A 288,358-nucleotide genomic window follows, 5' to 3' on the forward strand; every position below is an offset into this window, starting at 1 on the left:
GGGACAAATGTTAGATAAGTATAAGCCAATTTCCAGGGCTTGCCCAAAAGACCAGGAAAATTCTCTTCCTTGAGTGGGTTTATGTCCAACAGTCTTCATACACTGCAGCATTACTCCTAAAATCTAGAAACATGGAAAACTGAAGCTAGAATTCTAAGCCTTTTAATATACAGAAACTTAACATTCAGGGAAAGGTCTTATATGTTAGTTTGACTTGAAAATGTTGCTATAATAAAAAAAAAACCTAGTAATATATAGTCCATATTTCATCAGAAGTCTCTTGGTGGAGCTAAAGATATGTAATTTAGTCATTTTAGTAAAGAGTTGTGATGGTTTGAATATAAACATTCCCCATAGCCTTGAGTGTGTATGTTTAAAGTTCCTACTTAGTCCCAAGCTGGGGGAGCTTTTGGGAGTTGGAGCCTTGCTTGGAGGTGTGTCACTGGGGGTGGGCCTCATGTCTAGCCCACCGGATGTTGAGGATAAGCTTGCTCTTGCTGCTCTCTCTGCAGCTGGTATATGAAGACATGATGCCCCAGCTACAGGCTCTGCCATGCACTTTTCCACCATGATTAGATTTCCCTTAGAAATTATAAGTGTGAAAGAAACCATTTTCTCCCACAAGCTGCTTCTGGTTGGGCATTTGTCCTAATCAGGAGAATGTAACTGCTACAATAGTAATTTTGTGAAAAAGTCATCAGAACACAACAATACACAAACCCCAAATATCTTTATACAATTCATTTAAAATTTATTGAGTTTCTGGGCATTTACGAATGTAACATTCTTGTAGACAACATTCATTGAGGAGGCACAATTCTTGAGGTGGCACAGATTTAACCATTTTTTTTTTCCCATGAAGAATTATCCATTGTTAGGAAATTTAACTGCAAATTCTTTTCTGTGGAAAGTTGGTTGACATTCTATTTGTTATATAAGATAACGCTTTTCTGTCTCAGGTTGACCATATGTCACCTAACAGTACATGACCATCATCATTACACATTCAATTATAAGCAAAAAATAAAATAAAATAAAAAATCATGTTGGGTTTTTTTCAAACTATATCATGTTTGGAGAAGAAGCTGATGCAAAGGACATGCTGCTAACCTGGCTGTGAAACTGTCCATCAGGAGGAGGCTTTGTGGGAGCATTTTGTTTTGGCTTTCATACCAGCCAGGACCATCAATCCACTGAACACAAAACCAGACCTGGAGGGAGTGGAGGGGAGGCACAGATGTTTTAGGCTTTGAGGGCCACAGTCTGGTCATCTGGCTGGTGAGAATGCCTCCAGAAATGCACTTGAGCATTTCTCTGGCCTAATATTCATCTTTTCGTTTCAGAGTGGTGCCTTCCCGATTCTGTCTTCTTCTTATAGCACTGGCTTTGGGGCAGAAGTCAGGGTGATAGAGTAGCAATGTTGAGTCAGAGGTCACTGAGTTCTTTGTGTCTTTCTCTGTGTGTGTGTATACACGTGTGTGACTTTTGTAATTCTGGCTACAGAACCCAGGGCCTTGCATGTTCTAGGCAAACATGCTGCCACATTCTCAGCTCTTGTTTTTGGTTCCTGAACCAGACTTTCTTGCTGGCACCTGAGCACTATTATCAGAACTAAAAAGAAAGCTGAGGTTGGGGCAGGGATAGTGAAATGGGAGTTAGGTACACACTCATCCTGCTTGTATCTTATAGTTACCTGGGGATGGAGAAGGCTTTTTACAATCTTTTTTGTTTTGGTTTGGCCAGGCTCCTAGATCTATTAACTTAGTCATTGGAGGGTAACTAGGGATTCAGTAAAGAAACAGCTAAGGCAATTTTTAAGCCCCACCTAGGATCCATCCACATCTCCAAGCACATCCCTGTAGCATGTAAGAGAACATATTTTTCTCCCCTAGATCTCATTTCTCTTATTGTTTCCTTTTGTTTTCATGAACATTAAATATTTTCCAGGACTTCCTCTGCATCTCAAGTCCATCCAATGTTATGCTTTATTTGATTACCTCTGAAACATTTTCTACTTTCAAGTAATGGGATTTGGGGTTCAGGACATAAGAAATAAACTTTCAGCTTCCTCAATGGCAAGTTCTCACACTTCTTTCTCTAAATGGGGCTTAGTAACTGTTCCCAGCTGAGGGGTGAGGGCATCAGAAAACACAAGAAGCAGCTTTCTTAAGGACTGGAAATGTCAAATGTTTGCCACCCCAGCAGGGTGACTATAGATGACAGTAATGCACTATACACTTCAAAAAGCCATTAGAAAGGATTTTGAAAATTTTCACTGTAAAGATATGATCAGTATTTGCAAAGAAAAATAATGTTTAACTTGATCCAAACATTGCATAATGTACAATGGTATTGAAAATATCACGTGGTACCCCATTCATCTGTACAATTAGATGGTTTTGTGTATGAAATAATTTAACTTAAAGTTTGTGATATAAAGTGAAGGCTGGTGAGGTGAGTCATAAGTAGGTCAGCATCATCTTTAGAGCAGTCATTCCAGATTGTTGAGCTTTCTTTACACACCTGAGAAAAATACTTCCTAGGACCTCCTGCGCATCTCAAGTCCATCCAATGTTAGCATGACTCAGAGCTCTCAAAGCATGTAAAATATTCCATAAATTTACATGGCCATTTTGAAATGAAGTATCATCTTCTAAGCCAATGTAAATTTTTACCAGGCTATCAGAACCAACTTAATGGAATCCTCTTTCCTGACGTTTGATTTATTGATAATGGCATGGGAGGGGTTGGCAGGAACCCATGTGCACTCAGATATCTAGGAAAATCTCATATGCTATAAACATAAGAAAATATGCAGATTTTAATAAAAGAAGACCAATAATTGTCTCAGAGTGAATAGGGGAAGAATACACCATGGCTGGGGAAAGCTGACAGTGATAGATATATGCACTATGGTGATGGTGGTGGTGCCAACAGTATTTACACAGTCAGTAAGTATCAAGTTGTAAGGTTCAAATATGTGGTGCTTATTACATATTAATTATAACTTAAGCTTGAAAAATTTATACCAACTGCTCTGATTTCTAAAGAACTGGAAGTAAATAACTAAGGGAAAGTGGGTGGCTAAAAAGAGTAGTAATTTCAGTATTATTCCCCCTTGAACAGTATTGAAATTGAGTCTGGTTGTTAATTGTGTTAACTAAAAGTATTAGAGGAAACAGATGGAACTCAAATAGGATTATATCTCATTTTACAAAAAAATTCTTTTGTTACCACTAATATATTTTAATAGAAAGGTATGGCTAAAAACAAAAGTTGTAGAAAATAACATTTTTGTTGTTGTTTTTTTTCTCCCTACCAATCTGGAGAAACCAAAGTGCCTAATAATATGTATTTATAAGGAAAATGTTAATTCATGAAAAATAATAGTGTTTAACAGGGCAAGAGTAAGTGAAATAGCTTCCAGTATTTAATGACTCTGAAATTATGCATAAATGCCTCATATTTCACAAACACTGCATGACAGTGCAAAACAACAAACAGATGTATGTGGACCCTTCTCTATGTTAGGATCAGAGGTTGTAGAAAATGAATCCAGTAGGATGGATGGGATTGAAGGTAAGTACTTCTGAGTCACCTGAAAGCTGCCTGAATCAGGAAGCCTCACTGGCGGATGAGGTTGGGCACATTAGGCCATCGCTACAACTTTGAAATGATTCATGCTTTGGATGTCAAGCTGGAAGAACTGAAGCCAAAGCCTTCTCCCACAGTTTAGCATTCACTCTCAAAGCACAGGCCACAGAAATGGCCTTATAGCTTCCCACCAGGTATATGTGCTTGAAATGATGTATTAAGATTAAACAAAGTCAGTTTCCATTAGAGGAAGAGTCCTACAATGTACAGCTTACAAGTTTAAATTTTACAGATAAACTCAACAATTTAGAGTATCCTGGTTTGTTATGTGGTACTTCCCAAAAAAGGAAGGTTTTATTTTATTTTATTTTATTTTCATTTTAAATCAAATGAACAAACAAACCCAACACTTCAATCTCGGCTTCACTGACTTTTTTCATACTTTCCTCAGGACAACATGTCTAGCACACAAAATATATTCATCACGGTTTAATTAGACACATTTTATATATCCTGAACATAATGGCTCTCGTAGAAATAAACTAATATTTTTGTACACAAACCTTATTTACTGTGCCACATTCATAATATACTGAGCCAAGTGCAAATGTCTATTACACCCCCTGGGGTGTGTGTGTGTGTGTGTGTGTGTGTGTGTGTGTGTGTAGCTCTGTGTCCACTAACACTTCACTATCTAGGGTGGCAGAGAACAAGACTAGACATGATGGGTAATTAAAAACCACCACAAGATAATAATAAAAATGGTCTTTAGATAATGATAATAAACCCTTCTCTGGTCACAGCTGGAGCCAGGATCAAGAAAAACAACTTAAGTCAGGTTTTCTTCCTTAGAGACCCTCCCCAGTGCTCATCTGGACAGAAGTCAGTGATCTGTTGTGAAGTGCTGAAGAGCATGGGGCTGAAATAATCAAGAGGAGGAGAAGGTTTGGGACATTGACAACTTGGCATTCTTTGCACTGAAAATGCCTTGATTTGTCTTACCCAGAAAATTCCACTTGGTTCCCCACTCACATGTGACTAAACTGATCAGTACCAATGAAAGGTATCTGAAATGAGCTTTATTTTTTACATCTGTCTGGAAATTATGGGGAAGGTATTTTGAGGTAACTCATGAGAAACAATGGCAATTAAAAGCAAAGAAAAAAAAAAAAAACAGCCAGTAAAATTGAAGAGTAAATTTGCAACTTGGGTAGCAGTATTCAGAATCAAGTAATTAGTTTTCACGAGCCTTTGGAAGTGCTGGCGGCAGGCATCTGTCAGCCCAGCGGGTCTGCGGGTTGCTGTTTTTTACTAACACTGCCTTTGACGACTGGCTCTCATGAGAGGAAGGAGCGTGGGAATTGAGTGAGAGGTGTGAGGACATATCAAGCCCTCCTCTGTCCTGGATCATTTTAGGGAAAAACCGAAACACATCTCTGAACTATAAAGGTTTATATAAAATTTCAAGGAAGTAGCCGGGTGTCATGGCGCATGCCTTTAATCCCAGCACTTGGGAGGCAGAGGTAGGAGGATCACCGTGAGTTCAAGGCCAGCGTGAGACTACGGAGTGAATTCTAGGTCAGCCTGGACTAGAGTGAAACCCTCCCTCCAAAAACAAAAACAAACAAAAAGTCAAGGAAATAAATCTTGTTTAACAAGAGTACAAGCTAATAGTCTACTCTTCTGCTATGTATTTCAAAAGCCCAAATATGATAGGTGAAAATTCCCACAGGATGTCTCTCCACAACCACCGTACTAACAGAAGGTAAAGCTGCAAAGGGCATGAGGCGCGTGCTCCACATGAGAGACAGTGAGTCAGATGCAGAGGGGGTGCTAAGGCCCAAGGATTCTTTGAATGGGCATCACTAGGGTTTCTGAATCCCCAAACAGATTCAAAATGGGAAATATTATGAAATGTGGTTAATTACTATCACAATTTTCTCATTTTCACCTTGAAATCCTAATTGAAGTTTCAGGTTAGTGCTGACCAACATTTGTCATTCAGATTTTCATCTGAGCTTATTCTCTAGTCAAGGGGTTGGCCTACTATTTTCCCTTTTGCTCGGCTATAACCCCAATGACAGGCATAGTGGTTATGTCCCTGATGGGTCCTGATGCTTTTTTGGCTTTTCGATTGGCCACGTTTCATCTGCTCACCTGATACCTCTCACCTTCTCACTCCTCTCCTTGTCACACCTTCTCTTACTCAGGCTAGTGCGAGATGGCGAGATGCTAGGAAGTACAAGCCAGCGCCACTTAAAGAGTATTTCAACTTTCCCAATTAAAAAATTGGCTTCTGGGAGGAAGTCAATAGGATTCCAATTAAAGTTAAAGGCATATATCTGAAGATGCAGCACCTAAAAAGGTGTGAAGATGAGTGAAGAGAGAAGCAATCAATGACAAGGGGAAGATTTTATAACCATCTAGAAAATCCATTTCCCCATTTCAGATGGAGAAAGGAATTGAGAAGCATAGAAAGGTGCTGTTTACATAGAATGCTTCGAGCTGAGGAGGATTAAGGAATTTTCTTTGGTAATGGGACTCCATGCTAAGAAATGAAAACTGTGCCCAGAAAGTAGATTTAGATGAAAGGAGCCATGGATTTTAGGATAACTAAAATGTTGCGCCATCTAGTGGAAAGTTTGGAGTTTTCCTCTATGTTCTCATCAAGTTTTTGACTGTGAATTAGTCATTATTGGGAGTGCTTGCTGGAGAGAAATAATACTGAAATTAACACCTCTTAACAAAATATAAAATGTCAATAACCTTATTATCAGAGTTTAAAGTAACACTTAAATTCTGATGGTAAGAGTCTAAGAATAAAAATTCTAACAATACATATAATTTTATAATTCACTAGGAAAATCTCCAGGAAGATTTTTTTTAAAAAACACACAGGCATTTATATAGTTATGTACGTGCATAAACTTAGGAATACTGATGCAAGATTCCTACAAAAACTTCTGAGTATTTGTGAAGAAAAAACAAGTCTGGAAGTATTCAAAAACCACATTTTTGTCCCCCTCCCCCATTTCTTTGGGATGAATAAATTCTTTTGCCTAAATTTGATATCCTGGCTCCTAGCAAAGTAAATGTTTAATATGTCTCCGTGTATCATGTGGAATTACCTGATAAAAAAAGGAAATATGCTTTTGCATAGGATTCATTTACACAATGTGCACAGGCTGCCGGCACCCTGGCGTTGGTCACTGGTGGGTGAAGAGTGTGGGCAGCGTGGGTACGCATGCCTGCCTCGCGCTTCCCTCAGGAGCAGTGACTTGACTGTCCTGCTTAGCCTGCACAGAAACTCCACATTCTTATTTCCTTCCAAAGTTTTAACACTGATGACAAATGTCCAAATCAAATACACTTTGCCAAGTAACAGGGCACACTGTGAGAGTCGATGGAAGAGGGATGGTTTATTACCTGGATGCAAGACAGGAACTGAACAAGAAACGTAGAAACAGAGCTCTACTTAGCACATCGTGTCCCTCTTGCCATGTACCATGTAGTAAGCGACTTCTCGAGGAAAGCAGGTGTTCCCCCAGTTAATCCGTCTGCGTGAGCTGAGCCATTCTGATGGAGAAAGTGAACATGCCACGATTCTAAAGATCTGTTCTTCACATACACCTATAAGCACACGTTTAAAAATGGTTTATTATACATCTTTGCGTTTCTTAAGGCATGGAAAATGGCATAAAGATGGAACAGGTTCTGGGAAGCATCACGCACATCTGTTCTGACGTCAGCACAAGTACGCCACATCACAAACACATGGAAGTCTGAACCAACTGACCACCGTGGCCTGGCAGCGCCTGTGGAAGGGCCGGCGCTTTCGGACAACAGGCCAAACAGGTAGTCTGTACGCTGTCCTTTACCTTCCTGATCAACTTCAAGCACCAGTTACAGTATTTATTTATTTATTTTTACCAACTCTTCCGGCTTTGGATTTTATCTCTGCTTTCTGAGGAGGGTATGGATTTTATTTTATTTTATTTTTAAGGAATATGGTTGCAGCAAAACAGAAAGGATCCAAAAGTGGTTGGGGGGCCTTGTCTAATGCACTTCTGAAAATCCATTATAAAGATGAATAGAAAAGCAAATGGGAGGTTTTCAGTCGACCCAGAAACCACGCGTAGCTATGAGAAACATCATTGTGCATAGTTATTTATTCATTCAGAGTGTGATATGGTGGCTAGCTCTCTGTTTACAGTTCACCAAAGAACAGGGCTGTCTACTTTGCTAAACCCTGGGTCCTTTCGAAGCTCCCAGTAGGTGTCATTAGAAACCCAGGCTTCTCTTTGATTTGCATCAATAACTTTTCTGCAAAAAAAAAAAAAAAAATCAGCGTTAGTCATAATTTATATCAAGATCACGTGATCACTGTGCATGTCCCATTAGTTATGCACACATGTACCCAGAGATATATGTATACATATATGTATATGGAGTACCTGACAAGCCAGCTAGGACACTGTCAACAGTTGATGGTTTGGCTATCTTTGATCGGAAACGGAGGTATTTTTATTGTTGACTGTTTAAAACTAATGCAGGTAGGAGAAAGGTAGGAACTTAGTTTCAGGTTGAGATAGAAAGCAGAGCCCCAGACACATGCTGCAAGGAAGAGCTTCCAGCCACAGACTCATAAGAACAGTTTCTGCTTCCCCTTCAGGAGACAGTGGGCAACTGCAGGTGCTCAAAGGGCACCTTGGCGGCTCATGTGTACAAGGCCCACTGTAATCCCCTAAGGACAAGGCTGAATTTCTACCCCAGTATGGTCATGAGGTGGAAACTCTAAAGACAGGATGTTTTTTTAAAAAAATTAATTAGTTAATTAAATAATTTTTATTAACAACTTCCATGATTATAAACAATATCCCATGGTAATGCCCTCAAACCCCCCCCCGCCACTTTTCCCTTTGAAACTCCATTCTCCATCATATCCCCTCCTCCTCTCAATCAGTCTTTTATTTTGGTGTCATCATCTTTTCCTTCTCTTATGATGGTCTTGTGTAGGTAGTGTCAGGCACTGTGAGGTCACCCTGAGCTTTTCTATCTAGGCTCTGGAGGGCAACAGATGGATCTGGAAACTACAGATTCATCTGTGTGATGTATCCATAATCCTTCAGATAATCCTGTAATAATCACCTTCCAGCATACCACAGAGCAGACACAAGTTCTGTGTACCAATGAAGCCACAGTGACCTTGAGGACATAAGGTCCCACACATTGCCTGGATGGCGAGCAGAAATAAATTTCTAGCCTTCTAAATGGGTATCAGCCAAAGGACAAGGCCGTCTGAGTGAGACCCTCACTCTCTTTAACTATCCACAAGAAAGATCTACAGAGAATTTATTTCTCTGATCATTAACATTCTATCAGTACAAAATTGGATTCAAATGTCTTCAGTGTCCAATGTAAACTTACCCAAATCAGGTGAGTATTCCCACCTTTAAGTTCCCTGGACACCCTGCAATCCCTTACTTTTCTTTCACATCTGGCTTCTCATGGCTTGTGGCAATCATTTGTGCTTCTGGTTTTACGTGGGTACCAGGGAACTAAACCTGGGCCAACACACTGTGTAAGCAGAGGTCTTTTCGCGGAGCCACTTCCCCAGTGCGCAATCCTCTGCACAACAGTCGCCTGCTGTGGGGATGAGCTGACTTACTTAAAAAATTTTGGTCTGTGCTCCAGGTTGTTCTCTTCCATGTACCGTCTTCGCGATCGTTGCAGCTCCTCTACTCTTTGCTTCTCTGCTGCTGCAGCTTCTAAATTCCCTTCTTCCAAAAACCTAAGAAGAAAGCAGTTGATGTATCGATGTTAGCCTTTTGTTTAGGAAAATAATTATTTGCATAAACTGGCCTTCTGGTTGCTATGGACACGCCATCCGGAACAGTGGTGACGCTGGTGATACCTTTCACTGCTGTTCCAAGCCACATGACCTCAGCCTGCCCACCAACTGACGTGTTTGCAGTACATGTGGAGTGAATTATGACATCCAGCAATACCATGGCAGGAGGATGAGGTGATCAGTTTGGCCTTTTCTTTCTTTCTTTCTTTTTTTGGTTTTTAAGGTAGGGTCTCGCTCTAGCCCATTCTGACCTGGAATTCACTATGTCATCTTAGGGTGTCCTCAAACTCATGGCGATCCTCCTACCTCTGCCTCCCGAGTGCTGGGATTAAAGGCATGCGCTACCATTTCTGGCCATTTTGGTCTTTTCTATGTTGTCTGGGGTTCTACAACTTGACGGTTTCTGGACAATGGCAGAGTCAAGAGAAAGAATAGCAGCTGGGCGTGGTGGCACACACTTTTAATCCCAGCACTTGGGAGGCAGAGGTAGGAGGATCGCCATGAGTTTGTGAGTTGGAGGCTACCCTGAGACTACATAGTGAATTCCAGGGTCAGCCTGAGCTAGAGCGAGACCCTACCTCGGAAAACAAAAAACAAAACAAAACAAAAAAAAAGAACAGCAAGAAATCACAAGCTATCCTCCTTTTCTCCATAGTATCAAAAAAGCGTTTGTTAAAAGCCAAGGGAAGGCAGGATGGTGGCTGGCCATTCTCCATCTATTTGAGTTGGCAAGCTTTCTTGTTGCTCTCGAAAAAGCGTCAGAGAGAAGGCAATGGCATAACTTATAAAAGGCCATGCAATGAAAAATTCCATCAGAAAGAGAAATGGCACTGAGAAGGCAAAATGAACCCAATGATGATTTACAAGTGTTTCTCTCTTGAGGTTGGGGGACAGCTTAGTGGCAGAGTAAGCCCAGCACGGTGTGAGGGTTTATAGTGATTGTCAACAGATAGAACCTAGAACCACCTGTGAGAGATTATGTACATCAGGTTAGCCTCTCTGTGTCTGGGAGGCATTATCTTGACTAGGGTAATCAAGGTGGAAAGACATATATTCACCGTGGGTAGCACCATTGCATGGGTCGGGGAACTGGACTATATGACAAGGAGAGAGCAGGCTGGAGAGATGGCTCAATGATTAAAAGCACTTACTTGCAAAGTCTTCTGGCTTGGGTTTAATTCTCCAGTACCCATGTTAGACCAGATTCCCAAAGTGGCACATGTGTTCAGAATTCATTTCCAATGGTAGAAGGTCTGGGTGTGCCCATACTCACTCTTTTCTCTCTATCTCCCAAATAAGTAATTTTTTTTTTTTTTGAGGTAGGGTTTCATTCTAGCCTAGGCTAACCAGGAACTCACTTAATAGTCTCAGGGTGGCCTCAAACTCATGGTGATCCTCCTGCCTCTGCCTCTTGAGTGCTGAGATTAAAGGCATGCGCCACCATGCCCGGTAATGAAAATATTTTAAAAAAAATTTAAGAGCTGGAGAGAGCTGGCTGAGCAGCACTCTTCATGACTCTTTCTCTGCTTCCTCACCGTGGACCGAGTGAGCAGCGGCCTCAAGCTCCCTGCTGCACCCGCCCCTCCATGACGGACTATAACCTGGAACTGTGAGCTGAACTAAACCTCTCCTTTAAACTGATTTTCTTTTAAATCTTTTTTTCCTGATTTTTAAAAATTTACTTATTAGAGACAGAGAGAAAGAGAGACAGAGAGTGAGAGAGAATGGGTACACCAGGGCCTCTAGCCACTGCAAACAAACTCCAGATGCATGTGCCACCATGTGCATCTGGCTTACATAGGACCTGGAGAATCGAACCTGGGTCCTTAGGCTTTGTAGGCAAGTGCCTTAACCATTAAGCTATCTCTCCAGCCCTTTAAACTGATTTTTGTCAGGTGTTTTATTTCAGCATGAGAAAGTAACACATTGCAAGGGCCTGAATTTGATTGCCAGCACCACAAAAAAGTTTACATTTCAAAATAAGAAGAAAGAACAGGGAACAATGTGATTCCCACTGCACAGAGCTAATTCATATAATGTGTATGTTAAGAGCAAGGCTCTGTGTCCTGGAGTAGTACAGATGTGTACTTCATTCACTAATAGAGTACGCTGAGTCATGTAGAACAGAACATAAAATAGTAAAATTTCAATACCACTTCACAAAAAAAACCAAAAAACAATTATACAAGTGAAACAGAAAACTGATCTTAGATGAAATTCAGATGGTATTTTGGGGGAAAATAAATGAATTCTACCTAAGTGGACATCATGAATATTACACAAAAATCCTAAGAAATCAGCTCTGCATCTTTGTGTGTGTCTGGCATGGCATGTGTGGGGTGGCATGTCCATGGGTGGGCTGATGCACACGCCCATGCATGCAGTTGCAGAAGCCACAGGAGAATGTGGCAGGTGTTTTCTCTCACTCATCTGTGTCTCCTTGAGACACGTTATCTGAACCTGGAGCTGCTAATTTTGGTCAGACTGTCTGACCAGTAAGCCCTAGAAATTCTCTGGTCACCACTCCCCACAGGACTGGGGTTACGGGTGTGGCTGGCCACACTCAGCTGTCTGCAGTGGTACTGGAGAATTAAAGTTGGGGTGAATCGGGTTTTCTCAGGTTCCCTCATGCTTGCTGGCTAGTGCTTGTATTCACCGGGCCATCTCCACAGCCCCCAGAAATGCTATATTTTGAATACAATTTCATACCCTTTAAAACCTAAACTATGTTGGTAAGCTTCAAATTTTTTAGTCTATCATTTCTAAGTACCCCTGTAACACATCCTCTTCATTTTCAGTTTAAATGAGAATCCATATTACAGGGTAGCAGTCATAATGAGGTTAAAGAAAAAAACACTGGCTAAGGAGTAATTCTATATTTAGCATGGACTTTGTGAATTGTCAGACATCTGTTAAATTTTAGAGAGAAGAAACTGTCTGTTACCATCCACTGGAACTTTGCATTGAGATAAGCTTCTGTTGTAATCACACTACAAGAACCACAAATGCTGCTAAGGGAATGAAGGGATATGTTAATGAACAAATGGTAGTGAAGAAAATAAGTCTCCATGACCTCTAATGGACATGCCACAATGTAGGCTACAGTGGAGATACCAATGATGTCCTTACCTTTGATCTGGCCGGAATCGAGCATCTGTGGGTGGAAGGAGATCTTTCAGTACAGGATCTAACTCATTGAGTTCAATGGCAAACCTCGTGAAGCCGTAGTAGAGCTCATAGTTGGTTGGCAAGGAACCTGGAATGAGGCCAGTGAACGGATGTGAGAGTGGCAAGGCTTACAAAAAAGGAAGATGCTGACTCACCGAGTGCTTAATTGGGGTCCACGATTGGTATCAAATGTATACCCATCAACACTAGACTGTGAATTAAGTTGTTTATATTCTGCTAGGTAGGGGAATTTAGGTTTGATGATATGAACCAATAGATTCATAAATTTCAGGAAGTCTAGGCTTTAAAATAATAGCCCACCTTGGCTGACCACCATAGCTTTTCTGTCACATATTCCATTAGGGAGTAAACCCCAGGTTGGGAAACTATGAATATTAAAATATCCCCAGAAACTGGGCTGGAGAGATGGCTTAGCGGTTAAGCGCTTGCCTGTGAAGCCTAAGGACCCAGGTTTGAGGCTCAGTTCCCCAGGTCCCACGTTAGCCAGATGCACAAGGGGGCGCACGTGTGTGGAGTTCGTTTGCAGAGGCTGGAAGCCCTGGCGCGCCCATTCTCTCTCTCTCCCTCTATCTGTCTTTCTCTCTGTGTCTGTTGCTCTTAAATAAATAAATAATTTAAAAAAAAATATATCCCCAGAAACGTCAAACATTCACTTTGTTGTTCTGGCTAGTCTGAAACTCCTTGAATCAAGCAATCCTCCTGCCTCAGTCTCCCAAGTGCTGAACTACAGACATGTAACCACCCCATCTGGCAATGAAGTCAGACATTGATTTACTGGGCATACTGATTTATGTCAGGGCCTCATATAAATTAGGCAAGTGTCTATCACTCATTTATATCCCAGACTATTATTGGTAATTATCAGTAAATTCAAAGGAAGGATCTTTGCTTTGATGACTGAAGTATTCTACCTTCCCACAACAAAGCCTGATGCATAGACAGTAATCGGTTGGGCACTACCAGGCACAGGCTGGAGCCATAAGGAGAGGGGCCTGGGCTTCCAGACATGGCTAAGGACCCCAGGGGTACAGGAGGCCACTCCCTCTCCAAGCCCAGCACACCTGAACTTAGGCTCTGCCTATAGCCCTGTAACCTTTGGCCAGTTGCGTAGGAAACTCCTTACCAGCCAGCACCTTCAAACAGCCCATCCCCTTGAGACCCTAGATCATCTGACACCCCCCCCCCCTCACCCGCCACCATTGCCTACATGCTGGAATGAGTGTTCCCATGGGAACCTTGTATGTCCAATGCCCTTAGGACCCACCCCCACTTTAGATGCTTATAAACCCATTTCAATGACAATAAACTGAGAGAGCTTTTCACACCAAAACTCCTCCCGAAAGTCTTTTACTTTCATGTACTCACTCACCCTGGTTGCCTGGGTACCTTCAGGGGGACCGTGGCTGGCCCCAGAACAAGGACCCAGGAACGCACAGTAATCAACAGTTACTAAAAAGGAATGAGCTAGCAGAACATTTAAATGCTCATCAGTGTCTTTTAGGAAACCAATAACGGATTTTAGAGATTAACTGACAAATTCCAACAAAAATAAATGTGGAGGCTTCTTTCATTTATACTTGATATTCAATTATATGCTAATGTAATACCAGGATTCTACTGATGTCTTTTATTAAATGCCAACATATAGGATTTTGCTGCTTAAGTGAAAGTTCACTTGCTGTGGTAAATTATTTAATTTGTGGATTACAGACTTTGCAAACTTTCCTTTGTTTCATTAAAACAGAGGTTAAGGACTAGAGAGATGGCTTAGTGGCTAAGGCGCTTGCCTGCAAAGCCTAAGGGCCCATGTTTGACTCTCCAGATCCCAGTAAGCCAGTTGTACAAAGGGGAGGCAAGCGCAAGGTCGCACATGCCCACTAGGTGGTGCTTGTGTCTGGAATTCAATTGCAGTGGCTGAGGCCCTGGTATGTCAATTCTCTTTCTCTGTCTTTCTCTAAAATAAAAATTAAATAAAAAAAGATGTTAAATAATATAAATAAATAAGGACTTAAATGTATGTATTTAAATTACTTAAACTATTACATATACCTAGCTTCTAAAATTGAAAGCAATTTTACATGTCAGATTTTAACATGTCATTCTAGTGCATGTCAGACATTTGGCCTAACTCTCTATTTCATTTTGGGTTTCACTACAAAGGATGTACAGCAGACTGCATGGAAGACTCTGACAGTCCCTTCTTTTCTGCTGCTACCCATGGTGCACTTATGAAGGAGGACATTCAGGGTCTCACCTGGTCTCCAGATGCACTTTGCTGAGGGGGCCACACCACAGTAGAGTCCTTCATGCCACTTCCCAAACAGCCGGTGTACCACCTTCCCTTCCTGATCAATCACAACCCCCTGAACTTCATTCACATTGGAGTTCCAGTAATTCACCTAGAAAACACAGCCAACCAATCTCAATGATTCCCTTATGCATTTTTTTTTTTTTACCATGAAGCACCTTATTCAAGCTATTTCTAGATATCTGTTTCAAATATTACACACACACTTCTATATTTAGGAAGAGAGAGAGGAGATTGGCTTCCTCTTGTTTTTTCCTTTCCTTTTCTTCCCTTCTTCCTTCTCACTCTTTCCTTTTCTCTTTTGAGACAGTTCTCACTTATGTAGCTTAGGCTGGCTTCAAACTCCCTAAGTAGCCCAGGCTAACCTCAAATTTACAATCCTGTTGTTTCAAACTTCTAAATGCTAGGATTACAAGAGTAAGCATGTCTCCATTCCTGGCTGGAATGACTTCAAAAACCGCTTCTCCTTCATACTATAGCAGAGTAGCATGACAGAAAAGGCACAGTTGCTAGCCTAAGAACAAATGATCTTATAGTTAGTAATTTTTTTCTTCAGATTCTCTTGTCTTGAACTCTCCCTTTGCTCATGGATTTTTTTAAAATATTTTTTTGTTCATTTTTCATTTATTTATTTGAGAGCGACAGACACAGAGAGAAAGACAGAGGAAGAGGGTGAGAATGGGCGCGCCAGGGCTTCCAACCCCTGCAAATGAACTCCAGACACGTGCACCCCCTTGTGCATCTGGCTAACGTGGGACCTGGGGAACCGAGCCTCGAACCGGGGTCCTTAGGCTTCACAGGCAAGCGCTTAACCGCTAAGCCATCTCTCCAACCCTTTTTTTTTTTTGACGTAGGGTCTCACTTTAGTTCAGGCTGACCTGGAATTTACTATGTAGTCTCAGGCTAGCCTTGAACTCAAGGCAATTCTCTTACCTCTGCCTCCCAAGTGCTGGAATTAAAGGCGTGTACCAACACACCCAGCTGATCATGGATTTTAATGAACTTCAAATGGTCATGCCATAGAACTAGTTGGTGAATTTTATAACATGCTTAAACAAACACAGAGGTACGCTATTACACATTCTATTTCTGGTCAAAATTCCTGAAAGAAAGTGGTATTCTATGGACATTTCTATCTCCACCCTGTTTTGAATTTATTGGATTATGATAGTGACATGGTTGGACAAATGTGTAGTGACCTGTAACTATCACCTACATAGTGGCTCTCTATTTAAGTATTCTCAGAAAATGAAAACTGCATTGTAATAAGTTTACTAAAATAAGATCACTTGACTATGTTATGTTGTAATCAAGTAGGAATAGAAATAAAAATAGAAACCATAAGACTCAATATAGCCAAGAAGTATTTTCTGAAGTTTTATTTAATGAATTACTGACTGGCTATATAAGATTCTTTAAAAATAAATTTATTTCTATTTCAGCATACTTTTTTTTTGACCTTCACATATCCAGAAGCTTGTATTTCTTGAGCAACTTCATAGATAGTCTTGCTTTCTTATCTAAAATGTCCTAAGGCTAACAATACAAGTTGCTTTCTTATCTACAATATTCCAAGACTAATGATACAGGACAGATTTTCCTGTGATGTTAAGCAATGCTTGACCTCTTAAGAAACACTGCGGATTATTTTTCCTTTTCTGCACTATAATGTTATTTACCTTGACAAATGTGAGTTTGCAAATGCAAACACTGCTTTTGGTATTTCTAATGGTTACTTCTCCATAATGCTCTATCCATCTCCTCCCACTGAGGATGTTGTGTATGCATGTGGTCACTTTATTCCACACATAGTAATCTCCATACCTAGTGAAAAAGAGTACAGGTTAAAAACAGTGAAGGGCACAAATGCATTACTGTTTTGACAAATAAGAATATTCTTGGGCTGAAGAGATGGCTTAGTGGTTAAGGCACTTGCCAGCAAAGCCAAAGGACCCAGGTTTGATTCCCTAGTACCCACATAAAGCCAGATGCACAAGGTGGCACATGCATCTGGAGTTCATTTGCAGTGGCAAGGAGGCCCTGGTGTGCCCATTTTTTCTCTCTCTCTCAAATAAATAAAATATTTTTTAAAAGACTATTCTTTGGGTGAAGCTTTCTTTTCTCTCATTTCCCCTCATTCCTCAAAGGTTTCTGTGTGACTTTAAAGACTTATATGACATGATTCATTCGTTTCAGAAGAATGAAGTGCTCTCTGTGGGCTGAAAGTGACATGGAGGAAGGCCTGTTTCCTGCCCTTTTGACACTAACAGTATGGCATGGGCACAGTGAGTGGCAAACAAACACCCAAAGTCAATTACCATAAGGACTGTAACTGACAAATGAAGAAAACATCATGGGGAACACAAAGGGGCGGCCTTAGTCTGCAGATCCTCCAGGAACATGGGTAAGTGTCAAGAAAGATGTCTTAGAGGCAGCTGGGTTCCTTCCAAGCTTGGATGGTGGGAGGTATGTACTCTGTACTGGGTAAAAGCATTTACAAGCCACAGGGGCCAGAAGAGCAAGGCCTCTAGAGGACTGTAAGTGGTGTCCTCCAGTTAGTGTGGGAGGCAGGTTGGATAAGGTCATGAGGCAGGTCGGGGAAGACCTTTGATGACTGATGGAAGAGTCACATTTACTGGCAAGTAATGGGTAATCCTGGAAGGACTGGAGGGAAGAAACTTAATCAGGTAGACATGTGAGAAAGATTGCTCTGAGAATACTGCACGTTCAGACTGAAGAGGGAAGAATTCTATAAGTAAAAGACTGTCAAGTAAAGATAATGGGACAAATCTAATGCAAATTCTGGAGAATTAAAGTCACCAAATTTCTGCCAAGGAGTGAAATGACAATTTTAAACACATTTAAGTTTGTGCATTAAGTGTATTCTCTTTTTTTTGATTTAAAAATATTTTTTAAGTGCTGGAGAGATGGTTTAGTGGTTAAGGCACTTGCTTGTGAAGCCTATGGACCTAGGTTCGACTCCCCAGAACCCATGTAAGCCAGGTACACAAAGTGACACCAGTGCACAAGGTCAGCATGCCCACCAGGTGCCACACACATCTGGAGTTCAAGTGCAGCGGCTAGGGGCTCTGGTGTGCCAACGCTCTCTCTTTCTTTCTTCCTCTCTCATAAATAAAATAAAATAACTTGAGGCTGGAGAGATGGCTTAGCAGTTAAGGTGCATGCCTGCAAAGCCTAAGGACCTAGGTTCAATTCTCCAGGTGCCACGTAAGCCAGATGCACATGGTGATGCATGCATCTGGAGTTTGTTTGCAGTGACTAGAGGCCCTGGCGTGCCCATTCTCACACTCTGTCTCTAATAAATAAATAAAAATACAAAAGTAAAATTGAAAAAAATTAAATAGCTTATTTGCAAGGAGAGAGAGACAGAGAGAGAGAGAGAGAGGGAGAGAATATGAATGGATATGAGCACATCAGGGCCTCCTGTGGCTGTAAACATGTTCCAGACACATGCACTACTTTGCGCATCTGGCTTCATATGGATACTGGGAGATCAAACCCAGACCAGTAGGCTTTGCAAGCAAGTGCCTTTAATTTCTGAACCATCTCCCCAGCCCATTAGGTATTAAAGTGATATTTCAAAATAAAATCAAATGCTTCTAAGCTTCTAATCAGTGTGATACAGATATTATACACACACAGGAAAGCTCTTCTTCCTCAAGAATTTTCAAATATTGAACACTCATTTCTTTCCCTTCATCTCCCTACATAACTACCAGCACATTCTGTCACTCAAACAAACAAAACCAAAACCAGATAAACAAGAAACAAACAATGAAACCATACCTTTGGCCCCAATAAAAATGCCAACTTGTGTACCTGCTAAATCTTTTTATTGCCTCTAGAATACAGCTATAAAAGAATTCCATGATTCTTCTTTGATAAATAACTAAAAGAGGAGCTAAGATCTACATAAGCTAGGAACTGAGAGGAAGGCAAGAGTGAAATTATAAAGTACATAGAAAATAAACAGACAAGGAACACTTTCGTAAGAAAAACAGTGCAGACTCATGTGGTGACTGGTACAGGGCAGGTGCCCGGCTCTGATGGCTGTGGCTGGTGAATGTGTACATTTGTGGAAATTCTCACTTGCTTTTGTGGGACTCCATTCTGTGGTGAAGAAATTAGAAACTGTGGGCAAACAGGGAAGTAGACCCTTGTCATCTTCTCATCTAAACACCCATTTCTGAGTCAGAAAATCAGGCGAGCACCCTACCTTGGAAGTGTGACATTCAGCGTTCCAACAGGCAGGATTTCCATTGACTTCCCCCAGAATTTATTTTTCCATCTGATGTCTAAATGACATAAGCAGAGGACAAAAATAAAACATACTCCATGCTTGATAATTTGTTCAATAGAAACGAATTTGCACATTATATTTTACAAAGCATTTTTGTAATTACAATTGGTACTGCAGTCAAATGCTCAAAAATTGGTTTTGTGTTTGTGGATTTGATATGGCAAGTGTATGCAAATGGCTGATCCCCCCAAATTGACTGTTTCTCTATAATCATATTACATATTTATTTTCACCTAACAAAACTAGAAGCCTGGCATAAAACATATGTGTTGGTTGCGATATTCACATATACATATAAACTTAGACCATATAATGCTTTAATTTCCAGATAGTAATAAATGCTAAGTTGTAACTACATGATAAAAAAATAATCAACATATATATCAAGCCTGAGATATATGTAAAAATAATTGCAGCATGGAAATACCACTGATTTATATAAACTACCCCACAAGGTGGAAAATATGTCTTGGGAAAATATTAAAAAATAAGTTAAAAAAATGACTAAATACAGACAGGGAAGATTTCTGAGAAAGTGGAGTTGACTTAATGAACACGTCGCTGCACTGGCCAAGACACAGCCTGAGGCCCAGCACTTCATCTTACACAACGCTTTGTTCCACTCAGAGATGCAGACTTACCTGCGCATTTATCACAACCACCTGGCACCACCTGATGAACTAAGGGAGCTCAGGTATGTCTCCACAAAACTTCTGACTCTTGTTTCTAATCAAGGAACGATTTATTATCTTACTTCGCAGTCCACTGCAATTACACTCTGTCGTTCTGTGTTCTCGGGTTACAGAAATGCTTCCAAGCAGAGGCATTCTGTGGACAACGAAGCATCCTTCCCAACACGAGGAAACCACTGAATAGTGAAGTCTACGTGCACATTCTTTCCAAAGAGTTTTGAAACTTCATAGGCTTGTAAACTTAACTCTAAATAATAATTGAAATACAAACCTTGCCAAAACACAAAATTCTTTGATTCACAGTGGCAGGCAGAAATGGGTGGATGATGGCTAACCTAGTAATTAAGAACAAAAAAGAAGGCAATGATACTGGGATTTAAACTTCCATAAATGATTTTTGTGTTTCTGTTTTTGGTGTTTTTTGTTGTTGTTGTTTGTTTGTTTTTGAGATTGGGGCTCTTGTAACCAAAGGTGATCTCAAACTTCCTATGTAGCTGAGGCTGGCCTTGAATTCTTAACCTTCCTATCAAGTGTTGGTATTATACACACAGCTCATAAATGATATTTTAAAAAATGTAAAACAGCTAATGCCAATGAAAAGTGCAACATCCAGTTCTATTGGTAAATTAGCCTCCAAATTAAAAGTAAATATTCAGTTTTACCTTCTTTAAAATATTTGTTTATTTATTTATTTGATACAGAGAGAAAATGGGCACACTAGGGCCTCCAGCCACTGCAAATGAACTCCTGACACATGTGCTACCTTGTGCCTCTGGCTTACATGGGTCCTGGAGACTTGAACATGGGTCCTTTGGCTTTTCAAACAAGTGCTTTAACTTGTAAGCTATCTCTCCAGCCCTAAAAATATTTTTATATTTTTATTATGAAGAGAGAGGAGAGCAAGAGCACGAGTGAGAGAGAATGTACGTATGGGCACACCAGGACTTCCTACCCCAACAACTAGCTCCGGACACAGGGGCCACTTTGTGCATCCATCTTTACATGAGTCCTGGGGAATCCAACCAGGCCGAGAGGCTTTGCAAGCAAGCAACTTTAACCACTGAACAGTCTCTCCAGCGCTTAATCTTTAACTTTTAAGCCTTCATGCTTAAACAGAGAATTTAAGCACATTTACAGGGGGCACTAGTGCAGATTAAATCAAATGAGTTTTCTGTTAACTGGCATAGTAACCTATCTCAGTTACCAAAAGACATATTTCATCACCAAACCATCTTCCTCCTTGATTGGGAACCTCACTTACTTGTTCTGAGAAAAATCGAAATCCTTTATCTTCTCTAATGCATTCATAAGTCTCCCCCAGGACTGGGTTGAATGGCTTACTTCCTGCTCTGAAGTAGGTGGAGCAGTATCCTGAAACTGCAAATGCAGCAACGAGAACCTGTTAAAACATGCAAGAAAGGAACACAATATAGGAGAGACTCCTGGGGTCTACTTGTCCCTAGTTCTCTCGATTTCACACCCCAAGTCGATGGGTGTGGTTGTATGCCATCTGCATTTTCTACCGTTTGCACAGAGTCTTTGTTCATGCACAGAGGAAAGATGTTGAAATGAGGTTAAACCAGCCCTACAGAGACCAACAGGCCACTGAGGTCCGGTACTCTTCACTCAGGCCCACCCCATCTCCTGACTATCCCTGGGTTTGAAGGTCTGAGCCCCTCAGGAGGAAGGTGCGATGGCCGGAGCTTGTCAGCCATCCTGGAAAGCTTCCATCCAGTCTTATGAAGTAAAGGGCGGTATTTCAACAGCAAGTAGCCTTTTCAGAACTAAATTCCTGACAGCTGGGCTCTCCTGGCACTCAGGGAAAGTTGATAATGAAAGGCCTAGCGTGTTTTCCACAGTAAAGGAGGGTGAGACCTTTGCCTCCCAACTCTAGCATCACTCTAGGCCATGGAAAACTCTTGACATGCCTATCTTCCAATAAGGGCTCGTAGAACTTTGGGGCCCTGCTTGACTGTGCGAAGAGACCAGCAGTTCCTATCTTACCTATATGGTGGGAATGTTAGGCGAAGCCACCTGAGCCGTCACCACGGCTGCGGCCCAGCCCGAGTCCCCGTCCCTCATTACCATGCGCTCGTACGGGTCGTCCGTCTCCGAGGCCTTGTCCAGGAGCTCGCTGTACTCCATCTCCTCGCACAGGTGCTGCAGAGTGTTGAGCGGCTCGTTGAGCTCCACGGGCATGGAGACCTTGGACAGGTCTTTGCCGATGTTGTTCCTCAAGATATTCCACAGGTTGATGTTACTGGTGTCGGGGCACGGAGCGGGCAGGCACGTGCGGCGGCCATTCCTGAAGGCGCCCCCGGTCAGCTCTCCGTTCAGGACTGCGGGGAGAGGCGGACAGAGACAGGCGTCACCTTTCTAATGGTATACAGCCGGGGGGGGGGGGGGGGGGGGTCTCCCTCGTGAAATTCTGATGGGGAGACATTTCACCACAGTCTCAAGGACACACAGAATCATCGCTGCATGAGGTTAAGAACAAAAGCACAAGGATGAGGGTATCATTTGTTTGTTTGTTTGTTTTGGTTTTTTGAGGTAGGGTCTCACTCTAGCCCAGGCTGACCTGGAATTCACAATGGAGTCTCAGGGTGGCCTTGAACTCACGGAAACCCTCCTACCTCTGCCTCCCGAGTACTGGGATTAAAGGCGTGCAATCATTTTGCTTGTTTGTTTGTTTGTTTTTTTGAGGTAGGGTCTCACTCTAGCCCAGGCTGACCTGGAATTCACAATGGAGTCTCAGGGTGGCCTTGAACTCACGGAAACCCTCCTACCTCTGCCTCCCGAGTACTGGGATTAAAGGCGTGCAATCATTTTGCTTGCTTGCTTTTTTTGTTTTTTTTTTTGAGGTAGGGTCTTGCTCTAGCCCAGGCTGACCTGGAATTCAGCTGGCCTCGAACTCACAGCCATCCTCCAACCTCTACCTTCCAAATGCTGGGACTAAAGGTGTGTCCAGCAGAGTACAGTTTTTAGACAAGCTTTCAAATATACTCAGATACAACTTACAATTAAGTAAGCCAAAAATATATGTATGTATACACACACACACAATAATCTTTGTGGTGTGTGTGCATGTTTGTGCACAGGAGTGCATGCTCCGTTAACATGCATGTAAAGGGAAGAGAGGGATAATGGTGTCCTCCTCTACTCTTCCACTTTATTTCCTTGAGATGGGGTCTCTCATTGAATCTGGAATTCTCGCCAGTGTTTTGGTTGATGCCCGGCTAGCGGCACCAGTAATCCTCATCTCTACCTTCCTCAGTGTTGGGGTTCCAGGCATCTGTGGCCATGCCAGGCTTTGAACTCAGGCCCTTATGCTTGCACAGCAAGTACTCTTACTGGCTCAGCCATCTCTCGGCAGCCTGTGTGTGTGTGTGTGTGTGTGTGTGTGTGTGTATGTATGTATATTTATGTGTGTGTGTAGTTTATTTCTAATAAGAAGGCTATTAACTTTGAGTATGAGCAAGTGGTAATATTTTTTAAATTAAACCCAACAGATTTCACAAACATGTACTTAAACAGATTATGTGAAAGAAAATTTATGGGGGGGAAAAAAAACAGCTGAAAAACAAGGACCATTAGTGAGGGCTGAGGGGAATGACTGTTGATTAATTCGCCAGCGTTGTAATTTGGCAAGGAGACAGAACCGCGAAGCTCAAGCGATGCGTACTTTGCCGAGAGATATTGTCCGCCACGCTGGTGTTGTCTTCGGATATGTTGTCGCTCACGTCGCTGATGTAAGACTCGTCATCGGAAGCCTGGGGAAGGAGAACACAGAAGAGGTCAGTGTGCCTGTCATGATTCTGGGCTTGGAAGCGCATGTCAACAAATGCTTAAAATTATTAACTGTTGCTTAAATGGGAAGCAGGTATCATTGTGAAAAATACATTTGGCATATGCACAAGGAATACGTGAGGGTCCTCTACCAGTCAGAATATAGGAGCCCTTATCATTCAGTAGCTCCTCATCTTAGTTGGGCTGGAAAGCCAGCATATTTAATTCAGGCCAAAAGGATAAGAAGCCAGGTGTGGTGGCGCACGCCTTTAATCCCAGCATTCGGGAGGCAGAGGTAGGAGGATTGCCATTAGTTCAAGGCCACCCTGAGACTCCACAGTGAATTCCAGGTCAGCCTGGGCTAGAGTGAGACCCTACCTCAAAAAAACAAAAACAAAAACAAACAAACAAACAAAAAACAATAAGAAAGCACATAGGACTCTAGGTAGAGGACGCAGGAGAAGCCAAGGGCGCTTGTGCTGGGTGCTGGACAGCAAGCAGGAGTTGCCCAGTCCTTAGAAGTACAGAAGCACAGAAGGTGTAAGGGCGAGAGGGAAACACTGGCTTGAGGAATGCCAGGCAGCTGAGAGTGGCTGTGATGGAGGGTGGGGTGAACAAGAAGAGGTCACATCAGTGATAGACTTATTTTTTTTCATGTTAACCTAATGGGTTCAACATACAGCCTTATGGGTTATTAAATAGCAACAAATAGTAAGAGAGTCTGCATAGAGAAAGATTTAGGCTTTTTTAAAAAGTTTTTTGTTTTGTTTATTTTTATTTATTTATTTGAGAGCAACAGACAGAGAGAGAAAGAGGCAGATATATATAGAGAGAATGGGCACACCAGGGCCTCCAGCCACTGCAAACAAACTCCAGACGCGTGCGCCCCCTTGTGCATCTGGCTAACGTGGGTCCTGGGGAATCAAGCTTCAAACCGGGGTCCTTAGGCTTCACAAGCAGCAAGCGCTTAACAGTTAAGCCATCTCTCCAGCCCAGATACAGTTTTTCCAGAAGATGCTTAGCAGCTCTCTTTAGGGAGGCCAGATGAAAGGATAGCACACAGATTCAGGTCACAAAACACTCGTTGCCGGGCTGGAGAGAAGGCTTAGCGGTTCAGGTGCTTGTCTGCGGAGCCGTAGACCCAGGTTTGGTCCTCCAGGCCCCACGTAAGCCAGATGCACAAGGTAGCGCATGTGTCTGGAGTACATGTGCAGTGACTAGAGGCCCTGGTGTGCTCATTCTCTCCCTCTCTCTGTCTCTAATAAATAAGTAAATAAAAATAAATCTTAAAAAAACACTCATTGCCTAGAATCTGATGGTTACATGGAGGATGGGGGAAATAAAAAATTAAGTCTCTCTCTTCATGAGAAGAACATGGCACTAAAATGGAACCCAACTTGATATAAGAAACAAGGAACAATGTGCATACTAAGAGGGATAGGCTATAGCAGGTAAAAAGCAAGGGGAGTGTGAAGTGACATACGCCTTTAACCCCAGCACTTGGGTGGCAGAGGTAGGAGGACTGCTGTGAGTTCAATACCACCCTGAGACTACATAGTGAGTCTGGGCTAGAATGAGACCCTACTTTGGAAAAAAACAAACAAACAGAAAAGAATCCTAAGCAGAATGGGGACCTTAGTGTTTTCACCACAGGCACGGAAACAGTTTATACTTCTCTACATTCTTCAAAGTGGAAACAGTCCTATATTTTTTTCCAACACAAAACAAAACACTCCTATGGTAAAGATATTATTGATTACATGAGGGTAAGTGGATGAGTTTGAAAATGACAAGGAGTTCCATCATTTAAAGGAACATTTGGATGGATGTTATCCCCCCAATTCCAAAATGTCTATCTAAATATATAGTACATTTGTACATTTATCTTTAGCTACTAACAAAAGGACAACAGTTTCCATACTGATTTTTTTTTTTTTTGCCCTCATTTGTTTTCATTTGGCATTTTGAAAAGGGTCCCATTATGTAGCTCTGATTGGCCAGGAAGTCACTATGTAGACCTCTGTCTCTCAAGGCTGTGATTACAGGCATAAGCCACTAAGCCTGAGTTCATATTGTTTTACAGTAGGTAAGTCTTCTTAGTGGGGAAAGTGCTTGTCACCTGAGCATGAGGACCTGAGTTTGGATTCCCAGAACCACAGTAAAAATGCTGGGTATAGCCGGGCGTGGTGGCCTATGCCTTTAATCCCAGCACTTGGGAGGCAGAGGTAGAAGGATAACCATGAATTTGAGGCCACCCTGAGAATACAGAGTGAATTCCAGATCAGCCTGAGCTAGAGTGAGACCCTACCTTGAACCTCCCCCCCCAAAAAAAAAAGCTGGGTATGTCTTGTCCAGTTGAATCAGTGAGTTCTAGAATCCATGTGAGACCCTGTCTCATGAGGTGGGAGAACAATTGAGGAAAATACCCCACACTGACTCCTGGCCTCTACTCCACACACATATGCACACATATGCAAGTCCACCTGTTTCCACCCCCCCACAAACAAGCACACACACAGGCAAGCAACTCACACACATACACACACACACACATTAAAGTTGGAAAGAGTTCATAAACTTAGAGCAGAATGACAACCTGACTTCATGGATGACTGAGTCCGGCTTTCCCACATAAAGTCTATAAAGATGGCAAATTAAGAAGAAAATCTTTTTCTCATTGAGTCCAACCAAGCTGAAGGGTAAGTCCTCAGGCTCATGAGAGCTAATTTCTTTAGCTGGTGGAGAAATAAAGTAAATCAAACTCTTCTACTCAATTTCTCCTGTATTCACCCCTTCCAAGGCTTAAAAGCGAGTGTTGTTATAAAGGGAGGAGCCGGGCGTGGTGGCGCACGCCTTTAATCCCAGCACTTGGAGGCAGAGGTGGGAGGATCATCGAGAGTTCGGGGCCACCCTGAGACTACATAGTTAATTCCAGGTCAGCCTGGACCAAAGTGAGACCCTACCTCGAAAAAACATAAAGCAAACAAACAAACAAAAAATAAATAAAGGGAGGAGATGTGGGTAAAAACAGCTCTTTTTGAAAACTGTAAAATGCAGGGCATAAGACAAGATACTCAGTTCTTTCTCATGCAGGCAGTAGGAGGGACTTATTCTCCTTGCTAAGCAAGGAACAATAGGAATCACTTCTTTGGCTGATAGAAGGCTCCAGAAAAAAAAAAAAACAAAAAAAACAAGTAGCAAGAGGCTGTACTTGAACAGGGATTGCAAGCAGCTAAGCAGTCAAATTGTTATCCTAGGAACACTGAGGAAGAGGGACGCGATCTGTGTTGTAGATTTGCAGTGTAGAAACATTAGTCAGATTGTCCAGTAGGTAAGGGATTGGAGAAAATAAGAAGTAGGCAAGAAAAGCAGCTGTGGGACTGAGTGAGTAATCTAGGTGGGGGAGCGCACCATCTTGGCCCTGTTAGCCTCAAGTTCACTCACTTTCGCTCCTAGTCAATGTTCACCAACCTCCTAACTGTAACTGAACTTGGCATGCAGATTTGCCTATAGGGAGATATAGGGGAATAGCCAGTATGATTACTCTGCCCATCTGATAATATCAATTACCTCTACAAATCATTACACTAGTTCTCTGGCATGTGAATGGAAATTTCTATGAACTTCTTAATACATACCTAGGGATCCAGGAGGCAAGTGCATGCCACGGTATGCTAACAGATTCAGTGTCTATTACAAAGATTCTATTTGACATTTTCCCATACTAAAACTAATAGGTTTTTATTATTTCTTCCTCTTTTCACTTTTTTTAAACTTCCAAAACCACTCATAATAACAAACATTGAAAAATGATTACTACCAGGATGGAGAGATGGCTTAGCGGTTAAGGTATTTGCCTGCGAAGCCTAAGGAACAAGGTTCAATTCTCTAGGTCCCATGTAAACCAGATGCACATGGTGGTGCACGCATCTGGAGTTTGTTTGCAGTGGCTAGAGGCCCTGATGCACCTATTCTCTCCCCCCAACAAATAAATAAATAAATAGAACATCTTTTAAAAAAAGAAAAAGAATTACTACTCATTTTCATCCCAAATATTTTATGTGCATGTGGAAATAACATTTAGCAAATATTTTTTTCTCTTTTTATTTATTTATTTTGATCTTAAATTTTTTTTTTTTTTGAGAGAGAGAGAATTGGTGTACCAGGGCCTGTAACCATTGCAATCGAACTCCAGATATGTGTATGACCTTGCATGCTTGTGTCACCTTGTGTGTCTGATTGACGTGGTACCTGGAGAGTTGAACATGGGTCCTTAGGCCTTGCAGGCACGTGCCTTAACCTCTAAGCCATCTCTCCAGCCCACTTTCTCTTTTTGTTTTTTTATCCAAATGTGGAACAGACTTGCAATCTCAAGTGATAAAATTCCTAATTGGTTCTGTGGGAAGTAGTATTGGCTACTTCTATGCAAAACCAAAACAAAAAAAAAAAAAATTTAAGGGCTGGAGGGATGACTTAGCAGTTAAGGTGCTTGCCTGCAAAGCCAAAGGACCCAGGTTCAATTCTCCAGGACCCATGTTAGCCAAATACACAGGGGACGCATGCGTCTGGAGTTCATTTTCAGTGGCTGGAGGCCCAGGCATGCTCATTCTCTCTCTCCCTCTTTCTCTGCCAAATAAATAAAGAAAGAAATAAAAGAAAATTAAAGGGCTAGAGAGATGGCTTAGCAGCTAAGGTGCTGGACTATGAAGCCAAAGGACAAAGGTTCAATTCCCCAGTACCTACAAAAGCCAGATGCACAAGGGGGCGCATGTATCTGGGGTTCATTTGTAATAGTTGGAGGCCCTGGCATGCCCGTTCTCATTCTATCTCTCTGCCTCTTTCTCTCTCTGGCTCTCTCTCAAATATATGAATAAAAATAAATAAACATATTCCAAACAATAAAATAAATAAAAAGATTAAAGAATACCTAAGTAGGGATGGAGAGATGGCTTAGCAGTTAAGGCGCTTGCCAGTGAAACCAAAGGACCCAGGTTAAATTCCCCAGGACCCACGTAAGCCAGGTGCACAAGGTGGTGCATGTGTCTGGAATTTGTTGGCAGCGGCTGAAGGCCCTGGCATGCCCATTCTCTCTCTCAAGCTATCTGCCTCCTTCTCTCTCTCTATCTCTTCTCAAATAAATAAAATAAATAAATATTTAACAATTTTTTTCTAAAAATTTTTATTTATTTATTTATTAGAGAGAGACAGACAGAAAGAGGCAGAGAGAAGGAGAGAGAGAATGGGCGCACCAGGGCCTCCAGCCACTGCAAACGAACTCCAGATGCATGCGCCCCCTTGTGCATCTGGCTAACGTGGGTCCTAGGGAACAGAGCCTTGAACCGGAGTCCTTAGGATTCACAGGCCAAGTGCTTAACCGCTAAGCCATCTCTCCAGCCCTATTTAACAAATTTAAATGAAGAATACCTAAGTAAATTTCAATAACTATACTAATTTCTACAACCTTATCAAGAAAGAACTCCTCTGTTTTTAAGACTTTGCCAAGATTTCATGACGTGTTTATTGTAGCCAATGGCTAGCCTCCTAGAACCACAATTAGCGAACAGGATGCTGACTAGACATTTCCTTCCAGGCTCAGATGCACATTTCTGCCAAGAAACATACCATGTGCATATCCTCACGTGTGCATGAAAGTGGTTTTCTAATTCCCTCATCCCTTCTACATGTATTAGTGGATGTCTTCTGGAAAGAGCATTGTCCTGAGTTGTAGCCAGCAGTGTTGACAAAGGCTCAGGAAAGAGGAACCATTATAGATCATTTGCTTTTGACCCTGCTACAATTTAAGCAACTTAATAGGATGCAAACCAAGCAACACAACAACCCAACGATCCAGTCTTACTTTCTTCACCCCAACATTATGGTCATATTCAGGCGAGGGTGACGGGCCCAGCAACTAAGCTTACCTCATTTTCTGATGAACTCGCAGACAGGAGCACCTCCTGGGCATCGAAGAACTCAGACACCGACTCCGACATGGAGAGGCGGCTCTCATTGGCCACTTGCTGTGACAGGGGGAGGCTGACATGGATTTGCTCACCAGGCTACACAAAAGAGAAGCAGGATATAACCGTGTTTCCCCTCTTAGCACTACTGTTCCTTCACAGCAGCCAGATTTCTAGAGAAATCCACACAGTGGACTAAGACTGTGACAAGAAAATTTCATTTGCTACCATATAAAATTCTTTCTATCATGTCTAAACACTTTAACAAAAAGTAGAGTTGAGAGATGGTGGTACTTTGACTTGATTTGAACTTTAGGCTCCATTGATAATAAATGAACTTTTTTGTTTTGTTTTGGAGGTAGGGTCTCACTCTAGCTCAGGCTGACCTGGAATTCACTAAGTAGTCTCAGGGTAGCTTCGAACTCACAGTGATCCTCCTACCTCTGCCTCCCGAATGCTGGGATTAAAGGCGTGCGCCACCATGCCCAGCTTAAATGGACTTTTAACAGGTAAAAATGCTATCAGTAATCAGAATTGACCATATAGACAAATTCATTCTCTTATTCTTAGTCCTAGTCAACCAGAACAACAAGCCTCAAGATATATTTATAGAAACGACTAGATAGTTAAGCTAATGACATATACAACTAATTTTTGAGATAGCATATATAAAATTCATTTTCCAATTACATTGTGAATTTTAATGCATGAAACAATATTACAATATTGAATATTACTTCAAATAAAATAATTCTTTATTTGCTAAATGACAAATAACTACTTTGAAGAAAATAAGTTTTAATTATACAAACATCACAGAAAATAATATAGTCTGGTATATGTTTCAGGTTGAGAAGTGCAATTGAAAATTACTGAACAATTTTGGAAAGATAAAGTTTCGAAACATTCAAGATTTGGGGGAATGCAAAGATCATCAGAGATCAAGTACCTCTGGAGGGAATGGGAAGAGGTGGGCAACCTGAGTCAAAGACAAGTGGCTTAGGAAAGCATCTGCTAAGCAGTGAGGCTCTGGGACCCTTCTACCTGGAGATTTCTCATAAAACATATGGCTTTGGAGAAAATATGACCTTAGTCAAAACTCTCAGCTATTCCATGTGTCATTATGTATAAAACTCTAATAGTGTTGAAAGTTAAAGTTCTTATGGCCATCAATAGTAATTTTTCAAAGCACTGTAAACAGTTTAGACCAAATTGAGTACTTCTGTATTGCCATACCATTTGCTCATTCTGAAAAATGGGATGCTGACAGTCCCTACTTCAGAGGGCTGTTAAAAGTGACAGGTGAGGCAGCACAATGCACAGAGGTTACTACAATACCTAGTGCGCAGCAAGCCTTCACTTGACACCTGTTAGCTACAGAGTTTGTTTGTTTGTTTGTTGAGGAAGGGTCTCGCACTAGCCCAGGCTGACCTGGAACTCACTATGTAGTCTCAGGCTGGCCCTGAACTCACAGCCATCCTTCTACCTCTTAGTCCCAAGTGCTGGGACTAAAGGCGTGCGCCACCACACCCAGTTCAGGAGCTGGTGCACCCTCCACTGAGCGTCCCCTGCTGGCTAGGAGGGTCCTCTGCATCACGGGGGAGCCCCGGCGGCATAGCGCCCATGGCTACTGGGACTGTAGCACCCTCCCCTCGGGAGACTTTTCCACCTAGGTAACTTCTTCCAAATGAAATTTAAGAAAACGTTTATTGGCAACTTCTCCACTCAAGTTTTTTTTTTAACATTTCACTGGACATTTGGTGGTAATAACCATTTTAAATACAACATGAGGCAGACAGAAAATGAACAAGTTGGAGTGAATACATAAATTAAATACTTGGTGGCATCAGATGAACACAGTAAGTGAAAATGGACACTGATCATCAAGAATAAATGATAAAAATAGAATAAATGATAAAACTGTCTGCAACACACACACTTATGGAGGGACTATGACTAGCAACAAAAGGAGTATGTAAAAATCAGCAAAAATACACAATAATGTAGATGCCACAAAACAGGTGCTCTATGTCCGCTAGTAAGGAGTCTTACCTCATCGGGGCTAGGAATAATATTTACACTGACAACCTGATCGCAAATGATAGACTCTGAGTGTATTCTGTTCAGCCGGCTCCTCAGGTCAGCATTCTGGTTGAGCGCCTTGAAATAACAAACACTGCAGTTGTAATGGCAGACTGGTAGCAAGTGTAAGACAGAACAAGAAAACAGAACAACAGCCTGGACAACGGAGTCTGAGAAGCTCTTAGCTCTAACTTTTGGAGTCAGCATGAGCCAGATCCCATCAGTAAGGAAGTAAATGGCTTAGAATTAAGGCACTGATAGATTGTGACATAGGGTAGTGAGCTGAAGGAACTTATGGGCCTAACAAAAAGGACGCGTGGATTTTTCTCTCTGAGTCAGGCCTGTTGCATCCAACACCAGTCTACCACCACATATATATTACCTTTGCCATCTAGAATGAAAACTATTGATTATTTCATTTCATTTTTTTTGGGGGGGGGGTTCTACTTTCTAAAGCTTAAGGGTCATTTCAAAGACAAGTAATTGTCTTAAAAACTATTTGGAATGCATAATGAGCTGGTTTAAGTTTAGGATTGGATTTTAGTCTGATTAAACCATAGCTGTGTTGGGATGGAGAGATGGCTTAGTGGTTAAGAGCTTTCTTGTCAGGCCTGAGGACCCCAGTTCGAGGCTTGCTTCCCCAGGAGCCAGTTAGCCAGATGCACAAGGGGCGCACAAGTCTGGAGTTCCTTTGCAGTGGCTAGAGGCCTGGCGTGCCCATTCTCTATCTATCTATCTGCCTCTTTCTCTCTCTGTTGGTCGCTCTCAAATAAATAAATAAAAAACAAAAATATTAAAAAAACATAGCTGTGTTTTTATTTTTTGGGAGCACATAACTAAGACATGGGCTGGTGCAGCAGACCTAACTTGAGTGTAGATCAAAAGGTGCCTTCATTGAACAGCGTGGGTGTTGGCGGCTCTAGGGAACACCGTAGAGAACACCGTAGAGAACACCAATAGCAAACTGACTCCTGGTGAGCTACATCACACTACTTGGAACACATCTGATGTTAGCATCAGGAAAACACCACTTTCCACAACGTAACACATGCAACAACTGCACTATTACAAGCTGCGGATACGCTCCCAGGAATTACAGCAAGCCTCAAGTAGAACGTCCGGGAGAGGACAGGGCCCACAAGATGAGTATTTCCTGACCTTTCTATTAAACTTAGCAACGAGGAGAGGGAGGGAGGAAGATGATCAGTGTCAGGGCGTCTGCCCCAGGGACTGGGCATTCTGCTTCATTAGGAGAAATGAATACAGGAAGCCAACACGTACAAATACAAACTACCTGTGCACAAACGCGGGGTAAACACAAAGGGGCAAAGCTCTGCGCCTGCGCCGGGCGGGGCATCCTCCTGGAGCACAGCATCACCCGCCTCTTCCCAGCCCGTCTCCTACTTCCGCCCCTACCTTCCACTCCACTAGTGTTTTGAAGACAGAATTATCCACTTACAGCATCTAGATCTTATTTAAAGCCTTTAGGACCACTTTGTAAAACATGTGAAATGACACAATTGAGCGGGTGTGACAAATATTGATGGATTCGTGGTGGAAATAGAGATTCAGAGCCATTACACTTGGGGCAAGGAGGAAATGTGTCCCAGTTATCTGGGAAACCTTGCATTTGACAACAGAGTAACTGTGTTCTTAGTAAGCAAGCCATGTGCCTCAAAGGAAGAATCCTAATATCTTTTCATCCTGCAAAAGTGCTCAGATCATTTTTATTGGGGCAAAACCTGAAACACTTCAGCATTAAAAAAAAAAAAAATCCTGCTTTAAGCTTGTCCATTGCAGCCATTATAGACATGCGTACTTGATCTCTCATCACTTTCTGCCTGGAAGTGTATGCAAACTGTCTGAGTTACTGAAATGTGTGGAGCCATGCAAACACGGAGCCTCTGGTGAGCACGTTGAATTACAGAATCATGGTCTTTACCTGAGGGCTTCACACAAACCTCAACTAGTGGATCTTTCAAAGTGGCCACACTTTCTGTTGCCATGGGAACAGTGCTAATGAAACAACCTCACAAAGTCTCAAAGGCAAAGGTATGTAATGATTTTCTTCAGGGTGGGAATGTTAAATATAGGTTTGCCATTTATCATGGAAGCGGTACAGCTGCTTGCTCCGGATATTTAGAACTAAGAAATTCTCATTTAAAGTTCTTACCTTATTAAATCTTCATTTATTGTGATCCTGCCTATAGGTATGTGTGAAGAGCATACCAGATAGCCTCGAAATATTAGTGTCAACAGGAAATGAGCTATAAGATATTTTTATGTGAATATAATCTTTTTTCTTGGATGTAATGTGAAAAAGAAAATCCTGAAGAGCTTGAAGTCAGAAGATGAGGTCTACTTGATTTGAAGACTAAGTGGTCATGGGTCTGGATTCCTTCCTTCCTTCCTCCTTGCCTTCATTCCTCCCACCCTCCTTCTTTACTCCTTCCCCTCCCTCTCTCCTTTATTTTCTTCACTCCATTTCTTCTTTTTCTCTTTTGAGATACAATGTCACCATTTAGCCCATGTTGGCCTATGAGCTTCAATTTCTTTAGGTTAGCAAGTAATGCAGTTATACTGAGCAACCCTTAAAGTCTGTCTGAAGTTTGATTAGAATGATAAGCCAGAATCTTATATAGTACCTTTCAGTCACCATGATGGAAGACAGTGTAAAAATAATTCTATTTTGGGGATTTCCTGATGTTTATATTGTGAATAGCAGAAGTCTTACATACTTCCAGGGACTTATTACACATTTAGCTCTCTGACAAGAAAAAAAAGATACTGACATTTTTACATGCAGTTTACATTACGTGCAGTTTATCTGGCATTTATGGAGAGAGATGTTTATGATATATGTATTCAGCTAATTATCTTATTGTTAAAACTCTATTTTCTTAGCTGGGTGGCAAACAGGTAGCATGGGAAAAAAAAGAAAATTCTTGGTTAGAGTGTTTGAGATCAAAAAGCAGTAGTATAAATTTATTTTTTTATTTATTTTTTGTTTTTTTATTTTTTTTTAATATCACTATTTTTTAATTTAATTAATTAATTTATTTATTTGAGAGCGACAGACACAGAGAGAAAGACAGATAGAGGGAGAGAGAGAGAATGGGCGCGCCAGGGCTTCCAGCCTTTGCAAACGAACTCCAGACGCGTGCGCCCCCTTGTGCATCTGGCTAACGTGGGACCTGGGGAACTGAGCCTCGAACCGGGGTCCTTAGGCTTCACAGGCAAGCGCTTAACCGCTAAGCCATCTCTCCAGCCCAGTAGTATAATTTCTAAGTTGTTTCACATTTTAAGTTTTTCAAACTTCATAAGTAATTTTTTTTTGAAATTACTGTTAATACCTAACAACAAGGATCTGATATAGTTTACTGTTTCTAGTAAAGAATTATAATTTTTTGTCAGGACATTATTATGCAAAGAAAACACTGCTTGGTTATCTTTTCAAGTATATGGCAATGAATTTTCTAGTTCATATTTCACTCACTTTTGAAGTTGTGACAAACTTAGAAAACTTAATCTGACTTCTATTTCAAACAGATGTAATACATCTGGTATTCAAAGCTAAATGTTTAAGGGGAGTAGATAATATATATGTAGTGGTGGGGAAAAACTATCATTACATAGAGTGGAAAGCAAACATGTGAACAGCTCCACCTCGGGCAACCTCAATGGAGGAAAGTGTGAGCTGGTCACAAGCGCACATCAGCCCATTTCTGCCATCTTCCCGGGCTGGCTGCTCCGTTCGCCTTAATCACATACACTGCTTGTGACACTTGCTACAGCCAAGTGCACGACCTGTAGTTACAATGCTCCCCAGTAGTGCTCAGCACCCCATTTATGATTGGCTTCTCCAAAGCACAGCTCATTTCTCTCTCCTGAGTACATTGAAGCATATGGGTATTATAAGGGCTATGACACTATCAGGGATAAATAACACAAAAGAGTCCAGATAGTGACAGAAATTATATAGAGGATACATCCAAGGGGAGGGAGCAGCAAGGAAAAGGAGGAGGATTAGCAGCCACTGGTGCCAGCTACTGCAAGAGAAGCCATGGAGGTCTGGCAGGAAGTCTTCCTCTGGTACGTAGAGAAAAGCAAAGCCCTCAGGCTCGCTGCAGCTGGCTGGTCTGCACCATGCCTGCTGTCTTTCTCCTCTAAGCAGGTTGTAGTGAGGTCTTACTGCCTACTTCATGAGCCTGTTTTGCACGACAGACCTCATTTCCCCATGTGCATGTCCCTTACACACCCAGGTCTAATACATCCACACACAATTCCTGCCCGAGCTATAAAAGAAGTCCTGAGCCAGAATCAATTCCCTAAGTGTTCACTTCCTTAGCTATCACCTGTGGTGGATAATGGGTGAGAATTTTCCTTAGACTGAGTGAGCCATTCCCCTCTCCCCCCCAAAAAAAATTACTAAATAGAGCGGTGGGTTCTGGGAAGGCAATGTGACTGCCTCAGAGCTGAAGAAGGATTTGAAACATGGCAACAATTTACAGAAAATCAAGTCCTTTGGATAAAGGTAAATCTGGTTCAAAAGGAGTGAGAAAATAAACACACAATCTGTCAAAACCAAATTTTGGGCAGCTATTTAAAAATTACCTTGTTTTCCAATTTAAAAAATGTTGCCAAATTTGGAAAATTGAAAAATGTGAAGCTATACTTAAAAATTTATCTTATTTCCCGATGTTTTATAGCTTGTCTTGTTCTTTTTCAGCTTTTTTGTACCTGTGCATTTTTCACCTTGTCTACTGGCTACATGTTTATACCTAGTATCTGTACTTCATCTATATTATATTGCGAACTCTTTTTAAACATGATTTTTTTGGTTTGTTTTTTGAGGTAGGATCTTGCTCTAGCCCAGGCTGACTAGGAATTCACTATGTAGTCTCAGAGTGCCCTTGAACTCACGGCGATCCTCCTACCTTGGCCTCCCAAGTGCTAGGATTAAAGGTGTGTGCCACCATGCCCGGCCATAAACATGATTTTTATAGAGCAAAATAAACAAATGATTTCTTGTTATCAGACACTTAAGTAATGATTTTTACTACAATAAATATGTTGACACCAACAGTTGCACACATAATTATTTCCTATTGTCAGTATTACTCCCTTAGACCAGTCTGATCAGCATGGACATACAAAGACAATAGCTAAATACTTTTTAAATATATATATTTATTTATTTGAGAGATACAGAAAGAAAGGTATGGGAACACCAGGGCCTCATGCCACTGCAAACAAACTTTAGATGCATGCACCCTTCTATGCATCTGGCTCGACATGGGCACTGAGAAATTGAACCCAGGCCATCAGATTTTGTAAGCAAACACCTTTAACCTCTAAGCCATCTCCCTAGCCCAGGGAAATATTTTTTTATTTTTTATTTATTTTTTAAGACTTTAAAAATATTGCCTAGTTATGTATAAGTTAACAATTTAAACTTGGTAGATATCTGAAAATGTAAAGGACTTTATGAAAAGTCTCTTCATAGATAAATTTGACTAAGTCCCAGGGAGCTATGGCGTTCAGAAACAAATAAATGCACTTGAAATTTTTTTTACATCATTACAAAATACTTATGGTGGGTGTGGACGGGGAGGATTACAGACAACAAAGTTGGGATTGTAAATCATGCTACTGTGTGCCTTAAGCCAACGTTTTCTTACACCCTCATTTGCTCTATGTTTCAGTGACTCTGGGATGTATGTTTCCCCTCGCAATCAGCACCTTGGAAGCATTCTGTCAGTACCAGTGACAGCAATGTTTTTTGTTTTTGTTTTTTTCTTTCTCGGTAATGGAGAAAATAATGATTGGGCCCTAACGATTGACAGCGTGTTGATTTAGTGAAATACAGTTTTACCACCTGGAGGAGATGGGCCTGTGCAGATTCAATTTGCACTATATTAGCACAAGCTGTTTACAACTTTTAGGTCTAGAAATCAAGCCAGCAACAGTAGAGGAGCATAACATCCTGCAGACAGACTGAACAGACCTGAACCTTATTATGCTGGTGGTCATGGGGTGCAAAGGTGTCATCTTTTATACTGTCTGTTCTGGGTATTCAGGATACTACATGAAACAGGACATGGAATTACAGCTGGCATGAAGTCATGCCATTCATTCGAGGCAGATGCCCCATGACATGTCCTATTAGCACAAGTGGAGCATCTCTGCTTTCTCATGTGTGAGTGTTGGTCCATGGGTGTGGCATAGTATGACAGAATTGTGTTATATTTATATATTTTTTGACCAGGGAGGTACTATTATCTAATAAGAGGAAACCACTTGACTCTCCAGCCTTGCAAAGTGCTACCTGCTCAAGGCAGGAAAGAATTGATGCCAAGCACGTAGTGAAGAATGCTAATCTCATATGTTTTATAGTTTATAGGCAATGTGCCTGCCTGTTAAGAATAATGGAGGGCTGGAGAGATGGCTTAGAGGTTAAGATGTTTGTCTGCAAAACCTTAGGACCCAGGCTTGATTCTCCAGGACCCACATAAGTCATATGTGCAAGGTGGTACATGTGTCTGGAGTTCATGTGCAGTGGCTAGAGGCCCTGGCATGCCCATTCTCTCAAACTACCTTTCTCTCTCTCTCAAATAAATATATTAAAACATTTAAATAAAAATTAAAATTAGGGATGGAGAGATGGCTTAGTGGTTAAACTCTTGCCTGTGAAGCCTAAGGACCCTGGTTCAAGGCTCGATTCCCCAGGACCCAGGTAAGGAAGATGCACAAGGTGGTACATGCATCTGGAGTTTGTTTGCAGTGGCTGGAGGCCACTCTCTGCCTCTTTCTCTCTCTGTCTGCCTGTCGTTCTCAAATAAATAAATAAATAAATAAATAAATAAACCTTTAAAAATTATTTTAAAAAATAAAATTAAAAGAAGAGGATAATAGAATTTGCTGAGTTGATTACATATATGTGTTATGTATTATTATATTTATTTAAAATAGTCACTTAAAAAAATAAAATATTCACTTTAAGCCGGGCATATTGGTGCATGCCTTTAATCCCAGCACTTGTGAGGCAGAGGGAGGCAGACTGCTGTGAGTTCAAGGCCACTGTGATATTACATAGTGAACTCCAGGTCAGCCTGGACTAGAGTGAAACCCTACCTTGGAAAACAAAACAACAACAACAACAACAAAATTTACTTTAAAACCTCATTGAAAAGTAGCACTTCAGGCTGGAGAGATGGTTTAGCGGTTAAGCGCTTGCCTGTGAAGCCTAAGGACCCTGGTTCGAGTCTCGATTCCCCAGGACCCACGTTAGCCAGATGCACAAGGGGGCGCACGTGTCTGGAGTTCGTTTGCAGTGGCTGGAGGCCCTGGCGCGTCCATTCTCATTCCCTCTCTCTCCCTCCCTCCCTCCCTCCCTCCTTCTCTCTGTCACTTTCAAATAAATAAGTAAATATAAACAACAAAAAAAATTTAAAAAAAAAAGCAGCACTTCAATCATTAGATAGGTATCAAGTAAAATGTGAACTTTAAAAGTGCTCGACCACAGCGGGAGATGGCTCAGCCACTGGGAGCACTGGCTACCTCAGCGTGAAGGCCTCCCCAGGCTGGCTGTGCAGAATCCGCATAAGAGCCGGGTGTGGCCACGCAGGCCTACCACTGGAGGCGGGCAGGTGCAGAGCTGGGACTCGAGTGGAGGGACCCACATGACCCACAGCAGCTCTGGGTTGAGGGGGAGATCCTGTCTCAGGGAAATATGCCCCAGAGATAAAAGGACATGTGATATTCTCTGGCCTCTGCCACACCACACCACGCACATACAAAAACACAAAAACGTGCCGGGCTTGGTGGCGCATGCCTTTAATCCCAGCACTCGGGAGGCAGAGGTAGGAGGATCACCATGAGTTCGAGGCCACCCTGAGACTCCATAGTGAATTTCAGGTCAGCCTGAGCCACAGTGAGACCCTACCTCAAAAACAAACAAACAAACAACAACAACAACAAAAAAAAAACCCATGCAGACTATTTACATTATTTAATTACTATCTCCTTTCTATCTTCTCTGCAGGGAGACCTGGTCATGGAGAAGACAAGTGGGTATTTAACTGATTAACACGTGAATATGGATCAAATGTGCCTCCAGGCTACCTAAAACCAAACCATAATATGAAGTTTCACTAATAGCAAAATAGACTCAACATGGAGAAGGACTGTGTCAATGTTTTCAAGCTACTTAGTGCTCTTCAATCTTCAGAGCCATACTGAAGGCAGGCCGGTAGGAAGGGAGTTGGCCAATCAGGATGGCTGCAGGAGCGGGCGGTTCCCCTCCTTCCATATCTCCTTGCCCGCTGGCTCCTTCCCCTGGTGATAGAAACATCTTGAGATGACTGCCAGATTCCAGGCTTGTTACTAAGTCCACTTCTTCTTCTTCTTTTTTTTTTTTTTTTTGCTGCTAAATCAGGTGCTGTTAACCTTTTCCTTGTCGAGACTCTCAAAACTGCACCCTTGATGTCAATGGTCACCACTGCTAAAGTTCTTCCACTGCTTGCTTGTCCTGGGTCTCCATCAAATGATCTTTGTCTTTAAAGTGTCCTCTCAAGTAGCACCAGTACTACTGGACCTCTTCTGTCTAAAAATACAATCCATGGACGTCTCTAAGTGCCCTCCTGAAGTGCAGGGGCTTTTATATTTTTGCCCTGGGTCTCCTGAGCTCTAGATCCTTGTGTACACTTTACACTTGTCTGCTTGATGGTCTAGAACTCCTCAGAGCATTCGGCGTGAGCCTTGCTCAAGTCTGTTTCTCTTGGATTCCCTCACATACCCGGTTATATCAAACTTGGGTTTGATTCTGCCTTCGTGTTCCTAATACGCAACTCATCTCCAAGCCTCGCTGCTTCCCCTCCACAGTGTCTACAACCCATTCCACTTGCTCATTTCAGGGATGCATGCATCATACGACCGTCTCAGATTACTTTGAATAGTAAGAGCCTGTTCAACTAGTTTTGCCTTAATTTCAGGCTTTGGCTGATCAGTCTCCCTAACGTATACAGAAATGCAGTAACACTTCCGATTCCTGGCAGGTGAAATTCCGTAAGTCCTGCCTGTTGCTGATAGGCTAAGTTCAGCTTCTTTGTGTAGTCCCCATGGGTGAGCTCCCACCCACTTGACGAGACCTCTGTGGGGCACTTCCTCGCTCACCTCCTTCTCCAGACCCCGCCCCCAGTGTTCCAATCATGGACAGTGATGCACTTAACAAAAACTTAACATTCCAACGAAGGTTATGGTGATTTCAAAACAGCCCAGCCTCAGCTGTGCTGAGAAAAAACGGCTCAGCTAGAGGGTATGGGTTGAAGCAAGAATGTAAACACAGACAAAATGCCACTTCACTACACAACACTCTTTTACACTTCCAGCTTGTGTTCACATTTTGAACCCTCTTGTTAGGGGAAAAAAAAAAAAATCTAAATATGACAAACAAAAAGTCCAAACACCCTAATGACTATGGACCCAGTCCTTGACTTAAGATGCAGAGAACCATGCTTTCACAGGAAGGAATCACAGCTGACATGAGTTTGCTTCTTACTGTACTTTTATCATGCGAGCACCAGGTCATTCTTCGCCCATGCAATCCTATCTGCAGCCTCGCTCTCAGCTCAGGGGCCGCTCATTCTCCTCACACCCGCAGCCCTGGAACTCTGGCCCTGCTGTGAGCGGCGCAGGGCGGTCCCTTCGACTGTCTCCTAGGTAAACACCGCTTAGCTCAGCCGTCGTCGATCATGCGCTTCTGGGAACTAGGCACATGGTGCTCCATGAGTGGCATGCAATCTAGTATGCAGCCAGTTGAAGGAATCCGTGAATGGAAAAATGAATAGCTACTATTACAATTTCTCTCCCTAGCCATTTTCAGTTTTACCAAAGCCCAGCTCTAGACCTCTAAGACACTCTCTGTCTTACCAAGAAGCATATCAAAGCAAGCAAGCAGCAAGCAAGAGACAAATTTCATTTTCTTAGTGCAAGCTTGGCTGATGTCATTAAGTGTTCCAGAAACACTGTAACACTTGGGGGAGGGGGCAGGGTATATTTTACATGCTTACAAGATGACATTTACATGTTACTTTGACTCTTATTTTCATCTTTCTTCCTCGTGGTACTTTTGGAATGATGATTGGGAAGATCATCTAATGTTAAGTGAGCGCTGAACAGACACAAGCAGGTTCCCGGGAGAAACTGTGGGTTCCTGTGAATGAAGCCCTCTGCAGGCTGCCAGGCGGGTGCAGCATGACGCTCAGTCTCCTAAGGCCCTGGTGCGCACCTCAGCTGACAGTGTTTCGTGGTGACTGCAGGAAGTGTGGCCCAAGTGGCAGCACTTCAGACCATGACACGTAACACTGAGAATACACTGACAGTTCAGGTACATACAACAGTGATAGAGGGGACGTCTAACTTGTAGGGACTAAGGGGGAATTAGTCAAGCGGGACCTGGTCCACATGGAGAACCACTTACCCAGGATTTGTTGGCTCCTTCATTCTGATCCAAGGCACCAGGAAGTGAACAATATTTTATATAAACATGGAGTTCTCACACAAAAATCAAACAATAACATTGCATTCTCAAAGGAATTAAGGTACGTGCATCTAAGGATTAACTTCAGAAAATGTTTACTATAGAGACATTCATCCGTATCACTGTGTCAGTGCAATTTTAAAGAATCTGTACCTCAACTTTGAAATACAGAAGTATTTGATTAGTATTTATAAGATCAAATATATGACATTACTAAAATTTAAAGGTCTAGCTTCAGGGAGCCTGAAAGGAAGAAAACCCCAGGAGCACAATTCATTAAAGAATTGGGTTCTGAGTAATTAGTAATTTTCAACAGATTAAAATCTATGTGAAAAATATTAATTGTGTAAGAGCTGTAATTTTTTTCTATTTACCATGGGAATTGTGTATAAATGCTTTATTCTTTTTCTTTCTTTCTGTTCTATTTTCTTTCTTTCTTTCTTCCTTCCTTCCCTCCTTCCCTCCTCCTTCCCTCCTCCTCCTCCTCCTCCTCCTTCCTCCTTCCTTCCTTCCTTCCTTCCTTCCTTCCTTCCTTCCTTCCTTTCCTTCTTTCTTTTGTTCAGTCTTTCCAAGGTAGAGTTTCACTCTAGGCCAGGCTGACGTGGAACTCACTCTATAGTTCCAGGCTGGCCTTGAACTCACTGCAATCCTCCCACTTCTACCTCCCAAGCGCTGGGACTAAAGACATGTACCACCCTGCCCAGAGCTTGGTTCTTTTTAAAACCCAGGGGCTGTCTTATAAATGACCCTAGACATTAAGTATTTGAGAAGTCAAAATAATGAATACATGTGTACCAACAATTTTGATTTCACATTTTTGAGAAGAAAAATAATAAAATTCAATGCTAATACTGCAATATCTTGGAAGAATTTCAGAGGAATGTGCCATCCCCAAGAGGGGCCCCCTCATCCCCGCACCACCTTTTGCCTGCCATGCCCATGCACAACATTCAGGCTTACCTGAGACAGCGACTGTCGGAGCCGGGCCATCTGTGTGCTGTGGCCTGTGTTGTGATCCTGCTCAGAAACCATCTGCTTCAGCTTTTCTTTCTCTATAGCTATGCTATTAAACGCAGACTTCAAAAGAGAATGCACTGAGTGGGGAGACACGTGAGAAACAAACATTAAATTAATGTAGACAGAATATGCAAAATTATGACTTCTGTGGACATTAACTCTTACATAGACACTTTTCAGAAAGGCTATGTTATAGTCTAATTAAAACTCAGCCTCAGAATGCAATCTGTCAAAATATCTACAGCCGAAACAAATATGGCAATTATAATTAACTAGGGTAAAAATCTTTGTATTTCATTCCAGATGAGCCAACAAAAACTAGGAAGCTGCAAACAAAACATCTATATCAATTCTAAACATCAATAATTAGAAAATAATTTATAGTCCCTGGAAGGACAAGGAAGCATGTTTTACTTATCAAATTTGATGACATTATTTTGAACCATTCTGTGTAACATGTCACGTGACTCAAATTATTACAAAGTTATTTCCACAGAATGTCTATCTCAAAAAGAGCATTTTATGAGCTCTGTCAACATAAAACAGGCAGCTGATCTAGATCTGGACTGGCTCCCTTGAAGGCAGGGAATGATTTGGCTTTTAAGAAAAGCATTAACATTTCCTTCTCAGCCAGGAATGTCTATGTCAACACTGCTGTGATATGAAAACAACAAACAAGTGATGCCTTTCCCATTTCCTACACATTCAACACCTTACGTTGGTAAAAATCCGAGGCAATGCTTCATTCTGTACTACAGAAGGTTGAATTTACAATTCTGATTTTAAAATAGCATAGCTTCTCTAATATGTGAAGTCTTCTAAAACTGACATTTCCTTATTTGAAAAAGGTTATTTTAAAAAGTGTTAAACTGCAGTACTTTTGAGTGGCCCTACAAGATGGTTCAGCGGGTGACATACTTGCCAGACACGCATGAAGACCTGAGTTTAGATCCTCAGAACCCACGTAAGAGCTAGGCATGGTGGCATGTGTCTTTTACTCCTGAGCTGGGGAGGCAGAGTCAGGGGACCCTTGAGCCTACTGGCCAGCTAGTCTAGACAAGTGGGTACACACCAGGTCCAGTGAGAGACCCCCATCTCAAAAAAGAAAACTATGGAGAGTGGCTGAGGAAGATACCTGATATCCACCTCTGGCCTCCATATGTATACACACACACACACACACACACACACACACACACACACCACACACAAACATGCATACACACATGCATACCCATGCAAGAAACAAACAAACAAACAAACCCAACAAAACCAGCAACCTGAATTAAATGGGGGAAAAGGTAGGACTCCAAGAAACAGATAATCTAAGAGAGAATTATGATGGATAACACTTTTTCTTTTGCTGGGATCAAACTGAGACGCCCTGTGCATGCTCGCTGCTATCCCCCAGGAAGTAAAAGTTACTATCTGTGAATTCCTGAACAAAAGTGTCTTGGTCGAGTTGGGTAACACAATTAACATCCTGTTTAAAAGCACAGTGAAAATGCGTTTACGAAGAGCAAGGACAGAGTTGGCTTTATAGAGTCTCAAGTAACAAATATATATAGTTTTTAAAAAGGGCAGGGCTGGAGAGATGGCTCAGTTTGTTTGCACTGGCAAGAGGCTGTAGCCGTCCAAACTCACTCCCTAACTTAAGTCACGCGCTAACTTAAGTCAAAAGACAAATATCATCTTCTGGAAGTCAAATACCATTCAACAAGCAGGGGTCTAAGAGCCCACCTGCACCCTACAATCCTGCTTACAAGTTACACTGTGCAGTCTGTAGCTCATAGCACTTTTACCTACATTTACTGAAATTTTAATAGAAAAGAAACTCAAGGGTGTGGTCGATGTCCCATCTCGGCACATCTGAACTGGCCTGTGCCGCCTCCAGGCCAGCTCTGCCAGCGGCTTTGGAGAGGACTAGTTACTTCCATCTCTGTTCTCTTGGAGCCATAAGCTGTCATGGACAGGAGGACAGCCTTTCAGCTGTGCAGCCAAGGCACACAAGGGAAGCCACCTGGGTTCTCTCAGCAAAGTCTAAGTCCAATTCCATCAAGTGAGCCTAGTCAGTGACACGGGACAGAAAAGTGTAGCTTAGCTGAGAGCTGCCTCCATTTTTGACATACCAATTATAAGTGCCATATTAACTACTGCTTATCACAGGAAAAGAGTCCCAGGAGTGGTAGCACATGCCTTTAATCCCAGCACTTGGGAGGCAGAGGTGAAAGGATCATGATGAGTTCAAGGCCAGCCTGGGACTACAGAATGAGTTCCAGGTCAGCCTGTGCTAGAGTGACACCCTACTTTGAAAAAAACATTAAACAAAGAAATGGGAAAGATTCAGAGAGCATATGTTTTTTTCTTATTAAGATTAACTAATAAGTGTGTCTCATAACTAAAAGGCACTAAAAAAAGATGATGAGGGGCTGTATCTTGCTGGGCTGCCTTTGAAACCCTTTTTTGTCTTCCTCTGTCTTCCCCAGTGACATCTTATTCAGTCAGCTCCTGACGTGTATTCTCCCAGCAGGCAGATACCTAAGCTGGCTGCATTTTGTGTACAGAAACCCACCCTGCACATAATACGATTTCATCTCTCTTTCATTATCACCGAGACAAAGATGAAAGAATCAGTCTTTTGTCCAAGCTCTCTCTCACTGAAGACAACACCTTGTTTTAATACGGGATTTTACCTTTCTGTGCAATGAGACAAAATTCTTCTTGCAGCTTTGTATAATCTGTTGAACTTTCCAGAGGGTCCGTGAGGTGACTAGGTGGAGTCTGAAACTCAATGTCGGCACACAGGTTGGGGTTGGAGGAGTGCAGGCGGACCGGTGACATGGTGGCACTGAAAGGAACCTGAAAGGAAGAGATGCAAATCATTCCAAGTTGCCATGCCTGTCTGTCTTCTCCGACACAGAAAAGACCCTAATATTCTTTAAAATAAGACTCCTCCCAGACAGCACACTCGGAGATGCCCAGTTCCCATTTCTTTTCAGGCAGATGGGCTCGGAAGGAGTTTGATTGCTTGTTTCCCATAGTTCAGTTAGGATTTCCAAGACCCACTGGGTTTTAATTGTTGAAAGAATGATGACTACAGAATGACAGGAAGAAAGATCTTCTTTTGGACAAACCTCAACTCTGAATGCTCACTCATCACTACCAGTTAACTGGCAGGAAACTCCAGTCTGAACTGTGATGTAGCCGAACTTCTCTGACATAGTGCAGTTTATGTTTACTTCTCTCTGGGCCTGAAGCAGGATCTTAAAATGTAGAAAATACATATAAAGATACACTTGCAAGAAGGGGTTCACTTGTAGGGGCATGGCTGAGAGGGGACAAAAGAAAGTCATGAGTGAGGAATATGATCAGAATATATTATGGGGGCTAGAAAGATGGCTTAGCAATTAAGGCATTTGCCTGCACAGCCAAAGGACCCAGGTTCCATTCCCCAGGACCTACATAAGCCAGATGCACAAGGGGGGCTCATGCATCTGGAGTTCATTGGCAGTGGCTAAAGGCCCTGGTGCACCCATTCTCTCTCTCAGAAATAAATAAATAAATAAATAAATAAATAAATAAATAAATAAAATATATTATGTATATATATGAAAATTATTCATAAGAAGTTATAAAAACTAAATTCACCATCTGTGAAAAAAATATTCTCTTGAACCACAGCCATTAGAAGAAAACAAAAATCAAGTTTAACAGTTAATACAACAATGACTTACAAATTCAGTTGTTTCTGAAATTGGTTTGTTAGAAAATATATTAGGTGGGCTGGAGAGATGGCTTAGTGGTTAAGCGGTTGCCTGTGAAGCCTAAGGACCCCAGTTCGAGGCTCAATTCCCCAGGACCCATGTTAGCCAGATGCACAAGGGGGCGCACACATCTGGAGTTCGTTTGCAGTGGCTGGAGGCCCTGGCGCTCCCATTCTCTCACTCTATCTGCCTCTTTCTCTCTCTGTCTGTTGCTCTCAGATAAATAAATAAAAGTAAATAAAAATTAAAAAAAAAAGAAAATATATTAGGAATCAGAATCGGTCCATGTAAATCACTGTAATGAACTTTTGTGCGTTACAGTCTAGAGTATCAGAACGAGTCGTGTCTCTATGTCTCTGGATGAAGAACAGGTAGAAGAGCTTGACCTAACTAAAAAGTCTGGCCAAAGGGACAGCTGAGAGTAGACTGAGGACCTTCCTTATGTAGATCTGCCCTGCCATGGAGTAATTTATCACTACCGAGATCCACGTCCTACTGGGGATGGATGAGAACATGAAGTTTCCTTCCAAGTCCAGCTAAGCGAAGCAGGACACCATGTTCTCTGAGGCATTTGTTGTATGGAGGTAGCACAATCACCATCCTTCACCCTTGATGGGCACTCAGTGACACTGTACTGGGAAATTTCAATAGTTCATTTATCTTATCAGGCTCAAAACTTCTGCCTCTTCCAGATTTGAGGTAAACAGGTGGAAAATAAGTCATTTGAGAAAAGGGACTGCCTGGCTTTAACTATTTTTTTGGAGCCTTATTCAGGTTCCTTTTGTGACAACAATGACTCAGGTCCTTCAGAGATACCTAAGTAAGGAATATGATTCATGTGGAAAACTAAGTGAAGACAGACAAAGGAACTTTAACTGTGGCACTGCCAAATCTACAAAAAGCAGTCAGTCCATATTCCTAGAGACTAGAGGATCTGTGGCAGGATTCAGAGATGAGAGGCCACAGGGAGAGACTATGAGTTACAGACAAGGCAGAACAGGGGGTTCTGCTTTACAAAGGGTGCTCTCGTGGTTGGGGAGATGGCTTAGTGGCTAAGGCACTTGCTTACGAAGCCTAAAGACCCATGTTTGACTCTCCAGATCCCACTTAAGCCAGATGCACAAAGTAAGCCAAGCGCAATGTTGCACATGCCGACTAGGTGGCAAGTTTGATTACAGTGGCTGAGGCCCTGGCACACCAATTCTTTCTCTCTCTCTTTCTCTCTCGCTGTCTCTAAAATGAAAGTTTTAAATAAATTTTTAAAATGTGGCTTTCTTATACAAGAAACTAGAAGAACATTAAGAAAAATGAATGTGGGTGTTAGGTATTGTAATTATTGAGGATCATATCAAAGGATCTTGTGTGCACTCAGGGGCCCTTGATATTTCAAGATGTGGCTGGCTTAGGAGTCTCTTCTGAGTGGATGAGGAGGGTTTCATGTTAGTCAGGGACACGTTACTAGAGGCCAATGTGCAGTGAAATCCCAGAGAGTCCAGGAAGAACTCATACTTGTCCCTAAAAGAATGGCTTTTCTATTCAGTGTTGGGATTAAATGCTAAGGACAAATATATAGTTCACAAAGTTATATTCTGAACATAACAGGGGCTTAAACTGGCTCCTAAAATAGGAAACACGGCTTTGTTTAAAGACTCACTGGGAAAGGGACTTAGAAAGCTCTATTAAACCTGCAGTCTGGGGCTGGGGAGATGGCTCAGCAGTTAAAAGCACTTATCTGCAAAGCTTGCCAGCCCAGGTTTAAGTCCCTAAGTGCTCTCTGTAAAGCCAGATGCACAAAGTGGCACATGTATATAGAGTTTGTTTGCAGTGGCAAGAAGCCCTGGTGTATCCATGCTCTCCCTCATTCGCTTCCTCCTTGAAAATAAAGATATAACAAAAAAATTTAACTGCAGTCAGACCTAGGAAGGCAAAAATGACTTATACTTCTGAGAAGAAAAAATGTGATATCTTTTTTTTTGTTGTTGTTAAAAGAAGTATATTAAATGGGTCCTTTTAGTTAAGTATTCATGAGGTATAGAATATGTATTAACTAACAATATCTCTTCAACATGGAGATTTAATAACTCAGTTATTTCTAGATCAGCCTGGGCTAGAGTAAGACCCTACCTTGGAAAAGAAAAAAAAAAAAAGATTAAATAACTCGGTTATTTTACTCATCAATTTAAGTTGTAGTTGGCTTCTCCACAGTAATAATGGCTGGAGTGGGGACTGCCAACAACTCTGTTTATATTAGAGAATCTTTAGTGCTGGATTAGGACTTTCCGCTCCACTTAGGAAAGAAACTCAAGGTTTCATAGAAGTCCTGTGATTAGGAGAAACCTGATCTTGAACATTCTGGTACCAGTAACTGCAGTGTGGAATGGGGTATTAGGAGATGCTCTTAATACCTGTCTAAGAAGAAGTCAAAAGAGAAGTGACTTCTGAGTAGAACGGCTGGCCCTATCATGTGGTAATGGGAAGAAAGCACACTGGTAGGTCCAAGATAGACGTAACCTTCAGGACTTCTTGAGCCAGGATGAAAAGTCCCCTGTTCACATTCTGTCTTATGTGTCCAGGGATACATGTGGGGGTACTGATTGCTTGGGGAGCCCTAGTGTTCTTCCATGAGGAGACACAAGTGTTTTTCTGTTTCCAGGCCACAGGTGGATCCATAGACTCTGGCTGATGATGAAGGTTGGCCATCTGAATGCCTGTGTTAAAGGACTCAACAAGAATAAACTTCAGCAACACCTTCTCAGGGACACTTTTCTTTGGTGCAATGGTATTTATCCAGGTACCTGAACTGTGAGAAAAATAAGTAACTAGGAATCATATAGGAAGGTTCAAGGCAAAAGGCATCTAGCAGGATAGGACGGGCTCGAAATGTCTGGAGTGACTTCAGTATTGAAGGTCTAGAAAGTAAGGGGAACTGCTGCACTAAAACAAATAGGGAGGCTGAGTCAGGCTACTGGGCTTGGGGGTGAGAGCTGAGGGGTCAGCTGTGGGTCCTGCTCAAGGCTGCTTCACTATGGAGTCAAAGGTACAGGTACCGGAGAAGGCATAGAGCAGCCATGACCCGGCCCCAGTCATTCCTGAAATGTTATTAAATGCTGCCAGTAGCTTTCCTCATTAGGCCCATCTAAGTCCTTTTTAAAAAATAACTTGTGTGGTCATAGCTACAGTGAGACGTGGGCATTATTAATATTTTCTTTTTTGAAAAGCTTTTTACTCTTCTATCCTAAATTAAAAAAATAAAAGCCTACTCTATTCAAATAGGTGCTAATCCTTATTTTATTATAGTCACTGTATCCATCTGCACTTTGAAAAATGAACACAAAAGAAACACAATCACTCCCTGCATGTCATCAGGCATGCATTACTTGAGGAAGCATTAGCATTTTTGTAAATGACTGACCTTTCCTATGATATTGTTCTTCCTCTAATAAGCACTTGGATTCCTTAATGCTATAAAGAAAAAAAAAAAAACCCCTAAAGAATCATTTAAATGATTTTATAGGTATCTATTGCCAAAATGCTACCTCATCAGCACCATGAACTTTATGCATTTGTATTTGAATACATCCACCAGATACACATTCACTGTGAAAGCAATTTCAGTAATGAATTTGTTCAAATGTTTATAAAAATGTAAAATTAGGACATAGTTCCATACTTAAGCCCAGAAATTTCATTCCTCAATCTAGCTAAACAGTTACATATAAAGCAAGAGCTGCTTACTAATCATTAAAGTAAAAAACCAATACAACTCACACCAGAGTTTCCTCGCCCACAGTGCAACCCAAACCTTTCTGTGTTTTAAGCAATTCTGGTTTTGAAATATATCCTAATTTTAACAGACGTAAGACTGTTATTAAACAGAAAGTATACAATAGAAAGAAAACTAAATCCCTGATTTCCTATGAACTCAAGTCCGTATTTTGAAAATTTATTCATTTGCGTGTGTGCATTGGTGTGCCAGAATCTCTTGCCACTGAGAAACAAATGCCCACCCAACTTTACATGGGTTGTTAGGGAACTGAACCGAGGCTGGCTGGCTTTGCAAGCAAATACCTTTAACTGCTGAAACATTTCTCCAGCCTCCTGAATCTATATTTTAAGAAGTTCACAGGATTTTATGGTCAAGTGATTACTGTGATTTACTTATATCTGGGAAGGACTGCTGTGTTTTAATGTCCTGTTGCATAGTCCGTATGGGCATTCACTACTCTTGGCTGTACCTTACCCAGTATGACACCTCTTGACCATTCTATTGCAGGGGTAAAATACCCCTTGACATGAATTCAACACCATCAAACTCTGTGGCTTTTCCACACTTTCTGATTTCTATGTCACTACTCTTCCCAGCAAACCATTTCCCTAGCTAAGTGTGATTTAGGTGGCCTTGGAGAGATGAATCAAAATTCACCTATTGGTACTCTCTCATTTCTTTCTCACCTCCTTTTCAAAGAGTCACAATGTTATATATATAAAAAGCACAATGTATATCTGTAGTAACAATGACACTGTTTCAAAAAGAAACAGAAATAACTCAAGGTTCCAACAACAGTATGGCAAAATAAATAACAACAACAACAAAATAACTTTAAAAGTTCTCCCCTCACAGGGCTTCATGCTCAGTTTTTCAAGTTGAGTCAAAACTGAGTTTAAGCTGCTATTACCAAATGGCAGAGGAACTGGATTACATACCAGTTCAGTATGGCAAAAAAAAGAGAGGGAGAAAAAAAAGGGGGACCCCATGTTCAACTCCTGTCATGCAAAGACAGGTGAGAACGTGTGAAGCTACACCCGCTGAGTGGAGAGTGGGGGCGCCGTCACACAGAGCGGCACCCCCAGCACCACAGTCACTCCGGAAGAGTCCTCTTTCTTATCAAACGTCCCCTTGAGACTGAAGTGCACTCACTGTTGTGGCCACGGCTGCTGCTAGCCTCTGTCGGCGCCGGGTCGTGCTGAACTGGCCCTTCGCGGGTGGCCCTTCCTGACATTGAATGGGAGAAGAAAAGGGAATAAAAACAGCGGAATGGGGAAAGAGAGGAGGGGATGTGGGAGGATGAAGGATAATCATACAAGAGGGAGTGCTTTTAACTGGTGTCTGCTTTTTTTAAAAGAAATCTTAGCAATAAAAACAGCTCAATATGACATTCATGCTATGAGAAATGCTCACTCTTTCCATTTGCTGAATATAATCTTTACCCCAAAAGGAGATGGACAGCTAGCAATTAATGAATAGCCTGTGATTCTAAGGTGAAATCAATGTTCATACCACTTTTTCTCCATGTAATGTTACATTATATGAAGCCAAAAATGGTACTAAAACACACACACACACACACACACAGGCTTGGAGAACAGTGATTATATAATGAGTGAAGGCTACAGGTTATAATGAGAGCCTCCTGATGGCTAGGGATAATTTTGACATTCCTTACTAGGAGAAAAGGATAACAGGAAGGGCACTAGGATTCTTCAATTCCCCACTCAACCCCCTACTAAAAAGCCAGGGCCTCCACAAATGCCGAGTGTTGGGAGAAAGAGCGTTGGATCTTCAAGTTCAAGACCCTTCCAAGGAGGAAGCCAGTCTAGGATAAGGCCCTTGAGTCCTTGGTGTATAGGGATAATGCCTGTAAATACTACTGGGAAAAGCTGAAAGTGTAAATTGCACTTAGTGACATGTGCTAGGTATAAACCAGAGGGGTCTTAGAGGCTTCTTCTCATTTCTCCTTCTGGTGAATGAGATCAAGGCACAGTGACATTTCCTTCTTATCAGCCAACTGACCTCAATGTGACAGAGCCTGAGCCTTCAAGGTTGTAAACAATTATTCAAACCAAATGAATGTCCTTGAAATAACCTAACAGTGGTACAAATTAGGAAAACAGCATGACTACTTTCTTCTGTTTAGAATGACTAAAATGCATTTTTAATTCTTGCATTTCCTTAAATTTTTTAAATTGTTTTCTTATTTTCCTTCTATCTTCACAAATCTGCATATGACATATATATATTTATATGTGCCTAATCTATTTTCCACAGTAAGTTTTCTATGAAAATTTCCCGTCTATTTAGTGTAGGAAGAACTTATGTTTACACCTCAGGATAGGGTGAGGTGTGTGAGATGTGGGACAGCTACATGTGAATGACAGATCATTTTATCTGCTATCACGTACTTCCTACTACACCACCGCCCTCCAACATCTAAGGATGTCAAGCGTTATTCAGACTGTTAACACAGATCCAGCAGCTTTTTCTTCCATAGCTCTGTTGTGATTTGGATATAAAACGCCCTCCATGTGTTTGAGAACTTGGGTCTCCAGCTGTTGGGGCTGGTTTGGGAAGGTTGTGGGACCTTTAGGAGGAGGGGACCTGCTGGCGGAAGCAGATCAGGAGAGGCAGGCCTTGTGATCGGCTCACTGCTCGCCCTTTGCTTCACGGCTCTGCTATAAGCGCCCGCCACCATGTCTTCTCTGCCGTGAGGGACAGGAATCTCACAACTAGCTGGAAAAAGTCTTTGCTCCATCCTTAGGTCACTTCTGCTCAAGTGCCTGTACACAGCAACAAGAAAGGCACTGACAGAAGCACCTTTAAAAATCATTCCTTCCTTGCCCTCTCCCACCTCAGCAAAACACAACCAAACTGTTACTGCATCATGAAATTGAGAACTTTATTAAAGCCAGATCTGATGTTCAGAAGACCAGGATACCTGTTTTCTAAAAAGGTAATCTCCACAGACCCTTCTAGACAAATGTTGCAATGGAGTTGCACAGTAGATTTCTGAGGCCAACACCACAAGAGATCTAGCCCCGTGTGTACTGGTCTAGCACTTAGCTTTCATATTCAAATCAAGAGGATGCCAGAACTAACAATTAAGTCTCCAGTGGGACACAGTGGATCGGTACAACACATGGCTTCTTAAGGTCAGGTTTTGAAAAACGATCTATTTTAGACTTATTTCAAAATGGCAGCTGCTGCAGAATGCTAAGTGTGCATCAGTAACGGCAGCGATAACCACCTGCGCCGCCACACAGTGGCTTCCTTCACAAGTGGCTGATGGTCCACGAGACACAAACAACAGGGGATGAACCATGACCGGTCAAGACCCGAGAGCCGCTCACGTCAGCTCCAACAGTGGTCCTCAGGGAACGCGAGAGGACAATGAACGCAAAACAAACACGTGGCATCATGGCATGAAATTCCCATTGTCAAAAACTATTTAAAATAGGAAGGGAAAAAGCATTAATGTGGGGAGAAAGTGTGGATATGTTTAATCTGCTGTGATAAAAATAAATGGCTGTGGGCTCTGCAGGCAAAATGCTGCTGAGTGAAGATGGTCACATTGTCCACAGTTATGGCTGGGTGAACCTGTTCCTCCCAACAGGTATGCATGCTGAAGGGTCCCGAGTAGTTTCAGAGTCATGGAGAATGAGTATTCCAAGAGCTCTCAGAAGACCTGTGCTGTTGGGCAAGCAGAAAAGGTCCAGGCATGGTAACGAGTTCCGGAGCATTTCAGCCAGCGAGGTTTCTTTTGAGTCGGTTCAAGTGAAAGTGGACTTTAGTTGAGTGCTGAATAGCTTACTGCTACCCAAATCCTTTGTTTTGGGTAGGAGTGGGGTTTTTCCAGGAAAGGTCTCACTGTGGCCTAGGCTGACCTGGAGCTGACAGCAATCCTCCTACCTTAGCCTCCTAAATGCTGGGATTAAAGATGTATGCCACTAAGTCCAGCTGTCACCCAAATTCTATTTGTTTCGACTAAAAGTTTTACTAAAAATCACATCTCTTGCTCTTCAAAGTGCAAAGATTTCTTTTGAAATTTTTAAAACATCATTTACTTGGTATCTGTGTATGTGTAGAAATGGGAGTGAGTGAGTGTGAGTGTGTGTGTGTGTGTGTGTGTGTGTGTGTGTGTAGATCAGAAGATAACTTTTGGGTCAGTCCTTGTCTCTACCTTGTTTGAGGCAGGGTCTCTTCAGGTTGTCTATCACTCCGTTCATGAGCTCCCAGGAAATTCTCCTGCCTCTACCGCTTTTCTCAGGTGCACTGGGATTACAGAAGCTTGCCACAACTTTTGGCTTTTTTGGAGTTTTTTTTTTTTTTTTTTTTTTTTTTTAACATGGGGTGTGAGAAGATCTGACCTCAAGTACTCATAGTTACATGGCAAGCACCTTATCCACGGAGCCATCTCCCCAGGCCTGAAAAGGCAAATTTCTTTGCGTGTGAGAATGAGATGATTTCAATTTCCTTCCAAAATATCTAAGTAAAAATTACAAGGGCTATTTTTGTCACTTCTTAGTAAAACAAAAAGGCAATGAAATAGCATCAATGAAAATTCTAAAACATACCACTCAAACACATAGTAGTATTTCCTGCTTTTGAATAATTTCTTCTGATGATTAAAAAAAAATCGCCATGATTTCTCTGCACATTTAAAAGCACAGTCGCTAAAGGGAAAGTGTATTCACAGCTGGCTCAAGTGGGGCTGTGGTGGGCTTTCTCTCCACACAGATAGCCCGGCCGCTTAGAACTGCTGAGAGCCAGCATGCTGCAGGAAAGCTGTGACCAGGAATGTGCTCAGTGCATGCCTTAGAAAAGCAGACTGCAGTACTAGCTCAGCACAGTGACTCTGTTCTTAGGAAGCTAGCTTTCTCCAGTTCTCTTACTTAAAGGAATTTTTTTTTTTTAATTTGTAAAAATGATTCTGTCCTCCTGGCTATGAGAATATAGATACCAAGCTCAAAAACAAACACACGCATATGATCAAAACAAATGCAACTGCCAAAGGCAATTTTAGGTAATTTTCTAGAGAAATCATTTGGCACATTTTCCCTACGGGACTAATTTTATGAACATAAGGCAAAACACATAAAACCACACTGAACAAAAGAAGGCACAATACTGTACTTATAGGATATAAATATTCTAAATAAAATATGGGTGTTTAGTTCTTATGAAAATTTATTATGAAATATATCTGATTAGCATGCAAAGCAGTCGTGTTATTTATACATAAAGAAGAATAATACAAAGAATGTTATTAAAGTCATCAGAAAGAATTAAAGAATTAATTTGTTCAGAGAATTAATAATTATTCAGAGAAAACTGAAGAAATCTGAAAAGCAGTTTCTTTTTCTTATATGTTAGGGTACAAACTGATTGATAAACTTTTTTTTTGTTTTTGTTTTTATTTTTTTGAGATAGGGTCTCACTTTAGCCCAGGCTGACCTGGAATTCACTATGGAGTCTCAGGGTGGCCTTGAACTCACAGAGATCCTCCTACCTCTGCCTCCCGACTGCTGGGATTAAAGGCGTGCGCCACCACGCCCGGCTTGATATACTTTTTAAAGTACCAAATTATAAATCTAATTTTAACTGTGCAGGGAAGGAATTGTTTAAAATATGCAGCTAAAATAAGAATAGTAGAAAATGTAGTGTAAAGATTTGAAAGTAATACAATTTTTAACATAAGAGGTTTTAGGTATTTGTCATTTTACATCTGTAATGCAGCCACATAAGATCTTACTTAAAAATTTAGAATTATTTATTTCAATTAAAATTGTATTTCAAATAAATTTCAAGTAAATTTATCATGAGCCATTTAGGTTGTATATTTTATTTTAACTTTTTAGTTGGCATGCAGAAATTGAGATATCTGTTAGATTTTAGAGTAATTGTGGCTAAACGCTGTCTCTATTTGTAGAATTATAAATTTTTAGAGTAGAAACAAGATTCAGTGATCACTAAGTTAATTATAGGACCTTTCCCAGAGGCAAATAAAGTCCAAACCATTTAACATGAATGTACAAATATCATTAGGGAGTCACAGTGATCACACTAACACCTGGGTTTGTTGATTACCTCCAAAAATTTCTGGACCAAGTTGATATATAAAAGGCTCTTTGAACAAGCATAATATATAAAGAAAATCCAAAGGATGTTCACTCTAGATTCTACAGTGACTTTCTATTTGAATAAATTTCAACATTTCAAAGGCTATTCTGGCAAATGGAAAAGCTACTTTGTAGCCACAGTACATAATTTTAACTGTTTTTTTCAAATTCTTTTCATTTATGCCTAAGTAGCTAAAATAAATAAGATTTCTCACTATTTTAGACAATATAACTCTGAAAAACTGACTTTAAGCAGTTGTTAAGCTATTCTCTCAGCCTAACGCCCATGAGCTGACATAGAACTCATAGAAAAAGACGAATATTTAAAAGTAAATGAAACACAAAGGAAAAGGAAGAGGTGTACCTGCAGTTGTATTTTTGTATCTTTGCTGACACTTTTTGTTCTCCAGCGTCTTGTGACCCGCTTGTCTTTCTTTGAAATATCTACACAGTTAGCCTACATTGCACAAACGGTTAAAAGCAACAAAGGATTATTAAGTCCACACAGACAAAATATATACAAAGTGCACAGCAAGTTAGTAGAGAATTCTTGTTAGGACCTCAAAGCCAACCAGTCAGGAGAAAATGACATCGTACTGAAAGCAGAGATCACTACAGTTTAATTGTAAAAGACATTTTTCTGGTATATGGAATAGAGCCAGGATTGGAGGCCACAAGAAGCATTTATACACGTGAAAGATGGTCACAATTCTGATCACGCTGGGATTTACTACCTCAAAGTCATCATTTCCAATGCACAAGAAACATGGAAGGGTGACTCAGATATGTATTTCCACAGTAATCTGTACTGTATGTATTTCACTGTATAACTTTTTTGTTTTGTTTTGTTTCGAGGTAGGGTCTCATTCTAGCCCAGGCTGACCTGGAATTCACTATGGAGTCTCAGGGTGGCCTCAGATTCTCAGCGATCCTCCTACCTCTGCCTCCCGAGTGCTGGGATTAAAGGCGTGCGCTACCACGCCCGGCTAATGTGCAACATTTTTAAAAGTCAGTTTAATTAATACCATGAAACCAAGATTCAAAACTTTTAGGAGTAACTCCAGAATAGACACTTTTTGTACTATGGCTATTTCCTTTTGAGTGTCATCTTGTATATTCACAGAACAAGCTGAAATCGATTACAGATTCATGACTCGGGTCTTTTGACCAGCAGCCGTTACGTTTACCTGCATGTCAGTGAAGTTAGGTGCTGACTGAGTTCTCTGAAGTATCTCCAGGTTTTGCAGGAGCTTGCTAAGTTCCACAAGGTTTGACTGGCAGTGTGCAAGATCTAATGAAGACCAGAAATAAAAATGTTAGAACTGGATCAGTATGGTGATGATGGTAAAGGCAATCAGTCCTTGCTGTGGTAGGTATGCTTAGCACAGCCATGCTGACATGACAAGACTCTCAAGAGAAGCAAGGCAGACTCCTCTCTGCTGATGAGCTACATGAGTTCAAAGCTCATTCTTACCAACTAGTAAGAATGGCGTTTAGTGTAGATGCCATTAAAATCATAGATTGGATAAGCTCAGCTGATAAAGTACTTGTCTTGTAAGCAGGAAGACCTGAGTTCAATCCTCAGAACCCACATCGGCAAGGTCAGGCATGGTGGCGCACACTGTAATCTCAGCCCTGGGGTGGCAGAGATAGTAGATCCCTGGAGCCAGCTGACCAGCCAGTCTACCCTAGTTGGCAAACTCCAAGCCAGTGAGAGACCCTGTCTCAAAAGAAAAAAAAAAAAGACAAAAGAAAAACAAAGGTGGCCAGGTGTGGTGGTGCATACCTTTAATCCCAGCAGTCAGGAGGCAGAGATAGGGGGATCTCTGTGAGTTCAAGGCCACCCTGAGACTACATAGATCTGGACTTAACAGTAGTTCAGATCTTAAATACATAGGGAAATTGTTGGGTGTGCCAGGGCCTTCAGCCGCTGCAAATGAGCTCCGGGTGTGTGCATCTCCTTGAGCGCATGTGTCACTGTGCATCTGGCTTACATGGGACCTGGAGATTCGAACATGAGTTCCAGGTCAGCCTGGGCTAGACCAAGACCCTACTTTGAAAAACAAAACAAACAAACAAACAAAAAAAAGGTGGGTGGTACCTTAGGAATGACAGCTAAGATGTGTGTACATGTCCTTCTGAACACACACACACAATCTGAAACTATGTGTGATCCCTCTCCTGTCCTGATGGCATTTGCCACATGGACAGTAGTGCCATGGTGGCTTTGTTCTTAGGAGCCCATCTGTTTCTCTGAAACAGTCCAAAAGGTGGTTGTCTGGAATCTGGGTGGAGTCAAAGTCAAGTTCAGGAAAATAGAATGGAGTAAAAATCAGTTAAACATATTTATTATTCAGCTCATTAATAACTTTGCAGTAAGTGACTTCTTTTGGGCTAGAGAGGTGGCTTAGTGGTTAAGGCTTTGCCTGTAATTTAAAGGACCCAGGTTCAACTCCCCAGGACCACATAAGCCAGATGCACATGAGGAGTTCATTTGCAGTAGCTGGAGGCCCTGACATGCCCATTCTCTATCTGCCTCTTTCTCTCTACTCTCTCTCTCAAATAAATAAATGAAAAATAAAAAAAATATTTTTAAAAAATAAGTGACTTCTTTAGAATCTATTGCAGGGCTGGAGAAATGGCCTAGCAGGTAAGGCACTTGTCTGTGAAGCCTTAAGAACTCATGTTCGAATCTCCAGGTCCCATGTAAGCCAGATGCACAGTGACACATGCGCTCAAGGAGATGCACACACCTGGAGCTCATTTGCAGCGGCTGAAGGCCCTGGCACACCCAACAATTTCCCTATGTATTTAAGATCTGAACTACTGTTAAGTCCAGATCTATAAAGAGCCAGCTACTTACTAGAAACCAGACATTTAATTAGTTCCCCCATGTTATGTCTTTTCAAATGTAAGCAATGAAATAACCACAAAATAGTCTTCCTTGTAAAATGCAAACACTCTGGGCACATAAGCATGCTCTATGACAAATGATCAGTACAGATTTTTTTAAACAAGTGCTATAGGATATGAGAAACCAGAGATTTCGTATGGCTTTAGGTCATCAGGACAGGCTTAAAAAAAGAGCAGACTTTCTAGGTCTAGAAGACTGATGGGAAGGTTCAAACAAGAAGATGGAGGGCACTGCAAGTTGGGGAGAGCAACCTGCCCAAAGGGACACAGAAGGACATGTACATATATTCAGGAACTAGCAGGTGGTTCAGTCTCCTGAAGGCCAGGTTGCAAGGGTATGATTATGTTCAAGGCTGAACCCATTAGCTGCTGAATGCAGGCTAAGGGGTTCTGACTAATGCCGCACAGCCAATGGCGAGTCATTGATGAGTGTTTGCATAGGAGTTACTTTAAGAGCTAGCAGTCCCCTGGGACAATGCGCCATGAACAAAGGCCTAGGCCGTGGGATTAGTCAAATGTGGATTGGCTGGAATCCGGACCCCTCCACTAAGGCAGCTGTATAATGCTGGGGAAATTCCTGAACCTTTACGCATTCCCATTCCATGTTCCACTTTCACGAAATGGGCAGAGCAGCAATACCTTTGCCTTTGTGGCAGAACACAACAGAATAATGGCTGCTTAAGTACTGGCTCAGGGCCTGCAGACAGGCTCAAGAGTGGTAATTTCCCTGAAGCCTCCAAGAGGGATAAACAGCACAAGCTATGGAAACGGACTGAGCAGTGCACAGGCCAGGACTCCCAGAGACACACCAGAGCCTGGGTCAGGAAGATACGAATGGAACTCAAGGGAAGGTGGTTAAGGGAAAGGGGAGGCAGAAATGGCTGGCTGAACAGGGAGGAGGGTCAAGATGCCCCTGGAGTTGCAGGGGTCGTCACACAGCAGCACCTGGCCGAAGCCCAGTGGCTGCGTCCATCCTTGGGGGAGACCTACTTAGGCTGGACAAGCAACATGGGCAGACACACACTGGACAGGCAGTAAGGACTGGGTCTGAATTCTATTCCCTTTTACTAGCCATGGACAGCTGGGCTAAGGGGAGGAACTTCTCTGGGCTTATTACCCAGATGAGAGGCTGGGCATTCTAGAATCACTGCTGGGGGGTTCCTATCGACTTTTCCAACAGTAAGGTCTGCTTCTTTCCCCAACCATCTGAGTGTGTGGTAAATACATCCATGGAAAACCTTTATTTTATTACTGTTACTATTATTTTATTTTTTTGGTTTTTCAAGGTAGGGTCTCACTCTAGTCCAAGCTAACCAGGAATTCACTATGTAGTATCAGGGTGGCCTCGAACTCACAATGATCCTCCTACCTCTGCCTCCTGAGTGCTGGGATTTAAGGCGTGTGCCACCATGCCCGGCACCTTTGAGTGTGTGTGTGTGTGTGTGTGTGTGTGTGTGTGTGTGTGTGTGCGTGTGTGTGTATGCCTGTATGTGGAGGCCAGAGTTTCACTTTTAGTGCCTTATCTGACCACTCTACCTTATTCTTTGAGGCAAGGTCTCTCCCCAAACCCAGAGCTTAAGCCTATTTGGATAGATTAGCTGGCCAGTAACCTTTAAGGGATCTGTTTATCTACTAGTCCCCAGAGCTGGGATTAGAGAAACACAGTTATGCTTGGCATTCACATGGGTTCTAGGGATCCAAACCGAGATTCGGAGGCATGTGCAACACGTTATTCACTGAGCCGGTTCCCCTGACTTAGAAAACCCTTTATTGCAATGTCATCTGGACATGGTTATGAATTTAATTATAGCCCTCTTACAAGTAGTTTCACATGCAGATTAAGGTTGGGAGGTTGGTGTCTCAGAGGGGTGATACAAATTGCTGTACACTTTGAACTCACATAAAGGTAGGTTGAAAAAAAGTAGAGGTGTTGGGGGACTAACACAGATCATCAAATTTTCATTTATTCCGAAGTAAGACATCAGAAAGTTATCTAATATGTACTTTTACTATAATTTTTTAAAAGGAAATATTAGGGGCTGAAGAGATGGCTTAGCGGTTAAGGCACTTGCCTGCAAAGCCAAAGGACCCAGTTTTGATTCCCCAGGACCCATGTAAGTCAGATGTACAAGGTGACGCATTTATCTGGAGTTTGTTTGTAGTGGCTGCATACCCTGGTGTACCTATTCTCTCTAATAAATAAAATAAATTAAAAAGACAAAAAATGATTTAATCCTGACAGCATCTCAAGATCACATATCAGTTGAGCTCAGCTACTCTCTACCATGCCCTCGCTTTTCTCAGCTCAAAGATCAAATGAAAACTGTCGCAGGATGGAGCAGCCTATAGGCCTAGTTTGGACCAATGTGCTTGGGCTGAAGAAGGAGAAAGCTCTAGGAGATTAGACAGCTCCGAGATGGCCTCGTGAGCGAACTGTGGGTTAATCAGAGTATTTCAAACCTGATCTACAGTGAAATACCACTAACTCTGGGTATAAATGTGACACTAGAGTCCTATGGTTTATGTCTGTGTTGTCAGGAAACACACTGGTTACATGGGCAACACAGAGCCACCGAGAAGTGAGCCATGGAAGGGACCTGGAGAGCGGGGCAGCAGAGTCAAGCAGCATGTGTGGTGGCAGGCAGTGGCAGTCACAGGGAACTGCTAAAGAGATAAGAAGGTTGAAAAAGGTGGAGGCCCTGGTGAAGGGAGAACCTAGATTCACCTGCAAGACAGGAGCGGCTGCAGGTTAGAAGCCAGTCATGGGCGGCAGGAGGGTCCAGGGTGCGAGAAGGAAAGGCCGGGGTCGTCCAGGGGGTCAGGGTGGAAACAGCAGCACCATGACTCACTCCGCTAGCTTTGGAGTGGGGCTCATTCCGAGCACCCTCGGGGGCAGGGACTACTAACCTTCGGCACACCTGTCCATCTCCTCCGAGTCCTGCAGCCAGGCCGCCACTTTGCTCTGGCCCGTCGTGCACGTGACAGGCAGGCTACTGCTGCACGGTAACGGGGACTGCCACGGGAAGCTGTTGGGCTGCATCTGCGGCAGACGGAGCGAAGCACACACTTTACCCGAGCAGAAAGGGCACATGCACACAATCAGTAGCCGATTCGAGGGCCAAAAATAAAAGCAGAACGGGCACATTCAAAAAGAGCAGGAAACTCCTGCCCAAATGTGCTCTGTGCTCAGTGAGAGTAAAATTCACGCCACACTTTCAGTAAGATGGCCCCTCCGCCACCCCACAAAGGGGACAGTGTTCTAGTATGTGAAAGTCCATGCTCACAGGCTCCTGACAACCCAAATCCCCAGTCACTTTAAATGACACAGGAGGGGGCTGGAGAGATGGCTTAGCGGTTAAGCGCTTGCCTCTGAAGCCTAAGGACCCCGGTTCGAGGCTCAATTCCCCAGGACCCACGTTAGCCAGATGCACAAGGGGCGCATGCGTCTGGAGTTCGTCTGCAGTGGCTGGAGGCCCTGGTGCACCCATTCTCTCTCTCTACCTGCCTCTTTCTCTGTCACTCTCAAATAAATAAATAAAAATAATAAAAAAAAAATGACTCAGGAAGTCGTGTTTGCCACAGGGTCCTTATTGTAGTATTCGTAACTCGCGATGTAAGGCCTCTCCTTTCCATAAGCTCTCTGGGCCCTAATAATTAGCTCAGTCCTGACGATTACAACCCTACATCCTTCACTGACCAGCAAGCAGACTTAAATGCTTTAAGGACATCAGTGTCCTTATATAAAACTTATATAAAAGGTGATCTTGCCAAATTATATACAGTAGGTAGATTTTTCCATGAAAAGAATTTTCTGTGAAATAAATGTAAACTGAATGAACTATGTAAATCCTGGGGTGGGTATGGTAAATAGCGAAAACAGACACTTTCCATGAAGCTGAAATAACTTTAAACCTCCACATTTGATTCTGACGTTCAATTAAGCTGGCTGTGTCTCTTCTAAATTATTATGAAGTGAGTGATCATATACTTAGCAAACCCAGACTTATTTATTACCCACACAGGGCCACAAACCAATTAACATTCAGTGGTTTCATAATTGGATATGTAGAAGGAAAGCAGTGATAAAAGGCTCTTGATTGCACTTTGGAAGTGTAATGGAAATCTTTCACCGACTGAGATCTTTGAGGCCCATTTACAATGGGAGAGCTTTTGTGGAAACCAGAAGAGCTTTCCTATTCTGGAGCAGACAGTAAGTATTTGGTTTCAGTCCACAGGTCTCAGATATCACCTAAGTTATTTAATAAATAAAACGAGGGACAGAAATAATACATCTTTTATCAACATGTTGGCCAAAGATGCAGGCAGAGGCTGAAAGAACCAAAGAATTAAAAATTTATGTTTTCTTTTTAAAGAGCATTTGGGATATATTTTTCATTTAATTTGTCCTGACACTGGGATTCATTCCACCCTGTGATGAGGCCTGGGGAGTCTCATAAACCTGTGTGCTATCTCTGGGATCTGCAAGTTCCCAACACCCCTAGTCCTCTGACCTCCCAGCCTGTTCTCTTTTATTTCAGGACTAGTTGGTATTATGGTTAACTCAACACTTTATTCCAAAGAGAAAACTAATTAAACAGTAACGATCAAAGCTTCAGTCAAAATAAAATAATGTAAAGTTTGAGAGCCTTGTGAAAGATGAAATGGGAGTTAACGATAATTATTAAGCAATTTCCATAGAAATAACAAACTGAGCATAGTAATGTTTCACTGACTCTGATCTGGTTAGTCTTGGTGCTCCTCAATGGCGTTTCTCAACACTATGCAGAGGAAATTGGGTCTAAGTTTTACATACTCCTTTGGAAGTAAAGAGAAAGAAGAATCCTCCACTGGAACGTTCTCAAACCCAGTCTTTGTGGCAGCTGTTGCTACCTTTAATTTCAGGTATGAAATATGAAGCTGGAACAGCCCTGGGTGGTGCCACGGGACTATGTTTTGGAAACTTAATTACTGAATCAAAGGCAGAAACAGCTGCCTCCCGGCCCAGTATCTTAACCTTGACTTTCAAATAAGCAATGTTCCTAACTTTTCTGGAACCCAGAGAATGCAAATGTTCTCTTAGTACAGAAACCATTTCAGCCTGTCTTGTCTGGTACCTGGTAGAATGAAAGGGGCTCTGGTTTTAGAATCGCATGTAGGGTCGGATTCTAGAACAGCTGTGTCACTTGCAGACAAATTCTTGACTGTCTCTGAACATTGGCTATGTGAAAGATTGGAGATGAATAATGCCTAACATAACCCTTGGTCACTGAAATACCGCTAATATTATTGTTACATTCTCCAGCTTGCTTGCATCCACATCATGGGGAATTTAGTAGCCTTAACATTATAGAATATATAATGCATATATTACATATAGTATATATAGATCAAGGCATGAAAAGAAGTTTTACTTTCAGAACTTTGGGGTCATTTAGTTACTACCCAGGAAGGTATCTAATTTCTGGATGCTGACTAGATAGATGTTTTCGCTACTTTCTGATATTTCTAAAAAGCCCACTGAAAATAAGACATAGTCAAATTATCATAAAGCAAAAATAGCTGGTAACTCTCTTGGCAATTCATATCTACCTCATCCCTCATGCACGTTTGTGGAGAAGTCTATTGCTAATGTTCCTGCCTTCTGAGTGTCAGTGCACAGCGAACCTTCTCATTTCAGGGTTTTCAGATGAGACAGGTGAAGTGTTTGATAATTTTCTAGGCAATTTCCAGCTGTTGTTTCACAATACGACGTCATACCTTTCCATCAACAACAGAAACATTGGCAGCCGGAGAGGACTCGGCTGTAGAGGTTGCAGGAAATATGTGAAAACTGGCATCTCTCGGTGACCTCACAATTTCATTCTGACGGTATAACCGGTGATGGCGCAGTTTGGAGACCCAGGCATCAAACCAGTCCTGGGATTTCACCTAGAACAGCGAGCAAGAGCAGGAGGTAGATGTGAAATCAATCTCCCATCTTCCTCTGCTATAGCAAATGCTTTCCCGGCTAATACAAAGAAGCTGTTGAAAACAACCTCACCTTCAAATGATAGATGTGCTCTTCTGTGTCTAGGTCTATCCTCCGAGCTTTCTTTTTAATTGACATGACTGACAGTCCCACGTCGATGCTCCCATGGACCTTCCCTTTCTGAATCTGAAACCACCAGATTAGTCAAGAGTCTAACATGGCTCAGGGAAATTCGCTGAAGAGGGGGCAGAAAGATTGTTAGAGCCACAAGTTGGGATGTTATGCACAGAGACATTGCCTCTTTCCCATAACTGATGGCTACCCCCACAATGCATGACCCACAATCCCCAATGAGAAGGGTCTCTGCAGAGCGGGGAGAACAGGAAGGAGGCTAACAATGATACCAACATGGCTGTTTACACACTCAGTATGTACATAACTAATAAAGAAAAAAAGATTAAAAAAGAAAGAAGAGTCTGGAAGGGTATATGGTCTCATGTGTTTCTGTGCTAAGCTGATGTGAGCTCAAGGTAATTTTTGTCTATGGAGGTGGAGGGCTACACCCCTTTAATGAAAAGAAAATGGCTAAAGTCTGAGGTTCAAGTCCTTAAACTGAGCATAGTCGTTACTGTGAATTCACACCGATTTCAACATGTAACTCTAGCCATTTTATTCTTACTTTTGGCATAACTAATAATGCCAATTTTTCATAATTCTAGATTGCCTAGCTTCTATCTACTCAATAAGACAACTTGGATGAGTCCAAAAATAACTGGTCAACTTTTGACCTATGACCAGAATGTCCATGGATGGCCAGCTGGGCAGCACTGGGCATCTGGGACCACAGATCAGGGAGCAGCCAGCTCCTCCTCTGCCTGCTCTCTTCTCATCAAGGACACAGCTGAGCCTATGACAAAAATAAGGACAGAAGTGAAATTTAAGTCCTTAGTTATTTCCCTTCTACTACATGAAAGAAAGGAAGGAATTAACTAGTTTTGCATGTAGCATGTAAACTACTACTTTGGATAGTAAGCAAAAAGTTGGGGATAGTATTGGTGAGTTAGGATTCCTATGATGAGAGGACATATGAAACAGAAATGAAGTACAAATGATGGTTTTTAAAAGCTACTGACAAAAAACAAAGATGGCTCCAAATCTCAGTTTCTTTAGACATGCAAACAAAAGGACTCTATGTTTTCTCTACACGAGAGAATGGGTGATTTCATTTATACGACACTTTTAAATTTAAGCTTCCATTTTTAAATAACATATATCAAAACAGTTACATCTGCATGCACTAGCTTGAGATTTTATGCTATCTTCAAGTAAGCATAAAACACTCCTTTTCTAGACCATGCAGGTTGGGGGCTGGTAAAATACCACAGGCAATGACATGCATGCACAAAGCTGGTTAATTGTGGCACAGGGCTTGTACAATTACCATGTTTACTCACTTCAAGCAGAATCCAAAATAAATTTGGGAAACATGCCCTTATGTGCTACTTACATCAAGTGGTGCCTTTGAATACTTTAACATTCCATTATCCAGGACGAAAAAGCGCTGCAAGAATCAAACACTGCTAGTTACTGTCTGTATTTTGAATTATGTAAAACAGTCACATGTGTAAGTCTAAAGTTGCTTGGCACTTGCTCATTAATATATTTGATCATTTTGGTCCATGAATTCAGTGCATCTGGTCATGTTCAGTCACCATTTATGGTGAGCCAGGCAGGGTTCTGACTATGCTATGAGGGTGCTTTCACCCCAGTAGGATAGAATCTTTTCTCCATATGTTTTCTGAACATTTAGGGCCTGTAGCTGTTTTTTTTTTTTTAATTTGTTCATGCCTTTGTCTTTTACTTTGTTATTAGTATATATTAGTTATACATAATGAGTTTCACTGCAATATTTTCATATTCACTGGGTCATCAAAAAGAAAAAAGGACATTTTAAATGACCTTCATTGGGATGTTTTTGGAAGTAAGAAATAAAAATAAGCTGGCCAGTAATTCTGAGAGGCATTCTAATTCTACAGGGAGTTCTTGAGCCTGGAGGTCAACTCCTGAATTCCCCCTGGATCCAAGGGACACTTTCTAAAAACACTCAGGCCCATTACAGAAGCTGTCACACTGGATCCATTTCTAAAGAGTTTCCTCGAAGGGTTAAGCGACCTTGAAATATGTTTAGATTTTACAATTAGCGAATTGTTTGGACTCCACCACTTAGAAAAGATTAAAAACTACTTCAAAGGCTTATTAAAGGGAAAAGAAGAGGAGTAACTGTCTGCTCCCAGGTCTGCCTAGACTAGTCTGAGTGGATTTAGCATCTTTTTCTTTTCTTTTCTTTTTTTTTTTTTAATTCACAAACACAAATAGCTCCCAGGACAAGTGGCTTGCTCTAGTTCTGTATACAGAGGAAGTCCTGGAAAATTACTCTGCTGCAAAGTCTCTGTGTGACTCAGGATTTCACAGTTGCTGAGGTGGGAGGTGGTCAGTCTCAGGGAATCCTGCTTAGAACTCACACAGGGCCTCTGTCATCCCTTTCTTTTAGATTCTGGGGAACAGCAAGTACCAGAAGAAATAATCTCTACATTGAAAAAAAAAAAAAACCCACTCAATTATTCAAATGCCCATGACTTGGGCAATCGAATTGGCTTAATTAATTAGTATGTGGTGGTATTTGAGAGCAGGGAGCAAAGTGATGGGAGGGAGGGAGACTCCTATTATTTATGCAGCAAAGCACAGGCCAGGAAGATGTCAAACCAGACAGTTTCGCTGAATCGTGAATTCAGAGTGTTAAGCTATAGTGTGCAATTCATAAAAAGTGTGTTTCTTTTTTTTTCCTTATTTTTTTTTCTGTCAAAGAATTTTAACCGGAATACCTGCTAACAGAATGGGCTGTCAAATAAAAGATCAAGGCCATTGATAAGGAAATGCAAGGACAGAATGAAAGCAGAAGTGGTCTTAGGAAGTTGGACAAAATCCAGGGAAGAAAAACAGGGGAGGGGAGTCCCCCACATCGGGAAGTGGTATATTAGCACAAGGTCCCTACATCTTATTTTCACTTCATCTCTGGAGACAGGATTGGGGCAGCGCTTCCTATCTGCTGTTTTAAGTCTTCTCTTCAAGACATTTCTTCAAAGAAGTTATCACCCATCACGTCTTTGTTTTGAGCCAGTGGGCAGCCATCGCCTGAGCATTTGACTGACAAATCCATCGATGGCTGACATGACTTCTTCTTGAAGGAAATGAGACACTGAGTACTCTAGCAAAGGGTTCATCCCAAGAATCAAAGGGACTTTTCTACTGAATGTTTGTTTTTTTAAAAAATTAATTTATTATTTTTGTTTCATTTATTTTTATTTACTTGAAAGACAGAAAGGCAGAGAGAGAGAGAGAATATGAATAGGTGCACCAGGCTCTCTAGGAACTGCAAATGAACTCCAGACATACACACTACCATGTGTATCTGGCTTAACATGGGTACTGGGGAATCGAACCTTCACAGGCAAGTGCCTTAACCACGAAGCCAATGCTCCAGCCCTTGTTTTTCTTTTATTCTTCTTTTCTCTTTCTCTCACTCTCTCTCCTTACCTTTCTCTTTCCCTTCTTTCTTTCTCTTCCTTTCATCCTTTCTTCCTCCCTCTCTATATCTCTTTCTGACAGGGTATTGTGAACTTAAAAGCTCAAGTGATCATCCCATCTCAGCCCCTGGAACAATGAGCATTACCATCATGTCCAGCAACTACCACCAAATCTTGCTACTCAGAAACTTGCAACAACATTATAAACCACTATTCCTCCCTAATTAAAACTAGGGGACAGAAACAGAATGTTAAGAGGGAAGAGAAGAATAAAATAAACTTTCAAGAGAAAGCAAAGTTTTAGGATAATTCACTTTCCAAATATAGTTTGTCTTGGTAATTAAAAAAAAAGTAGAATTGATCTCAAGGCAGTAAATGATATAATAATATAAAATGATATGTAATAATATAAAATATGATGATATAAAAATAAAATTACAGAAGTCTTACATGTCCAGCAAGAAGAAACTGGTTCAGTAACAGGATATAGAAACCCATCCAGTGGAATAAATGTGTGCATTTAAAAACACTTAAGAATATAAGAAAAAAAAAAAGAATATATGTATGCTAATTCACGTGAAAAAAGCATTTGCATTTCCTCATCAATGATCTTATGTGCAGTAAGAATTTAAAATATCATTTAATTTTTCCTAACATACATATTTTATACATTTTGTACTTTTAGTACTCACATGGAAAGAAAAAGGCTTGAAAATGAGTTTTATACACACAACACCTGTAACAGACAAGATCTCTAGGAAGACCATCTGAACCGAGTCTGATTAAAATGTCACCTTGTGCCAGCCTTTTAAAGGCCATTTTCTTTTCTTCAGCATAAATCCCTCATGCTTGTCTGGCTTCTGGACATTGGTTTGTCCGATTTTCAGCCCTTCTATAATTTCCCAGCTGTCGGCTTCCTGAGAGGAAAGAAAGATCACACATTTTCTGTGCTTAATGACACGCAAGGGAGACTCTGAAGCAGGAGCCACCACTGAGGCAGGGTGCTACCCACCTGGACTATGAATGGCATTCTGGAGTGAACGGTAACATTAAACCCAGCTAGGCACTTCCAGCTGAATTTCCCAGGTGGACCCTGAGGCATGCAACTCCACAAGAGTCCCTGGGGGGAGGGGCCCACTTGCCTACTTAGGGTAAAGAGGAATTTCAATCATCTGTACACAGAATATTTAAAATGCATTTTCTTTTTCTGACAGTCTCTGGGCACAGAGGAACTTTAAAGTTTCAAATTTGATTTTTGCTGACAAATGTTCAGTTACCGTGGAGATCAGGCCTGCTGTGTAAAGCGGGAAAGTATGCCGTTGTCCAAAGTGGCCTCACAGCCCGTGGTTAACACGGAAGCTGTGCTGTGTGCATCTCAAAGTGCGCGCCAGGCACCTGGGTCACCAAACACACTGAGAGAGGTCCAGGCTTTCAAAGACGCACATCCCCCGAGAGCCTGCAGAAAGCACTCCAGGCTACAAGACTAAGAACCCGAGTTCAAGAACTGGGAGTATAGTTTACTGGTACAGAGCACACACTTGGCATGCAAGATTCCTGGAACTAATTTCCAGCACAAAATAAATAAATAATAAAAATAACCTTGGTTCTAGAGTCTGAATCATTACCTCCCTTTAGAAACTCTTTCATAGTCTTTTTTTTTTTTTTTTTGAGCCCAGATTGACCTGGAACTCAGGCTGGCCATAAGCTCACAGTGATCCTCCTTCCTCTGCCTCTGATCTAGCAACTACTCCACCAGCCCTGATTCTAAAACTTTGGCATGGATTCCAGTACCACCATGGTCCCTTTTAACCATTCAGCAGTACTGGCTCCCAGGCAGGCGCAAGCCTCGTTTCCCTGGCGAAATGTTTGCAGTCCTGCCCACAGCACAGTGGTGAGACCTCTGGGTACTGTATGTACCGCCTCGGCTTCAGAAGGAGGGGCGCATTGACCACGAGTCAGGACAGGCTCTCGGTACAATGCCCCAGCCCACGCTGGCTGGGAAGCTGCCTTCCGAAAAGGCATTCTAGCAGATACCTTAGACCCCGGATCAAAGGGCTCATCAGGATCAGCCGGGTGCATTTCAAACCTGCTGGAGGGCTGTGAGGTTTGACCCCCTCGGAGGAAGCAGTGCCATGACCAGCAGAGAGAGGCTCACCCAGTGTTCACCACCCACCCTCCTTCCTCCCACTTTTTTTTGTCATCCCAGAAGCGACTTGCTCATTGGCCAAGTCTAAACCACAGTAAACTCAAACATGTGTAAATAGGGTGGGGCGTTCACATGAAGCTCTGATTCTAGGAGCTATATCCTCAAAAAGGCTGGGAGATGGTCCTGGCCTCTGGAAAGCTTCCAACCCCAGCACCATGCCTCCATATTTCCTAAGTTCAACCCCACAACTACCTCACCAGGACAAGCTCTTGGTCAGTGCTGAGGAATCAGCTATATGCCTTACATAAATGCACTTGTGAGTGTCTGTCTGCAACATTGTGAATTCTTTAAAGGATTTGTGACAACCCAAGAAGTGACATTCTGTTTGAAGATAATTATACCATCAGCTGGCATTGATCTGCCCCACTGTATAGAGCATCATGCCTTTTGTACCCCCCACCCGCCACCACGTGGGTGGTATTATCATCACAGGATCCCAAGTAACTCACAGGGGGTTTGGAGCCCTTTATCTGTTTCTTTCTTTTTCTTTGAGTTCAAGTTCAAGGCCAGCCTCCTACCTCCTCTGCCTCCTGCCTCTGCCTCCAGAGTGCTGGGATGAAAGGCGTGAATCACCATGCCCAGCCTGGAACCCTTTTTCTTAACATTAGGTTGCAATTCAACAAAGGAGAACTGCTCATGAACAGCATGAAAATCATATGAGAAAGTAAGTTCTGATAAAACCATCTGGACGATTTGACTTTTTGCTTTCATCAGGAAAGTAAATATTTCATAAAATGATACCTATAAGTGAGAAATTAAAAACAGTAAGTCTCCAGTAAATATATTCACTAGACCTTTGTCCTTAGAAGGATGAGAGCTGTATTTAAAAACCTGCATTGTTAGTGGCCTCATCCATGGGCATATCTTTAGAAGACTGGCATTTTATTGCTGGCTACATCTTACTTGAAAGGCCAGTTTTTAACTCTCCGTGTGTTGAGAACTCTGTATAACTTAAAAAATGGAAATAATTAAAAAGTACATTTTTTCTTACTAATTAAACTCAGAAGTAACAAAACTTTATCTCTATATAGCTTTTGCTACTGATTTCTGTGGTTTTCTTTTCTTCCTTGGGAATTTAACTGAAAAGGAGGGAAAGGCCTCAGATAAAAAAGGCTGAAGGTTTAAAATCTATTTCTTCAATGGCAATGTTGTAGCTCTGAACAAACAATGCTATTTGCTCTGATGCAACCTCCTTAAGTCTAACAAAATAGAAAAGAATCCTAATTTATCTCTCCAATTAAATAAGCTGTCAAGCTGACAAAGAGGCAAAGGAGAAAAGCAGAGAAACAGTGTTCCACCTATTTCAATTATAAATGTGGATGGATGATAATGTTACAAATAAAATATGTAGGGAAGGAAACAGAGCAGCTCAGTACAAGATAGAACCTTGTACATCTACTTCCATTATGTTCAAATTCCTCCTTTATGCTCAGTAGATTAGGTACATCTTAAGAAAATTAAAATAGCTTTCTAAAACTTGAGGCTATTTTTCATGAAATTTCAATCAGCATTTCTTTTTTTCATTTTTTAAAAAATAATTTATTTTGCCAGGCATGGTGGCACATGCCTTTAATCCCAGCACTCGGGAAGCAGAGGTAGGAGGATTGCCATGAGTTCGAGGCCACCCTAAGTCTACATAGTGAATTCCAGGTCAGCCTGAGATAGATTGAAACCCTACCTCAAAAAACCAAAATAATAATAATAATTTATTTTTATTTTTTTATTTGCAAGCAGAGAGAGAGAGAGATAGAAGAGAGACAGACAGAGAATGGGCATGCCAGGGCCTCTAGCCACCGCAAATGAACTCCAGATATATGTGAACCTTGTACATCTGGCTTACGTGGGTCCTGGGGAATCGAACCTGGGTCCTTTGGCTTGGTAGGCAAATGCCTTAACCGCTAAGCCATCTCTCTAGCCCTAGCATTTATTTTCTACTTGAAAGTCTCCAATCTTCCTACGTCTACTGAAACAGAAATAGAGACAAGAGTCCTAATGTGATCATGTTGGAAGTTGACTAAAGACAGATATATAAAGCGTTCTGGTATTCTTGAGACTACATAGTGAATTCCAGGTGAGCCTGGGCTAGAGTGAGACCCTACCTCAAAAAACCAAAAAAAAAAAAAAAAGAGTTCTGGTATTATAGAAGTTTTGGTAAAAAAACAAAACAAAAAAAAACCTTTTAACCTAATAAAAATAAATAACATCAAAAAGTAATCTAATATCTTAAGCCTTGTTTATTTAGAAAATGAGAGATGTTTCCATTTTTAATGTGTAACTGTACATCTATGAGGGTGTTTACGGGCTATGGAATACATAAAATGCTTTAGGAGTTGGAGGAGGTCTAGGGAGATGGCTCAGTTGGTAAAGTGCTTGCCACGCATGGGGACCTGAGTTTGAATGCTCAGCACCCATGTCCGTGTCATGCAGACATGGCAGCCCGCCACTAATCACGGCACTTGGGAGGAGAGACAGGGGGTCTCTGGAGCAGGCTGGCTAGCTAACCTAGCTGAATCAGTGAGCTCTTGGTTCAAGTAGAGAGCCAGTCTCAATAAGTAAGGTGGAGCCAGGCGTGGTGGTGCACGCCTTTAATCCCAGCACTAGGGAGGCAGAGGTAGGAGGATCGCCGAGAGTTCGAGGCCACCCTGAGACGACATAGTGAATTCCAGGTCAGTCTGAGCTGGTGGGAGACCCTACCTCGAAAAAAAAAAAAACAACAAAAAAACCAACAAACCAACAAACAAAATAAGTAAGGTGTAGAGCAATTGAGAAAGACATCCAACATCAACCTCTGGCCTCCACACACATTCATACACCCATGGGCATACATGATTACACACAAGTGTACCCACACATATGTGACCAGGCATATGCACATACTACATATACATACCAATGCAAAAAAAAACCCAAACTAAATATTAAGTTAAAATTTTTTAAAAAGAGTTGAAGGTATAAAATGAATCAATCCTGGGCAGGACAATATGTACTTCAAAGTTCTACCAACCAATGCCCAGGAAGCCCATGTTCTCTCAAAGGGCTGGAAAAATGTGAGATGCTCTGGTACCCGGATTGGATGTGCACTATAATTTCATGGAGTCCAAGACTTGCTCCATATGTGCTGCTACAAAAAATATAAGAAGGGCTCACTGGTCCCACAGCAAAATCCACATAGACGATGCAGAAGAACAATGGGTAGTGGATGCTGCCGGCGGCCCAGGTTCCTTTCTCAGGTCACTGGACCCAGAACCCAGCTACTCTGAGTTCGGCTGGCCATGGGGAATGAATGAGGCCTGGGAAATGTTGCTGGAACCATCTGTAAAATGAGAAAATTAGTGCCTGCTTCACTGAGTGAGGGAATGACTGAGAGAATGTGTGTTCTGATCCACCGCCTGACACAAAGTATTGCCTTTTCCACTGACCCACAGTATTTCTTCTCCTTTTCTTTTCACTAGCTCTCAAAGACATACTTGAGTTCTATTTGCTAAGTATATATTTTTCATTTGTTGTTCAAGTGGAAGTAAGTCCATGACATTTTACTTCTCTCTTAATTATTTCTTATAGTTTGATAAGTCTCCTCTTTGCATGACCTCATAGTCTAGTCCTGTCTGATGCTTTGTAGCTGGCAATGTCTTCGAAGTCTCAAGAGGTACGAGTATACACATTGTATAATACTAGGGTTGTAGCTTGTTCTGTTCTTAAGAGATTAGGTTTAGTACAGGAAAAGCAAAGTGAAAGGGCCACCATATGTATTTAGAAGCTCACCATCTTTGGCAAATAAAGTCCTATTTTTATATATGAATTCAAACTCAGCATGCATTCCATTTTCAGGTTCTCTCCACCAGATCATCAGCCTATTGGACCCACTGAACCTCTCTGAGAGAGGTGAGAATGAGTATGGTTCTGTCTGTCTTCTTGACTTACTTTTTTTTTTTTTTTTTTTTTTGAGGTTTGGTCTCACTTGAGCCCAGGCTGACCTGGAATGGAATTCACTATGTCGTCTCAGAGTGGCCTTGAACTCATGGTGATCATCCTTACCTTTGTCTCCTGAGTGCTGGGATTAAAGGCATGTGCTACCACGTCCAGCTTCTTTTTGACTTACTTGTGCATTTTAGACTTAACTGGCTTTAGATGCCACCCTAGTCTGAGGAAGAGCAGGCTGAAGGGGAAGGAGCTCTGGATTCCATGAAACAGGAAAGGTGTTAATTGCACGCCCACTCCCGGGGAGGCCAGGCACGAGGAGACCAGAGTCTGGGATGCACTGTGACTTCATCTGACCTTGTAGGTCACAGGAAGCTGGCCATCACAGGCTGGCGAGTTAGACAGGTCTAATGCTGCTTGACAGCTTTGGTCTTTGGGAAAATGACTCTTAGCTTCTAGATTTGTAAAATACAATAAATATCTACATGTCAAGGAGCTGCTTATAAGAATTATATTAAATGGGATAATACATTTAAACATTTTACAAAGTACCTGGTATGCATATGTAAGCAATACTGGTAATAATAATTATTGTTGTTATTATTTTACTATTTATAATTATTATCACCAACATCATTGCTGGGACCACTAGTTTTGTTCCCCATTAATTCATCTTATAATTATTTACATATCTCTCCAACAGAGAATACCAGTGATTTGTATTTCCTTTTATTCTTAAAGAGCATTTTAGACCTTACACGTAACCTTAGAAATACAAGAATATTACAGTTTCTTAAGGCAAGAAACCCCTGTACTGGAAGCGGGAAGAAGTGGAAGGTATGCATACAGTTGACGTCACGCTACCGTAAGGGCGTCAGGTGGAAAAGTTATTCACAGTTCATTTGGCCCCACAGGAGCCATCGTACCATTCTATGACTGACCTTGGAGAGGGCGATGGGCTCCGGTTCCAGCAACTGCCGGCTTGCAGAGGGCTCGGTGCTGGATGAAGCAGTCCTTTCCAAAATGTGGACACTCTGCAAATGGATGGAAATAGACCCCAGGGTTAGACTGGCATTCCTCCCATCAGTGAGCATGGGGTGGGATCACAAGGTGGGAACAGGAAGCTTTGTTCAGAGCTGGCCAGAGCCCCATGGGCCAAAAGGAACAGCGCAGGTTGGAAACGTGAGCAGTGCAGGGTTTTGCTTTCCGCTCATAGACCATTGTGGAATGTCTTCTGCAACGCTGGTTTCATCCCGCTGAAGGCGTCACAATGGTTATCTTTGGAGAAAACTTAAGGATACATGAAACACTGAGAAGGCTGGCACTTTCACTACAACTTCTTAGAATGTCACATCTGCTGCTTGAACTCATTAGCCTTCCAGAGAAAATGTGCTTATCTTCTCAGTGGAAAGTGGCAATACACAAAGAAATGTCTAAGACAAGATATCCAGAGCATTAACATGCTTTACATATAACAGCTCCTTATATTAAGAAAAGAAGCACAGAGAAAAAAATCCAAACATTCCAACAGAAAAACAGAAAGGCCGGATGTGGTGGCACACGCCTTTAGTCCCAGCACTCGGGAGGCAGAGGTAGGAGGATCGCCGAGAGTGTGAGGCCACCCTGAGACTCCATAGTGAATTCCAGGTCAGCCTGGGCTAGAGTGAGACCCTACCTTTAAAAAAAAAAAAAAAGAAAGAAAGAAAGAAAAAAAAGAAAAGAAAAGAAAAACAGAGAAAGTATGTGAACAACTAACTCATGAAAAACAACTGAAAAGATGTTCAACTCAGGCTGGAGGGATGTCTTAGCAGTTATGACACTTTCTGCAAAGCCTAAGGACCCATGTTCAACTCTCTCCAGGTCCCCTGTAAGCAAGGACACACAAGGTGGCACATGCATCTGGAGTTCGGCTGTAGTGGCTGGAGGCCCTGACATGGCAATTCTCTCTCACACTCGCTCTCTCACACACCTCACACACAGTCTAACATTAAAAAAAAAAAAAAAAAAAAGCCATTCTGTTGGGCTTGCCTCAAAAAAAAAAAGAACAGTTCTATCTACTGAAGCATAGAATAAAAACAGATAATACCTATGTGAATACTACACTTATAAAAAAATACTAAAACAGAGGCTGAAAGATAGTTCTGTGGTTAAAGGACTTTGCTTGCAAAGGATGAATGTTGGGTTCAATTCCCCAGTACCCATGTAAAGCCAGATGCACAAGCATCTGGAGACCATTTGCAAAGGCAAGAGGCCCTGGTATGCCTATTCTCTCTTTTCTCTCTGTCCTTGCAAATATAAATAAAAATAGCACACTGAAAATATAGGTCTGGGCTTATAGCTATATTATGTGTTAAGCATCTTAGTACCATAATAACCTTTATTTTTTGAAGACAGACTAAAACATATAACCATCAACAGGAGTAAGGGGGGAGCACCTGAAAAGAGGGGCCCTGGAGAGGGCGGGATGAAGCCTAACCTTAATATATATGTATATATATTTATATATGTATATTTTTTTGTTTTCTGGCCTGTAACTCCCAGAACCAGAAATTAGTTGCTACCCTCAGTGGGATGTTGTACAGAGACCTACAAGGTCCCCAAAACAAGACAGGCTTCTGTCAAAGTACTTGATTACCAGCCTCAGGCAAAAGGTAAGATGCTATTGCAGAAGACACCATATGCTTTCTGCACAGAGCATGGAGAGACCTGGCTGGAATCCAGGAGCCAGTTCCAGGTCAGTTAGCCTGTCTAGGGCTAGAAAGCACTACATGAGCTACTGGGGGAAAGTGGCCAACAATGGTCTGAGCAACCAGAGGTCTAAGCTACTCAGAAGCAAACACCCTGACAGGTTGTACATGCCAGTGCAATAGTGGCACACAGCCTCGGTGGGTAACCAATACCTTTCTGATTGGTTAAGAGATCTGCTCAGTGTAAAGGAACCCATATCTGGAATTGGAAACTAAGTCAGTGTCAAGATCTCTCTACTTTTTGACTAAAAGAGGGCTTACATGCATCAAATTCTCCCTAAATTACTAATGCCTGTCCCATTTACACTATGCTGACTTCATTCTCCATTGGAGAATCTGGGGGTTTTTTGTTGTTCTGTTTTGTTTTTTGGCAGAAGGTAGTGACTACCTACTAACTACCCCTTACACTTCAGCCAACTCACAGCTGAAAACATAGAGGAATCAGGGAGGCCAGCAAGAGCGCTGCTTCCACAGTGAACCTGACAATCGGCGCCAGGGAAAAGGAGACAGACCCTGAGCATAGTCAACACTTACCAAAGCAGAGATCCAGGGGCTCCTAAGACCTCAGTCTACTTAAGTAGACTTAAAACATACTCACCATGGCTCAGGGAATTTTGCAGAAGAGGGGGAGGAAAGAATGTAAGAACCACAGGCTGAGATATCATGCATAGATGCATTCCCTCCCCCCAAAACTGACTGCTGCTCCTACAACACATGACCCCACGGAGAATACCTGCAACCCCACAGAGGAGGGTCTGCAGTGGGATGGGGGTAGGGATGAGGGAAAAGAGGGTACCAACACATGATGTATCCCTATGAAATACATTGTTAATAAAAAAAAATGGATATACTGCAGAATGAAAATTGTAGCTAAATGGTAGATGGATTTCAGGTGATTTATTTATTTATTTTTCTCAGGAGTTTTCTAATTTAAATAAATAAATATTAATTATAGACTCAGAAAAATAAGCACACTTTTGATAAATAAATCTAAAAGGTTTCAGAGAAATAACTTCATGGAATTAATATTCAGACATAGGTTGAAAACAGAATGTAACATTTTCACTCTGGTAATAACATTTCAATTTTTCCATAGATTCTATCTAGGAGATACTAACAAGCATTCCAGTCAAGTGAGTAAAATAAATTAGAAGACCAGAAACTACCAGAAGAACATGCCATTCATTTATTTATTCTTTGACTCACTCATTCATCAGCACCTACATAGTGCCAGAAACAATTTACAGGGCAACCGAGAGCAGATAGGCAAGGGATGGGACAACTGCTCCTGTTCTGTTTATGTACCAGAAAAAGGCCTCATCATATAAAAAATGAAATAATATCAAGCATTATCTTTATATCTTTATATACACTATGTTTCATGTAACTATTGTATCTGCTTACATCAGCCTTTCCAGACAGAAAACATTTATTTAACCCTTCCTACCTTCCTTCTTTCCTATCTATCTATCTATCTATCTATCTATCTATCTATCTATCCATCCATCCATCCATCCATCCATCCATCCATCCATCCCAGTACCTATCTACTTATTAATTATTAAAACAAGGTCCTATGTAGCCTAGGTTGGACTTGAACTCAGTATACATACTAGGATGACTTTGGACTTCTGATCTGTTCTCTACTCCTGAGCGCTGGAATTACATGAGCCACCCTGCCTGGTTTATGCAGTGATGAGGATCAAACGCAGAACTTGATGCCTGCTAGCCCAGCACTGCACCAACGGTGAACACTAGGCAAGGGCTCTCTACCACTGAGCCACACCCCAGGCCATCCAGTCTGTGTTTAAAGGCTCTTAGAGGGTTAGAGAGATGACTCAGCAGTTAAAGTGTTTGCCTGCAAAGCCTAACAACCCGGGTTTGATTCCCCAGTACCCACATACAGCCAGATACACAAAGTGGCACATTCCTCTGGAGTTCATCTGCGGTGGCTAGAGGCCCTGGCATGCAACACTCTTTAAAATAAAAATAAAAAATGAAAATAAAAGCTCTAAGAACACACAGACAAGGTGAAGTACTCACCCATCCCTTGTCCCCACTGCTCAGAGGAAAGGGATGCATACCAAGCTCAGTCCAGGAATTGAGGACAGGCGTTTCCCTGCAGCTCTTCAGCTGGGTAAGTCTGTTCCTCTATTCCAGTTCACAGGTCTCAATACCTCCTGGGCAGTGGAAGGAAATCTGCTCACATGACTGCCCAGGTTCCTCTGGGTCACAGACGTGGTAAACAGACAATGAGACCTCAACAATAGCTGAACAGCTAGCTGAAGTCAACACACACACAGAGAGACAAAGACTGTTTCACAGGACTTCTTGTCGTTTCATTCCAAGATATAAAGCAAATGCAGCTTAGGGCAATAATAAGGACATTCAGACCACTGTTCCTGAATGCTAACCTCAATGAAAGATTTCAGCTGACTATCTTCTCTAAACTGGTTCCATATTCATAGATTATACTAAATATTTTCAAAGAAAAGTGTTCAGAATAATCTAGAGACTTCTGGAGTATTTTCTTCATGTCATGGTTTTTGGCTGTTGGCTTGTGTCTCCTGTAGAAAGATCATTTTTTAAAAATTATTTATTTATTTATTTATTTATTTGAGAGCGACAGACACAGAGAGAAAGACAGATAAAGGCAGAGAGAGAGAATGGGCACGCCAGGGCTTCCAGCCTCTGCAAACGAACTCCAGACGCGTGCGCCCCCTTGTGCATCTGGCTAACGTGGGACCTGGGGAACCGAGCCTCGAACAGGGGTCCTTAGGCTTCACAGGCAAGTGCTTAACTGCTAAGCCATCTCTCCAGCCCTAGATAGATCATTTTAACACAGCAGGGTGTTTCAGTGACACCAGTAACCTTCACAGGGGTGCCGCTGCTGGGGTTAATATGCAGTGCTTTCTGACTCCCATCCCTTGCTTTACGTGGGTTACTGCCTTACATCTCTACCACAAGCCTCTGAGAAACAACAAATTTGTTTTCTGGTTAGCTGATCAGAGACACAACAGAGGGGCACAGCAAGGCAGAGTCAGTAGTGTTGGGGTTAGAACGTGAGTCAAGATTTCATGTCAGGATCCAAGCTGTTAAATACTGTCTTCCATTGAAGTTTAGAATTAACTATTAGGTGACAAACAAAATCTAGCAATTTCCAATGGTAGGGCCTTCAACCCTGCGTGAACACGTCACAAGGTTTCCTGTGCCGCCCCCTTTCATGGCTCAGCGTGGTAGAACTGAGTCAACCAAAAAGGGAAAAGATTGTAGAACTCTTAAATGTCATGCAAGCTCAAGGTTAATTTCTCGGGCAACTCTGAGCTACCTCAAGGTTAGTTTCTGGGCCCTGTTTCTCAAGAATTACTAGTGAGTCAGTTGGCTTTCACTCTGGGAATGCAGTATGGGACACAGAGAACAGAACAGGCACACTTTAGATCCCTATGCTACTCTCACTGTTTCCATATGCCAGGCAGAGTACTGACCTTGCCCGTGAGTTCAGTTTGTACCTTGGAGGCCCCAGGGTCCTCCAGCTACAAATGCAGACACTAATACCAAGCTAGCAAGAGGTGGTACTTAGTGTATGCACAGTGCTACACAGATACTGGTACACAGTAGTAGGTGCTCATTAAGTGGGGGTTACAATTTAGCTACAAACACCACACAACTACTTGATTAGGAAACTTCTGTGTTCTTATTGCAACAGCGGGATACCTACAAACTCTCCGAAGGAGCCCTCGGAAGTGATGAAACTATATGGCCATCTTGTCACCCAGTCAACAGAGTAATCACCACCCCAGCATGACCAAGCTCATCACCTCCCCAGCATGACCAGGCCTTGGGTTTGCTATGAAAGCCGGCATGGGAGAGGGGGCAGAGGCTGCAGGCACCTGGGGAAACCAACCGCAGCGGACAACACAGACTTTGCAGCCACCTGAATGCTTGCTGCGGAGGCATAGTCAAGTCACTCAGGCCAAAGGGCCGTGGCGGAAGAAGCAGTGCCCAGCCTCTTGCACAGCAGCAACCCTCCTGCCCGTGGCGCCAGAAGAGCATCAGGGCAGTAGCAGCGAGCTTCTGCAAGAGCTCCGCTAAAAGGAGAAAATTCTAGAAAGAGTTGCTGGAAGCAGTCCTCACAGCCCACCTGGGAAAGGCTAAGGAGAGAAAAGCAATGTCCTGGCAGTCCTGGCTCTCCCTGCGCGGAGATGGCCCGGCGTTGGGCCTTACCCACTACAGACCCGCGCATCCGCCTGCTTCCGGAACCGAACACCCTGCCTGTTCCCCACTGACAGCCGAGGAAGTAGTCCAGGGATCTTGACTGTGACCAAAGACATCCAAACGAAGCATCGCTTGATTTTACTTTTTTTTTTTAAAATATTTTTTGTTCATTATTTATTTATATATTTGAGAGTGACAGACACAGAGAGAAAGACAGATAGAGGAAGAGAGAGAGAATGGGCGCGCCAGGGCTTCCAGCCTCTGCAAACGAACTCCAGACGCGTGCGCCCCCCTGTGCATCTGGCTAACGTGGGACCTGGGGAACCGAGCCTCGAACCGGGGTCCTTAGGCTTCACAGGCAAGCGCTTAACCGCTAAGCCATCTCTCCAGCCCTTGATTTTACTTTTTAATCAGCATCCACAGTGTTAGGTGTCACTATGGAATTTTAAGATAAAACAAGTTTGTGTTGATTCTCCTCGCTTCTCATCTTCCTCACTCCCGCTGTATCCTCCACCCATGGCATCCTCTCTGCCTGCCTCTCCCGCCCTCTTGCCTCCCGTGGCTGCTGCCTTTGGCAGAACTAAAACTTGCAGGTGAGCTCAGGCCTCACCCTGTACCCAGGACTCAGCAGCTAAGACAATCACGGGACCCACAGCCCCTGGAGGACAGGTGAGTCTTAGTCACGCTATTATTGCAATCACAGACAAACGGCGAGCAATCCGGGCAAGCGCGAGGTCCACTTCCCGAGCCACAGCTCTAGCGTTGAATTAAAAGCAAGAGCAGTCCCTTGTGACCTGAAAAGCACACTAACGTGGACCTGTAATTTTCTCTACAAGAAGGGTTTCAGTTTATTAATCACTCACATGATCTTGCTAACAATACAAGAAAAAAATAATGCTGCCTTTTAAGATTTATATATGTACAGTTAGGCACAGTTGGATTGTGTCCCATCCCCCTTATAAAGTCAGCACATGTGTATCTGTGCTTAAACAAACCATAAATATTTGCTGAATGAGAGCCAAATACATATTTGCCCTCACACAGTATCTCCACTCCTGCTCAAGCAGGATCAAATGACCAGATTAAACGCAGGAAGTAAGGAGGACAAAGGTTGCCTATCTTATGCCTCAGCACCTCAGATAAGGTTTAGAAAATTGCTCCAAGTTTCTCATGAGGCATTGCCATCTTTATTTTTATGCTTGTGGATCTAAGGCTTACTATTTTACTATTAAAACAGCCGGCAGTTTTATTATACTTATTATAGTCCAAATGCTGTTTCAAAGCTATGGGCACACACATATAAATTAACACACAAATATAATCTTAAAACCCATATACATTTATTGCAGATGTTTTCTTGGTGGGGGAGGACAGCATAAAACACAGCATAAGGAAAAAAATGGAGAACAATCCACAATAAGCAATCAATTCTTTTAATACCTTCATATATTGTCTTTTAGTTTTTTTAAGAATACATATATATGCTTAATAAAATTATTTTTCAGTTTAATAACCTGTTTTCTCAATTAGCAACATATAATTTCTTCATAGCATTAAACTTTTTTTTTGTTTGTTTGTTTTGTTTTGTTTTTCGAGGTAGGGTCTCACTTTAGCTCCGGCTGACCTGGAACTCACTATGGAGTCTCAGGGTGGCCTTGAACTCACAGTGATCCTCCTACCTCTGCCTCCCAAGTGCTGGGATTAAAGGTGTGCGCCACCACGCCTGGCTGCATTAAATATTCTTCAAAAACATTTTTTAAAATATTATTTTAAACCAGAGAAAAAGACAGACAGACAGAGAGAATAGGTATGCTAGAGCCACTATAAATGAACTCCAGATACATATGCCACTCTGTGTATCTGGCTTTACATGAGTACTGGAGAATCAAACTTGGGTCACCAGGCTTTGCAGGCAAGCACCTTAATCACAGAGCCATCTCTCCAGCCCTTCAAAAACACTTTTAACAGCTATGGAATGTATCACTGAATGCCTATGAGAGAGATTTCTTAAATGCCTTATTAATAATATGGCCACTAGACTGTTTTGAATTTTTCACTACTATAAAAATACTTTGGTATATTTAATAAAGCAATACTTGCATGTATCTTTTTTATTACTTTAGCTTTGAGAGAAAGAGGCAGAGAGAGAGAGAATGAGTGCGCCAGGGCCTTTCAGCCACTGTAAACAAACTCCAGATGTGTGTGCCCCTTGAACGCATGTGCAACATTGCATGCTTGTGTCACTTTTGCTTCTGGCTATGTGGGAACTGGAGATTCGAACATGCATTCTTAGGCTTTGCAGGCAAGCACCTTAACCATTAAGCCATCTCTCCAGCCTGCATTATCTTCTGCTGTTTCCTTGGAATTCATTTTTTTAAGAAGCTGAATTGCAGGTCCTATGTGACCTTGTCAGAGGTTTTAGGTACATATTGCTACACCTCCTTCTAGAAAAAGTAAAATCAATTAATAAGCTTAGCAGCAGTGCTGGAAATGACCAGTTTCCTGAAACCTCACCAATGCTGGTTATTATAAAGGTTATAAAATCAGCTCATATTTAGGATTTGAGGGCTGGGGAAATGAACGCACTTGTGTAGCACACTTGTTTTCAAAGCCTGTTGGCAGGGGATCAGTTTCCCAGTGCCCCTGTAAAGCCAGATCCAAAAAGTGATACATGATCCTGGAGTTTGTTTGCAGTGACAAGAGGTCCTGCTGTGCACACACATGCACGCACGCACGCACACACACACACACACACGCACGCACGCCCTACACAGATGAGCAAATAAATAAATAACAATATTTTTAAAGTCAAGGACAGAGTTGAAGAGATGGCTTAGCACTTAAGGCACTTGCCTGCAAAGCCTCAGGACCCAGGTATGATTCCCAAGTACCCACGTAAGCTAAAGGCACAAGGTGGTGCATGTGTCTAGAGTTTGTTTGTACCCTGGTGTGTGTGCTCTCTCTCTCTCTCTCTCTCTCTCCTTTCTCCCCTCTCTCTCTCTTGAATAAGTAAATAAAATATTTTTTTAAAGTCAGGGACAAGCTGGACGTGGTGGCGCCCGCCTTTAATCCCAGCACATGGGAGGCAGAGATAGGAGGATCTCTGTGAGTTCAAGGCCACTCTGAGACTACATAGTGAATTCCAGGTCAGCCTGAGCTAGAGTGAGACCCTACCTCAAAAAAACAAAACAAAACAAAAGTCAATAAAGAATAAATAAAGACAATAAAGAATTTAAAAATTGGGATTTGAAACCAGCCATGCCTTTAATCCCAGCATTCAGGAGGCAGAGGTAGAAGGCTTGCTGTGAGTTCAAGGCCACCCTGAGACTACAGAGTGAATTCCAGGTCAGTCTGGACTAGAGTGAGACCCTACCTTGAAAAAACAAAACAACACATTAGGATTTGAGAAGAAATATGAAAGAAGAAAAAAATATGAAAAAATCGAATATGTATAGGGATTTTCAGATTTACCTTTCTCATAATATTTTTACCTACAGTTTTAAGGAGTTACACTGGATACTGGGGAGAGGCAAAATTTTATATCTGTCCCAGTTGAAGACCAAATAAAGCAGTTTTATAGACTTAGGATCCTTTGGGATGACAGTTTCATAATCCTAATGAGACATCTCAAAGCACATTCTGATTTCCAAACCTCAGTAAATATCAGGCTCCTGGGAGTGCTCTGTGGTGATACACTGTAGACCGCCACCAGCTACAGAGTGACAGCCCCCTAGGGTTCACTAACAGATTGTCCTGTGGCTCCATCTACTTTGTGTTATCTCCATCAACCTAAAAGGCAGTTTGAATCTTGAATCTAAGAAATGAACTTGCTGCTATAAAAATGCTATTTAAAACTAGCCATCTCCTCTCTCTCTCATTCTCTCTCTCTCACTCATATACAGATAAATAAAAATATTTTTTTAAAAATGTTTAGGGGCTGGAGAGATGTCTTAGTGGTTAAGTGCCTGCCTGTGAAATCTAAGGATCCCAGTTGAAGGCCCGATTCCCCAATACCCACATAAGCCAGATGCACAAGGTGATGTATACATCTAGAATTCATTTGCAGTGGCTAGAAACCCTGGCACTCATTCATTCTTTCTCTCTTTTTTTTTTTCTCTCTCTCAAATAAATAAAAACATTAAAAAAAAAAAAAGCCATCTTAGGATAAGAGAGAACTCATATGTGAAAATGAATAAGGCATGCCTCGAGAACCAGCGGGCTCTGGCAGGCACACTAGAGGTAACAGCGACAGACTCTTGGCCCTAGGAATCTCCAGAATCATTTGTGGCTAATGAGTGTCTGGGTGCCAGGTGGCAAATTTCATTCTAGTGGTCTCAATTTCAGCACATCTCATGTGCACTGAACACATACTGTAAACATGAAACAAAAGCGACAGGGATCTCCAAATAAAAGCTGCTCATTGCTTTTAATGAAAAAAAAATGCAAATTGCAGCTTTCAATAAACAAGCAAATGCCTAAAAGCAATGCATAACAAAAACAGAAAATTCAGAAAAGCTCAGATAACACAAATGTACCTACGAAACCAGCACTTCATGATAAATACAAGCATTTTGGTAGGTGTCTCATTAGGTTTAAGTTTCCAAGACCAATGAGAATGTGGAAATTACTATTACTGCTCAGAGGAAAAGAATGAGGAGGTAATGCATAAATCATCAGGGACTGGCAAGTGCTGCCCTGCACAGTTCATGAGGAGCTGTACAAGAGGCCTTTTTCTGGGATGTGCAGCTTGCCCTGCTTTACAACAGATGAACGCAACAGAGTCCTAGGGAGCAAGCATTGTCTTCATTGCTTGTCAGCTTTGGGCTACATGGGTCATTACTTATTTTTTGCCATATTTCTATGTTATGAAAAATGTGCTCAAAGAGGCTCATGAAATAGCAACTGATGCTCTTTACACACTTTGCCCAATAGGTAGACTTTTTCAGAACACTCCATCTGAAAAAAAATACATCTAAGGGCCTAGAGAAGTGGTTCAGCAGTTAAGACACTTGCCTACAAAGCCTAATAGCATGGGTTCAATTCCCTAGTGCCCATGTAAAAAGCCAGATAAAAATGTGGTACATGCATCTGGAATTTGTTTGCAGTGGTGTAAGGCCCTGGAGCACTCATTCTCATTTTTTTTTCAATCTCTCTATCCCCTTTCTGCTTGTAAATAAATAAATAAATAAATGAAAAATGAATCAAAGTGACCACAATTGTTTAGTGTGAATTTTCACAATAGGAATATTACTTTTTTTCTGTTCAAGTACTAACCAGACCTGACACTGCTTACATTCCAAGATAGATAAAATTGTTCAGGCATGTCCAGTCATAGATGGGCATATATAACCAGAGATGGAAAACATTGTTTTCTCAATAACACTGGACCTAAGCTAAAAAGTTAATTCCATAGGACAGTTACTATGATAGTTAAACTCTAGTTGTCAACTTGACAGTATTGGAACCAGCACAGATACAAATCTCTGGGCATGCCTATGAGGGAGTATCTTGATTAGGTTAGTTAAGGTGGGAGGACGCACCCTAACTGTAGGTGGGGTAGAAATATACCATGACCTGAGTCCTAGGACTTAATAAAAAGGAGAAAGCAAGCTGAGCATTGATATTCAACACTCTGCTTCCTCACTGTAGACTGAATGGGACCAATAGTCTCAAGCTCCCACCACCACGCCTTCCCCAGCTGTAAGCCAAAATAAACTCTTTCTTCTTTAAACTGCTTCTTGTCAGATATTTGGTCATAATATTGAACAACTAACTATTATAGAAAACTGGTACCAAGAAGTGGGACCACTACGATAATAAAAATCTGACTGTGCGATTAGAAGCCTTTGGGAACGGTTTGAAGGAAGAATGTGAAAGAGTTTTGAACTCTGGGTTAGAACAGCCCTTGCATACTACAAACAGAGCTCAATGGGGTCAATTTGGTAGGAGCTTGAAAGACAAAAATACTAAAGAGAAACATGGATGTGGAGGCTCGGCTCATGAGGTCTCAGAGAGGAACAAGCACTCTATCAGGAACTGGGCCTGCCTAGGACTACAGAGTAAATTCCAGGTTAGCCTGGGTTAGAGTGAGACCCTACCACAAAAAAAAAAAGGAAAAAAAAAATTAAAAGAAAATGATAGAGATAGGGTCACCAAAAGGCTAAATTAAAATTGGAAGCAAGTCAAGAATTTAAAAGTACTTAGTTTCAAAAGATTTCATCTTGGGGCTGGGGAGATGGCTCCGTGGATAGAGCACTTGCACCGCAATGTGAGACCTGAGGCTGGACCCCAAGAATCCACATAGAAGCCAAAAACTATACTGGGCTTCTGTAGTACCCACAAGCCTACAGAGAGATGGGAGGTGGAACAAGGAGAAATTTCCAGAAACTTGAAGATCTCCTTGCCTGGTGAATGGAGCAATGAACCATGAACAAGAAACTCTGCCTCAGGCAGGCAGTGTGGGGTGAGTAAGACAGACAGACCCCTGTCTCTTGGCTCCTCCCAGAACCCTTGTCTGGCATCCCTGACCAGTCTGTGTGTGGGCAAGCACAGTGGTGTCAAGTGAATAGGCCAGACCGCTGTAGCCTGTCTCCTCCTGGCTCCCTGGTCTGTGCTCCCTGCCCTGTGGGCTCAGCAGTGTGGATTGAGTAGACCAGATCCCTATTCCCTGGCTCCTCCCAGTACCCTGGTAGTCCTGGTAGGTCTGATTGTACCTTGTTGGGGAGGCCTGGCCCCTGTGTGAGTGGTGGCATCAGGCTTTTTACTCTGGTATCTTGACTGGTCACTGGATACCAACATCCCTGTTCATCTGAGTCAAAGGGTTCAGGAGACAAAGGACAAAAACTTGCTTCTTCCTTAATAGAGTCTTCTTAAAATGAGTAGACAACAACACAAAAAAGCCAACAAAAGTCAGAAAACTGAAAGATCTCCACCAAGGATGCCCAGTACTACAATGGAAGCCTCCAATGAAATCATAGAGAAATCAACAGAAATTCATCCCCCAAATGAAAACATAACAACTAATGAAACCCTTATCAAAAAAATTGTTGAACTGGAAGCAAACCATCAAAGAACCAACAATCTTATCAAAGAAATTGAACAGAATCGTCTCCTAGAGCATTCAGCTTTTGAAAACAAGCTTAACTTGATTGAAGGAAACATTAGAATCCTCCAAAGAGATATGAATAAATTGAAGGTGAGTTGAGAAATGGAAGACCTCAATAACTGGTTGATTACGCTTAATGAAGACTTGACCAAATGCAATAATGAATTCCAGGAAGCATCAAGAAAATCAGAACTCAAATTGAATTCATACCTCGAAAAAAGAGGTGGACACGATGCAAAATAACACAACAGACCAAGCCGGGCGTGGTGGCACACGCCTTTAATCCCAGCACTTGGGAGGCAGAGGTAGGAGGATCGCCATGAGTTCAAGGCCACCCTGAGACTACAGTCGATTCCAGGTCAGCCTGGACCAGAGTGAGACCCTACCTCGAAAAACCAAAAAAAAAAAAAAAAAAAAAAAACACAACAGAAAACAAAAATCAAATAGAACTTATAAAAACCTCTCTAGAATTCTTCACCAACAGAGTTACTTACATGGAAGACAGAACCTCTGACCTGGAAGACAAGACAGAAGAAATTGATTGGGAGGCCAAAAACTTGACTAAGTTCAAAAAATCAAGTGAACAGATTATGAGGGAACTGTGGGATACCTTAAAATGACCAAACATCTGGATCATAGGTTTACCAGAGGGAGAGGAAATCAAGGCCAATAGCATAGAGAACATAGTCAACAAAATCATTGAAGAAAAATTTCTAAATCTTACAAAAGAGAGGCCCATCCAGATACAAGAAGCCCACAGAACACCAAACAGACAGCACCAAAGAAGAAACTCTCCAAGACACCTCAGAGTTAAAACTCTTCAAAACAGGGCTGAAGAAAGGGCTTAGTGGTTAAGCACTTGCCTGTGAAGCCTAAAGACCCCGGTTCAAGGCTCAATTCACCCAGGACCCACGTTAGCCAGATGCACAAGGGGGTGCATGCCTCTGGAGTTCGTTTGTAGTGGCTAGAAGCCCTGGTGCACCCACTCTCCTCTCTCTCTCTCTCTGCCTCTTTCTCTCTCTGTCACTCTCAAAGAAATAAATGAAAATAAACAAAAAATTTAAAAAAACTCTTCAAAACAAAACCAGACAGTGTTAAAAGCAGCAAGAGAGAAACGACTCATAACATATCAAGGCAATCCCATCGGAATTACAACAGATTTCTCATTGAAAACCCTGAAATGCAGAAGGGCATGGAATGGAATACTTCAAAGTCTAAAAAATTATGGCTTCCAACCCAAGCTACTTTACCCAGCAAAAGTATCCCTCATAATAGATGGTGAAACAAAAACCTTCCATGAAAAGAAGTCAAGTCTATAATTATATGAACACAAAGCCAAACCTACAGAAAACAGTTGAGGGAATACTTCACACAGAACAGTCAAACAACCAATCTTAAGAGCCAATGAGAAGATCAAAATAACCAAAATAGACCAGGATCAAAATGGTACAAAACCAAGAAAGTACTAAACCCATAAAACACCTCATCATGGCAGGGAGTAATAACCTTACATATTAATGGTGTTAACTCACCCATCAAAAGATACAAGTTACAGATTGATAAAACCCCTGGCCAATTTGATCAAGTGAAAAAAAGAGAAGTCTCAAATTAACAAAATCAGAAATGAAAAAGGAGAGATCACAAGACATCAATTAAATTGGAAGGCATCAGGGCATACTTATAAAACCTCTATTCCATAAAATTAATAAATTTTATGGAATAAATGGATGAAATCCTAGACACATACCACCTACCAAAACTAAACTCAGAGCACATTAATCTCCTAAACAAACCTATCACATCCAAGGAGATTTAAAAGGTAATAAAAAACCTCCCCCAAAAGGGAAGTGTAGGACAGGATGGCTTCTCAGCTGAATTCTATCAAACCTTCATAGAAGAACTGAAACCAATTTTTCTCAAACTGTTTCTCACAACTGGAGATCAGGAGTTCTCTCCAATTCCTTCCAATTAGGGTGAAGCTAGCATCACCCTAATACCAAAACCAGACTAAGATGAAACAATGAAATAAAGCTATAGGCCTATATCCCTGATGAACTTAAATGCAAAGATCCTGAACAAAATCCTTGCAAACCAAATTCAACAACACATCAAAAGCATTATCCACCTTGCTCAATTAGGCTTCATCCCAGAGATGGTTTAACATATAGAAATCAGTCAACAAAATACACCACATAAATAAGCTGAACCATAAGAATCACATGATCATCTCAATTGATGCAGAAAAAGCCTTTGACAAAATACAACACCACTTCATGATCAAAACACTGGAAAGAATAGGCATAGCAGGTTTATATCTCAATGCAATTAAAGGAGATATATATATATATATATATATATATATATATAGAGAGAGAGAGAGAGAGAGAGAGAGAGAGAGAGAGATAGAGATAGAGATAGAGATAGAGATAGAGATATATATATATATATATATATATATATATATATATATATATATATCTCCTAAAGCTCAAATAATACTTAATGGGGAAACACTCAAAGAGTTCCCACTGAGATCGGGAACAAGACAGAGGTGCCTACTCTCACCACTGCTCTTCAACATAGTACTAGAAGTACCATCTCAAGCAATAAGACAAGGGAAAGAAATAAAAGGGATTCAAATTGGAAAGGAAAAACTCAAGTTAGCCCTATTTACAGTTGAGATTATCCTATATATAGGTGGCCCTAAAGTCTCCATCTCAAAACTTCTAAAGGTGATAAATTCCTTCAGCAAAGTGTCAGGATACAAAATCAAAGCACAAAAATCAGTAGCTTTTGAAGCCAGGTATGGTGGCGCATGCCTTTAATTCCAGCACTTGGGAGGCAGAGGTAAGAGGATCACCATGAGTTCGAGGCCACCCTGAGACTACATAGTGAATTCCAGGACAGACTGAGCTAGAGTGAGACCCTACCTTGAAAAATCAGAAAAGAAAAAAAAAAATCAGTACCTTTTCTATATACAAAGGACAAATATACAGAGAAAGAAATCAGTGAGGCTGGCCCAATTTCAACAGCAACAAAAATTTAAATATCCTGAAATAACACTAACCAAGGATATGAAAGACCTACATAATAAAAACACAAAAAACTCAAGAAAGAAATCAAGGAGGACTTGAGAAGATGGAAAGACCTCCCATGCTCCTGGATAGGTATAATTAATATTGTAAAAATGGCAATTCTACCAAAAGCAATAAACAGATTAAAGGCAGTATCAATAAAATACCAGCATCATTCTTCACAGAGATGAAAAGATGATCTCATAATTCATATGGAATGGTAGAAGGCCTCAGATATCCAAACATATCCTCAGCAAAAGAAACACCTCTGGTGGTATCACCATACCCAATTTAAAACTATATTACAAAGCCATAGTGACAAAAGCAGCATGGTACTGGAGTAATAAAAACAGAAACATAGACCAATGGAACAGAATTGAAGACCCAGACCTTAGGGCAAGCAACTACAGCTGCTTGATCTTTGACAAAGGTGTCAATAATGTAAACTGGAGAAAAGACAGCATCTTCAAATGGTGTTGGACAAATTGGAAGACCATATGCAGAAAAATGAAATTAGACCCACTTACTTTGCCATTCATAAAAATCAAATCCAAATGGATTAAAGACATCAATATAAAACCTGAAACTATTCAAGTATTGGATGAAAATATAAGAGGAACTCTCCACAATATAGGATTGGGGAAAGACTTCCTGAACAAAACCCCAGTAGCCCAATAAATTAAACAAGCCCTCAACCAATGGGATCACATGAAGCTAAAAAGCTTTTGCTCAGACAAACATACCATAAGCAGAACCAATAGATTACCCATGGAATGGGAGAATATCATCGCCAGCTATAACACTGACAGAAGCATAATGCCGAGAATCTACAAAGAACTCAAAAAAGCTAAATAAAAGAAAAACCAACCCACTCCAAAAGTGGGGCAAAGAACTGTATAGAGAGTTCTCAGAAGACGAATTACAAATAGCTAACACACACATATGAAAATGTTCAACATCCCTAACCATTAAGGAAATGAAAATTAAAACAAATATGAGAGTCCACCTTACTCCAGTAAGTATAGAAAACATTGAAAAATCAAATGAAAATAAATGTTGGCAAGGCTGTGGAGAAATAGGAACACTCATTCACTGTTGGTGGGAATGTAAGCTGGTACAACCACTATGGAAATCAATATGAAGACTCCTGAAAAGGACGGATATAAAGTTACCAACAGGCCCTGTTATTCCCTACTGGGCATTTACCCTAACAGCTCCACATCTTAGTCCAGACACTTGCTCAGCCATGTTTATAGCTGCTCAATTCATAATAGCTAAGAACTAGAATTAATCCAGGTGTCCACCATTGGATGAATGGATAACCAAGATGGGGTATATCTACACAATGGAATTCTACTCAGCATTAAGAAAAAATGACACATTGAAATTTGTAGAAAAATGGTCATACTTGGAACAGATCATTGTAAGTGAACTCACAATCACAAAAAGACAATTATCACATGGTCTCACTCATCTGCAGTTCCTAACCAGATAAACCCGAATTGCTAACAAACATGAATGGCATCTTGAGTTTTGGACAACAGGGAGGATAAGGAATAAGGGAAGGGCAAGGTTTGGGGTGACAAAAAACTGAATCCATATTCAACTGGTACCATAGAATCCTATATCCTGGAAGTGAGACTAAAAGGTGGAACCCTCAAGAGGAGCTTAGGGGGAGCACCAGAACCGACGGTCCCTGGAGAGGGTGAGACTAAGCCTAACCTTAAACTTCTCCGGTTTCTCTTTCTTCTCTGTCTTTTTCTTTTCCCTTGGCATTGGCCTGCAATTCCCTATACCAGGATGTAGTTTACATCCACAATGAGATATTGATCAAAGAGATATTCTAGGTCTTCCAAAACAAACAAGATAGGCTTCTGTCAGAGCACTTGATTACCCACCAAAGGTTAATGGTAAGACCCTACTGCTGAAGACACCACACACTGTCAGCAGGAACCATGGAGAGAACTGGTTGGAATCAGGAAGAGAGCCAGTCCCCAGACAATAGCCCATCTAGTGCTGGCTGGTGCTACATGACCTACCGAGGGAAAGTAACCAACATCTGTCCAAGCAACTCAAAGTCTAAGCGACTTAGAAGCAAACAACTAGACATGATGCTCACACAAGTGCCATAGTGGCACACAGCCATAGTGGGCAACCAACTGCTCTTGGATTGGCTAACAGATCTGCTCAGTGGAAAGGAAACCATATCTGGAACTGGGAAACAAATCAGAATCATATCCAGATAATGATTTTGCTTCCCAATGTCAAGCTTCCACTAATCTTGGCATATAAGAGTGTCTACACCCTTTAACTTCTTTCTAAATTAATAACTATTATCTCATTTAACTGGTGCTGACTTCACTCTCCATTGGAGAATCTGCTTCTCTTTTCAGATGGAAGCTAGACCTGAGGAGATAAATGACCCAGCACATTTAATCCCAGCCTCAGCTGAAACCACAGAGGAATTGGGGAAATGAGCAAGACTGTTGCTTTCTTAGTTAAGATATCAGCACAAGGGTGATGGAGGAAGATATTGAGGACACTCAACACCTACAAAACCAGAGATCCTGAGGCTCCTAAGAGCCCATCACTGAAGTAGACTTAAAATGTACCCAACATGGCTTAGAGAATTTTGCAGAAGAGAAGGTAGAAAGATTGTTAGACCCACAAGTTGGGACATTTTGCACAGAGACATTGCCTCTCCCTTATAACTGACTACTGCCCCCATAATACATGGCCCACAATCCCCATGGGATTGATCTGCATCCCCAATGAGGAAGGCCTCTTCAAAAAAAGGGCAGGGAGGGGAAAGGATGGTACCAACATTGATGTTTACATACAAAATATGTCCATATCGAATAAAAATCAATTAAAAAAAGAAAAAGTTGGCCTCAACCTAGGTAGAGGCAAGGACTGACACCCAAAAGTTGTTCTCTGACCTCCAATTGCATGCTGTTCAATGTGTGCACATATTCTCATATATGAATATGCACTACCACCACAAAAACAATAACAAAAGATTTAGCCTCCATCTTTGCAGGCACCACCGATTTTCAGATCAGATTACTGTGTCTCTCTGCCATGAGAGCTGTGTTCATGGCTCAGTTTCCTAATTTGCAGGACCACTGAAATTCTATATATACCCAGAATTTAAATTTTAGTGCTCAAGACTAGGAGTGATTTAAATTGCAGGATAGCTTAATAGGAGATGCTTGATTTTTTTTTTCCTCTAAAAACGTAAGAATTTTTATTTGAGATTAAGTTATATTTATATAACTCAAAGGCAGAAACAGGTTTTATATTCATAAAAGAGATATCTATGTTTCAGAGTAGCAGTTTGACTCTTCCATTGAACAAAGCTATCTGCCAGAGATGTTCCTGGGCCTCAGTCTAAAGAGACACACTCCAGCCCAGTGCTTACATATGTTGGGACATGTTCCTGATTGTGCAAGAAGAAGAGACTTGGGCTGGAGAGATGGCGTAGCAGTTAAGTACTTGCCTGTGAAGCCTAAGGACCCCAGTTCGAGGCTCGATTCCCCAGGACCCACGTTAGCCAGATGCACAAGGGGGCGCACGCATCTGGAGTTGGTTTGCAGTGGCTGGAAGCCCTGGCGCGCCCGTTCCCCCCCCACCCCTCCGTTCTTCTCCCTGTCACTCTCAAATAAATAAATAAAAATAAACAAACAAAAAAACTTTAAAAAGAGACTTGTTTTGACAATCTGCTCTACATAAGGAAAAATGACACACATTTTTCACTTTCTGCTTTTTCTTGGAGCCTTTTTGCATATAATGAAAAGACATAGATAGCAGACGCTGCTATCATCAGACCAGGTATTTTGTCACCAGCCCATGGTCCTGCTGTCTCACTGCTGAGGATGGCCTTCAGGTGTCACCAGTGGGTGAGAGCTGACAGGGCTGCTGCTGGCTTTGAAATGCACTGCTCTGTGTAATAGGCAGGAGGAAGTTTAAACACTCATGTGTTACAGTTGACCTTCACCATCAACAAGACTAGATTGAGAATCTCCTAGGAAACATGCCTCTGACCCAGAGAGGATCGACTGAGGAACCAAGACCCACCCTGAATGTGGGTTGCGCTATTTTGTAGACTGTGGTTCCCAGATGGAACAAAAAGCAGAAGGTGCGCTGAGCACCAGAGTTTTTCTCTCTGCTTCCTGGCTACGCACACAATGTGAGCAGCTGCCTCACAATCACGGGAGGTGGGGAGGACGTGGCTTCCCTCCTCTGATGGACGGTATCCCCTAAAATTGTGAGCCAAGAGATGGGAGTGGTAGGATTCTTCCCTAACATGTGCAAGGTGGTGGGTTCAATCCCCAGTACAACTAAAAACAAACAGATGAGCAATTTAGTTATCTTAAAAATGGTCAGCAAGCTGGGTGTGGTGGTGCACGCCTTTAATCCCAGCACTCAGGAGGCAGAGGTAGGAGAATTGCCATGAGTTTGAGGCCACCCTGAGACAACTCCATAGTGAATTCCAGGTCAGCCTGGGCTACAGTGAGACCCTACCTCAAAAAACCATGAGAAAAAAAAGTTAGCCAAAATAAATTCTTCTTCCCTTAAGTTGCTTCTTGTCAGGTATTTGGTCACAGTGGCAAGAAAAGTTACTAACACATTTGTATAACGGGAATCTTGTGTAATTATTAAGAATCATGATGCTGAATTCAGACTTGATAAAAACGGGCAAGAATATTAACTATCAGCCTTATAACTTATTTTTAAGTTTACCTTACTTATGATCTCTGAGCTTCAGTGAACTGAGTCATTAAAAGGAATCACTGGTATTTTCTCTTGATTTTTTCATTAAATGAAAAAGACTGACTCATTCAAGCACTAACAAGACCTAATCTGGGGAGGGAGCCATGACAGTTCACGCCCAGGAAATGCCATTGGTGGGAATCATGCACTATATCCTTGTATTCATTTTTTAAAACTATACTATTTTTATTTATTTATTTGAGAAAGAGAGAAAGGCAGGGAGAGTGAGAAAGAGAGAAAATGGGTGTTCCAGAGCCTCTAACTGCAAAAAACAAAAACAAAAACAAACTCCAGGCACATGCGCCATTTTGTGCACCTGGCTTCACGTGGGTCCTGGGGAATCAAACCTGCATCATTCAGCTTTGCAGAAAAGTAAGTCACCTCTCCAGCCCAATAACCTTGTATTCTTAAAGCCACGATGTCTACTCTCGCTCAAAAAAAATTAAATAAAAGTTTTTAAATCAGGCATGATACTGCATGCCTTTAATCCAGCACTCAAGAGGCTGAGACAGGAGGATCACTGTGAGTTTCAGGCTTGCTTGGGCTACAGAGTTCTAGGTCAGCCTGGGCCAGAGTGACACTCTACTTCAAAAATGACTAAGTACATCAGGGAAATGCAGATTAAAACTACATTGAGATTCCATCTCACTCCTGTCAGATTGGCTACCATCATGAAAACAAATGATCATAAATGTTGGCGGGGATGTGGAAAAAGAGGAACCCTCCTACACTGCTGGTGGGAATGCAATCTGGTCCAGCCATTGTGGAAATCAGTGTGGAAGTTCCTAAAATAGCTAAAAGATTGATCTACCATATGACCCAGCTATAGCACTCCTAGGCATATATCCAAAGGACTCATCTCATTCCTTAGAAGTACGTGCTCAACCATGTTTATTGCTGCTCAATTTATAATAGCTGGGAAATGGAACCAGCCTAGATGTCCCTCAACTGATCAGTGGATAATGAAGATGTGGCACATTTATACAATGGAGTTCTACTCAGCGGTAAACAAAAATGAAGTTATGAAATTTGCAGAAAAATGGATGGACCTGGAAAGGATTATATTAAGTGAAGTAACCCAGGCCCAGAAAGCCAAGCGCCACATGTTCTCTTTCATATGTGGATCCTAGCTACAGATGATTGGGCTTCTGCGGGAGAAGGAAAATACTTGGTAGCAGAGGTCAGTAAGTTAAAAAGGAGGCAGGAAGGGAGGAGGATACTTAATAGGTTGATATTGTATATATGTAATTACAATGATTGTAATGGGGAGGTAATATGATGGAAAATGGAATTTCAAAGGGGAAAGTGTGGGGGTGGGGAGGGTGGGAATTACCATGTGATTTTTTTTTATAATCATGGAAAATGTTAATAAAAATTTTTTAAAAAATGACTAAGTAAAATCTGAAAATGAAGCCACAATGTCTGATTTTCTGAGATATCTCGATAACAATACTGTTGCAGTCAGGTTTGCATTGCTAATAGAAATCACCCAACCAAGAGTAGCTTGTGGGAAAAAGAGGTTTATTTAGGCTTATAGGCTCGAGGAGAAGCTCCATGATGGCAGGGGGAAAGGATGGCATGAGCAGAAGGTGGACATCACCCCCTGGCCAACATAAGGTGGACAATAGCAACCGTAGAGTATGCCAAACACTGGCATGGGGAAATAGGCTATAACACTGTGGTAGTTTGATTCAGGTGTCCCCCATAAACTTAGGTGTTCTGAATGCTAGCTCCCCAGCTGATGGATATTTGGGAATTAATGCCTCCTGGAGAGAGTGTATTGTTGGGGGCGGGCTTATGGGCTTCATAGCCAGTTTCCCCATGCCAGTGTTTGGCACATCCTCCTGTTGCTGTGGTCCACCTTATGTTGGCCAGGGGATGATGTCCACCCTCTGCTCATGCCATCGTTTTCCCCTGTTATCATGAAGCTTCCCCTTGAGCCTTTAAGCCAAAATAAATCTCTTTTTCCCAGAAACTGCTCTTGGTTGGGTGATTTTTACCAGCAATGCAAACCGGACTGCAACAAACACCCATAAGCCCATCCCCAACAGATAGAAATAAAAATAATCATTTGCTCCAAATAGGAATCTTGTTTTCAAACGCAGATTCTTGGGCCTGATCCCAGAATTACATAAGCTGCCTTTACACGTATGTTGTATTTCTCTTTCAGACATGTTGTACTTTAAAAACAATTTCAAGAGAGATGACTCAGCAGTTAAGATGCTTGCCTTAAGGACCCATGTTCAAGTCTCTAGATCCCACGTAAGCCAGATGCACAAAGGTGAGACAAGCACAAGGTCACACATGCCCACTAGGTGGCGCAGCACTCAGAGTTTGACTGCAGTGGCTAAGGCCCTGGCACATCAATATTCTCTCTCTCTGTAAAAAAAAAAAAATCTTCAAAAGTATAAAATAATTATGAAAACGACACAATAAATGCAGTCAATGAGTTGCAAACTTAGTAAGTCAATTAGATATGGTCACCATAAAATGAAGACCATGACTGAGTGGGAAAGTACCCTGTTTTTAAATGAAAGAGTTACCTCCCACTCCACCAGTGCTCCCCCATCTCTGCCTTTGTCTAATAGCCTTTTCTTCATGAGCCTCCACCAAGTCCACTCTTAGGGACAAGCAGAAGGATTTGTATTCTCTCTGCTGTCTTGTGACCCCAAAGCTATTCCCCTTCTACTCCCAGTATCAGTTTATGAGACTTGCAACTCTCTCAACTCTCTCTCCTTGCTGTCACCCTGACTTCATTATTCCATTCAGCAATCCAGGCCTCTGGAGCCTGGTGCACAGTCTTCCCTCATTCCAACTCCGCATTCACTTCTTTAAACATCTCCTGAGCACAGCACACACACGGTAAGGACGAGATCCCAGGGAGCCATTACTGAACAAAAGAAAGCCCATTTCCAGGGAGGGTGCTCTCCAGTGGCAAGGAAGCAAATATACACATAAAAAGATCAACATCAAATCAAATAGATGACATGCCAGGTGGCAATCAAACCCAGCTGTGTGGTCAGTAGTGATAAGGACAAGTACAGAAGGGAAAAACAGGCTACCCCACAAGGACACATTTGAACACTGAGCAAAGTGTGAGAGGAAGCCTGAGCTAGCTGGAGAAAGGCCCAGCTAGGCTAAGGTGACTGAAATGACAATGATCCTGAGGTGGGAACATATTTGTCATATCTTGGGAATATGCTGGAAGGACCCAAGTGAAGGAGACCACAGTAGAGATGAGAACAGAGAGCTAGGCAGGGCCAGATTATGAACAACCTCATAGACCATGTTTGGCAATTCAATGTTTCCTGGAGGGAGATTGGGCCAGGAGGGCTTGATGCCGAAGGGAAGCTTTGGGAGCACTGACCGCTTCGTTAAGAACGCTCTTGCCGAGCATGGTGTCACATACTTTTCATCCCCGTACTTGGGAGGCAGAGGTAGGAGGACTGCTGGGAGTTCAAGACCACTCTGAGACTACACAGTGAATTCCAGGTCCACATAGGCTCAAGTGAGACCCTCCTTGAAAAACCAAAAGAAAAAAAGAAAAGAAATGCTCAATCTGATGGGCAAGGGTAGAAGAAGAAGGGTAGACAGAAAATGTGGCAATAGTCTTGGCGAGGAAGGACGGTGACTCAAAGCAGACCAAAGGGGGAAGAGGTAGTAGGCAGAGGTGGATTCCAGGGGCATAGTAAATGAAAAGTCAACAGGGTTCTCCAATGGTTTGGGAGTCGGGCATGAGAGAAAGAGAAGATATGTCCTGGAGTTCAGAGATATATCTATTGAAAAATAGTTGTCATTTTCTGAGAACGAACTGAGAAGGAGCAGATTTGAGAGGGGAACTATGAGTTTGAGTTTGGACACATTAAAATGACTCCTTAGCATCCCAGTTGATCTTCCTGGTAAATCAAATATCACTGCAGCAGGTCTACTGACATCCGGGATCAAGGATCAGAAATTCATATCTTTCAGGAGCCAGACAGTCAATATAAGCAAGCACTGAAGTCAATAAGGACAGGTGAGGACTGTGGCCTATCAGGAAATTAATGACCCATCTAAACCAGGAGTCACCAATAAGCCCAATCTAGTGTTACCACTTAACATCTGGGCTCAGTGTTGTCCCTAGGTCCTCTAATTATTTTTTAAATTGTATTTTCTTTATTTGAGAGAGAGAGAGAGAGAGAGGGAGAGAATGGCTGCACCAGGGCCTCCAGCCATTGCAAATGAACCCCAGACACAAACACCTCCTTGTGCCTCTGGCTTAGGTGGGTCCTGGGAAATCAAACCTTTGGCTTTGCAGTTAAATGCCTTAACTGCTAAGCCATCTCTCCAGCTGGGTCCTCTAATTTTTTTTTTTTTTTATTTGAGAGCAACAGACAGAGAGAAAGGGGCAGAGAGAGAAAGAGAATGGGCACACCAGGGCCTCCAGCCATGGCAAACAAATTCTAGACACATGCGCCCCCTTGTGCATCTGGCTAAAACAGGTGCTGGGGAATGAAGCCTTGAACCAGGGTCCGTAGGCTTCACAGGCAAGCGCTTAACCGCTAAGCCATCTCTCCAGCCCTGGTCCTCTCATTTTTAATAGCAAGAATCATCTGGATTTTCAACAACCAGAAAAAAGAAAGGTTTCAGAATCTACTAAATTCTAGAAGTACTTGGTGGTTGAGATTTTCTTCAAAACTAGTCAGTAATCTGAATTTATTAATGTATACCAATCACAAAGAGATGTTTAGTATTTCTCTTAATTTACTTAACAGGAGAACTCTTCATAGCTCTCCAGGGACACCCTCTGTCCCCTACTTTGGGAAATGCTGATTTATGAGATGCTTAATTAACTCCTTTGTTTCCTGTGAACCTTTTATAACATGTATTTAGGGCAGCTGGCCACGCCTACACTGGGGCAATTTTGCTAGATGTTGTATTATCTTGTATCAGACTTAAGTGAAACTGAACCGAAATGATCACCAAAGTTTTCTAACTTGTTACATGCTACGTGGAGTCTTGACTCTATCGATGGGGAAGAAACACTTCATGAAAAACTGGGCACTGAGTTACTTCATGTCCACCCTTCTCCTTTTATCTACATCACTCAGTGACAAGAAGGGCAGCCAACTGCTGTTCTACATGGATGTTCATTATCCATGAGGAAGAAAGGAAAGAGAGCACAAACAAGTCTACAATGGAAAATTTGTACTAAGAAGACAAAATTAATTTGTTATAGGTCTTTAAACTATCCTCTGCTAAAAGGGTTCACATTATAAGGCAGAAAATCAATAAGCAAAAAAGTCAGTAATAGAAAATGTTAAATATTGCTTGAAATTCTATGCAAAATTCAGAAAAAGTCAAAGTGGATTGAGTGGCCAGTGCCAGTGCTTCAAGAGCCAGTCCTTGGCAGCTGGGAGACATCAGAGGCTGAGGAAGAAGACGGGATCACCATGAAGCGGAGACAAGGTCGAGACAGAGATGGGAATGGCAGACAAGGTTACATGTGTAGAAAGTGGGCTGTGTGGCTTGACCATATCATGGTCTTCACAGATAGCAAGTAAGGAAATCTGGCTTCACTGGTGTAGGGAACAGGAAGTCTTTGAAGGCTCTGCAATAGTCAGAAAATTTGTAACAAGGTGGTCATGATGGAATTGATGAGACGGGAGTATTCTGTAGGGCCTGCAAAGAGGTGATAAGAGTCTGGGCTGTGGAGCTGACAGTGGGCATAGAAAGAAACGATATTCTGCAGGAGGAAATGATCAAAGTGAATGAACAGGTGGAAGAATCTAAAAGAAGCAAAGAGGAAGACAGAGAATGGACCTCATGGCCCTGGGAATGGTTATACTCATAACAAACTGGCTGATACACATTGATTCAAATGCCAAAGTCAGATAGTGGGACACCTAAGCAGAAATGCTTAATTGATTCAATAGTGATTTTCAAGCAGAACTTGTAAAGGACAGACAGATAATCCCAGCACTTGGGAGGCAGAGGTCGGAGGATCACCATGAGTTCGAGGCCAGCTTGAGACTAATTCCAGGTCAGCCTGAGCTCGAGTGACATCTTACCTTGAAAAGCAAAAACAAAATACTACTATATTTTTGGCTATGTGCTCTCAGGAGTCTCCCACATTTTGGCATTACAACATGACATTGTCAACAACAAACGTGGTGGGCTGTGTCCATAGCCAGCCTGGTACTGATGCGAGGCCCCTGACTGGCTCAGGAGCGGAAGGCTTGATGAGGGAAAGGACAGTAGCATGTCTCTGAACTGATCATGACTACTAGATAGGAGACACTGCAAATTGCTATTACTTTTGAAGGAGAAAAATGATTTTCGTTCCTGTTTATCTTAGCACATGGGAATTCATCCAAATTCCTTCTCCTCAGCTTACCAGTAACCAGGACGGTCATACTGTTTAGAAGTTCTGAACTTAAATCCTTAGTGTGAAGGCTAGGGATGTAGCTCAGTGTGTGGAGCACTTGCCTGGTACGCTCATAGTCCTGGGTTCAATCCTCAGCACTCCATAAGCCCAGTATGATGGTGCACACACGGAATCCAAGCATTGGGGAGGTGGAGATGAGAGGACCAGGCAGAGTGAAAGGTTGAGGTCATTCTCAGATATATAGAAATCCAAGACTAGCCGGGGCTACATTGAGACCAAGTCTCAAATAAATAAATAAATCTTGGCTAGGTGTGGTGGCACACATCTTTAATCCCAGCACTCAGAAGGGCGAGGTAGGATGATCACCATGAGTTTGAGGCCATCCTGAGAATACATAGTGAATTCCAGGTCAGTCTGAGCTAGAGTGAGACCCTACCTCAAAGGAGAAGGAAGGAAGGAGGAAGGAAGGAAGGAAGGAAGGAAGGAAGGAAGGAAGGAAGGAAGGAAGGAAGGAAGGAAGGAGGGAAGGGACGGAGGGAGGGAGGGAGGGAGAGAGGAAGGAAGGAAGGAAGGGGGGAAAAAAACCTTCAGGGAAAATGGAGAAACTGTATAAGAAGAAACAGAAGGGTAGGTAAGGGGTAGAACTGCAAACTTAGAGAGCATCTCAAGTTGTAGTAGTTATTTAATACACAAGTGTTTTGATTCACAGTTTCTAAGTTTCTTAGACTCTACAGCTGCAATGCACTAAATAGTAAACTATGGATAATCACAGATTTAGTTAAGGGCAGAACTACCTTTAAATAACAGAATATCAGTGTCTTTTCTAAACTTGGTAACAAAAGACATCAGTATCAAAAATTCTCCAAGACCCTATATTGAAAATCCCTGCCTTAGGGCCTCTGAAAGATATATACATCAGGAATCCCCAATTCTTATTCCAGGTTCTTTTGGAATTTCTTGGCAGAAATAACAGTGGGAGTATTGGGGGGGTGACTTGAGATTGAGGGTTCCCTATAAAGCAACCTCATAGCAATGCATTTCTATTGTCCAGAATGAATTCATAGCTGAACTGTCCATTTCTAGAATCACATATATGATAGACTTTTAATAACTGATGAACATCAGAGTATGTGGCTCATGCCTATGATGTCAACACTTGGGAGGCTGAGGCAGAAGGTTTTCTCTGAGTCTGAAGCTACCTTAGACTACTGCTTGAGACCTTATCTCAAAAATAATACTAATAATAACAATAATAGCTGGGTGAGATAGCATATGCCTTCAATCCCACAACTCGGGAGGCAGAGGTAGGAAGATCACTGTGAGTTTGAGGACAGACTGGGACTACAAAGTGAGGTGCAGGTCAACCTGGGCCAGAGTGAGACCTTGCCACTAAAGAAAAAAAAAATCACTAAATAATAATAATCAAAGTAATAAAATAAAGCTAAAATGTGATGTATACACTTCTAAACATAAGGCAACATGCTTTAAACATGTAACAAGGGAACACAAAGAAGTAAGGAATCCAGTAAACGTGTTCACAAAGAAAAACTTGCCAAAGGTCAGGTGTGGTGGCGTATACCTTTAATCCGAGTACTCAAGAGGCAGAGGAAGGAGGAGCGCTGTGAGTTCGAGGCCACCCTGAGACTACAAAGGGAAGTCCAGGTCAGCCTGGGCTAGAGTGAGACCCTACTTCAAAAAACAAAAAACAAAAACAAAAAAAACTTGCCAAAGGAAATTTTCCTCTAGAAGTTCACAGCCTGGGCTGGAGGGATGGCATGGTGGTGACCTGTGGTTAAGGTGCTTGCCTGCAAAGGACCCAGGTTTGATTCCCCAGGACCCACGTAAGCCAGATACACAAGACGGCACATGTGTCTGGAGTTGACTGGAGGCCCTAGTGCGCCCATTCACTCTCTCTCTATCGATCTATCTCTTTCTCTCTCTCAAATAAATAAATACAGTATTTTTTAAAAAGTTCACAGCCTAGCTGGGCATGGTGGTGCACACTTTTGATCCCAGCACTGGGGAGGCAGAGGTAGAAGACTCGCTGTGAATTCAAGGCCACCCTGAGACTATATAGCAAGTTCCAGGTCAGCGTGAGCTAGAGTGAGACCTTACCTTGAAAAACAAAACAAACAAACAAAAGAAAATGTTCACAGCCTACTGGTGCATTTCTAGTTGTACAACTAAAGTACTATCGCAAGACAGTATTACAGTGGGAAAAAAGTTCCTCTCTGACCTGTGCTGGCTGAAGACACCACCATTTTATCAACAAAGAGCACCTGTGTGATTAGTCCTCGTACATCCTGGCAGTAGAACAATCCCCTAAATAGGAATGCAGCAGCTGCCAACAAAAACAACTACAGACCTGTCTCAGATGGGACAACGGAGGCCTTACCATACGTACGCAAGGGCAGTTTGCTTCCTCTGCGTTCTTTTAAAACTTACTGAGTTCAGGGCTGGAGAGATGGCTTAGCGGTTAAACGCTTGCCTGTGAAGCCTAAGGACCCCAGTTCGAGACGTGGCTCCCCAGGACCCAGGTTAGACAGATGCACAAGGGGGTGCATGCGTCTGGAGTTCATTTGCAATGGCTGGAGGCCCTGGCGCGTCCATCCTCTCTCTCTCACACTCTCCCTCTTTCTCCCTCTGTCTGTCACTCTCAAATAAATAAATAAAGTAAAATATTAAAAAAAAAATTACTGAGTTCACACTGCTCGCAACTGACTGATACTACAATTTTATTTGTCATCTAATTCCTTAATCTGGGTCCATGGACCCTAAAAGAGGTTCAGGTTTGAAGACCAGTGTTAGCCTGACAGATGAGTCTTGTAAGGGTTCACCAGTACTTTTCCATGACCCCAAAAGAGAGAACAGCACCTTCAAGTTCCTGGTGCCGACTCGAGGTGTCCTACGTGAGAAAGACCACGTGCTTGCGGGAGCCATTCTGTCCCCTTCCTGAATTCTACAGTCTAAAAAGGGTTGTGAACAACAGAAAAGCAAGAGCTTCGTGCCTCCATCAGAGACTGATGAGTTGACCCGAGGAACAAAGGAATTCGCAATAAACCTTCAGGATGATTTAGCAGTCCCACCCTGTCCTAACGGGGCTGGGTGTGCATAAAATGACCACATGTACCTTGTACTGGGCTCCTACCTGCCTGCCCTCCCTCTGAGAGGACACTGAAGAGGAGGCACTTCTGTGGGTCGGAGTGGATGTTTTATGAGCAGGGGATATGCCCTTCTCGTCTGAACTCATCGCTGCAGTCAGCCTAGGGCCATGCACTTGAGACCATCCCAGTCTTCTCCCGATTCACAGATGACGAGGCAGCGGTTCTTCAGCTTTGTTCCATCTTGGGAATCAGGTCTGGCCAGGAAAGACAGCGTGATGCTCCTGCCTCACTTCATCTCACGAGTCAGGGAGAGCGCAGGGGTCCAAACCACCTAAACGCAAAACAAGCAGAGAGGTTTGTGGAAGTATTTCTCAAAAGAAATTAATCCAATTCTTTGGGGGGGGGGACGAATTTTTGTTAGCAAAAGGAAGAACTCTGACACAACAGGAAATACTTCTCCATATTTTAAGGTAGAGGATATACATTAACATATTCCCTTACCAACAAGGAAAATGGGAAGAAAGTATATGCTAAAATCTCATCCCTGCCTTAGAGTCTCTTTGCCTCAAGGCACTTTAAGATTTTTTTTAATATTCTGGGCTCTAATGCCAAAGTGTGTCAGCTTCTTCCTCAGTCATTTCAAGTCCCCTACCCAATGGATTAACATAAGAGCTTCATCCGTGTTTGTCTTTATCACAGATCATCTGTGTTACGTGTACATGGTTAACATAACACAAAGCAGTCAGTTACAAGTGCATCCTGAGAACCAGCTTGGGTGAAAAGCCACGGAATACACATGCTCCAGCTTGAATGTTGAATGTTGCCCAGCATTCTGTGTCAAAGGCTGGGTCGTCAAGGGGGCACTATTGGAAGATGGACAGGGGCCTTATGAGAGGTCTATAGTCAATGGGGTTACGCCCTTCAAGGGGATTATGGGTTCTTAGACCCTTCTTCTTTCTCTCTCTCTCTCTCTCTTTTTGTTCCTGGCCATGAGGTGACAAGTCTGTCATCTGTTTCCTTCCATTGCTTCTGGCGCCGCAGCTAGAAGTCTTAAAATCATCGGACCTGCCTGGTCACAGATTGGAATCTCTAAAACCATGAGCCACAAATCTTCTCTCTTTATAGTTTGATTATGTTAGATATGTTGTTACAGTTATAAAAAGCTGGTTAACACAACAAATATCCTCAGCTATTTGTACCTCGAAACTGTGGCATGGTTAAGTATGAATCTCAACCAGCAAGAGGTTTGCAAGAGTCTGTGGACTGAAATCAGCACCGAGATCTGAAGTACCTCCCTGGTTACTCAGCAAGGCATGATCGAATCACCAGTGGCCCGTATGCTCAGCATATAGACAGACAGCAATACTATGGCCAAAGAAATGCTGAGGCCAGTCACTGCAGAGCCCTGGAGACCATGTGGGCTTCCATGGCCTGAATGTATCCTCCCAAATACATATGTTGGAAAATTAATGGTCAGAGCATGAGTATTGGAAGGTAGGACCTAAAGGAATTAATGCTACTATTAGACAGAGTTTATGGGAATGGTTTTTCTCTCTGCTGTTCTTTTCCTATGAAGACATGACACTTTCTCCAGAGGACACCATATTCATGATACCATCTTGAAGGCAGAGAGACCAGATGCTAACCTGCCAGTCCTGTCATCTTGGACTTTCCGCTGGGAGATGACTCAGTCCACAAGGCACAAACATGATGACCCGAATTCAGATGCTCAACACCCATATAAAAGCTGTGGGTGCTGGAGAGATTGCTTAGTGGTTAAGGCACTGGCCTGTGAAGCCTAAGAACTCCTGTTGGAATCCTCCAGATCCCACATACAGCCAGAGGCGTGATGCAAGTGTGCAATGCCACACATGACCACCAGGGGGGCGAATGTGTCTGAAGTTCATTCACAGTGGCTAAAAGCCCTGACATGCCCATTTTCTCTCTCTCTCTCTCTCTGCATATACATACATACATACATACATATATATATATATATATACATACATACATACATACATACACACACACACACACACACACACACACACACACACACACACACACACACACACACACACATATATATATATATATATATATATATATATATATATATATATATATATATATATTTAAAGTTGTGGGTGCAGGAGGATTTCCCAGATCTGCTGGCCAGCTATTCTAGCTGAGTTGGTAAGTTCCACGTTCAGTGGGAGACCCCGTGACAAAAAGAAAAGGTGGAGAGCAATTGAAGAACGCATCTGACACCAACCTCTGGCCCGCACATATAGATGCACACACTTGCATGCAATCTGCAACCCTGACATAAAGCATGCACAGCCTCCTCATGCCACACACCCATTAAATCTAAAAAAAGAAAAGAAAAAGAAAAACACTAACTAAAGCAAAAGCATTATCATAAGGGAAAGATGACTAACACACACAAAAAGAAAGAAATGTGTGTTCTTCATACAGTGCCCAGTCTGGATAATTCTGCTACAGTAGCCCAAGTTGTCAAAGACGTAAGGTGACACGGTGGTATGTCACAATCAGATATGTGCTACAGAAGTTTGCCTGGGGAACCACGAGGTGAATGAAGTTGCAGGAAAAGATAAGGGAGGCCCTACAAGAAAGCAAGAATCAATGGACTAAAGAAGTAGCAGGCAACTCCACGTGAAGTTAGTTCTGTTTGAGATTTCGTTGGGGAGAGTTAAGCAGAGGTACACACTTAATGCAGGTCTGAAGATCAAGAAATCTCAGTTAGAGAGATAAGTCATAGAAATGAAACAAATAAGTGGGATTCATTTTGAAAACTCTGTACGTGTAAAGAAATGTTATACAAGCCTATGACTATAGTTTTAGAATTATCAGTATGATGTTACTGGATTCTCCAACCTTGACTGTATTAATTATGATCCAACAGGGTATCCTTGAAAGCGCAATCCCTAGCACTGGTTGTGGAGCTCAGTGGTAGACCACTTGTTTACGATGTGCAAGATCCCAAGTTCAATCCTTTGCACTAAAGAATCATTTTAAATCAATTAGAAAACAATCATCCCAATAATAAAGAAAAATTTTTACACACTGGGAAAACTGGATATTCTAATGACTAGTCTATAATCACCCCCTCCTTTTTTTTTTTTTTTTTAAGTTTTTTGAGGTAGAGTCTCACTGTAGCCCAGGATGACCTGGAATTCACTACATAGTCTCAGGCTGGCCTTGAACTAGCGGTGATCCTCCTGCCTCTGCCTCCCAAATGCTGGGATTAAAGGTGTGCACCACCACGTCCAGCTCTATAGTCCTTCCTTAATATTGTAAATGCACTGTGATCACAGGAAAAATAAAGGCTATTAACTCGACAAATTGGAAGATTTCTCTTGAAACAAAACCAGCCTTTCCGCAAATAGAAATGTGAAGATCCAGGAGCTCTTTAGTGGGCAGCAGTCAAGTTTCACTCCATATTGGCAAATGGCAGTTAATGAAGCCAACACCCGATAGTTGAGCATCTTCATCTAATCTTTCTGTTTCACAAAGGCAATCTAATAAGTGTGAACAAAGTTTCTGAAGCCAAGCCCTGGCACCAGCAAACAGGAAGCTTAACACTCTGATCCAAGATTTGAAGTACTTTGTTTGACAAGTAGACACAGCCAAAAAGATGATGGCTTTGTGATGTGTTCAAGTGCCCCCAAGGGATAAGGTAGAAACAAGATCAAACTCTTAGCCTTAGCAGCTGCTCAGCTCAAAAATTAATTCAGTCCAAGCTTCATCACTTCTGTTGGACTTGTTTCTTTTCCCTCCTTTCCTTCCCTTGTTTCTTTTCTTTTCTTTTCTTTTTTTTTTTTTTTTTTTTTTTTGGTTTTTTGAGGTAGGGTCTCACTCTGGCTCAGGCTCACCTGGAATTCACTATGTATTCTCAGGGTGGCCTTGAACTCACAGCGATCCTCCTATCTCTGCCTCCCAAGTGCTGGGATTAAAGGCATGCGCCACCACGCCCGGCTCCCTTGTTTCTTTTCTTTCTTCCAATTATCTGTAACATTTCCTCACGATGACACTTTGTTTTAATTTAACATGATATTTTCAGGGTAACTTACAATGGAAGGGCCACTTTTAGTCTAAATGACAATTATGAATATGTTCACCAATATAAAAAAGAGGAGCCAGGTATGGTGGCACAAGCCTTTAATCCCAGCACTCAGGAGGCAGAGGCAGGAGGATCATGGTGAGTTCAAGGCCACCCTGAGACTACAGAGTGAATTCCAGGTCAGCCTGAGCTACAGAGAGACCCTACCTTGAAAAAAAAGAAAAGAAAGAAAGAAGGGAACAGTGAATAAAGATCTAAATTTATCCCAAGATCTGATTATTATTGTAATGTCTATTAATTTAGAGCCTTTATTTTTAAACAAAAGGTTTCAAGTATCTAATATAAATTTGAAAGATTTTTAAATATCATTCCAAGCAATGATCAATCAACTGCTTGATGATCTGTTGTATTTCTAAATGCATTGCAAAAATGAAGTTTAAATTCTGTTAGATGTCTGGACCTATTTATTTTTTATACCTAGATTGTAAGAATTACTGTGACATAGGAAACACTTATTTAACATCTCTTGGAACACATTTTCAAAAATTGCCTGAGCAATGTTCTAAACCCAAGACCATACATTTTAAAGCCAATACCAACATAATTACCATACTCTGTAAGAAAAGTAATGTGGCTAAAAATAAGAGCAATATGAGAGCCGAACATCTTATTTTTCTATTTCCTTCTTCTCTTATAGCAGTAGGAGCTCCAAAAATATTGTAAGTCAGATGATTGGGCTTCTGTGTGAGAAGGAAAATACTTAGTAGCAGAGGCCAGTAAGTTAAAAAAGAGATATAAAGGGAAGAGAAAGGAAGGGAGGAGGGTACTTAATAGGTTGGTATAGTATATATGTAAGTAGAATGATTGAGATGGGGAGGTAATATGATGGAGAATGGAATTTCAAAGGGGAAAGTACATACGGGGGGGAGTATTACCATGGGATATTTTTTATAATTATGGAAAATGTTAATAAAATTTGTGAAAATAAAAATAAATAAATAAAATTTAAATTAAAAAATATTGTAAGTGCTCCAACATTTACATTTACACCCAGTGACAAAATTCACATTGATGATCCAGGGACCTAATTAAAGCAAAAGGTGGTGGGGAGAACTTTTAAAACCTGTTGTTCACAGTAATTGTAAATTATATGTGTCCAGAAAAACATTTGAAAGTGGGGACTCTTTAGCCTGGGCTAAGCTGTGGTACCATCATAAACAAGCTCCAAACCACGGGTCCTCATAAGAAAGACTTTGCGTGTCCATTAGGCCAGGCACCAAAGTCCTGAGAGTCCAGGCCCCCCAGGTTTAGGGGAGCAGTCCCCGTGAAAGAGAGAAGAAAGACCATGACAGAACCACAGGACACTTCTTAGAGCAGAGCTTTGGCCTGGAGATGGCACAGTCAAGCCCGGCTCACAGCTGAATGAAGCCCGGTGGCCCGCTGAGGTCAGTGGTGCGCAAAGCCAGTGCCCTCAGCGGGCGAGGCCGCAGGTGTTTGGGGATAGCACCAGTCACCCTATGAGCCCCAGGAAAGGATGAAGGTTCAGATGAAGACATCTGGAATAACTCTAGTTTCAATACTAAAGATAACCCTTGCTAATATTTTGGTTCTACTTTTCAACCAAAACAGGGCAATGAAAATAACACTATTTCAATCAAGAATGTCTCACTCAAAAAAAAAAAAAAAATTATATATATATATATATATATATGAAAAAAAAATGCCGGGCGTGGTGGCGCATGCCTTTAATCCCAGCACTAGGGCGGCAGAGGTAGGAGGATTGCCGTGAGTTCAAGGCCACCCTGAGACTAGACAGTGAATTCCAGGTCAGCCTGGGCTAGAGTGAGACCCTACCTTGAAAAACCAAAAAGTCTCACTAGAATCCTTTCTTGCAACAGTGAAACGTGAGTCGTATCATCTTAACCACTACAGATCAGGCCATCATACAAGCAAAACACAATATGCTTAGCCATTCTTACTTGGGGACATTTAACCTGCACCCAGGACATTCCCAGGTCAACTGCTTTCTGAAGCCTAGCCTTCCTGGACCAGCAGATACACGGGCCGATTTATTCTCTACTGTTTTCCTCAGGCCTGGCTTCCTAAATGGGCATGTCCCAACATACCTCCAAACACTCCCTCCAAACCTGGCCTCTGGTGCAGTTCTCTACAAAATTAAGGAGAAAAAAAAAAAATGGTACATAGAGGCTAAATTCGTCGATGATTTACTGACCAAACCTCCACTCGCCCCTCACTCTCCTTAGTCACAAAGAAAGTAAACAAGATCAGCACCTCCCTCATCTCCAAGCCTTCAAGGTGGATTTTATGAGGAGAATTTGCATGTGAGTCAAGTACAATCTTTTGGCAAAGAGAAGATCTCCTACAAAAGAAAGAAAATTAGTTAACATTTATATGCTAAGTATCTGTGAAAAATTATTCCCCCTGAGGAAAGAAAATTATTACACACAAAAAATAGAGGATTTCTTTGGAAGAAAAAGGAGGTAGCTTTCGAGCATAAGTGCTTCCACAAAACTTGAAGAAAAAGTGGAATTTTTGATTAAGAGATAAGACAGGTTTGGCCTCAATGGGAATTGACCTAGATAAGAACTTAAGGAAACCAATAATGACACCAAAATTTAAACTCAGTAATTAAAATGATACTGATGAAGGAGAGGAGAATTATTTAGGAAAAAAAAAAAAAAACATAGTGATTTTTTTTTAAAAAAAGACAAAAAACTGAAGAAGTCATCTTACGAACAGAAAAAAAGCCAATGAATGAGGACGGGGAGAGTTAATACATAAACTAATGGAATCTGCTGACAATACTGAGAATAACTAAAGACAATAACATCCAAAAATATTCCTGAACATAAAAATTCAATCTCCTCGTCCTTGTTCACCCTCTATTTCCTTGTCCTATCAAGCCACCAGAAAAATGCTATATCTTTTAGTTCATGCTTTGTAACAAATATATGCTAGAAGCCTTAAGCTTTTAAAGGTAAAAACAAAAACTTCAAGAGCATTGGAAAAAATTAGATAAAATTTAATTATTTTGGAGTGGAGAATAATTTACTAAACATGAAGCCTAAACCAGGGGGAAAAAAAAAAAGACACCTGAAAAAGTATTTTAAAAGGCTTAGTATTTTTATATTAATTTTATTTATTATTATTATTATTATTTTATTTATTTATTTACTTGGCTTTTCGAGGTAGGGTCTCACTCTGGTCCAGGCTGACTTAGAATTAACTATGTAGTCTCAGGGTGGCCTCAAACTCTCGGTGATCCTCCTACCTCTGCCTTCCAAGTGCTGGGATTAAAGGCATGCACAACCACGCCCAACCTTAATTTTTATTTTATACTAATTACAACAGGTTATTCTTTTTTATCCCCTTGCCCCAACTCCCATTACCCTAGAGACCCTCCTCACTGGGGTTATGCTATTTACTATAGGGTCAAGAAGGCCTCGGTCAGTCCCAGCGGGGTGGTGGGGGACTGTGCCTCAAGACATCCTTACCCATTTGTGAATCTTTCTGCCCCTCTTCCACAGTGCTCTCTGAGGCTCAGTTTTTTTGTTTGTTTGTTTTTTTTAATACATAACAAAGTTCTTGCAAATCAGTCAGATAAGAATGTGCACAAAAGGGCTGGAGAGATGAATGGCTGAGTAAGAGCACTTGCTGAGCAGGCACGACTCCCTGTGTTCAGACCCCAGAACCCACATAAACCAGACATGGCAGCATGCGTCTGCAATCTCAGGGCACCTGTGGTGCAACACAGGCCGAGACCGAGGAATCCCACAATACTCCCAGGCCAGCTAGCCTGGTGACTCCACCACGGAGAAAGTGAGAAACTGTACCCGAGGTCTCCTCTGACAGCCCCGTGAGAGCTGTGGCAAGCCTGCACTCACACACAAACATGCACAAAGAGAAAAATATATGCTAACAGAAGTGTGGACAGAGAACACACCAGGCAATTCACAAGTCAAGTGACATAAATGACCAATGTGTCACTGGAGGTTGTGTAAGTTAGTTTACCCTTTCTCGGTGAGTTTAATTTGGGCAATTCTACTTTTAAGAATTTCCCCTAAGGAAATAATGAGTTATGTAAACAAATGATTAGATGATAAACTGAAAGATGATACAGGGTGCATAGATGATTGATTGATAGATAGATACATAGATGGATGGATAGATAGATAGATAGATAGATAGATAGATAGATAGATAGGTGATAAATATGGAGAAGATAACTCAAGATCAATAAAATTGTTAAAATTATGGCACAAGTATCAACAATGTATTGATCTGAGGTCATATTACCCCAGATTTTATGCATTCTCTTTTTATATTGGGTATATATTAATTCTGTAACCAGACACACTCAAGTTATTTCCACTTAAAAAAGAAATTTCTTTTGAAATATAGGAGACAATTCAAGCTTTAAAAGTTGCTCTAAAGGGCTGGAGAGATGGCTTAGCAGTTAAGGTGCTTGCCTGCAAAGCCAAAGGACCCAGGTTCAACTCCCCAGGACCCATGTAAGCCAAATAAACAAGTGTGTGCACGCATCTGGAACTCATTTGCAGTGGCTGGAGGCCCTGGTGCACCCATTCTCTCTACCTACCTATTTCTGCATCTCTCTCTCTCTCTCAAATAAATAAATATAAAAAAAATATTTTTTTAAAAGTTGCTCTAGAGTTGGTGATACAGTTTCTAGATTTGATAAAAGTCAGGACTAAGTGTTCCAAAGGCAATAACTGCATGACAATTAAAAATTCAAACATTAATCTGGGTGTGGTGGCGCACACCTTTAATCCCAGCACTCAGGAGGCAGAGGTAGGAAGACTGCCATGAGTTCAAGGCCACCCTGTGACTACATAATGAATTCCAGGTCAGCCTGGGCTACAGCAAAACCCCACCTGAAAAAAAATTCAAATTCAAATTTTAAAGTAATTTAAAACAAATATGTATAAATAGCATGGCTCAGTACATAAATAAAACATGTTCAAGTGCATTTGAGTCCTAGTTCACATCTGTTTAAAGTAGACATAGAAGAGAGATGAGAGGGACTGAAGAGATGACTTAGCGGTTAAGCGCTTGCTGGTGAAGCCTAAGGACCCCGGTTCAAGGCTCGATTCCCCAGGACCCACGTTAGCCAGATGCACAAGGGGGTGCATGCATCTGGAGTTCGTGTGCAGTGGCTAAAAGCCCTGGCGCACCCACTCTCCTCTCTATCTCTCTGCCTCTTTCTCTCTCTGTCTGTCACTCTCAAATAAATAAATAATAATAAACAAAAAAAAAAAAAAAAAGAAGAGAGATGAGAGGCAGGCACATATTCTTTGGTTTGCTCCATTCCATCTCTGTCTCTCTCTCACACACACCAACCCAACGTGGTAATACTGGGCCAGTACAAGAAAAATCTGACACACACACACACACACACACACACACACACACACACACACACTATGAATTTTATGACTGTAACATTCATAAGACTTGTCAAGTTTGTGCAAATTCTTACTGAACCACATTCTATTTATATTTTTAGAATTTATTGCCAAAATAACCAGTTTTTTTAAAAATGTGGTATGAATGGAAAATGGTGTAGCTGCTATGAAAGAAAAAAAGTGGTTCAGCAGTTCCTTTAAAAATTTAAAATAGGGGCTGGAGAGATGGCTTAGTGGTTCAAGCATATGCCTGCAAAGCCAAAGGATCCCAGTTCAATTCTCCAGGACCCACATAAGCCAGATGCACAAAGGGGTGAATGCATCTGGAGTTTGTTTGCAATGCCTGAAGGCCTTGGTGCGTCCATTCTCTTTCTCTCTCTGCCTCTTTGTCTGTGTCAAATAAATAAATAAAATATATTTTGAAAAAATGTAATTTAAAAAAAAATTTGGGGGCTGGAGAGATGGCTTAGCAGTTAAGCGCTTGCCTGTGAAGCCTAAGGACCCCGGTTCGAGGCTCGGTTCTCCAGGTCCCACTTTAGCCAGATGCACAAGGGGGCGCACGCGTCTGGAGTTCGTTTGCAGAGGCTGGAAGCCCTGGCGCGCCCATTCTTTCTCTCTCCCTATATCTGTCTTTCTCTCTGTCTGTCGTTCTCAAATAAATAAATAAAAAATGAACAAAACTTAAAAAAAATTTTTTTTTTTTTTTTTGGTTTTCTAAGGTAGGGTCTCACTCTAGCTCAGGCTGACCTGGAATTCACTATGTATTCTCAGGGTGGCTTCGAACTCTCAGCGATCCTCCTACCTCTGCCTCCCAAGTGCTGGGATTAAAGGCATGCACCACCACGCCCGGCTTAATGAAAAATTTTTAAATAGGGTTGGAGAGATGGTTTACTGGTTAAGGCACTTGCCTGCAAATCCAAAGGACCTCAGTTTGATTCCTCAGGACCTGTGTAAGCCAGATGTACAAGGTGGTGTGTGTGTCTGGAGTTCATTTGCAGTGGCTAGAGGCCCTGGCATGCCCATTCTCTCTCTCTCTCTCTCTCTCTCTCTCTCTCTCTCTCTCTCTCTCTCTCTCTCTGTGTGTGTGTGTGTGTGTGTGTGTGTGTCTGCCTTTCTCTCTCTCACTCTCTCAAATAAATTAATTAAATTAAAAAAATAGTTCTTAAAAATTAAAAATAGGGCCGGCCATGGTGGCGCACACCTTTAATCCCAGCACTCGGGAGGCAGAGGTAGGTGGATCACTGTGAGTTTAAGGCCACCCTGAGACTGCATAGTGAGTTCCATCTCAACCTGGACTAGAGAGAGACCCTACCTCATATAAATAAAAAATAAAAATAAATTAAATAAAATAAAAATAAATTAAAAATAGGGCTGGAGAGATGGCTTAATGGTTAAGGCACTTGCCTATAAATCCAAAGGACCCAGGTTCAAATCCCTAGGACCCACGCAAGCCAGATGCACAAGGTGATACATGTACCTGGAATTCATTTGCAGTGGCTGGATGCCCTGGCATGCCCATTCTCTCTCTTTCTCCCTATCTCTGCCTCTTTTTCTCTCTCAAATTAATAAATAAAATTAAAATGGGCTGGGGAAGTGGCTTAGCTGTTAAGGTGTTTGCCTCAAAGCCAAAGGACCCAGGTTTGGTTCCCCAGGGCCCTGGCATGCCCATTCTCTCTCTTTCTCCCTATCTCTGCCTCTTTTTCTCTCTCAAATTAATAAATAAAATTAAAATGGGCTGGGGAAGTGGCTTAGCTGTTAAGGTGTTTGCCTCAAAGCCAAAGGACCCAGGTTTGGTTCCCCAGGACCCATGTACGCCAGATGTACAAGGGTGCATGCGTCTGGAGTTAATTTGAAATGACTAAAGGCTCTGGCATGTCTATTCTCTCTCTCTCTCAAATAAATAAATAAATAATACATTTATAAAACATTATAAATAAAACATTTAAAAAAATTAAAAATAGCTGGGCCTGGTGGCTCAGAAGGCAGAGGTATGAGGATCGCCATGAGTTGAAGGCCAGCCTGAGACTTCATAGTGGTTCCCAGGTCTGCCTGGGCTAGAGCAAAACCTACCTGGGGGGGGGGGGCATATTTGGGCTGGAGGGATGGCTTAGCAGTTAAGTCACTTTCCTGAAAAGCCAAAAGACCCAGGTTTGATTCCCCATGACCCAGGTAAGCCAGATGCACAAGGTGGCTCAGGCTTCTGGAGTTGATTAGCAGCATCTGAAGGCCCTGGCCTGCCCATTATCTCTCTCTCTCAAATAAAATAAATAAGTAAATAAATAAATAAATAAATAAAAAATTAAAACTAAAGTTCTCATGGGATTGAGCAATTCTATGTCTAGAAATGCTCCCAAGGGAACCAAGATAGTAGCTGTAGGCCAGTTTGTACTGTCATGTCCATATCGTGACCCCAAATGGAGGAAACAATCAAGGTGTCCATCTATACTTGAGCAGATGAAAAGAGTATGAAAAAAAAGAAAGAAAGAAAAGAAAGTGTGGTACATTCTATAGCCAAGTATTATTTAGCCTAAAAGAGAAGGAAATTCTAACATGTGAAACATGGATGAACCTTGAAAACATTGTACGAAATGAAGTAAAGCAGAAGACTAAAGGGCAATTACTTCACGATCCTATTCATCTGAAACTCCCAGATTAGCCAAACCTGTGCACAACATAGAACAGTCCTCACCCGAGGCTTTGTTGAGGAAGAAACAGAGTTAGTGCTTCATGGGTCCCCAGCTCCAGCGTGGAAGATGAAAAGGCTCTGCAGATAGTGGGCGTGAACACACTTCGTGGCAGAGCACTGTACGCTTACAAGTGGCCACAGTGGTAAAGTATATGTTATATATGTTTAACATAAATACATCTCACCACAGGAATTCCTGAATTATCAGCTATATGGACTTTTATGATATGAAGGTGCTGATTTGTGTTTGTCATTTTGTGGTCAGGCTTCACCCTCATGAAACCTTACTGGAAGTGTCCCTCCAGCCTTACTACTTACTTCCACACTGGTACCCCGCACATGCCACGGACCGTGCACCGAGCTACTTCTCTGACTTGGTTCTGCAAGCTCCTTGAGGGTGGGGACTACGTGACGCCCAGAATGTTCACTGCAGTCCCTTCCTGATGTGGAGAACAGACAGCCCCCTTCAAAGCAGCTCTTTGATTTTATTGTATTTGCTTGATGATAACGCAAAATAATACAAACGATTTACAAACTGCACTTTCTTATCTGTTCAGTAGTTGCTGGAGAGAAAGACTGTACAAAGTTCAACATTCCCAAGAGACAACTTCTTGATCGTCCTAACAAAAAAGACCTGCTAGGTTGTTAATGGTACCCAAGGGGCCTGGGGCATAATCAGGTCCTATCTCCCTGGTGTCAGGTTATGCATCAGGGATTGGGAACAGGTGACAGCATTGATTCTTTCGAAACACAGCAGATAGATTAGCCCGACTGCCGAGAATTATGGCACCTGCCACTTAGTAATTTCCAAGCCCATCATCTATCCTAATTACAGACATTTCATGGTCGGAATTTTGACAAGCTGACATCCGTCTAGAATGGCCAGGTTTATGTTAATGAATATGCACGGACCAGCTACCCACAATGCTTCATGGGCTGTCCGTCAAGCACGCACGTTGATTCTAATTATTCCTGCTCATGGCTATGAGGGAGGAACAGCTGCCATAAACAAAGTCTACCACAAGGGCTCAGCTTCTTCTACACCATGCCCCTGTAGCAGCTTCGGGGCCATGGGGTGCACCCCTCCTCACCTAGGGCTTTAGAGAGCCCCTTGGGAACCTGCCACCAGCCACAGTGGAAGTAAGCATGCCACTAAACATCTACCAGTACAATGAATGTATCTTGTAGTGGATTTTAAAAAGGTTTTCATACTAAAAGAAAAATTCCAATTCTCATTAGAAATACACTTCACACAGCAATGCAAGATAAAAATGATCACACTAATCATGATGACTTTAAGCTAGGTATGGTGGAATACACCTGTTGTCCTGATACTTGGGAGGCTGAGGGAGAACTGCTGTTAGCTTGAGGCCTGCCAGGGCTATAGAGTGAGATCCTGTCTCAAAAAACTAAAAATAAGCCGGGCGTGGTGGCACACACCTTTAATTCCAGCACTCGGGAGGCAGAGGTAGGAGGATCACTGTGAGTTTGAGGCTACCCTGAGACTCCATAGTGAATTCCAGGTCAGCCTGGGCCAGAGTGAGACCCTACCTCAAAACAAACAAACAAATAAACAAAAAACCCATAATCATACACAAATGTTAAAGTAAAACTGGTAGGCTAAATATGGAATCTATTTCACTCCAAAACTACACTCAATTGTTAATTTATGTACATTGGCACAGATACATTGCACATAGTGCTGAGTTTGTACACATAATTTCTTTCAAGCGTATTATGTACTTTGACCACATATGCTCCCTGTTTCCTGTGCTTGGTCCTCCTCCCCCTGGACTCCTCTCATAGTCTTCCTCCTTCCCTTGCTCTTCTGTTGTCAGAAAAGTTTTCATGTGTTTATAAACATTTGTAAGATCTACAAGTGAGAGAAGACGTGTTGTTTGTTCATTTTGGTTTCTTGTTTCTTTTTGAAATTGCGCCGCACTGCATATCCCTGGCTGGCCCAGAACGTGCTACACAGACCAGGTTGGTATCATGCCCACGCTGATCCTCCTGACTCTACTTCCCAACTGATCACAATACAGGTGTGTGCCAGTAGTCCAGCTCCATATTTTTCTGCCTATGTCTAAATTATTTGCTTAATTATGATCATTGTATCCATTTTCCATCCAATGGCATAATTCCATTCCTTCCTATGGCTAAGGTAAGCAGCAATGAGCAGACACAATCACATCGTCTCTACACACTCATCTGCTCATGGACACAGAGGCTGATTTTACAATTTGGCCACTGCAAATAGTGTAACAACAAACATGGATGTCCAGGTGTCCTTGTGATATGGCACCTTAGATTGGGGGGGAGGGGTACATCCAGAAATGGTTAATCTGGGACATATGGGACTTCTGGTTTTCTTGAGGAACTTCCATGATTCCCATGGTAGCTGGACCAATTTCCATGTTTTCCAGCAGTACCTATAGGTTTCCTTTTCCTCATACCCTAACTAGCATTTCTTGCTTACTCTCTTCATGGCAGGCATTCTGACTGAGAGCAAATGAAATATTAATGTAGTTTAATTTGAATTTCCCCAATAGCTAAGGATATGAATATTTTTTCATGTTTATTGACCATTTGTACTTCATAGTCTGAGGACTGTTCACTTCATTAGTTTATTTATTGATTGGGTTGTTCAGTGTTTTGAGTTCTTTAAATATTCTAGATATTAATCCTCTGTCCAATGTATAGCCAGCAAAGATAATCTCTCATTCTTCACTCAGTTGTTTCCTTTGCTGGACAGAAATGTCTTAATTTCATGAAATTCTTCCTATCAGTTTATTTATTTATTTATTTAATATTTAAAATTTTTTATTTACTTGAGAGCATCAGACAGAGAGAGAAAGAGGAAGAGAGAGAGAAAGAATAGGCGCATCAGGGCTTCTAGGCACTGCAAACGAACTCCAGACACGTGCGCCCCTTTGTGCATCTGACTAACATGGGTCCTGGGGAATCGAGCCTCAAACCTGGGTCCTTAGGCTTCACAGGCAAGCACTTAACCACTAAGCCATTTCTCCAGCCCATTCCTATCAGTTTTTGACATTGTTTCTTCAGCTGTTGGATTCCTTTGCAGCAAGAACATGCTTATGCCTATATCTTGTAATGTTTTCTCTACTTTGTCCTCAATAAGGTTCAGAGTTTCAGGACTTGTGTTGAGGTCTTTGATCCATTTTGTTTTTGCATAGAATGAAAGACAGGGATCTAGCTTCATTTTTCTGCATGTGGACATCTAATTTTTCAGCACAATTTGTCTTTGCTTCAGTGAATGTTTTTGGCATCTTCATCAGAAATCAAGTGATTGTAGCTCTGTGGGCTTCTGAGCGCCCCTTTCTATCCCTCTGATCTACATGTCTGGCTGTGCATGGTACTGGTTTGATGCCATACTGTTTTTGTTACTGATGCTCTGCAGTATGACTTCAAGTCAGGTATTTTGATACCTCTTACCACTGTTCTTTGCTCTGACTTGCTTTGGCTATTTGAAATTATGCTTCCATAAATTTTAAATTGTGTGAATCACTCTGGCTCTCCAAATGTTTGCCTTTGTGAATTTATGCTTCTATAAATTGTTTTAGTTATCCAATTCATGCTTCCATAAATTTTAGGGTCATTTTTTTTTTATATCGCTGTGAAGAATGCCACTGGAACTTTGATGGGATTATGTTGAATCTGTAGATTTCTCTTAATAATATAGAAGGGAATTTTAAAATAAATTTGAAACCCGTCAGGGCAGTTAAAAGAGAAGGCAACAGTAACTAACTAAATTAAGTTGGAAAACAGATTTTAAAGTGATAACCTGACCACTCGGACATGAGGGAACTCTGTCTCAAAGTCAGTAAGGGAAAGCTGAAGGAATTCAAAATGGCTTTACAATGTCACTGCTATTGCACTGGAATGAACAACTTTCCCCAAACTCTAAAACTTAGGAAATGCCAGTGGGAAGTGGCTGGAAATGCAAGGGTTTTTTGTTTGTTTGTTTATTTGTTTGTTTTTCAAGGTAGGGTTTCAGTCTAGCTCAGGCTGACCTGGAATTCACTATGTAGTCTCAGGGTGGCCTCGAACTCACAGCAATCCTCCTACCTCTGCGTCCCAAGAGCTGGGATTAAAGGCATGTGCCACCACACCTGGCTGGAAATGTAAGTTCGTGAGCTCACTCATACTTACGATCAAAATTCTGATGATGGTGTCTTGAGTGTGGGCTTCAACGGCCTGTGCACACAGACTCATTGCCAAGGCACAGACCCAAAGTCTCAAGCACAAAGAGGTGGCTGAAAGTTTTCTTCAGAAACTAAAAATGTTTTGGAATATGAATTTTAGGTAATAAGCAAAGCATTTAGCATTTAAAACTTATGTCTTCCTAAATGGTTTTTATACTACAAAATTATGTATAAGTGCATTAGAAAGCCTGTGGAAATGATTTTAATACAAATGCAATATTCTGTGAATAAAGAGAAAAGTAAGACAAAAACATCTATAAGGAATAACTAGACTTCTGTTGTCTACTAATATCCATAATCACAAAAGCTCTCGGACTGCCAATTCAGAAATTAAACAAGATTACACAGATTTCTCTAGATTTGGAGTCTATAAACATTTATGACAAGGGCAGACAGAAAATATTTAAGTTTTATGAACTTTTCAACCTCTATTTTAGCTACTTCATAACTTCGTATAGTAGTTGTAGATGAAAAACAGTCAGAGACATTAGAAAAGTAAGTGTAGCCATGTTCTGATAGAACTTTAACTATAGGAGCTGGGTGTGGTGGCACACGCTTTTAATCCCAGCACTCATGAGAATATGCCTGTTCCAAAAAAAAAAAAAAAAAAAAAAAAACACCTTTTCCCCTCTTCTCAATTATGTTCAAAAAATTGGTAGATGGGTTGGAGAGATGGCTTAGCAGTTAAGGAGCTTGCCTGTGAAGCCTAAGGACCCAGGCTGAATTCCCCAGGACCCATGTAAGCCAGATGCACAAAGTGAGGCATGTGTCTGGAGTTTCTTGGCAGTGGCTAGAGACACTGTGGTATCCGTTCTCTCTCTCTCTCCAAAAAATAAATAAATAAAAATATTTTAAAATAAAAAAATTGGTAGAACTCATGATTAAAAGGTAATCATGCTCATGGAATAAACCAATACCTTTATTCTGAGTATGAGATACCTAGTGAGAAGTAGGAAAAAAAGCGGCCTGAATCAGAAAATCTAGGGCATGGTAGCAAAGGGCACATAGCCAATGTTTTGTTTTTGTTTTCTGAAGATGTCATTACTATTTTTTGAAGTTTGAATAAAATACTCAAAAGGACAATAAAAAGTAGGTTATAGTTCCTAGATCCTGAAAACTTACTATTTTTCCTGTAAGTTTTATAATTATACCTTTAAATCTACAATCTATTTATACATTATTTTGTATAAAGTTTAGATCAAGACTTGTTGTTTTTAGGGATACCTAGTGGCTCAGCACCATTGGTTGAAAGCTGTCTTTCTTTTATTGGATTGCTTTTGCACGTCTGTCGAAAGTTAGGTGAATCTTCATAAAAAAGGAAAAATCTAAACTACCTCTATTTACTTATTTATTTATGAGAGAGTGAGTGAAAGAGGCAGAAAGAGAGACAGAGAGGGAGAGAGAGAATGGTTGCTCCAGGGTCTCTTGCTATTGCAAGTGAACTCAGACGCACGTGACACCTTGTGACCCGGGCTTTATGTGGGCACTGGGAAATAGATCCCTGGTGCATCAGTGTTGCAGGCCAACACTTTAATCACAGTGCCATCTCTCCAGCCCATCTAACACTATTTGGAACAACTGCGCATGTCTTTAATCCCAGCACGTAGAAGGGTGGGGGAGAACTTCCACGAATTAATTCTGTGCCAGTGTGGGCTGCAGAGGGAGTTCCAGGTCACTTTGGGATAGAGTGAGACCCTGCTTAAAAAAAAAAAAACAAACAAACAATGGACTGGAGAAATAGCTCAAAGGGAAAAGATGTCTACAAAGCTCCACAGCCCAAGGTTCAACTCCCAGGCACGCACATCAAGTCAGAAGTGCAAAGTGGTTCAGGCCACCATGGAGTTCAGTTACAGTGGCAGAAGGCTTTGGAATGCCCAGACTGTCTCTGTTCTCTGTTTGTGTCTGCCTCTTTCTGTTTCTCTCTGTGTGTCTTAAATAAGCCATGGACAAATGAGCCATGGACGAAAGTCTAGAACCCAAGAGAGTTCAAATAATGGGATCTCTACATCCATCCCTGTCCTCACAGCATGCCTCCCTAAGTACAGCTTCCCATCTTCACACACCTAAGCCACAGTGTACTTGATTGGGTTTACATGTTGACATGTCCTCAACAGCGATTTTAAAAGTATTTTGTAGCAAGTTTTCAAAGAAAGCACCTAAATTCCCATAAGCTCACCACCCAGGACATTCTCACTTTCACTGGCTCTTCAGAAGCCCGCAAGGCATGGCTCTATATCAAAGGTTAACTACACATAATGCCAGCTGGAAAAAAAAAAAAAAAAAAGATGACATTTGGAAACAAATCCAAATGCCAAATTTGTAGCTACTATGTTAGTAAACTCTCCAGTGCTTACAAATTTTCTAAATATGAAAATTTAGTCAATGCATCACTATCTACCTCCCAACCCGTGTGACCTCCGAACAGGCACGATACCTGCCACGTTCCACTGCAATTTCTTTCATTTCCTTCATAGCACGTCTCAATAGCTGTGTCATGAATGTGCCGGCACATTATCCACCCACCAAGAACCTCACTCTCTAGTTTTCTGCTTTGCTTGTTATAACCCCGAAATCCAGAAAAGTCTTTGCTGGGAAAATAAACAAATAAATGGATGCTTACATAATGACTAAGCAGAAACACACACACACACACACACAAACACACACACACACACACACAGGATGACCTAAGGTACATAATAAAAGATAACCACATAGGAGATTGACACACTGCCTACTGTGCTAAGGAGGCAGGTGAAAGATACCCATTTGGATGAAATTTGAAGAGTTTTAAATCTTCAGCCTCTGAATATCCCCTACCAGCCTTGTGTAATTGAATTTTGAGGAACCTTTGTGGCCATGTTCTTTATAGTCATTTCTTATAGGAAAAACGTTTAGACCTATTACTCTGAAAGGTTTGCCTTTCAAAGTTGATCTGTGCTGTTGGTTCACTGCAATAATACTTCCTGGCATTATTCATTTTATATGCAAAGTCCATGAATTAAATTATCCTTAAAGTTAGACTAATTAACATATGAATCAGTGCCCCATATGTAAAAACATATTTCAAAAAAAAAAATCACAAGCAGTGAACTCCTGTTGTGCTGTGGTTTGGGAATGAGACATTATAAGAAAGCAGGGTAAAAGTTTAAAAGGCTAAGGAGTGAGTAGTGTATTGTTTCTGTCTTCTTTCCCAGTGCTTACCTCTGAGAAAGAGGGAAGGAGGGAGGGAGGATGGATGAGGAAGGAAGGAAGGGAGGGAGGGAGGGAGGGAGGGAGGGAGGGAGGGAGGGAGGGAGGGAAGGAGGGAGAGAAAGAGAAAGGAAGGAAGGGAGGGAGGGAGGAAAGGAGGAAAGGAAGAGAGGGAGAAAGAGAGAGGGGAGGAAGGCAGGTTGAAGGGGAAGGACTACCTGTTTCCAGATTTTCTATGAATCCTTGCATTTCTCCAGATGAATGGTACAAAATGTGCCCAGAAATCAGAACACTTGATCTCTTTACCAGACAAAAGAAACCATTCCAGAATAAACACCATAAAATATCTACTTATGAAACAAACAAAGAAGAGAAACTGGAAGCAAAAACGGGGCCCTTTTGGCCCTCAGCTTCCCTCAGAGTGCTCATGGGCTTCGCTGTGGACCTGGGGAAGGGGGGGGGCTAATCCCTGCAGTCAATGCAGCACAGACTGGTCCCCCATCCAAAGCACACAAGGATCCCAGATCATTCCTACAGCAGCTTCTGCTTACAATGTAATAAACTGCAAATTACCCAAATTATCTGGAAAACTGAAGATTCAATAAGATGACTCTCACTGCCAAGAAATATATCAATATTAATAACAATGGAGTTGAAGGAAAAATTCATCTTCTGACTTCATGCCTATTTTTTTTCCTTTCTATGTATGGAGAGAGAGAGAGAGAGAGAGAGAGAGAGAGAGAGAATGCTGTGTGTGCAGGGGTACACGTGTGTGCATGCATATAGAGCCCAGGAATTGACAATGTGAGTCTTCTCTAATTGGGTCTCCACTGTATTTAGTGTGGCAGGGCCTCTCACCTGAACACAGAGCTGGCCCATTGGGCTAGTCTATCTAGCCAGTTGGCTTCTGGGAACTCCTGTCTTTGCCTCCTGAATGTTGCCATCCATTCCAGTCTGGCATTTACTTTGGGCATCTGAACTCTGGTCCTCATGCTTGGGTGGCAAGCACCTTATTTTCTGAGCCATCTCACCAACCCCTCATGCCTACATTCTGAAAGACTAACTAGTGCTGACAATAAACAATAAAAAAAGCACACAACTTTCACTTTTTAGTTAACTCTCTACATAAAAGTATAGTGGGGCTGCAGAGATGGCTTAGCAAATAAGGTGCTGCCCTGCAAAGCCTAACAACCCAGGTTTGGTTCCTCAATACCCACCTAAAGCCAGATGCACGAGGTGGCGCATGCATCTGGTATTTGTTTGCAGAGGCTGGAGGCCCTGGCGTGCCCATTCTCTCTTTGTTTCTCCTCTCTATCTCTCTCTGCTTGTAAGTAAGAAAATAAAAAATATATATATTTTTAATGTGTAGCCGGGCTAGAGAGATGGCTTAGTAGTTAAGGCACTAGCCTGCAAAGCCAAAGGACCCAGGTTCAATTCCCCAGGACCCACATAACACCAGATGCCTTTCTCTCGCACGTGTGCTTTCAAATAAACAAATAAATAATTTTTAGAATAAAAAAGTGTAGCAATAATTAGCAGTTTTAAAATACAGATTAATTTGAAACTATTTTACGTACTTGAAGGATAACTAAGATTTCTAATGTAAGAAAACAGAAATAAAACATAAAATCAAATTATATTAAAACTCCATAATGTTGGGCTGGGAAGTTCCTCAGTGATTCAAGTTGCTTGCTACCAAAGCCTGCCAACCTGGGTTCAATTTCCCAGTATGCACAAAGTGGTGCATACATCTGGAGTTCACTTGCAGTAGCAGAAAGCCCTAACAAGTCCATCCCAATCTCTCTCTCGTAAACAAAAATACAATCAACTATTAAAAAAAAAGAAAAACTCCATAACGGGCAAGAGATGGCTTAGCAGTTAAGGCACTTGTTGGCAAACTCTAAGGACTGGTGTTTGATTCCCCAGTACCCAAGTAAGCCAGATTCATAAGGTGGCACATGTGTCTGGAGTTTGTTTGCAGCAGCTATAGGCCCTGGTGTGCCCATTCTCTCTGTCTCTCTTCTCTCTATATCTCTGCATGCAAATAAATAAATAAAAATATTTTCAAAACAAGCTTTGCTCACTTGCCCTTCAGTGGCCCTTCCTTGTTATTTACCATAATTTGAGACAACAAGACTCCAAACCTGCTAACAACATTTTATGCAGTTTCCAGAGTTTCAAATGTTAACTTTTTTTAAAAGAAGAAAGTGTTCATAGATTTTAAAAATGGTTTAAAATTTGGACTATAGCCTATCCTCTTGTGAGCTCTGCTCTAAAATACAGGTTTAACATATGTAGTTATAAACAGAAAGGTTCTCATATCACAATGATTATGCTAGATTATTACTAAGTATTGGTTCCTGAGCTCCAAAGAGGGACTAGTCCATGTTTAAAAAAGATGGTATCATAACTCATGGGGAATATTCTTCCAAACTACACATATGTGCATTATCATCGTCACTGCCATCACCCTTAGGACAGGTAAGACACAGACCTGTAGCCTATGAGACTTCCTCAGACACTAACACCACCTTCTACCTGGGAAAGCTGACAGCTTCAGGTAACGGGGTGCGTGTGTCCAAGTTGTGAGGGAAAATTCAGTAGGCCTAAGATGTCAAACGGGGGCTGGACAGATGCCTTAGTGGTTAAGGTTCTTGCCTACAAAGCCTAAGGACCCAGGTCCCATGCAAGCCAGATGCACAAAGTGGCGCATGCGTCTGGAGTTTGCTTGTGGGGGCCAGAGGCCCTGGCATGTCCATTCTCTCTCTCCCTCCTTCCCTCCCTCACCCCTCTCTATGCCTCTTACAAACAAATAAATGAAAATAATTTTTTATACAAAAAAGATGTCAAATGGTATATATGAAGTGCCTACTAAGAGAGTAAGTGCACACAGCAAAGACGGCAAGGGGACCATGGAAAGCTCTGCTGCTATTGTGCTCATCATTTCAGTTTCATGGGCAAAGAGGAATGGTTTCTGTTTACTACATTTGTAAAACTCAGATGCACTGTAGAAATGTGTGTGTGTGCACATGCCCCTGTGGGTTTGTCTACAGGTGTGTTTAGAAAGAAAGCCAAAGGCAGGCTGGAGAGATGGCTTAGCGGTTAAGCGCTTGCCTGTGAAGCTTAAGGACACCGGTTCAAGGCTCGGTTCCCCAGGACCCACGTTAGCCAGATGCACAAGGGGGCGCACGCATCTGGAGTTCGTTTGCAGTGGCTAGAAGCCCTGGCACGCCCACTCTCCTCTCTCTCTCTCTCTGACTCTTTCTCTCTCTGCCTGTTGCTCTCAAATATATAAATAAAAATAAAAACAAAAAATTAAAAAAAAAAAGAAAGCCAAAGGCTAGAGAGATAGCTTAGCAGTTAAAGTGCCTGACTGCAATGCCTAAGGACCCAGGTTTGATTCCCCAGAAACCCATGTAAGCCGGATGCACAAAGTGACGCATACGCACAGGTTGTGCGTGCACACGAGGTGGCACACGCACGTGGAGTTCGTCTGTAGGGATTAAGGCCCTCAGGTGCCGATTCTCTCTCGCTATCTCTCTTGCTCTCTCATTCACTCACTCTCATAAAAAAAAAAATTAATTAATTAATTAAATATCAACAAAGCCAGGTTGATATTTCAGCCATTGTTAGGTGAGGTCTGAAAAGTCCATTACTCAAAAAGGGGAGGGTAGAGTTCTGCTTTCATGTAAGACTAGACTATGGGTCAGAAATGGAGAAAGGGTTAACAAGGGCTGATAGCTCAGTCCATTGGTAAAAAAAGCTTGTCTTGCAAGCATGAGGACTTCAATTCGAAGCTGGGTGTAGTATCACACACTTGTAATCCCAGCCCTGGAGAGGCACAGTCAGGCAGATCCCTGGGGCTTGCTGACCAACCACACTTGTCTATTTGCAGGTTTCATGACAAAGTAAAACCCTAACCCCCCCCCCAAAAAAAAAGTGCCTAAGGAATTTCATGTAGAGAATCATGTAGGTTTATGCTCTGGCCTCCACATGTATACATACACACATATGCATCTGTGTATGCATGCGCACACACACAGAGAAAATATTTTTCCATGTTTTTGAGTTCCTATCCTTGAAATGATAAAATGGAACTTTTCACTGGCATGACAAAACCTAACTATGGTGATATTATTGTGAGATCTGCTATATGCAAAGATATAAAGAAACACCTTCCGGGACTTGGTCACTGATATTTCGCAATCACTAAGCTTGCTTTAACCTTGCACTCACCTTGTAGCTCACAGGGCTCCTTGGGGGGCCCTTCAGAGCCGCCTCCCAGCAGCCTGTCCCCAGATTCCGTCAGTGGGGCGTCCTGGGAGCCGTCATCCGCAGGCACCACGGGGCTATCTCAGCAAATCACAGGGTGGCTCCTTCACTTCCTTCCGTTGCTGTTTTCCCAGCACAGGGAAGAGCCTACAATAGAGAAATTACAGTTAATGCCTCTCCACAAAACTGTGTAACACTCACAGGACTCCTATGGCCAATAAGAAAATTCCTATCCATATATATTTGAAAGAGGAAGCTCATACCAGAAGCCACCTCAATTCCCCCTGCCCCGCCTTGGCTCAATCTTATGTAATTGTAAAGATACAGCCACTGAACTCCCCAGCAATCAGTAACATTACTCATTCATAATTGCACTCTGCTCAGAGTTTGGAGTAAGAAACTCTCTCTCACATGATGCAGCAAGTATTTGCCAAGAGAGAACAAGGTGCATTATCTAGAACCTCCAATTAAATGTAAGTATCAAACAGGCTTGAAGTGTCTCATCCCTCATTCACATCCATGATCCATGACTATTGCTCTGATAAAAACCCACATGTCCTCTCTGACTTGCCTTATAAGAGTTCGATTGCTGCCAAACTTCTGAAATAATCACCCAGCAGAAAGCCCTGAGTGCCTCAAAGCCTATAGTTTTCAACTTGACAGAATTTCTCAGAAAGAAAAACAGCAAGAAGAAGATAATTATGTTCCCTTGGCTGGTGCACACCTTTAATCCCAGCACTGGGAGGCCAAGGTAGGAGGATCACTATGAGTTCAATGTCAGCCTGAGACTACATAGTGAATTCCAGGTCAGCCTGGCTAAAGCATGACCCTCTCTCTATCCCCCCTCCATGACAATGTTCCCTTTAAGAATAAATAAGAAAACTGGCAAGTATTCCAAAGCGGAAGCCACCAAGGTCCTCTCTGATCTGAAACATCACAGCAGTTTTTTCCCTTCATGCGGTAAACCTCTCGAGCAAGCTCATTTCTTCACGAGACAGCATTCAAAATTACTCTTCAATATAGAAGTTGTGGGTGACATCTAAAATCCCAAGACCTTGGAGGACGAGACAGGAGGATTTGATTTTGAGGCTGGTTTGGGCTACATACTAAGACCCTGGATCGGGGGAGGGGGGAAGTAGATAAATAAATATGAATAAAAATTACTCCTCAGGTTTGATGTTTATTTCAAGTACTCCTCATTCTCCAAAAGACATGAACTGAAACCACATGAGTGGTCTGTCCAGCCAGCCTGCAACTAACTGCCCCTTCCGCTGAGGCTGTAGGAGAAGGTTTGAAACCATGTCTGATGCTAGAACACAGGCTGACCTAGAGTTCATGACAGTCCTCCTGCCTCAGCCTCCCAGGTGCCATGCCCAGCCTGATTGCTCTTTTAAGTACCATATTTTTGCCAAAAAGTATGCATGACACAATCCCCATGGGGTTGACCTGCATCTCCAACAAGGAGGGCCTCTTCAGAAAAAGGGCAGGAGGGAAGGGAAAGGATGGAACCAACATGTGTTGTTTACAGACTAAGTGTGTCCATATCTAATAAAAATAAATTTTAAAAAAGTATCATTTTTTGAAATCCCCTTCCATCTCTTAAGTTAAAAAAAAAAACTATATGTTATGAGACAATTGCATGCATCTTTTAGATCTAATAAAGTGTGGCTATTCTGATGGTGCAGAACAACTAAAGTTTGTGTCCATTTGTCTGTCACACCTTTTTATTTTTAGCGCACAGGACTCCATTCAGGCTCTTGACCAACCCCCCCCATATCATTAATTGTAGGCAGATGATAAATTGCCAAGAATTCCCCTGCTCTTTCCAATGATGGACTCTGTCAAGTTCCTGACACAAAATAAAGGAGGAAATATATATATATAGAGAGAGTCCCCCGGGGTTTTCAGATTTGTTTTACCACTTCTACCCAGACTCCTCTTCCCTAGTCATTCTTACATTGTAGAGTATACAACTTCTTACCATTAAAAAATGCAGAAAAGAAAAAAAATAAAATAAAAATGCAGAAAAGTAAAGAGGATTATGGGATAGGATTGTGGTTTCCTCTCACTGGCTCCCCCCCCACACCCGCCCCGCCAAAGCTGCACAGGGGAAAACTAAGCAGGGTGAGTTTTGCTGCCCACACCTAAGGAATTTCCCTTCTTTCCACATCATATCCTGCGCCTTGCATGTCCTCACAGCCTATACAAATCTGACTCAGGTCCAAGGAGTATTTTCCACTCCTCTCTTCCCCAACAGCTTTTCCAACACATCCTTCAGAATCCAGCTCCAAACCATAGTCCCTCATTCTTCCACTGATTGCTCCCCACTTCTACCCGGGACTTTTGGTTGGTTTAACCTAAATAAGGATGCTATGGTCTCAAGGTCACATGAGCTTGCACCTCTCATCTTCCTCTACCAGCTGAGTATACTCTAGGAAGCTGGGAACAGACCTTAGATCCCTACACAGTACATATCAGTTGAAAAATGGAAACGGGGCTAGAGAGATGGCTTAGTGGCTAAGCGCTTGCCTGTGAAGCCCAAGGACCCCGGTTCAAGGCTCGACTCCCCAGGACCTACATTAGCCAGATGCACAAGGGGGCGCATGCATCTGGAGTTCGTTCGCAGTGGCTGGAAGCCCTGGCGCACCCATTCTCTCTCTGTCTCTCTCTTCTCTCTTCTCTCTTCTCTCTTCTCTTCTCTTCTCTTCTCTTCTCTTCTCTTCTCTTCTCTTCTCTTCTCTTCTCTTCTCTTCTCTTCTCTTCTCTTCTCTTCTCTTCTCTCTCTCTCTCTCTCTCTCTCTCTCTCTCTCTCTCTCTCTCTCCTTGCAAATAAATAAATTTAAAAACTGGAAATGTACAAGGTTTCAACTCACAGGTGCTCTGTAAGGGACTAGTCCATTATTGTCCATCTTGTTATTTAAGAGCACAAAGGGTATGCCTTCTCACTGTGTGTGCAATGCTGAGAATTAGAGCCTGGGCTTGTTCCACAACTGTAGTTAATGCTCATGTGACCCACTAACAACCTTCAAAAAGACAACCACCAGGAGAAGTACAGAGCTTGTTATGACCTTCCCAGGAGCTAAGCACTCTGGGCTAAAAATTACTACACGCTTCAGACACAGCCAGTCATTCAAGTCAAACAATATTAGGAATATATGTCTTAATGGAGCTTCAAAAGCTGATGAGGACAAATAGGTTTATCCAGTCACACTTGCATTCCAAACTTCACTGAGAGACAACACAACCTGATTTTAAGGAAGAAGCTACCCAGGGTCTTGTTTTTACCTTGCACACAGCCTACTATAGAGCAGAAAAGTCCAAAGGTGAAAAGCTTATAAAGTTTGAGACGGATTAATTACGCCCTGTGAAAACACATGTTGAAGATTAGTTCTTAAAGCTCCAGCTAAAAGAAATATACCAAAAAAGGGACAGGAACATTTTCACATTCTCTCTCTCTCTCTCTCTCTCTCTCTCTCTCTCTGTGTGTGTGTGTGTGTCTCTTTCTCTCTCATTCTCACTCTCTCTCTGTGTGTGTGTGTGTCTCTCTTTCTCTCTCACTCTCACTCTCTCTCATGTGTGTGTGTGTGTGTGTGTGTGTGTGTGTGTGTGTGTGTGTAGAATGTGTGTATGCCTGTCCTTATATATGTGGGAGAGTGTGTGTGTGCAAGGCAACTTTGAATGCCTTCCTCAATTTGCTCTCCATGTTACATTTTGAGGCAGGGTCTTGCAGCAATCCTAGAGCTCACTCATTTTGTTAGACTAGCTAGTCTGGAAGCCTCTTGTCTCTGTCTCCCCAGTGCTGGGATTATAGGTCTAAGGTAAATAGGCACTGGGGATTTGAATTCAGGTCTTCATTTTCAGCAAGAGCTTTGCCCATTGAGCTCTCTCTCCAGCCCTGAGGATGTTTCTCTACTTAAAAGCATAACCAAAATTGATGTTTGTTTGTTTGTTGTAAAACACACCACACACACTGACAAAGAGAATCATGTTTTAGCTCAATCACATCCTCAGCAGAGCAAAAAGGCCCCCACTAGCCTCCTCCTAAGACACTAATTCATTGAAAGTTTTAAAGGTCGGAAAGTTTACTTGAACAAAATCTCCCACGCCAACCAACACTTAAGTAGGTGTGTCTGGCAAATCTCATTCAGGAGTTTGGGAATTGGCAGTGGTTCCTTCAGAATGGCTCACTCGGGAGGCCTGTGATCAGAATTTTCCTTCTAAGCCCTGTGACTAAGCCTCCCACAGCCTAGACATGGCCACCACAGACCCTGCCTTTGTTGAGTTCTCCACACACTCCTCTGGTTTCTTACTAAAGAAAGAGACCAAGACAAAGCCCAGCAAAGACTACACTGCACCATGCAACCCATCAGTGAATGTGTGGGACTCAAGGAGACAGAAGAAAGCAGATTCTGCTGCTCTGAAAATAACAAAGGAAAAGTGGTTGAAAATCATAAAAATAATAAAGACAACCATGCAGCAGAGTATTTTCCACAAAATTAGTAATCTATGCATAGCAAAGTACATTTCACAACAAAATTAAGAAATGAGATACTTTTGACCATTTTCCATTTATATGTGGTCCAGTGCTTTACTTCAGTACTCAAAAAGGCATAAGGACCTATTTCAATATAGGATTAAAAACCTAATATTGAGACTGGAGAGATGGCTTAGCAGTTAAGGTACTTCCCTAAAAAGCCTAAGGACCCAGGTTTGATTCCCAAGTACCCACATAAGCCAGATGCTCTTGGTGGCATATGTGTCAGGAGTTCGTTTTCAGTGGCTACAGACCTTGGCAAGCCCATTCTCTCTCCCTCTCTCTCTCTCTCAAATAAATCAAATTTTTAAATCTAGCATTGGTTTTCCTAAGACTCCCTATGAGACATTTCTTAACAAGCCTGTTTACTTTGTCTACTGTTACCATTAACTGATGTTACTAGAAAGATTACTGTGGGCTGAAGAGATGGCTTAGTAGTTAAAGTGCTTGCCTGCAAAGCCAAAAGACCAAGTTCAATTCCCCAGGATCCACGTAAGCCAGATAGATGCACAAGGTGGTGCATGTGTCTGCAGTTTGTTTGCTGCGGCTGAAGGCCCTGGTGTGCCCATTCTCTCTTTCTCTGTATCTGTCTCTCTTTCTCTCTGTCTCTCCAATAAAGAAAATAATTTTTTAAAAAGTTAAAGAAAAGATTATTGTGAGGTTTAGCAAGAATTTTATTTTCTCTCTTCTCCCAAGATATAAAATACTCTAACAGTTTCTGTATTCTAGTGCCACAACCCAATAAATTTGTGAAAAAATATACATTCCAGTCACTTTACCCTCCAACAGAGGCTTTTCTGAAATGTATCTAATCTCATTTAATGAGACTGTATATCACAGAAGTTAATATTCACCAGCTGAAATAATGTAGCAGTTTTCCCATCTACCATTAAATACCGACTGACTGATCCAATTAATAGTAAGTCAAATGTGTGGGTAATTATATAAACATTAAGACCAGAGGGGAAAAAAGGGTTAAGGATTTAAATCAGTTGGTAGAGCGCATGCCTAACATGCAGATCCCCAATACGACATGAACTGGGCACACGTATAATTCCAGCACTTAGGAGGTGGAAATAGGAGAATAAGAAATTCAAGGTCATCCTCAGCTACAGGCTACACTGCAAATTCAAGGCCATCCTGGGATACATGAGACTCTGTCACAACAACAACAGCAAATCCACATAGAATAAGGAGGATTTAGAAGTAACAAACAGAACTCCTTCTGTGATGCCATTGAGAATTTAGTCACAGATAACAGGAAATGATCTTTTTAAGTTACAAAGCAGAAGATGTGTCATGGATATTCATGGCATGGAAATTAGGAATTGTAGCACGGAATCTGTGGGCGGTTCTGTGGGCTGAGAGGGGAGTAGATCAGAGGAAGCTGTTCTAAACAAGGGGCACCTGACAGATGAATGGAGTCGGCGGAAAACGCACAGCGGTGATGAATGAAAGATGTTTCTGACAGTGAGGCCAGTGTAAGACAGTCGAGTCGGGAAGGGAAGTCCCTAAGCTAGGATTGAGGTGTGCTTGCAGTAGAAAACAGGAGACTGGGAAGGTGAGGAGGGGAGGGGAGGCCACATAGGAGGTCTGGAATCACACAGGTCTCAAAATCTGAAGAAAGATGCATTTTCCTGTGTCAGTTGAGAAGATCAGAACAGGGGATTCAGGGAGACTGACTTAGCAGCTAAATAAACTGGCAGAAGAGACAAGAGACTCTCAGAAGATGGCATCAGCAGACTCAAAGGGAGGTGGAAGCTAGCTGGTGGAGTGGGCATCAAGGGGGCAAGTAAATACTACAGGCCATTGCCGAGGCCCTTGGTTTCACACCAAGAATAGATGGTAAGATCCTATTGCTGAAGACTCCACATACTCGGGTTGCAAGGTCACCGAGAAACCCTGTTGGAGCTGAGGTGAAAACCTCCGTGTAGCTGACAGAACTCTGGAAAAAAACACACTACATGCAGTTCAATGGGAGAGAGAGAAATCACCAGTGAAGGTACTCAACAGTGGACACTGCAAGCCTTAAATTTGGCCAGCCAGGCCAAATGAGCCAAAAGGTGCAATAGTGGCACGTCTATCTCGCCTTCCAAGACTCAGGGTCCATTGTGGAAGAGGTGGCAGAAAGAATGTAAGGAGCCAAAGGAAGGGTAGGACTGCTTACAACGCACTCTTCTAGGCACAAAATGGCCTGGATATCCATGACCTCACAGTGCCTGACACTACCTACACAAGACGATCATAAGAGGAGGAAAAGATGATGACATCAAAATAAAGACAGAGGGGGAAGGAGTATGATGGAGAGTGGAGTTGCAAAGGGGAAAAGCGGGGAGGGAGGGAGTTACCATGGGTCATTGCCTATAATTATGAAAGTTGTCAGTAACAATCCAAAAAGTAAAAATAAAAAAAGAACTTACATTCGACAGGGCAGGCTAAATCTGCATGGTGTCACAGATGGATGGGTTCTTCTTTGCCTGCCTCCCTCCCTTCCTTTTTTTTTTTTTTATCTTTTTGTTACTTTTATTTATTTGAGAGAGACGGAGAAAGAGGAAGAGAGAATGAGAGAGAGAGAGAGAGACAGAACGAGCGTTACAGGGCGTCCAGCCACTGCAAACGAACCCCAGACGCGTGCGCCCCCTTGTGCATCTGGCTAACATGGGTGCTGGGGAATCGAGCCTCAAACAGGGTTCCTTAGGCTTCACAGGCAAGCACTTAACCGCTAAGCCATCTCTCCAGCGCAGCCTCCCTTCCTTTTTATTATGACACCTGGAATCAAACCCAGGCACTCCCATATGCTAGGTAATCATTTTATCATTGAGCCAGAGCCCCAGTCCCGGCCTCACATTTTCTTACCAAAATAATCAACAGGAAATAGAAGAGTCAGTTTTTTTCCAACACATGATCTAGTCATTCCTCAGCATACACAGGGTTTTGATCCCTGGCCCCCATATTCTCCTCCCACAGAGATACCAAAATCTGGAGATGTTCAAATCCCTTATATAAAATGGCATAGTATAATGCATATTCTCTTAAATACTTTATGTCATTTCTACTTCTGATACCTAACACAATGTAAATGTTATGCAAATAGTTGCAATACTTACTGTTTAGGGGAGAATGACAGGAAAACAAAATGTCTATTACATGTTCAGTGCAGTCAAGTATTTTTCAGTCCTTGCTGGTTGGATCCACAGATGTAAAGCCTAAGGATATGGTGGGCAAACTACATCAGGCACTCCAGTTCCTTAAAATAAGTTACTCAACAAAAAATATGTTTCCCAATCTGTTTTATTTATTTTTACAATCAAGCAAAAAAATTTGGGAGACTTTTTTTGTTGTTGTTGTTCTGTATCTAACTTTGTTAAAATTGATGTATGTCCCTCTACTGGAGGAAAAAATGCTCCATTTTCTTCAAATCCCAAAGACCAAGCAGAGAAAGGACCTGGCACCTATTAAACTTTTTTTTTTTTTTAATTAAATAGCTTTGTTAAGCGTGACAAAAATTCAGATGATTTATCATTCAGATAAGTGGCGGTGCACACCTTTAATCCCAGCACTCAGGAAGCAGAGATAAGATAAGAGGATCACCATGAGTTCAAGGCCACCCTGAGACTATATAGTCAGCCTGGGCTAGAGTGAGACCCTACCTCAAAACAAAACAAAAAAAAGAGTCTATATTATTTCCTTGATAACTTATCTCACATCCCAAGAGTAAATATTATAGAAATTACTTGGCACATCTATTTTTAGTTGAATGAAATGTTACAATACACTGAGGATTTCATTAGCTCTAGAGCACCACAAACCTACTTGGGATATACTCCAGTCTTGCGGAAGCTGTGTTCTCTGGAGCTAGGTGCTTTCTCTGCAAGGGTTCAGATCAGTGAATATTTTGGTTGTGTGATCCACAGAGCTATTTGATGCGGTATTCAACTCTGCCATTGTACAGGCAGCAGCCATAGAGGTCCACACCTGCAGGAGCATGACCAGGCTGCAGGAAACCTCGTTTGGGAGATGAGTCTGAACAATCTGTGAGTAATGGCACACACCTATAATCTCAGAACTCAGGAGACTAAGTCAGGAGAACCATGAGTTCAAGGCCAGCTGGTCTACAAAGCAAGATCTTGTCTCAAAACAAACAACCTATGACTAACCTGGTTGGATGACTCTTATCTACAGCCCAGCTACAGCAACGTGTGGTGACTTCATTGTTCTTTACAATGGGCGTAACTCTGATGAAGTGAGAAAATACAAGGTAAGCCCTAAAAACATTTTTCACAGTTAGTAGAGAAAAGATAAAAAGACAAACAAAATATAGAGGTCTGAAGGACGAGGTTTAACTTTAAATGAGAAAAGTAAGATATGCAAAACAGTTCTCCCTCTCTGTCATGTGTGTGTGTGAGGGGGCTATGTATGTGACATGGTTGATGCATGTATCTTGTGCAGAGACACAGAAGCCAGAGGAGGACAGTGGGTGATCCTCCTGCCTCAGCTCCACTCCACACCAGGGTTACAGGTATGTTTTGGCCATGTCCAGCTGTTGGCATGGGTCCTGGGGATTGAACTCAGGTCCTCATGCTTGAGCAACAAAAGTCTCTTACTGACTGAGTTCATCTTTTCAAGCCGAAGAGATGCTACACAGGTCTCTAGTGTTTTTGTATTGTAACACCAGTCAGACACTTCTTGAATTTAAAGCTTTACACAACACAGAGTAAATAGTTATACATATTTAGGTACACATTGTGCTTATTTAATTAAATCTAGGGACATTCTTACCAATGTCCCTGGATTTTAATGAAATTGGGCAAAACACCCTAGAGCCTAATTGTCTAAGTTCAAACCTGGCTCAGCCCATGACAAGTGATGTGACTTTGGGTTAGTTACACAGCTTCTTGGTGCCTCCATTTCATGGCCCTCAAATATAGAGAGCAATAGTACCTACCTACTGTTGGGGTTTTCTGAGGACTGAATTAATCCATAAGCATAGCACTTAAAACTGCGCAAGCACTTCCTATCATTATCCTAACTTGCTGAAAGCCACGCTGAAGGTGACAAGAGATCCATCACCCCAGCAAGGTGAGCTGCCTTCGTCCACCCAAGTCTCGAGCTTTGGTCAGTGGCGTCATTTAGCTGGAGAATCCGAACAAAGATGGCCCTTTGAACTAATATGATTATCAACTGCAAAGTATTTCCACCTTATCTGATGAGATTTCTCTAATAGCCTTCCACAGCTAAAAATACCAACTTGGAATTTTCCCAAGGCAGATCACAGGTTTGCAACATAAATATCTTGAAACAGGGAAAAGCCAGCCTGCTCCTTCTATCCCAAGCAGGGAAAAAAAAAAAAAAAAAAAAAAATCAGTGGCCTACTCATTGCTTATAACCTGCCCAAGCCAATAAGGATGCTAAAAACGAAATTAGAAAAAGTGGGGAAAAAAAAGAAAAAGGCCCTAATAATGCAGATTTCATACAACCCTGGGCCTTACTTTTCAGAAAATGGAGTATCAGTACACTCACCTAACCAAAAAGAAGGTGAATTCCTAATATCCCTGAACCTAAGGTGAAGTCAAAATACATATACACTGTATTGTATAGCTGACTTTGGTCTGAGTGATATGCGCAATGACTTTGGGACAGCCTTTGTCAAAAAAGTTATTGTATGGCTAGAGAGATGGCTTAGTGGCTAAAGCACTTTCCTGTGAAGCCTAAGGACCCAGGTTCAATTCCACAGTACCAATGTAAACCAGATGCACAAGGTGGCGCATGCATCTGGAATTCATTTGCAGTGGCTAGAGTCCTTGGAGTGCCCATTCTCTCTCTCTCCCTCCCTCCCTCCCTCCCTCCCTCTTTCTCTCCCTCTCTCCCTCTCCCTCCCTCTCTCCCTCTCCCTCTCTCTCTCTCTCTCTCTCTCTCTCTCCTTCCTTCCCTCCCTCTTTCTTTCTCTGTCTCTCTTTAGTAAATAAAATAAGCAGGGTGTTGTGGTGCATGCCTTTTTAAAAAGTGATTTTATTTAATACTGCCGTTAGATAAATGATTATGTAAACTGAATAAACTGCCAAAAGGCTCACTTCGCTTTCATACATGGTCTTGTGATCAGAACTTAAGTTAAATCACCAGAATAACATTTGGGAGGCAGAGGTAGGAGGACTGCTGTGAGTTCAAGGCCACCCTGAGACTACATAGTGAATTCCAGGTCAGCCTGGTGCTAGAGTGAGATCCTACCTTGAAAAACAAAAACAAAAAAAGATCACCAGAATTAGTATTAAAACTAAGGGAAGAGAAAAATGTCCTGGTTCCTTAGCCTAATGTAAAAAACCCTGTTATTAACCTCAACCCCAGCTGATTGCCAACTTTATACGATATGTTTCTTAGAATCTTTGACCAAATGGAGCTTCCTGCAATTCTCCCCTCTGTGCCCACTTTGGGTTTCCGCTACCCGGAGCAGTCTTCGCCTCACATCTGCAAAGTCTAAATCCCATCTCATCCTTCCTTTTGGAACCCTGCTTCCATACCCTGGTAGGACATCATTCCCCATAGCCCAGCAGAAGTAGTTTTCTGTAATCTGGATTTTCATCATCCTTGTTCAGGGCCCCTTGGGCTTGCCAGCCTATCTTGATCAAAGCTGGTCTGTGTATTTTTCTCTTCAAGTCTGGATGCTCTTGGAGAGCAGCGTCCACATCTGCCCCATCTTTATTGTTTTTTTTGTTTTGTTTTGTTTTGTTTTTTTTGTTTTTCGAGGTAGGGTTTCACTCTGGTCCAGGCTGACCTGGAATTAACTCTGTACTCTCGGGGTGGCCTTGAACCCATGGTGATCCTCCTACCTCTGCCTCCCGAGTGCTGGGATTAAAGGCGTGCGCCACCACGCCCGGCTCTGCCCCATCTTTAGAAGCCCTCCTGGACCATGGGCACAGGTGCATATAGTTTCTATTGAAATATGCAATGAAGGATGCCAAAGTGTGCTATAGCCCACGGTGACCATCACTTCCATCAAACACACAAGGCCATGCGCTCACATGGGGCTGCTGATGCGAGGTTTCAGTCAAAAAGACGTGCAAGACTTTTCTTCTCGCAAAACTGGAGAAGGGAACTTGACACTCCTTTGGAGGCAAAGATGCTAGTGATTATGTTTACCATTGATTGGCTGACAGCTTTAAACAGTGGCTCATCCAGAGCTTCTGTCCCCTCCCATTGATGTGACACAGATACTTCCAAGTTAGATAAATCAGAGGTCCAGCATTTCCACGGGTGCAGACTCAAAACAGTTTGCCTCTGGGCTTTGGATAAAGGGATCTCAAGATCTGGGTATATCGTAATCATTTCAACCATCATCTCTAATGTGACTTAAATATCCCACACGTGAAAATCAGAGAATCTGACATTTTACAGAGACTACAAATACCCTGACAGAGAAGGATTTAAAAAAAAAAACAAAAAAAACCCTCCATGCCTTGGCAGTCTGACAGTACTTGAACAGAAGTTCCCAAGTCCTAACATGCCATGCATCATAACTGAAGTGAATACTTCTGGATCTCAACGCGGAGGCTGACGTCACTCTTCTGTGAAGCTCCAGGGCTGTGCTGATGAGTTTCCTATCAGATCCCTGGCCGGCAGCCCACTGTCTCAATCCGCTATTCACAGATGGCATTTCACTGCCTACCCAGTTCACAAACGCGTTTGAAATGCACTCTCAGGTGTGAATAATTTTCCTGAGGCCCAAATTATTCCACAGTAACATGGTCTAAGACTTCAATGCAAATGACAAAAAAGATTCTCACAGGCATGTCCTGACTCCAGTTGCGTTAACAGGAAGTTTTCTGTTGGGTGATCTGTCTGGAACAGCTTTCAAGCAAAGACATCTGGAACATTCAGTCTCTGATATCACATTTCTGCGGTCACTAGGATGACCACAATGGCCACTGAGTTCTTAGGCAGGTGGCAGTAGACTCTATGTAGATATCTACATAGATGTATATAGATATACAGATGTATACATATTGCTTTAAAGTATAAATATAGCTATCACATACAAACTAAGTAAAAATGATGTCCAAAAGATGGCTTAGAAGTTAAGGCACTTGCTTGCAAGCCTGATGGTCCCAGTACCCACAAATTTGCACATGAATCAGAAGTTCCTTTGCAGTGGCAAGAGGCCCTGGCATTCCTATTCTTCCCCAATTCCCATTACCCCCTATTCTTCTGTCTCCTACTTGCAAATAATAATAAATAAGCTTTTAGCATCTATTATATTTTACTTATTTATTTGAGAGAAAGAGAGAGAGATAGAGAGAATGGATGTGCCAGGGCCTCCAACCACTGCAAACAAACTCCAGATATATGTGCCGCATTGAGCATGTGACTTATGTGTGTCCTGGGGAATTGAACCTGGGTCCTCAGGCTTTCCAGGCAAGTGCCTTAAACTGCTAAACTATACCTTCAGGCCCAGAAATAATTTTTTTAAAAAGTTAAATTCAGGGGCTGGAGAGATGGCTTAGCAGTCAAGCGCTTGCCTGTGAAGCCTAAGGACCCGGGTTCGAGGCTCAATTCCCCAGGACCCACGTTAGCCAGATGCACAAGGGGGCGCACACATCTGGAGTTCGTTTGCAGTGGCTGGAGGCCCTGGCGTGCCCATTCTCTCTTCTCTCTTCTCTCTCTCTCTCTCTCTCTCTCTCTCTCTCTCTGCCTCTTTCTCTGTCACTTTCAAATAAATAAAAATAAACAAAAAAAATTTAAAAAAAAGTTAAATTCAGTAAATGCTTTTTAGTGGCATGGCCATAAATTCTGCTACATTTGGAACTTTATGACAGACACTAAAGAAGCATACAGCTTAAAGCCAAAAACAAATATAAAGTGAAAAGTTGCTTTTCACATATGTCTATTTGCCTAATCCTAACCAAGTGTCCCTTTGCATCAGGCTATTCTGCCTCATCGTTACGTAGATGGAATTATTTCAGACCACTCCACTTCTTAAGATTACTGCTCCTCTCTTTGTGTAGATTTCCATTGGGTTTCTGCTGTGGTTTACTTATCTTCTCATTAGAACACAACAACATTTAGCAACCAAATCAGGCATGTTAGCGCTCTTAAGACTGAAGCTTCCTGCATTAAGACAGAGGGCACCAGCAGTAAAGTTGGAATGCATTTTGAAACACTGACACAATAAACCATGCCATCTATTACAATTCAGTTATTCTTCTGGAAATTTAATTTGATGTCATAAGCCGATAAGAAACAAATTGATGGGGCAAACAGTGTACTATATGTTATCAGACAACAGCAATTTCCTAGAAATTGAGAGCCTGTTTTGGACATTAACGCAAGTCTGCAGCACTGTGGAGTGAATGAACAAACAGGTGTGGGAGTTGAAAAGATGAGGCTCAAATCCCAGCGTTGGTGTTTCTTAAGCTATGAAACCCAGGGCAGGGTTGATCTGCCTGGTTGAGCCTCAAGTCTTTTCTCAGCAAAATGGAGATTCAAGTTAAAAAATTCTCATTGCTTTGGAGATGCTAGTGGCAATTTAGATCAATGATGGTTGTCCGATCAGGTCACAGTGGAGTGACATCACAGCCTCCTAGAGTGATAGCCATGGGAAGGTTACAGTGCAAAGTATTCTGTTTGTGGCAAGCACCCCTTCGACACTACCGCTCACACAAGAGCACAGTACATGGGCCAGGCGTGAGGCGTGGAGGTGCATGTCTTTAACCCCAGCACTCAGGACGCAGGGGGAGGAGGATCACTGTGAGCTCGCTCGACATCAGCCTGGGACTACAGTGTGTTAGTCAGGGTTCTCTAGAGGAACAGAACAACTAGAATGAATTATATTAAAAAGGGAGTTTATTGGATTAGCTTACAGTAGTCAACAGCAGTTGCAGGCCTGAGAATCAAGGAACCCTGCAGCTGCTCAGTCCACATGGGCAAAAGCCTCAGCAGTCCCGATCCGGCACTGAAGGCCTAGAGGCTTCCTGAGGAGCGCTGGGTTTCAGTCCACTCGGGTCTTCAGTTGACGCTGGTCTTCAGTCCATGCTGGAAGGCAGCTCTGGCAGCCAAATGAAAGGAAGGGGCTTTTTTTCACCTGGAGCTTCCAGATACAAAGTTCCCATTTAAGAGAGGCAAACCCACTTTGGGGGAAGGACTTCCTTCTTCAGTTAATCCTTCCAGGAAGCAACCTTGGAGACCCACCCAAAAGGGATTTCTATGGCTTACTAAACAGATCAAGTTGGCAACACCTTAACCCTCACATATAGAATGAGGGCCAGGTCAGCCTGGGCTAGCGTGAGCCCCTACCTTGAAAACAAACAGACAAACAAACAAAAATGCATTAAATGTATTTGATAATAACTGACTTGCTGTGACTGTATAGTGGTTAGTACCTGCATGATGGTAAGACGTGACTATACAAGTAGCTTATTATCTACTATGCTTTATTTTTTGTCAACATTTTAGAGTGCACCGTAATCAACGCAAGTCCACTGCGAAGCGGGATGCTAGGCTGCACTAGCCTCATAATGTTCGTGTTCCCTACATCACCTGGTTATGCCGTTTTCTCTTTTGCTTGATTTAGTCTCATTTTGTTTAGTTCATCATGCCCTGGGAAGAATTGGCTGCACACACACATACACACACACACAGACTATGTGTGCAGCACTGTATCCTCTAGACCCAGGCAAGTATACTCTAAGGTGTGTACACAAGGAAGACACTGCCTATTGATGTGGGTCTTGGAGCACGTGCTCATGGTTAAGCCACATGTGATGGTTACATGCTCAGAAGCTAGCACTGCAAACTCAGATCAACTATGATGAGATTAAAAGGTTTGTTTTGGGCTGGAGAGATGGTCTAGCAGTTAAGCGCTTGCCTGTGAAGCCTAAGGACCCCGGTTCGAGGCTCGGTTCCCCAGGACCCACGTTAGCCAGATGCACAAGGGGGCGCACGCGTCTGGAGTTCATTTGCAGAGGCTGGAAGCCCTGGCGCGCCCATTCTCTCTCTCTCCCTCTATCTGTCTTTCTCTCTGTGTCTGTCATTCTCAAATAAATAAATAAATAAAAATTAAAACAAAAAAAAATAAAAAAAAAAGGTTTGTTTTGCACCTCTCTGTAAATCATACATTTCGGCTACAAATTTTCTATCTTGGAGAAAATTTACATGCAAAACTCACTGAAATGTCCACAGCAAATATCTAAATTTTTTAAGGCTCATAGAAACAAAGAATCATAACTTTAAAAGTTCAAAGTATTAAGCCGGGCATGGTGGCGCACGCCTTTAATCCCAGCACTCGGGAGGCAGAGGTAGGAGGATTGACATGAGTTTGAAGCCACCCTGAGAATACAAAGTTAATTCAGGTCAGCCTCAGCTAAAATGAGAGCCTACCTTGAAAAACCAAACAAAAAAAGTTCAAAGTATTACAATCAATAGGCAGCTGCCAGGCAGTGAGAGACTAAATTCTAGCTCTGTGACTTTCAGAAAGGCATATGTTTTAGTCAGTTTTTCATTACTATGACAGAATACCCTAGGGTGGGTGGCTTTACAAAGTGGGTTATTTATCTCACTGTTCTTGAGGTTCAAGTGTACGACACTGACATTTGCTTGCCTCCTGTGAAAGCTCCATGGTAGATAATAGTCGCAGAAATGTGTACAAGATCCAAAGACCATATTGTGGGCTGCACAAATTGCTCCGTGGTTAAGGAATTTTCCTACAAAGAATAAGGATGTGAGTACATTCCTCAATACCTATGTAACCCAGATGCACAAGGTGGCTCATGTGACAGACATTCGCTTGCAGAGGGTAGAGGCTCTGGCACTCCCATTCTCTCCCCACCTCATTTTTTTCTCAAACAAATAAAATATTTTTTAAAAGAGATCATATTGTGCCAGACATCGTGGCGCACTTGGGAGACACAGATAAGAGGATTGCCATGAGTTCTAGACCACCCTGGGACTACATAGTGAACTCCAGGTTAGTCTAGGCTGGAGTGAGACCCTACCTAGAAAAAAAAAAAAGAAAACATATGCTGCCAGACAGCTTGGGGCAGAAGGGGCAACCTTCCTCCTTCTATAGTGACCCTCTCACGAAAACAAACCAAGACGTCTTGGGCCAGCTACCTCAACCCTTCCAAGAGGACAACTGGCCCTTCCAACAGCCCCCATAGACTGCATTTGTGACAGGTTCTGTCATCTCAACACTGCCATACCAAGATCAAGCTTCCAACACCTAAACCTTAGGAGCCACCGAAACTATACCCAAGTCGTAGCAATGCATTTCCTCTCTCTTCTCATTCCCATATCTGCTATGGGCTACCAACAGTGCTACTTCATGAGGTTGTAAAGAGGATTTAACAATAGTTGTCAGCACCTACAGTTAGATTTTGTTATCATTAGAGTGCTAGTAGGAGTATCTATATTTATTACTGTACATATTTCCATATTTACATTGTCCACATTCATGCGTTGATTATCCTCCTTCATTGTCCTTCCCACAACAGACCATTCTTGATACGAAAGCCAACTTGAGGAATGTCATAGAAACATTCATTTCCTGATTATTGTGCTACAAGGTGTAGCCCTGACCAGAGCCCACATCATCTCTGCTGCAGGGTCCTCTGCCAGGCTCCCTTGTACCATGTGCACATGACTTTCTCATTGCTGGAACCAAAAATCCTGAAGAGAAACAGTTAATGGAAGAAAAGGCTTTATTTCTGCTTATAGTTCCAAGGGGTCTAGTCCATCAAGAAAGGGGAAGGGGGGCTGGAGAGATAGCACAGCCATCTCTCAGGTTAAAGTCACCTTCTTACAAAACCTGCTGGCCAGGGTTCGACTCCCCAGTACCCACATGAAGCCAGATGCACAAAGTGGCACATGTGTCTGGAATTGGTTTGCAGTGGCAGGAGGCCGTGGTATGCCCATACTCTTTCTGCCTCTTTTTCTTTCAAAAAAATAAATAGGAGCTGGGTGTGGTGGCACACGCCTTTAATCCCAACACTCAGGAGGCAGAGGTAGGAGGAGTGCTATGAGTTCAAGGCCACCCTGAGACTATATAGTGAATTCCAGGTCAGCCTAGGCTACAGCAAGACCCTGTCTCAAAAAAATAAATTAAATAAATACATAAAATAAAAATAAATAAATAAATAGGTAGACGGTGTGGTGCCACATTTAATTCCAGCACTTGGGAGGCAGAAGTAAGAGGTTTTCTGTGAGTTTGAGGCCAACCTGAGAATACATAGTGAATTCCAAGCCAGCCTGGGCTACAGAGAGACCCTACCTCACAAAAAAATCTGAAAACATAAATAGATGATTGATAGACAGATAATAAGTAGGTAGATAGATATAGATGATAGATAAAATATTTTTTGAAAAATTAAAAAGAAAAGAAAAGCATTGCAGGTACAGGAAGTTGGTGACATCAGCAGGGATGAAGTAGAATTATGCATCATGGTGATCAGCTAACTTTCTCCTTCTCACATAGTCTCGGAACGCAGACCACAGAATGGTGCTGCCCACAGTTGACAACCAGAGATTAACCCGCGCAGCAGGGTGCTGTCCACGATATGCCCTATGCAAGGAAGAGAGCAAGGCTGCAATCACTAATTCCTCAACAGGAAGCCAAACATGGGGACACAGCACTGTCACTCGGGAAGAAGAGGCAGATAGAACAAGAGTTAAAGACCAGTCCCGGCTACATAGAAAGTTAAAAGACAGTTTGGCCTATATAGTGAGACCTTATCTCTTAAAAAAGAAAAACGTGGGAGATGGGGTGGTAAGGGTTGAGGAGATGGCTCAACAGTTAAAGGCACATGCTTGTGAAGCCTGCCAGCCTGAGTTCAATGCCCCAGTTCAATTCCCTAGCAAGAGACCTGGCTAGTGTGCATGCACACACACACAAACACACACAAGCAAATAAGTAATAAATCTTAAAAAAAAAAATACAGGGATAGAGAGATAGCTTAGTGATTAAGGTGCTTGCTTGCAAAGCCAAAGGATCTAGGTTTGATTCTCCAGGACCCACGTAAGCTAGATGCACAAGGTGATATAATGTGTCTGGAGTTTGTTTGTGGTGGCTGGAGGTCCTGGCATGCCCGTTCATGCTCTCTCTCTCTTAGAAAATTAAATAAAAATAAGATATTTTTAATTTTTATTGTTCATTTTTATTTATTTGAGAGTGACAAAGACAGAAAGAGGCAGATAGAAAGAGAGAATAGGTGCGCCAGGGCTTCCAGCCACTGCAAATGAACTCCAGACACGTGCGCCCCCTTGTGCATCTGGCTAACGTGGGTCCTGGAGAATCGAGCCTTGAACCGGGGTCCTTAGGCTTCACAGGCAAGTGCTTAACCACTAAACCAACTTTCCAGCCCAAAATAAGATATTTTTTACAAGAATATAACAAAACCTAGAATCCTCAGCACAGAGAAGACTCTAAATTAGATGAGTAGGGTGGATAACATCTTGAAATGACAGGTGGAGAAGCTGGGAATGTCAGTCTCCATAGGGGTTACAAGCTGCCACTCCGCTTTGCTCTGATACCTGTCTTCCTAAACTGTCGCCCACCTCCGGGTCCACTAGAATACACAAATTCTGACTGAATGCCCACACTGTGCCTGAACCTGAGACAATGGCAACAAGAACCCACGTTAGCCAGATGCACAAGGGGGCACACGCGTCTGAAGTTGTTTCCAGTGGATGGAGGCCCTGGAGCACCCATTCTCTCTCTCTCTGCCTCTTTCTCTCTCTGTCTGTTGCTGTCAAATAAATAAATAATTTTAAAAAAGAATATGGGGGGGGGCATGAAAACTAAGGAAATAATAGACACCTTTGAGAAGAAAGAGCTAAACCTTGCTGTGACAGCTTGCAATGCAGGGCAAACCCTAAAATAGCCATGTCTGTCTGGCTGCCCTGTCCCCTACAGCTCGCAGCCAGATGGGTCTTGGATGTTTCCATATTCCCAGAAAACAGCCTTGGGAATGGCACACGAGATGCCGTGCTCATCCATCCCTCGGAATCAAATTCTTAATGTGGCTTCTCTAAGGGTCACTAATGAAGAGAAGATTGAAAAGTGCCGGAAGCGTGGGTCTGCTGTGAACTGTACTTAACAACAGCTCCCATCACTAGCAGCAAGTTGAACCAACTGGGAATTCTGCAGTCATGATGTTCTCTGTTCTGGTCTCACGTGATTTTTGCTCTGGAGTCACAGGACTATGAGAACGGCACTTCCCTCCCAACCTGGCTCCATGGATTATGGTTTCGTGTTCATGAGCCTGCTGACCTGCAGGTTCCAGTGACTGAGCACCATCTGTTCCCCCCAGAGCCACATCTACCTGACAGACACAGCGAGCCGGCAACTCCAGCCCTGCGGTTTCTGGGACAGAGGGATGCTAGTAAGAGAATCCCATTTCTGTTGGGTCCTTTCCCCACTATTCAAAGGAAGAGCCAGGGTATTTCAGGTCTACTTTCTGTCCTCATCTGAGACTCCTCATGAGGGATTCCTGGGGATACTCAGAGGTCATACTCTGTCAGAGGTCACAAAAGGCCTGTGTGGTTAATGTCAGCCCATGAAAATCGGAAGTACATGCGTGGGGCCAAGAGTTCCCTAGACTCAGGGTGGATCCCTCGGGACTAACAGCACACCCTGTGAGTCTTGGTGTGACCTGCCGCTGCTTTTCTCTTGGCTACACCGTACCTTATCATTCATTCTCCCTTTTAAGTCCTGAATGCATTCTATTTCCTCGGCCTGGAACACACTTCATCCCCTTTCCTTATCATTTAGTTAATCTCAACTCTGCCAACTGTCAGTTCTCCAGGGAAATGCTCTCTGATCCCGCAGCCTCGCCAGCTCCCTGTTAGCCAGGCTCCCAGCATCTGCACTTTTATTACAGCACTTATCACAGTCTACAATTAGACAGTTGCCCTTTTTAAGCATATAGTTTATCCACTAGTATTAAGCTTCTCAAGGCTACCTGGTGCTCAACATGTCTCAGTAGAACAAAGTAAGGGAGGAGGAAAGAAGGAGGGGTGACGAGAGGAAAAGTGGGAGCAAACAAGGGGACAACCAAGGGGCAAGACTTCAGAGCGCGGCACAAGCTTCAGTGGCATCAGATGCAGGCTGCTGGTGGAGAAAGAACCTCAAGACAGCTCAGATCAGTGACAATAGGCTGCCATGCTCCCAAGGGAAGTCCTGTTTTCCAGTGCAAAATCACCCAAAAGAGCCAAAGACCTCTTCTTTGGCTGAAGACAATGATCCAGTCCCAGCAGTGACACATAAAAGCAGTCGAAGACAAAGTGTTTTGTCTACACTTTGAGAGTTATGTCTAATCACTTTACAGACACATACATGTTTCTTAATGGAGACAATAACTAGTATAAAATTCTAGAATAATCAAAAATCGCTCTGCCACGTTAACAATCTTCTTTGAGTTTTCTCACTACCTTTGAGCTATATTACCAGTGATCTTCAACATAACAGCCATGAGCCCCTTGGAAATTGTGCAATCTTTGCAAAGGGCCTGCAAATAAACACACACAGCAAGTATTTTGTGTATATTGAATACATTAAAAACCAATTATTACTGAGTTGAAGACCATGAAATTTTGCATATTTTAAGAAGTCGTCATACTACAAATAATTTAAAGCTGTGTCATTTGGATATTAGTTATAATGTGGTCCTGTTCCCTAGCTCATCGATAGAAGAAATACTCCTTACTCTGAAGAAAAATTGTTTCTGTATGGAACATGCAGGAACATACCGTTCCTGATCAGTACTCTAAACAGCATGGTCAGCATTAATGAATCAAGAGCGGATAATGCTATGAGAGATGCTAAAGGAAATGATGCCAGATAAACTATAATCATCCTCTTGGAGTTTATAAGAAAAAATGATGCCTCAAGTCAAGCACTTTCAAGGGATTTGATTTCCCTTTTTAGATGTTTGTGGAGTTTACTTTTTCTTGGTTAGATGAGTCCCAGAAATGAAAAATTTTACTGGATAACAATCTGAAATTCACCTAGAAAGTGAAGGTAGGGTCCCACACCATAGTCAATTGTGGGTCATAATGAAGGGGAGCCATGGTAGACAGCTCCATCATACCACTGTCCCCTTCTTCACTGGAGATGTAGGGACAGGATGATTTAAAGTGCTGGCTAGGGCTGGAGGGATGGCTTAGCAGTTAAGGTGCTTGCCTAGAAAACCTAAGGACCCAGGTTTGATTCCCCAGGACCCATGTAAGCCAGATGCCCAAGGTGGCACATGTGTCTCTTTGCAGTAGTTGAAGGCCCTGACACGCCCATTCTCTCTCCCTCTCTCTCTCTCTCTCATTCTCTCTCTCTCTCTCTCTCTCTCTCTCTCTCTGTGTGTGTGTGTGTGCGCGCGCGCACACGCCTGCCTTTTTCTCTTTCTCTCTCTCTGTCCCAAATAAATAAATAAAATAAAATGATAAAAGTGCTGGCTAAAGCTGGGCACAATGGCGCATGCCTTTAATCCCAACACTCGGGAGGCAGAGGTAAGAGAATTGCCATGAATTCAAGGCCACCATGAGAATACATAGTGAATTCTAGATTATCCTGGGCTAGAGCAAGACTCTACCTGGGAAAAAAAAAAAAAAATCAAAAACAAAAATGCTGGCTAAATAGGAAAAACCAGGAGAGACTTCATAGATCCAGAGAAAAATATTAAAATGTTACCATCATTTTAGAAAACACAGATAATGTTCTACCTCCGCTAAGCGCACAGATGCACACACACAACAGCAGCAGATTCAAGTATATGGAATTGAATATGTAATCGAGTACAAGTTCACTGTCAGAGGAAGAAGGCAGTGAGCACCGTGCATCCCAACATAGCAGGAAACTGCATTCACCAGGAGTTAGAAATCTGGGTTTTTCTGGCTCTGCTATTTCAAAGTACATCACTTCACACATGTCACTTGTCATTTCCGGGGCATGATCTTTACCTGTCCACCAGGATGTTAGGCTGCTAGATGATTATAAAGTTCCCTCCATTCTACATGTACCTTTGTCTTAGATCCTTTTCACATCTTACTTTTGGATAAATCTACTATGAAACTAACTTTTATTAAGAACAAATAAAGTCCGAATATCTCATTTTTCTATTTCCATTACAAGTCTAGTACTATGCCATCAAAAGCTGGAGTCTAGCCAGATGCACAAGGGGCCGCACACATCTGGAGTTCCTTTGCAATAGCTGAAGGCCCTGGTGCTTCCATTCTCTCTGTTTCTCTCTATTTCTCTATCTGCCTCTTTCTCTGTCTGTCACTTTCAAATAAATAAATAAATAAAAATTAAAATAAAAAAAAAAGCTGGAGTCTAACAAACGCTAGGTGTGAAAGGACATGCTTATAATTCCAACACTTGGGAGGCTAAGGTAGGAAGATCCACATGAGTTTAAGACCAGCCTAGGCTACATAATGGGATACTGTCTTAAAACAACAAGAGGCTGGAGAGATGGCTAAGCAGTTATGGTGCTTGCCTGCAGAACCTAATGACCCAAGTTCGATTCCCTGATACCCACATAAAGCCAGATGTAGAAAGTAGCACATGAATCCGGAGTCCATTTGCAGTGGGTAAAAACCCTGGTGCACCCATTCTCTTTCTGTCTCTTTTCTACCTCTCTCTATTTACAAATAAATAAATATATCTTTAAAGTCTTTAAACAACAATGACAACAAAAAGACAACAGACTCTGACAAGAGCTAATGAAATTCAAGGTCTGGATAACTGGATATATGAAACTTGGATACAATTTCTCCAACTCTTAATTTTGAACTCTTTCTTTTTCCTTTTTTTTGGGGGGGGGGAGGAGGGATGCAGGAGTCTCATTCTATAGCCTAGGCTGGCCTTGAACTCTTAGCAATTGTAGCAGACAGCTTCAGGTTCACTGAGATGAACTTTCAGACCAGGCACAGTTATGGAGGAAGGGATATTTATTGAAGCTTACAGATCCAGGGGAAGTCCCATAATGGCAGAAGAAACTGGCCTGCCTTCACAGGTCCAAGCGGAGAGAAAGAGAAGAGAGGTATAAGCCTAAAGGTCAAAAGCCACACAGCACACTTCAGGAACTCCAGCTAAGCAGACTTTGGATATCTTTAGATTGAAATAGGAAACCCACCACCACACTTTAAGATCACCCAGTGACATTGCCTCCAGCCAGGTAGCCAGCAGATGCAAACTACAAACAATAAAGAACTGAATATATTGGGGGGCATCTATTCAAACCACCACATTCCACCCCTGGTCCCCAATAGATTTATAACCATCACCCATTGTAAATTGTACTCAGTTCAATTTCAAAGATCCCCACAGTCTTGACCAATTTAAGATATTAAGACCTGTAAAATCAAACAAGTTAAACATTTCTAACATATAAAGGCACAAAGTAAACATTTTTAACTGGTATAAGGCACAGCAAGGAGAGACTAAAACAATGTAAATTCAACCGCCATCAAACTTCTGCAGTTCAAGTTCAACATAACAAGAGACTGACAGTCTCCAGATTTTCCAATTCCGCCCCTCCAGCTGGGCAGAGTAGCAGGGGAACACTTCCATCCCAGGTCAATGGTGCCCTCCATGGTAGCCCTTGCACAGTGCTGGTATATCCAAAACTTCTTGAGGTCTTCATGCAAACCACGGTCCATCTTCCAAAGCCTATCAGGGCATCATGCCCTGGCTCATGCTGCGTCTCAGCAGCAGCTCCTGGAACCATGTGCAATTCATGACCACTCCTCACATTTTCCAAAGGCTCTTTCAGCCTATCAGGGCATCAGGCCCTACCTCATGCCACATCTCAGCGGCAGCTCCTGGAAGCATGTGCAATTCACAACCACTCCTTGCATTTTTCATGCTTCTGAAACCAATACCAGGTGTGTAGGACACAGCCATATTCTTAATTCAGGGACAAAACAAATCATAGCCTTGAAAAGCAGGTTCCTTCTCCAGTCAACTCTTTCCAAAAGTGTTTGCATTTCTATGATAGTCTTTCCTCAGGCATCCTTTCCATGATCCTTTAAGATTGCTAATGTGTTTGACAATAGCAGCTTTAGTAATCTAAAGCCAGTCTCTGTGCCAGTAGCCCAGTTCCAGCAAAGTCCCCTGCAGTCTTTCCTTCCCCTTGGAAAGCTCATAAACCAAGGCTTGGAGTTCAATGTTGTCTGCACTTAGCATTCTCAGACTCTCATCAGAATAGTCCATAAAACTTGGCTTACCACTCCAGAAGACATCTTCAGCTGCAAGCACCAAGCCCATGCCTATTCCTCCAAAACAAAGGTTCCAAAAGATCAACATCCACATGGCCAGGTACATCTCACCCCACTCCTGGTACCAAGTTCTGTAGCAGACAGCTTCAGGTTCAGTGAGATGAACTTTCAGGCCAGGCACAGTTATGGAGGAAGGGATTTATTGAAGCTTACAGATCCAGGGGAAGTTCCATAATGGCAGAAGAAGCTGGCCTGCCTTCATAGGTCCAAGTGGGAAGAGAGAGAAGAGAGGTACAAGCCTAAAGGTCAATAGCCACACAACACACTTCAGGAACTACAGCTAGGCACACTTTGCATATCTTTAGATTGAAACAGGAAACCCACCACCACACCTTAAGATCACCCAGTGACATTGCCTCCAGCCAGGTAGCCAGCAGATACAAACTACAAACAATAAAGAACTGAATATATTGGGGGCCATCTATTCTATTCAAACCACCACAGCAGTCCTCCTACCTCAGCCTCCAGAACACCTGGCCTCAACTCTGTCTTGCAGCAATGGGTTCCAACATTATTAAATCCAAGTAAATGTGCAAGGTGAAGGATATGCCTGAATACTGGTGACCTCTAAGTTTCACATTAAATCAAGACCTCGGGACAGAGAACATAGTGATCTATGCCTTAACACCCTACCTATAAACCAACAGATTGAGAAAATCAAGCAGGCTCATTTCTCCTTTTCACTGTTAATCCATGGGATCCCAGCACCCTGGAGGGGTAAGGTATTAAGCTATTTTCTGTTGAAATAGCAAAAGGAATTCATCTCTTGTTGCACTGCATTTTAGTCATATCTCTTTCAAAATATTAACATTCCTTCTTCTTTTAAAGATGAATACTAGGCTAACTGAACACAATGACTCTTCAGGTGTCATTTATTCTGATTCATGATAAACTTTCCTTGGAGACAGTTTCTGAATAACAATAGTGAAATGAAGCTTTACTAACATTTGGATGCTATCCTCAGCAGCTGGTAATTTTTCATTCCCTCCCTACATTAAAAACGATTTTCTTCTGCAACATATATTATTAAAATATTGATTCAAAACAGTTCAGCATATTTATCATAGTTTTTGAGAACGTAGGTTTGAAAACTGACATAGTCTCAAGACTGGCATGTTTACAACCAGGATAGGCAGAGTTTTTCCAAACAATACAAAAACAAATCAATCCTGCATTTAATTTTGAATCCCGCACTGAAGTCAACAAAATAATTCAGGACTCCAGCTCAAATTCTAATACCACAAAAATGTAATGTTTGCCCTAGTTATCAACTGTATACAGAATACATATATCTCCACGGTGTTTAATTAAAAAAAATACTTGTCAAAATGCCTTACCCATTACTTCTCCTTAAAGAATAATTGTAACAGCAACACTAAAACTTGGTACCAGAAGAAACCTAACAAAAATGACGGCACAGAGCTTGCTTAACAATAAAGGAAAATGAGAAACACTGTGGGCTTGAGGGGCTTTTAGCCAATTAATTTTGTCTGGTGTTCACAAACTAAATGTCTTATTTCTAGAAACAAAGTCTTTTCTAAAAGAAAATGTTCAAAGTGAGAAAACAGTTGAAGAAGGGTCAAATATAGTTGAAATTTTCTCAATACAAAATTCTCCATATGAACTGCTGCAATCTGCTTTCTGATCTCTTGACTTCACACAAGTCACTTCCCATCAAGGCCCGCAGCCATCTCTGTACTAAGGAAGCCAGTGACTAATATTTGAGTTTCACCTTCCTGAACCCTTTTTCTACTCAGACATGTTCAAACGTTATTTTTGTGAAAGGGCAAACACTAGACAGAAAAACAGATAACACAATATTTTGAGATCCCTTTGCAGTTATATTTTTAATGACTTATATCCTAGATTCCTTCGGTATTATCTTACAGGCCTTTCTTTAGTGACTATGCATTTTAAATTAATCATTCTTTACTTATTTTTGTGATTTTCTTCTTTACATCTTGAATTACAGTATTTTTTGTTTTGTTTTGTTTTGTTTTTTGATTTTTCGAGGTAGGGTCTCACTCTGGTCCAGGCTGACTTGGAATTAACTCTGTCATCTCAGAGTGGCCTTGAACTCATGGCAATCCTCCTACCTCTGCCTCCTGAGTGCTGGGATTAAAGGCATGCGCCACCACGCCCGGCTCTAAATTACAGTATTTTTGAAGAATGTGTTAAGTCATTCTCAGATGTATGTGGTGATGTTTTACAAATATACACAATGACGTATCTACCACCCCTATCAGTATGTGAAATATTAGCCTGACAAATTCTGCCAAGAATTTCATTTTGATTCTTTTAAAAAATATTATTTTATTTTATTTTATTTTATTTTATTTTATTTTATTTTATTTTATTTTATTTTATTTTATTTTAGAGAGACAAAGAAGTAGAGAGAGAGAAAGAGAGAGAATGTGGGCATGCCAGGACCTCCAGCTACTGCAAACAAACTCCAGACGCATGTGCCACCTTGTACATCTAGCTTACTGAGTACTGGGGAATTGAACCTAAGTCCTTAGACTTTGAAGCCAAGTGCCTTATCTACCAAGCCATCTTTCTAGCCCCTTTGACTCGTTTTTTTTCAAAAAAGCTTTAATTAATTAATTTATTTATGCATGCATGCGTGCAAGAGAGAGAATAGGTGTGCCAGGGCCTCTAGCCATTGCAAAAGAACTCCAAATTCATGTGGCACTTTGTGAATCTGGCTTTACATGTGTACTAGGGAATCGAACCCAGGTTCTTAGGCTTGGCAGGCAAGTGCCTTACCTGCTGAGCCATCTTCCCAGCCCTTTGACTCATTTTTGAGACAGGTTCTCACCATATCACACAGCCTGACCTCAAACGTGTCATCTTCTTGATTCAGCCTCTCCCACGGCTGGGATTACGGTCATGCACAACCACAGCTGGCTTACCATTGTGATTTCTAACACCAAAGATTTGTTCTTCCCATTTTAAAACTTCATCTAGGGCTGGAGAGATGCCTTAGCGGTTAAGCACTTGCCTGTGAAGCCTAAGGACCCCAGTTCGAGGCTCGGTTCCCCAGGTCCCACGTTAGCCAGATGCACAAGGGGGCGCACGCGTCTGGAGTTCGTTTGCAGAGGCTGGAAGCCCTGGCACGCCCATTCTCTCTCTCTCCCTCTATCTGTCTTTCTCTCTGTGTCTGTCGCTGTCAAATAAATAAAAAAAAAAATTTTTTTTAAATAAAAAAAAAAAACTTCATCTAGATAAGAGAAGCATCAGGGTTTTAGTTTATTTGTTTGTTTGCTTCTTCGAGGTAGGGTCTCACACTAGCCAGGCTGACCTAGAATTCACTAGGTAGTCTCAGGGGGCCTCAAACTGGTGGCGATCCTCCTACCTCTGCCTCCTGAGTGCTGGGATTAAAGGCGTGCACCACCACACCCAGTATAAGAAGCAACAGTTTTTAACACCAAATCTGCTCATATCCATCCATGAAAAAATAATTATATTGATTTAATTAAGGATCAAGGACTTAGGGCATGGGAGAAAAGAGGTAAAAAATAGTTCAAAACTTAAAAAAAAGTAGACGAGTTTATAAAATTCTTTATAAACCATTGTGATGTCTCATGCCTTTAATCCCAGGACTCAGGAGGCTAAAGTAGGAGTTACTGCTGTGACTTCCAGGCCAGCCTGGGCTACAAAGTGACTTCCAGGTCAACCTGGGCTACAGTGAGACTTTGCTTCAAACACAAACAAAAATAATTCTTTATACTTCTTAGTTTAAATTAATTGGTGGGCTTGGCATGAACTAATATAGTAGTTTGCTTAAAGGTGAAATGTCCTAACTATCCTTCGAGAAGACCTAGAAGAAAAGGTGTGATCCATACTTCTAGTGCCTAACATTATTTCAAATTCAACCTTGAAATACTGTTTCCATCAAAAGGAGCCAGAACCCCCCGAAAAAGTAGCCAATTTCAGGTTTGGGGATAAAAATTACAATGAGACTACAATATTTCATCTATCAAAACTAGCAGTACTATGTTGTAAAATAAATATTACATACATACATACTATATATGTACATATATATGTGTTTGTACATATACAAAGATAGGTCAGAAGAGGCTCTACTTTCTAAAACTGGAAAAAATTGATCATCAAAAATAAAAGTGAAAACTGGGCTGCTGTTAGGGTATCTTCCTGCAAAGCCTAAGGACCAGAGTTCAATTCCTAGAGCTCACGTAAAGCCAGATGCACAAGGTGGAGCAAGTGTCTGGAGTTTGTTTACAGTAGCTAGAGGCCCAAGACTGCCCATTCTCTCTCTTTCTTTCTCTCTCATATTTTTTCTTAAAAAGAGGTTAGAATGAATTAACTAGCAAATGTATTTAACTACGTAAGCTCATAATAAGGACTAGTCAACTTTGGAGATCACCAACCCACTCATTGCTTTTTCAGTGCAATATTCAATCCACTCATTTTTTAAAATTTGTGAATAAAAGAAAAGAAGCATTTTATCTTGCTTTTCTGTTACCCACTGTATATATTAGTTACTTTGTTTGTTGTTGTGACAAAATACCTGACAAGAAGTAAGTTAAGAGAAGAAGGGTTTGGGGAGCAGGAAGCAGCTGATCCCATTTGATCTGCAGTTGGGAAGCAGAGGGTGATGGATGCTGACATGCTGGTTTTCTCCCCTTTATTCAGTCTGGGACCCCAGTCATAGAATGGTGCCATCCACCGTCAGAGTGGGTCTTCCTACTTCTAGTTGCCTAACCTAGAAAGTCTCTCATCGACATGCCCAGAGAATTGTTTCTGTGGTGATTCTAAATCTCATCAAATGGACATCCAAGATTAACTATTGCAGCATACCTCCAGCTAATGGAGGCCTTGCTGTAAAATGTATTATTGTTTATAGAATCATCCCAATCAAAAACCAAAGAAGAATGAATGCTTCAGTTTGAAATTCACCATTTTTTTAAAAAATCTTTTTATTTTATTTTAGTTGTTAGAGAGAGAGAGAGAGAGAGACAGAGAGAGAGAGAGAGAGAGAGAGGGGCAGATAGAGACAGAATGGGCACAGCAGGGCCTCCAGCCACTGCAAATGAACTACAGATGCATATTACACCTTGTGCATCCGACTTACATAGATCATGGAGAACTGAACCTGGGTCCTTTGGCTTCACAGGCATCTCAACAGCTAAGCCATCTGTCCAGCCCTGAAATTCACCATTTTGTATGTCCTAACCTCTAAATGGGATGGTGGCAATGACTATTGGTTGCTGTTAGGCAGTCACATTCTCTACATTATCATATGAAGAAAGACAGCATTGATTGAGACAATGCCCACAGCAGAGGGTATAAAGTAAAAGCTGATTTTATTTACCTTTGGGGTCTCCTTATAGACAATTGAAGGAACTGTGAGAAACTCATCACCATTGGAGTATAAATTTTCTTTGGGAAAGAAACTGCTGCCTACTAAAAGGACCAGTCACAAACATAATTCACCCTTGGGTCCACTGCTCTGCCAGTACTTATTTTCTACATAAACTTTTACGTATTTCTCTTACATATTTCTTCCCTGAAAGGGAAAAGCAAGAGTAACTCTGCCTTCCCCAACCTAAAATAGAGATAATTGAGTTAAAGAATTCAAACAAAATTCCCCACAGAAGAAAAACACGTTGGATCTAATTCAACTGTTGAGTCCTCACTGATTTCTTTTAAATTAAATGAAATCAAATTAAATGCAAGCTCTGGGCACAGTAATTTAACCACTATTTTGATCATTTCTCCTCTACTTAATTCTCAAACTTAACCATTAAGTAATCCCATTAAAAATGAGGAAACAAGTAAATGGTTTTCTGGATCTTACAATTATCTGTACTTGACCTTAAAAAACCTGTACCATCTACAAAGGAATTGGATCAGGACAAGTTCAACAACACATAGACAGGAACACTGGGGGCCGTCATTGGGGCCAGGAGGGTGGTAAGGCCTCCTATACAAGCAGATGACTCAGCTGGCTACGGGTGAGTCATTCCATGACACGGCACGTCCTCCACCATGAGCTTTCCTAGGCCAGCAATGGCAGCTCCACAGAGAAAACCACTAAGCTCGCATGTGGTCCCAAGTAGTGAAGAGATGAGCCTGATTTCTCCGTCATCAGGAATCATCCTTCTGGAACTAAGAGGGACAGATTTAACAGCAGCACTCAAGTCTGGACTGAAGGACCAGGGCTGCACAGCCGTGATACTGAACAGAAGAAGCTAGATGCAAAACAGTGCTCCCCACGCATCGTCATTTATTATTTTTTTTAGGGAGAGAGAGAATTGGCACACACGGGCCTCTGCCACTGCAATTGAATGCCAGATGCTTGTGCCACCTAGTGGGCATGTGCAACCTTTAGCTTGCCTCACCTGTGTGAGTCTGACTTATGTGGGATCTGAAGACTTGATCATGGGTCCTTAGGCTTCACAGGGAAATGCCTTAACCACTAGGCTATCTCTCCAGCCCTAAAAATATTTAAAATGTGAATCATGATAATAAATTTGGGTGTACTAGCATCCTATGCAGAATTTTTTTAAAGTTACTTTAGGAGTTCAGATTTGAGGTTGACCTAGGACTACATAGTGAGACCCTATCTCAGAAGGAAAAAAAAAATTATACAGACAAGATTAATATATTTCATTGAAATATTGCTTGAAAAGCAACTTTAAAGTTGTCATCGAGAAGAGTGGACTTGTAAAGGGGAATGCGAGAGAGAGGAGGGAATTATCGTGGTTTATTGTCTATAATTATGGAAGTTGTCAATAAAACATGTTTTTGTAAAAAAAAAAAAAAAGTCACCATTGGGCTGGAGAGATGGCTCAGCGGTTAAGGTTCTTGCTTGCAAAGCCTAACAACCCAGGTTCAATTCCCCAGTACCCACATAAAAGTCAGATGCACAAAGTAGTGCATGTATATAGAGTTTGTTTTTGCAGTGGCTGGAAGTCCTGGCATGCCCATTCTTGTTATCTCCCTCCCTCCCCCCCCCACCCCCCCCCCACCCCGGTCTCTCTCTTTCTAGGAAATTAAATTTTTCTTAAGTTGCTACTGTTATCATGTGGAATGAGAGCTGGTGAATATCTGAACTGACAATTGTGGCCACTGATAGCTTAGTGACAGAGAGCTAAACTTCACTGCATTATAATTCTAAGTGGCAGGTGTCTGGACTTCACTGACTGCAATTCTTTTTACTATGTGAAAGCTTCTACCATCAAAGATCTTTCTAAGAAGGTAAAAGGCAGGGAGTGCTTCTCAGTGGTTAAACACTTACTTAACATGTATAAGGGCTTAGGCACCATCAAAAAGCAAAAAGGAAAAATAAGAAACAACCTAAACATGTTTAGTCCTTTGCTACTTGATAGTTAATAGTTCCCGATGCAAATCATCTTTCTGAACCCATTCTATTTATCCTCAACCTGGAGGCAAGGAGGAGCCCTGCAGAACATGAAACTCACTCACTCACCCAACGTAACTCTGTTGTGGCTAAGTATCAAGTGAGGTAACGGATAGAAAATATATAAGAAACTATGAAGCTATATAAACACAGCAATTCATAATAATGAAGACTTGTATTATCCTACCCTCTGTGTTTGAGGAGACCACTAATATATTGTCTCTAGACACACATACTGTATCCCTATTCACTTTTCAATAATTCTTGCTCAAAAACCTAGCAGAACCAACAAATCAGAGAGGTATGGATGACAGTAATGATATTATATTCAATCACAAAGTATGCTACAGGATTCATCTGCCATAACTTCATAATGATACAAAAAACTTATGCCTTTAGCAAAGTTCATAATCTTTACACATAATAACAAATGGATGGCCAAGAGAAGATGCCAAAAAGCATATCTGAGAAGAACGTTGGCTTAGGGTTTCCAATGTACTGGATGAATTACAAGTTCTCAATGGAGAATGACCAATCATAAATCCTGCTGAAGTTTGACCAGCCAAGATGATATTCATGCATTTATGTAAAAAATTATCTCAAGGATAAGAGACATTACATTCTATTTGTTTGTGTGTATGTGTATAGGCATGCACACATATCTGTGTGTCTGTGAGTGCACGCTTGCATGTGGAGATCAGAGTAGAACTTTACAGCCTGTCCTTGGCTTTCTACCTCATTTGAGGCAGGGCAGCTCACTCTGAATCTCTCTGTTGCTGTTCTTCACTGCTCTTGTTAAGAGCTTGTACTAAATTCACCCATCTCCTCCCATCTCAACGTCAGTTTGCTGAGACTGTACAAGCCTACTACGGCTTCCAGCTTTTTACATGGGACCTGGGAATCAAACTCAGATACTCGGGCCTGAATGATGAGCAATTTATCCACTGATCTATCTTCCAAAATCACATTCTTTTTTTTTTTTTTTCTTCGAAGTAGGGTTTCACTGCAGCTCAGGCCGACCTAGAATTCACTATGTATTCTCAGGGTGGCCTCGAATTCACAGCAATCCTCCTACCTCTGCCTCCTGAGTTCTGGGATTAAAGGCGTGCACCACCACACCCAGCCTTCAAAATTACATTCTTAACAGGACTCATTAAGACACAGGAATTAGAAAGCTAGGGGAAAGGGGGAGGGTGTTGGAGGGGATAGTGATCATGGTATATTATGTGTATGTATGGAGGTGTGGTGGCACATGCCTTTACTACCATCACTCAAGAGGCAGAAGTAGAAGGATCACTCTAAGTCTGAGGCCAGCCTGAAACTACAGAATGAATTCCAAGTCAGCCTGGAGTAAAGTGAGCCCTTACTTAAAAAAAAAAAAAAAAGTTGTATAAAATTATACATTTGAGCCAAGTGTAATGGTGCACGCCTTTAATCACAGCACTCAGAAAGCTGAGGTAGGAGGATCGTTGAGTTCGAGGCCAGCCTACATAGTGAATTCCATATCAGCTTGGGCTACAGTGAGACCCTACTTCAAAAAAACAAACAAACAAACAAAAAAAATGGCCTCATTATCCAGGCATAGGCATATTCAACTCAAGGAAGTTCAGCTAAAACTGAACATGTGGCCCATCTTTCATCTTACTTTTTTTTGGGGGGGGGGGATGGTCAGGGTCTCCTATAGCCAGTGCTAGCCTTAAACTCACTATGTAGTCAAAGATGCCTTTGAATGTCTTACTCTCTTCCCTCTGTCTCCTCGTTGATGAGATTATAGGAGTGCATCACCATGACAGAGTTCGTGTTTTGCTAGGGGCTGCATTCGGGGCTTTCTGCATGTTAGGCAGGCACTCTCCCAATGGAGCTACATTCCAGCCTATTTGACTTTTTAAAACTTGTATGTTGCCGGGCATGGTGGCACAAGCTGGGATTGCCATGAGTTTGAGGCCACCATGAGACTACACAGTTAATTCCAGGTCCGCCTGGGCCAAAGTGAGACCCTTCCTTGAAAAACAAACAAACAAACAAAAATTATGTTAACCTTAATCAGGTACAAATGTCATAAAGTACAAAAAGGAAGGGGAAAAGGGATAGATAATGAGAGAGACAGACAGACAGATGACAGGCAGGCAAGTATGATTTGCAGTCAGGAACAAAGGAGACAAATGAACTGCTGTGGTGTGCCAGATAGATAGATAGATAGAGAGAGAGAGAGAGAGAGAGAGATAGAAGCCCAGTTGCAAGTTGAGTAAACATGTCAGAATACCAGAACAATGTTTTAAACATGAACATTCTAGTTCAAATGTATACATACCAGAAAATTACTTGGATAAATCCTTCTGCCTGAATGTCTTCTTCAAATAATAGCTGTGTGCACCAAGGGCTTGCTACAGTGTTCTAAGAGCTCTTAGGACTGGATTGGAAGTGTGTTCCTTTAAAGATCCCAGCTCTCCATCCAGGCCACCTTGTTCTTCAGTGGAAGAACCCGGTGACCTGCTTCTCCCTGTGTGGCCTCACATGCCCCTTACGTACGTTTCCACATGACTTCCCTAAGAAGTGCACACTGGACTGACCAACTGCTGGGTTTTAGGAGTTGCCGGAGGAAGACCATCTGAGCTGCTATTTGTGAAATTACTAACCAAAACATTCTTGAAACTGCCCGTTTCTTGCTCCTTTGTTGTGACATAAGAGATTATATAAGGCCACAGGAAATGAGTTAGACACTTCAAGACAAACCCAGGCTTCCAGCTAAAGCCTCAACTTCAGCCTTTGCCTTCTAGTTCTAAGTCATATCCCCCTAGAGTCTCACATCTCCCATCTATGGAAAGATCTTCTCTCAGAGGCTGTGCTGTTGTCTCTAAATATTAACCTTGCTCTGCTCCTCCAACTTACAACAGAGCTCTCCACCTCCCTGCCATCAACGAGGAAAGCCCATGGAAGCCACTACTGCCCACGTGGTGCCCAAGTCAAGAGAGAAGATGCTCCGGAGGAGCTAAGCTTCTAAACTGCTCCAGACGCCCAGCTGTCCCTGGCTGTAGAGCCAGTTTCACACACAGCAAAGTCAAACTGCGAAGGACATGTGCACCGAGACTTGAATGGACGCCAAGGACTTTACATTAGAGAATTTCTTCCAAGGTCATTGTAAACAGTAAAAAACCAGAACTGAGGAGATGCATGGGAACGGAGAAGGAACGGAAACTCTATAGCATTTTGGAAAGAAATATGCCTCTATCTTCTCCCCCAAATCAATTCTGTTCCCAGCACCCCTTCTTCCGGTCATCACACTGTAGCATGAAGGAAAGGAAGGGTGAAGGGCATTGGGGTCCTGGTAAGAACTGAAGGTAACTTCTGAAGTTCCAGAACACCAAAAACCAACGAGTCAACCCCTGAGGGAGCCTCGGCAGTGAGGGCAAAGGAATGGCTTTCAGAGAACCATCTTCTTGAGAACGTCCACCATAGAAAGACTGAGCGTTGGCAAAGTGCTAACACTATTTTCAAAAAAAAAAAAAAAAAAGGAAGGAGAAACAAAATGGGACCAGCCAAGGCTTTGTACTGATTCGGCAACACTTTAAGAAAATGGACAATGATTTCCCACTGCAAAGCCAGCAGCAGTCTGTCTCCCAGCCCATGCAGCAATCTCCAGGCGTGCAGAGAGCACTGTCTATGTAGGGACTCCATGTCTGTCCTTCACACTTGTCTGTGCTTAGCGCCCAAAGAACATGCACGCACGCGATGAAGTACGATAAATGGCCTTCCTTTCGCTTGGAGTCCAGCATTTTGAAACGCAAAAATTGGACCATGACAAGCACTCACATGGGATGGCTGCTGCCGCTGTTACTAGACTCTGGTGAGGAGGAGGCAATAGAGTGGCAATAAGGACTTTGTCTCCATTTGGTGCCAGTCCCCAGGAGGGAACTGTCACTCTTACAAGAATTCCTAATTTAAATCCACATAGCTCTCCAGTGGCTTTCCTCACTAAACAGAAAGAGCGAATGGTCAGACAAAAAAAGAAAAAGCTTTCAAAGGGAAATATGTGAGCCAGGAAACATCCCCAGCACCGGCCGGGATGACAGGTCACAGTTTGGGAGAGGCATTTGGTGAACATGCCTCTTCTGCTATAACCAAGCATAAAAGACCCTGCGTCAGCTCCTTCCTGTTCCTATGGAAAGTCCTTGAACACAGAAACGGCATGTTCACAGTTAATGACAGTTAATGCCAGGGAAAATTAAATATCCTTGCAGCTGAAAGGAGCAGGGAGAAGGAAAATGCCATAGTGACTGTTGCCAAGCTGGACTTTATAATATTAACAGAGTGGAGGGCTTCCCAAACAAAACTACAGGAACTGGACCTTTTCCAGTCCTTCCAACCCTGTTGGATCTCACAGTGGCTCTCCCACTGGGACAGAGCCGAAGTCGGGCTCCTTTTACCCTTACACTTGCTCAGCGAGCCTCATCACTTTCTGCAACTTGAGACCACCACCACGCCCCAAGAGCTAAAGTGAGCTCCACGCCCAAAGACCTTGGGCTACTGCTGGGAAAACAAATGGGAACAAACAGACAACTACTCTCCTACAAAGAAGATAGTAACACTGAAGCTCACCTCCCAGCCAGGCACAACCACAGCTCCATGATTGCATGTGACTCACTTTGTGGAGCCAAGTATTTGATAAATGTCTACCATGGGCTCCGTTAGGGGTCAAGTGTGAACATGGCAGTCATGGCCCTGGGCTTCTGAGGGCGTAGACAGGGTAAGAGGGCAGACAACACATAAATATAATCTGCTGCTCTATGCTGAGCTCGGTGCTATGATAATAAAGAGCAAGGAGTCATGCTCCATTATCACAATATCCAGGAAGACTCCTTTCTTTTTTTTTTTCAAGGCAGGGTCTCTCTCCAGCCCAGGGTGACCTGAAATTCACTATGTAGTCTCAGGCTGGCCTCAAACTCATGGTGATCCTCCTACCTCTGCCTCCTGAGTGCTGGGATTAAAGGTGTGGGCCACTATGCCCAGAAAAGAAGACTCCTTTCTGTGGAAATGATATTTCAAATGAAAGGAGGAGGAGGAGGAAAAGGAGGAGGAGGCAGAGTTACTCAGGTGGAGTACTGCAGGCAGAGGAACAGGGAGTGGAGATGCCTTGAGGAAGGGCAAGCGTGGCCGAGTCAATCAAGGGGAGTGGAGGAAGGCTGGGAAGAAGCAACCTCCTCGGGGTGCGGGGACTTCCATTCTAAGTTCCATTCTAAGTACAGCGGGAAGTCTCTGTGAGGCTTTGAAGGTGGGGAGCGGGTGGAAACTGAGATTTGCATTTTCGTTTGTCCAAGGTAGGGTCTCACTCTAGCCCAGGCTGACCTGGAATTCCCTCGGTAGTCTCAGGGTGGCCTCAACCTTACAGAGATCCGACCTCTGCCTCCTGAGTGCTAGGATTAAAGGTGTGCACCGCCACATCCGGCTGAGATTTGCAGTTTTCAAGATAATTTTAAGAGGACTAGACGTGAAGAGTGAAAGCAGGAACATGGGGCAGGGATTATTGAGACAGACGACAGAGATCATGGTTCCAGATGGATGCAGCCAGTGTGGGGGACGTATTACCCAGTGTATCTGGAAGAGTCAACAGGGGATATATACAGATAAACGAAAGAAAGAGAAGTACTAAGGGTGTCTCCCAATCTTCTGCAGCTCCTCAGTAGCTGTCGCACTGACCAAGTTAGAAAATACTTAAAAAGGGCTAGAGAGATAGCTTGGTAGTTAAGGCACTTGCCTGCAAAGCCAAAGGGCCCAGGTTCAATTCCCCAGAACCCACATTAGCCAGATGCACAAGAGGGCGCACGCATCTGGAGTTTGTTTGCACTGGCTAGAGGCCCTGGTGCGCCCATTCTCTCTTTCACTTTCTTTCTCCCTCTTTCTCTGTCAAATAACTAATAAATAAAACTAAAATATTTTAATAAAAAGAAAAAAGCAAATACTTAGGAAAAGACTATAGAATGTATGGTCACAGAATAATCTCAAAAACCACAAAGAATAGCTGTTAAGAGAGAATTTGGGGAGGGGATATGGTGGAGAATGGATTTCAAAGGGGAAAGGGGGGGGAGGGTATTACCATGGGATATTTTTTATAATCATGGAAAATGTTAATAAAAATTGAGAATAATTTCTTTTTTTAAAAAAAGAGAGAATCTATTAGTTATTCTGAGGGTATCTGTAGATTCCATTGTCAACATCTGTAATGGGAGCTATGCTAGAACCACTGAACATGGTAATTGTAATTAAGGCTAGGTAATGCATGTGAAACACAGGGCACAATTCACCACCCACAATGATGGCAAACCCAACAGAAGCCACTCTGCTTGTTACCGGGTTTTACACTTGAACTTTGCAAAGGTCTGCTGGTGACCTTAGTGAAGATGTGTACTAAGTAGATAACTTGGCTATGCAACTCAGAACTTCCTCCTGCTACAAGTAAGATGATGAAGTCAGGTTTAACTCTGCCTGTTTGAGATCTAAATGACAAAATATCCAGATAGGGATTTTATAACAAAGATTTGTGAGTTAGCAGATGTTTGCATACTTATATGATTCTGAATACCAACAATATGTAGAAGACCACTGAGTCATGAAAACAGAAGACTGTGTTGTAGGAGTGAACCCCAGGGAAAATCAGTGTGCAAAGAAAAGGGAGGTCAAGAAATGAGCCCTTGTGTGTAAGAGAGCTCCTCAAACTCAAACACATAACAAAGGTGAAAATTGGAGGGAAGGGAGACAGACATTAAAAGGTATATTGTGTTCTTTTTCTCTACAACTACAAGAATGGCAATCTTAAAAGAAGTCTGTAATTCCCTTACATAACATAAAGGTATACAAATATATTTAGAAGCCAGGTGTGGCACACGCCTTTAATCCCAGCACTCAGGAGGCAGAGGTAGGAGGATCACTGTGAGTTTGAGGTCAGCCTGAGACTACATAGTAAATTCCAGGTCAGCCTGGGCAAGTTCAAGGCCCTACCTCAATACTTCAAAAAACGACCCCCCAAAAAAAAGATTTGCAAAACCATTCACTGTACCAGGTAATAATGAAGACAGGTAAAGTATGACACATCCATGTAAGGGATAAATGTATATCTCTTAAACATCATGTCATAGGTGATCTATTGGGAAGTTATTTACACTTTATTAGTATGTAAAAAAAGTAGGTTAGGGCTGGAAAGGTGGCTTAGCAGTTAAGGTGCTTGCCAGAGAAGCCTAAGAACACAAGCTCGAATCCCCAGGTCCCATGTCGCTAGACACAGTGACACAAGCATGCAATGCCGCACATGCGCCACCTGGGGGTGCATACATCTGGAGCTCAGTCACAGTGGCTGAGAGGCCCTGGTGTGCCCACCCCCACCCCGCCTCTTTCTTTGTCTCTCTCTCTCTCTCAAAAATAAAATAATAAAAAACTAGGTTATACACTAACATATACAAAATAATATTTTCTTTAAAACATAGGGCTGGAAGGATGGCTTAGCAGTTAAGGTGTTTGCCTGCAAAGCCAAAGGACCTCGGTTCCATTCCCCAGGACCGACGTTAGCCACATGCACAAGGGGGCGCACGCATCTGGAGTTTAGTTGCAGAGGTTGGAGGCCTTGGCGCACCCATTCTCTCACTCTCTTTCTCTGTCAAATAAATAAATAAATGAAAAAGAAAATAAAATATTAAAACATATTATACGGCTGGAGAGATGGCTCAGTGGTGATGGTGCTTGCCTGCAAAGCTTTAGGACCTGGGTTTGATTCCCCAGTACCCACCTAAAGCCAGATGCACAAGGAAGCACATGCAGCTGGAGTTCATTTGCAGTGGCCAGAGGCCCTGAGGTGCCCATTCTCTCTCCCCCTTTCTTTCTTTCATCAACAAAGAAAGGAAAGAAAACAAATGAATGACAAACCAGCAGGAAAAACCATACTGAGAAATTAGGCAGTTAATTTGAGCTGAGAACATGACTCAGTGGCAGAGCTTGTGCATAGCATGTGAGACCCTAGGTTCAATCTTCAGCACGCACACACAAAACTCCATACAGTGAGACTTTGGGTAATGTTTTATTGATACTTTTAACTTTTTCAAACTATTATCATTGAGTAGATGTTAGCTTTTAGATAAAAACTACAACAAATCAAGACAATTCATGTCTTGCGCTAAAATGCCCTTATGTCACCAAACCAAAATCTCAGGAGAAATGCCTTACTTAACACGGCCCCAACGCAAACATCTCCATCCTCACACACCCTGGCCACAAAAGGAACCTGACACTGCTACACACAAAGACCACTATTTCCTGATCCTTTCTAACACAACAGAAATATGTCCCCCACCTTGATAGAGCTTAGAAGTAGAGCACTTGCCTAGCAATGCAAGGCCCTGGGTTTAAATTCCAGTTTAAAAAAAAACAAAACACCATGGATCAGGGAGAAGGCTCAGTGGATAAAGAGCTTGCCACACAAGCATTGTTATGTGCCTGAGTGAGAAGGAAGGCAGAGACCAAAGAATAGCTTGGAAGCTCAGGGGCCAGCTAGGCTGGAAAACGCAATGGTGAACAATGAGGGACTCTCCCTCAAACAAAGGTGGAAAGGGAGGAACGACACCCAAATTTATTCTATTACATTTACATGTATGGCGTGGCATGTGCGCCCCTACTCACACACATGAACATGCATACACATACAACATTCACAAAAAACAATTTCATTATAGTGCAATTTTTTTTTTTGTTGTTTTGTTTTTGTTTTTCAATATAAGGTCTCGCTCCAACCCAGGCTGACCTGGAATTCACTATGTAGTCTCAGGGTAGCCTCGAACTCACAGGGGCCCTCCAACCTCTGCCTCCCAAGTGCTGGGATTAAAGGTGTGCACCACCATGCCCTGATCATAGTATTATTTTTAAAATCAATCTCCAAGAAGTTTCATCAAGAGGCAATTCTACAGAACGAGAAATGCTGAAGTGAAGAAGCCCTACACTAAGTGCCCACATGTCAGGCTTCAGTCAGACCTGGCAGTTCTTGGCGGAGCTACAGGTAGGGAGTGGGCTTCACGGTCAAGAGGGCGGGAGGGGACTGGCGAGATGGCTTAGTGGTTAACCGCTTGCCTGTGAAGCCTAAGGACCCCTGTTTGAAGCTTGATTCCCCAGGACCCATGTTAGCCAGATGCACAAGGGGCGCACATATCTAGAGTTCGTTTGCAGTGGCTGGACGCCCTGGTGCACCCATTCTCTCTCTCTCTCTGTCTCTATCTGCCTCTTTCTCTGCCACGTTTAAATAAATAAAAATTAAAATTAAAATTAAAAAAAAGAGGACAGGAGGCTTCAGAGAAGAGCCGTGAAGGGAAGAGTTAAGGATAATGCACCTCAGAGAGACAGAGAGAAAGAGAGAGAGAGAGAGAGAGAGAGAGAGAGAGACTCAAACACACCAGACTCTCCCTGCCCATCAGCCACTAGCATAACACGGATTAAGGAAACTGCATCTCCCCCTAAGCACACACAAAGAAAGCTCATGAACGATGAAAAGTGCTAAGAAACGAAGAACAGATAGAAGACAGTATCACAGCAAAACTCAATAGGTGCTAAAAATCTCCCCATTCACAGAAAGCAAAAGTAAATTGCAACACAATGCTCTTTTGGAATTAAATATCCTCACACTTTTTGGGAATTAAACAAAGCCAGCTATAATCAGAAGTACAAAAACTAGCAACGAAAAATGAACAACAAGCCAGGCGTGGTGGTGCACGCCTTTAATCCCAGCCCTTGAGGGGCAGAAGTGGGAGGATCACATTCACATAGTGAATTCCAGGTCAGCCTGGGCTAGAGTGAGACCCTACCTCAAAAACAAAAAACAAACAAACAAAAAGGACAACAGGGACTTTGGATACAGCTCACTGGGTAGAGTGCTGACCTAGCATACACAAAAAGCCCTAGGTTCAATCTCAGCACTCCAGAAAACCTGGTACAGTGACACATGCATCAGCTGTACAGAGAGTTCAAGGCCAGCCTGGAATATATGAGCCCCAGTCTCAAACAGATAAACAAGAAAAAACGAACAACAAAAAGTCAGCAATGCAATGAAAACATAAAGCAGGGGAGGGGGGGACGTTACTTCTTTAGTACAGTATAAAGTGCTCTAGATAACGTGAGATTTCGCTGAAATTTAATAAAAGACCCAGAAGATAGTAGGAAACCAACAAAAGCAGGAAGCAGTAAAGAGCTGGAGGTGTTTGGAAATGGTGAGAAGTCCACAACGGCATGGGATCCACCACAGGGAGACACAGCAAATGAGAGGGACTAGAACCTGTTAGGTCATTCAAAAGGGTTATTATTTTTTTAATATTTGATTTATTTGTGTGTGAGAGAGAGACAGAGAAAGAGAATGGGCGCACCAGAGCCTTTAGCCACTGCAAACAAACTTTCAGTCACATGCACCATCTTGTGCATCCGAGTTTATGTGGGTACTGGGGTATTGAACCTGGGTCCGTAGGCTTTGCAGGCAAGTCCCTCAACTGTTAAGCTGTCTCTCCAGCCCAAGATTTATTTTGGAAGCATCTACTGCACACAGGGCATAGTCACCAGTGACTAGAAAAGAAAGTGGCCCTCGCCCTGTGAGGAAGACAAAGGCAAGCCGGGGAGCTTTTCCCATGGGAGGAATGCAATTAAACTAAATGAATGGGACGGTAACCATAGAAGTGGAATGGAAGACTCTAGAGTGGGCCACGACTAAATAGAGGCTAATTAGGAGGCTGTCATAAATAATTCTAAGATAAAAGCATCAAGGTTTCCTACTGACCCCAAAAAAGGAAAACACTAAGGCTTTTACTCTGTTAAACTGGAGAATGACTCTATTAATATATGGAGAGAATTTCAGCTTTTATTTTGGGCATGTTGCAATGCGATTTACAGAGTTTGTCACTTCAGCACAGTAGGAACTGGAGAATTTAGGAGTGATCAAGTTTTGGTAGAGCTAGCTGCTGGACATGAAGATTGCTCGTGGGTAAAGCAGTTGTCATGCCAGGCCATGGAGTAACTCATATCACTGGTATTTATGGGGCAGAAGTGGAAGGTCACTTCCACACAACAGAGGAGGTGTCTGGAGTCCATAAGAAAATGGAGGGAGCCGGGCATGGTGCGCACGCTTTTAATCCCAGCACTCAGGAGGCAGAGGTAGGAGGATCACCATGAGTTTGAGGCCACCCTGAGACTCCATAGTGAATTCCAGGTCAGCCTGGGCTTGAGTGAGACCCTACCTCAAAACCACCCCCCCCCAAAAAAAAAGAAAAGAAAATGGAGGGAAATGGTGGCTGCAGCAGAAAGCCAGAAACTGCATGGGGTAGGATGAGGTCTGGAAAATGGGAGCTGATGTTGCTGACAGAAACCTTCAGGCTCAGGAGCGGGTGGAGTGAACAGTCACACGGAGGGGAAGAAAGGATATATGGGAAAATGGTGGCCTAACATGGAAGTAAGGATGCAAGGGCAAGAGAGAGCCAGAAGTGAGTCAAGGCTGGAGACATGCTGAAAACAGAACATGACTAGGGCACTGAGAGAGGACGGGGCCGGTTTAGATGGAGCTGCCAGGTCAGCTTTCAGGATCTTTTCCAAAACAGTGAGAACAGGGTGTGTGAGAGGCTATGGGTAGGATGCCCTCAAACCAACATCCCAATGGCACAGGGCTCATGAAACAAAGCATGGCTTTGCATGCCAGCTCTGCCACTGACCACCTACACATCTGTGAAGGTAGCACGACTCATGTGAAACTCAGCTCTGCCATCAGTAAAGGAGAAGTAGTGACACCAGTCTCTTCTCACCTCCTCCAGAGGGAGGAGGTGAGGATCAAATCACAGTGTGCCGATGCGTTTGGAAGGCAGAATAGCTCTATGCATAAATTATCAGATTGGTATCTAGTTATTCCACACAGGCAGCACTTGCTTCCCAAGGGAAGTGCTATTGGTTCAATCTGCATGCCACAGAGTGTCTAACACTGTATTTCCACCAAGATGTTTAAACACACACTGACTTGGGGAAAGCACCCGCCTGAGGGGCACGTGGCTGGACTGATTTCTATGACCTACTCCACTACACAATGAAATCAGAAGACTTCACCCTGAGGTAATTTCCCAGCATACGATGACACCTAGCAAATAACAGAATTCAAGTACATACACTTTATAACAGGATTTTTTCAAAGTGGCAGAAATGGAATTATGAGAACACTGCCATGGGCATTAACTTTCCAGTACTGTAACAAAACACCTGAGAATCAACTTATATAGAAGAAAAAGTTATTTTGGCTCATGGTGTCAGACACTTCAGCCCAAGGACACTTGGTCCTATTGCTTTATGCTTGCGGTGGCATAGTACATTACAGGAGAACTGCATGGTAGAGGAGCCCTGTGGCAGCCAGGAAGCAGAGAGAGAAACAGGACGAGGCAAGGAATCCAATACCCTTCAAGGACACCTCCTCGGTGATCTAACTTCCTTCCACTAGGGCTCACCCACAAAAGATTCCAGCATCTCCCCAAAGCATCAAACTGAGGATCACTAACACATGGGCCCAGAGCATGTCATTAACACATAGGCCTACACACAAACTAACATATGGGTCTTCACACCCTTAACACATGGACCTGCACACCATTAACACATGGGCCTTCAGGCAATGCCAGCTCCAAACTACAGCAATGTGGTATGCTCACTTTTTCATACATGTATGTGTGTATGCTTGTTACTGTGTGTGGCTATACATATGTGTGTACAAGTATGCATGTATATGTATGTGCATAGATGTGAGGGACAGAAGTCAACTCTAGGTGTCTCCCTCAATCACTCTCTACCCTGTTCTTTGAGACAAGGTCTCTTGATGAATCTGGAGCTCACTGATTCAGCTAAACTAGCTAGCCAGTGATTCCTAGAATCTATTTTTTTTAAGCAGCTTTATTGAGGTACAATTCATATACCATCCAGTTCACCCAGTTAAGCCGTACAAATCATTGTTTTTCATATATTTTTAAATTATAGTAAAATATATGTAAGATTTTGCCTCTTTTGTTAAAATTTTTTTTATGGATCTCCCTATTTGTGTGTGGTATGATGCACTCCTCAGAGAAAAGCAAACTATTGCCATCTTTATTAGAAACAGTTACGACCCCTTACAAGTGAAACCACTGAGAAATTGGTGAGATGAGCAAGGGTGGCGAGCTCAAGACAGATGAGCGTCCATGGCAAGCCCGACACCCTGCGACAGGGTGAAGCAGGCCAGTACTGAGGGCACTCAGCACACACCAAAGCGGAAATCCAGAAGCTGCTGAGAACTCAACACTAAACACACCCACCACAGCGCAGGGAACTTTGCAGAAGAGGAGGTGGAAAGATGGTCAGAGCCACAGGGTGGGAAGGAGCATTCGGAGGCATTGCCTCCCCCCTGCAATGACTGGCTGCTGCTCTCACATCTCATAACCCACAACCCCATGGTGAGCCCCAGCAATCTCTGTGAGGAGGGGTCTCAGCGGAATGGGGGAAGGGAGGAGGGAAATGATGGTATCAGCACATGATGTGTCCATGCAAAGTTTCTACTTAATAATAAAAAATAAGAAAATTGGGCTGGAGGGATGACTGAGCAGTTAAGGAATTTGCCCGAAAAGCCAAAAGACCCAGGTTCGAGTCCCCAGGACCCACATTAGCCAGGTACACAAGGGGGCGCACACGTCTGGAGCTCATTTGCAGTAGCTGGAAGCCGTGGTGTGCCCATTCTCTCTCTCTCCCTCTTTCTCTGTCAAATAAATAAATAAAATATTTTTAAAATATGAAAATACTAAGAAATCATATTCCAAGAATGCTCAGACGATGGGTCTAGAAAATAAACTAGAGTAAAATCCCATGCAAGCTATGCAGGGAGGCTGTACTTCCCAAACTGTTGAGACCCACAAGCAATGAAGAACACACTGGAGTCCTGCTGAATCTTCACGTAAGAGGTCACTGCAGTCACTGTGCCTCTTCTGCTGCCCCTGGAACTGAGAAAACTCTGGAAAAGCACATTTCAATGTGGCTGCTATGCCTCACTCCTCCCAAATTCAATCAGAATCTTTTCATTACTATGCTATAATGTCAGAAATTTTTGTTGGAGAGAAGAACAGTGATATATGTATGTATGTGTGTGTGTGTGTGTGTGTGTGTGTGTGTGTGTGTGTGTGTGTGTATATATATATATATATATATATATATATATATATGCCTCCAAAGCAGCAAAATTATTTTTGCTATTCTACATGGTGCAGTAAGGCTCATACATTTTAAACCTACGTAAGTTCTTTTTTCTATTTGAAACAAGACTCAGTAGTGATTTAAAATTAAATTGTTAACCAAGTGCCAGGAACCATGAAATAAGTATAAGTGGGAGTTTCCCTCTGAATAGCAAATACCAGGATATTCAGAATCAAACTAAAAGCATATGGTAGTGGCACTGTCTATTCAAGTGTTCTTGTCAAGACAGCCACCTACTACCTCTAACAGCCACAGTCAAGGGGGAAATGTCAGAATGTGGTATTTTTACTCTCTCTTTTTATAGAGACACTCAAGGGATGGGGGGTGGCTCGGTCTATAAAAGGGCTTGCCATGTAAGCATGAGGACATGAGTCCTGACGCCTATGTAAAAGCCATGACATGTGCCCAGAAGCCCAGTGCTGGGAAGAATGTCCGAGACTCACTGGGTAACTAGTATAGCTGAATCGGTGAGTCCTGGGCTCAGTGAGAGAACCTGTCTCAAAAGTAGATAACTAACTAGATGAGTAAATAAATAAAAAGGTATAGGGACAATTGAAAAAGACACCAGATGTCAACCTCTAGCCTCCATGCACAATTGCATAAGCATCTGCACACAGACATATACCCATAAACATGCAAACACACATGCACACATGTATGTGCACTATACACATACACATGTTAAAAAAAAATCATTCAGGGCTGGAGAGATGGCTTAGCGGTTAAGGTGCTTGCCTGTGAACCTAAGGACCCAGGTTCAATTCCCCAATACCCAGGTAAGCCAGATGTACAAGGTGGCGCCTGTGTCTGGAGTTCATTTGCTATGGCTGGAGGTCCTGGCGCACCCATTCTCTCTATCTGCCTCTCCTTATCTCTCTCAAAATAAGTAAATAAATAAAATGGTTTTTAAAGCATTCATTTCTTTACTCATGCAAATATATATTAAGTTCCTAATAGGTGCCAGGCACGGCCCTAGGAACTAGGAGCAATCAGACTTGACCTTGGTACATGGTCTCATGAGAAAGACAGACTTAAAATTAAATGTCAGGAGAACACAGTATGAAAAAAGGGAGAGAGGGACCTGACTCAACTGTACAGAACAGACGGTTCCCAGAGGAAGCAGCATTTACGCTACGACAGAAAGCAAGTGGGAGTGGAGTTTGTGCAGTTTGAGGAAGAGGAGGGCATGGAATGACTTGGCCTTGTAAGCAGGAGACAGATAGTTTGAGGATTTAGGCTGTTTTTCAGTGCAGTGGGAGGAGGTGAGATTTGTAAACCGAGCACAGCTAGGATGAGTCTGAGCTCTGAAAAGTATGGAGAGAGAACAAAACACGGAGAAGCTGCTGCACTGGAGGAGGGAGGAGAGGAGAGGGCGAGATTGAGACATATTCTGGAGATGAGCGCACAGGACTGCTCCACTTGGGCAGCGCAGTGAGGGAGTGCGCATCAAAGACCACCCTGGGCTGGGCTGGAGCGGGTGACTCACGGAGGTGTACTTACAAAGGCAGGAACCGCAGGAGGACCAGCCTTGCTGACAAGTACAGATCAGAAGATTGGTTTTGAGCACAAAGTTAAAAAGTTCAAGAGGCCTTTGAGACCTCCACATGGAAATGCAGGATAAGTGGCTGGGATTATTGAAACAGAAATGTGATCCACGGCACTCCACAGCCGGGGAGGAGTAGCTTAAGACTCACAGCGTTCTTCGAAGGAGTCTTTCCCGTTCTCTTCACTTGCCTCTGGGCATAGTTCAATGCTAAGCCCAGCCACCGCAGAATGTGCTGGAATACAGGTCCCTGTAAGACTGTGGGCAGTGCTCATCCTCAACTACAGAAGACTACATCCTGAGGAAGTAGAGAGGTCTAACATAAAGCAATGGCAGATGTTCTACATTTCACCTGTCTTACAAGTGATATAACTATGTAAGCATATAAAAATCATATAAGGTATATTTGTTATTAATACAATTGTTATATATTTATAAGTAAATTGTATAACGCAAATACGTTTTCTTTTTTTCAATTTTTATTTATTAGAGTCAGAGAGGGAGAGAATGAGAATGGATGCAGCAGGGCTTCCAGCCACTGCAAATGAACTCCAAACACATGCACCCCCTTGTACATCTGGCTAACGTGGGTCCTGCAGAATTGAACCTGGGTCCTTTGGCTTTTGCAGGCAAGCGCCTTAACTGCTAAACCATCCCTCCAGCCTGCTAATACATTTTCTAGGGATTAGTTTTGGAGCTGTGGATTGAGCCCAGGGCCCTGTGGATGTTAAGCACATGTTACTAATGAGCTGTGCTCCCAGCCCCAATTGTAATGATTTATTTGCACATATATGTCTTGTGTTTCGTAGCTTGTAAACTAATCTGCTTTTTCAAGTATGTGGCATGCATGTTTATGTGCATGCGTTATGCATGCACTTAGAGGCCAGAGGACAACTTTGGGTGTCACCCTTAGGAAAACTGCCCACTTCTTTTTCTTTGAGTATTTTATTTATTTATTTATTTGACAAAGAAAGAGAGAGAGAAAGGATGAATGGGTGCACCAGGGCCTCCAGCCACTGCAAATGAACTCCACACACATGTGCCCCCTTGTGCATCTGGCTAATATGGGCCCTGGGGAATCGAACCTCGGTCCTTGGGCTTTGCAGGCAAATGCCTTAACCGTTAAGCCATCCCTCCAGCCCCCACTTCTTTTTAAGACAGCTTCTCTCACTGGTCTGGAACCCACCAGTTGTCTAGACTGGATACCCAGTGAGCTCCAGGGATCATCCTGTCCCCATTTCCCCAGTGCTGGGGCAGTTACACATAGCATTTTAATGAGTTCCAGGATCAAACCCAGGTCCTTCCTTATGCTTGCAAGCTAAGTACTTTACCACTCAGTTAACTCTCCAGACCTAAAACAAATCTTAAATGTGAAGTATTTTTAATACTTAAACTCGGCCCTAGACCATTAAGTGAGCTCATCTACTGTGTCTAAGATACAACCGTAAAGCATTAATATCCTCCTCCCTCTGAAAATCACAACAGGGCACAGTCCCTACCTCAACCGTTGATTTGGCTACAGGTTGTAACCGACTCTAAATGTGCTCCTGGGTTGATTTGGTTTTTGTTTACTAAAACCAAACTGTGATGATTAAGAATCATTAAAAACTTCCATCAATTTAATAAGAGGAATAACTGTAGACCCAGACTACCATGCCTGACTTCTGGCAGCATGACATTAACACCAGCAAGACTGCCAAATAAAAAGATGACATCATGCACATCTGCTGATTCACAGTGAAGAGGGGAACAGGAAGAGGGGACGGTGGAGCCAGGAGATGCGGGAACTGGGATCACATTTTTCTGGAAGGGAGGCTGCTGAGCTAGACACCTGCATAAAATCTGTTCCTGGTAGCCAGCCACTTCAGAAAGAAAAAGTCATGCTCTGTGAACTGAGATCCACGCAGCCATTCGGAAGGAACATTCAAGACCGAGGTGTAGCTGGGAGAGGTGAGACCTTGTGTTCTCTGAGCACACACTTCTATATCAAACTCATGTGAAAGCTTACCTTCCCAACCATACTTGCCTAACATAACTTTTTAAAAAATATACTTATTTATTTAATTTTTTTATTTTTATTCATTTTTTATTTGAGAGTGACAGACAGAGAAAGAGAGGCAGAGAGAGAGAGAATGAGCGCGCCAGGGCCTTCAGCCACTGCAACCGAACTCCAGACGCGTGCGCCCCCTTGTGCATCTGGCTTACGTGGGTCCTGGGGAATCGAGCCTCGAACCAGGGTCCTTAGGCTTCACAGGCAAGCGCTTAACCACTAAGCCATATCTCCAGCCCTATTTATTTATTTGAGAGACAGAGAGAGAGAGAATGGGTGCTCCAGGGCCTTCAGCCACTGCAAATGAACTCCAGACGCATGAGCCACCTTGTGTATCTGGCTTACATGGGTCCTGGGGAATTGAACCAAGGTCCTTTGGCTTTGCAAGCAGGTGCCTTAACCACTAAGACATCTCTCCAGCTCCAACATAACTTTTAAAATAATCTTAAAGACAATTTGTCCAAGGCAATCATTTAAACAGTACAACTTTTTTGAAGATACCACATAAAGTTTTGTAAATTGCCAATGTAATACATAGGAACAAAATTTCTAGAGTAAAAAGTGTAGCTGCATTCCTAAGTGCCTCACTTATAAATTTCTACTATGAACATCAATATATGAAGAGTATCAGTAGTATACCTAAGATATCAATTCCCAGCACTCGGAAAGCAGAGGTAGGAGGATCACAATGAGTTCAAGGCCACTCTGAGATTACATAGTGAATTCCAGGTCAGCCTGAGTTACAGTGAGACCCTACTTCAAAACAAACAAACAAAAAAAAGTATTAAGTCTATATTTTTTTAATGAGGCATTTAAAATTATGAATGACAGAAGCCAGGGTTTAGTACTTATCTAGAGTGCACAAGACCTTGGCATGAATGCCTAGCACCACAGAAAAGGATGTGGGCACACATTTTGAAAGCAAAAGGGTATTACCGTTAAGTCTGTCTGTTTGTAGTACAGGGGGAACCGAACCCAGGACCCTTTGCATGGTAAGCAAATGCTCTACCACTGAGCTATATCCCCAGCTCTTTTGAGATGGTGAAAGCTTGCCTAAAACTTGTGATCCTTCTGCTTCAGTTTCCAGAACTATTGTTGGGATTATAGGCCTTTTTGTTTTGTTTTGTTTTTTCAAGGTAGAGTCTCACTCTAGCCCAGGCTGACCTGTGATTAACTATGTGGTATCAAGGTGGCCTTGAATTCACAGCAATCATCCTACATCTACCTGCCAAGTGCTGGGAAATTAAAGGCATGTGCCACTATACTCAGTAAGGCCTTCATGTTTTTCTGAAATATCTATTTCGTAGATTTTGTAGTGATACTATTGTGCATGTGTAAAATGTATTACTAAATCTCACATTTTAAATGCTCAAAAAGGTTTTAGTTGCTCAATAAAAAAAAATAAAAGTTTATGGGCTGGAGAGATGGCTTAGTAGCTAAGGTATTTGCCTGCAAAGCCTGAGGACCCATGTTAGACTCTCCAGGTCCCACATAAGCCAGGCACACAAGGTGATGCAAACACACAAGGTTGCAACATGCACACAGGGTGGCACACACATCTGGTGTTCAATTACAGTGGGTGGAGGCCCTGGTGTGCCCATTCTCTCTCTCTCTCTCTCTCTCTCTCTCTCTCTGTCGCTCTTAAATAAATAAGAATAAACAAAAAAAAAATTTTTTAATCCTCACGTGAATTAGACTCTATCTTAACATGCGCTGGAGAGCTAGCTCAGAGGTTGAAGGTGCTGGCCTACAAAGCCTGACAGCCCAGGTTCAATTTCATAGCACCCACATAGAGCCTTGCAAGTAGTTGCAAATAAATTTTTAAAACTTATGATGTAAGTGCAAATGATGTTGTCATTACTGTTACTTTATTTTTAAAGTATTATTGTAACAGGTACAGTAGAAATGAAATAAATGATATGACTTCAGGAATACATGGTAATGAACTTTAAGACCTACTTTGGAAATGCTTCTATTTTTCCTTTAAGACTTTAAGATTAGTATTATTTTAAAAAACTGAATAGAGTAAATTACTCTGTATATTTGAGAATAGCAGAAAAACTGCCTCAAGAGAACTATGGTTATGTCAATACATGAAATGTGCTGGCCAGGTGTGGTGGCGCACGCCTTTAACCCCAGCACTTGAGAGGCTCAGGTAGCAGGATCGCTGTGAGTTCAAGGCCACCCTGAGACTGCACAGTGAATTCCAGGTCAGCCTGGGCTAGAGTGAGACCCTGCCTCAAAAACAAAAAAAAGAAAAAGTGCTGGAAAGAGTATTTTCAGTTTCTCTAGAATAGTGCCTACTGTGAGTAACAAGACAGATGATAACTGTTGGTATTCTAAAAATAATACTTCCAAGTGCTAGATACTGTGCTAAGCTCACTTCATTCAGTTAACTCTCAGCAACCCACCAGGTAAGTACTAAAGATTCGAGCAAGAGAGAGAGTAGCGAGCTTTCTGTGGCCAGATCTCTGATGACGCCAGAGTTCAAGCCCCACTGTGGCATTTCTGCAGCATGATGAACCCCCATCTTCCCTGAAAATGCATGAGAAATGAAGAGCACTGGCTTCTGATGAGGTTTTAAATCTGGCACTAAGCATTTTAACAACTAACTAAAGTAATAAGATCCATAGTAATTCCAATAATTATGGACGAATTAACACTGAAAACTTAACAAGCAGAAATAAAGGAATCCTCTATGCAGCCTACTGGGAAGCCTCAAAGCCAGAGGAAGCAGCCATGGCCAAACAAGGCTTAGCACATGGCTGCAGGTTCCACGAGGCAAGGCCACGGAAGCCCACCATGCACACTGGCAGCTGCCCAGTTCTGCCTTCACATTTACTGTACATCTCATTTCTACAGCTGATTCAAGGTTGTTGTTCTTTGTTGTTGTTGTTTTTCATTTGTTCCATTTCTCCAGATTATTAAATGGATTTACTGAATCAATTATTCTGAAAATGTTTGGAGAACTACAAAAAAAGCAGAGGAAAACAGTAATGTACACTTCTCAATGTTGTGAAAATAAGAACATTCCACGCAGGGCGTGATAAGTTGTTCTTATCTGTCCATTAGGAAATGCCTTTCTGTAATGATTTGATATCTAGTGTTAGATAGAATCATGAGGTATCTCACTGTGGGGGGAAAAAAAACAAACACCCCAGGTCCTCTGAGTCCTTCTGATGTTAAGAGGACTTGACAAGTACCCTTGAGCCCAGGGACTGGTCCACCCGCCAGTACAGCGGATGGAATTTTTGGTTAGAGAAGCTTCCCTTTTCAGATGGCAGTGACCTCTGAAATGACTCAAAAAGGCACCATAATACTCTGGTTTCTCTTCAAATCGAATAAATCTTTCGCCTTTTACTAAAAAAAAAAAAAAAAGGCACCATAGTGCTGAGAAGAAGTGACACCTTCCAAGGCCAAAGGAAGGGTAGGACTCCTTACAATGTACTCTTCCAGACTCAAAATGGCCTGGATACCCATGACCTCACAGTGCCTGACACTACCTACTTAAGACCATTGTAAAAGGATGAAAAGATGATGACATCAAAATAAAAGAGAGACTAGTTTAGAGGGGAGGGGATATGACGGACAGTGGAGCTGTGGAGGGGAAACTGGGGTGGGGGTGGAGGCAATTACAGTTTGTTGTCTATAATTATGGATGTTGTCAATAATGAAAAAAAATTTTAAGAGAAAGGGTATTGTTGGGCACTGATTTTCAAAGACAAAACTGGAACTATTAATACAGAAGTTCTAGTTTTAAGGGAAACTTCAGTGTTCTGGTAATAAAGACCAACACACGAAGGCACTAAAAACAAGCCACCAAATGCAATGGATTTTTTGTTTTGTTGTTGTTCTGTTTTGGTTTGGTTTTGGTTTTTTGAGGTAGGGTCTCACTGTAGCTAAGGTTGACCTGGAATTCACTATGTAGTTGCATGGTGGCCTCAAACTCATGATAATCCTCCTACCTCTAGGCTCCTAAATGCTGGGATTAAAGGCGTGCAGTATCACCACACCCAGCAAGAAATATTTTTTATTTATTTATTTCAGGCAGAGAGAAACAGAAGAAAGATAAACAGAGAGAGCTGGTGCCCCAAGGCCTCCAGTCACTGCAAACGAACTCCAGATGCATCTGGCCTTAACATAAGCACTGGGGAACTGAACCCTGGTGTTAAGCTTTGCAGGCAAGAGCCTTAACCACTGGCCAATCTCTCCAGCCCCAATGTTTTTTCAGTCCCTGAGAATAAAGAGCTAGACAACTCATCTTCCTCTTCTATAAGGACATATTAGCATATAATAAATGAATGAAAATGATGATTAATGTTGTCAACTTGAAAGGCTCTAGAATCACCTAGGAGATATATCTCTGAACATGTCAGTGAAGAATTTTCTAGATTTGGTTAACTGAGCTGGAAGACCTGCCCTCACTGTAGATGGCGTCATGTTATGGGCTAGGTTACAAGACTGATTAAAAAGGAGACAGCCAGCTAAGTCCCAGCATTCATCGCTCCCTGACTCCTCAATGTGGACTGAATGTGATCAGCTGCTGGGAGTTCCCGCTGCCATGCCTTTCCCCTATGATGAAACAAGCACTTCCTCCTCACGCTGCCACTTGGTCTCAGTAATGAGGAAACTAACTAATACAGTGACCTATGACAAAGGTACTGCTAATGTTCTGATTTAGTCACCAAGTGATATTATGATATAGGCACATCCCAATTTTCTTTTTCATGGTTTTTTAAGGTAGGGTCTCACTCTAGTCCAGGCAGACCTGGAATTCACTGTGTAGTCTCAGGGTGGACTTGAACTCACGATAACCCACCTACCTCTGCCTCCCAAGGGCTAGGATGAAAGATGAGTGCCACCACGCCCAGCGCCACCATCCCAATTTTTATAAGGAAATTGAGGCTCAATAGGTTCATTATCTTGTGCAATGAATATATAACTGGTAGGGCCACAGTGAAAATGAAACATAAGCACTTTGGTTTTTTAAAAATATTTTATTTATTTATTTGAGAGACAGATAAATAGAGAGACAGCAGGGACATATCGGGTCCTCAGCCACTGTAAACAAACTCCAGACACATGAGCCACCTTGTACATTTGGCTCATATGGGTATTGGAGAATCAAACCCAGGTCCTTAGGGTTCACAGGTAAACACCTTAGGTGCTAAGCCATCTCATCAGCCCAAATATAAGCACTCTGAATCCAGAGTTTTCTCCTTCTTTAGGCACGGGATCTATGACTCCTGGATTAGTGATTTGCAGCTTTCTCTTCTCCTTGATGTCCAGGTACTCATTTAAAATTGTCATAAGAGGATCCAGGCATGGTGGTGCATACCTTTAATCACAGCCCTCGAAGGCAGAGGTAGGAGGATCGCTGTGAGTTCGAGGCCAGCCTGAGACTACATAGTGAGTTCCAGGTCAGCCTGGGCTAATGTGAAACACTGCCTCGAAAAAAAAAAAAAAATTGCCATAAGTGGCTATAAAGATAGCTCAGCAGTTAAAGGCACTTGCTTACAGAGCATAGCAGCTAGAGTTCGATTCTCATCAATACACACATGAAGCCAGATGCAAAAAATGGTACATGCATCTGGAGCTGATTTACAGCAGCAAGAAAGAGGTTCTGCCATGCCCATTCTCCTCCTCACTCTCATAAATAAATCAATAACTATTTTCAAAACTGAAAGCACCATAGATATATTGATATATTAATTTTAAAGTTATATATCTCAACATAGTATTGGGTTATCTTGGACTAGATTTTAGAATAAGCCAAGAGTAAAATATGCCAAAAATGTGCAAGAAAATCCATGGGAAATCTTCAAAGAGAATAAAACTACACTATTGTTTTGCTTGTGAAGAGCAAAAAGATACTGTTTTGCCTGGTTTAAGGTTTTTGTTGGGGTTTTTTTGTTTTGTTTTGTTTTGTTTTGTTTTGTTTTGTTTTGTTTTGAGTGGCAATACACCTGTGTTCAGTTCCTAGGACATGGAAGCACTCTCTAAGATGGATATCAAAGACAAAGAAATTTAATCAAGGATGAATCACAGTTCTTTACATTTTAATTTGCTGGGCGTAGTGGCTGGAGCAAGACCAACACCATGAATTTGAGGCTGGACTGGGCTACAGTATAAGAGCCTGTCTCAAGCAAACACATAAACATTCTCTCTTTCTCCCTCTATCTGTCTTTCTCTCTGTGTCTGTCACTCTCAAATAAATAAATAAAAATTAAAAAAAAAAAAAAAAAGAAACTGAGATTCATTGAGTCCTACTTGTCACCACATCACGAGCACAAGAGAGGCTTGACTGTTTCCTTAGGAAGATAAGTTGTAGAAGCCAAATCTATTATTCTAAAAGAGGCTAGCAGTGTCTTTAGTTACTAGATGCCACAATCCTGACTAGAAGGAAATTCATAATCTTCAGGACCAGAAGTCCAGACAGCACACACATGCATACAAGCGCACACGTGTGCGCACGCACGCACACACACACAGCAGCAGCTGCAGCATACACACTAGACTCAGCACAAACAAGATCATAATCAAGACCAATAGGTATCCTGTTCTGCCATCCAGCTACCATAAAAGCCTTTAGTAAATAACTTTTCTTCCAAATGCTTACAGAGCTATCAAAGGGAAGGAGATGCTTCCAGAACAGAGGCTTTTAGCACAGTGTGCTCATTATTCTCCATTTGTACCTTCTCACCTCATATCCATTGTCTAGCTTGCTCTGCCCTTCTCTGGGCTCCAGGAAGCTGACCTCTGTAGACTGCATCGCCCAGTATGTCTTGCCCTCTAGCTTCTAGCTGACCTTGGGTTACTAAAGGGACCAACAGGATAGGGAAAGGCAGAAGACTGAGGGTGCTTGCCCCTATCTCCTGGACTCTGCCCTGGCCCTGGCTATAGGCACATATACACACACCACTCCATGGCCAGAGTCCTTACTGGATCCTAGGAGCACAGTTCCTCCGCCTTGCTGCTTCTGGTCTGGGAGGAGATAATGCTTCCCTTCTGCTGCCAGCCCCGGGGCCGTTAACTCTGCCCTGACCACTTTAGTATTTTCATTTATTTGAGAGAATGTGAGAGAAAGAGAGAGAGAATGGGCACACCAGGGCCTCTAGCCATCGCAAATGAAGTGCACACGCATGTGCCACCTGGTGCATCTGGCTTTATGTGAGTACTAGGGAATCATCAAACCTGGATCTTAAGTTTTGCAGACAAGAGTCTTAACCAGTGAGCCATTTCTCCAGCCCATGCCCTGGTCTCTTTAAATCAGGCATTTACAATTCTAGCATATGCCATCCCTTACCTAATAGGATACCAACTGTCACCATGATTTCCAAGAACTACAAAATCTGGGCTGGAGAGATAGATGGCTTAGTGGTTAAGGTGCTTGCCTATGAAGCCTAAGGACCCAGATTTGATTCCTCAGGACCCACATAAGCCAGATGCACAGATGATGTATGTATCTGGAATTCATTTACAGCAGCTGAAGGCCCTGACATGCTCGCTCACTCACTCTCTCTCTCAAATAAATAAATATTAAGGAAAAAAGACATTAAGAACTACAAAACCCAATCTCTAGAAAAGATCTGAGCAGTTGCAAGGGCCTGCAATATGGTGCTACCTTCACTCCTGACATTTATTAACCACATTTTACCAAGGGCTGGATAGGCAAACTTCAAGTCCATGGAAATCTGCTTGTTTCCGGCGGTCAACTTGAGATCTGCAAAAGGGAGGTTTTCCAAGTAGTTTTAGGCACTTTAGGAGTGAGTCACAGGTTTGGATTTATTGTTGTAGTTTTAAGTAATAGGACTGTGACTTGGGGTCCTAAGGGCAGAAAATGGTCAGCTCACTGATATCCTTAGGCAGGCTGTCATCCAAGGCTACACAGTGCTTTCTCCCGGTCAGAGTGGCTAAACCTCACCATCTACCATGACCATCATACCTGTATATCTGCAGATAGGTTGAAACACATACCTCTGACTCTATATTAGTTTCAAATCTGAAACAGTTCTTTGAAATCTCAAAGAACTATGTCATGACTTTCTAAGTGATATAATCCTGATTCTAGAATATTCACTTACAATTTACTCAAGCTAGTGAGAGCACTAGAAAAGAAAACAATGTCAGTTCCTCAAACCAAGTTAATCACACACATTATGCACGCGTCTGTTTCAGTGTTAAAAAGAATATGTGTGTGTGTGTGTATATATATATATGGCCAGGTATGGTGGCGCACACCTTTAATCCTCGCACTTGGGAGGCAGAGGTAGGAGGACTGCCGTGAGCTCGAGGCCACCCTGAGAACACATAGTTAATTCCAGGTCAGCCCCATTCTTGTTTCCCACATGTTGCAGATGCTGTTGTTGTTGAGACAGGGTCTCACTCTGTGTCTCAGGTTTGGCTGGCCTTGGGCTTGCTGTGTTGTTACAATCCTCCTGCCTCAGCCTCCAAAGCGCATCACCTAGTGCACCGCCATACCCTGATCCAGATAGTTCATGGAACTAATTGTTTTTGTAAGCATAACTTATTGGTCTGTGTTCTCACTGGCCTTCTCTCTACTCTGCACTAGGGTGTTCTCTTATGTATAAATTGCTTTTTATTTGTCATTTTGATGTCTACCATTTGCTTCGGTTCCTTTTGCTGCCTCTCTTCTATCCTTGTTCTCTCAGTTCCCTCTCCTTCCATTCTCCTCCTCCCCAGACTTCATCTTTGGATCGCGCCGCTATCTCCCCAGCCCTCACATGAGAGCGGCCTGAAGAGCACAAATGTACTGCCACTGCTCCTCCGGGGTAGTTCCTCCCTTCGGTTAAGATGTAGTGCTCCCATTGGGACCTGGGTTATCCTTGGGGCACATGATTAGAAGCGAGAGAGGTTGCCCAGGCAACCACTCCAAATTGTCCTAGGATGCCTCGCAAGTGTGTTTTCCACAGCCTGATGTGAAGGTCATACTAGTCAGCCCTGCGACAGTGAAAGGCAAAGTGTCTGCACAGCCAGCCAAGGTCTCGGGGAGAATATCCATCAAAAGGAACTCAATAACATTTGCATAATCATAAAACTGTCACATTCCCAAGGCCATAAGGACCTGCAAACAGGCTACTGCAAAGAGCCAAAGATATCAGATTTGAGAATGAATAACAATAGATGAGCGAGTGTGCTGAAGTCATTTTTTTTAAAAAGAAAGAAAAGAAAAAGAAAAAGAACGCTTCTAAAGCCCATGGAATCCAATCACTTTATTGGTAAAGGCACTTTACGACTCGTTCTCTCAGATGATTTAGGAACAGTCCTGCCCTGAGGCAAGGCAATAAGCCGAAGGGTCTGGGAAAAGTCACCATGTACCCTTTTGCTTTTTATAATTTCCTTGTATCAAAACCATTTAAAAATGTCATTCTCAAACAGCATGAGCCAACATTGAGGAATACGTACACACCCACTAAGTTAATGCTACGATTGACTAAATCTCAATCAACATTCAAACCCATTAGGGAAAATAGCAATAAGACAAAGTGGAAATCCATATTCCTAATACATCAAGTGCTCTTACAAAACAAGAAACTGAAGTGAGAATTTCTCTGTAGAAAGAAATATGAGAAGAATACCACGTAGCTAATTTACCACAAAATTGAAGTGGCCAACACAATACAGTTTAGACAAGAGGTAACAAAACAAATCCGGGTGTGGTGGCTCACGCTCGTAACCCTAGCACTTGGGAGGCTGACGTAGAAAGGAACACAGTGAATCTGAGACCAGCCTGGGCTACAGAGTAAGTGTCAGGTCAGCCTTGGCGACGCTAAGACCCTGCCTCAGTGGTGAAGGTGTTTGCCTGCAAGGCTGATGACCCAGGTTCAAATTCCCAGTGCCCACATACAGCCAGATGCACAAGGGGACATATGTGTCTGGAGTTCATTTGCAGCAGCCAGAGGTCCTGGTGTGCCATTTTTTCTATGCGTCTTCTCTCTATCTCTCTCTGCTTGCAAATAAATTTAATTATTTTTTTGTTTAAGCCAACAAAAGGGCTGGAGAAATGGCTTAGCAGTTAAGGCGCTTGCCTGCAAAGCCAAAGGACCCAGGTTTGATTCCCCAGAACCCACGTAAACCAGACACACATGGTGGCACATGAATCTGGGGTTTATCTAGAGTGGCTGGAAACCTGGTGTGCCCATTTTCTCTCTATCTGCCTCTCTCTCTCAAATAAATGAACATAAATAAATGACACAGGAAATTTAAAAAGAAAAACAGCTAGACATGGTGGCACATGCCTTTAATCCTAGCCCTCGGGAGGCAGAGGTAAGTAGACTGCTGTGAGTTCAAGGCCACTCTGAGACACTTGAATTCCAGATCAACCTGGGCTAGAGTGAGACCCCACCTTGAGGGGGAAAAAAAAACACCCAACAACAAAAACCAGCAACAACAATTAAAAAAAAAAAAAAAAAAAGAACCACTTCAACATATTGCTAAGAATGTACCTTGCCAGGCGTGGTGGAGCACGCCTTTAATCCCGGCACTCGGGAGGCAGAGGAAGGGGGATGCCATGAGTTCAAGGCCACCCTGAGACTACAGAGTGAATTACAGGTCAGTCTGAGTTAGAGTGAGACCCAACCTCGGAAAACCAAAACACAGAATGTACCTTGGGAGAGAGCAACCTGGCAGTCTCACAAGCTTTAAACATAGGTGATGCATTAGGAGTTACCTTAAACACAGAATCAAGTGAGCATACAACCATGTGTACAAAGATGTTCATCATAGCATTGCTTAGGAGAGCAACAACAACAACAACAAAAAAAAAAAAAAACAGCAAATCACTACCATGATTCTAAATGAGGTAGCATAGCATCACTCCATTGGCTGGGAGGTTGTGTACACAAAGTGTGTGTGTGTGTGTGTGTGTGTGTGTGTGTGTGTGTGTGTGTGCGCGCGCACGTGCATGCTCCCGCATGTGTGCACATGTGTGGCAGTCAGAGGACAACTTCAGGTTTTGGAACTTGCCTTCCACCTTGTTTGAGACATGGTATCTTATTCGCATTGTCCTCCACTGCATTTACTAGTTAGCTGGCCTGCAAGCTTCAGGGTGATCCTCTTGTCTCTGTCTCTCTTCTTACTGTACGGACACTGGCATTCTAGGCTATAGCACTACGGGGTCTGACCTTATGTGGAATCTGGAACCCTAACTCAAGCACCTACACTTGTACAGCAAGCACTTTATACACTGAACCACCTCCCCCACTCATGACTAAGCTTTTGTAAAATGTGTATTAAATAAGTAATTTTTAGAAATGTAAATCCTGAGGGGATGAACCTGGATATCTGATGGGTTATCTATTTCTGGGTATCCAATGGTTGGTAGAATGATGGATGGTTTTAGTTCTTGCAGCACAGCCTAGCTTATTTTTTCCTACTTTACAAATATTACTTCTCATAACAACATTTACATTTTAAATGTTAAATTAAAATTCTTTTTATGCACAGCAAGATTTATTTTTAGCAATCCTTTGCTGTAGGCCAAGACTATGGAATCTCTCTATAATAGCTGCATTTCTAAGAATTAGAATACAAGAGGTTTGAGGACATGTTTGCATTTTAATCACATGGATGCACCAGGTATGAAAATGACATCTCCAGCATTAATCCCTGGAAGCCAAGACAGTGGCTGGAAAGGCTGAAGCCCGCGGTTGTTCTCAGAAAGCTCGACTTCCTTGGCTACCCAGAGAGCAGGCTGCAGACCATCACTGGCTACGGCACCCATGGAACCCACAGAGCTCACTCCAGCAGATGGCTTTCCCCTTCCTCGCCATGCTCAGGGCACAACGTCGACATGAGGGGCAGGGGGCTGGCAGTGTTGCAGAGAAGATGGGACCTGGGAGTGTGCACTTCCAAACACACTGCCCCAAGCATCACTGGGCAGAGGCGCCAACACGGACAGATGGACAGTGTAAATGCTGTGCCTGGCAGTATAGATTTGAGCTCAGAAAACCCAAAGCCAGTTATTTATATCTGTTTTTGCCAGGGTAAAGAATTCAGAACTTTGTGCACCATCAGTGCTTGCAGGGCTATATGTCACTTCTACCACTTGCTGGCCATACATACCTCTTTGGGTCTCTATTGTACTTGTCTGGGGAATAGTGTAAACTGGTGTGTGTGTACACACGCATATGAGTGTGCATGTGTGTGGCATTTGGTAGGGTCTGTGTATGTGTATTGTATGTATATGTATGTACTGATGCAAATACACAGGTCTGCAGAGGTTAGGGGGGAACATTAGGTGGCCCCTCCATCACTCACCCAACTGTTTTTCCTTGAGATTCTCTTACTTAACTTGAGAGTCTCTTACTGATTCTAGAGTTCGTTGGCAAGCTCAGCAATTCTCTGATCTCTTCTCTCCACAAGCCTGGGGTTACTGACAGATGTGGTCATGCCCACCTCCTTATGTGGCTGCTGAGGAATTGAACTCGGGACCTGCTAGGACCCGTCAGGTCCTCGTGCTGCGCAGGAAGCACACTTAGCTGCTGAGCCATCTCCCCAGCTCCAAACACTGCTAATTTTCACCCTCCCACTGACCATCAGCTGAAATCCCTGTAGTGACGTTTGGAAATTTTACTACTCCAGAACAATGAGTGAACTACATACATATAACCCGTACAAAGCACACAAGGGTTTAGGATCGAGTAGCTGTTCTTAGTATTTAACCTTCGTTTCCAATAAATCACGCACTCAGCAAGGTGTTTTCATTCAACATCTTTCAGTAAGGACACACTGCTTTCCCATGGGGCTGCACGTTATTGTGCGGTGCCCGCCTTCAAGTACCAGTGCGTGCTTAGTAAACGCCCTAGAGATGCTTCCACCCTGCCCTAAGATAGCTGAATATGCCCTGCGCCGGCCTTAACATCCATCCTAACATCAACTTTTTATGTGTGTGTGTGTGAGAGAGAATTGGCATGCCAGGGCGTCCAGCCACCACAATCGAACTTCAGATGCATGTGCCACCTTGTGTGTATTCACGACCTTGCACATGCATCACCTTGTGCGTCTGGCTTACATGGGATCTGGGGAGTCCAACCTGAGTCCTAAGGCTTCACAGGCAAGCGCCTTAACCGCTAAGCCATCTCTCCAGCTCCTTATTTTTATTTGGACTTACATTTCTTTTTGTGTCCTCTCAACCTCTAAGTATTTACTAAACGGCCACCTTCAAAACTGCTAACAATGGGGATTTCCAGACTGCCTTGTGGGGTTAGAATTTTCATCTTATGTGAATAATCTAGGTGCAATGGTCAAGTCCCACAATGGAGGGGAAAAGAACAAAGAGGTGTCTGTTTGTTTGTTTGTTTGTTTGTTAAATTTCCCACAGAGAATCCGTGAACAGCCGTGGGGGGCTGAAGAGTCCATTCTACCTGCGATCCAAGCCCAACAGAAAGCTTCGTTCTGGGGCAGACCCTAGCCTAATGCACACTGACCAGAGCTCACACAAGAACAGCTTGTTTTCAGATTCCTCCACTCCCCAGTCACACTCCAGTCTGTTACTGCACTGTCCCAGCAACATCCTAAATATCCAAATGGGGGAAAATCTCCCTTTAGAGATTATGCTAGAGCTAACAACCTAACTGGACACACGGCACAGCTGTGTGTCCAACTCAAGTGATGATACATCTCTAACAGCACAACAAATTTCAGAATTTTTTTGTTTTTGTTTTTTTGAGGTAAGATCTTGCTGTAGCCCAGGCTGACTCGGAATTAGTCTCAGACTGGCCTCAAATTTGTAGCAATCCTCCTGCCTCGGTCTCCCAAGTGCTGGTATTAAAGGCAAGCACTACCATGACTGGCGAAAAATACATTTTGCTTCCCGAATTTTGCTCTTCAGAACTGAGTCAAGTTATGTGCCTGGGCTGGAGAGATGGCTTAGTGGTTAAGCGCTTGCCTATGAAGCCTAAGGACTTCGGTTCAAGGCTCGGTTCCCCAGGTCCCACGTTAGCCAGATGTGGGCGCAAGCATCTGGAGTTCGTTTGCAGAGGCTGGAAGCCCTGGCGCGCCCATTCTCTCTCTCTCCCTCTATCTGTCTTTCTCTCTGTGTCTGTCGCTCTCAAATAAAAAAAAAAAAAAGTTATGTGCCTAAGAAATGTATTTACCCAATTTGCTTAATTCCTGCATTTTTCTCTCTCTGAATCTGCATAAGAATGTATACCTATGCAATATATGAACACGATTTGAAATTACAATTAGAAGCTTGCCCATCCTAAATAAAGTGGGGATATCCTTCCGGCTATTGCAAGATGGTCAATAACACAATACAGATTGGCTTCTCAAGCGTCAGCAGTAGTGCTCAGCAACACTCCGGTATCCTGTTATGCATGTGCCCCAAGGGAGCACGTGGACACGGTGCTGCTGTTATGCTGGGCTTATGAGGGAACAGAGGTGCCTGGTGACAGCTCTCAGGCTGGTGCATGACCTCGTCCTCCGGAAACCTCTTCTACCTTTTCCTAGGCACTTAAATCTCAAAACTCGCTGGGCAAGGAAGCACATGCTTGCAATCCCAGCACCCAGAAGCCGGAGGCATTAGGATTACGGTTTTTGAGGCTGGCCTGACTGCATAGCAAGACCCTACCTCAGAACAAAATAGACACCAAAAAATAAGGGGCCGGGGATCCAAGCGTGATGGCGCACACCTTTAATCCCAGCACTCGGGAGGCAGAGAGGTTAAGAGTATCACCCTGAGTTCGAGGCCACCCTGAGAATACAGAGTGAATTCCAGGTCAGCCTGGGCCAGAGTGAAACCCTACTCAAAAAAAAAAAAATTAAAAAATAAAGGTGGGAGGGGGGATAAACAAAGCTCAAAACTCATAATTAACTGTGTCCACATGTACCTGAACTCTCCAAACTCCTACCAGGAGGACTTCCTAACTCATCACCTTGAAATGGCAAAGGCACTGATAGGTGAGGTTCGATCCATCCTGGTGGAAACTGTGTCCACCGTTCAGCAGAACTGGGCAACATGCCCCCATGTCGCCATTGTGGATTGAGTGGGAAATGTCCCCCTGTAGGCTCATGTGAGAGAACATTTGGTCCCCTGCTGGCAGCGCCGTTTGGGAAGATGTGGAGCCTTGCTGAAGGAAGGAGGCCACAGGCAGTGGGCCTTGAGGTTTTCCAGTCAGCCCTCCCTTCCTGTTAGCCATCCACTCCCTGATGATTACACACACGATGTGACCAGCTCTGCTCCTGTGGCCATAGCTTTCCCCCATGATGGAATGTCTCCCCTTCAAAACGGTGAGCCAGAATAAACCCTTCCTCTCTTAAACAAGATTTTTCTCAGGTCTTTTGTCCCAGCAACTAAAACAGTCATTAATTGATCCTGAAATGTGAGCTTTGCCATGAACTCTGCATAAGGAATGGGGTCTTGGATTAGCACCTCATAATTAGTTCTAGCGACAAGGAGAATCTTGCCAGGAAGGGGAACAATGGGATGGCTTTCAGCAGCAACAGGTAGTGAGCATAAATCATTACTTGCCAAGGAACCGCCATTTAGATGATGACATATAATTCAGTTTTCCTCCTCCACAAACTGGTGTAATAAGAAGTACAAGAGTCATTACAGCTGACTTATTGATATTCATCGAAATGTCACTTGGCCCCAAAGGTAGTCTCTGTGGAATTCATAGTAGGACTGCAGAACCATGAGTTTTGACATTCACCTAGGAACTGAGCTTTAGACTTAGCATTTTTTATTTCCTAGCTTGATAAAATGGAGGTATAATCACATACCCCAAAAATGCTGTGAGGAGTAAATGTGAACACAGATGTCGCAAACTACCTAATTCTTGGCTCATAGCAACCATCCACTAAATTTTTGGTAGCTACAAATAAAACTGCCTTTGTTGTAACAAAGTTGTAACAAAATTGTCCATTGTTACTTCAAACTCTAATCTGAAAATCTTATTCACATTGGCCTAATGCATAATGGAGAAATATCATTATCTAGGATCTTTATGGCTACCAGAAAAAAGGAATCAACTGTAGGTGGGGAAAAAAAAAAACTATGAGGGAGAGGGGCAAATCAGAGGCTGAGAGAATGGAAGGACATAAGCAAAGAATTGTTTTACCAGAGGGGAGCAAAAGGTTTGGTAACAAAGAATGTATTGAAAGGTGGAAAGCACAAAAAAAAAGGAGAGTCAGTATGCCCGTTCTCTGCCTGCCTCTCTTCTACCTCTGCTTGCAAATTGATTAATTAAAAAATAAAGACAGTGTAGTACACAATAACCATCATACTTTGAATAACTGAACAGTGGTAGGAGCCAATCCACCGGTGCCATTCAGCCTGTCCCAACAATGCCTCTAATCCAGGTTCTTAGGATCAAATACAGGATCATGCATTGCATTTAGTCATCAAGTTACCTGTCCCCTTCAATCTAGAACAATTCCTGAGTCTCTCCTTGTCCCTCTCATCCTTGCAGGTGTAAAGAGTCTAAATGTGAGCTGGAAAGATGGCTCAGTGGTTAAGATGCTTGCTTGCAAAGCCTAAGGACCCAGGTTCAATACCCCAGTAACCACATAAAGCCAGATGCACAAGGTGGCATATGTATCTGGAGTTTGTTTACAGTGGCTAGAGGTCCTGGTGCACCCATTCCCCAACCCTTCTCTCCCTCTCTCAAATAAATAATTTTTTTTAATTAAAAAGAGTCTAAATGTTTATTCACCTAGATGGCCTGGGTCCATAGGAAGCCCCCCAACATGTTACTGGGCTCTTCTCAGCACATCCCATGGGGAGGAGCAGGTGTGTGTTCACATGACCACCAGTAATTCTCATGAGTCTCTTGGACAAGTCTGTGTCATCAATCTTTGCTACCATAAAACTACCATTTCCCTTGTTATAACTGATAGGGACTTTGTGCAGCAACACTATAAGACTATGTCACTGTCTTGTTTTACAAACCTCGGCCCACAAACTTAGCATTCATTGGCAATGCTTGTCTTACTGAAATGCCACTACTGAAGTCTTTTCCATTTCCTAAATTCTTTCTATGGCTAATGGTTGACATTTCCAACTAAAATAAGAAGAGATTTCCTTCCCCTGCTCCCATTGATTTATCAATATAGTCCCACTGGATCTACACTTCATGTAATGGTTTATAATCCATACTATTGCTATACACTTTGAAGTTCCAATTTTCTCAGATTCAGTGAGCACTGAATTCATGTACCAAGTGGCATGTTCAAGGCCGAAGGGGGAAAATACAATTATCTTTAGGAATTATGAGACAACACAGAAATCATTCATGAATGTAAGACTTTTTATCCTTCCCACTATCTACTCGCTGGCATTCATCTTTGGTTATAGATACTCTTCAAATCAACTGTCAGGTAATAAATACTTCAAACAGCATGCCTAAATTATTCTTTTAAAAAGCTGGGTGACTGAAAATAGAATCTTCAATACCAGTCACTTTCTCCTGGCTCAAGGTCCTCCCCAGTTGATTTCACCCCAGCCAGAAGTACCACTAGCCTCTTGGCCAGTACAGGAAACCAGCAAGTATCACCAGTCCCATCCTAGACACAAAGGAAGTGGTCACTTTCCTCTTCTGTCCCCTATACCTACCTCAGGACTAAACACTCTTACACTGCCCACCTCCATGACACATCATAGTCCCAGTCTTTAAAAACCAAGACATGATTCCCAGGCGTGGTGGCGCACACCTTTAACCCCAGCACTTGGGAGGCAGAGGTAGGAGGATCGCCTTGAGTTTGAGGCCACCCTGAGACTGCACAGTCAATTCCAGGTCAGTATAGGCTATAGTGAAACCCTAGCTCAAAAAACAAAAAACAAAAACAGGAGGAAGAGGAGGAGGAGAAGAAGAAAGTCATGAAAGTAGAAAAGGGATATATTCTTTCCTACCCAGTGGATAAGCCCCACTGTCTAGGATATCGTCCCTTTTCTTCAACACTGTTACAATTGCACATTCCTGCCATAAACCTCTATCTGTCCTTCCCTCTCCTCTCCCTAGCACCAGATTTCTCTTCCACATACCAGGACCACAGCACACACCCGCAGAGAGGGCCTCGTTCCTGACTGGAAATGCTGGACCCCAAGGGTACCTTTCATGGTCTTCACACTCTGGCATCAAAGCACATCTGGCTCAGTCTACACTCCAAGTCCACTGACCTCTGAGCTCTGGGACTGCAACGATCTTTACTAGTGTCTATGTGATGGTTTGAATAGAATAGATGGCCCCCAATATATTCAGTTAAGGTGTGGTGGTGGGTTTCAGATTTCAATCTAAAGATATGCAAAGTGTGCCTAGCTGGAGTTCCTGAAGTGTGCTGTGGCTTTTGGCTTTTAGGCTTGTGCTTTTCTCTGTCGGCTTGGGCCTATGAAGGCAGGCCAGCTTCTTCTGCCATTATGGAACTTCCCCTGGATCTGTAAGCTTCAATAAATCCCTTCCTCCATAACTGTGCCTGGTCTGGAAGTTTATCTCAGCGAACCTGAATCTGTCTGCTACAGTCTACCAAGTAACCTGCAAGGCCTTGAAGTACAGTCAGTATTCTGCAACATTCATTATCCAGCTGAACTCAATGTTTGCTGTGCTATCAAACAAAATACACTCATGGAAGACACTGTCTACCCAGCAGAAGCACTAGACAAAGAGCTAATTTTCCTAGAATTTTCTTTTAATTAGCATTTGAAGTAATCACACTGTTGCAGTTACCTTCTTGTTGCTGAAACAAAGCACCCAACCAAAAGCAGCTGATGAGAGGAAAGTTTTTTATTGTGGCTTATAGTCTCGAGGGGAAGCTTCATGAGGACAGAGGAAAACATGACATTTGCAGAGGCTGGGCATCACGTCTGCCACAGCAGGTGGACAACAGCAGCAGGAGTAAGAGTGAGCAAAGCATCTAGCAAGGGGGCTGGATGGATGGCTTAGCAGTTAAGGTATTTGCCTGCAAAGCCAAATGACCCAGGTTCAATTCCCCAGGACCCATGTTAGACAGATGCACAAGGGGATACACACATCTGGGGTTCATTTGCAGTGGCTGGAGGCCCTGGCACACCCATTCTCTCTCTCTCTCTCTCCCCCTCTCCCTCTTTTGCTATCAAATAAATTAATTAAATTTTTTTTAAATCTAGCAAGGGGAAGCTGGCTATAACACCACTAAGTCTGCCCCCAGAAATACACCTCCCCTGCAACGGCTCCACCTCCCAAATTGCCATTACCTGAGGACCAAGCATTCAGAACACATGAGGTTATGGGGTCATCTGATTCAAACACCCACATATGCCTCTTTTTAATTTCATATTTTCATTGAGAAATTTTTAATATATGGACATATTGCAAATTTGTGATATTCTCGTTAGGTTATATATACTCTTACAACCCCTTTCCCTCACCCAGAGAGACTCAAAATTCATCAAAGCAGAACATCAAAGGCTGCTGAGGGCTTAATACTAAAGGAGATTTATAGTATGCCCTCCAAGGCTCAGAGAACACACCATTGTCTTGAGTAGCATAGTAATGAAGTGATTTGGTACGTGCACTGGTTTGAACCTAAAATGTCCCCATAGACTCATGTGCGTTCATGTGCTGAATACTTAATCCCAGATGGTGGTGCTGTTCGGGAAGGCTGTGAAACCTTTAGGAGGTGGAGCCTTGATGGAGGAAGTGTGTCACTGCGGTCAAGCCTTGAAGACATATAACCCAGCCCTCCTTCCTGTGACATCTTTGTACTTCCTCACTGAGTTTGTGACAATGTGACTCTGGCTCCTACTATGCCTCCCCTGGAAAGATTGACTTTCCCTCCAAACTTTAAGCTAAAACTAAACCTCTTTCCTTCTCTAAGCTGCTTCTGGTTGAGAATTTTGTCCTAGCAATGAGAAAGCAACTGATTAAACAAGTTCAACAGATTAAGTAAAGGTCTGTTTATATAAGCATTTCCATAGTTAACAAGGAACCCACTGTATAAAACATTTAATTACCACTCCCAATCCCAGAAATACCAAGATTGTGTGGGTGTTTTTTTGTTTTTTTGTTTTTTTTTTTCTTTCTTTCTTTCAAAAGTTCAATTTTATATGTCACCCTGACTTCAGGTCACTAGTTATTCAATCACTCATTCACTTCCTGGGGGTTGCTGTGAAGGTGTTATAAATGTGACTGGCATCCACAATCAGTTGACTTTAAGGAGAACTTCAGACAAAAATCCGAGTGGGCACCATGGCCAAAAGAGCTGAGTGGGAGCGTCTCTGAAGAAGGAATTCCACCTGCCAACAGCAGTCACCCTCGACCCTTCCAGAAAGGCTGCCAATTAATTCATTTCATACTTGCCTCGCCAGTCCCCCCAGTTACTGCTTACCATTGCAGTGGCAAAACTCATAAGAGAAACAATTGAAGAGGAAGAAAGACTTACTCTGGCCCAGGCTTCCAGAGGTTTCAGTCAGTGGCTGGCTGGGTCCACTGCTCTCAGGCCCTTGGCCGGGCACACACGTTACAGGAGGGACATGGTGGTGGAAAGCTGTTCATATCATGACAGCCAGGAAGCAAAGAAGGTCAGTGAGGGGCCAGAGACAAAATCCTCACCAACCTGGTTCCCCTAATAAAGCTCAACATCCCAGTAATGCCAGAATTATGAATCCATCAAGAATCACGCCAGAGCCTTTATAATTGAATCGCGTCACAAAAATTGCATCCATCAACTAGAGGCCAGTCCTTCAGTATATGGGCTGGAGAGATGGCTTAGTGGTTAAGGCACTTGCCTGCAAAGCCTAAGGACCCAGGTTTAATTCCCCAGGACCCACGTAAGCCAGATGCACAAGGTGGCACATGCGTCTGGAAATCATTTGCAGTGGCTGGAGGCCCTGGCATACCCATGTGCTCTCCGTCTGCCCCCCCCCTCTCTCTCATAAATAAATAAACAAACAAACAATATATGAGCCTACTGGGGAGACACTTCATATCCAAGCCATAAAGCCACATAAGCTACATCCAGCATTAAGATTTTTGTTATCCACTGGTTCTGCCTCTGAACTGCACTGGCCAGTACAGTACAGAAGTGGGGGAAGAAGATGAAATAGCTGAACAGCTAATAAGATCTAAAACAAGGCCTCCACAGCATTGCTTCAGTCTGGAGTGGGAAGCATTCAAGTTCCTAGAACATCAGATACCCCATCTTCAAACATAAGTTCAAATATATGTAACATATGCCACGGCTTCTGTCCAACAGCCTTCATTATACATTCAGCTGCTAAATACTTGTTAGGAGAGGCACCGGGGAGAGAATGGTGAGCCAGACGGCCATGATCCCTGCTTTCAGGGAGTTTACAAGCTAGTGAGAGAATCAGGCATCAAACCAGTAATTATACAAATACTCAATTATAATTATAATGAGTGCTAGAAAATACAGGATGCTGTTGGCATATTTAGAAGGGGAATCTAACCAACTGGAGAGGGCTTTTGGAAATATTCCTGAGTGAGGCAAGTGAAGCTAAGACTGGTAAATAAGCAGTAGCCAGGCAGAGCTAAAAAGGAAGCACATCCCATGCCTAAGGGGATCACTGTACATATATGCAGATAATGGCATGACCAGACTTGCACTTAAATGCTCGTCCAGCAGCCATGCAGCGTTTGGAAGGAGACAGACTGCATCTGGGGACACCAAATGCATGACTTTCAGTGCAACCCAGGACCATGGGACGGAGAGGAGAATTAGCAGCAAGATGACCAGGATGCTATTGCTGTAGACAGTCCCCCGAGCTAAGGAGGCAGAGCAGGGTGGAGGACGGCAGATCTGAGAGCGAAGAGTCTGGTGTGGTTTCAGGCACAGACAAATTTGCAGTTCCTATAAGATGACAACATGGAAATATGCATCTGGAATGCCCACGAGAACTGGTCCAGATCTGAGTGGGATTTAGAGTCAGAACACAAGGTCATGTGGAGAGGAGGTTACAGACTGAGAAGATGAGAACAGAACCTTCAGGACACTGACATCTCGTTTTGGGGCATGTGTATGTCGGCGTGGTGGCACATGTGCATTTGTGTGTGTGTGTAGGTGTGTGGACACATGCACATGTATGTATGGAGACCACCTGATGACTTGCAGTGCCTTCCTTAATCACCCTCCACCTCATTTTTTGAGATAGGGATTTCTCACTGAGCCTGGACACCACCAATTTGGCTAGATAAGCTATCCAGCAAGCCCCCTAGATCCTCCTGCCTCCACCTCCCCAGAACTGTCATTACACCCGCACACCTCCTTTTTTATATGGGCTCTGGGGAATCCAAATGCCCTCATGCTGACCCAGCAAGCACTTTACCAATGAAGCCATCTCCCAAGCCCAACAGTGACATCTTAAGAATCCAGAAGAGCTTCCAAGAGTCTGAAGAGGAAAACTGAGAGGGCCCATGTTCACAGAAAACACAGTCAAGCAAACAACAAAAACTCTTCTATAAGCTCTTCTAGTTTGACCTCCATGTTCAAAAGGATGGTGTTTTATTGAAAACGAAGTGACCAAGTAGGAGGGCAATGACTTGGGGAGAACACGAGGTGAAGAGGCATGAATAATTTCCAGCTAAGGTTTTTTTATGCAATTATACCATTTCAGTGATTGTTGTTTGCAGTGTGTATTCAGTCTTTACCCAAACTGTACTTCCTGAAGTCACTTCTTATTAACACTAGTGGTTTGGCCCTTTATGTATAATTAGTTCAGGCAATTAGTTGTAAGTCTCACATTAGAACACACTGCTTTAATCTTTTGAAAATCTCTGGGTATCACATTATGCTAAGAGTGCCTCACTTGAAAGAAAACACTGAACCCACAGGAAGTTCTAATTTGAGAAGAGTGCCCTGGCCACCAAAAGAACTGTACAGATTAGTGAAGGCTCAGTGACTAAAAGAATTTGGGCCCCAGGAAAAGACGTGTTTAAATTAAAATAAGGCTTTTTCAGACTAGGAACCCATCTTGCTCTTACTCTCCCCCATTAGGCAGACACATGGTACGTCAGCAAAAGTTCTACTGTGTGCTGAGGTTCAGAGGGTAATTTGTCAGGCAGCCTTATTATACTTGCTAAAAATGGACCCAGCAGAGATCCGGCAGTCATAACAGCACGGTGTGTAAGTGGGAGTCTAATACATATTTGATCATGACATTTTTTGTCACTTGCATGCTGTTGCAAGGCAGCCCCCAACTTGCCAGAGACTTGTGTCAATAACTTGGTTTTTCAATGATATTACCTGGAACATATTTTTACCTTTAATAAAAGGTGTTAAAGGGCTGGAGATATGGCTTAGCAGTTAAGACCTACAAAGCCAAAGGACCCAGGTTCAATCCCTCAGTACCCACATAAGCCACATGCACAAGGGGGAGCATGCATCTGGAGTCTATTTGCAGTGGCTAGAGGTCCAGGCATACCCTTTTTCTGCATGTTCCTCTCTCACTCTAATAAATAAATAAAATATTTTTAAATGCATTATAACTATGGAGTCTTGGCCATGTGCTATCCATGGCCTATCCATGTGGGTCCAATCTGCACCCCATGTATCTCAAGGTAGCTATGAACAAGTCACAACAAATTTGTAGGTGACAAGGTCATGTTGTAAACCATTAAGAACTAGAGTTCCCAAATACCATTTATAATGATGCTTTTAGAAGACAATGCACTGAGTTACAATTTAGTGTTCCAAGATGTTTCTGTCTCTCCTAGCTGTAGGCAAAGGCCTCCTTCCCAAGCTGGGAAGTTGGACAGAAGATAGAAGGAGAGCAGCGGTTAGGAACTGAGGCTGGCAGTAGCCACTTGAGAAATCCAATCTAAAGAAGGAGATAGAAGAAAAACTTCAGTCAGGAGTGGTGGTGCACGCTTTTAAACCCAGCACTCAGGAGGCAGAGGTAGGAGAATCACCAGGAATTCAAGGCCACCCTGAGACTACATAGAGAATTCCAGGTCAGCCTGAACTACAGTGAAACCCTACCTTGAAAAACCAAAAAACTTGGCATGGTGACACACACCTTTAATCCCAGCACCCAGGAAGCAGAGGTAGGAGGATCGCCGTGAGTTTGAGACCATCCTGAGTTCCAGGTCAGCCTGGGTTAATATGAAACCCTACCTCGATAAACCAAAAAGAAATAAGAAATAAAGAAAAGAAAAACCAAAAAAAAAAAAATTAAAAATAAAAGACAAAATAAAGCCTTACAATTTTAAGAGTGTATTGTTAACAATTTTTAAAATACGATTTAAGGCCAAGACATGAGCAATACTGATGAAATATTCTACAGGATGCCACTTTGTTTCTAATAAAGCTAGTAATCTTCACACTGGCACAATGCACTCCAAACTCTAGATTATTGTGCTTATTATCAAATACTTGAGAATGAAGAAACTACTTTCACTATTTGGTCAAAGCATACTCTTTCTCTTCCTCTCTGTCTCTATCTCTCTGTCTCATTTTTTCTTACTCTGTTTAATCTTATGGAGGATTTTTTGAAATAGGGTTTCACAATGTACCTGTGACTGGCCTAGAACTTTCTATATGAATCAGGCTGTCCTCAAACTGGAATCAATCTTCCTGCCTCTGCTTCCTGAGAGCTTGGGTTACAGAGGTAAGCCACCACACCTAGTTAAAAGTCATTTTCTCTTCAACGAGACTTTCTCAGCCAGTCACTACCCAGCTTCGGCTAGCTGTCTGGTCCATTAGGTGCTCTCCCTCAAGATCCTTGACAATCCTCCTTCACCTCAGTCTCCCACTCCCTCTGAGACACATCCAGGAGCAGCGGTAACTGTAGCTCAGCAAACTTGAATCACAGCATGTAGATGGCAGCCAAAGAATGTACTTCCTTCCGAAAATCTGTTCACTTCCTAATACCTTATACTGGTGGATGTTACTTTTTATGGCCGGAGAACTATGTGACAAAAAATATTGTTCTATTAAGAAGATAGATAGAAAAGATTCAGTTAAGCCGGGCATGGTGGTGCACGCCTTTAATCCCAGCACTTGGGAGGCAGAGGTAGGAGGACTGCTGTGAGTTCAAGGCCACCCTGAGACTCCATAGTGAATTCCAGGTCAGCGAGACCCTACCTTGAAAAACCAAAGGAAAAAAGAAAAAGAAAAGATTCAGTTATCCCGATTGTCCAGGAGACCTGAGTGTGAATGCATATCCTGACATGAGAAAGGGAGGGAGCTTTGATACACACCGAAAAATAACAAATCAGCTGGGTGTGGAGATGCACATCTGTAGTTCTAGCACTTGTGAGTAGAGGCAGGAGAACCACCAGAAGTTGAAGGTTCCCCTGGGCTACAGTAGACCCTGTCTCAAAAAGCTAAAAAAAATAAATAAGTAAAATAAAATAAAAAAAAAACAAAAAGAGAGAAAAGAAAACAACACAATAAACAGAAAAGGGAAGGGAAGGGGACACAGCAAACATACGTGACAATAAGATGTACAGATGGGACAGATTTTGAGTCATGTGACCTCAGCCAATGCATGCTGGCAGTCAGTCATTAGAAGCTGGAATAGTCAAGAAATGGATCCTGCCTTACTGGCCTTAGAAGAGCCAGTTTTGTACTTCTGGCCTCTGGAGCCATGAAAGAATAAATCAATATCATTTAGAACCATTCAACCATTGTTGAAGATCCTTTTTGTGGGTTTTTTTTAGCTTTTTATTGGCAACTATATATACACATATAGTTGTCCCAGATGCACAAGATGACACATGCATCTGGAGTTTGTTTGCAGTAGCTAGCGGCCCCTGGCACATCCATTCTCTCTCTCTCTCTCTCTTTCCCTATCTGCCTCTTTATCTCTCAAATAATTTTATATATATATATATATATATATATATATATATATATGTATGTATGTATTTTTAAATGAAACTGTAGACTGGGGAAATGGCTTAGCGGTTACGGCATTTGCCTGCAAAGCCTAAGGACTCCGGTTCAATTCCCCAGGACCCACGTTAGCCAGATGCCACAAGGGAGTGCATGTGTCCAGAGTTCGTTTGCAGTGGCTGGAGGCCCTGGCATGGCCATTTTCTTTCTATCTATCTATCTCTCTCTCATAATTAATAAAATATTTTTAAAGTATATCTTTAAAATAATGTAACTGTAAAAGACAGCAGAATGGTGTTTCTTTGCCCAGCCTTTGATACTTCCATAGCCAAGAGCCAACTGCTTCGAAAGTGTGACAAATGATCATTCTAATTAAACTGATCAAACACTTAGCTCTGCTGCTTAGCCACATAATGCCCCTAAGAGGCTTATACCAACAGTTCTGGAAACATACAAATCCACCTTGTTTGTTAATGAATTGGTGCTTCAATAAACCACTACATGTAACTTCTCATTTGTCAAGTTACAAACCTAAAAGTGACTCAGATATATATATACATCTTCTCCTTAGATAGTGTTGTTTTACTCTGTGCCTTATGCTTCATGACAGAACCATGTCTAATTTGTCCCTGTTTTCCTTTTGTCGTGAACACTCTACATGTTTTTTTATAGGCAATCTTTGCTTATTTTCTTCTTCTAGAAGCTTTGCTTGATGAGACAGTCAAGACTTGGACCCAGGCATAAAGGCTCATACCTTTAAGCTGCACTCAGAAGGCTGAGGTAAGAGGATCACCATGAGTTTGAAGCCAGCCTATAGCTAGAGAGTGAGTTCCAAGTCAGCCTGGGCTAGACTAAGACTCTGCCCCCCAGGGGAGGGGGTTGTTAAGACTTTGAGACGATCAGGAGGTGAAGTTCTAGGCTCCTCTCTCCTAGCCATTGAAAAGCCACCTCATTCAACTGAATCTAACATGGCTGAGACACTGGATTCTCAGTGGACCATCTTGCCCATCACTGCACTAGCCCTGTAAACGTGCCCACATTTCCTCTTACCCTACTTCTCCGCTTCCTCACTTTCAACCAAACTCTGAAAGTTGTGCTTCTGTCCAAAAGGAAGTAACAAGGACCAAATTTACCTTCCTTAAGATAATCAAAAGCTAGACAAAGCATACAAGAAATAATTTCCCAGAAACTATCGGGCAACAAAAGAGAGTGATCCCTTTTAATGGGAAAGAAGTGAGGGGATTCCACAGAGAATCCAGCCAAGAATCGTGCTTCCAGCCCAGGCACAGGGAGGGACAGTCCACCCAGAAACTAGCAGACCTGCTGAGACTCAAGTCCAAGAAAACCTAAGTAGCCGTAGTTTGGAGGACAGGACCGCATGACACCAGTACTTCCAGAGGTCTGCTGGGACTTCCAGAGCAGCATTCAGTGGTCCTGCCACGGGGAAGGAACCTTGGGAGGCTGGAGAACCACCAGACAGTGTCGAGATGACAGCTCAGTGTCTCCTCTCACCGGCTCCACAAAGGTCTCTAAAGGACATGACTTGACCACACAGTATGGTCTCAGAGTTCTGTGAAGTAATTAGTCCCAAACAGAACTCTGCCTGGTCTCACCAAGCTAATCTTAAACTAATACTTAAAATAATCAGGCTAATTATAAATAAATTAACTGCATCCACAGAACAAAGCTCAAGAATAATTGTGGCTATGCAAAAATATCTAGCACCTATCAAAGTCAAATTCAATTGCCAGGAACACAAAGAAGTAGAATGGTATGCCACTGTTGTGTGACACAGTCTTCTATGAAAAACAGCTGTTGATGGGCAGGAGGGATGGCTTAGCAGTTAAGGCATTTGCCTGCAAAGCCAAAGGACCCATGTTTGATTCCCCAGGACCCACGTTAGCAGATGCACAAGGGGCGCACACATCTGCAGTTCATCTGCAGTGGCTGGAGGCCCTGGTGCACCCATATTCATTCATTCATTCTCTCTCTCTCTCAAATAAATAAATAAAAATAAAATATTAAGAAACAATAGCTATTGACATATTTATCCAAAGCAGCTGACAGTCTCAAGGCTGGGCCTGTTGGTATTTCCCCCAAAGAAGGAAAGGAACAGGAAGAGTCATGAGGCTCCCCCAATGCCAACTATACGCAGTGATGCATGAGGTGTCTTGTGGCCTCAAGAGGAAGCAGAGTACATAGAAGGTGACTACTGATCAAGAGATGGGGAGCCTTGGGGTCTCCGCACTCCTGTATGCAACCCCTTGACCATGCTCTGTAAGGAAGTCCAATGAACTCATTGGTTTGTCAGACTGAACATTGGTGATCTCAGCCTTTTAGAGGGTGCCTGTCCTTAAAGGAGCAAGTGCTCATTGGCTTCTCCCCAGAACTCCATTAATTATGCTATAGACCCAGAACTGACGTGGATGTTAAAATAAGACACCAGGGATACGAAAACAATTCCAACTGCAGTCTGCATGCACGGAGTGAAGGGAAGACATGCAAGGTATTTTGAAAAACACTTTTACAGATAAAAATTACAACATCTGAGGTGAAAACATGTATCTTTGGGGCTGGAGAGATGGCTTAGCAGTTAAGGCATTTGCCTGCAAAGCCAAAGGACCCAGGTTTGATTCCCCAGGACCCATGTAAACCAGATGCACAAGGTGGTGCATTGTTGGGCTCTGAAAGGCCCAGGCGTGAGACCTAGTGTAACTTCCTGAGTCTAGCTAAAGTTTGGCGACCTGTCTCTGGCCAGCTAGGACTCAGCAAGACGCCTAATGGCTTCTGGCCTGCCACTTCCGCGTGGTAATTGTAATTACCATTTCAATAGTTACAGTTTACTATTGGCCCTTACCTCTGCCCCCATCCTAAAATCCCTGCCTTCGTCCCCAACATGATGTAGGCAACTGCTCAGAGTAATAAAGCGACTTGTTTCTGCGAGTTCCTGCATCGAAAAGACTCCCGACTCAGCGTGGTTTTTCTCCGGTGGCCAGGAGAGGTTTCTGAGTCATCCGACGCTCATCATCCTCCTCAACCCCTAGGGAGGAACCAGCAGGCCTGGTCCTTCCCTCGGCACTACCTACCTGCCCGGGAAGGAGCCCCACAGTGCATAGGTCTAGAGTTTGTTTGCAAGGGCTAGATAGAGGCCCTGGTATGCCCATTCTTTCTCTCTTCTATCTCTGTCTGCTTGCAAATAAATTTTTTAAATAAGATGTATCTTTGAATGGAGTGCATATTTTAAACACTTACCAAAAAAAAAAAAAAAAAAAAAGGTGGCTAAGCTTAAAGACACAGCTACAAAAACCATGAAAAGTAAATGAGAAAATGGGGGTGAAAAGGCCTAAGTGAGGTCAAGAAAAGTAAAGAGAAGGTAGAGGGAGGGCTAATCAAAATCTAAGAGGATATAAATAAGTGATATGGAAACCTACTTTTTTGGACAATGGAACACTCAGAAGCCAAAGATTGTTACTAAAAAACGTCCAGTGCCAGGGATGGGATACCTTCAAATGAGTTGTTGGCCAGGAAGGCCCCGTAATGCCCCCAAAACATTACAGGCCACTGCCAAGGCTCTTAGTTTTCCACCAGGAATAGATAGTAGGACCCTATTGCTGAAGATTCCACCTACTTGGGCTGCAAGATCACTGAGAAACCTTGCTGGTGCTAAGCTAAATCCTCTTCCATGTAGACCAGCTGACTGAAAACTGGAAAAAGCCACATGGCATGCAGTTCAATGAAGGGGAAAGAAATCACCAATGAAGATACTCAACAGTGGACACTGCAAGCCTTAAATTTGGCCAGCCAAGCCAAATGAGCCAATGGGTACAATAGGGGCATGTCTGTTATGGGGGAAACTAACGCTCTCTAATTGAACTGGAGGTCCGCTCCAGGGGAGGGAATACACACCTGATACTGAAAATCTACAACAGGAGTAGACATGAGCCCTAGGGGTGTAACGTCTGCTGGTGTCTGGCTAAATATGTATACTATGCTCACTAAACTGCCCAGTAAGCAGTTCTCTTAACGTTCATACCCATATATTAATGCTACTCTCACTTTTGGTTAGAGAAGCTTCCCTTTTCAGATGGAAGTGACCTTACGATGACTCAGAAGGCACCATGGTGCTGAGAAGTGACAGAGGAGTGTTTAGCACTGAAATATCTCTATCACATCTTCCAAGGCTCAGGGTCCATTGCAGAAGAGGTGGTGGAAAGAATGTAAGAGCCAAAGGAAGGGTAGTATTCCCTACAGTGTGCTCCTCCAGACACAAAATGGCGTGGATATCCATGACTTCACAGTGCCTGAGACTACCTACATGAGACCATCATAATAGGAGGAAGAGATGATATCAAAATAAAAGAGAGACTGGCCAGGGGCATGGTGGTGCACGCCTTTAATCCCAGTACTCAGGAGGCAGAGATAGGAGGATTGCCATGAGTTTGAGGCCACCTTGAGACTACATAGTGAATTCCAGGTCAGCCTGGACTAGAGTGAAATCCTACCTCAAAAAACCAAAAAAAAAAAGAGAGAGAGAGAGAGAGAGAGAGAGAGAGAGAAAGAGACTAATTGAAAGGGGAAGAGGATATGATCAAAAGTGGAGTTTCAAATGGGAAAGTGGGGGGAGGGAGGGAATTACCATGGGTTATTGTCTACAATTATGGAAGTTGTCAATTAAAAAAAAATTAATTAAGTCCGGGCATGGTGGCACATGCCTTTAATCCCAGCACTAGGAAGGCAGAGGTAGGATCACCGAGAGTTCGAGGCCACCCTGAGACTACAGAGTGAATTTCAGGTCAGCCTGAGCCAGAGTAAGACCCTACCTCGAAAAACCAAAAAAAAAAAAAAAAAAAATTAATTAAGAGCTGGAGAGATGGCTTTGCAGTTAAGCACTTGCCTGTGAAGCCTAAGGACCCCGGTTCGAGGCTCAATTCCCCAGGAACCACAGAAGCCAGATGCACAAGGTGGCACATGCGTTTGGAGTTAGTTCGCAGTGGATGGAGGCCCTGATGCGCCCATTCTCTCTCTCTCCCTCTTCCTCTTTCTCTCTGTGTCTGTCTGTCACTCTCAAATAAATAAATAAAAATAAACAAAAAATTAATTAGAATAAAAAATTAATCAGGGGGGCTGGAGAGATTGTTTGGGCATTTGCCTGCAAGGCCAAAGGACACAGGTTCAATACCTGCATAAAGCCAGATGCACAAGGTGGCACAGGTGTCAGGAGGTCCTGGCATGCCCATACTCTTTCTTTCTCTCTCTCTCTCTCTCTCTTTTTGGTTTTTCCAGGTAGGGTCTCACTCTAGCCCAGGCTGACCTGGAATTAATCACTATGGAGTCTCAGGGTGGTTTTGAACTCATGGCGATCCTCCTACCTCTGCCTCCCAAGTGCTGGGACTAAAGGCGTGCACCACCACGCCCAGCTCATACTCTTTCTCTATCTGCCTTTTTTTTTTTTCACTCTCTCTCTTTCTGTTAAATGAATTAAAAAAAAAAAAGGGGCTGGAGAGATGGCTTAGCGGTTAAGCGCTTGCCTGTGAAGCCTAAGGACCCTGGTTCGAGGCTCGGTTCCCCAGGTCCCACGTTAGCCAGATGCACAAGGGGGCGCACGCATCTGGAGTTCGTTTGCAGAGGCTGGAAGCCCTGGCACGCCCATTCTCTCTCTCTCCCCCTATCTGTCTTTCTCTCTGTGTCTGTCGCTCTCAAATAAATAAATAAAAAAAAATTTAAAAAAAAAAAAAAAAAAAAAAAAACTCAAGCTGGGCATGGTGGTTCACGCCTTTAGTCCCAGCACTTGGGAGGCAGAGGTAGGAGGATCGCCATGAGTTTGAGGCTACCCTGAGACTCCATAGTTAATTCCAGGTCAACCTGAGCTAGAGTGAGACCCTACCACCCCCCAAAAAAAGGCATTGCTGAATGAGACCTTACCTCAAAAAAAAAAAAAATGACAAAAAGGGCTGGAGAGATGGCTTGGCAGTTAAGGCATTTGCCTACAAAGCCAAAAGACCCAGGTTTGATTCCCCAGGACCCACATTAGCCAAATGCACAAGGAACACACATATCTGGAGTTTGTCTGCAGTGGCTGGAGGCCCTGGCGCACCTATTCTGTCTCTCTTTCTGTCTCTCTCCCTTTCTCTGTCAAATAAGTAAAAATAAACTATGTTTAAAAAAAAAAAAGAAAAGAAAAGAAAAGAAAAACTGGAAGAAAAAGAAAAGGTAGGATTGATGTGAGTTTGAGGCCAGCCTGAAAATACCTAGTGAATTCCAGGTCAGCCTGAGCTAGAGCAAGACCATACCTAAAAAAAAAAAAAAAAAAAAAAAACCCTTGGAGGGCAGGTGTGGTGGTATGGTGAAATCTGCTTCTCTTTTCCAGATGGGAGCTGGACCTGAGGAAATAAATGACCCAGCACACTCCACCCCAGCCCCAGCTGAAACCACAGAGGAATTGGGGAAATGAGCAAGGGTACCACTTTCTCTGAGTACCTGGTATCAGCACAAGGGTGAAGGAGATCGCCACAACACCTACCAAACCAGAGATCCAGAGGCTCCTAAGTGCCCACCACTGAAGTAGACTTAAAATACTCCCAGCATGGTTCAGGGAATTTTGCGGAAGAAGAGGCGAAAAGATTGTTAGAGCCACAAGTTGGGACCTTTTGCACAGAGACATTGCCTCTCCCCCGTGACTGACTGCTGCCCCATAATGCATGACCCACACTCCCCATGGGGTTGACCTGAATCCCCAACTAGGAAGGCCTCTTCCGAAAAGGGGTAGGGAGGAAGGAAAGGATGGTACCAACATGTGTTGTTTACATACTAAATCTGTCCCTATCTAATAAAAATAAATTAAAAAAGAAAAATGCAAGAGTGAGAGAGAGAGAGAGAATTGGTGCACCACGGCCACCAGCCACTGCAATCAAACTCCAGATGCACGTACCACCTTGTGCACATGCGCAAGCTTGCATGCTGTGTCACTGTGTGCTTGGCTTAAGTGGAACCTGAAGAGTCAAACATGAGTCCTTATGCTTTGCAGGCAAACTCCTTACCTGCTAAGCCATCTCTCCAGCCTGGTACGCATTTCTTTTTTTTTTTTTTTTAATTATTTATTTATTTATTTGAGAGCGACAGACACAGAGAGAAAGACAGATAGAGGGCGAGAGAGAGAATGGGCGCGCCAGGGCTTCCAGCCTCTGCAAACGAACTCCAGACGCGTGCACCCCCTTGTGCATCTGGCTAACGTGGGACCTGGGGAACCGAGCCTCGAACCGGGGTCCTTAGGTTTCACAGGCAAGCGCTTCACCTCTAAGCCATCTCTCCAGCCCTGGTATGTTTTTCTGATCTGCTATAGTGACGATCTGTTTGTCTCTTCAGATGCTAATTTTCCTTGCTCTTGCCCTTGACATCAAAAAAGTCATTGCCACATGGCTGATGGAAACATGTTTTGTGGCTGAAAGCGCATTCACACTTAATCATAGCTTTCAAAAAAAACAAACAGTGACTGAGAAAAGAGGTGAGGCCCTACAAGCAGCCTACCATTCAAGTGAAGGAGCCTTCAAGGCAGAAAGAATGATAAAGCCATAGAAAAAAAAGCTGAAGCAATGACACCAGAAAACACCCATACTTGTAAGAATTAAAACTTCACAGATCCAAGAAGCTCACTGGGTCCTAACGGGGAGACATCTACATAGAGGCATACCATTCTCACACTATTCAATTCCAATGATAGGACAGCCCTGACTCAGCAAGAGGAACAACACAACTTCTCAGTGGAAACAATACAAGCAGAAAGAAACTGAAGCAAAGTACTGAATAATAATACAGTTGACCCAGAATCTTTTTTTTGTTTGTTTGTCTTTTGTTTTTTGTTTTCTGTTTTTCAAGGTAGGGTCTCACTCTAGCCAAGGCTGACCTGGAATTCACTCTATGGTCTCAGGGTAGACTCAAATGCAATGGTGATCCTCCTACCTCTGCCTCCCAAGTGCTGGGATTAAAGGTGTGTACCACCAAGCCAGAAGGAAATGTTATTTTAAAGGATGTTTGTGCTTTCTCTTTAAAGGTATCATTCTGAAGGCTGGTTTTATAAAAATAAGCTGTCTACTAATTCCCTATACTGTTCACCAATATTTTCTTTAGAGTCCTCATCAGGATTCTCAACTACCTTACAAGCAGAAAAATGAATTTATAATTCTCAATAAACTATCAATGTACATTTGTATGAACATATAATTTGAAAATTATTTCTCTGGAGTTCTGAAGGAAATCCACCTATTTTGCAAATTTTTATAGAATTATAGGAAACAACATGAAATTAGCAAGAAACACTCCTGAACAGCACTCCAACATCACCCTCAAAGAGAGATTAATAATTTTCTCTTGGTAAAAATCATCACTTATATGTCAGCAGAGGAGAAAAGAAGAAAGTTACATCTTGATTTGTGGGTAGATTTTAAGCATGTCTGAAGAAACAGAGCTTCACTTGCATTTAACTCAAGTTATCGATTTGCAGAGAAATGTCAAGTGGCCTATTTTAAGTCAAAATGAAGCTATTAAGTTTCAGGACCTACAGCTTAAAGAAATATATTTAACCTATGTTACTTTAATTGCAACCTTGAAAAGGTATAGTTCTTTTATTTTTGGGGGGAGGTTTTTTTTTTCATTTATTTTTATTTACTTATTTGAGAGCAACAGAGAGAAAAAGAGGCAGATAGAGAGAGAGAGAATGGGCATGCCAGGGCCTCCAGCCACTGCAAACGAACTCCAAACACGTGTGCCCCTTGTGCATCTGGCTAACGTGGGTCCTGGGGAATCAAGCCTCGAACTGGGGTCCTTAGGCTTCATAGGCAAGCACTTAACCACTTAGCCATCTCTCCAGGCCCCTGGGGGGGGGGAGTATTTTAATTTACATATTTGAGAGCGGCAGACAGACAGACAAAGAGGCAGATAGAGAGACAATGGGTGCGCCAGGGCCTCCAGCAACTGAAAATGAACTCCAGATACATGCGCCAACTTGTGCATCTAGCTTACATGGGTTCTGGGGAATTGAGCCTCAACCACGGTTCTTAGGCTTCACAGGCAAGTGCTTAAACACTAAGCCATCTCTCCAGCCCAAAAGTATAGTTCTTAAGCTTTCATTTCATACTACTTGGCCATCTCACAAATAGATATTTTTTTTAAATTATTATATTTTACTTATTTATTTGAGAGAGAAAATGGGCGTGCCAGGGCCACTAGCCATTACAAACGAACTCCAGACACATGTGCTACCTTGTGCAACTGGCTTACATGGGTCCTAAGGAATCAAACCTGGGTCCTTTGGCTTTGCAGGCAAGCACCTTAACCACTAAGCCATGTCTCCAACCCTCCTCTAAGAATTTTTCTCACAGAGAGAAACAGATATAGTTAGCTGCTCTTGAATTGTGGAGTGGACATTTTGGTATTAGAAATGTAGTACTGCTTTATCCACGTATGTGTGGGGGTGATGTTATTGTGGTTCTTTTTGTTTTGTTTATCAAGGAAGATTCTCACTGTAGCTCAGGATGACCTAGAACTCACTCTGTTGTCCCAGGCCGGCCTTGAACTCACAGTAATCCTACCTTAGCCTCTCTCGTGCTGGGATTAAATGATTGAAGTCATACACCATCATGCCTGGCTCACATATGTATTTTCCATTAAACTTTAAAGGGAAAAGGTTCAAGATTTTGTTGTTGTTGTTGTTGCCCAGCTAATAAAAATATTTAAAATCCAGGTGTGATTGGCGCACACCTTTAATCCCAGCACTTGGGAGGGAGATGTAGGAGGATTGCCATGAGTTTGAGGACACCCTAAGATGACATAGTGAATTCCAGGTCAGCCTGGACTAGAGTGAGACTCTATGTCAACCCTCCCCGCCACAAAAAAAAAAAAAAAAAATTATTAATTTATTTGCAAAGAGAGAGAGACAAAACAAGACTGGGTATGCCAGGGCTCCTTCCACTGCAAACAAACTCCAGATGTATGTACCACTTCATGCATCTGGCTTCAAATCGATACTAAGAACCAGGGTATCAGGCGTGCACAAAAGAGCTATTCATTGCTGAGCCAGCTTTCCAGCCTGTTTCAAATGTTTGCTTATTTGTCTTTTCCAGTGTTCCCAGAGACTAAAATGTAAACACAATCTAAACAAATTTATAATTAGCACTTCTAATAGGAAACGATGTACAGGGTAGTTGTACATGGATCAATTAACAAAAATTACATATTTAGCTGGCTGGTGGCACACGCCTTAATCTCAGCACTCAAGAGGCAGAAGTAGGAGGATCACTGTGAGTTCAAGGCCAACTTCAGAGTACACAGTGAATTGCAGGTCAGCCTGGGCTAAAGTGAGAACCTACCTCAAAAAAAAATAATACAGGGGCTGGAGAGATGGCTTAGCGGTTAAGCGCTTGCCTGTGAAGCCTAAGGACCCCGGTTCGAGGCTCGGTTCCCCAGGTCCCACGTTAGCCAGATGCACAAGGGGGTGCACGTGTCTGGAGTTCGTTTGCAGAGGCTGGAAGCCCTGGTGCACCCATTCTCTCTCTCTCCCTCTATCTGTCTTTCTCTCTGTGTCTGTCGCTCTCAAATAAATAAATAAATAAAAATAATTTTTAAAAAATTATACATTTAACAGCACTCACTGGATGCCCAGTATATACAAGGCAATGATAGAGCTTTCTAGTTCTATGAAAAGCCCCTTTAATAGCATTAGGTTGGGAGATTTTTAAAATGGGAAAAAATATCCTCTTAATAGCTCTCAGCCCCTGTGGAGAGTCCCATGACATCTGAGCAGTCGGACACTCACACACAGGTAAAAGATGAAGACTCAGGATCTCAGAAATCCAGGGAACCATAGGATTTAAGCCCAAACCTAGTCAAGGAAATTAATCTACTTCCTTCTTTAAAAGAAAAGAAAGGAAGACGGGAGGGAGAGAAGGAGAGAGGGAAACCTAGAAAACACTCAGCATTAAGTACCCAGGGAATCCCCTCAGTAAAAATTCCAGAGAAATATTAATAAGCATATGGAAATGTGCTGTGTGGGAGGAAGACACGAGAGAAGAGGGTGAAGGGGAACTTCTCTTTATTTGAAGCAGAATCTCAACAGTGAAATAAAAAACTCAAAATACCTTTGGATACTTTCACACATGGAAGCTCTGTATGAATTAAGTTTTATATTAATGTTTCCTTTAATCACATCATGGATACTAAGATGGTCCACATCTGACTCCATCCCAGGCAGTGTTTGGTCATGCAGAGCCCAAGTTGAGTATCTAGAGCTTCTGATGGACAATGCTACATGTCTTTTCCTCTCAATTAAAAAAAAAAAAAAAGCATTGCTGGGCTGGAGAGATGGCTTAGCGGTTAAGCACTTGCCTGTGAAGCCTAAGAACCCCGGTTCAAGGCTCAATTCCCCAGGACCCACGTTAGCCAGATGCACAAGGGGGCGCACGCGTCTGGAGTTTGTTTGCAGTGGCTGGAAGCCCTGGCGCGCCATACTCTCTCTCTATCTCTCTGCCTCTTTCTCTCTGTCTGTCACTCTCAAATAAATAAAAGTAAACAAAAAATATATATATTTTAATAAATAAATAATTAATTAAAAAATTTCCAAAAGGCATTGCTGAGCGTGGTGGCACACGACCGTACTTCCAGCACTTGCCAGGCAGAAGTAGGAGGGTCAATGTGAGTTTGAGGCCGGCCTGAGAGTCCAGGCCAGCTTTGCTAGAGTGAGACCTTACCTCAAAAGCAGAAAGAAAAAAAAAAGGCATAAACTGTCATTAAATGAAAAAATGCATAAACTGTCATTAAATGATAGACAGTAAGCGCCAACAAAATGCTAAATGACAACTGAGTTACACAAAGTTGAACTTAAAAGTTTTGATTTGCATATTTACCCATTACCTGAAAACTTGAGACCCAATTACATCCTTGTTTATTTCCATTGTATCTGCGGGAGAACTACTTCTATACGATGACTCTCCTGCCGCAGGGACTATTTTCTGAGTTCTGTGGGACAGAGGAGCCCAGAACTCTTAACACAACCACACAGTGAATTCCAGAGAAGGACCCTACCTTGAAACAAACAAACAAAGTTGGTGCAAGGTCGGAGAGGTATTGAAGACAAAAGGCCCAAGGCCACTGCGGAGGTAGTATACTTTTAGGAGTTAAACGCTATGGTGGGACTTCACACATCTAACTCTCCAGGTCTGTAGCTAAGTGATGACGAGAGGTTGCTAGGGGAAGATGGAAAAGTTGAGGTGCTGGGAGGGGCAAGGCTGACAGGGCCTGGCGCAGGGGGACCCCGCCCCAGGAACCGGCATACTCTTCACAACTTCCCATCTTGGTCTCTGATCACTGTCCTATCTCCTCCGTTCCCTCTCGCTTCACGGGCACCTCAGGCATCTTCCCAGGGCTACGCCCCTCCCCAGCAAAGGAAGCAGGGGAGCATCAGATGTATAGCCTTTGTGACTGTCTGTGATCCCCTGACCTTTAAGGTAATGGCACTATTCTGCAAGGTACCACATGCCAAGTGCATGGCACCCTACCTGTGGACAAGGCAGTAAAAGGCAAGAGGAAGAGTCGTCTTGGACTTTGGTAGTCACGTGTCTGTGAGGGTCACCGATGGTAGCACACTTGCCAGCTGTGGTGCAGGGTGCTGCTGGGCATTTGTGAGGGGGAGGGGCATGCTGTATTTTCTGCTGATTTTTGCTTTGAAGCCGAACTCTACAAAAATAACGTCTTTTTAAAAAAATTTTTTAATTTATTTTCAAGCAGAGAGAGAGAGAATGGGCATGCCAGGGCCTCTAGACACTGCAAACAAACTCTAGATACATGCACCATTTTGTTCATCTGGCTTTAAATGGGCACTGAAGAATCAAACCCCACGTTGTTTAGGTTTTGCAGGCAAGCGCCTTAACTGCTGAGCCATCTCTCCTACCTGAAAGTCTTTGTTTTGGGGGGGTTTTGTTTGTTTGTTTTAGGTTTTTTTTGTTTTTTGTTTTTGAGGTAGGATCTCACTCTAACCCAGGCTGACCTGGAATTTACTATGTAGTCTCAGAGTGGCCTCGAACTCACAGTGATCCGCCTACCTCTCTCTGCCTGCCGAATGCTGGGATTAAAGGTGTGCACCACCATGCCTGGCCTGAAAGTCTTTTTTAAATTTAAGTTCTTAAATCAAGTTAAGTCTTAAATCAAGTTTAAGACACTGTTGAGTGAAAGAAAGCAATGTGGAAAAAACTAAAAGTGATACTCAGACTTTAAGGGGGCTTAAGGCATAACTCACAGAAACAGCATATGTTAAGCCTCGTGGTTCAATTTCCCGTAACCCCAGAGCTTGGGGCAAGGAGCTGAGGCAACAGGATCAGCTCAAGAGCAGCCTGAGATATACAGCAAGACACTACTTCAAAAGAACAAGAAGTGAGGGCTGTAGATCAGGGGTAGAGTGCTTGCTTTGCATATGCAAAATGCTATGTTAAACCCTCAGCATATTCAAGGGCTGGAGAGATGGCTTAGCAGTTAAGGCATTTGCCTACAAAGCCTAATGATCCAGGTTCAATTCCCCAATATCCACATAAAGCCAGATGTACAAGGTGAAGCATGCATCTGGAGTTCATTTGCAGTAGCTACAGGCCCTGGCGTGCCCATTCTTTCTCTTTCTCTCTCAAATAAACAAATATTTTTCAAAAAATAAAAATAAAAACATGGGGCTGGAGAGATGGCTCATGGTTAAAGGCACTTTTTCAAAAAGTGCCTGGGTTTGATTCCCCAGGAACCACATAAAGGCAGATGCACAAAGTGTCACATGCATCTGGAGCTTGTTTGCAGTGGCAAGAGGCCCTGGTGTGCCCATATTCCCTCCTCCCTTTCTTCTTGCTAGTAAATGAAAAAATATTTTAAATAAATAAAAAGGCAAATGCTATATATGACATTCTAAAATCACCCCAACCCCAAAGTAGCCCATCAATTATTTAAAATCCATTCATTTATTTATTCCACAAATCCTCAGCACCTATCAGGTACGAGGTTCTGAGAACAGAGCAAGCAGTCACTCAACCTATATACTGAAAACGAGGGACAAGCAGACAAGGGAAGCAGGTAAAGTTCTCAGATGGCATGCTTAGGTGCACATCAGGAAGTCTCTCTGACCTTTAAGTTCACACAGCCAAGGTGAGGAGTAGCCTTCCCACTCACGCCTAGTAAAAGCCCTGGTTTAAGAACGGCAACGAGGCCGGTGTGGCTCCTGACAGTGAAAGGTGGATATTAAGCACCCTGTATCTGAAATGCCTTGGTACACAGCCCAGCCGGGAAACAAGCTGTTAAGTGACTGTTTTCTAAAACTGCTTCCAAGTCCAAGCTTCACAGCCAACCTGGGTTCAAATCCAGCTGAGTCAGAGACGGACTATGAACTGCTCACCTCACTTAACTTAACCTCCTGTACAATGGAAGAAGTACTATCTTCTTGCAAGAACTACAAGACTTGAAACCAGAGTACGTATAATCATGGCAAGTGCTTCAAAGAATGATTAGCAAACAAAATGCTAACTTAATGATAACTGGTCTCAAAAGTATTCTTTCAGGGCTGGAGAAATGGCTTAGCAGTTAAGGCACTTGCCTGCAAAGCCAAAGGACCTAGGTAGGTTCAATTCTCCGGGACCCACATAAGCCAGATGCACAAGGTGATGCATGTGTCTGGAGGTCATTTGCAGTAGTTGAAGGCCCTGGTGCACCTTCTCTCTCTCTCTCTCTCTCTCTCTCTCTCTCTCTTTTCTTCTTTCTTTCTTTCTCTCTCAAATATTTTTTTTTAAAGTTCTTAAACCAAGCATGGTGGCACACGCCTTTAATCCCAGCACTCAAGAGGTAGAGGTAGGAGGATTGCCGTGAGTTCGAGGCCACCCTGAGACTCCACAGTGAATTTCAGGTCAGCCTGGGCTAGAGTGAGACCCTACCTCAAACCACCAAAAAAAAAAAAAAAAAAAAAAGTTCTTCCAGGGGATTTCCCTATGCAGTCATGAGATGAGAATACATCCACAGAAATGTGTCATCAGTTAAGTTCATAGCGGCATGAAGAGCGCGTGTCATAGAACAAGATGAAACAGGTCACTCACGTGGTCTCATGAAGCGTTCAAACACAAGGTGTCTAAAACTGCCACTATCTTAACAGGACATACTGCTTTACAGAGAACTTTCTTTTTTTAATTTTCACTTTACTTTTTAATTTGTGTGGGGAGAGGGGAGTGGCGTGTGCATGCCACAGTGCCCATGCAGAGGTCAGAGGACAACCTCAAGATGTCTATCTTCTTTAAGTGACAAGGTGTCTCTCGTCTTGACACCGTGTGCAGCAGCCTAGCTGACTCATGAGCTTCAGCGTTCTCCTGGCCCCACTTCCCAACGCTATAGGGGTGCTGGGATTACAGATGTATGTGCCACTTTGCATCAAGCTTTCGGTGGGTGCTGGGAAGGACTGAACTCAGGTTTGCAGTTTTGCAAGTAAGTAGCTCCACAGCCTTTATTCTGATTTTTGTTTGTTAATATTTATTAATTTGAGAGGAAAGAGAGAGAATGGGCATGCAAGGACCTCTTGTCGCTGCCAACAAACACCAGACACATGCACCACTTTGTATGGGCGTCTTTTAACAGGGGAGTTGAACCTGGGTCAGCAGGCTTTGCAAGCAAGCGCCTTGAACCACTGAGCCATCTCCCCAGCCCCTACTCTGCTTTTTAAAGACAGTGTCTTGTCACAGGTCTCAAACTCCCAAATCTTCCTGCCTCAGCCCCTCAAGTGCTAGGAATTATAGGTATGTGCCACCACTCCTAGCTCATTTATTTTTATTTATTTATTCATTTATTTATTTATTTATTTTTGAGATAGGGTTTCACTGTAGCCCAGGCTGACTTAGAATTCACTATGTAGTCTCAGGGTGACCTCGAACTCACAGTGATCCTCCTACCTCTGCTTCCTGAGTGCTGAGTCACTTTTAAAAAAAATTTGGGGGTTTTTTTCAAGGTAAGGTCTCTAGCCCAGGCTGATCTGGAATTCACTAAGTAGCCGAACTCATGGCAATCCTACCTCTGCCTCCCGAATGCTGGGATTAAAGACGTGTCACCACACCCAGCTTTTTCACATGACTGTTACTTGTTACTCTAACTATTCTTTCTCTCCCTCAGGTTTCTGATCTCGCCCCTAAAAATGTCATCAGTTCCTAAATTTCTATGCCTGGTTCTCTTAGTCAGTAAACCTCCTTGGATGTTTCCTAATCTCCAGAGGTGCTTGCTCCCAGCACAAAAACAATGTCTTGCTGTGACATTTACATTATGACACTTTACCTCACAGTAAAATGTGTCTCGTCCTCGCTATAGAATGGATAGGTTCTTGAGACCAGGAGTAACAGCTTCATGTTCGTTCTCCAGCACATATCATCACTGGAAGCTACTAAGTGGGTAAGCAGAGAACGTCCTTCTGACAGGCAGCTCACAGCGGAACCAGAGCCTCGGAAATGCTGGACAATTTCCTATCATTTCCAAATGAGCATAAGTGACATTATAAGTGTTTTTCATTTTACACAATGAATTCTCCAATTAATAAATGTTAATATAGAACTGGAGGGATGGCTTAGCAGTTCAGGCACTTGCCTGTGAAGCCTAAGGACTCAGGTTTGATTCTCTAGGTCCCACATTAGCCCGATGCACATGGTGGCACTTGCGTCTGGAGTTTGTTGGCAGTGGCTAGAGGCCCTGGCGTGCCTATTCTTTCTCTAATAAATAAATAAATAAATAGTTTAAAAAAATAAATGTTGGGCTGGAGAGATGGCTTAGCGGTTAAGCGCTTGCCTGTGAAGCCTAAGGACCCCGGTTCGAGGCTCGGTTCCCCAGGTCCCACGTTAGCCAGATGCACAAGGGGGCGCTCGCGTCTGGAGTTCGTTTGCAGTGGCTGGAAGCCCTGGCGCGCCCATTCTCTCTCTCTCTCCCTCTATCTGTCTTTCTCTCTGTGTCTGTCGCTCTCAAATAAATAAATAAAAAATTTAAAAAAAAAATAAATAAAAAAAATAAATGTTAATTATCTAACGTTCAACTAACAGGCTAAAATAGTAACAGCTAGTATTTCTGTATATGCCTTCAACAAGATGCATTAACTCAATATATTCTCCAAATCACCCTTAGTGATAGGTACTGTTTTTGCTTCCCATCTTACAATTAGGAAGCAGGCAATGAAGGCAGAGAAGACTTAACTGAATCATCCAAGGGCATGCATCTAGACACCACCAAGATTCTAACCAGCAAGAAGCCTTTGCTCCAACCTACTTGAAACCAATCTAAACAGCCATTCACCATTAAAAAATATAAATTTGGGCTGGAAAGATGGCTTAGCAGTTAAGGTGCTTGCCTGCAAAGCCAAAGGACCCAGGTTTGACTCCCCAGGACCCACATAAGCCAGATGCACAAGGGGTGCACGCATCTGGAGTTCGCTTGCAGTGGCTGGAGGCCCTGGCATGCTCATTCTCTCTCTACCTGCTGATTTCTGTATCTCTCTCTCTTAAATAAATAAATTATGTGCATTTATTTATTTATTTATTTCTGGACGTGGTGGCACATGCCTTTAATCCCAGCATTCGGAGGCAGAAATAAGAGGATTGCTGTGAGTTCAAAGCCACCCTGAAACTACATAGTGAATTCCAGGTCAGCCTGGGCTAGAGCGAGACTCTGCCTTTCCCCATCTGACTGTCATCTATCTATCCATCTATCTGTTTAAGTCTAGAGGTCGGGGAGATGGTTCACTGTATAAAGCATTTGTTATCCAAGTATACGAACTGTAGCTCAGAGCCCAGCATCCTCATAAACGCCAGCTGGGTGTGGCGGCACCTGTAATCCCAGCTCTCCTGAGACAATGACAGGGAATCCCCCTAGGCAGGCTAAGACCAGCTGAATCTTCAAAGTCTGTCTCAGTAAATTAAGCGGCAGTGATCAAGGAAGACACTCAGTGGCAACCTCTGGCCTCCACATGCACATTTACACACACAGGCCTGCACACCCCCACACACCTTCCCATGCACACACACATGCATGCCTACCACACGCACATATACACAAATACAAGAAAAGAAAGATTAAGAGGTAAATGCATAAAAATCTGTCTACACAATAGTTTGGGCTCATACATAGAATTTTTTTACAGATGCCTGTTACTTGTAAATAATATTTTTCAGTAAAACAAGCACATGATTGTGAACTACATCAGCATTCTGGCTACAGCCTTACCTCAAAAACTAATACTTAATTAATTTTTTAATGTTTTTTGTTTATTTTTATTTATTTGAGAGCGACAGAGAGAAGGAGGGAGAGAGAGAATGGGCGCACCAGGGCTTCCAGCCACTGCAAACGAACTCCAGACACGTCCGCCCCCTTGTGCGTCTGGCTAACGTGGGTCCTGGGAATCAAGCCTCGAACCGGGGTCCTCAGGCTTCACAGGCAAGCGCTTAATTGCTAAGCCATCTCTGCAGCCCTAATTAATTAATTTTTTAAAAAATCCTATGGACTTCAACCATAAGAGTAACTTGTACAAATCAGATATTTCTTTGTACTTTTTATTATTATTTATTTATTTAGATGCAAGCTTTCACTATGTAGCCCAGGCCGGCAAGTTTTGGGATTATAGCCCTGCGCCAGCACACCTGGGTTTTTACCCCTTTTTGTTTTGTTTTGCGGTTGTAGAGACTCAATTTAAGGCCCTATACATGCTAGTCAAGTGCTCTACCACTGAACTCTATCCCAGCCCTTTTTTTTTTTTAAAGATTTTTATTTATTTATTTGAGAGTGACAGAGAGAGAAAGAGGCAGATAGAGAGAGAGAGAATGGGCGCGCCAGGGCTTCCAGCCTCTGCAAACGAACTCCAGACGCGTGCGCCCACTTGTGCATCTGGCTAACGTGGGTCCTGGGGAACTGAGCCTGGAACCAGGGTCCTTAGGCTTCACAGGCAAGCACTTAACTGCAACACCATCTCTCTAGCCCCCAGCCCTTTTTTGACACTTCTTAAAAGGCACAAAAATTTAATGTATATGTTAGATTTCAACAGGCTCATTTCCCTAGGCTTACATCTGCTGCTTCCTCCACTGGGAGGGGAACCGTACCCAGCTTTTCCCATCTTTCAGGGTCAGCCCCGATGTCTCCATCTACAAGGCTTGCCTGGCCTATCACCTTAAGAAGAATGCTTTACTTGAACATAAGGCTGCTATAGCTTTCATACCCTTGGAAAGTGCTGTGCAGGCTGCTGGGGGAGAAAAGTTATTAACAGTCTTAATCAGCAGTGGACCTGTGTGCTACACAACTAACCAGCCAAGCAAGGTGTGTCCACTGGGGCAACCGTGGCCTGACTGCTGTGCAGGCAGCCAACTGCTCTCTGGTTGGATTTGAGACCTGCTCGATGAGAGGGAATTTATGGCTGATACTGAAAACCAAATCAACAGCTTAGAGCTGGAAAGGTCATGGGCCCTAGGAGGGAAGCTACTACTGTTTGACTAAATGGATAGGTAGTACCCAATTAATTATACTCTAAATTTTTGTTTTTGCCCACAGATTAGTGCTGATCTCACCTTTGGTTAGAGAATCTTTTTTCTGCAGTCAGCAATGACTACTGAAGAGACTCAAAACTCATAAACATTCTAAGAATAGATGGTGGAGTGCTCCATGCTAAAGTGAGGCATCTATGCCACTCATCCCAAGACTTGGGGAGCATTTCAGAAGAGAGGAAAGAAAGCAATGTGAAAGCCAGAGGATGGAGAGGAGTGTTGTGGAATGCTTTTTTCTGGATGATAGGATCCATGGTCTGGCATGGCATTCGTGACCTCACAGTGACTGTCATGACCTGCACAATGTCAAGCCAATCAACTTTGCATCGCGGATGATGGAGGAGGCCCCATCCCTACCTGAGGAGTTACTGGCAGTCAGTGGTTACTGGGAGACCAGGAGACAATTTCAGCAGTGGGGCAGCCACTGGTAAAATGCATGTGCTTTGGTAAATAAGCCCCCACCCATGCTCATACAAGCAACCCCAGTTAAACTCAGTGGGTCACACAAATACACAAGAAAAAGACATGAAAGTAGAAGACAGGGGATTAGCAGTTAAGACACTTGCCTGTGAAGCCAAAGGACCCAGGTTCAATTCCCCAGTATCCATATAAACCAGATGCACAAGGTGATGCATGCATCTAGAATTGGTATGCAGTGGCTAGAGTCCCTGGCATGCCCACTATCTCTCTTTCTATCTGCCTCTTTCTCTCTCTCAAAAATAAAAATATTTTTTTAAAAAAATAATAATAGGGCTGGAGAGATTGCTTAGTGGCTAAGGTATTTGCCTGCAAAGTCAAACAATCACAGTTCTATTCTCCAGAACCCACATAAGGCAGATGCACAAGAGGGCACATGCATCTGGAGTTCATTTGCAGTGGCTAGAGGCCCTGGTGTGCACATTCTCTCCCTCTCTCTCCTTCCCTCAAATAAATAAATAAAGTATATTTTCAAAAAAAATAATAATAAATGAATGAATAAGAAAGTAGAAGACAAAGCCGGGCGTGGTGGTGCACGCCATTAATCCTAGCACTCAGGAGGCAGAGGTAGGTGGATCACTGTGAGTTCAAGGTCACCCTGAGACTGAGACTACATAGTGAATTCCAGGTCAGCTTTGACTAGAGCGAGACCCTACCTCAAAAAAAAAAAAAAAAAAAAAAAGTAGAAGACAAACAAGTTAGGAAGAAGGGGCTCAGCGTAAGAGAGACTTGGAGAAGGGAGCAGAGAAGGTAATGGGGGTGATGAGCAATACACCCATGTACCACACCCATGACGGGCATCTTTATGGTGACACACAAAAGGGGAGGCAGAGACTGAACTTCAACTGCTACCAGACAAAGAATGTCTGGAGCTACCAAAAGAAGCACAGGAGGATCCACCTTGATTTCAGATATCTAGATTTCAAAACTATGAGAGACTATCTTTGTTGTCAGAAATCATTCAATGTCTTAAAGTCTGTGGTGGCAGCACTGGCAATCAAATAAACCCTCCAACTCACCAACTGCTTTCTGCCCCCTCGGTCACCTCTACCATCCTCATGGTTCTTCAAAGCACTCAGAACAGACTTGCGATTGATCAGCTGCTTCCCTTCACTGGGATTCAGCTCCGTAAGAACAGTGCTTCCTGACTTCAGAGTGCAGAGGTTAGCTCAGAGTAGAGGATCACAAAATATCTTTCCCAATAACTAATACCTTGAGAATGATGGCAGAATTGAATAATATCAGAATGGCAATGTCCAACACTCTGAGCAAGTGTAAATGTATCTTCTATTGTTTTCTTTGAAACAATGTCTCACCATGTAGCCTAATCTAGCCCTGGACTGGAAACCCTGCTACCTCAGCCTCCAGCGTGCTTTCCTTACAGGTGAGAGCCACCGCACAGGATTAAGCAAATGCCTTCCAGTTACCTAGTAGCAAGGTCCAATCCCAGATTTATCAAGCTTTGAGAGAGACTTTGCGCCATCCTATCTGGGCTTATCTGGGGGGTTGGGGGGACTCTGAGCTAAAGAAAAACAGCTCCAAAAGAAGCTGCAAATGTGTGAAAGTAAATGACTCCTGACCAATGTCCTCACGTGTCAGAAGAGAAGACTCATTGTGAGAAGAGCAACATACACAGGTTATCAGAGGTCTGATGGCTAAGGGAGGAAAAGAGCCAAAGAAGAATTCCTGGATTATCTGGGAGAGGGGGATGTATTTTTGCCAGGCTCCATAGACTTAAAGTCATCTGTTAAACAAGAATCATGAACATTTTTTTTTTGTCCCGTGTGTGTGGTGTGTGTGCGTATTGGTATGCACGCTCACATGTACAAGGGTGTGCATGCATGCACAGGCCAGAGATGTGGGGACTCTTCCTTACTCCCTCTGCACTTCATAAACTTGAGATAGGATCTCTCATAGAGCTCATCAATATACAAGTCTAACTAGCCAGCTGGCCTGGGAGATCCATTCTCCACCTTCCCGGGCACTGGGATGATAGGCAGCCACCACACCCACCTGGCATTTCCTGTTTTTTTTTTTTTTGTTGTTGTTTTGTTTTTTGTTTTTTAAGGTAGGGTCTTGCTCTAGCCCAGGCTGACCTGGACTATATAGTCTCAGGCTGGCCTCAAACTCACAGCAATCCTCCTGCCTCTGGCTCCCAATTACTGGGATTAAAGGCGTGTGCCACCATGCCCACTTCATCTATCATTTCTACTCCATCTATCATTTCTGACGCTGCTGAAGATCCAGAGAGAGAGAGAGAGAATGGGCGTACCACGGCTTCCAGCCACTGCAAAGTCCAGACACGTGTGCCCCCTTGTGCATGTGGCTAACATGGGTCCTGGGACTCAAACCTGGGTCCTTTGGCTTTGCAGGCAAACACCTTAACCACTAAGCACCTCTCCAGCCCATGGTGGGCATTCTTAACTTAACTCATTAACTGCACTTTTTAGGAGGCTGTGTTGAGGATTCTATGAGCAATTTATTAAAACTGAAGTATAAAGCTGGGCGTGGTGGCGCATGCCTTTAATCCCAGCACTCGGGAGGCAGAGGTAGGAGGATCACTGTGAGTTCAAGGCCACTCTGAGACTCCATAGTGAATTCCAGGTCAGCTGGGGCTAGAGTGAGACCCTACCTCAAAAAAACAAAAACAAAAAACAAAAAAAACTAAAGTATATAAATCACCTAGAAAGACTTCCATTTTTAAAGATTTTAAATTAAGAGGGAAGTAGATTAAGGGGGGAAGGTTTGTTTTTAACGTAGGTCACATCTCTTCCTTAATGAGGCCAGAATATGAGAAATAGGAACTGTGTGCTTGGCAAATATGGAAGGAGCTTTGACGACTTTGACAACTGAAGAGATAGACGATCCCCTCAGCATGAGAAGACATAATGAGGCCACTCCCCAGCCCCAAGACCACGGGAACACCAGAACAGGAAATCAGACACACACAGGAAAACAGTGACAGCCCTGGGTGACCTAAAGAATGTAATGGGCATGGGGCTGGAGAGATGGCTTAGCGGTTAAGGCGCTTGCCTGCAAAGTCTAAGGACCCACTTTTGATTCCCCAGTACCCACGTAAGCCAGATGTATAAGGTGGTGCATGCATTGGAAGTAAAGGGAGTCAGGGGGCATGGGCATAGAATGGGCAATGGTCAAGGCTAAGCGGGCAAAAGCAGCTAGAGAGAGGAAAGGACAACACTCTCAGAAGCAGCCCAGGGCTATATTCATCACTTCACAGCTTCAAAGTCTTTTTAGCTGGGCATGGTGGCACACACCTTTAATCCCAGCACTCGGGAGGCAGAGGTAGGAGGATGGCTAGGAGTTCGAGGTCACCCTGAGGCTTGATAGTGAATTCCAGGTCAGCCTGGGCTAGAGTGAGACCTCACCTGGGGGAGGGTGGGGAGGGGGAGGAAAAATCAAAGCCTTTTTATACCAATTTAAAGACAGATATCTCCCCAAATATCTGATCATCATAAGCTTCCAGATTCAATCTTTTCTCTCCTTTGTTGATACTTGTGAAAAGGGCTTGACATGAGCTGGGGCACACTCCCCAGCACCTGCCCTGGCTGACCTTGTCCATTATCTAAGTTCACCTGGCCCTCGCTCGGCCTTCTCGCCTGTGTTCTTCACGGAATTTTGCACAAACCCATTTGCTTGACCCGCCTTGCAGTTTAGTCTCTCTTCAGAGTTCTTGCTTCAATTTGAGGTTTATTGGGATCCAAGAGAATTTATTAATGTCTTTCCCCAATCAACATGCCATTCAAACTGTGCTACTTTTTTTCCATTCGAAGAAAATTATACGACAAAGCTGTTCAGACGTGTTGCCTGATGGGGTGAGAATATGCAAAAACTTGTCTAGCTGCTCCAAAGAAAAAGAAAGCAAAAATATGATCATATTTTAAAATAAAATCAGACTTTCAACTTTTATCTCCAGAAATAGCACATAACAAAATGTGTTTACTTTAATGCTCTTTTTGATACCTTATTCCTCAAACTTAGGTAACTGGTAAGTTTACTACATTAGATAATGCTGAATTGTGTCTAAAAAATATCCAGACTTGTTCAAATTTTAAGGATCTGAGGATGTCGCTCAGTGGAAGAACACCGGCCTAGCCTACCTTAGGCCCTTGGTTCCACCCTAGCATCACAAACATAAATAAATACAATTTAGCTCTAGCTTAGGGCATGTGAAATAACTCTACTGCTAGAAATTGAGGGCAAGTTTATTTTAGGTTTGACTTTTGAAAAACAGATTCTAAAAATATACCACTGTTGTTCTCCCTTCCACTTTCACACTCCTTCCAAAAGTTTAGAGTTCTGTCTCAAGAGTGACAGAACTGCCCAGGTAAGACGCAACATAAAAAGTAAAAGTTAAGCTGGGTGTGGTGGCACACACCTTCAATTCCAGCCCTTGGGAGGCAGAGACAGGAAGATCGCCATGAGTTCGAGGCCACCCTGAGACTACATAGTGAATTCCAGGTCAGCCTGAGCTAGAGTGAGACCCTAACTCGAAAACCAAAAAAGAAAGAAAGAAAGAAAGAAAGAAAGAAAGAAAGAAGGAAGGAAGGAAGGAAGGAAGGAAGGAAGGAAGGAAGGAAGGAAGGAAAGAAAGAAAAGGAAAAAAAAAACCCACCTCAGGGCCTCATCCATGTGCAAGCAGTTTACCAAACCAGCTACATACCTAGGCATCTATATAGAGGATTTTTAAAACACCTTTCAGCTTCAACATCTGATGAACCAAATGTCACTCAAACATTAACAAATAAAGGAACTTTTTTTTTGGAGGAGGGGGTTGAGGTAGGGTCTCACTCTAGCCCACACTGACCTGGAATTCACTATATCATCTCGGGGTGACCTCGAACCCACTGAGCAAATCCTCCTTCCTCTGCCACCCAAGTGCTCCCAAATGTCACCACACCCAGCTCTTTTAAATTTAAATTTTTCTTTTTTGTTGTTGTTGGCATAGTTTTGATTAAACAGAAAAATAAGCTGGGCATGGTGGTGCCCACCTTTAATCCCAGAAGTTGAGAGGCAGAGGTAGGAGGACCACTATGAATTTGAGGCCACCCTGAGACTACATAGTGAATGCTAAGTCAGCCTGGGCTAGAGTGAAACCCTACCTTGAAAATCAAAAAAATTAAAATAAAATGAACAGAAAAATAAGGTAAACCATCACCTCTAAAGAAGCTAATTCCTTATGTATCAATAAGGAATTCTACATATTAAATCTTGTTTTCTGGCAAGACATATTCAAATGACAATCTTTCAATGTTTTATTTGAATATTATTTACTTAAATGTGCTTTTACATATTCATTTATTTTACATATATTTATTTAAGTTTAAGTTTACTATTTTAAGTTTTACTAGTTAAATTTGAAACTTAATGCTCTCTCTAACCCAATTATTCCTTAAATAGTCCTGGATACTAAGCTACTTGGGTTTGGCCTCCTTTTCTTGCTCTGACTTTTGCTAGCTCCCTACAGATTTTCGTCACCAGCCCTGGGGGGATGGGAGGGTCCCTCTAAGCAACCCTCTGAGCCACTGTCAGAAAACATGCCACTTTTCTGCTCCCTACAATTTATGGCCTCGTTACCAAATCCTTAACATGCACAGATATTTAACACTTTCATCATGATTTGTTGGTATATGGGTTCACATGTATATGCAGGTATTGGAGGTCAGAAGACAACCTTGGTGGTCATTTCTCAGGAACACTGGCCACCTATTATGAGACAGGGTCGCATCTCTCGCTGGCCTAAACTAGACTGGCTGGTCAGCAATCCCAAGGGATCCTCCTGTTCCTTCCTCCTCGATGCTGGGATTACAAACCCATGTGCAGCATGTTTTTGTTTTTGCAGCGGGGAGGGGGGGCGGGGGGCAAGTGTGTATGTGGTATATGTGTGCTGGCATGCACGTCCCACGTGCAAAGCTGGGGAGGCAAAAGGAAGACAATCAGGTGTCCTCCTCCCCTGCTCCTCTGCTTTAATTCTTTGAGACAGTCTCTCACTGAAACTGCAGCTCCCCATTTTCAGGTAGACTCACTGACCAGGAAGCCTCAGCAGCCCTCCAGTCTCGTCCCACTTCATAATGACGTGACAGACATACTCCGCCATGCCAGGCTTTCCATGTGGGCATAAAGGATGAAAGCCAGGTCCTCGTGCTTTCAAGAAAAGCATTTTAGCGGCTGGAGAGGTGGCTTAGAGATTAAGGCCTGTAAAATCAAAGGATCCCAGTTCGATTCTCCAGGACCCACATAAGTCAGATACACAAGGAGGCACATGCATCTGGAGTTCGTTTGCAGTGGCTGGAGGCCCTGGTGTGCCCATTCCCTCTCTTTATCTCCCTCTCTATCTCTCTCTCTCTCTCTCTCTCCACCCTTCTTTTTCACTCTCTCTCAAATAAATAAATAAATTATATTTAGAAAAAGAAAAGCATTTTATCATCTCCCCAGTCCCACAATTCTCTTTAACAGTACAGATATACTGCTGGGTGTGGTGGTGCACGTCTTTAATCCCAGCAACTCGGGAGGCGGAGGTAGGAGGATCGCGGTGAGTTTGAGGCCACCCTGAGACTCCACAGTGAATTCCAGGTCAGCCTGGGCTAGAGTGAGACCCTACCTCAAAAACAAAAAAAAAAAAAAAAGAAAAAAAAAAGAAAACAGTACAGATATGCTGAAACACAAAAGAAATGAACCAGGAACTCTCAAGAAACCCCCGCCCTACCCCCGCCCAGGGGCTTAGAGCTTCACCTTAACATAATAGGTTCTTGGCGATAGTTAACTTGGTTTGTTTTTTATTTTGCTTGGGTTCTATTTGTTTTGGGTTTCTTTTTTCTTTTCTTTTTTTGCAAACAGAGAGAGAGAGAAGACAGACATAGAGAATGGGGCGCCAGGGCCTCCAGACACATGTGCCACTTTTTGTGCATCTGACTGTACATAGGTACTAGGGAATCAAACCCAGGTCTTTAGGCTTTGCAGGGCACCTTAACCACTGAGCCATTTCCCCAGCCCTGGTTTATTTGTTTCTTAAGAAAGGGTCTCTAGCTCAGGCTGGCCTTGAGCACACAGTGATCCTGCTACCCCAGCCTCCAGAGGGCTGGGATTTAAGGTATGAGCCACCATGCCTGGCTTAAGTTGGATCTTTAGTAACCATTATCTCTGCTAATTTTCATTTTACTTCTTTACAAATCAATGTAACTCTTGGTGCTGTTCCATTCCTAATAACTCTAAATCCAGGCAACAATACTTCCTTACCTACCTGTCTGGCTCCAGCTACGAGCATGTGTTTTCATAACAAGAACTTACCCTAGGGGTGGAGAGATGAGTAGAGGCACTTTCTTTACTTTTCTTTTCTCCCCCCCCCCCCCCCGCCCAGGTAGGATTTCACTCTAGCCCACACCTGGAATTCACTATGTAATCTCAGGGTGGCCTTGAACTCACGGTGATGCTCCTACCTCTGCTCAGATTAAAGGTGTGCACCACCACGCCCAGCTTAGAGGCACTTTCTTGCAAAGTCTAACAGCCTGGGTTCAATTCCCCAGTAGTCAAGTAAAGCCAGATACATAAAGTGGCTCATGAGTCTGGAGTTCACTTGCAATGGCAGGAGACCCTGGTGTGCCTATGCTTACTCCCTCTTTCTTTCTCTCAAATTAGAATTAATTACTTAATTAATTTTAAAAAACTGTGAGGCATTATAGAACACACTTTTAATCCCAGCACTCAGAAAGTAGAGGTAGGAGGATAATGTGAGTTCCAGGCCAGCCTGAGACTGCATAATGAATTCTAGGTCAGCCTAAGCCAGAGCAAGACCCTACCTCAAAAAACAAAACAAAACAAAACAAAACAAAAAAAAACCTTACCCTAAACTCTCTAAAACTAAAGCCATCTTCAAGCAATAACAAAAAATAAAATAAAATAATTTTCTTTACAAAAGCTACATTTATTTCTCTACAGAACTCTAAATTCAAGGAAGTCTAGAAAAGGCTGAGGAAACAAAAAATAAGTAAACAGATACTACATACAAATTTTAAACCCAAAGCCAGATTCTCCCCTGACACATTTGCAAGTACTCAACATGACTCGTCATTGGTAGATCAGGTTTCTAGTCAGCTCTTTGGGACAGACATGTGTATGACCCAGCACCTTTAAAAACTGTCTGGCACATACTAGATGTTCAATAAATACTAAGTCCATGAAGAAGAGTCATGTGATGTGTCCATGAGAACCCCAGAAAACAGGTTAGCTGAAAGGGCTCAGCCTGGATTTGGTAATGGACTGAAAAGATGCAGAAGTTCATGAAAGGTCAGACCCCCACCAGAATGGTAGACTACCAATTCACCAACTTACATGCACTTCTGCGCTCACCCTGATTTAGTCACCTCTAAGATGACCTTTATAGTTCACGGACTGAACCAAAGCTACAAATTCCATTTGGAGTTTCTAATAAATCACTGGACATACTTAGGAAATGTAAGGAACGTGTGGCTGAGGGCAGGGATGTGGATATGAACCCTGAATGACAGAGGCTACAGCTCTTTTATTCAAGGGTGCTTTTTTAAAAAAAATATATTTTATTTATTTATTAATTTATTAGAAAGAGAGAGGCAGATAGAGAGAAAGAGAGAATGGGTGCACCAGGGCCTTTAGCCACTGCAAATGAACTCCAGGCACATGCGCCCCCTTGTGGATCTGGCTTATGTGGGTCCTGGGGAATAGAACCAGGGTCCTTAGACTTCACAGGCAAATGCCTTAACCGCTAAGCCATTTCACTAGCCCCAAGGTGCTTTTTCATAATTTCTAACTTTATTGGTAAACAGCAAGCTTCAAGCTTTGTTCCCTTGGAAAGCTTTTTTTTATTCTCTTTAAATCAAAGAAGCTGCCATATTTCCATTAATCATCGTTGGAACTATCAAAAAGAAAAAATGTTCTGCAAATTCCTGTGGAAGGGAAGGTAAAGTGAGGACAAGATTTTCTTTTTTTTTTCTTTTTTTTTTTTGTCATTAAAAAACCACATAGCCTGCCAGGGCATGGTGGCACATGCCTTTAATCCCAGCACTCGGGAGCAGAGGTAGGAGGATCGCTGTGAGTTTGAGGCCACCTTGAGACTCCATAGTGAATTCCAAGTCAGCCTGGGCTGCAGTGAGACCCTACCTTGAAACACCAAAAAAAAAAAAGAAAGAAAGAAAGAACATAGCCATCAATTATTATTATATAAATTGAGGCAAAACCAGTGAGAAAACAGAGGTAATAAAAAGATGTCATGAAATATAAAATCAAAAAGAATTTTAGAATGTAAGAAAATGATGAAAACCTATCAAAATATTTGAAATAATCACCTAAATGATATTCAGCCAAAATCACATCATATGTTTAGAAATAAAGGGCTAGAAAGATGGCTCAGAACTTAAGGGTCTTGCCTGCAAAGCTTAATGAGCCAGGTTCAATTTCCCAGAACCCACATAAAGCAGATGCACAAGGTGGCGCATACGCCTGGAGTTCATTTGTGCCACATGCATCTGGAGTTTGTTTGCAGTGGCTAGATGCCCTGGCCTCCCATACTCTATTCAATCCCACACTCTCTCTCTCTCTCTCTGCTTATAAATAAATCATTTTTGAAAAAAGAAATTAAAAGCTTGACCTTGGAACGGTGTGGCACATACTTGTAACAGGAGGCTAAGATAGGAGGATTGCAAGTTTGAAGTCATTTACATAGTTACATATGTACCTAGGCTACACCATTAGTTTAAGGCCAACCTGAGCTAAATAGGGAAACCCTGGCAAAGCATAAACAAACAAACAAAAAAAAACCACTTTGATCCTTGTCTCCACTGAAGGGATGAGTTTATTCTGATGAGCAGAAGTTCAAGGCTTCTAACTGCTACGTGTGTTCAGGGTGCACATAAGAAGAGCACAGGAAGGTGTCATGAGAGACGGTATGAAAGCAGACGCAGAGGTCCCGGCTCCTCAGGGCTACCCTGAGACCTGGACCTGGCAACTCGGGATCAGCGCTCTCTCACGCCCACTTGATACACCACTGGTCATCTGTTCCTTGGGATCCAATCCTGACTTAACCCCAGCACTCAGGAATTAAGACTCTGTGAGCCTCCAGCTCTGTCCGTACTGACACATCACAGTATCCTAGATATTATTTATTATTATTTATGTTAAAAAAATAGATAGTACCAATGAGTCTTCTATCTTTTCCCTTGAGGGTTTTTCTATGCTTATTCAGGTACATCATTAGGGCGTTCCTTTCTTCAAAGTGATGGTCCTAACTGCTCTGTACCCAGCGGTCAAACATGAACAAGACACCTACCAAAGTACTTACTTAACATCTACAAACTCCCACTGCAGCTTCTCTGGGTTCTTTAATTACAGGCAAACACTTGGGACTCCTTTCTCTTCTTATGTAGGATCACAGCCTTGGCTTCTCCACCCAGGGTTTAATATTTTTGTTGGTTTTTTTTTTGTTGTTGTTGTTGGTTTTTTGTTTTTTGAAGTAAGGTCTCACTGCAGTCCAGGCTCCCCTGGAATTAACTCTGTAGTCTCAGGGTGGCATTGAACTCATGGCAATCCTCCTACCTCTGCCTCCCAAGTGCTGGGATTAAAGGCATGCGCCACCACACCCAACTAATTTTTTTTTTAAATTCTTATTTATTTATTTGGGAGTGACAGAGAGAAAGAGGAAGATAGAGCGAGAGAATGGGCACGCCAGGACCTCCAGCTACTGCAAACCAACTCCAGGTGTGTGCGCCCCCTTGTGCATCTGGTTAATGTGGGTCCTGGGGAATGGAGCCTTTAACAGGGGTCTTTAGGCTTCACAGGCAAGCGCCTAACCGCCATCTCTCCAGCCCCATCCTCCCAGGGTTTTAAATCAACGTTGTCCAAAAGACCCAAACTTGAGAACTCCCAGTTCAGTTGGCAGCCTCTTTGACTAAGGCTCCTGCCTTGAATCCCCCTATCCTGCACCACTTCTTCCTAGACTTACCATTGGAGTTATTCATTGTTGGAAAATTACCCTTTTGTGCTCATGTCATTTTCTCAGTTCCAAATAGCCCTCTCTTTTTTTTTGTTGTTTCATTGTGCTTTTTTGAGGAAGAGCCTCGCCCTAGCCCACTATTCACTATGTAGTCTCAGGGTGGCCTCGAACTCATGGTGATCCTCCTACCTCTGCCTCCCGAGTACTGGGATTAAAGGCATGTACCACCACGCCCGGCTAAAGTCTTCATGAACTCTTGACGACTCATGTTCTATACACAGGCCTGATCCTTGTCCTCGGAAGTGTTAGCTTGTGGGTCTCTTGCCACTGCAGCCTACTGTATTGTGACAACTCTTTTGTCTTTGTTTTCTTCCTGTTTCTTACATGACCCTCTTTCAGATATATGGTCACCTATGAACTCCCGCACCTAAATACCAGCTCATTACACACCAATGACATATCCACCCATGTTTATCTTGCTCATCTTCCTCAAAAGACAACTGTCATCCTAAATTTTGTGTTCATCATTATCCTACTTTTGAAAAATGTGCATTTCAGGCTAGAGATATGGCTCAGCGGTTAAAGGAGCTTGCTTACAAACCCTGACGACCCAGGTTTGACTCCCCAGTACCTACATAAAGTCAAAAGCACTAAATCATGTGCTGGAGTTCCTCTGCAGTGGCAGGAAGCCCTGGGGTGCCCACCCTCACACTCTGCCTCTTTCTGTCTCTCTCTCTCAAATACATAAATATATTAAAATGTGCATTTTAACATGTATATGTATACAAAAAAATGCTTGTTTGTAGTTGTTTCTCTGTGCTTGCTTGTTTTCCTGGCTTGAGAGAACATGGCAATACTTCATAAGGTGAATACTCACACAACTCCACAAACCAGCAATTCTGCCCCTTGGAGAAATTCTGTCCCCAAGAGAATATTTGCATATGTGCCCCAGGAAACATGAATGAGCTGAGCAATACTGCAATCTGGGGGATGAAAGGAGGGTTGAAGTAGGGTCTCATTTTTTCCCAGGGTGATCTGGAACTCACTCTATAGTCCAGACTTGTCTGGAAGTCACAACAGTCCTCCTACCTCAGCCTCCCAAGTACTGGAAATATAGGCACAAACCACCAAGTCCAGCAACACTCCAGCTTACAACTTTTTAAAAAATATTTTATTTATTTATTTATTTAAGGGAGAGGAAGAGGAAGAGGCAGAGAGAATGAGAGCACCAGGGCCTCCAGCCACTGCAAACAAACTCCAGACGCATGCGCCCCCTTGTGCACCTGGCTTACGTGGGTCCTGGGGAATTGAACCAAGGTCCTTTGGCTTCGCAGGAAATTGCCTTAACCGCTAAGCCATTTCCCCAGCCACAACACTACAACTTTTCAAATTAAAAAACAAACAAATGACTACTGTCAGCAGAACAGACAAACATTCTGTTATACAGTACACAAATGGATATTGTATAGTAGTGAAAGTCAATGAAATGTCACTGTATATATGAATGTATCTTAGTGAAACAATGTGGAATGATTAAATAAAAAAGCCCCAGAGGGCTGTAGTGATTGCTTAGCAGTAAAGGCACTTGCCTGTGAAGCCTAGGGACCCAGGTTCAATTTCCAGAGTACCCACGTAAGCCTGATGCAGAGACAGTGGCATTCATTTGCAGTGGGTGGAGGCCCTGACGTGCCTATTCTCTTTCTCTTTTTCTCTCAAATAAACAAATATATAAATAAATTTAAAAGTCCCAGAAATGAATGGATAATATGAAACTCTTTTTTCCAAGATTAAAAAAGTATAATTATTAGCCTTTGCAATAAAAACATACCTTGTAAGGATTTATACCATATCTTTGTCCAAGCTGACTACCAACTTATGACAGCATAGGCATCCTTTCATTCATATTGAACAAAATGGGAATTTTCAATGGAGTAAACCTGGAATACTAACAAAGCAATTTTAATAAAATTGGACTCGTCTCCCTAGTCCAACAGCTTCAAGAACAGCCACATGAAACTTCCACCCACTTATAATTTTAAATCATTCCCTACCGATCTGCAGTACTAATCCAGACCTCCCACCAAAGGCATTTCCTCTTGGAAGAACTATGCCTTCTTACTGGAGTAAACTACTAACTTAAGGTTAAATCAATGTAGGATGAGATATGCAGTATGCAATCCTGCCAACCGGAACAGAACTTCAGTATACTAAAACCAAGGCACACTAGATAAATCATCATAAATTGAAGCTGATTGTTTCCCCTAAAGGAATCCACTCACTGAATATATTAAGTTATCAACAGCATAATTGAACATCAAAGCATCAAAAAAGGGGGGGTTAGGCTTCCTAAACTTCAGAATATTTTGTTTCATAAAGGCAAATTTTTTGGATAAAATAACAGGTCTGGCTGCAAAGGATAACAGAAATAACATCCCACCAATCAGGACCTTACTTAGAGCCCACGAGGGCCATGCCTATCCTCATAGGTGATCACAGCTGGGTCAGACTGCAGCTTCCTTTCGACCTTGGGAACCTGCTCACTCCCAGGGTTACCCCGAGGTCTTCCGTTTCGTTTATTATTAGTCTTTGTCCCTGCAATGCTGTAACACTGGATAGGAGTATCAACATTGCGTACTTGCGGTACCCCAAGCTGTAGAAATCCTTCCAAAATGCAAAAGAGCTCGTTGAGAAGAGGATCGAAGAAAGAAAAATAAAAAGAAGCAAAAATTGAACAAAAGGAAAACGACGTTTAATAGTTTCAAGGTGGGGAAACTTCTGAATTTTCCCGTTTTAGAGTATGTTTGTTAATCAACTGTGATGTGTAACTATCAACTAACATGCAATTTTCAAATTCAAGAAAACAGTCAAGAAATGTTTTGTCATTCAGGTGAAAAAAAAAAAAACAGCCGAGATTTAAAATGGAAATTATTATAAAGGGGAGGAAAAACCTTACAGGACTTTTTGTCCGGAAAAGAGAAAGCAATCTGGCAACCCAGTGGGTTCGTTTATTTCGTGTCATTTGCCTCGTGTCCATTATGTAATGCTTTCCTCGGCTTTAGGTCTCTAGTTTCAGCAACCGTTCAGGTAGAGCATAGAATTGTCACAAAATCAGTATCTGACCATAACTTTCAAAGCCAGCTTACGACGACGTTGCTTGCGGGTGCGTCTACACACTGTAGAGGCTTTTGAGAAAACCTGCTGGTGTCATTAGTTCTCGCAGGCTTCCCATCCCCTCCTCCCCCCACCCCTTCCAGCATCCCAGGCCACGCGATCCGCGAGCAGCTCCGGGCTCGACGCAGGGGAAGCACGTCTTGACTGCAGTGCAAACCCTGTCCGGACCTGAACCCGCCCGGGCGAAGGCAGAGTGTGGACCAGGGCTGCGGGGAGGCTGCAGGGGCGCGGGCAGGGGCTGGCCGGGGTGCCCCGGGGAGGACAGTCCGCAGTGCTCACGCACCACGAACCCCAATGCACAACTTGCCCAGCCGCTCCCGGCGGCCGCCCGGATTCCCGGAGAGGTGCGGCGTAGGCGTCAGTCGCGCGGGCGCTCTCACCCGCACCGGTTCGGTTCTCCGCTGACAATTACATCAGTCCTCCGGGCCCCAGCTTCGATCCCTAGCCAACCTGAGGGGGGCGGGGGGTGCACCGGGGGCGCTGGGAGATGCTGGGAAATACGGGGGCTAGCGCCAGAAAAGGCCGAAATCCCCCGGCCGCCTAGAAACGAGGGGAGGGAGGTCGGCGAGCGGTGACCGTGACACCGGGGCCCCCTCCCAGCCTGAGCGCTCGACAGAGTCCCTGGATGCACCCCCACTTCCCGGGCCATTCGGCTGGGGGCGGTGATGCCTCGGGTTGGGGAGGAGGGGGGCAGGGACCGAAGATGCAGCTGCCCACCCGTGCGTCCCGGGGTTCTCGGCCCTCCGGACGCGCACAATGCCCCCGGGCCGCGCTGCGGTCACGGCGGTGTCCGCCCCAGGCACCCGCTCTGCAGTCAAGACACCTACCTGCGGGGCGATCGGCGGCGCCCGGGATCCTGCGGCGGCCGCGGCGCCAGGCGGGAGGCGGCCCCGGCGGGCGTGCGCGCGGGCTGGCGGAGCAGCGAAGGCACCGGCGCCGCCTGCGCGCCGAGCTGCGGTCTCCAGCGCGGACAGCGGCGGCGGCGGCAGCGCTGCGCCTCCAGTGGTCCTCCGCGCCGCAGCCCCTCCTCTCCCACGGGCGGGGCGCGCTGGCGGGGCGGCGCTCCGGGCTCCCCGCCCCCGGCTCCAGCCCGCCCGCCAGGAGTCCAGCCACCCGCAGAGGGCCCGCGCTCCCGCCGCGCGCCCACCCGCGCACCGCACCCCCTTTGCGCCGGGTCCCACGCCCGGGCTCTGCCTCCCTGGAATCCTCTGGCATCCCGGAGGTCAGTCACTGTGGAGACCTTGGCCCGGCCATGCGCCCGATCCAGGGGAGGTGGGCAGCCTGGGCTTGAAGGAGTGGCCAGGAATGACCAGCCCTGAAGCCTAGGAGCATGGCCCCTACGGGTGGGAAAGAGGGTTCTAACTGGGAGGCTGCAGCCTGATGACTTCTCCAGGGCGCTGGCAGACCCCTGCCCCCTGGCTCCCTTCTGAGACAGCCATTCAATAAGCAGACACAGTATGTGCACCTTTTGGGTCCAGCAACTTCCTATGCCCGGGGAGAAGCCGAGGGTGACAGGGCCAATGGCCTCAAACACCTACCACCACTAGCAAACGTCAGTGCCGCCTCCCCTACACCCTGCCCACCCTTAAACCTCCACACTCAGGCGGTGCCTGGCCTGTGGCCAAGAGCAGATTGATCTAAAGGCAAATTTGCTGGGAGGGACACGGTAATTTAAATATTTCTTCTGTAAAGGGATGACTGAGAAAATGTCAGCATGTCAAGACATTTGTCATCCAATATCTGGTGGGGGAAGGGGATGTTGAAAACTTTGAGCCAGGCAGTGACAGTCACAGAGCCCTGCAGGGCGCTTCCTGGGCGCTCTAGACAGTCGTGCTTCTCACTGAGACCCCTGCGAGGATGCTGCACCGTTCTCTGTGCCTGTGTGCTCCTGATTCACCATGTCACATAGCTGCTATGTGCACCTTTCTCTGTGCACTTTTTCTTGACTCTCCAGTCCCACCTTTGGAGTCGAGTCCTCCCACCTTGCCTTGCTACATTCTCATATCATCCATAAAATAACAGCTGTTTGGCCCTGTGTGTGACCTTATGACACATGACCATCTCACCCTCATCCCTCCCTGTGGGAACAGTCTTCCCAAGGGAGCCATTGGGCTCTTGACCTTCTCTTGGTCATAGGCACCTTCCACCTGAGCTCCATGGAAGGAAGCAGCATCCCCCCCACACCCACATGTAAAACAACATAATGTGAAGAGTTGCTGTCACATTGCTTTTTTTTTTTTTCCTTTGAAGTAGGGTCTCGCTCTAACCCAGGCTGACCTGGTGTTCACTATGGAGTCTCAGGGTGGCCTCACACTCTCGGCGATCCTCCTACCTTTGCCTCCTGAGTGCTGGGATTAAAGGCGTGCGCCACCACACCCGGCTGCTTGCTGTCACATTTCTTTCACTGATCCCCTATTAGCAGAATCATAAACTACAGGGAGAGTGAACTGCAAAAACCCAGATCTCATGTTTTATCATAAAAATGCTTGAGTGGGCTGGAGAGATGGCTTAGCGGTTAAGCGCTTGCCTGTGAAGCCTAAGGACCCCGGTTCGAGGCTCGGTTCCCCAGGTCCCACGTTAGCCAGATGCACAAGGGGTGCACACGTCTGGAGTTCGTTTGCAGAGGCTGAAAGCCCTGGCGCGCCCATTCTCTCTCTCTCTCCCTCTATCTGTCTTTCTCTCTGTGTCTGTCGCTCTCAAATAAATAAATAAATAATTTTAAAAAAATGCTTCAGTGTCCTTTATTCCCTACCATAGTATCTCTGGGTTGTGTGTGTGTGTTAATTTTTTAAAAAAATAATTATACTTCAGAGGGAAAAGTCTCCTGCCTGTCCCCCCCAAATAAGATGGCACTTCCCCGCCCGTCTAGGGAACAGGTGGATTAAAGAGAAATGGATGTATAGCACTGCTACCAGGGCCATTCCTCCAGTTTATATCACGATATTTAGAAAACTCAGACTGGCCAAGAAATGCAAATATGAGTAGTAGGTTTTCCACTGTTTTCTTCAGCTACGGCAAGGTCATTGCTCAGGTACGTGCTGGAGGCAGTGTTGTCATTACGCGTATATTCTTACTGAGAGTTCAAGTCACAAGTTATATATTGGCTGGAAGGATGGCTGCTCTCCTGATCCATCCATCAGAGAAGTTCTTGTTCATGGACTTTTTCAGGAAAGAGAGATAACTGTGGCCTTAAATAGTCAATACCGTTCCTGCTTAATTCCATTACATGCAAATTGACTGAGCTTCGTGTGAATCTCAGTCCCCACCATGAATTCAGCCATCGCACACTTTATTTTCACCGCAGTGTTTTTTGTTTTCCCGAGGCAAGGTAAGGTTTCACTCTAGCCTAGGCTGACCTGAAATTCCCTATGTAGTCACAGGGTGTCCTCAAACTCACCAGGGATCAGCCTACCTCTGCCTTCTGAGTGCTGGGATTAAAGGCGTGTGCCACCACACCTGTATCCTTCACTACAGTTTGTTTGTTTGTTTGTTTCGAGATAGAGTCTCACTCTAGCCCAAGCTGACCAGGAATTCACTATGTAGTCTCAGGGTGGCCTGGAACTCATGGTAATCCTCCTATCTCTGCCTGAGTACTGGGATTGAAGACGTGCGCCACCATGCCTGGCTCACTGCAGTTTTTTATGAATGCCATTTTAGCTGGGCTTAGTAGGAAAGCTGAAGCCCCAATGCTCCATGGAAATTTGTAATCCTAGGGGTTAGGAATGAGGAAACAGGAAAGCCAGACAGGGGACACAAGGAAATAAGGAAATGGTGGTTTGTTAGCAACCTGGCCTTCCATTCATGAACCTAAAAAGATTCAACCCACTCTCTTGGCCTCACAAAGTGTCTGTGGACAAGTATTATAGAAATCTGTGCCCAAGAACAGTCCAGTATAGAAAGGGCCAACAAAGAAATTTTCCAGCAAGCTACATCCCAGCTCTTTCATTAGTCAGAATTTACCCCACTAGTGGTTAGTGCTGTTAGGTTCCAGGTTGAGTTGGGTAATCTGACCCTTTGGGCACATACCAGAGAAATAAACCCAAAAACTATGATATTTTGCTGGACTGTTTTTTAGGCAACTCAGTTGTGCTTGGAACTGTGACTCCCCAAATCCTCTCTTGTGTACTGAATGGGGCTAGGTTTGTTGTTATGAACAAAACTGAAGTTGCTTGATATTTGAGATGCAAAAATAACATACTAGCTATTGTGTTCTGAAAGTCATCACTAATTTAGAGTAGCAAAAGGCAAATACCATTTGTAACCAGTGAGACAAGATGCATGTGACTCATTCATGCCCAGTCATTGTTCTTCTCTGTGGAGTGACTGTGATCATAGGCCAGTTTATAGAGCCTTCACAGAGTCTCAGAGGCAGTGGTCACAATTGCCGCCAGAGTTGCAAGATGTGCCTAGCTTTCAACTTTCCCGGAGCTTAGACTCCTTGCCCTGTCAAGGCTGCTCTCTGACCCTTCAACTCTGTTAGGCAGATGCTTGCTTCTCTATCTCCTTCCACACATGTGGACATCCTGAACACGCCAGTCACTCTGCTTCCCTGATGAGAGGCCCTGTTTGCAAGGACCGTAGGCTTGCACTGAGCTGCCCGAGTCTCCGGTGCCTGAGAGGCTTGGCGACACGGAGGCCATCCTCCAGCTGTGCTTTAACACGAGCTAAACGGTGCACCGTTTGACATCGCCTTTGTTCCTTGAGAGTATTCAGCTTTGATAATATTTAATTATCTGGTAATTGTTACTAAATTACCTTACTCTGGTAAACCACTTGTATTGTCAAAACAGACAATGACTTACTTTACCTTTGTTGAGACATAATTTTGGGTTCTTGAATGGAAAACGATAAATCAGACGCCAGTTAGAAAAATCTGACCATGGGCTGGGGAGATGGCTCAGAGGTTAATAGGCACTTGCTCACAAAGCTTGCCAGCCCAGGTTCCATTCCCCAGTACACATGTAGAGCCAGATTGCACATTGTGGCACATGCGTCTGGAGTTCATTTGCAGTGGCAAGAGGCCCTGGTGTGCCCACTCTTCCTCTCTGTTTCTCTCTCTCTCTTCCTTCCTCCATCTCTCTCTTTTTCTTTCCCCCACCCTGTCTGTCTCTCTTCCTCTTCACACTACATTTGCAAGTACATAAAAATGTTTTTTTGATAAAGAAAAGAAAGCTGACCAATACCTTCTTCCAGCTCCAGAAGTGTCCTGGGCTAAACATGCTGGTGAGTGTGCTCTAGTAATTTACTTTTTATACAGTGGATTTTACCACTTTTACAATAGTAAAGCAATGCAGTAAGAAAATGGAAGGTCATACTGTGCAACAATGACTGTTGGAGGAAGGCTTTAATGTTCCCCAGTGCTTCTAGGCATGAGGAGCCTGCCTCACAACCTGCTTGCCAGAATTTTTAAATTTTTTAAATTTATTTTTATTTATTTATTTGAGAGTGACAGACAGAGAAAGAGGCCAAGAGAGAGACTGAGAGAAAGAATGGGCATGCCAAGGCCTCCAGCCACTGCAAATGAACTCCAGACACGTGCGCCCACTTGTGCATCTGGTTAATGTGGGTCCTTAGGCTTCACAGGCAAGCGCTTAACCACTAAGCCATCTCTCCAGCCCCCTGCTTGCTAGATCTGGTGCTGGCTTTGCATAGGTGCAAACACTTTTTTTCCCCAATTGTTACACTGCTCTCTAAAAAATCACAGATACTATTGAAAATTTTCTTCACAGGAAGACTGCCACCACAAACTCCTAGATGAGTATCTGACCATCACAGAAGTGTAACCTCCCACATCTGAACTCCATGTGGCCCTACGTCCTTCATCGCTACCCTCTCATCCTCTGTCCAGGTGACCTGCTGATCCAACACAGAGAATACTACTGTTCTACTTCAGAGTGGACCTTCTGTTCGGACTGCTGGGTCAGAGTTCCTAAGAATAAAGGACTAGAGGGCTGGAGAGAAGCCTTAGTGGTTACGGCTCTTGCCTGCAAAGCCTAAAGACACAGGTTCAATTATCCAGGTCCAACGTAAACCAGATGCATATGGTGGTGCCTGTGTCTGGAGTTCGTTTGCAGTGGCTAGAGGCTCTTGCATGCCCATTCTCTCTCTCCCTCCCCATCTCTGTTGTTAATAAATAAGTAGATAAAAATAAATCTTTAAAAAAAATAAGGCAGTGCATAGTGGCTCATGCCTCTAATCCCAGCACTTGGGAGGCAGAGGTAGGAGGATTGCTGTGAGTTCAAGGCCACCCTGAAACTACAGAATGAATTCCAGTTCCAGGTCAGCCTGAGCTAGAGTGAGACTTTACCTGGGCGGGGGGGGGGGGGGGGGGGGGGGGGGGGGAATAAAGGACTGGAATTTTCCTGAGCTTTCAGGAACAGGCTAACTTGTCGTGGCAGATATGTGGAAAAGACAGTCAGTCCCCCCAAAAATTGATATTTTTTTTAATTTTGGAGAGCAAGAGACTGAGAATTTGCACACCAGGGCCTCAGCTACTGCAATCAAATTCCAGACGCTTTTGCCACCTAGTGGGCATGTGTGACCTTGCGCTTGCCTCACCTTTGTGTATCTGGCTACATGGGATCTGGAGAGTCAAACATCCTTAGGCTTTGCAAGCAAGCACTTTAACTGCTAAGCCATCTCTCTAGCCCTGATATTATTTTTAAATATATACATATTTATTTATTTATTTGTAAGCTGAGGGAAATAAAGATAGACAGAGAGAATGGGCATGTCAGAGCCTCTAGCCCCTGCAAATGAACTCCAGATGCATGTGCCACTTTGTGCATCTGGCTTTACTTGGGTACTGGGGAATCAAGCCAAGGTCATTAGGCTTTGCAGGTAAGTGACTTAACTACTGACTGCTGAGCCATGTCTCCAGGTTTTTTTGTTTGCTTGTTTCTCTTTTTGTTTTTTTGAGGTAGGGTCTCCCTCTAGCCCAGGCTGACCTGGAATTCACTATATAGTCTAAGGGTAGCCTTGAACTCATGGTGATCCTCCTACCTCTGCCTCCTGAGTGCTGGGATTAAAGGTGTGCGCTACCACGCCCAGCTTCTTAAATCGCTTTTGTCAAGTATTTTGTCACAGCAATGAGAAAGGTAACATACATTTGAGGGGTTAACATACAACATATAAGGAACTTGATACAACTTGATAGCAAAAAAAAGAAAAAGAATCACTGAAAAATGAGCAAAGAATCCAAATGAATATTCTCAAGTGAAGGCACATATACAATTACCAGTTGTATTAAAGAAAAAGTGTTTGGGCTAGAGAGATGGCTTAGTGTTTAAGGCACTTGCCTGCAAAGCCAAAGGACCCAGGTTTGATGCCCCAGGACCCACATAAACCAGATGTACAAGGTGGCACACATGTCTGGAATTCCTTTGCAGTGGATGAAGGCCTGTCATGCCAATTTTCTCTCTTTCAAATAAATAAATAATAAATAAAATAAAATAAACTTTTAGAGCCAAGCGTCGTGGTGCACACCTTTACTCCTGGCACTCAGGAGGCAGAGGTAGAAGGATCGCCATGAGTTCAAGGCCACCCTGAGACTACATAGTGAATTCCAGGTCAGCCTGGACCAGAGTGAGACCCTACCTCAAAAAAAGTGTATGTATGTGTATATATATATATATATATATATATATATATATATATGTATGTATGTATATTAAAGCACTCCATTTCACTGATCATCAGATAAATGAAACCCAAAGTCACAGTGAGATATCATCTCTGACTTTCCAGAATGACTATTATCAAAAAGACAAAAAGGGGGTGTGGAGAGATGGCTTAGCACTTAAGGTGTTTGCCTGCAAAGCCAAAGAATCCCAGTTAGATTCTCCAGGACCCACATAAGCCAGAAGTGCAAGGGGGCACATGCGTCTGGAGTTTGTTTGCAGTGGCTGGATGCTCTAGCGTGCCCCCTCTCCCCCTCTTTCTCTCTCTCAAATAATAATAAATAAATAACCATCTTTTTTAGTATTTTATTTTTATTTATTTAGTTAGTTGACAGAGAAAGAAGGAGAGAGAGATAGAGAATGGGCATGCCAGGGCCTCCAGCCACTGTAAATGAACTCCAGACGCATGCGCTTCCTTGTACATCTGGCTAACGTGGGTCCTGGGGAACCTAACCAGGGTCTTTTGGCTTTGCAGGCAAATGCCTTAACTGCTAAGCCGTCCCTCCAGCCCTAAATAACATAATCTTTTTTTTTTTTTTTTTTTTAAAGAAGTGCACTGGAAGACTTCTAAGATTGTAATTGTGGAGAGGACAGCTAGAACGGCTCAAGCCTTCCTGTGTAACAGAAGACATGTCCCAAGGGGGAGGGGGAGTGAGGGCAGAAGAACTGCCTACTAGCTATATATTTTAAAAATATGAAACAATTACCAAATAACATGAGAAACTGAGACCAAATAGAGCAGCCAAACATAAATGGACTAAACATACTTTTTAAAAAAATTTTTATTAGCATTTTCCATGATTATAAAAAATATCCTATGGTAATTCCCTCCCTCCCCCCACCCACTTTCCCCTTTGAAATTCCATTCTCCATCATATTACCTCCCCATCTCAATCATTGTTTTTTTTTTTGGTTTTTCGAGGCAAGGTCTCACTCTAGCCCAGCCTGACTTGGAATTCACTATGGAATCTCAAGGTGGCCTTGAACTCACGGCAATCCTCCTACCTCAGCCTCCCTCCCAAGTGTTGGGATTAAAGGCGTGTGCCACCATGCCTGGCTTCTTAAACTTACTTTTAAAAGGAAGTACATTTCAAATTCATTACAGAACAAAACTAAATTCAATGCCTATTCAGTATCTACCTAAAACAAAGTAATTTTGTAAGACTGAGAATAAAAGGATTGACTAAATTGAGTTGGGAATGTGCTAACAACAAAAACAAACAAGCAAATCATCAAAAAAAAATTCAGGGGCTGGAGAGATGGCTCAGCGGTTAAGCACTTGCCTGTGTAGCCTGAGGACCCTGGTTTAAGGCTGGATGGGATCCCCAGGACCCATGTTAGCCAGATGCACAAGGGGGCACACGCATCTGGAGTTCGTTTGCAGTGGCTGGAAGCCCTGGCACACCCATTCTCCCCCCCCCACCGCCTCTTTCTCTGTCAGTCTGTCTGTCGCTCTCAAATAAATAAATAAAAATGAACAAAAACAAAAAAAAAATTTAATAAATAAAAAATAAAAATTCAGGCTGGAGAGATGGCTCAACGGTTCAGTGCTTGCCTGTGAAGCCTAAGGACCTGGGTTCGAGGCTTGATTCCCCAGGCCCCACATCAGCCAGATGCACCAAGGAGCACATGCATCTGGAGTTTGTCCGCAGTGGCTGGAGGCCTTGGCACACCAATTTTCTATCTATCTGCCTGTTTCTCTCTCTGTCTGTCACTCTCAAATAAATAAACAAAATAAATTTTAAAAAATTAATTAAAAAAAATTGGGGCTGGGCATGGTGACTCACCACTTTAATCCCAACACCAGAGGCAGAGGCAGGAGGACATCTGTGAGTTCTAGCCAGCCTAAGAATACATAGTAAAGTCCAGGTCAGTCTGGGCTACAGAGATATCCTACCTCAAAAAAAAAAAAAAAAAAAAAAAAAAAAAAAAAAAAAAAAAAGAAAGAAAAGAAAAAGGGGGGCTGGAGAGATGGTTTAGCGGTTAAGCGCTTGCCTGTGAAGCCTAAGGACCCCGGTTCGAGGCTCGGTTCCCCAGGTCCCACGTTAGCCAGATGCACACGGGGGTGCACGCGTCTGGAGTTCGTTTGCAGAGGCTGGAAGCCCTGGCGCGCCCATTCTCTCTCTCCCTCTCTCTGTCTTTCTCTCTGTGTCTGTCGCTCATAAATAAAAAAAAAAAAAAAAGAAAAAGGGGAGGGCGGGGAGGGGGGAATTGTTATCTAATGGCTCCGGTTGTATTCAGGCCAAAAAACTATTAAATAAAGGGTCTGCCCCGTGTGGTGGTGAACGCCTTTAAACTCAGCACTCAGGGAGGATAGCTGTGAATTTGAGGCCACCCTGAGATTACACTGTGAATTTCAGGTCAGCCTGGGCTATAGCAAGACCCTACCCTGAAAAAACAAACAAACCAAAAAAAGGAGTCTATAACATTCAAGGGTATAATTCATTTGGAAAAGAGGAATAATTTATTTATGGCAGAAAGCTAATCATACTAGCTTATAATAAGTCAAGAAGAAAAATAATTAGTAAAATTATAATATACCAAAATAAATTATTACAAATATGATAGTTCTTACTCCAAAAAACTTCATTATTTTTAAAACAGAGAATATATTAGAAATTTTATAAATTCACCATGTACTAAGCCATATGATATCGATATCGATAGACTTTAAAAAGAAAAAAAGAGGGCTGGAGAGATGGTTTAGCAGTTAAAGCACTTGCCTGCAAAGCCTAGGGACCCAGGTTCATTTCTCCAAGACCCACACAAAGCCAGATGCACGAGGTGACACAGGTGTCTGGAGTTCCTTTGCAGTGGCTGGAGGCCCGGGAGCACCCGTTCTCTCTCTATCTGCCTCTTTCCCTCTCTCTCTCTTTCAAATAAATAAATAAAAATAAAATATTAAAAAAAGAAAAAAGAAGGTGGCACCTCTGATTACAATGTAATGAGAGTAAAAATTACAATGAAGCCAACTACACAAAGACACAAAATGTTTGAAGTTTGAAAAGTAGATCTCTTAACTTTTGGGTGATAGCCCATATAAGAAATAACAGCATTGAAAAACTACCAGAACCAATGAGATAATTAAGCTCTCAGGTAATATTAGTCATAAAATATTTCTATTAATAAAACACTAATAACAAAATACATTAGGAAATAAACCACAAATTAATCTAAGGAATTGAGAAGAAAAGAATTTTGATAAAAACAAATAATTCAGAAAACATAAAATTCAGTAAACCTAGTAAATACCTGCAAAGGTTATTGTTATCATTATTGTTATTTTATTTTATTTTATTTTATTTTATTTTATTTTATTTTATTTTTTGAGGTAGGGTCTTGCTTTAGCTCAGGTTGACCTGGAATTCACTATGCAGTCTCAAGGTGGCCTGGCTTCTCCTAGCTCTGCACCTCCACGCCTGGCTGTTATTATTTTAATTTCTTTTCTTTTCCTGGGCATAGTGGCACATGTCTTGAATCAGCCTAAGCTAGAATGAAGCCCTACCTTGAAAACAACAACAAAAAAAAAACTTTTCTTTTTTTTAAGATTTATTTTTCTTTATTTATTAGAGAGGGAGAGAGAGAAAGAAGGAATGGGCACGCCAGGGCCTCAAGCCACTGTAAACAAGCTCCAGGTGCATGCACCACCACATGCATTTGGTTTTTGTGGGACCTGGAGAATCAAACCTGGGTCCTTAGGCTTCTAAGCCATCTCTCCAGCCCATGTTATTAATTTTTATGGCTGCTTTTTTTTTTTTTTTTTACTTTGAACAGTGCACGAAGTTGGTTATCATACACACCCAAGGGCCCATCATTTCGGGAAATCTAAAAATTTTTAGCCAGCTGTGGTGGCACACATCTTTAATCCCAGTACTCAGGAGGTAAAGGATCGTGCTGAGTTCAAGGCCACCCTGAGAGTACAGAGTGAATTACAGTTCATCCTAAGCTAGAGTGAGACCCTACCTCAAAAAACAAAACAAAGATAAATAAATAAAAATTTAAAAGTGCATTCAATGGTTAAAATAACAACAATAATAATACTGGGATGGTTAACACAAGGAGGAAAATCAGTACAGTGAGGGATCTGACAAGATGCTGGAGAAAAGATGACTCAGGGAAGCCGGGCAGCGTGGGCCACCTCTGCTCCATCCCTCATGCAGTTAGTTCCCTGGGCCAAGCAGCCCTCCTCTCCCAAGCCTTTCCCAGCACAAGTTATTTTTAAAGAAAACTACAAAAACAACCAAATACAAGTGGTTATGTACTCACAGGGAAAAAAAAAAAAATATATATATATATATATATATGGAAATCACAACCCACAGAATGAGAAATAAGAGAAATAGTCACTTCTGTAGAAGAAATCCAAGAATCAAGAGACATTCCACTTGCTGTGTTACAGATAAATTTATTGACTATGAAAATAAGTTTGGAAATAGGGGTGAGTGGATGAGTGAACACTGAAGTTATTCCTTCTGTTTTTTCCAGTAAGGACTGTCCTACACATATTTTTTAATTAATTAATTTAGTTAGTTATTTGAGATAGATAGACAGAAAGAGGCAGATAGAATGGGTGCTCCGGAGCCTCTAGCCCTTGCAAATGAACTCCAGATGCATGTGCTACCCTGTGCATCTGGCTTTCGTGAGTCCTGGGGAATTGAACCTGGGTCCTTAGGCTTTGCAGGCAAGAGCCTTAACCACTAGGCAATCTCTCCAGCACATGATATTATAATAAATATAACTTGCCAAAACTTACACCAGAAACGACAGAACATCGAAAATGGGCCAATTCTCTCTCTCCCCCCCCCCTCTCTCTCTCTCTCTCTCACACACACACACACACACACACACACACACACACACACACAACAGGGAATAGCAAGTTCTCTTTCCCCTTCTCTTGACAAAATGCAGATGTCCCAGAAATTTCACAGGAAATTCATAAGGGACCAGAGAACTCCAAGGCTCTTTCAAGTGTTTCAGAATGCATTGAAAGAAAGAAGCCTTGTACATTGTTTTAATGAATTCCAATAGCAGCAAAAAAAAACTCACAGTGGGGCCGGGGTTAGGCAGATGGTTCACTGGGTCAGAGCGCAAGCACTAGGGCATGAGTTCAATCCCAGATGCCCACGTCAAAAGTTGGGCATGGTGTCTGGAGAGATGGCTGAGCGTTTAAGACGTCTGCCTGCAAAGCCAAAGGATCCCAGTTCGATTCTCCAAAACCCACATAAGCCAGATGCACAAGGGGGCGCATGCATATGGAGTTCATTTGGAGTGGCTCGAGGACCTGGCAAGCCCATTCTCTCTCTCGTTCTCCCTCCTCCTCTCCCTTTCCTTCTTTCTCTCTCACAAATAAATAAATAAGTAAATATATGTTTTAAAAAAAAAAGCTGGGCATGGTTGCACATGCCTGTAACCCCAGTGCTGAAACCAGAGACAGGAGGCTCTCTGGGGTTCGCTGACCAGCCAGCCTAACTGAAAAATGCCTCGAGCTCCTTCCTGGTTCCGCAGGAGAGCCTGTCCCAAGGAAATCAGGCCAAAGACAATAATAGAGGGTGACAGGACATCCTCCTCTAACCTTCACACATACAGCGCGGCCGGCCCTCTGGTGTCCTCTAGGGGTTTTGGGTTAGTTCCTTAGGGCAAACAAAGACACCCCAGGACAGACAAAAACCCTGATATGTGGTGAAAACAAAGGTAAAAAGTTCATTATGAACAAAAGCTCCTGTTTGAGCAGGAAGTGGTGGTACTTGGGAAGCAGAGGTGGGAGGATTGCTTTGAGTTCGAAGCCATCCTGGAACTACAGACTGAGTTCCCAGTCAGCCTGGACGGGAGGGAAGGGGGGGAGCTAATCCCAGCACTTGGGAGGCAGAGAAAGGAAGATCACATTGAGTTCGAGGCCACCCTGAGACTACATAGTGAATTCCAGGTCAGCCTGGGCTACAGCAAGACCCTACCTTGAAAAAGCTCCCTTTGGAATGGGTGGAATTCCAGAGCTGGGAATCCATCCAAGAGGGCTGTGGGTCAGGGTTTTATAGGGTCACTCACTTCCCTCCCCCAAGTGTGTCGGTCCCTCCTGTCTGCCTGATGTGGGGCCCTTCTGGGAGGGGAAGGAAGCCCGCTCTCCTCAGGCAGGTCCCGCAGCAGGATGCCCCTCTCTCCATTTCCCCAGTTTACAGATACCCTAGGAGGCTGCCCAGAAGGGCAGATGCTGGCTGATCACCTGTCAGGGCCAGCCCCTCAGCACCACACACACATGCAATCAATAAAATAAAAGTTTTTAAAGCTGCTCAATTTAAAAACTCACAGGGGCCTGGAGAGATGGCTGAGCAGTAAAGGCGTGTGCCTGCAAAGTCTAATGACTTTAGTTCAATTCCCCAATACCTACGTAAAGCCAGGTGCACAAAGTGGCACATGTGTCTGGAGCTCATTTGCAGGGGCTAGAGGCCCTGACACACCATTCTCTCCCTCCCTCTCCCTCTCTCTCTCTCTAACTAATGCACACCTTAAATCCCAGCACTCTAGAGGCAGAGGTGGGTGGATGTTTGTAATTTGGAGGCCAGCCTAATACCACAAGAGTGAATTCCAGGTCAGCCAGGGCTAGAGCAAGACCCTACCTTGGGGAGAAGAAAAACAAAACAAAACAAAAGAACCTCGCTGGGCTGGGAGTGTAGCTCAGTGTGGAATGCCTGCTTGGCATGAGTGAGACTTGGTTCTTATTCCCAGAACTGTAAACAACAACAAATACTTGCAAACCAATCTAACTTATGCATATGGATGCAAATTTTCTCAATAAACAAAAATCTGCAAGTAGATTTTAGAAGCACAGGAAAAATGTGCCCAACCAAGGAAAGTTTATTTAAAAAAATGCAAATCTGATATAAGAAATCTCAAATAGAATACTTGCTTCCATCAATGAATCTAAGAAATCATAAAAATTATAATTTCATATATGCTAAAAAGGCATTGATAGTAGTCAATATTTACTATTGGTTTAAGACAATAAACCTGGTAATTAAATGTTAATTAAAACTATTATACTATCATTGTTTTTGCTGTTAAATTTTTTTTGTTTGTTTGTTTGGGTTTTTTTTTTGTTTTTTGTTTTTTAATTTTTTATTTATTTATTTGAGAGCGACAGACAGATAGAGGGAGAGAGAGAGAATGGGCGCTCCAGGGCTTCCAGCCTCTGCAAACGAACTCCAGACGCGTGCGCCCCCTTGTGCATCTGGCTAACGTGGGACCTGGGGAACCGAGCCTCGAACCGGGGTCCTTAGGCTTCACAGGCAAGCGCTTAACCGCTAAGCCATCTCTCCAGCCCTTGTTTGTTTGGTTTTTTTTCTTTTTTTTTTTTGTTTTTCAAGGTAAAGTTTTGCCCTAGCCCAGGCTGACCTGGAATTTACTATGCAGTCTCAGGGTGGCTTTCAACTCACAGCAATCCTCCTACCTCTGCCTCCCAAGTGCTGGGATTGGAAGCATGCATGGGCAAGTGCTTTCCTAGTGCTACTTAAAATAAAGCAATATTGTCTCAGCTGATAAGTCAGAACATGCTGCTACCCACTCCATCCTCCTGTCTTCCCCTTCCTACTGTTCACTTTCTCTTCTGTCACATAAAATTATCTAGATGACCTGATAAAAGGGGGACCCTAGTTCAACCTGGCATATCTGTATTTAAGGGTTTTGTATATAGTCAAGTGAGGAATGTTAGAGGAATGCTAGAATCTATGTATGAAGTATTTCTATATACATATTATTTGTTTATTGCAGATTATTTAGGCCCCAAACCTTCCTTATTAACAAGGTACTCATGTTTCAATCACTCTCCTTGTCCTTTGGGTAATTTAAAATAATACCTCTAAAAGAAAGCCTAAGTGCTATTTTGTGCTGATACCTTAAACAAATGACTCACAATAGCAGTGGCTAAGTTGTGTTGACTGTTTCCAGGACTTTCCAACACAAACATTTCAGACCTGCCTTTACACATACCTTTGTTTAAAAAAAAGTTACTTTGGGTGCTTGAGAGGTGACTGGGGATTTGTCCTTCAGAACAGCTTGTTCTTCGCTAGGTGAACATTTGGTCACTGTTTAAGGGCATTGTATTTATTTGAAAGAAAGGGAGGGGGAGGGAGGGAAGGAGGGAGGGAGGGAGGAGAGTGAGAGAGAGAACGGCTGGCCAAGGCCTCCTGCCACTGCAAAGGAACTCCAGATGCATGTGCCACTCTGCATGTGGCTTTACATGGGTACTGGGGAATCTAACCAGAGCCACCAGGCTTTGCAAGCAAGAGCTTTTAACCACTGAGCAATCTTTCCAGCCCTCAATTTCTTTTTTTGGAATTTATAATTTTATTTCTTTTTTTTTTTAATTTTTATTAACATTTTCCATGACTATAGAAAAATATCCCATGGTAATTCCCTCCCTCCCCACCCCCACACTTTCCCCTTTGAAATTACATTCTCCATCATATTACCTCCCCATTATAATCATTGTAATTACATATATACAATAACAACCTATTAAGTATCCTCCCCCTTCCTTTCCCTTCCCTTTATGCCTCCTTTTTAACTTACTGGCCTCTGCTACCAAGTATTTTCCTTCTCATGCAGAAGCCCAATCATCTGTAGCTAGGATCCACATATGAGAGAGAACATGTGGCGCTTGGCTTTCTGGGCCTGGGTTACCTCACTTAGTATAATCCTTTCCAGGTCCATCCATTTTTCTGCAAATTTCATAACTTCATTTTTCTTTACGGCTGAGTAGAACTCCATTGTATAAATGTGCCACATCTTCATTATCCACTCATCAGTTGAGGGACATCTAGGCTGGTTCCACTTCCCAGCTATTATAAACTGAGCAGCAATAAACATGGTAGAGCACGTACTTCTAAGGAAATGAGATGAGTCCTTTGGATATATGCCTAGGAGTGCTATAGCTGGGTCATATGGTAAATCAATCTTTAGCTGTTTTAGGAACCTCCACACTGTTTTCCACAATGGCTGGACCAGATTGCATTCCCACCAGCAGTGTAGAAGGGTTCCTTTTTTTCCACATCCCCGCCAACATTTATGATCATTTGTTTTCATGATGGTGGCCAATCTGACAGGAGTGAGATGGAATCTCAATGTAGTTTTAATCTGCATTTCCCTGATGACTAGTGACGTAGAACATTTTTTTAGATACTTATATGCCATTCGTATTTCTTCCTTTGAGAACGCTCTATTTAGCTCCATAGCCCATTTTTTTTTAAAATTTTTTTTTATTTATTTATTTGAGAGCGACAGACACAGAGAGAAAGACAGATAGAGGGAGAGAGAGAATGGGCGCACCAGGGCTTCCAGCCTCTGCAAACGAACTCCAGACGCGTGCGCCCCCTTGTGCGTCTGGCTAACGTGGGACCTGGGGAACCGAGCCTCGAACCGGGGTCCTTAGGCTTCACAGGCAAGCGCTTAACCGCTACGCCATCTCTCCAGCCCTCCATAGCCCATTTTTTGATTGGCTTGTTCGATTCCTTATTATTTAACTTTTTGAGTTCTTTGTATATCCTAGATATTAATCCTCTATCAGATGTATAGCTGGTGAAGATTTTTTCCCATTCTGTAGGTTGCCTCTTTGCTTTTTTCACTGTGTCCTTTGCGGTGCAAAATGTTTGTAATTTCATGAGGTCCCAGTGATTAATCTGTGGTTTTATTGCCTGAGCAATTGGGGTTGTATTCAGAAAGTCTTTGCCAAGACCAATATGTTGAAGGGTTTCCCCTACTTTTTCCTGTAGCAGTTTCAGAGTTTCAGGTCTGATGTTAAGGTCTTTAATCGATTTGGACTTAATTCTTGTGCATGCCAGCCCTCAAATTTGATCCTTTTTAAGTCAAGTAAACTAAGCTTTCAAGACCTACAACCAGCCTGACTGATGCTAGACATCCCAACATCCCACAATGGAGGACAGTCCACACCACTTATTCAGGTGAATAATCTAGCGCTCTCTCTCTCTCTCTCTCTCTCTCTCTCTCTTTCTCTCTCTCTCTCTCTGGTGTTTCGAGGTAGGGTTTCACTCTAGATCAGGCTGACCTAGAATTCACTGTGTAGTCTCAGGCTGGCCTCGAACTCACAGTGATCCTCCTACCTCTGCCTCCCAAGTGCTGGGATTAAAGTCATGCACCACCACACCGGCTCTAGCTCTCTTTTTTGTTTGGTTTTTCAAGGTAAGGTCTTGCTCTAACCCAGGTTCACCTAGAATTCACTTATGTAGTCTCAGGGTGGTCTAGAACTCATATAGTGATGGTTCTACCTCTGCCTCTTGAGTGCTGGGATTAAAGGCATGAACCACCATGCCTAGCTAGCCATGTGTCTTGATAGCTGCCTTTTGTGAAATTTGTCTCCAGTGAGTATTACTAGGTTTGGGAAGAGAACTTTTAAACTTTTTAGTAAATATTTTTAAAGATTAAAAGAAATTTTACATTTACAGTAAGCATTAAGGAAAATTAAATAAATATATTGAGTTTCGGAAAGCATTTAATGTAACTTACTTGAATTTTTATTATTCAAATTTTTCATTACAAATAGGTAATTTAATTTAAACTATGTATTTGCTTCATATGTTTACATTTTGTTTAGTGCATATATCAGTTTGATAAATTAAAATTATCATAATACTGTTTGAGATATAGAATATAAAATTATTATTACTATTGCTTTTTTTGTTTGTTTGTTTTTGTTTTTAGAGGCAGGGCCTCCCTGTAGCCCAGGCGGATCTGGAATTCACTATGTAGTCTTAGGGTGGCCTCAAACTTACAGTGATCCTCCTACCTCTGCCTCCTTAATTAGAGACATGTGCCACCATGCCCAGCATAAATTATTTTTTGATTTGATTAATTTATTTACTTGCACTACATACCACACGTGCATGGGAAAGCCAATCTGTTACCACTACAAATGAATGCCTATCTGGCTTTACATGGGTGGCTGGGGAAATGAACCCAGGCCAGCAGATTTTGCAAGCAAGCAACTTTAACTACTGAGCAATCTCCTCATCCCCATATAAAAATTACTGTATATCCTGACACATGCTTCTACCATCCAGGCTCATAGTAAGTAAAAAATTTATCGTATTTTATTCTAGTTTTGTTTTTCAGACACTCTTGCCATGCAGCCCTAACCAGCTAGAACTTGCTGTGTAGAAAATTTAATTTTTTTCCTTTGCTATTTCTTTTAAAATTTAATTTTTAAAATGACTTAGAATACACTTTTTTCTTAGTCCTTTCAGAAGCTGGGAAAGAGGAATTGAAAATGCAAAACATACTTGGTTGAAACTAAAGCAACATGCTTTCAAATAATGAGCTATTTTTTGAATAGTTGATATGAGCATTTTATGGTATCTAAACAGTAAAAAAGACTGGGCATGGTGGCACACACCTTTAATCTCAGCACTCGGGAGGCTCAGGTAAGAGGATTGCTATGAGTTCCAGGCCAGCCTGAGATGACATAGTGAATTCTAGGTCAGCCTGGCCTAGAATGGGATCCTACCTGGGAAAAAAAAAAAAGTAAGTAAAAGGTATATAAGGTGAAAAAATATTTCTCTATCTTGTGGCCACGCTTCCATCTCTCCTCTGGAGAAAACACTATTAGCAGTTTCTTGCCCCTTTCCATGCACTTTTCAACATGCAAAGAAGCTAACGGATGGGTGGACATTTTGTATCTCTACACCACGTACTATATGGGGACTTCCTCTGTATGTGCTGGGAATTCAGTACAGTGCCTTGCACCAAACTCAGTGATCCTCCTCTCTCTGCCTCCCGAGTGTTGGGATTAAAGGCATGCGCCACCACGCCCGACTATTTCTTTTTTTTAAATAGGATCTTGGGCTGGAGAGATGGTTTAGAGGTTAAGCGCTTGCCTGTGAAGCCTAAGAACTCCCGTTCAAGACTTGATTTCCCAGGACCCACGTTAGCCAGATGCACAAGGGGGCGCATGCATCTGGAGTTCGTTTGTAGTGGCTGGGTGCCCTGGAGGGCCCATTCTCTCTCTCCCTCTCCCTCTTTCTCTCTCTGTCTGTCGCTCTCAAATAAATAAAAATGAACAAAAAAAATTTTAAAAAAGAAGGTTACTACAACACCATTGAAGCATTTTACACCACAATTTTACACCACAATTTATTCAATTTTACACCACAATTTATTCAATTCACTCTTTCCTTAGAGAAGTAGAAACAATAGGGTGTGTGTATGTGTGTGTGTGTCTGTCTGTCTGTCTGTCTATCTGTCTAAAGATACTTATTTTAAGGAATTGGTGCTTGCAATCATGGAGTCCAGCAAGTCCAAACTGCAGAGTGGGATGCCAGGCTGGGGACCCAGGGCAGAACCATGGCTGTAGTTGAGCTGGGAAGGTCTTTGCTTTTAGAAACCCTTCTTGCTCCGAGGTCTTCTCTGTTCAGATTTTCATCCGCTTGGATGAAGCCAATTCAGGGCCTGGAGGACAACCTGCTTTATCCAGGAGTCTACTGCTTGCATGATAAATAGGATCCAAAATCACCCCCACACTGTTTAGCCAGAGACCTGGGCACTGTAGCTAAATTGATAATTAATTAACTGTAACAGACTGCTGTAGTTGCACACCTGTAATCCCAACACTCAGGAAGTTAAGGCAAGAGGACTATAAATTCCAGGCCAGCTTGGCTACACAGTGAGACATTGTCTCAAAAATATTAAGCCGGGTATGGTGGTGCACGCATTTAAACCGAGTACTTGGGAGGCAGAGGTAGTAAATTTGTATTTACAAAAGATAAGAACATATTTCCGCAAATCTTTTTTTTTTTTTTTTTTTTTTTTTTCTTGAGGCACGATCTCACTCTAGCTCCTGTAAACCTGGAATTCATTCTGTAGCCTAGGCTGGCCTTAAACTCATGGCAATCCTCCTACCTTAGCCTCCCTCCTTTACCCTTTGAAACTTGTGTTTGATAGAAGTTTTTGTCTTTGCTATTTGGACAGGTGTGATCTGAGTCAGAGAGGTAATGAAACAGAGTTGTATTCATCTTAGCAAGGGTGATGCTTCCCACCACAAGCATAGAGTAGAGGTGCCCAGCAGAGGTGTTCCAGTAATATGCCACGGAATGTACCATGTAATGATTTCAGCATAACATCAATGATATCATAACGAACTGGATCGGGGCTAGAGAAATGGTTGAGTGGTTAAATGTGCTTCCTGTGCATGCATGAGGGCCTTGAGGAGGTCTGAGACTGTCTAAATTCAAATCTAGAACCCACACAAACAGCTAGGTGTGGCCTACATAAGTATGTAGCCCAGTCCTATGCGGGGCAAAGTTTGGAGAATCACTTGGGATCAACTGGTCAGCTTTTCTTTTCTTTTCTTTTTTTCTTTTGAGGTAGGGTCTCACTCTAGCTCAGGCTGACCTGGAATTCACTATGTCATCCTAGAGTGGCCTCAAACTCATGGCAATCCTTCTGACTCTGCCTGCCAAATGCTGGGATTAAAGACGTGCACCACCACGCCTGGCTCTTTATGTTTCGAGGTAAGGTCTCACTCTAGGCCAGGCTGACCTGGAATTCACTATGTAGTCTCAGGGTGGCCTCTAACTCACAGAGATCCCCCTACCTCTGCCTCCCAAGTGCTGGGATTAAAGGTGTGTGCCAGCACACCCAGCAAGAACTGTCAGCTTTAAAATCAGGAAGAGACTTGGTAACAATGAAAAACCAGGCAGGTGAGTGATGGAAGGGAACACCCAGTGATTCCTTCCAGCTGCCACTGGCAAGTGCATGGGGTGCCACATCAGCACATACATATCAATACACCACCGCACATGCAAAATAAAATTGGATCAGGGGCTGGAGAGATGCCTCAGTAGTTAAGAGTGCTTTCTGTTCAAGCATGAGAACCACGAGGGGCCCTTAGATGACTGAGTTCAATTCTCAGAAGCCAGACATCTATAACCCCATCCTGCATGAAATAGAGGCCAGGAAATATGCTTGTGAAATTGTCAACATTTTAGAATCAACAAAGAGACTCCATCCATCTAAAGGACACAAGCAAATCAACAATGGTGAAGGACATCCAACATTTGTCTCTGGCTTCCACACATACACATTCATACACCACACTCACACACACACCACATGTAACATAACACTTACTGCACATACACAATGAACCTGATTGGAGCACGTAAAAATCAGTTGTATTGTGCCAAGTTCTGAGTATTTGTATGCCTTCACAAATTTATGTACTAAAATCCAAACATCCTAAGTGATGAATGGTATTAGGAGGTAGGGCTTTGAAATACAGTTACAATAGGAGTAATGGCCTATAAAAAAGACCAGAGAGCTGGGAAGATGGCTTAGCAGTTAAGAGCACTTTCCTATATAGCTGTGTGTCCTGAGTTTTATTCTCCAGTGCTCACATAAAGCAAGATGCACAGTGATGCATGTGTCTGGAGTTTGCAGTGTCAAGGGACCCTGATGTGCTCATTCTCTCTCTCTCTCTCTCTCTCTCTCTCTATCTATCTTTCTTTCCCTCTCTTAAATAAATAAATAAAAACATTTTTAAAAAGAAAAAAAAAAGAGACCCAAGGGTGGGGGGAGAAAGAGAATCTTCCCTTTCACCATTTAAGGACTATGGTAGTTTGAATAGATGTCCCAAAATAGAGTCAGTTTTGTTAAAATTTCTCGGACCAGGCATGGTGGCACACACCTTTAATCCCAGCACTCAGGAGGCAGAGGTAGGAGGATCACCATGAGTTGGAGGCCACCCTGAGAATACAGAGTAAATTCCAGGTCAGCCTGGGCTAGAGTGAGACCCTACCTCGAAAAACAAAAAAAAATATATACATATATATATTGGATTTCCAACTGCCTGGATGGAAAAAGTGTTACTGTGGGTGATACTAGGGTCCAGCCCTAAAGTGTGTTCAGGGGAAGATCTGGAATTTTAGCCTAAAGGTATGATAGTTCTTGAGTTCTTCCTGGGGTTCCTGGAATGTACTTGCTTATGGTGCTGCTGGTGGTATTTCACTCTGTGTGGACCTGTCAAAGAGGGCCAGCTTCTTCTGCCATTGTGGAACTTCCCTTGGCTCTGTAAGCTTCAATAAAGCCTGTTTCTCCCATAAACTGTGCTGGTTTGGAAGTTTGTCCCAGCAATATGAAACTGTCTATGAAAGTAAACTGGTACCAGGAGTGGGGTGTTGATGCACAATGAATCTGACCATGTAGATTTTGGTCTTTTGGAATTTATGTTTTGGAGGACTGGGCATGGACTTGATACATGCCACTGAAGACACATTCCAGAGTAGTAAGCCAAGTTTTATGGGCTATTCTGGTGGGAGTTTGAAAATTCTAAGTGCAGAGAGAATTGTATTTGGAGGCTTTGCTTATGAACTTTCTAAGGGAAAGGAGAGACCACAGAGAATTTTGTTGGAAATGGGATACTGGCATAAGAGCTGGCTTTGTTCTGTGCCCATGCTCAAAGAGTTTGATCAAGGTTAAATTTGTAATGGACTGGTGTACTTAGCTAAAAATATGGAAGTGAGGGCTGGAGAGATGGCTTAGTAGTTAAGGTACTTGCAGGCAAAGCCAAAAGACCCAGGTTTGATTCCCCAGTACCCATGTAAAGCCAGATGCACAAGGTAGTACATGCATCTGTAGTTTGTTTGCAGTGACTGGAGGCTCTGGCACGCAATTCTCTCTTTCTCTCTCATTGAAAAATAAATAAATTGGGGCTAGAGAGATGACTTAGTGGTTAAGGTTCTGTCTGAAAGCCTAAGGACTTAGGTTCAATTCTCCAGTACCTACATAAGCCAGATTCACAAGGTAGTGTATGCATCTGGAGTTCATCTGCAGTGGCTAGAGGCCCTGGTGTGCCTATTCTCTCTATCTGCTTCTCTCTCTCTCATAAATACATTAATAAATATATGGAACTGAGAGATATAAGTTTTATTCGGGGGGGGGGGAGGCAGGGGAGGGTGGATTTTCAAGATAGTGTCTCACTCTAGCCGAGGCTGACCTAGAATTCACTATGTAGTCTTAGGGTGGCCTCAAACTCACTGCAATCCTCCCACCTCTGCTTTCTGAGTGCTGGGATTAAAGATGTGTGCTACCATGCCTGGTTGAAATATAAGATTTAAAATTGGAGAAAGTCAAACAAGTGTAAAATTTATAGACACAGAGACTGGTTTTAGGTTACTGAAGTGGTTATTGTGAAATACATTAGCATTTGGAAGGAAGATGGCCCACCTATTTTACAGTGAAACAATGGAAATGGTGCTGAGGAAAGACTAAATGGTAGTAATGCAAACTCTTTTGAAAGGAGGTGAGTGAAAGGAAAAAAACCTGTTTTTCAAGTCACAGTTTATTTTGTCCCTTAATTAAGACTGTGGCTGTGTCCTGCACACCTGGTATTGGTTTTAGAAGCATGGAAAATGAATGAGGTGTGTCATAAAGTGTACATGGTTCCAGGAGCCACTGCTGAGATGCAGCAAGTGAGGCAGAGTGTGAGGACCCTGATAGACCAGGGAAACCACTGGAAAGGGACAGTGGTTTGTATTGAAGACCCAAGGATGGTTAGATATACCAGGACTGTGTGAGGGCCACCATGAATTGCTGCTGTTTCAAGATGGAAGTTTTCCCTGAGTACTCAGCCCAGACAGAGGGGCAGAATTAAAAAATCTTGAGACTGTCACTGGTTATGATATCAAACTTGAACTGCAGATGTTGGATGTTTGCTTGATAGCTATTGAGTTTGCATTGATCCAGTCTCTCCTTGATATGCCTTATATCAAAATTTTTACTTTGTGCCATTATATGTTGGAAGTATATAACGTGTTTTAATTTTACAGGACTCACAGCTAAGAGACAATGTTAAATCTTAAATGAGACTAGGGACTTGGTGTACTAGTGCATACCATTAATCCCAGCAGTCAGGAGGCAGAGGTAGGAGGATCACTGTGAGTTTGAGGCCAGTTTAGGCTAGAGTGAGACCACATACCTTGTTTTAACATTAAAGGTGCAAAAATAATAATCAAAGGAAGAAATAGGTTCGATAGGCATTGAGAAAAAATTCACTAGAGAATGATTAGATAAAAACTACCTAAATACTTACCAGAGGGTGAATGGATAAAGAAAATGTGATATATACATAAGAAACACTGACAATAAGCATTTAAAAAGCTAAGACATTATGCTAAGTGAAATAAGCCAGACACACACACACAAATAAATATTATATGGTCATATTTATATGAGGTATCTAAAATTGTCAAACTCAGAATCAACCTGGTGGCTGCCACCTGCCAGGATAAGGGGAAAATGGGCAGCTGCTGTTGACTAGAGATAAAGTTCTAACACTCAGTCTTCTTTTTTTTAAATTATTTATTTATTTATTTGAGAGCGACAGACACAGAGAGAAAGACAGATAGAGGGAGAGAGAGAGAATGGGCACGCCAGGGCTTCCAGACTCTGCAAACGAACTCCAGACACGTGCGCCCCCTTGTGCATCTGGCTAACGTGGGACCTGGGGAACAGAGCCTCAAACCGGGGTCCTTAGGCTTCACAGGCAAGAGCTGAACCGCTAAGCCATCTCTCCAGCGCCTCCCCCCCCCCGCTTTTTTTTTCAAGGTAGGGTCTCATTCTAGTTCAGGTTGACCTGGATTCACTATGTAGTCTCAGAGTGGCCTTGAACTCACAGTGATCCTCTGACCTCTGCCTCCCGAATGCTGGGATTAAAGGCATGAACCACCATGCCCGGCTACATTTAATCACTTTCTAAGCTGTATCTTTGGCTGCAGCCTCATTCAGGTTTGCATCAGTCACAGTTGTTCTGTGGCTGTTTTTAGAGGTTTTGAATGTTTCTTACTTTTTTTCTTCTTTTTTGTTTATTTTTATTTATTTATTTGAGAGCAACAGACAGAGAAAGAGGCAGATAAGCATACACACATATATGGATAGATAGATAGATAGATAGATAGATAGATAGATAGATAGATAGATAGATAGAGAATGGGTGTGCCAGGGCCCCCAGCCACTGCAAACAAACTCCAGATTCATGTGCCCCTTGTGCATCTGGCTAACGTGGGCCCTGGGGAATTGAATCTTGTACTGGAGTCCTTAAGCTTCACAGGCAAGCACTTAACTGCTAAGCCATCTCTCCAGCCCAAGACCCTATTTTAAAAAAAGAAGTAGCCGGGCACGGTGGTGCATGCCTTTAATCTCAACACTCTGGAGGCAGAGATAGGAGGATCACTGAGTTGAAAGCCACCCTGAGACTACTTAGTTAATTCCAAGTCAGCTTAGGCCAGAGTGAGACCCTACCTTAAAAAAACAAAAAAAAAGAAAAAAGAAATAAAGAAAAAGCAACCTATTGTGGATGCAATGAAAGACTAGAACTCATGTTTTTATGGCCATAAAATAAAATAATGTAGCAAACATCATGAATAATTAGATTTGGAGGTAAAGAAGAGGGGAAGTTGGGATTAGTTAGCACTTCTTGTCATTTTCTTACCTATTTGGCTTTGAAGATGGGTAAAGACTTTCGATCAATAGAAAAGTAATTTTTGGAGGAAGACCAAGTAGTAGAGAGATTTCAGATGCCTTATGTTGTCCTGTCTCTAGTTATTTATATTGTGTGCAGTGATGATTCAGAGCATGGAAATCCAGAAACAGAACTACGGCAGTGTCCTACTGAACTCCCTCTCCCCACCTCCAATCTGATGCTCTTATCTACTCATGACATTCAATCCACAAGAAATATGACAAGTAGCAAATTTAAAGTCTTCTGCCCTCCCTCCTTTCCTTGCTTGCCTCCTTCTACATTTTATGTTTTCTCCCCTCCCACTTTTTCCTTCCTTTTTTAGAAGTTCCTTCTTCCTTTAATGCCACATATTTCCTGAGGACCCTTGTAAGACAGCTGTTGTCAGCTCCACATTTCTGGGATGAACATCCAACCACACACAGTTTATGGGAGGAATGAGCTCATTTCAGCTTACAAAGCCAGGGGAAACTCCATCAATGGCAGATGAAACTGTTTACTTCCATAGATCCAAGCAGAGAGAAAGAGAATTTCTGCAAGCAAACACCAACACCAGCAAAACACAAAACCCACTGGAGTTTAAACTGCTTTCTTGACACCTTTGGATTAGAATCAGAGCTGCCCCACACTTTGGGGCTGGACCCCAGGATCTGCTAACTTACATTAACAGGCACATAGCTGTTATAGATAGCTCCACAATGCTGGGATGGACATCCAAACCAGACACAGTTTATGGGAGGAAGGGATCTCTTTCAAGCTTACAGATCCAAGGGGACGTTCCATCAATGGAGGAAGAAGCTGGTTCTCATTCATAAATCCAAGTGGAGAGGGGCTGGAGAGATGGCTTAGTGATTAAGCGCTTGCCTGTGAAGCCTAAAGATCCCAGTTTGAGGCTCAATTCTTCACTACCCATGTAAGCTAGATGCACAAGGTGGCATATGCATCTGGAGTTCATTTGCAGTGGCTGGAGGCCCTGGTGCAGCCATTATTTCTCTCTCTTTCTACCTCTTTCTCTGTCTGTTGCTCTAAAAAAAAAAAAAAATTACAAGCAGAGAGAAAAAACACTATTAGCCAGCATACACCAAAGCTCAGACTGCCCTGCACTCCTTTGGGCTGGAATTCAGATCCACCCCCAAACATACCTTTGGGTTGGAACTCAGGATCTTACCCAGTGACACCTCCTCTAGTCCAGTGACTGAAGACCCTCAGTGACTGGAGACCCAAGTTACAAGCTTTAATAAAACGCCTAAGCTGGGGGATGGAGAGATTGCTTAGTGGTTAAGTCATTTGCCTGTGAAGCCAAAGGACCCAGGTTCAATTCCCCAGAACCCATGTAAGCCAGATGCACATGGGGCACATGTATCTGGAGTTCGTTTGCAGTGGCTAGAGGCGCTGGTGTGCCCATTCTTTTTCTCTGTCTGTCTCTCTTCTATCTCTCTCTGCTTACAAATAAAAAAAAAAAAAATTTATACTAAAAACCACTTAATCCCAGAACTTGGGAGATAGTGGTAGGAAGATTGCCATGAGTTCAAGGCCACCCTGAGACTACATAGTGAATTCTAGATCAGCCTTGGCTAAAGTGAGACCTTACCTCAAAAACAAATAAACAACAACAACAACAAAAAAGAAAAAACACAACTGAGTCTATGGGGGACATACATTCAAACTCCCATAATGACTTAAGAGTTATTTTTTTTTTTATAAATTTTTTATTTATTTATTTGAGAGCGACAGACACAGAGAGAAAGACAGATAGAGGGAGAGAGAGAGAATGGGCGCGCCAGGGCTTCCAGCCTCTGCAAACGAACTCCAGACGCGTGCGCCCCCTTGTGCATCTGGCTAACGTGGGACCTGGGGAACCGAGCCTCGAACCGGGGTCCTTAGGCTTCACAGGCAAGCGCTTAACCGCTAAGCCATCTCTCCAGCCCTTAAGAGTTATTTTGATGTACTTACAATTAAACAGGTGTGTTACAGTCAGGTTCGCATTGCTGACAGAAATCACCCAACCAAGAGCAACTTTTGGGGAAAAAAGAGGTTTATTTTAGCTTACAGGCTCGAGGGGGAAGCTGCATGATGGCAGGGAAAATGATGGCATGAACAGAGGGTGGACATCACCCTCTGGCCAACATCAGGTGGACAATAGAACAGGAGAGTGTGCCAAACACTAGCAAGGGGGAGCTGGCTATGACACCCATAAGCCCACCTCCAACAATACACTGCCTCCAGGAGGTGTTAATTCCCAAATCTCCATCAGCTGGAAACCTAGCATTTAGAATACCTAAGTTTATAGGGGACACCTGAATCAAACCACCACAAGGTAGCAATTGCTTAACTGATTGTTTCTCATTCTTGTTCCTTATTCTAGAAGGAATCATTATATTGTTATGCTGTCCTACAGTTAAATTTTTTTATTTTTTTATTTTAATATTTTGTCACCTAAAAATCTCATGCTACCTTTACCCAAGATTTACAGGAGGTTCAATTATTTTTTTTTCCTTTTTTTTTTTTTTTAGTGACAGAGAGAATTGGTGTAGCAGGGCCTCCAGCCACTGAAATTAAACTCCAGATAGTGTGCCACTTTATGCTCATGAGTGACCTTGCAAGTTTGAATTACCCTGTGCATCTGGCTTACATGGGACCTGGAGAGTTGAACATGGGTCCTTAGGCTTTACAGGTAAATGACTTAACCATTAAGCCATCTTTACAACCTTCAATTCTTTTTTTTTTTTTTTTCAAGGTAGGATCTCACTCTAGCCCAGGCTGACCTGGAATTCACTGTGGAGTCTTAGGGTAGCCTCCAACTCATGGCAATCCTCCTACCTCTGCCTCCCAAGTGCTAGGATTAAAGGTATGCCCGGCTTCAATTCTTTTTTTAAACAAATATTTTATTTATTTATTTGCAAGAAGAGAGATATAGAGATAGAGAAAGAAAGAGAGTATAGGCATGCCAAACCCTCTAGCCACTGCAAACAAACTCAAGATGCATGCACCACTTTGGCATCTGGCTTATGTGGGTACTGGGGAATTAAACCCTGGTCATTAGGCTTTACAGGCAGGCACATTAATCACTGAGCAATCTCCCAGCCCCCATGAGGTTCAATTCTTTTTTTAAATTTGTTTTGCTTATTTTAATTATTTATTTGAGAGTGACAGAGAGAGAAAGAGGCAGATAGAGAGAATGGGTACACCAGGGCCTCCAACCACTGCAAACGAACTCCAGACATGTATGCCCCCTTGTGCATCTGGCTAACATGGGTCCTGGGGTATTTAGCCTCGAACCAGGGTCCTTAGGCTTCACAGGCAAGTGCTTAACCACTAAGCCATCTCTCCAGCCCAGATTCAATTCTTAATAAAACAGCAATCAAAATGATAAGGAATAGAAACAGTAATAAAATCTGAGCTTATTCTTTTCCACTGTTGACACTTTGTGAGATACCAGAGTAAGTTCATTTCTGTACATCTTTTTCCACAAGTTAATTTAGATTAATCATTGTCATCATTTATGAACGAAAACTTAGGGCATCAGAATCAGGGATTAAAAATGTCATGTATTTTAAAAGAAAGAATTTAAAGAAGATTATTTCTGATCCATGATAAAGCATTAACCTAAAGTCATGTTAATATTACATTAGTGATGAACAAGATAATGAAATTTTCCTTGTCCTGAAATTAAACTTGGTTTTGTTTTTACTTAAAGAAATAAGATATATTAGTGTGTTACGTGTAAATATAATCTTTATATGGCAATATCAATGCATGAATCTCTGCTTTATTGAATAATAACAATAAAAATTGGTTAGCATGAGGAATTTAAATCACACCACTTGAAAAATAAATGACTCCTACAGTCTTAATTAGAAAACACTGTTCATTGGAAATGTCCTCCTCTGTTCACAGAAGCAGATGGTATGTGATAGCTGACCTTCTCAGAGAAGAGAATGAAAAGGACACAAACACAAGAAGAAACATGTGAAGTTTAGAAATGCTCCAGGTGAAAACACAATTTCTAGTGAAAAGCTCACTTACAATACAGCCTGCCAGAAGTGGATTGATGGCTTAGTAGTTAAGGTTCTTGCCTGCAAAGCTGAAGAACACGGGTTCAATTCCCCCATACCCATGTAAAGCCGAATGCACAAGGTGGCACATCCATCTGGAGTTTGTTTGCAGCAGTTAGGCGCCCTGGTCTGCTCATATGCTCTGTCTCTCACTCTCTCTGTCAAATAAACAAATAAATAATACATAAATAAAACATTTAAAAATAGAACCTTGTCTAGACAGAGGATCCTGCAGGAAGAGGCAGCTTAAGATAAAGGAAATCATTCATCTAAATCATCTGCCTCTCATTCACATCTCTTGTGGAAATGAGGTGGAAAAAAAAGACATTTGTTCTGAAACCAAGAACTCAGATACTGGCTACCAAATCACTGTGTAGCACAAACCACTATCAAGGCTTCTATGTGTGGCTGACTACTCAGCTGACAATGACTTGGCAATGGCTGCACCCCTGCTCCCCTCACTAGGGCAATACCCATCCTCTGGCTCTGATAGGAGGTGGCATAGATGGAAGCCTCCTCCCCACCCCACAAGGGAGCTGCATACAGATCAAGAAAGCTTAACTATATTTCACTCTCTTGGCCACTGTGATTGCCCCAATGAGTGCAGGCATCCTATTCCAGTCTGTGTACTTCAAGTTGGGGCAAGGAGGAAGTGCATTTCCTCTTCTGTTAGTGAACATATGAGAATGTCTTTGATCCATCAGAGGCTGTTTCCAGTCTTATGTAGATTGCTGACCCAAAACCATGTAGCTAAAAATCATAGAGAAGCCGGAAAAGGAGGAAAAGTCATAATAAATTATATTCTACAATCATCAAGATGGCTATTGTGGGGCTGTAGAGATAGCAAAGTGGTTAAAGGTGCTTGTTTGCAAAGCCTGACAACCTGGGCTCACTTCCCCAGTACCCACATAAAGCCAGATGCATAAAGTGGCATGTATCTGCAACTTGTTTGCAGTGGCAGGATATCCTGACATGCCCATAGTGTGTCTGCCTCTCTCAAATAAATAACTAAAAATATTTTAAATATTTTATTTATTTAGTTATTTGAGAGAGAGAGAGAGGCACTCAGGGAGAAAAAGCATGGGCACTCCAGGGCCTCCAGCCACTGCCAATGAACTCCAGACGTATGTACCAGCTTGTATATCCTGCTTACTTGGGTACTTGGTAATCAAACCTAGGTCCTTAGGCTTTGCAGACAAGCACTTTAACTGCTAAGCCATTTCTTCAGCCCTAAAAATTTATTTTTAATTTTTTGGTTTATTTTAATTTATTTACTTGCGAGCAACAGACAGAGAAAGAGGCAGAGAGAGAGAGAGAGTAAATGGGCACGCCAGGGCTTCCAGCCACTGCAGACTAATTCCAGATGCGTTCACCCCCTTGTGCAACTGGCTAACGTGGGTCCTGGGGAATCGAGCCTGGAAACGGGTCCTTTGGCTTCATAGGCAAGCACTTAACTGCTAAGCCATCTCTCCAGCCCCTTAAAAATATTTTTTACCTGCAAAACCCATTCTCTCTCCCTTTCTCTCTCTCTCTCCCTCACCAACTCTCATAAATAAATAAATAAAAATTTTTAAAAAGCTGAAAAGAAAGCTGGATGTGGTGGCGCACGCCTTTAACCCCTATACTCGGGAGGCAGAGATAGGAGGATCACAGTGAGTTTGAGGCCACTCTGAGAATACACAGTGAATTCCAGGTCAGTCTGAGCTACAGCAAGACCCTACCTCAAAAAAAAAAAAAAAAAGATAAAAAAAAAGAGATACCTATTGGGTTGGAGAGATGGCTAAGTGGTTAAGGTGCTTGCCTGTGATGCCTAAGAACCCAGCTTCAATTCCCTGGTACCCATGTAAGCCAGAGGCACAATGTGGCTAATTCATCTAGAGTTTGTTTCAGTGGCTAGAGGTCCTGGTGCACACATTCTCTCTATCTGCCTCTCTCATGTGCTCTTTCTCTACATATCTCTCATGCAAATAAATAAATAATATTTTTAAAAGATAGCTATTGGACTGGAGAGATGGCTTAGTGGTTAAAGCATTTGCCTACAAAGCCAAAGGATTCCAGTTTGATTATCCAGGACCCACATAAGCCAGGTGCACAAGGAGGCACATGACTCTAGAATTTGTTGGCAGTGGCTGGAGGCCCTGGCACACCCATTCTCTCTCTCTCTTTCTCTCTAATAAATAAATAAAATATATTTTTAAAAAAATATTTTTTAAAAAAGATAGCTATTGATTGAAAGAAAACAACTGTTGGAGCCGGGCATGGTGCTACACACCTTTAATCCCAACATTTGGGAGGCAGAGGTAGGAGGATTGCCACGAGTTCAAGGCCACCCTGAGATTACATAGTGAATTCCAGGTCAGTCTGAGCTAGTGAGACCCTACCTCGAAAAAACAAAAACAACAAAAGGAAACTGTTGTAAAGATGTGGAAAAATTGGATTGTATACAGTTGGTGGGAATGCAAAGTGCTATAGCTGCTTTGAGGAATAACATGGCTATTCTTCAAAAACTTAAAAATAGAATTGTATATGATCTAGTAATTCCCAAGGTGTGTGTGTATGAGTGTGTGCTTATCACCAAAATAACTGAAAGCAGAGTCCAAGAGATATCTGTATAACTATGGCCATAGCAGGTTTATCTTACAATAGCAACAACTGGCAGTAATCTAAGTGACCATTGCTGAACAAATGGATAGACAAAATGTATATACAAATACAATGGATTCCTAACTAGTTTTTTATTTTATTTTATTTATTATTATTATCATTTTTTTTTTTTTGGTTTTTCGAGGTACAGTCTCACTCTAGCCCAGGCTGACCTGGAATTCACTATGGAGTCTCAGGGTGGCCTCGAACTCACAGCAATCCTCTACCTCTGCCTCCCGGGTGCTGGGATTAAAGGCGTGCGCCACCATGCCCAGCTCCTAACTAGTTTTTTAAAGGAAGGAAGTTCTGACGCACATCACAACCCAGCTGAACCTTGAGGACACATTATGCTATGTAAAATAAGCCAGGCACAAAAAAATCATATACCATTTAAACCAGAGTTACCTACTAGTCAAATTCATAGAGGCAGAAAGTAGAATAGTGGTTGTCAGGGGAAGGAATGGGGACAATATGGACCTGTTAAATGACAAAGAGTTTCAGTTTCATAAGGTAGAAAGTTGTGGAGACCATTTAGAAGACAATGTGAATATTCTTACTGCCATTGGACTATGCACTTAAAAATGGTTAACATGATAAATTTTATGTTTGCATTTTCAAATAAAAAATTTTAAACTAAACTTAAAATCATTACAAGGACATTGAGGTAGAAAATCTAACAAATATAACATCAAAAGTGAAAATCGCTGGGCATGGTGGTGCACACCTTTAATCACAGCACTTGAGAGGCAGAGGTAGAAGGAACACAGTGAGTTTGAGGCCATCTTGAGAATACACAGTCAATTCCAGGTCAGCCTGAGCTAGAGTGAGACCCTGCCTCAAAAAAAAAACCAAAGCAACAACAAAAAGAGTTGAAACCATTACAGAAACATCTCCATATACAAATAATGATCGTTATTTGTTGGCCTTTAAGCTGTGGCAACTTAATGAACATTATTGATTTACATGATGTTGAATACATTGTAAAGAACATTATTGATTCACATGATGCTGAAGTTTCCTTCTTGTTGCTGGGACAGAACACCTGGCCTACAGCAGATGATAGGAGGACAAGGTTTATTTTGTGTTACAGTCTCTCATTGCGGCATGGCAGAGCAGAGGCTGGGCAACACATCTTCCCACAACAGCTGGAAGTAACACCAAGAGTGAGCTGAGCTCTGGTGAGGGGGAGAAGGGCTTTGCATATAACACTCCGATGCCCACCCCAAGGGGCTGATCTCCAGGAAGGTGCCCCTCCCAAATGGCCACCAGCTGTGACTAAGTATGAAGCTTAATCACAAACACATGAGGCTATAGGGGACACTTCACATTTAAACTACCCCACATATTAAGGAAATACATTGAGTAATTTTTAATTATGGAAAATAAAATACTGTGTATTTTAAAAATTGAGATGAGGTTGCCCACATTCTCCACCAAAAAAAAAAAAAAATTGAGATAGGGTCTCTCACTGTGTAGCCCAGGTTACTTCAGCTTACTAATCTCTTGTTTCAGCCTCCTGAGTGCTAAGATTACATGTGTACACCCTCACACCAAGCTGGAAACAGATAATTGAATGCATTGCCATTGAAATACAATCTGCTATGTTCTGAAAGAATTTAGTCAGGCACAGAATGCAGTATCTATTTCTCTATGTAAATGAGTCAGTTATTTTTCAAGGGAGGGTCTCACTGTAGCCCAGGCTGACCTGGAATCCACTCTGTAGTCTCAGGGTGGATGTGAACTCATGGAGGTCCTCCTACCTTGGCTTCCCAAGTACTTAGCTTAAAGGTGTATGACACCAGGCTTGGCCTAAATGAGTCAATTTTAACAAGGGGATTTTCAAGAGATTATAGGGTAGGGAAATGTCAGACATTGAAATCATACTGTATATTTATGAAGAAAGGATCAGAATTCAAGTGAGAATTAGGAAGAGATTTTAACAACAACAAAAAAAGACAGTGATTATAGAAATAAGGTAGAAGTTGTAGAAATAGAGTGATTACTCAAATCTAAGGCTTTGGGTAGTTTTACAATCTTTCTGTTTCTATTTACTAATAGAGAACATGAAAATTGCATTTAATGCACTCTTTCACACACAAAATGGCCTGGATATCCATGACCTCACAGTGCCTGGCACTACCTACACAAAACCTGCATAATAGGAGAAAAAGATGATGGCATCAAAATAAAAAAGCTGGAGGGATGGCTTAGCAGTTAAGGTGTTTGCCTGCAAAGCCAAACAACCCAGGTTCGATTCCCCAGGTCCCACGTTAGCCAGATGCACAAGGGGGCGCACGCATCTGGAGTTCGTTTGCAGTGGCTGGAAGCCCTGGCATGCCCGTTCTCTCTTTCTCTCTCTCTCTCTCCCTCTTTCTCTGTCAAATAAATAAAAATATTTTTTTAAATAAAATAACTTTCTAAAAACAATAATAAAGAGACTGATCAAAAGGGGGAATGGATATGGTGGAGAGTGGAGTTATGAAGGAGAAAGTGAGGGGGAGTGAATTATCATGATTTATTGTCTATAACTATGGAAGTTGTCAATAATTAATTTTTAATTGCATTTAAATCTTAATTTTTTTAAAAAATATATTATTTATTTATTTATTTGCACATAGAGGAGAGAGAAAGAAAAAGAGAGAGAGAAAGAGAGAGAGAGAGAGAGAGAGAGAGAGAGAGAGAGAGAGAGAGAATGTAGCCAGGAATGTTGGTTCACATCTTTAATCCCAGCATTTCAGAGGCAGAGGTAGGAGGATTGCCATGTGTTCAAGGCCACCCAGAGACTAAATAGTGAGTTCCAGGTCAGCCTGGGCTACAGTGAGACCCTGCCTTGAAAAAATGAAAAAGAGAGAGAGAGAGAATGTGAGCCAGGGCTTTTAGCCACCACAAGGGAACTCCAGATGCATGCACCACTTTGTACATCTTGCTTTATGTGGCCAGTGGGGATCAAACCTGGATCACTAGGCCTTGTAGACAAGCACCTTAACTGCTGAGCCATCTCTCCAGCCCCTGAATCTTAATTTTTATCAGCAAAGATGTTGGAAAATTCTCTATTTTACTAAGTAATGTGATTTCTTTTTTTTTTTCGAGGTAGGGTCTCACTCTAGCCCAGGCTGACCTGGAATTCACTATGGAGTCTCAGGGTGGCTTTGAACTCACAGCCATCCTCCTACCTCTGCCTCCCGAGTGCTGGGATTAAAGGCGTGCACCACCACGCCCGGCTTGTGATTTCTTTTTGTTTTTCCTTTCATATGTCTGTCAAAGGCCTTTCTCCAAACAGTTTTCACCCATAGATCTTTGGTACTTTTTTTTTTCTTTTTTTTTTTTTGGATTTTTGAGGTAGGGTCTGACTCTAGCCCAGGCTGACCTACAATTCATGATGTAGTCTCAGGGTGGCTCACGGCAATCCTCCTACCTCTGCCTCCCGAGTGCTGGGATTAAAGGCGTGCGCCACCATGCCCAGCTCTTTGGTACTTTTTTATGGCAACAGGAAAAAAAGTATAAATTATTAATAGATGATTGGGTTGGCTCATCAAGAATTATAATAGGGCTGGAGAGATGGCTTAGCGGTTAAGCGCTTGCCTGTGAAGCCTAAGGACCCCGGTTCAAGGCTCGGTTCCCCAGGTCCCACGTTAGCCAGATACACAAGGGGGCACACGTGTCTGGAGTTCATTTGCAGAGGCTGGAAGCCCTGGCGCGCCCATTCTCTCTCTCTCCCTCTATCTGTCTTTCTCTCTGTGTCTGTCGCTCTCAAATAAATAAATAAAATATATTTAAAAAAAAAAAAGAATTATAATAAAACATGACACATAATGGCACACCTCTATTTACAGGACTCAGGAGGCTGAGGTGGAAGAACTGAGAGCTTGAAGCCAGCTGGGTTACATAATAAGACACAGGTCAGCCTGAGCTACATCTTGAGATGCTGTTTGAAAAATCCCTGGGCTGAAGCTGGGTGTGGTGGTACACGCCTTTAATCCCAGCACTCGGGAGGCAGAGGTAGGAGGATCACCGTCAGTTCGAGGCCACCCTGAGACTCCATGGTGAATTCCAGGTCAGCCTGGTCCTTACCTTGAAAAAAAAAAAAAAAAGGAAAAAAAAAAAAAACAACCCTGGGCTGGGCTCACTCTCCTGATGCTGTTGTCCACCCGCTGTGGCAGAGGTGACGTGCAGCCTCTGCTCATGCCATGCTTTCCCCTGTCATCATGAAGCTTCCCCTCGAGACTGTAAGCCACAATAATACTTTCTTCCTATCAGCTTCTTTTAGTAAGGACCTTGTCCCAGCAATGAAAAGACGAAAAATTTAATAATGTTAAACTTCATGTACGAGACATAAGAAAAAAGAGAAGTAACGAATAAAAGAAAAGATAAAGTCCAGCTGGCCAGGGTTGTTGCTCTGCAGCAATCGTGCACAGTGATTGGACTTTGCATTCAATTGCCTCAGATGGGATTCTACCTTTGCCACTGTGAGGAGTTGGTGGAATGGGGAGGACACAGATGTCCAAATGACAGAATGCTGCTACTAAGAGAAATGAGAGGAAAGGGATGCAGGCTAGGCTGAGGCTGCGAGTTCCTACCACCCTCAGGTACTATAAAGAATGGAAAGAAGGGCTGGAGAGATGGCTTAGCGGTTAAGCGCTTGCCTGTGAAGCTTAAGGACCCCGGTTCGAGGCTCGGTTCCCCAGGTCCCACCTTAGCCATATGCACAAGGGGGCGCACGCGTCTGGAGTTCGTTTGCAGTGGCTGGAGGCCCTGGCGCGCCCATTCTCTCTCTCTCCCTCTATCTGTCTTTCTCTCTGTGTCTGTCGCTCTAAAATAAATAAATAAAAATAGACAAAAATTAAAAATAAAAAAGAATGGAAAGAAAGCAACGTCTGTTCGCAAAACTGCTCAGAGGACACAAGGAGAAAAGAGCCCGTCATAACTCAAAAAGAGGGAAGATCTTCCTGTAAAAGTTAGGACTGTGTGAGAATCCTCTGCTCAGGTTGACAACTTCCAGCTGGGAGAAGTGGGAGGAGTAGGAAATCAGAGCAGGCTCTGATGTTCACAAAGGACAAGTGAACTGACGGCTAATTAGGAGTCTAACATTGAGCGTTGTGAGTGTGGAAACACCTGGGGTGGTGATCTCTGCCCTCATGGCATGTTTAATCTGCAGTTTGACAAATATCCTAGTGCTAAGCTGAATTTTCAAAGAAGGCAGCTGACTCTTATTTCTTCTATTGCTTTTGGTGTGCGTATTTCAAATGCCAATTGCTTTGTAATCGTAATTCAGTTTTAGAAAATAACAAGTTTATTATGATAATATGTAGAAACAAAAGGCAGGTTCCTGTCTTCCAACAGGTGGTTTGATAAACAGATAATAAGTAAATGAAAGCAAGACATCTAAAAAGGACCTCTGGGTCTTTTGCCATATTGTGCATGAGATGTGTCATTCTTTGAGACTTGGCTACATGGCAATTTTTTGAAAACTAAAATTTTGAAATCTATTTGGTTACTGCCTAATATAAAAACAGAAAGAAAAAAAATCCCTCGGCTAGAGATGCAATTCAGTGACAGAGTACTTGCTTAGCATTCAGGAATGTCCTGCCTTTGAGGACCAGGACTACAAAAAAATAAATAAATAAAATAAAAATACTGCCTTGGGCTTTCTAATAAATGAATAAAACATAGGGCTGGAGAGGTTTAATGGTTAAGGTGCTTGCCTGTGAAGCCTAAGAACTTGGGTTCAATTCTCCAGTGCCCACATAAACCAGATGCAGAGGTGGCACATACATCTGGAGTTCGTTTGCAGTGGCTAGAGGCGTTGGTGTGCCCATTCTTTCATCTCTCTCAAATAAACAATAAAAAGATAGGCATGTGGTGGTGTTCCTGTGGTCAACTCTACAAAATCAGTAGGATTGCCAGTGAAGAAGGATAGGAGAAAGCCAGCTTCTTGCAAGACCTCTTCTCTAAGAATAAGAACCTTGAAGAGTCCCAATTTACTCAGCTTTCACTTCCCCCTAATCCCTTGCTTTTTATTCTTCCTCCCTACCTTTTTCTTCCAGGATTGTCTTTCCAGACATCACCAGTGCATTTTGGGGGCCCCTTAGACAGACTCACTGGATACGTTTTCCAAGTGTCACATCTGAGGACTCCACTCAGTTTGAAGAAGCCAGATCAGTCATTACCTCAATTCCCTAATGGCAGTTAAGGCTGTTTCTCCAGAGGGAGGTTGAAATGATTAAGGGTAATAGGGTCCCCCAAAAGGAAAGCAGGAAATGTCCTTGAGCTGCCCTTGCAGCCTTCACTTTGCTAGAGGGCAGAGAAGTGTCTGGCTTTTCCTTATCTCTTGAGCAAAAGAGTTCTCTCCCTAGATCTGTTTTGTCATAAACAATCTGAATCCATCCCTGAAAAGGAGTTCCCCTTGCCTAGAATTAAGATTCTTGGAAGGATCAAACTTAAGCCTGGCTTTGTGGTTGGTTAACTCAGTCCCAAAATCTGGTGTCAGGACTGGCTAGCCCAGCCCCCATTGGTGACCCTAATTTGGGTCTCTAGGTGCCCTTTACCCATGTCTGCTTTTGTATGGGTGGCAGCTCTTCATACATTCTCCTTTTCCTTTTCTTTTTTAAAGATTTATTTTTATTTGTTTATTTATTAGAGGTACAGTGAGGAAGAGAGAGAATGGGCATGCCAGGGCCTCTAGCCACTGCAAACGAACTCCAGATGCATGCGCCACCTTATGCATCTGGTTTACCTGGGGCCCTGAAACTTGAACCTGGGTCCTTAGGCTTCACAGGCAAGTGCCTTAACCGCTAAGCCATCTCTTCATCCCTCCTTTTCCTCTTCTTACTCTAATTAAGCTTCTCTAAACTGTACCCTCTGTCCCCTTGTTGAATTCATAAGAAAAAGAATCCTGGGATACTTCAAAATTCTCTCTCTCTCTCTCTCTTTTTTAATCCTATGAAGAGGATAGAGGTGGAAAGTTATCTTTTCTCTCTTTTTTAAGTAGAAATTTTATATGGATACATCATGTGTGGGTACCATCACTTCCCCCTCCCTGTCCCCATTCCAGTGAGGGCCCTCCTCAGTAGGATTGCCAGTGAAGAAGGATAGGAGAAAGCCAGCTTCTTGTAAGGAGCTTCATTCAGAGATTGAGGACCAGAGGGAGCCAGGAGATGCCACCCCACATGACACCTTGCCTTGACACAGAATGGAACTCTTGGCAGAAATGTCTGATTGAGACTGATCTACAGCGCCCCCTGCTGCCCAGTCTAGTGCCCTACTTAGACAGACAGCCCAGGTGGGCTGGCTCTGGGGTTCACCCTCCAACTCTACAAACCAAGCGGGTCTCTCCTCACAGAAAGGCTCTCATCCTCTTCCTGTCTTGCGTTCTTCTCTCTGTGCCATTCTCCTGGACTTACCGGGTGTTGCTTGGATACATGCGGGTCTGGCTTCCACCTCGCACAGCCTGGCCGGGTGGCGGGGAGAGCCCCACGCCGTTTCTTGGTCTGGGGAACTCCTCTCCTTGCCTCTGCTTTACAGTTTGGGGTGAGTTCTCACTTCGATTGCAAGCATGATTTTCCGCTGGTCTCTGAATCTGCCACATGGGTCTACCACGTGGGTGTCTGCACTAACTCCGGGCTACCTGTGTAATTTCTTTCAACTCAGGGGACCCACGAGTGTAATCCTCTTCACTACTCGCCTCTCCTCGAATTTCTTGGTCTCTACTTTGATATTTTCCCTCTTATTCTTCCTTGAGCCTCACTATTTGTCCTCTTAACATCCCTCCATGGGAAAGCACGTGGCAGATGCATTGTGTGTGTTCTTTCCAAGACCTCTGCGTGTGTTCCTACATTCTATCTTCCTTGTGCTTGCAGCTCTAATCTTCCCTTGAAAGCCTATTTCTCTCTCTCTCTTTTTGGTTTTTTGAGGTAGGGTCTCGCTCTAGTCCAGGCTGACCTGGAATTCACTATGGAGTCTCAGGGTGGCCTCGAACTCATGGCGATCCTCCTACCTTTGCCTCCTGAGCGCTGGGATTAAAGGTGTGCGCCACCACACCTGGCAAAAGCCTGCTTCTCTTAAATGGGCTTATGAACGCCCCTCCGCGTGCTTGCAGCCCTACTTCAGTCTGTCCCTAAAAACCTCAGTTTTTCTTAAAACAAACCTTATAAACTGTGCAGTGTTTCCCACACAGGGCGTGTTTCCTACTTCCCATGTGTTTGTGACTCTGCTCCAGCCCTCCTTCCTAGATCCCAATCTCCCTTAAGTAGACCCCCCCAATTTGTGATATCCCCCTAAACTTAATAATTCATAATTTATCTTACTTGAGTCATCTTTATCAATTCTTTGTTAAAGATAGGATAGATGCCAAACTTGGGGTTCATAAATTTGGGGGACCCCTCCTGATCCTCCAAATCCTGCTTCACTGGTGTTCACCATGGAGTTGTGGGTTAGGAATTGTGAGAGCTGCAGTCGGTCATCGTCTGGGGAGGCGGGGGGATGCCTCTGGATATTCCCTCTCCCCCTGTGGCTCTTACAACGTCTGCCCCCGCTTCCGCAGACTTCCCCGAGCCATGGCGGGTGTGTTTTCAGGCTACTTTAGTGCTGTGCTCTCAGTAGCAGCTGGATTTCTGCTGTGGTATGTTTTGAGTGTCCTCAGTGTTTGTCTCTGTCATCCTGGCACAGACTATCAGGCTCAAAGTTCTCATGTCAGTGCGTTGGCATACATTGGTGCATTGGCAAGGAGCCCCCAAATTCCAGTGCCTCAGGTAGGAAGGGATGCAAAGTGGTGCACATGTTTATGAGCACAGCAGGCCTATGGCCGAGGGAAAGGAGAGCGGGGAGAGTCCCAACGCTTGTAAGACTGCCAGTCTGGCCTTCCCAGTGGCAAACAGAAGCAACAGACTCTGTCTCCAACAAGGTAGAAGGAAAAAACAGCATACTCCAAGGTTGTCCTCTGACTTCCACAGACACGCGGTGCTACACTCCTGCCCATACACCCACCCACGCACGCACACCCGCACACACATGCAGACCCCCAAACACACCCACCCACACACATGCGTGCATGTACGCCCACGCACACATGCACACAAAATAAAAACAAAAACGGTTGAAAAAATGGAAATAAGGATGTTTGTATTACAATATTCATAACACTTATATTTCTATAAGTTGAAAGAGAAACAGACAACATTTCATATTTATGAATATATTACACTTACATACCTTGAAAAAGTTTTAAATTTTTAGTGATATCCAGGACTACATAATTAGGAAGAATTTTGAATCTCACATCCCTAAACTTTTATTAACCAAAACACTGATTTCCATTGCTCATGGTCTGCTAGAAATGGATATCAGCAACTAAAGTAGAGCTAACATATGTCCTAATATACCTCGAGACTGCAGAAATGGCTCAGTGGTTAAAGGTGCTTGCTTACAAAGCATACCAGTCTGGGTTTGATTTCCCAGTACTCACCACATAAAGCTAGATACACAAAGTGGCACATGCATCTAGAATTCTATCAAATAAATATTTCTTCCTTTTTTAATATTTTCATTTTATTTGAGAGAGAAGGCAGATATAGAGAAAGAATGGGCAGGCCATGGCCTCTTGCCACTGGAAACGAACTCTGGACACATGCACCACATTGTGCATCTGTCTTTACCTGGGTACTGGGGAATAGAACCTGAGTCCTTTAGCTTTACAGGCAAGCACCTTAACCACTAAGCCATTTCTCCCACCCAAATATATTTTTAAAGAATTATATCTCATGCTATTTCTGCAAAAACAATTTAATCCTCTTCTTTTATTTATTTATTTGAGAAAGAGAGGGAGGGAGAGAGAGAGAGAGAATGGGTGCATCAGGACCTCCAGCCGCTGCAAACAAATTCCAGATGCATGTACCACCTTGTGCATCTGGCTTACGTGGGTCCTGGCAAGTTGAACTTGAGTCCTTTGGCTTTGCAGGCAAGTGCCTTAACCACTAAACCATCTCTTCAGCCTGATTTAATTTTCTGATAGATGATTTATAACAATTTTTATAACAAGTTTTTGGTTTTTAAAAATATTTTATTTATTTATTTATTTAAGAGAGGGGGTGAGAAAGAAGAAACTAGAGAGGGGGCCACCCCAGGAACTCCAGCCACTGTCAATAAACTACAGATGCATGTGCCGCCTTGTACATCTGGCTTACGTGGGTACTGGGGAATTGAACCTGGGTCCTTAGACTTTGCAGAGCTAAGCCATCTCTCCAGGCCCAAGTTTTCAAGTAGAAATGATTCCAAAGCCTAGCTGTTCCTAAGATATTTCCCCAAGTACTTACTATGAAAGAACTTCTATTGATGTGTACCAGCAGAATAGAGATGATTGCCTACATGGATAACTCCTCAAGGTTCCAAAAATAACTATGTTACCAATGGTAATAGATCCATTATTTTCCTTCCACCATTCTCTTGAAGTGTTCTGACCACAGAAGGCCTCAAAAAACTAGTTTTGGGCTTGTAAGATGGCTCAGTGATTGAAAGTGCTTGCTTGCAAAGCCTGATGGTCCAGGCTTGATTCCCCAATCCCCATGTAATACTAGATACACAAAGTGGTGCATGCATCTGGAGTTGGTTATTTTGTTTTTTTGTTTTTTTTTTTTGTAGTGGCAAGAGACACTGGTGTGCCCATTCTCTCTTTCTCGTTCTCCTTGCAAATATATACATATATTTTTTTAAAACTAGTTTCTTCTTACTGTAAACTTTTTTTGACACAAGCCCAACAGACTGGCCTTTATTTTTATGAGAGAGAATGAACTGGAATGCTAGAATCTCCTTTGTAATTGAACTCCAGATGCATGCACCACCTTGTGTGCATGTGTAACCTTGCACGCTTGTGTCATGTTGTGCATCTGGAGTACTGGATCTGGAGAGTCAAACATGGGTCCTTAGGCTTCACAGGCAAGTGCCTTAACCATTAAGCTATCTCTCCAGCTCTTATTTTTATTTTTTTAGATGGAGGGAGAGAAAATTGGCACGCCAGGGCCTCAGCCACTACAATGGAACTCCAGATTCTTGTGCCACCTACTGGGCATGTGTGACCTTGCGCTTGCATCACTTTTGTGTGTCTGGTTTATGTGAGATCTGGAAAATGGAACATGGGTCCTTAGGCTTTGCAGGCAAGAGCCTTAATCACTAAGACATCTCTCCAGCCCTCCTGTAAACTTTAAAAAAGAGAGAGAATGGAGGGCATGCCAGGGCCTCTGGCAACTGCAAACAAACTCCAGACATATGTGCCACCTTGTGCATCTGGCTTATGTGGATACTGGGGAATTGAAACTGGGTCCATAGACTTCACAGGCAAGCACCTTAACTGCTAAGCTATCTCTCCAGCCCACTATAAACTTTTTTTTTTTGACAACTTCCATAATTATAGACAATAACCCATGGTAATTTCCTCCCTTCTCCCACTTTTCCCTTTGCAACTCCACTCTCTATCACGTCTTCCGCATTCAGTCAGTCTCTCTTTTATTTTGCTGTCATCAGCTTTTCCTCCTATTATGATGGTCCTGTGTAGGTAGTGTCAGGCACTGTGAGATCATGGATATCCAGGCCATTTTGTGCCTGGAGGAGCACATTGTAAAGAGTTCTACCCTTCCTTTGGCTCTTACATTCTTTCTTCCACCTCTTCCTCAATGGACCCTAAACCTTAGAAGGTGTGAAAGAGATGTTTCAGTACTGAGCACTCCTCTGTCATTTCTTCTCAGCACTATGATGCCTTCTGAGTCTTCCCAAGGTCACTGCCATCTGAAAAGGGATGGCTTCTAATCTCATTGCTGCTGAGTGTTCACCTTGATTTCTCTCAGTGCCAATGCTAGACAGCCAGGGGTTCGTGGCCCTGATGGTTGGGGAATGGGAGACTTTGTAGGGTGCCTGGAGTTGTACTGGGGTTGCTCAGCTGGGCCTATTTGTATTCTCCTTCAGCAGCTGCTCAGCTGGTCTCCTGCGTCTTCCCTTTCAGGTTTCTTGCCTTTGCGAGGAGGCTGACGTGAGTGAAAAATCCCCTCACTTTGTTTCTGCTCCTGCCACTTTGTGCCACTGGCCGGGCACGCCTATAAATTGGGGCTGCTGGCACCTCTGTGGGATTCTGACCGGTTTCCTCTTTTTATTTTATTTATTTATTTAACAGCGACAGACAGAGAGCGAATGGGCGTGCCAGGGCCTCCAACCACTGCAAATGAACTCCAGATGCATGCGCCACCTTGTGCGTCTGCCTTACGTGGGCCCTGGAGAATCGAGCCTTGAACCGGGGTCCATAGGCTTTGCAGGCAAGCACTTAACCACTAAGCCATCTCTCCAGCCCGTTTCCTCCTTTCTGGAAGACCTCTGTCTCTCCTGTGTCTCTGCTGTGGTTGATAATAACTTACACCCTTTCACTTTTCAGTGGAAGAGTGTATTTTGCTGTTTCCATTTGTTTCCCGCCCTAGGCTACTTTGGTATGACTAGTATGCTGCCATCTTACCGGGAAGTCCCCCCACTGTAAACTTTTTAAGGAGAATGATGCATTAATCCCTACTAGGTATCCAGCGATTGTGTCCTCTACAAATGCCCATGTTGAAATCCTAACTCCCAATGGGATGGTATGAGGCCATGGGGCCATTGGGAGATCATTAAGTCAAAACCCAAGGTGGAGCCCTGATGATGGGATTAGCATCTTAATGACAAGAGACACATAGGAGATGACTCTCTCTCTTTTTCTTTGGAGGTTGGGGGGAGGGAGGATATTACCATGGGATACTTTTTTTTTTAATACTTGAAATATGCATTTTATAATATGGGAAATATGAGTACAGATCAGCAAAGCAGGACTAAGGGTTTTTCAGAACTTCACATATCTGAAGACCCAACAGTGAATGTTTTCGCTTCTCTACCACGACTAGGTTGGGAAGAGAAACAAGGTGTGGTCCTGGCTGGATGAGAGATCTCTAGATCAAGTCTCCCAAGTCCCCAGGTCCCAACCCATTTCTCAGGCAGAAACCAAGTCTCCCCCACAGCTATGGTCCATCCCAGCATTCAGCAGGTATCCACAGGGCCCAATCCCTGCACAGAACAGGCCTCCCGAGGGACAAGAAAGTGTCCTCATATAGTGTGGGCCCCAGAAGGCATGAGGCCGGAACATTCTTACTAAAGCTTTCCCCATTCCACTCACCAACTTTCTCAACAAGTAGAAAAAATAAGCCCATCCGTAGATTTTTCTGGCAATAAATATAAGTGAACACTAAAAACACATCTCTGAGCAAATGCCAACCACTCCACCCTCACGCCACCATTCCGCCTCCTTCAAGGTTTAAAGGTAAATCGCACAGCTTCTGAGGCTCAGGTCAATTCCTAACTTGAGATGTTCTCTACATATCACTATGGAAAGCAAATACGGGAACGAGAATAAGCTCTCCAATCAGGCAGATTTCTGAAGCATCATTTTTAAGGGGTGAGGGCTGTCCCCCATCATCCCAAGCAGTCAATCTTGCAGGGGGCCTAAGGGGCACCACAGGGCAGATCCCAAGACTCTCACACCACCACCCTACAGAAGCCACCTGGCAGCTTACCAGCCCATGGCTCCCGGGGCTCTGGTGTGAGGTTTCCAAGTCTGAGTTCAAGCAAAAGAAGCCGTTTTCCTGCCACAGCCACTCGCTTCTCCATCACTGTTGTTAACAGCATAACGGGAAAGGGAGTTAAATTAAGAACTACACCTCACTGAAAAGAAAATGCCTTTCAAGACAAGAATGTCAAATAAGGTATTCCAAGAGTTCCCTAGGAAAGACTTGGCATGAGCCAGTATCCTGAAGAAGCCCAGGTTTTAGCTAACTGCACAGTTAAGCCCTTCTTTGTGGTTCACATAAAGACTGGTTATAATCATCAACTCATCATCTGCAAAAGAACTATGGAAACTATTATTAAAACACTTGTCACAGACAGAATTGTCCCTGCAAATCATGTCACTACACATGGTTTACCAGAGCTATGCACACAGAACACGGAAGCTCTAGAAGACACAGAACAGAGACCCCAAGGCCGTGCCTGCGGCCGCTCCGGCAAGCATGCCCAGCGCCAGGTCACTGTCGTTGTCCCGATACCGCTCACGGATGACGACTTGATTGGCAGGCTGTTGTACGTAAGGTCCTGCATATGGATACTGATAGGCACAGCATACGCCTGCCCATTTGCTGCATAGACAACCTGGGTTCCTGCTGGGCACGCACCACTGTACGGACCGTAGCCACAGACCTCCGGGGTTGGGGCGGCGTAGGCTACGTACGGCGGGGGCGAGGCAGCCACGGCAGTCTCATCGGACAGCATGGCCGAGCCAACGTAAGTTGTGTTTGTTCGGGAATCCTGCAGTGTAAACTTCCAGGCCAGACAGTCGTCGGTGCTTTCTGCACAGAGGCTGACGATCTTCCCGTCGCGGCAAACTTATCTGCAGGAGGCCGTCTCTTGGCCTCCCGTCCGGAGGCTGGATGTCTCGACACTCATGGCCTGTGCGGATGTTGATGCAGTCCACGGGCATGTGGACCTTATCCTCGATACTCTGCCGAGTCTGGTCGTCATAGTAGATCAGGTGAC

The 288,358-nt window shown here is 42.8% G+C and overlaps 1 protein-coding gene and 1 pseudogene across 8 annotated transcripts; both read right to left on the bottom strand.

The window, feature by feature from the left end:
- Positions 1 to 728: 728 nt before the first annotated feature.
- On the bottom strand, positions 729 to 131,020 carry Osbpl6 (oxysterol binding protein like 6). 8 transcript variants are annotated; one of them, XM_004660294.2, is made up of 26 exons: positions 130,838 to 131,020; positions 107,017 to 107,303; positions 76,529 to 76,621; positions 70,258 to 70,380; positions 67,387 to 67,440; positions 65,952 to 66,065; positions 65,669 to 65,839; positions 62,819 to 62,951; positions 58,186 to 58,289; positions 57,363 to 57,455; positions 52,023 to 52,097; positions 46,034 to 46,199; positions 43,284 to 43,417; positions 42,264 to 42,287; positions 31,754 to 31,861; positions 29,663 to 29,800; positions 23,638 to 23,725; positions 22,041 to 22,294; positions 21,217 to 21,354; positions 20,227 to 20,290; positions 19,180 to 19,258; positions 16,622 to 16,766; positions 14,889 to 15,033; positions 12,575 to 12,701; positions 9,263 to 9,385; positions 729 to 7,917 (listed from the first exon to the last, which is right to left on the bottom strand). In XM_004660294.2, the coding sequence occupies exons 2-26, from the start codon at positions 107,116 to 107,118 to the stop codon at positions 7,809 to 7,811; spliced, it is 2,904 nt and encodes a 967-aa protein (XP_004660351.1). In that variant the 5' UTR covers positions 107,119 to 107,303; positions 130,838 to 131,020; the 3' UTR covers positions 729 to 7,808. The 8 variants fall into 8 exon arrangements, with proteins under 8 accessions (XP_004660351.1, XP_045002925.1, XP_045002924.1 ...); XM_045146990.1 differs by lacking the exon at positions 57,363 to 57,455; XM_045146989.1 differs by lacking the exon at positions 52,023 to 52,097.
- A 156,741-nt stretch (positions 131,021 to 287,761) lies between these two features.
- LOC101593725 overlaps positions 287,762 to 288,358 on the bottom strand; it is a 724-nt pseudogene continuing 127 nt past the window's right edge.

The sequence above is a fragment of the Jaculus jaculus genome, chromosome 4, assembly GCF_020740685.1.
Source record: "Jaculus jaculus isolate mJacJac1 chromosome 4, mJacJac1.mat.Y.cur, whole genome shotgun sequence".
Taxonomy (NCBI): Eukaryota; Metazoa; Chordata; class Mammalia; order Rodentia; family Dipodidae; genus Jaculus; species Jaculus jaculus.

What these genes read in the sequence shown, in the direction of transcription:
- Osbpl6 (XM_004660294.2), bottom strand. Translation starts at nt 107,118, where the DNA reads ATGAGTTCAGACGAGAAGGGCATATCCCCTGCTCATAAAACATCCACT. An exon ending in TTTCTGTTGTTGATGGAAAG is followed by an intron (nt 62,952 to 65,668) that starts GTATGACGTCGT and finishes CGTCTGCCGCAG; the next exon opens with ATGCAGCCCAACAGCTTCCC. An exon ending in GAATTTTGTGTTTTGGCAAG is followed by an intron (nt 19,259 to 20,226) that starts GTTTGTATTTCA and finishes TATGTCATTTAG; the next exon opens with ACATCAGATGGAAAAATAAA.